Genomic DNA, 288358 nt, shown 5'->3' on the forward strand with positions numbered 1-288358 from the left:
GGCAACTATATCTATGGGCCAGTGGTTTGCTGTTTGTAAGTTATAACAGATTTAAACATTTTTTTTTTTTAAAAAGATGCCCACCAGAAGAGGGCATCAGGTCCATAAGATGGTTGTGAGCCATTGTGTGGTTGCTGGGAGTTGAACTTAGGACCTCTAGAAGAGCAGTCGATGTTCTTAACCGCTGAGCCATCTCTCCAGCCTGATTTTAACATTTTATAAGCAAATATATTTTTGCCTATCCCTTGAGAACCTCAAGTATGAGTACAGTGTATCCAGTCATCGCTACCCCACACTCTTCCACAGCTCCCCTGTCTCTCTTCCAACTTCGTTAGTGCTGCCCGCATGTTCTTGGATATAGCGCCATCTAGTGGAGCATAGAAACCCTGGGGGCGGGGCATATCCCTGGTGAAAATGACCTCAATTTACAAAAGTTAAAGGTTGGGCTTTACGAGCTCCTCCCCTATGCATGCTGGGATTTTGACTGGCCCTATCTTGTGCAGATCGTGTGCATGCAGTCACAGTTGTTGTGGGATCACGTCGGCTACAGCCCCGTGATGCTCAGCAGCTTCTCAGCACTCCAGTCTCTGGCTCTTATAATCATTCTCCGCCAACTTCTGTGATGATCTCCGAGATGTGGTAGTGTGTGTGCATAACATAGTCATTCCATTTGGGGATGAGCGGTCCACATGCTCTCTTATTTTCTGCACTTGGAAATACACAAAGATGGAGAAAAAACATTTTGTGATACCTGAAAATTATATGCTGTTCAAAATCCAGTGTCTATCAAACTTTTTGTTTGGAACGCCGCCGTCTTCGTTTGTTAGCGTGTTGTCTGTGGCTGCTTTTATACGATAAAGAACAAAGTTGAACAGCTCACAGATACCGTCTGAGCCATACAATATTTACTGTCTCATCTACTGTGGAAAAGGTCAGCCAGCTCTTGGTTTAGTTGGTCAGAGTGTAAAACAACCCAGTTCTCTTTGCGACCCTCAGAGAGCTGAGCCATTGCTGAGGCTACCTCTCCCCTCCCCCACTTCTCCTCCACTTCTCTGGCCCCTCCTTCAGTCTTGTTGATCCATATTCTCCTTGCTGTTCTCCCGGCCTCAGCCAGTCAGCTCTGGAGGCAGTAAGATGTTTGCATTTCTGGCTCTCTCTGACTGCACCCCAGCTCTCCCCTCAGTTGTCCACAGGGCTCATGGTCATTCACCTGTCATATGCTTTGTGAGTATTTTTTTAGGCTATCCATCCAATTTTAGCTTCCCTCTAGACTTTGTTTTTCTTACTTTGCATTATTATTATTTTTAAATCTTCATTCCCTGACAGTTACTTCCGATGCAGGCCTTACATTTGTGTTTCCAGCCCTAGAACTGCAGCTCGATCCAAGCATAAGAGGACACGTTTTCCATTGTATTTGCTTGTCAAAAGCGTTTGTAGAATAAAAGGATACGAAAGTCTAAGGAGAACTTTAGCTTCCTGCGGAACTTTGAAGGTTTCTCCCGCGTGTCTTCCAGCCCTCAGTGCTGTTTAGGAGAATTCCATACCCTCCATTCCTTGTTTCTATGATGAAGGCATTTTTCTCTATTTGAGAGCATCATGGTCATACTATTCCTCATCACAGCATCACGCTTGCTTTTGGAATGTTGTGGTACCCTGCCTGTGCTCAACCATTCTCCCTCCGCCAGCTTTCCTATCTTAAGTCTGTTGACGTCTCTCAAGCTCTGATGCTCCTCCTTCAACGTTGTTTGTTACTGAGAACGTAAATCTTTTAGTATGCTTCCTCTCACTTAAATAAAGTCTTTGTAGAAGAGAGAGAGAGCAAAGTGAGCCTGTACTTACGCCACCACATTGAACTTGATGTCCAGTGACTGTGAGATAATCTAATTCTACAAATCAGGCGGTTTGCTCTAAATGTTTATGGGACTCTAATACTGGTTATGTAAGTATAAATAACAAAGCCCTTGTGGATGTCTCTGACGATGGTGGAAGCCGTGCTGTGAAATTAGCCCCTGCTATTTTTAATGCTATGCAAAGCAGGGAACTAGAGGGTAACCCCACCCGGGGAGGAGCTGAGGCAGTGCCTTCTAGAAATGGAAATGTACTTCCTGCAAAACTCTTAGTTTTGCTTCTGGTCAAAATGTTCGGTGTCTTAATTAGTGTTCTATTGCTGTGAAGAGACACCTGCAACCAGAGCAGCTCTCTTAAAGCATTTACTTAGGCCTTGCTTACAGTTTTAGAGGTCAGTCCATGATCATCAGGGTGATGAACAGACAGGCATGGCCCTGGAGCAGTGGATGAAAACTTTATATCTTGATTTGTAGGTAGCAGGCAGAGAGAGAGAGAGAGAGAGAGAGAGAGAGAGAGAGAGAGAGAGAGAGAGAGAGCGCCTGGGCCTGGTGTGGGCTTTTGAAACCTGTAAGCCTGGCCCCCAGTGATACACTTCTTCCAACAAGGCCACACCTCCTAATATTTCCCAAACAGTTCTACTAAATAAGGATCACGCATTCAAACATATGAGCTGATGGGGGCCATTCTCATTAAAGCAACACATTCATTATTGTCTTCTCTTCTTTCCTACACAGGCTTAATTTACTTTTTTAGCTCTGTTTTAGTCTTTTTTGTTGTTGCTGCTATAATAAAATGTCTCACGCTAGTGGATTATAAATAACAAAGATTTGTTTTTTACAGTTCTGGAGACCAGGAAGTTTGAGATCAAAGCACTGGCTGGCCTGGAGTTTGCTGAGGGCCAGTTTCTTAGTTTGCAAATGGTGTCCTTGCTGTGTTCTCCCATGATCAAGGGATAAAGCAGCTCTCTGGGCTTCCTCTATGAAAGCACCAGTCTCACTGGTGTGGGCTCTGCCTTACTGTCTTAGTTAGGGTTTCATTGCTGTGAGGAGACATCATGACCATAGCAACTCTTATAAAGGACAGCATTTAATTGGGGCTGGCTTACAGTGTGAGAGGTTCAGTCCATTGTCATGGCAGTAAGCAGCACGCAGGCAGACTTGGTGCTAGAGAAGGAGCTGAGAGTTCTACATCTTGATCCAAAGGCAGCTAGAAGACTCTCTTTTCCGTACTGGGTAGAACTTGTGCTTAGGAAACTCAAAGCCCAGCCCTACACAGATGTTTCTTCTAACAAGGTTACACCTCCTAAATAGTGCCACTTCCAATGGGCCAAGCATATTCAATCTACCATACTCATGGTCTAATCTCTTCTCACAAAACAACCTCCAAATATCATCACAGTGAGATTAGGTTTCCACAGATGGATTCAGGTGATATTTTCAACCCATGTTATAAAACAAACCTACCAAAGTAGATTTTCAGTTTATCATCAGCTCTTCAAGGTTTTTACCAATGGCTTCATTAAAATTGTGTTCTTTTTTTTCCTCTGTTTTTCCAAAACATTATTTGTTGACACAATTTTTATAGGCATTTTGATCATGAGGTAAGGAGCGTAAGTACTGGCTTCTAGGCTATGTTTAGGCTGTATGTTTAAAAACTTCTGGAAAACCCAAGAATTGAAAGATTTTGAGTTTCCTTTGCAAAGTGTTGCCTTTCACCTTTGTTACTAGTGATACCAACTTCTGTCTGGGCTATCAGCTGTTTCCAGGACACCCTGGAATTCCAATTGAAATTCATCTGAATAGTTCACTTCCAAGCTACAACGATCTTTTCCTCTTGGCCCTTAGGTTTCTGTAGGTCAGAAAAGCAGAGCTTCTATCTGTCCTGATACAAAGAAGATGGAGTGGACTGCTTTTGTGATGTGTGGGCTTGGTAGGAGCGACGACGGGCAATGAGCCTTTTCCTGTTCTTTAAAGGAAGGAGCTCATTCACTGAGTTCTGTAAAGAGGAATGGTGGGAGTTGGAAACTCTGATCCTGATCGGATGGACTGTCAAGGTGATTGTTTGAACCTGACGAAGAAGGATACTTCTGTCTCTCATTCTCTGAAGATTACTCTGCTGTTGCCAGTTGTCCTTTTACAGGCTGTCTGAAGGAGAGGACCATGTGAGAAGGAACTGAGGTTGGCTTGAGGGTAAGAGTTATTGAGTTGAGGACCCATACATCATGAGAAACTGAATTCTGCCAACAACCCCATGAGCCATCTTGGAAGAAGTTCCTTTCACCATGGAGCCTTAAAATAACTGCTCCTCCTGACATCCTGATTGCTGCCTGGTTCAACATCTTTAGCTAGAGAACCTGGTGAAAGTGGACTTAGATTCCTTGTCACGGCTACCACAAGTCACTTGATATTTGTTGGCTGAAGCTGTAAAGTTTTACAAGTGATCTAGTAAGCCGTGAAGGATAAATGCTGGCTTGGAAATGGTTTGTGGGTATCATTCAAAGGTTCTTAGGCCAAAGACTTGGTCCCTAGTACAGCAGTACTGAGAAATGGTGGATCATTATGAGGGTGGTATAGAAACCAGAGGGTGACAATGGGTTGTCTTGATCTATCGTTATCCACCTTACTATTATTTTTGAGACAGAGTCTCTTACTGAACCTGGAACTTACCAATAGTTAGATTGGTTATCTAGGAGTCTATTTGTCTCCATGCCTCTCCACACTGCTTGGGTGGCAGGCATGCTTCTGCGTTGCTGTGCTTGGCTTTTTACATGGTTATTGCAGATCCAAACTCCAGTCCTCACAATTGCATGGTGGGTACTCTCTAGTGAGCGAGCCATTTCCCCAGCCCAAGACTCACTGCTTAAAAACAATGTTTTGAAAACTCATCTGTATTTTCCTCTTTAGTACATCCCAAATAGTTGGGAGAGAGGAGATGGAGATATTGAAAGGCTTGAATCTAAAGATGATTAAATTTGATGTCTAAACCCATCGCGGTGTCAGATCCATCCGAAGCTGGAGTTATAGGTGGTTGTAAATCATGTGATGTGGGTGCTGGGGATCAAACTTCAGTCCTCTGGAAGAACTTAGCTGCTGAGCCATCTCTCCAGCCTGTAACCCAACATGGGAAGAGAAGCTTTGCCCATACTGACACCCTTGAGCCCACAAATCACCTCCCAACCAGGAAGGTTAAGCCAGGGAGGGTTTTATCCATGTGTCCTGGAAAAGAACACATTGGGAGTCTTCTGTGATTAAATGGAGTCAGACAGATGGGCCATGCTTGCTTTGATGTGCTATGTCCTGGAGGGCTCAAGAAGAGCAAGAAGGAAGACGAACAGAATTGAGGAAGTAGAGATGACACTTCCCCTTCTTTTGAAATCGACCTCTTCTCTAATTAGCTTCTAATAGTAGTCTTGTGTGAGCTGAGCCTCCAGGGCTGCGGATGCTTGGAGTGGAATCTCCAGCCTTGGCCTGAAACTAGCATGAGCTTTGTGCGTTCGGGATCCAGAGGCAGCTCTTGGCTTGACTCTCTTTCTATTGCATGTAAGTAAAGCCACACTTTGACGTCGGAGCAATTGCTGGATGATATGAAGGTACCCTGTGTCTTTAGAACAGCCAGGTCTGTAATAGGGCTCTTGGGATGTGAACTTGGCTCAGGTTTTCTGAAGCAGAAGGCTCTGAGGCACCATGGTGCAGGCCTGTGATTCTGACAGAGCTGTGAAGTTGAGAGTCGTGCATCTGCGGTGTGTTCTTGTCTTGCTACCTGAGGGTTGCATTCAGGGTTGCTCTGGACTGCGGCCCGTGGTTTGATTTAGTGCTCACTTCAGTATTTCCATCCTGAAAGTTTCATTTGGGGGAAAATGCTCTGTGACCCCTCCTCCCACCCCCACAGTAGAGAAAGTGTGTTCTTCGTGGGGAATTCCCCTTTGTGCACAGACGGCTGGAGGTGATTTGGGTTTTAGACAAAGGTCACTGGCTTAGATGTTCAAACCAGAACATCTCTGGTTTGAGAGCAAGGACTAGGTGATGCTGGTTCAGGGGCTTTCACCGAAGGCAAGCAAAACGCTCAGCTTTTCTTTAGAATTGCATTATAAGAGGCAGATTTATAACCCACTAATGCATCTTTGACTGCACTAGTAGACTTTATTAAACTTCAGGGGGCCATGTATTTCCAGTCCAGTACTAGGCATAGTACAATAATACAATAACAGATAGAACCCAGCTTCTATGCGCTGACTTATGTTACAAGGGAAATAGAGGCAGAACAGGGTTTTTTTTTTTTTTTTTTTTTTTTTTTCGGCTCATATCATACAAGTGGGGAGGTATCATTTTACCAGTGTGCTTATTGTTTACTCTACTCTTTATCCCTTTTATCTAGTATACTTATAAGTCAGGTGTCTTTTCTGGAGAAGGTCACGTGTGACCATTTTAGGCAAATTGCATTCAGCCGATGCGTATTGCTAGAACATGGAAATAGGAAGTTCTTTCCTGTGGTAACTTGCTGTGGCAACAAGAGATAAGAAATTACTTCATGGCTATTGCCTGAGACTTTCCTTTTGACTTCTGTATCCTTCTTGAGCACATCACTTCTGCTTTCTGTCCAGCTTGGAGGCCGGGCAGTGTGAGCTAGCAGCTGAAGCACAGGCTGACGGAGTTGTTAGTGGGTGTGATATTTAAATAATGGGCATGTATGTGTGAAGATGATTCTGAAAAATCACGTTTGCTTTGAGGAAAATCCTGCAAGCAGGGAGTGCTGTACTTTTTTAGGGTTAAGAAGAGTGACTTCCACACCTTATGCCCTTAGTGATATTTATTGGCTGAATAAATGATTATTAAGGTTGTTCATAAAGGTCAAGCAAAGGTATTGTGCTAGCTAGTTTTGTGTGTCAACTTGACACAAGCTGGAGTTATCACAGAGAGGAATGTCCCTTGAGGAAATGCCTCCATGAGATCCAGCTGTAAGGCATTTTCTCAATTAGTGAAGGGCGGGAACCACCCCTGGGCTGTTAGTCTTGGGTTCTTTAAGAAAGCAGGCTGAGTAAGACAGGAGAGGCAAGCCAGTAAGTAACATCCCTCCGTGGCCTCTGCATCAGCTCCTGCTTCCTGACCTGCTTGAGTTCCAGTCCTGACTTTCTTTTCCTTTGGTGATGAACAGCAGTGTGAAAGTGTAAGCTGAATAACCGCCCCCCACCACCACCCCCAACTTGCTTCTTGGCTATGATGCTTTGTGCAGGAATCCAAACCCTGACTAAGACAGGTATCCATTGTTTCTGTTACCCAGGCAACCGAGAAAGTAACATTTAGGGAAGGTTAGGTTGAAACAGGGGAGGATCTGAAAGTGTGAGGAGAAGAAAGGATGTATAGAGACGTGAATATAAAAATATCAGAAAAGTAGGCGCGGTAATGTGGCGGAAATGGAAAATGGAGAAGAAGGACACTACAGAGAGTGGCGGTGACAGCAGAGGGGGAGGAGGTGACGGAGAGGAGGGGTAGAGATGACAATGATCGTCAGCATACTTTTGGGATATGTCATTGGTGTCTATTGTATATCACCCTTCCAACCTCTATTCCACCCCTCAGCTTCCAACCCCTCACCTCTTGGAGACAAAGAAGGTCAGAGGGGAAAGGGAACGGAGACCTCTTTAGACTACATCCTGCTGACTAGGGCCATCAGGTTTCTTGGGGGCAGGTCCAGGCTCCATCCAGCAATCCAGCAAAACAGAAAGTGACTAATCCAACAACAGCAAATACAGCAGCCAGAGGAACCAGAAGCAGTAGTGGCAGCAGCTGCCATAAGCCCTCTCGGGCTTTCCCACTGGCACCCTCCCAAGAGTCTCCAGAATTCCAAACACAAACTATCTGTAGCTGGCAAAAAAAATCACGCCCCTCCTAGAGCACAAGGCAATCATAGCCGCAGTGGACAATCTGAAGCAGCCCTGCAAACCACACCTGGGATTAAAACAAAAACATATGCACGAAACACAGCTGTGTTTTTAAAGAAACCCAAATTCTCCCTACAGGTGATGGTAGAGGGAATGTCGGGATAGAGGATGTGACAGGTTACACCTAGACAGTTACTACCTAGATTATATGTGCAGGTAACAGAGGTGACACTAGAGATGGCAGGGGTGAGTGGAAGCTAACGGATGATAGTGGAGTTGGAAGAGATGACAGCAGAGGCGGAGATGGGGGAAGTGACAGAGATTCTGGTAGACAGTAGAAGTCATGGAAGGTAGACGGTAGAGGTAATGGAGGGACATAGAGATGGCAGGGTACCAATGGTGATGACGGAGGAGGTGGCTGGTAATAGTGGTGGTGGTAGAGGTGATAGTGGTGGTATCGTTGGGCACGTTGTTGGAAATGACAGTGGTGAAAATGATGATGTCATGATACAGCCAGAGAGACATAGTTTGGAGACAGGCATACCTGCTCAAAATCTGTGTCTGCCACCATCTCTATGAACTGTGGGTCGCTGATCTTTTTGAGCTGTGTTAGAATTAGGAAAGGGGTGACAGTGGCTATCCATGCCATGGGGCTTCTCCAAATGGCAGAGCCTTGGGTATTTTCTTTAATTTTCAAGCTGCTGTACCCATACCTAGAAAGTTAACCACCTTTTTCTCCTTTATGCTTTCTCCTGTTTCCTAAGATGGATTTGGATCTTTTAAAGGGTCATTGCTGTGGTCTGAATGTGAGCCTGTGAAGCCTTTATGGTTTCTTAGTCCCCATACGGGACCTCTTGGGAGGTGATGAGGAGGTGGGATCTAGGTTTGAGGGACAAGCTATTGTTCTTTTCCCCCCATTCAAGGACATACGGTCCTACCTATAGAGACTCAGCCCTCATCATACACCGAGCCTGATGGCTGGTGTCTTGACTTTGAACTTCTCAGCTTCTATGGCCGTGAGAAGTGAATCTCTGTGGCTTATAAGCACAGGATGTATTTCTCTGGCAGGGAGAGCAGACCAAGACATACACTTGTTAAACACAAACATTATAGACAAAAGCCAGCTGGTATATCCAGATGAAGGAATAGCTCCAGTAAAATGACGTTTTGGGACTAGTCTCAGGATACCGTACTGTCAACAAAACAGGAGCAGGATTTTTTTAATTACATAGAAATACTACCGAGAAGAAAGATGGAGGTGGAATATGCTGAACTATAGGAAGAATGGGCTTAGAGATGGTGGTTAATTTGTTTTCGTAGATTTTATTTTCAAAACTTCTTATTAGTGAAACATACTTGCCACAGTAACATAAAAATAAAATAGGGAACATACGAAAATAAAGGAACAAGATCTTAGCTCTTTTTTGAGACCTCTGCTAAAGATAAAACACACGCAACATTCAGGAATGCTGTGTTCACGGGTCACTGAAATCTCAGAAAAGACTCTGAGTTATGGTGTTTAGCTTTTATGGGGGATCCCCTTAGAGTTTAGGGCTGGCACAGAATCATGTGTCTTCTCTCAAAGGAGAATCACCAAGCCAAACTTCACCTGGGGCTGTCTGGGCTGATTAATTCCTAGACTCTCATGAAAATCAGTTATTTTCTCTGAATGACTGCAGTGAATGGCTTTCTAGCAAGTTCAATAGTCAGTTCAATGGTTTATAGCTCTGGGTTGAGTTTAGATTTTCAAACATAAAAAATGATTCATCTTTCGTAGGGAATATTGACAAATGTCTATCATCTCAGGATAACTGAGGAGAAGATAAAAGCCTATTTTGGAAGAGGTTTTGCTAACAAGATCTTGTCAAGCCTGGGGAGGTGGCTCAGTGGATAATGTCCTTGTTGTACAAGCTTGGAGACATGAACTCAGGCCCCTAGAGCCTATGTAAGAGTCAGGTAAGGGAGTGTGAGCCTGTAACTTCTGTGTTGGGTGGCAGAGTCAGGCAAATCCTGGGGCCTATCTGTCCAGCCAGTCTAACTGAAGTGGTGAAATTCAGGTTCAATGAGAGACCCTGTCATAAAAAAACAAGGTAGAGAGTAATAGACAAAGACACCTGACATCAACCTCTGACCTCCACACATGCTCGCTTGCACTGGGTTAGTGCACCTCACACTCATGAGCACACACAGATATGCACACACATACATATATACACATGCACACACAGAAGTAAAAAAAAAAAAAACTTTTTTTTTTTTTGTTCCAGGCATCTTATTGTGCCATTTGCCACTGTGGAGTTATTAGAGACTTAACCAGGAAGTATGTCAACTTATAGGTGTTGGAGGGAATCTCCTGTATTTGTCTTAGAGACCATCGATGAGATAGTTGGCTGAGAGATAAAGAGCTGAACAAACCTTATGGAAGACCCACCTCCTGAATGGACACAGGCCTAGAAGGAAAAATGTTACAGACAAAATGTTAGCTAAATAAACCAATCCTAAAGTCACTAGCACATAGATGAGGTTTTCAAAAAAGCTAGACAAAAATGACTAGACCTTTACTGAAGATGTAGTTATGGTTAATTAAGATTAATTAATTAATTAATATGGGTAGCTCTAACTTTCAACTTGACACAATCTAGAACCACCTGGAAGGAGCATTAGTGAGGGGTCCATATGGGGTTGGCTGGTGAGCATGTCTGTGGGGAATTGTTCTAATTGACCTTGGATGTCTCAGCCACCGTGGGCAGAAACATTCCCTATGCAGGGGGTCCTGAAATGCTCTAGTGGAGCACACGTAAGTAAGTGAGCGTGTACATCCATCTCTTTCTGCTCTTGGATTAGATGTGATGTGACTAGTTCTCTCAAGCCCTTGCTTGTGTGCTTTCCCTGGGACGATGGACTCTAACCCACGTGAGAGCTAAAATAAACCTTTTCTCCCATAAGTTGTAGCTCTGAGCTACAAGTGAGGCACTGGACTTCATACCCAAGTTTTCTCCAATTATAAGACCTGAGATAGACACACCTACCTGATTTGTTTTAGTGTGTGGATCAAAGGAACAAAGAGAATACACACTGAAGAAATATACTTTGAAAAGAGAAAAATGCACTGAAAACCAATGGAGTCTTTCTATTTCAATTCATTTTTTTTTTTTTTAAATCATATAGAGACCCAATTGGGATGTAAGAGGTCTCTTAGGAACAAAAAGATTACGTATGTGTGTGTGCATGTGCATGTGGTGTGTGTGTGTCTGTGTGTATGTAACTGTGTGTGTGATGAATCATGAAGGCAGATATGTTAGAAGAATGTCTTGTGAGGATGAGGCTATGGGTTGGAGTGACTCAGCTGCAAGCCATGGCATGCCAGCCACCCTCCAAGCTGGAAGGAGGTGAGACAGGGTCTTGTAAGGCTCTCAGCCCTGCTGGTACCTTTACTCTAGGCTCCTGGACTCTAGAACTGCAAGTGATTGAGTTTTGGCTGTTTTAGCTTCTTGGTTTGTATCATTTTGATCTAACAGCCCAGGGAAACCCAGAGGATGGAGTAACGGATACTAATAAATTCAAGTGCTAGGCTTGTTGTCTGTATTGCCAGCAAGAACTGCCAGGGACCGATCTAAAAATGACTCATTTCTCTGACTTTGACCTGTGGCATTGGGCCTTGGGCAGTAGACTCAGTTCTCCACTGGATGGGAACGGATGAAGGCAAAACAATGAGACACTTTTACAGAGGGAAACTGGGTGATTGTGACAACTGAAAAGGGCATCCTTCCATGGGTGGTGCTGGCTCAGAAGCTTGGATCATTATGCTACTATGGCCATTGGCTAACATGGACACTGGTCTCTATTTGGAAGGATGTTCTCTCAAGTTGTACATTGTGCATTCAAATACTATGAATTGAGCAATGATGTATTATGATGGCAGTTGGTTCCAAATGCAAAATTTTAAATTGTTTTTTTTTTTTTTACAACTCAGTGTGTGTGTGTGTGTGTGTGTGTGTGTGTGTGTACCTGAAAATGCCACTATGATATATATGTGTGTGGCCAGGGGACTTGTCAGCAAGCCCCTTCATTCTGTGAGCCATCTTGCAGCCTCTAAACAAAAAACTTAAGGCACTAATCTAAGCAGGGATTTCCCAACTGATACATGCTGGATCCCCCCTCCCTCTCCACTCCTTTTCCCCCTCCCTCTCTGTCTCTCCCCTCCATCCCTTCCCCTTCCCCCCACTTTCTCTATGTATCTGTATGTATATACATGTTTTTTTCCTATAGCTGTTGGTCACGTTGAGGCATAAACTTAGTTGGGCACTTACTAGAGATCTTAGTGACAGCCGCCATAGGTAAAATCTTTAGCGTATTCTTAAGGCCCCTTTTCAGCAGAATTTAAATTCCCTACTTCCTTTTACTATGCTTATCACTAGCAGAACAACAGACTTTTAATGAAGAACCATTACTGCAGAAAAGCTGGTTCATCTAATCCGTGAAAAGCTAGAACAAGGTCTTCCTCTGCCTCTTGAATCCCCCCTCTTCTCCCCCTTCCTCCTTCTCTCCCTCCTACCCTCCCTTCTTTCTCCCCTTTCTTTTTTTTTTTGGGGGGGTGTGTAAAGCTGAAGCTAGGGTCTTGCAGTCAAGCAAATGCTCCTCCCCTAAAGCTTTATCCCCAGCTCTCCATTTTTGCTGTTTCTTTGTCATGGGACAGGGTCTCACTAAGTTGCTAGACGGGCCTTGAACTCACTGAGTAGCCCAGACACATCCCAAACTTAATACGTGGCCCATCTGTTCCAGCCCCTTGAGCAGTTAGGATTGCAAGCCTGTGCCATCAGGCTGAACTTCAATTCCTTTGGCTTGTTATTAATAGTATATAATCTGCTTTGAAATATTCAGTGGGAATTTGTGGCTGGATAGATTCTTTCACACCTGAATAGGATAGGATTATTATTTTTCTGTATTGAAGGAAACTGCTTTCTTAGTTTTATGCCCTGATACCTAATGTCAGAAAGAAACAGAAATATTTAACCACTTATATGCAAATACATTTTTTGCTTGCTTGTTTTGTTTTTTTGAGGCAGGGTTTTTCTGTATATCAGCTCTGGCTGTCCTGGAACTTGATCTGTAAACCAGGCTGGTCTTGAACTCAGAGATCCACTTGCCTCTGCCTCCCTAGTGCTGGGATTAAAGGTGAGTCACAACTCTCTGACATATGCAAATATTTTATAGATAGGCAGATGATGGCAGTGGTGGCAAAAAGGTAGATGGAAGAATTTGGCATACGCATAGGTAGCTAATACTGAGTCTTGGTATAAAGAGAAACACAAACCTCTCAGAAGGGAATCAACTCAAAATACTCTGGAAAACTCAACATTCTTTACTGTGCTAAAACATACAGTAATTCTATGTGAGATATTACAATCCACCCAAAAGTCACGTGGGTGATGTGTAAAGTTGTGCTTCAAGGAGGAAACCCTGATTTCTTTGAAAAGATAAACACCATAAAAACTGCTTGAAAACTTAAATCTGTACATTTTAGACTCCTTGTGACTATTCTGTTTGGATAGCTCAGACAGGAAATGTTGCAATGTTTTTATGTACTGCCGGGAGTCTTTGCAGCTGCATCAATTTCCTAGCCATGGTGGGAGACTCTGTGAACGTAGAACATTAATGATAGTGGCAGGAACATTCTATTCATTCACTCAGCATGCAGGTCATGTTTGACAATTGTGTTCTTTCCATCCACGAGGAGCCTGAAGCATCGTGCTATAAAGACTTTATTTTTTGTCCCTTGTAGGGCCATAAATCCCCAACCTCTCTACATATCTTGACCAAAGAGATTTAAAAAAAAAAATGGGTGTCCTTAGTGAGCAGGAAAGTTAATCATCTTCTTGTAAATGGCAAAGGTTCGTTCACAAACATTTGATGCTTACAGGAGTGTATAGCATATACAATACTTCTCAGGGAATGTGTTAGATGTCTCATTGAAACACAACGGGCAAAATCACCTTGCAATCTCTTTGTAGTCACGTAAATGAACATTGCCTCATTCGGGTCAGGTCCTTGGACAGCCACTCTATCCCAAAGAAGGACCTGAACTTGAACTACTTTGTAAATAAGGTCAGCATTATCCAGGTAGGTCTGGGGTTGGCTTTGGAGCACAGCCTCTGACATTATTTTGCACTCGAATTTTCAGCTTGACTAATCAAGCAGGGCAGCTTTGCCTAGGTCCTGGGGGACTTGTTGAGCAAGGTTTGAACTGGGCACTAGAGAACTATGTATGTTTCTTTTGTGAACCAGCAAACATGCCAAAGTTCTGTGCAGATCAGTTGTCTGGAGAGTGGCAGCAGACCTCCTGGTTATTCTGAGCTGAGAAGCTGGCCCAGGGAGAGAGATGCTGCAGAGTTACCATAGCTGAGTAAAGGGATTGAGCAGGTGAGACTGTGGACTCCCCGGTGAGTGACTTTGCTTTTCAGTGGCCGATCCTGGTGTTAGCAGGGTCTTAGACTCGGGGCTTGTTCATTTTCCACTGTGCTTGCAATCACTCTGTATGCCGTACATAGGAAAGCCTCCTCTTTTGGACTGACTTATAAGAATGTGTTCTCTCTCCCTCTTTCCTTTCTTTCTTTCTGTATGTGTAGCGTTCCTGTATCTATGCATGTACACACATGCATGTGCACATTTGTGGGTAAGAGGACCTGGTCTCTGAGTGAATAAATACAATGTTCCTGTTGCAATCAGTGTTTTTTTTCTTTCCTTTAACAGAATCTCCCACTATGTTTAAGAAATTGATTCAATTAGATATGCCCCCAGCAGTTTATAAGACTGTTACTACATTCCTGGGGTGTAGCCATCCATTGCCAGTGGTTGGATGTCCTCAGGCAGTGAGCTGTCCTAGACAATTTCTGGAACTTTTGTGTGCAGTGAGAGGCACAGAGGCAAAGCCTAGAGGAAAGGTAAACAGTGGAGTCTAAGTGGCCTCTCAATGGACAGAGATGGACACACTTGATACTGTGGTTATTTCCGAAGGTTGATGACTACTTAGTGTCACCATGGAAAGCTTTGTATCCCTTATCTAATTTCTTGACCAGAAAGGTCTAGGAATCAGTGTTGTTTCTTAGTTCTCCATAAGAAACAGAGAATCTGGGTAGAGATATGGGAGAAATAGCAAGATAAGGATTCCAGCACCAATATTTTGACTCTGGAGTCAGAATTGGAACCGTGGTCTCTTTGACCTGAGAGCTCTGTAGTGTATATGAGTTGGCTTGCTTGAGTCCCTGACCCATGACTTTACTTCAGTCTACTCTGACAAGAATTAGGCGGTGATGAGTGGTATAGCTTTGTGAGTGAGCCCAGGCTCCCACATATTTTCTAAAGAAAGGAGTGACAAATGGTGGGGTTTCTGTTAGATGGAATTTTTTCCTGTTCTTCCCAATTCTCTCCAGGATGTCTTCTAGAACTGCCTCAAGATCAGTCAAGACATTGTAGGGTATTTGAGGGAGAACACACACACACACACACACACACACACACACACACATGTCTAAGCATGCACACACACATGGATGTATAAACATTCACACATACACATTTTAGGAGGTTCAGCTCAAGGCCTTATGCAAGTTAAGATGGTACTGTGTAGCTGAGCTACACTCTCAGTCCTCGGCCCTGTATGAGTTTAGTGGCAGCTCCTCCTGACCCTCCGTAACACCAAAGACCCCTGCCTCCTCTCCATGGCTCCCTTAAGCTTCTATTGCAGAATGACAAGTTCTCTCAGGCCTAGAGGGCATTTGTATTCGCTTGGCACTCTGTGGCTATACTTAGGGAATCTGTGTGCGATGTAGTGGGGAGGGCATTTTCATCAGCATAGGAGATGTACTAAGAAACATTCCTGTCCTCAGTTCAGTTAAGGTCCTCAAAGATCTTCAAGACTTTTTAATCAAGAGGCTTTGAAACGCACAATCACACAAAATGACCAATATTGGCCTCTTGCCATATTAAAGCTTAAATGGCCAGGTAACTATTTGTCCTTCAAACGAAGGTGATGGTTCCCCAAATGATCAAAAAAAATGATGGGCAGCTTTGATACTGCTTAAATAAGAAAATGCCAGTTTCTAATATTTCAGTTGCATTTGTCTAGTGTGTTTTAAATGAGAACCATGGCAGGGTTCCTTGTAAGAACAGCTTTCAATGCCAGACAAAGGATTTCTTTGTCACCTCTGTCACCTTCGGCCATTTAGGGTGTCGAAATGCTTAGTCAGCCTTCAGGAATAAACAAGCTTTTCCACTTTCCCCTGCCCCAGGAAAGACTAGAAACTGGGCACAGAGTTAAGAGAGAAGCCTTTCTCCCCAACCCCCACACTCCCTTTCACAGCTGAACCTGCTTCTGTTAAACAAAGCCTTCTGCAGGAGAAAGTTCTTGGATCTGTTTTTACATGGCATGCAATACACCTCCCGTAGGCAGAGTTTTAGTCGAAAGAGAAGCTATAATTTCCTAGGTCCTGCTGGTTTGTTCAAAGTATGTTGCTTCCCATGCATTGCTGAGGGGTGGGGGCGTGGCATGGATTGGGTCTCTTTTGTGTCATTGGGTTTTGTTTACTTTCTCTGCCATTTTGCTCTGGTCATTGTGCTAGCAGCAGCGAGGATTATTCTCAGGAGGAAGCAATCTGGTGGGAATTACTGAGTTTCAAACTCTTCCAGCCCGCCACGGTCTGGCTCTTTTCTCTTGCTTCTTCCCCAAGGGGTCTGAGTGTGCTTCCTTGGAACAGAGGTATGTTTTGTAGTTTTACAGATGGAAGATGCAGGTTAGCAGGGAGCTTATAAGAAATTTTCACAGCACCAAGGTCCCAGCCTGGGCCAGGAAGGGCTTGGGAGTTTGCTGAAGGAGAGCAAATATTTAAGACTGAGATATGATTTAAACTTAGATCATGTCAAACTCTGATGTGGGAAAGTCTTCTTTTCATGACCCTGGAAATGCTTGACCTTTTTAGGCACATGGCTGATATTGGCTGGTGACCGGTCTAGGCTGTAGAAAACGCTTTGTAAACTCATGTTGATACTTGCTAAAAACATGGCCCTTGGTCAATATTTGAAAGACAGTTTTTATTTCATTTCACCCTTTAGATTGGAATCTGAGCTGACACCTTTTTGGGGGGTTGCCTGGTGTCTGGGAATGTTTCCCACTTTCCTCTTTGGGGATGTATGCTTCTTTGCCCGGAGAAGTTTTAATTCTTTCTTCTTCCCTCATGACTCATTGGTGTTTTGAATATCCTATAGTCAACCAGTCACCCAGCAATCCCTGAGGCTCAGAGATTTTCTCTTTTGATCTTGTGTATCTGGTGTTCTTATATCTGTCTAGGTATGGTATATCTTTCCTTAGTCTGGGGAAATTTTCTTCTATGATCACATTGAAGAGCTGGTCTATGTCATTGCCTTGGGATTCGTTTTCCTCATCTATGCCTATGCTTTGGTTTTGCAGAGTCTCCCACATTTGAAAATGTACGTTCCTTTCCTGTGTCTTGCTTATTTGGTCTCGATCCTCTGCTTTATCTTCAAGTCCTCACCTTCTCTCTTCTGCATGATTCATTCTTTTAGTTTTCTAGTTGAGCTATTGGGGTTTTCAAGTGCATCTTCATTTCTGCTTGAGTTCTCTTCTCCTTATTGAGTTCCATTCTCAAGTCCTGAACAGTCTTATCATGTCTACCTGCCTATACTTTCTCAGGCACTATTCCCCTACCGCCTTTTCTTCTTGATTTCACTGAGCTGCTTCTTTGAGTTTTCTTTAAGCTCCTTGAATTCTTCGATGAAGTTTATGGTTGTTTTTTGTTTGTTTTGAGATATGCTCTCACTTTGTAGCACTGGTTTTCCTAGAATTTACTATGTAGATCAGGCTGTCTTTGAACTCACAGAATCTGCCTTCCTTGTCTCCTGGGTGAGTGCTGGGATTAAAATGAAAGGCTTTCAGCACGACACCTGACTATGGCTGTTATTTTAAATTCTGTGTCCTGGGGTTTACCCAGGTATTTCTTGATAGCAAACATTTCTACAGAACTGATTCTTTTTGGAGAGAAGATACTGGCTTGAGATATATGCAATGTTTCATGCTTTTGCAATGAGATTTGAGTATGTGGACTTCTTTTTTTCTCTAAGTCTGATATGGACAGAGCAGGATGGGCGAAAGAGAGAGCATGAAGAAAGGCTAGGTCAGGCGAGACCCTAGAGAAGGGTGTGAGAGATCTGGTTAGGTGGAGAGAGTAGATGTGGCAAAGAAGAGCCATTGTTCTTTTAAAATCTTCACTTAAAGTTTTACTCACCATTGAATAGCTCTCTGTATATGTATCTGCCCGCACACATGCATGTGCACACAGGAGTGTGCATTTGTGGAGGTCAAGGAACAACTGTCAGAAGTCAGCTCTTTCCTTTCAACATGGTTTCCAGAGACCAAATGAGGTCATGAGGCTCGAGGGGCAAGAACGTCGACCTCCCAAGCCATCTTGCCAGTGTCATATCTGCAGTTCTATCTCCAGAGATTCAACCAACCTTGGAGAGAAATTATTATTACTTTTTTTTAGAAAAAAATATGCCTGTGATGAATATGCATTGACTTCTTCTAGGTCATTATCTACTGCACAGTACAGTATAAGAAAAATTTGCATTGCATTTCCACCAGATTAAGCATGATAGGCAATCTAGAGAGAATTTAAACTTTACAGGAGGATGTGTGTAGATTCTCTGTAAATGCTAGCATTTTTATACAGTAGACTATAGAAGCTGTGTATATTAGTATCCCATGGAGGTCCAAGAATCAAACCACCATGGACACCAAAGCATAGCCATGTATAGAAATGTACACACATGCATGTGTGTGCTCCTCTGTATATATATACATACACTTAGTCTTTTTTCTTCCACACTATTCTGATTCTTTCACATAGTAACCATCTGTGCCTGTGTTTTGAGGATTGCTTTCCATTGAAAGATTGCCCTCATTGATATTTTAGTCTTTGTTTCTTTGTGCTTGGGGGTGCCTGTGTTCATGTATTAACAAGCCATTTGCTGTTCTTTTTCTGTGAACGGCCTCTTTAAGCTATTTGCCATCTTTTCCTTTGGTTTCTGGTCTTTTAAAGCCAGTCTCTGAGAAGTCTTGATTATTAAGGAAGTGAGCTCACCATCATGGGATGGAATGTTTTCACCGCTCAACCATTCCTCTATACTTACCAATGCTTTTGGAACTTAGGTCTTAAGTGTTGTTCAGAAAACTCTCAACTATAAAAAGAGACAATAAACATATAGTAACTATATTATTTATTGAATAAAATGCATGCATCAAGATAAAAATTAAACAGTTGACATGAGTCAATCTCTCTAGGTTGTATGTCTTAAGCACATGCCACTGTTTTCTACACAGACAAACTAACAGACAGGGTAATTCATCATTCCCAGACAATACAGGCCTGGATTGGGGTCAGGGTAAAATGTTGGATTAACAGGAATAAGTGTTATATAAAATTTTTTATTCTAAGCTTTCTTTCATTTTAATTTTACTATTTTGAGAAAAATATATTTTTCTAGAAGAACCTATTGAACATATTCAATATAGAGAAACCTAGCTACTAGGCAGTAGAGCCATGGAAGACTTGTGAGGTCATGGCCACGTAGGGTTTTCCTTACCGGTATGAGACCCTTCGTTCACTGAAGTGATCGTTACTGGATATTAAAAACCACGTGATCTTCAGATCCTCACCTTTATCCTTCTTTGATGCATAGAGTTGGTCACATAGCAAGTGAGTAGTAGGAAAAATGGCCCAACAGGCAAGATTTTGACAGTTTTATTTTTGCCCGAGCCTGGACAGATTCTTTTCTTTTTTCTTTTTCTTTCTTCTTTTATTTTTTGTCTGAAACCTTTAGTTGAATAATTTAGAAGTATCCCCAGATGTTCTATATGATTCTCCAACAAAATGGGAAACTAACTATCTCCACAAAGGAGAATGGCCATGTTCTGTGATTCTGAAGTGCTGACGTAGAGCATCACTGAGGTCGAGCGAGTCGCTCAATGTCATAATTTTATTTCTACGGCTAATACTTTTCTGTTCCTCTGTGATCTCGGGGATACTGTAGCCACATGGAAAAAACTTGAACTCCCCAAAGAACAAGGTTAACAAAATCAACCTGTGTGTATGTGTGTGTGTGTGTGTATGTGTGTGTATGTGTGTGTGTGTCTAGATCAGTGGTCAACCTCAGGTGTTAAACCTTAGTAACACAGCTTATTTTTAAAGAAGGGGCCTCCCTTTTACCTAGAAATTGAAGATTTGGTAAGATTGGTTGGCCTATAAGCCCCAGGGACCCACCTTCTGTGCTTTTCTAGCTCTGTGGTTTCTGGTGTGGGTTCTGAGGCTTGAACTCATGCCTTTCGAGGCAAGCACATAACCACTTGAGGCATCTCTCCAGCTCAGCTTGATTATTTTTAAAGAATACAATTAACTTCTATACATGTATTTTTTTTTTTTTTTTGTATGGTTGTGAATGGCTGCAAACATTTGAATGGCTGTGCATGTACTGAGTTAGTGTTCTTAGTAATATTTTCATCTGGTAAACTGAAGACACAGTAAGTCTCAAAACTGCACTAAAATATATCCCACCAGAGACTGAGCGGACAAACCACAGCCTGGGAGATATCTTTGCCAAAGACATATCTGCTAATGAACGGTTCTCCGAAATGTGTAACAAGTTCTTAAACCTAAATAATGAAAAAAAAATGTACAATCAGATTAATAGAGGCCAAACATCTGGGGAGACAGCTCACCAAAGGTAATAGACAGATTTCACAATGGACTATTTCATAAATCTAAAGTATTCTTTACAAATTTTGGTATGGGAGCAGGGAAGTCATTTTTCTGGGGTAAATTACAAATTACCACCCTGATTCATATAACCCCAGTATTAGTGAGCATTATTAAAATAATGAGAGAGAGTACCTGGCCAGAGACAGACTTGGCTGCCTTGCTCTGCTCAAGGACGGGTTCATATAAACAAGGTATTGCCATTGACCCTCCACTTAAATGAGTTCTGGGCATCTGGCCAGAGCTGAGACAGACATGGCAGGTCCCACGGAGCCCTGTGACTTTGCCTTTTACATTTTCCCCTCACTCAGTCCCTTCCGGTGCTTTTCCTGTTTCTCAAATTTATGGAGCCAAATTCCATCCAAAGGATGTTTAAAACAAGATCCAAACAGTTTTCCGAGTCACAATAGATTAATGGCACTTTTAAAGGCAAACAATTTGATAATTTCTGCCATATGTGTATATCTGTGCAGCCATCCATGCTTTCTAGAAAATTCATTTTCCCTCTCTACCCCTCTGGCTTTGCACCCTCAGGAATGCACTGATCTGCTTTCTGTTACTGTGGCCGTGTATGAATTTTCCAGGATTTAATGTTCCCTTTGACGTTGAACCTATTTCATTGATCATAACGATTCTGAGGTTTGTCCGTGTGACTACCTGTAGCAATAACTCATTACTTTTAATATTTTACTTACACAGTTGGTCAGTATTGGGTAAGTAAACTATAATTTATGTATTTACTTAGTTATGGATACCTAAGTTAGTTTTCAATTCCTGGTTAGCAAGCGTTAAATGCCTGCATCTATAAACAAGTCTGAACATACATATGTTCTTCTATTTCTTCCAGACAAACATCTGGAGAACTGACTGGCTTGTCAAAGACACTTCAGGTTTTCACAGAGTGTCAAACTCTTACAAGTGATTAAACCATTTTGTATTTCCACAGTTAGTGTGTGAGAATTTGAACAGCTGTAGGTCTTTGTCAGTACTTGGTACATACAATCAATTTGGCTTTAATTATTCTAGAAGGTGTAGGTGGTAACGCCATTTTTAATTTTAATTCATTTACCACAGATGGACAATGTTAAACATCTTTCCCTATACTCATTTGACAGGACTTCTGTTGCAAATGTCTCTGCATATCTTCCAGCCATTTCTGAAAGTAGCTTATGTATTTTCTCATCACAGTGAAAAGATCTTTCAATATTCTGTACAGTTTATGCTTATGCAGTCTGGCTATCACACGTTTATATGCTTTGCAAGTGTTTCCCCCTGGAATATAGCATGTCATTTTATTTTCTTACTGTCTTTTTAGAAGATTTCAAGTGTGATAAAATGTCCTGTATTTTATGTCAGTTTTGCAGATTTGGGTTTTATATTTGGATCTATGACCCGTTGCAAGTTAACTTTGTTTTGTTACTTTTTGTTCGTGTTGAGACAGGGTTTCATGTAGCCCAGGCTAGCTTTGGACTCCTATATACTAAAGGATGGCCTTGAACTTCTGGTTCTCCCACTTCCACTGCTTCAATTCTGGGGTGACAGGTGTGCACCATTACACTCAGCCTTGTGTGGTGGCAGAGACTGACACAGGTGCTGTAACGTTTAGGCAGGTGCTCCACCAACTGAGCTACACCCCAGGTCTCAGTTTTGTTAATTTTCATATAAGCTTAAGTTAAAAAAAATTAAAAAAAAAAAGGTTTATAGATGTTTAATTGTTCCAGCAATTATTATCGTTGTTGTTGTTGAAAATATTCTTTTTTCTACTGAGATATTTATGAGTCTATCAAAAATCAGTTGGTCCAATATGTATGCTTATTTCTGGACAAGGTTCTGCTGATCTGTTTGTCTATAACATGCCATGTTCCTTTGAATACATGAGCTGTCTGGTAAGGCTTCAATCACAGGTACAGGTCTGCTGTTCTTGTTTAAAATTGTTTTATGCACTCTAGGTCTTCGGTATTTCATGACACTATAAGAATCACTCTCCTAACTTCTGCATAATAAACTTCTGATGAGCTAAAATTAAGGAGGGGCTGGAGAGGTGGGTCAGAGGTAAAGCGCATGCGTGGCTCTGGGCAGCAAACCCAGATTCAGTTACTAACACTGACAGGAAGTCTCACAGCTACCTGTAACTCCTTACATGAAAGAAAAAAAGAAAGAAAAAAACCATCACCAACAGTCCATACACACAAATAAAAATAAATATTGGGGGGGGGGGGGATATGGCCTATGCGTTTGTATTTTTTTTTTTAAGTTTACATGTATAAATAAACATATGTCTGTGTACCACACATGTGCCTGGTGTGCACAAAGGCCAGAAGAGGGTGCTGGATCCCCTGGAACTCAAGTTATAGATGGTTGTGAGCCATCATGTAGGTGGTGGGAATTGAACCCAAGTCTCTGGAAGAACAGTCATTGAATGCTCTTAACCACAGAGACATCTCTCCAGTCAAAAATAAAATAAACCTAAAGACAAGAAGAAGAAGAAAAGAAAGCAATGGAGTTTCCTGGCTTTCTTTTCCTTCTTCAGAATTTTTCTATCTCAGGTTCTTTGAATTCCCCTGATTACTTTAGAACTGTCTTGCCAATTTCTACCGAAATGATGGATTTGCTTGTGAATGGGAAGAAATTAAATAGAAAGACCTATCTGGAGAGGAGTTATTTGTGGGAAACCAGTTTTTCAATCTACAGATACACTCATATTCCTTAATTTATTTAGCTCTTCCCTCAGCAGCGTGCAGGGATTTTCAGTATATATACCTTGCTAGTTCTTATAAGGGTTTAAAAAATATCCCCCAAAGTTTATTTCCTCAATAAAATTTTGCATATAGATAGAAATATAATTGAAATATTATTTTTTAAAAAAATTCCAGAATATCCCAAATCCATTGCTGACTTCTGAGAGCTTTGTATAGATGTGTTATAGTTCTCTGAATGTTTTAAGAACAATGTCAAAGTTCTTCCTGAGGAACAGTCTCTTCCCCTCTTTGATTCTTTTTCTTATCTTATTGCATTGGCTCAGACCTCTAGCAAACACACAGTAGGAGTAATGGGATAAGATACTGTAGTTTTGTTCCCAACTATAGGTATGTACTTAACATGTCGTCATATTATCACACATGTGATGTTAGTTGTAACCTTTTGGTGTATGAGTCTTCTATAAGGTGACATTTTTCTATTGCTTACATGCCTGGACACGTTTTGTTTGTTGGGTATTAATCATGACTGTGTTGGGAATTTCTGGCAAGTGGCTAAAACCCAAAAGAAAATAGCTAGGTTTTCAAATTAGACTCAGATTGGAAAATTGTGTTTCAAAACCATTGAAAACAGTCATTTTTTTTTTTTTTTTTTTTTTTTTTTTTGGATTTCCATTTCTTTGCTGCATACAGATTTTGGTCAGCTTCTAGTTTTCACTCTTTCTTACTTCCGTTTGTTATGGCTTAGACAACCGCATATGAATAATGATGAGGAATCGGATTTGAATATTGAAACTCAGAACAATAGAACCGAAAGTCAGCTTGAACTAACTTATTCTGAATTAGTGTTGTGAGAGGCATGTTGTCATGTGTAAACTATGTATTTGGTTTGTGCTAAAAAAATGCCTGAATCAAAAACACCACTGGCCTCTTCTATTAGGAAAGAATTAGGGCAAATATTTATATTCTGATTTGAACTTTTGGAGACCAAGAAATGATGATAGGACCTTGTAAAAGCTGAGAATTTTCTTTCTCAAAGGCCCACGCTTGAGATACACTTGTGGAGTGTGGAACAGACTACAAAGAGTTGATACCAGCAGCAAGAGTGGCACAGTTTGACCTTGTTAAACCCAAAGGGTCATTTCCCAAAGCCAGCTGTTGCTTTTTGAGGCTGTTTAAGATATAAATATGATATTCTGTCCCTTTGTATCACAATGGAGCTTTGTGCTTTTCACATACTGATAAAAATAAGACTCGAACCATTCTATGATGAAACTTGGGGAGTCATCTCTCTTCTGACCAGAGAGAAGCTGGAGGTGAAGAATGGGAACTCAGGAGGAGGGCGGCCAGGAGGAATAAGCTCTGTTTCCTTTTTATAGAAGATGCTTCAGAATGAGAGTGGAGACAATGCTTTTTGCACAAATAAATTCAGAGAATGTTTAGTTGGCACATTTTTTTTATTTGAGTCACTGGATGAGAAGCAGATGGAAGGTGATGTTAAATCCTGTCCAATATGAACCGCTATGGACCCCGAGTATGCGCGTAAACATTTAACTGGGAAAACAGTCACAAGCAGGCTTCTTGGGAGTAACCTGGGAAACAGGAAGCCACAAATTATAGGTCTGAAATTTACCACGCACGGTTAGTGAGTTCAGCTAAGTAGAACCAAACGAGGGGACTGGAGATTTTATAAATAGCTCATGATTTCGGTCAGAGGAGAAAAGGGGAAGAAGGCGTAAGAAGGAAGTTAGTATACTCCATTCCAATTCCAGTCAGTACATTCAATTATAGGCAGAGTACCAAGAGCAAAGCCATGGGAATTTAGGCATACTCTTTCAGTTCAGGTGGATTCATCATGACTGTGTGCAGGGAGAAGTGGTGGGAATCATTATTTATCTTCAGTTAGAATCTAAAGCTAGTTAATTAGGTCTGTTGATTCATCCCGGAAAACAGGAGGTGAAGCAACTTGTCTGATTCACAAACACACATGTGTGTGCGCACACACATGGATACATACATATCAGCATACACAGAAGCACATATGCCTGTACACCCTCGTATGCACACACACACTCACTGCCAACACTCTGGTGTTAGACGTGTTCATTGCAGGTAGTGAGGTAGAATTTTGTTTATGGGTTGAATGGAGGGCAAGGCGCAAGTGCCATCAAATGCGTTTTATACGTAAATTCTGTGCTGTTAAGGAACAATCTGTAACTTAAGGTGGAAATGAAATCAGACTGTGCCTTTGTCACCCCAGGCTTCTCTTCTGGAGGGGAAGAGTCAAAGGCTCCATTTCTTTATTTTTATTTTCAAGTTTAATTTCAGGTTCACCAAAACAGTGTCCTGTAATTATCTCCTGTAATCCACCTTGCATCATCAAACTATGGCCTTCATACAGGGATGTGGGTGAGCCGTGCAGGTTGGTATTTTTATAAAACCCACATGGTCACCAAGAGAGAATATTTCTCATTGTGCTCGTTACAGTCACCTGTGTCACCTCTTCTTACTAAGGGGGACCAGTGCTCTGGTTTTTCCTCCACTCAGTAGTCCTGAAGGGATGGGAACCTGCTGCTGGTGTCATCTCAGAACACGTGCTCTTAGGTGTCTGGCTTCTTGGCTCACTGTGTGTAAGGGCAACCTAAGTTATCAGTCACCCGAGTTATCAGCAGTAGCTTCTCTCCATTTTTTTCAGCATGTTTCTTCATGCAAATCTGTCACGTTATTTCTTTCTCTTGGACATTTTGTTGCATCTAGTGTCAGGGTATTTAAATAACACAGGCCTAGGTATATATAGACATCTGTATATACATTTTTCCAAGTTGAGAATCAACATTAACAATCTCAGTCCATAACTGTATGAACTGTGATATGTATGGATATAGGCAATATTAGTTTACTTAATGTTGTTTCCTCCTTCCCTCCTTTCCTTCTCCCCTCTCTCCCTCCCTCCCTCCCGTTGCCTTCTTCCTTTTCCTTCCCCTGCTTTGTTGGGGGGTCTGAACCCAGGATATTGTGTATGCTAGGCAAATGCTTTACTACTGAGTTTCATGCCCCAATCTTTATTGATAGAGTTTATGTATTCTTCTTTTATTTGTGTATTGGCTGTGTCTCCAGAATAATTCTGAATGGAGATGATCAGGGGTCAGGCTGCATTCCCCGGTAGTGTTGCTGGCTCACTGGGTGAATGTCCAGGCTTGCATCATTCAGTATGATGTAGAATGGAGTTTTAGTGATGTTAATTTTCAGGAAGTTTCCCAGTTCATAAACTTTTTTTGTGAGACTATTGCATTTTTATTTTTATCACAAATGAGTGTTGTATTTTATCACATGCTTCTTTTGCATCTACTGAAGTGGCCCTAAAATTATTTTCTTTTTTTTCATCGTTGGGCAAAATTGTACTGATTATTTTTTTATAGGTTAAACTTGCATCCTGGGATATATTACCTTTTAGACATATTGCAGGATTTAATTTGATGATATTATAAGATTTTTTTTGTGTGTGTGTTAGCATCTATTAGGGTTATATGCTTATAGTATTATTTTCTCATAATTTCTCTCCTGAGTTTGGTAACAGAGTTTCTTAGTTAACTTGATACATCTCAGAGTTATCCCAGGGACTCTCATTTAGGGGATTGCCTTGATCATATTAGCCTGTGGTCATATCTCTGGGACATTTTCTAGATTATTAATTGGTATCAGAGGCAAAGTCCACTGAGGGTGGCACCATCCTTAGGCAGGCATCCTAAGTAAGGATATGTAAGGAAGCTAGGTGCACACAGGATGAGGAGCAAGCTAGTCAGTAGCATTCTGTGACAGTGTCTGTGTCAAATTTCTGCCCCGTTTGAGCTGCTGCTGCTCAATTGCATATCCATAAAATTGCTTAGTTCTTTTATAATATCTCTTGATGTGAGTCTTTAAATTGGTCCAAATATTTCCAAGCAGACTTTCCCAATGGCAATTTGTGTGGGGCTGCCATCATATCTGTAGCAGAAGGGGACAGATTAGGCTCCCCTAACCTAAAGGGAAGAGGCTCCAGAAGGCTGCAAGGATGTAAGATGTAGTTTGACTTTATCACCAAGCTCAGGTGAAGCTGCTCTCAAGAGATGGAGAGGCACTAGGTACATAATCCACGTTTGTCTTTATTGTACTAATTACATTGTTTAGGAGAAACAATGTCCTGTAACAAATGTCGGGTTTCTTCCTCTTCTGGGACATTACGAAACTCTTCATGTAAGGTGACTGGGTGCTTCCTAAGGGAGTTCCTTTTTTTATTTGCACACAGTGACATGAGAGCTTTGTCTACAGAAGGCCACATTGCCATGTTTAATAGTTATTAGTATAAAAACATGCACTACTGTAAACCAGACAATACATTAGACACTGTACTTGTAACTCCTAGCCTTTATGAGTGAAAGGCATTAGAAGGCATCTTCTCTCTCACTGTCTTATAGCAGAACCTGCACCTCCAAAGTGCTCACCAGCTCGTCCCCATGTTCAGATGAAATTCACCTCAAAGGCAGAAAGGCACAGCAAGTTTTATCAGTTCATGTGACTTTTTGAATGAAACAGCAAATAATACCTGGATTTAAATCTATATTTAAGGCCCCTTTAAAATTTTTATTTATGTTTTACTTATCACTTTATATTCCACTCACTGCCCCCTCCTTGTCACCCCCTCCCACAATCCTTCCTTCTTCCCCCTCCCCTTCTCTAAGCCAGTTGTGACCCCCCCTAAAAATCCCCCCACAGTGGCACATTAAGTTTCTGTGAGGCTAGGCACATCCTCTCCACTGAGGCCAGACAAGACAGCCCAGCTAGAACATATCCCATGTACAGGCAACAGCTTTTGGAATAGCCACCTCTCCAGTTGTTTGGGATCGACATGAAGACCAAACTGCACATCTGCTACATATGTGCAGAGAGGCCTAGGTCCAGCCGGTGTATGTTCTTTGTAAAACCCTTTCTTAATAAACTCTAAATCAGACAAGTCAAAACAAAGGTAGGCTTTTTGGAGAAGGGCCATATTCTGTCAGGATGTCTGAAATGGAGAAGAAGCATGCATTACCCTCTGTTATCCATGAAACTTCTATTAGTGGAGGGACAAAGAAGGTTGGCTTTCAGATAAGTTTGCAGATACCAAGATGGAGTAAACAGTAAATAGTTAAAGTTGAGTCTTCGTTCTTTGTGTATTTTGGATATTAGCTCTCTACCTGATGTAGGGTTGGTAAAGATCTTTTCCCAATCTGTGAGTTGCCTTTTTGTCCTATTTACAGTGTCCTCTGCCTTACAGAAGGTTTGCAATTTCATGAGGTCCCATTTGTTGATTGTTGATCTTAGAGCATAAGCCATTGGTGTTCTGTTTAGGAACTTTTCCCCTGTGCACAAGTATTCAAGGCTCTTCCCCACTTTCTCTTCTATTAGAGTCAGTGTATCTGGTTTTATGTAGAGGTCCTTGACCCACTCCAGAGAACCAATGGGGTACAAAGCTAAATAAAGAATTCTCAACTGAGGAATCTCAAATAGCTGAGAAGCATTTAAAGAAATGTTCAACATCCTTAGTCATCAGGGAAATGCAAATCAAAATGACCCTGAGATTCCACCTCACATCAACAGAATGGCTAAGATTAAAATGGTGACAGCAGATGCTGGCGAGGATGTGGAGAAAGAGGAACACTCCTCCATTGCTGGTGGGACTGCAAGCTGGTAAAACTACTTTTGAAATCAATCTAGCATTTCCTCAGAAAATTGGAAATAGTTCTACCTGAAGACCCAGCTATACCACTCCTGGGCATATACCCAAAAGATGCTCCAACATATAACAAGGACACATGCTCCACTATGTTTGTAGCAGCCTTATTTATAATAGCCAGAAGCTAGAAAGAACCTACATGCCCTTCAACAGAGGAATGGATACAGAAAATGTGGTACATTTCCACAATGGAGTATTACTCAGCTATTAAAAATAATGACTTCATGAAATTCTTAGGCAAATGCATGGAACTAGAAAATATCATCCTGAGTGATATAACTCAGACACAAAAGAACATACATAGTATGTTCTCACTGATTAGTGGATATTAGCCCCAAAGCTCAGAATACCCATGATATAACTCACAAACCATATGGAGCTTAAGAAGAAGGAAGACCAAAGTGTGTATGCTTCAGTCCTACATAGAAAGGGGAACAAAATAATCACAGGAGGTAGAAGAAGGGAGGGTCCTGGGAGGGAGAGAGGAGGGGGTGGGAAATGGGGGCAGGATCAGGTATCGGAAGGAACAGGAGAGAAGTACAGAGGGTCAGGAAATTGAATAGAAATGTGTGGTAATGGGGGATGGGGAACTGGGGCTAGCCACTAGAAAGTCCCATACACCAGGGAATCGAGAGGGTACCTGAACCCCAAAACTCTATTAAAGTCTCTTGGGAAGGATTTAAGCAAATACCCAACAAAGGGTAGGTAGAACCTGTAGAGACCATCTTCAGTAAATAGGCATAGCCCCCAGCTGAGGAATGGGACCACCTACCCATCTCAAAATTGATAACCCAGAAATGTTTCTGTCCAAAGGAAAGACAGGGACAAAAAATGGAGCAGAGACTGGAGGAAAGGCCACCCAGAGACTGCCCTACCTAGGGATCTATCCCATCTGCAGACACCAAACCCAACACTATTGCTGATGTCAAGAAGTGCTTGCTGACAGGAGCCTGAGAGGTTCTATCAGCACCTGACCAATACAGATGCAGAGAACTCACAGCCAACCATTGGACTGAGCCTAGGGACCCCAGTGGCAGAGCTAGGGAAAAGACTGAAGGAGCTGAAGGAGATTGCAACCCCATAGGAAGAACAATATCAACTAGTAGGACCATCCAGAGCTCCCAGAGACTAAACCACCAGCCAAAGAGTACACATGGAGGGACCCATGGTTCCAGCTGCATATGTAGCAGAGGATGGCCTTATCTGGCATCAATGGGAGGGGAGGCCCTTGGTCCTGTGGAGGTTTGATGCCCCAGAGAAGGGAGTGCTAGAGCTGAGAGACAGGAATGGGTGAGTCGGTGGAGAAGCACCCTCATAGAGGCAAAGGAGAGGGGAGAGAGGGGGGATGGGATGGGGGCTTATGGAGGGGTAACCCAAAGGGGGGATATCATTTAAAATGTAAACAAAATGATCAATAAAAAAATATAGAGCCTTGGTTACAGTCTCTTGGGAAGCATTTAAGCTAATCCATCTCACCTTTGTGGTCCTTACTCTGTTCTCATCTCTTTCCACAGTCGATTACTTCCTCCCGACACGCCTTCCCCCTAAGACATGCAGGACAATTATTTTTAAACCATGAACGACAGTCCACAAATGACTTTTGTCTTTTCAGTGGTGGAATCCTTGTGGAAAGGGCGTGTCTGCTTGCCTCTTGATGCTATTTGTTAATGAGTAGTGGAGAATGCTGCTTGGGATGCAGCATAGCTCAATATGCAGTCTCACAGTGTGTCAACAAGAACCTCTGCTCTCCCTCCAAAGAGAGGAAGAGTTGGTGTGTTCCGAGCCAAGAAAAAGTGATTGTTGTCTGAGAAGATAGATTCAGTTTGCCCAGGTTGATACATTCCATAACAGAATATGTAAATCAATGCATTTAACAAATGCACTGGTGGGGATATCAGGCAGGGGCTTACAGCAAGCCAGGGAGAAGCCTTCAAGAGGTTTTAGATGCTGCCTGGTGACAGCCTTAGCTTTTGGGTTGTCAGAAATTAATACATTCGAAAGGTTTTACCTAATGGTAGGAAGGGTGCGAGGTGAGAATACAAAGATGGGTAATCAATAACTATTAAGACTTATCGGCTCAAGATGATTTTGATTTTGGTAGGCAATACTCAGCTGTATAAGATCTCAAAAGGATGTTCTAATCAGCTAATCAGCAGGCAGAATATTCAACATAGGTGTGGCCTTTTCAGGCTGTCAGCTCTTAGCATAGCACTTTAGCACAGAAAAATGGCTTTGCGCAGTCAGACATGCTTTTTTAGTCTGTTTTGATGTGTGTTTGCAGCGGAGAGTGTGGTACAGGCTGTAGGGGAGATGCGGTGCATAGGGAGACTCTTCTCACGTAAGAATATTCAGAACCATAACACGGGTTCATTAACAGAGAGCTCATGCGCGCATGCGCAGGCATCTGGCGCCAGGTCACTGGCCCTATTTTTAGTTCCTTTAAAAGTAAATGATGGGTAAAAGTGAAGTCAATGAGCCACCTTGGTGTCCTTTCTCTTAAAGTTATGTCATAAAAATTGGAATGACTTAGCAGGCAGAGAAAACAGAAAAACTCAGTGTTAAGACGCCAACCCGTCTACGGTGACCACGTGACAGCAGGAGCCACTGCTGCTTTCAAGTTCCAAACAAGAGTTAAAAAGATTTGCTAGTAACTGCCGGGTCTCCTTGATTCTGAGACAATGATAACAATGTTGAAGGTGGTCTAGGCATCTGAGTGCTGCAGAGTTATAAACAGAAAAAGAAAAGATAAAATATGAAGGAAACAAATGATTAAGCCCCTACTAAGGGGTCTAATGCCAACTGGGTAAATTCATGGGACTGATGTTGACCGGTCTTTTGAAATACTGTTTCATATTGCATATATTATTGTCTGGTATTACATTGATTAATTTCACTTTATAGATGAGGAAGCTGAGATTTGGGGTGAATAGCAGTTGCCCCAAAGTCCCTCAGATAGCTGGGGGCAGCAGGGTCCAGAGTATCCACAGTCCCGAGTCCATATTGCATGGTCACAGCTGAATGAGACAGATGAAGGGCAGACGAAAGAGGAAGTGGGGAGTGTGGTTTTGGCTCTTCTTGAAAATGACAGTGTGACCCAGATTTCTGATGGAAATATCTAATGGTTGCAGACTGGAGGGCTGTGAACATTTTAGTTACTAGATTCAGGAGATCTTAACTCAATGGAGGCTGTTGACAGCCAAAACCCAGGATAAGCTGGAGTCAGTGTCTAGACTTGGTAGTAAGGTTTGCCTGGAGGATTTCTACAGGGAACCAAGTGTCATGGAGTCTTATTTTTGATAACACACATGAACACACCAGCAAACCAGCAATTCAGCAAAACTGTCAACAAACAAATAGAGACATACTGACGACGGGGAACCACAAACCATAGGAGCCCAGCCATCTAGTAAACTCGGTGGCGTGTACTGACAAAAGTCTCAACCACCTGTCCCATTATCAGTTAGCTATGATCCTATCTCCTAACCACAGCTCTACTGGGTTAGGGGAGGCAGTGTGGTATGAAGAAGAGTGGGGGAGAAAAGCTGACTACTCCAAACCTCAGCCAGGGAAAGAGACTCTGAGAGAAGCTATCTGCTCCAGAACATAGCTTTATATCTGAAAGTAAATATAACAGAGAACCAAGAGCCTGCAGGGTGATCTTTCCAGTGAGCTGATCCCTTTGGAGAGTCTGTATCTCCATTACACTGCAGTTCCAGTCAGGCCTTACTACTCCGGATCTCAGACGAGACACTCTTGGAGAAGGTGGACCTAGGCCACACCTTCCTGGGGTGCTCTTACCATGAATACACACTGCCTTTCTAAATGTCCACCAACACATTCACAAAGCATAGTCTCTAGCCCCAGTTCCAGCAGAGACCACTGTAGCAGCACCTAAATGCTATTCCATTGTGTGTGTGTGTGTGTGTGTGTGTGTATGTGTAATCACACTGCCAGCTTTTGTTTCAGTTCCTCGTGTTTCTGCCCTACTACAATTGTGCTTAAACAGTGTCAGGAATGTCTGATGAAAATGCAAAAGAAGCCTGACACACAAAAGGAGGAAAAAAAAAAAAAAAGGGACTTAGATAATTGGCAGAATATGGAGAGGGATTTCAAAGGCTGTGCAGCTTCTCAGGGACATTTTAACAGGGAACCAAATTGGATTGCCTTTCTTCTGAGAACAGAATTGTTGAGCGAAGTTTTGCAGGACTCTTCCATGCCTCTTCAGAAGCTGCAGGTATAAATGGAAGCCATAGAAGTTGTAGCCTGTGGGCTGCGTGTAGCCTTCTATCACCAGAGAAGCTAGAACACTCCTGCACCAAATATATTCACTTTAGTTAAGGGGCCTTCCGTGATTTATAAATAGGTGAAGCTGCCATTCTCTTGTCTATTAGGTATAGATTTCAACTACAGTGGCCAGCCACCTATTATGATGCCACTTAAATGGTTTCGTGTGTCAGAAACCTAACTTCTTCTCCGCTCTTTATAATGAATGGGGGCTTACAGGCTCTTCAGAATAGTGTCCTTCAATTCATCGGGCAAACCACAATTTATTTCATGGGAAATGTGTCTAAAATATAATATAAAAATATAAAAGAACCCATGGAATAGTAGCATATATGATAACCAGTTCTATCTGTCAACTTGACCCAACCTAGAATGGCCTAGGATGCAGTGTCTCAGTGAGGGGTTTTATAAATAATGTTGGCACGTCGGCGTGTCTGTGAGGGAATTGTCTTGGTTGCCCTAATGGCCATGGTAAGATGCAGCCTGACAGTGGGTGGAGCCATTTCTTTGTCTTGGACTGTCTAAGAGTAGATAAAGCTAGCTGCGCACTGAGCATTCGTGCGTTGGTCTCTCTCCTCTGTTTTCTGTGGGTTTGACAGGATTAGCCGTTTCAGGTTCCTGCTGCCCTATCTTTCTTGCACTGACTGCCTATAGCTTGGAATTGTGAACTCAAACCTGGCTTACTCTATGTCAGGGGTTTTTATATCTCAGCAAGAGAAATGTAATTAGAGCAAGGGGCTTCTCTATTAACATAGCTAGTATTAACATAGTAGCATAAGCTAGTAGAAAGTCTAGTATCTTAAGACAGTTGCATGTAAGCAGCCACTCCTGCAGAACCTGACCTGAAGGATCAGGTCACCCCAAAGTCTGAGAACAGTAGCCAGCCCTTCAAGAAAGCCCGCGGGGCTGCAAAGGCAAAGCAGCAGGTGGTGAGAAGGCAACATTCCGAGAAGCCCTTCCAGAAGATGAACGGCATCTCCAAAGGGCCAGGCTTGTCCACTGAACCTTCCGTCCCCAATGTCCAAGAGTCTGCTAGGCCCCTGGAAGACAGTCAGTCTGATGGGAAAGCTGAAGTGATTGGGAACCTGAAGAGGGATGGGAAGCTGAAGCAACGGGGACCTAACTAGAAGCCCTCCAAGGACGCTTCTGTCCCAAAGCACAGTGCTTCTCCCAAGGGTGAGGACTCGGGAACACCTGCTGTGCCAACTCCCTCTGAAATCTGTGCCACCCCAAGGCCTAAGGACTGTGCTCAGTCCCTTGGGAAAGCCGAAAAGATACAGAAAGTAAAGCAGCAGTTATCAGAGCAGCCTGTCAAGAGAGCTGCTTCCCTGAAAGAAGATGCTGTCCCCAAGGGACCCTCAGCCCTCACTGTGTCTCCCCACACTTCCACCAGGCTCCCACCAACAAAAAGGAGGAAATCTACGTCTAAGGGCAGCAGCTAGACTCTGTTGTCTTAAACGGACTTGGAAAATCATTGATATTGTCTCTTGATTGGAACTCTTAGATCCTGCTGCAAGGATCGCCCCCGGCACTGTGCATACATATGAAATTTAATATATATATTACCACCCCTAAAAAAAAGATAGTTGAATATATCCAAAGTGGCAAATGGAGGTCCCAGGAATTGCAATGGGAAATAAATACATATTAAGGTGCATGGCTTGTGGCCCGCATATACAGCTGAAGATGTTAAATTTCTGTTAAGAGATTAGTGCCTATGAAGATATGTTCTTCATCCAAGTGTATAGACCTCCTCAATTCTGCTCACAGACACTTTGGGGATAAACATGAACCCAGTATTAAGGACCTCTGGAATGTAATTACATATGCGAGGTTATGAGTATTTTTATGCAAATTTTAAGTGCATGTATGTGTATATACATAAATATATGCATGTAATATACATAAATATTCATAAACAACTGCATTATATATGAGACCTTAAACATAATTATGCATATTTGTTAATTTTCCCCTAAAAATTTCACCCATTTATTTGTTTATAGTCTTAATAACATTTTGAATTATGATATATATAGTGTGTGATATATACTATATATAGGGGCGGGTAGGTAGGTATGAGTGGACACATGCCATGGTACCACTGTGGAGGTTAGATTGTACTTCTTGGAGTCAGATCTCTCCTTGTACCTTCACATGGGTTCTGGGTTTATTAAACTTAGTTCATCAGGAGTAATATTTAACCTTTTAAGTGATCTAATATTTATGCCAATAAAGACACTGGAGGCAGGAACTGAGGTAAAAAAGCTGCTAGCTCAGTGAGGTAATTTTAGTCTCTGAACTATAGACGGAATATCTACTTACAAGCCCGATTCTACAATTAAACTGCCAGCTCTTTAGAAATCTTTTTCTATCTATGTCATCCCACTGAGCTAGCCTACCTTTCTCTTGAGCACCTCCAAACCCAAGAGGGCTCCTTAGCTCTCTTTCCTAGAAGACTGCCTCAGATCATAGAGCAAAGACCACAAGACCTCTCCCAAGCAACTTGGCATAGGCAAGGAACTTTCTATTCTCTGGCTTTCTTATCTATGGAGGCCTTTAGAGGCACACCAAACTGTATCTCGACAGGACACATCTAATTACATCTGACAAATGCAAAATCTTTCCAAGCTTGTATAGTTTGATAACAGTTAGGTATTCTATGTATAATAATCAAATATCCTGTAACAATCAGGTTTCATGGAGATAATATTTACCAGCTGAGCTGGCTCAACTGCTCTCATTATATTCTTGCTCATAACCTGGCTTACTTATGAAAGGATCTGAGCAGCTTCCATAAATACTTTAGTCAGTATGAGAAAATTACAGGCAAGTGGAGAAAAAGAACAACAGATGAGCATAAAAATGAGGAGACACTCTGAAATGGATTAATATGTGAAGTTTGCATGGAACAGTTCTGTGCTTTTACTGAAATAGGATAAAATGCCAATCCTAGCTGGGCATAGTGGTGCACACCTTTAATCACTTGGGAGCACAGGCAGGATGATCAGGAGTTTGAGGCTATTCTTGGCTACCTAGAGAGTTTGAGGCCAGCCTTAGATATACGAGATCCTATCTCAATGCTAAACCTTTTCTTTTCCTATTTTTTAAGATTTTGGTTTCTAAGACTTTAATGTCAAAGGTAAGAAATAATTCGCTATAGATTCATGATCACATCAATCAAATGAGAAACTGTTTCACTGTTGAAAAGTACAAGTTTATTTCATGTTGGCTTGAGATGAAATACCAGAACACTTTAGAGGGCACCTTCTTGCAGCCTGTATCTGTTTCTCCCTGTTTGTGGGGTTGGGGAGGGGCACTGGCACAGTTGGGTTCTGGTGAGTGTTCCCTTCCCAGCTTGTAGATAGCTGTCTTTTATCTATGTTGTGGCATGCTCTTGGGGACCCAATTTGGTTTATTGGTGTAACGAAATTCACAGTGCTTTTATTGTCATGGGATTGCATCCTCCAACCCCTCAGTACCAAACAAAGATATAATTCTGTGTGCCTTAAAATGTCTTTTGGGACTTTAAGAAATTTATTTACTTAGTTTTTTTTTTTAATGTTACCTGCCTGTAGGCACTTAAGCCCTGAAATTAATATTAGTGATTCTAACTTTGTTACAGATTAACGTGAACCCATAATGAGGATGTTCCACATTGAATTCTGCATGTAATTTCAAAGACCACGGTCTTCCACAGGGTCTGCATCTAGGAAGGAGAGCAATAGATATGTCTTTAAAAATAATTCATAAATAATGTCGGTCATAATATCATTTGGGTTGAGAAGCAGTCGGTTGGATTTAATGTTCTTGGCAGAGACAGGAATGTGGCTAATTCTATGCTGCAGATTAAAGAAAACACTCCAGCAGTCTGGAGAACAGGAAACTCAGAGGCACATTTAAAAAACACCACACTCATGTTTCAGGGTTGGAGGAGTGCCTGGATCATGTAGTCTCTGGTTCTGGAAACTCTCACTCTCCTTAGAATACAGCTCAGATTTCTCGTTGCTCTTACTGTCTGTCCCTCTGGCCCCAGGAGACGACCTCTACAATGTAGACATCATTGCTGTATCAGTGACTTCCTGCATCCCCATCAGTTCTTACAGTACATGCTGAGGAGGGCAAGGCCCAGATAGAGGGAGGGCCAGCATGTTCCTTACGATGTAACAGAGACCACAGGTTTCCTAGTTTGTAGGCAGCAGGGGTGTATACTCTTCTGGAAAGACCTCAGTCTCAATTCCAGGGATATGGTGTTACCATAGGTTTCCAACAGAGCAAGTGTCTCATGCACCTGCAAAAGCACTACTTGAAACTCTTTGAGACAAGGGCTTGCTCATAGGTGAACTGTGTAAGACCATAGACACATAGTGATATGATGTAAATGTACTTTCCATGTATATTATTCTTGGTGTTGGTGTTAGGAGTCGAGCCTTTAGGAGATGAGCTAGTCATGAAATTCATGAATGTGCTAATGCTGTCCTAGGGAATGGGTTTGATTTCACAGATGTGGATTTACGATAAAAAAGATGAGTTTGGCTTCATTCATTATTCCCGTCTCGAGTCTGTGTGTGCACGTGTGTCGTGTTTTGTGTTGTTATGACTAAAATCTCATGCCACTTCCAGAACTTTCCAGCTTCCAGAGCTTATGAGACAAACAGACTTCTATGGTTTACAAATTCCCCAACCTGTGGCATTTTGTTATAGTACCAGCAGACAGACTGAGGAACCCATATAATCCACACTTGGTACAATGATTTTTAGCCTGGGAGACTGGCATAGCTGAAATCATGCTTATTTCAATAATAACCTGTTCAGCACAGTGAGATATTTTAGCTGTAATTGGTAGGACTTTTTGTACCTGCCCCGAAATAATTAACTACAAAATACATGCTTCAGTAAGTAGCTGAGTTAACTTGCTTTATGGAGTTACTGATTATCAACCAGTTCCACGTGGAGCATGATAACAGAGACGACAGCTTTGGGATTGGGATGGATGCTCTGTGCCTTTTCTTCATGGTTAGGTGTCAAGGCCATTCATTAAACCAATTCCTTGCTCATAACCATTGTTTTTGTTTGTTTGTTTGTTTGTGGTTTATGTGACCAAATATTCAGCTATAACTTTTTATCTATATTTTGTTATTGCCGAAAAGGAGTGTTTACTGACCGTGTAAGAGAAGAGTAAGCTATTAAGGAACATGAAATGTCTTGTTTTGCAAAGCTCATGGGAAATGGAAGATTTATATGTCACACACACACACACACACACACACACACACACACACACACACATACATAATTTGCTACACATATTTGATACACATAAGCAATATATATATATATATACATATATATATATATATATATATATATATATATATATATATATGATTTGGTATTGCTTTTTGTTTCTGTTGGTTGCTGTTTTGTCATTGACAGTGTCCTTTGCTTTACAGAAGCTTTGCAATTTTATGAGATCCCATTTGTCAATTTTTGATCTTAGAGCATAAGCCATTGGTGTTCTGTTTAGGAAATTTTCCCCTGTGCCTAGGTATTCGAGGGTCTTCCCCACTTTCTCTTCTATTAGTTTCAGTGTATCTGGTTTTATGTGAAGGTCCTTTATCCACTTGGACTTGAGCTTTGTACAGGAGATAAGAATGGATTGATTTGCATTTTTGTACATGCTGACCTCCAGTTGAACCAGCACAATTTGTTGAAAATGTTGTCCTTTTTCCACTGGATGGTTATAGCTTCTTTGTCAAATATCAAGTGACCATAGGTGTGTGGGTTCATTTTTGTGTCTTCAGTTCTATTCCATTGATCTTCCTGCCTGTCTCTGAACCAACACCATGCAGTTTTTATCACTATTGTTGTGTAGTACACCTTTAGGTCAGGGATGGTGATTCCCCTAGAAGTTCTTTTTTTGTTGAGAATAGTTCTCGCTATCCTGTTTGTGTGTGTGTGTGTGTGTGTGTTGTTATTCCAGATGAATTTGCAAATTGCTCTTTCTATCTCTATGAAGACTTGAGTTGGAGTTTTGATGAGGATTGCATTGAATCTGTAGATTGCTTTTGGCAAGTTGGCCATTTTTTACTATATTAATCCTGCCAATCTATGAGCATGGGCGATCTTTCCATCTTCTGATATCTTCTTTGATTTCTTTCTTCAGAGATTTGAAGTTCTTGTCATACAGGTCTTTCACTTGTTTGGTTAGATTCACACCAAGGTATTTTATATTATTTGTGACTATTGTGAAGGGTGTCATTTTCCTAATTTCTTTCTCAGCCTGTTTATCTTTTGAGTAGAGGAAGGCTACTGATTTGTTTGAATTAATTTTACATCCAGCCACTTTGCTGAAGTTGTTTACTAGGCTTAAAAGTTCTCTGGTAGAAGTTTTGGGGTCACTTAAGTATTGCTATCATATCATCTGCAAATAGTGGTATTTTGACTTCTTTTCCTATTTGTATCCCTTTGACTTCCTTTTGTTATCTAATTGCTCTGGCTAGGACTTCCAGTACTATATTGAATAGGTAGGGAGACAGTGGGCAGCCTTGTCTAGTCCCTGATTTTAGTGGGATTGCTTTAAGTTTCTCTCCATTTAGTTTGATGGTGACTAGCTTGTTGTATATTGCTTTTACTATATTTAGGTATGGGCTTGAATTCCTGATCTTTCCAGGACTTTTACCATGAAGGAATGTTGAATTTTGTCAAATGCTTTCTCAGCATCTAGTGAGATGATCATGTGTTTTTTTTTCTTTGAGTTTATTTATGTAGTGGATTACATTGATGAATTTTCGAATATTGAACCATCCCTGCATTCCTGGGATAAAGCCTACTTGATCATGATGGATGATTGTTTTGATGTGTTCTTGGATTTGGTTTGCAAGAATTTTATTGAGTATTTTTGCATCAATATTTATAAGGGAGATTGGTCTGAAGCTCTCTTTGTTGGGTCTTTGTGAGGTTTAGGTATGAGCGTAATTGTAGAACGAATTGGGTAGTGTTCCTTCTGTTTCTATTCTGTGGAATAGTTTGAAGAGAATTGGTATTAGATCTGTTAGAATTCTGCACTAAAACTGTCTGGGCTTTTTTTTTTTTTTTTTTTTTTTGTGGGGAGACTTTTAATGACTGCGTCTATTTCTTTAGGGGTTATGGGACTATTTAGATGGTTTATCTGCTCCTGATTTAATTTGGTACCTGGTATCTATCTAGAAAATTGTCCATTTCAACCACATCTTCTAGTTTTGTTGAGTATAGGCTTTTGTAGTAGGATCTGACGATTGTTTTGAATTTTCTCAGTTTCTGTTGTTATGTCTCCCTTTTCAGTTTTGATTTTATTAATTTGGATACTTTGTGCCCTCTGGTTAGTCTGGCTAAGGGTTTATCTATCTTGTTGATTTTCTCAAAAACCAGCTTCTGGTTTTGTTGATACTTTGCATATTTCTTTTTGTTTCTACTTGGTTGATTTCAGCCCTGAATTTGATTATTTCCTGCCGTCTACTCCTCTTGGGTGCATTTGCTTCTTTTTGTTCTAGAGCTTTCAGGTGTGCTGTCAAGCTGCTAGTGTATGCTCACTCCAGTTTCTTTTTGTAGGCACTCAGAGCTATGAGTTTTTGTCTTAGCACTGGTTTCTTTGTGTCCCATAAGTTTTGGTATGAAGAGCCTTTATTTTTTATTAAATTTTAAAAAGTCATTAATTTTTTCTTATTTCTTCCTTGACCATGTTATCATTGAGTAGAATGTTGTTCAGTTTCCATGTGTATATGGGTTTTCCCTTGTTTTGTTATTATTGAAGACCAGCCTTAGTCCATGGTGATCTGATAGAATGCAAGGGATTATTTCAATCTTTTTATATCTGTTGAGGCCTGTTTTATGACCAATATTCTGTTCTATTTTGGAGAAGGTACCATGAGGTGCTGAGAAAAATTCATTTGGTTCATAACTTCTGTTAGTTTCACTATGTCTCTGTTTAGTTTCTGTTTCCATGATCTGTCTATTTCTGAGAGTGGGGTGTTAAAGTCCCCCACTATTATTGTGTGAGGTACAATGTGTGCTTTGAACTTTAGTAAAGTTTCTTTTATGAACGTGGGTGCCCTTGCATTTGGAGCATAGATATTCAGAACTGAGAGTTCATCTTGGTTGATTTTTCCTTTAGTGTGTATGAAGTGTTCTTCCTTATCTTTTTTGATAACTTTAGGTTGAAAGTCGATTTTATTCGATATTAGAATGGCTACTCCAGCTTGTTTCTTGGGATCATTTGCTTGAAAAATTGTTTTCCAGCCTTTTACTCTGAGGTAGTGTCTGTCTTTGTTACTGAGGTGCATTTCCTGTATGCAGCAATATTCTAGGTTCTGTTTACTTATCTAGCCTGTTAGTCTAAGTCTTTTTATTGGGGAATTGAGTCCACTGATGTTAAGAGATATTAAGGAAAAATAATAGTTGCTTCCTGTCATTTTTGTTATTATTGGTAGAATTATGTTTGTGTAGCTATCTTCTTTTGGGTTTGTTGGAAGATTACTTTCTTGCTTTATTTCTAGGTTGCAGTTTTTCTCCTTGTATTGGAGTTTTCCATCTATTATCCTTTGAAGGGCTGAATTTGTGGAAAGATATTGTGTAAACCTGGTTTTGTCATGAAATATCTTGGTTTTTTCATGTATGGTAATTGAATGTTTTGCTGGGTACAGTAGTGTGGGTTGGCATTTGTGTTCTCTTAGGGTCTGTATTATATCAGTCTAGGATCTTCTGGCTTTTATAGTCTCTGGTGAGAAGTCTGGTGTAATTCTTATAGGTCTGCCTTTATATGTTACTTGACCTTTTTCCCTTACTGCTTTTAATATTTTTTTCTTTGTTTTGTGCATTTGGTGTTTTGATTATTATGTGACAGGTGGAATTTCTTTTCTGGTCTAGTGCATTTGGAGTTGTGTAGGCTTCTTGTATGTTCATGGGCATCTCTTTAGGTTAGGGAAGTTTTCTTCTATAATTTTGTTGAAGATATTTACTGGCCCTTTAAGTTGGGAATCCTCACTCTCATCTATACCTATTATCCTTAGGTTTGGTCTTCTCATTGTGTCCTGGATTTCCTGTATGTTTTGGGTTAGGAGTTTTTTGCATTTTGCATTTTCCTTGACAGTTGTGTCAATGTTTTCCATGGTATCTTCTGCACATGAGATTCTCTCTTTTATCTTTTGTATTCTGTTGGTGATGCTTACATCTGTGACTCCTGATCTCTTTCCTAGGTTTTCTATCTCCAGGGTAGAAAACCTAAGAAAGAGATTTCCTTTGGGATTTCTTTATTGTTTCTACTTCCATTTTTAGATCCTGGATGGTTTTGTTTAATTCCTTCACCTGTTTGGTTGTATTTTCTTGCAATTCTTTAAGGGATTTTTGTGTTTCTTCTTTAAGGGCTTCTACCTGTTTACCTGTGTTCTCCTGTATTTCTTTAAGGAAGTTATTTATGTCCTTCTTAAAGTCCCCTCTCATCATCATGAGAAGTGATTTTAAATCTAAATCCTGCTTTTCCAGTGTAATGGGGTGTCCAGGGCTCACTGTAGTGGGAAAACTGGGTTCTGATGATTCCAGGTAACCTTCATTTCTGTTGTTTATATTCTTGTGCTTGCCTTTCATCATCTGGTTATCTCTAGTGCTACCTGCACTCACTGTCTTTGACTGGAGCTGTTTCTCCAGTTATCTTGCTTGTGTCTGAACTCCTCAGAGTCCAGGTGCCTTTCTGATCCTGTGATCCTAAGATCCTGGGTGGAAGAGCTCCTGGGACTCAGGCTGTCTCTGGGATCCTGAAGTCCTATGATCCTGGTTGTGTTAGAGCTCCTGAGAATCCAGCTTACTCAGCCTCTATGAGTGTAGTGGCTTCTCCACTGCTCTGAGTACCGTGTTTCCTCTGGGATGGGTCAGTATCTTCAAGGGAGCAGCCCAGCTAGGAGTCTGCCCCAGCAGAAAGGGCCAAGCAAGGGGTGGAAGGGGAGTGGTATTCTGGAGGGCAGTGTTTGTGTAGGTCCTAAGTACCCCAGGCTCCCTGCTGCTGCTCTTGGGTTGTGGGGGAGGGTTCTTACCTGTTGCTCTGAGTGCAGTGGTTCCTCTAGGATGGGTCGGGATGTGGTGTCTTCACAGGAGCAGACGAGCTAGGAGTGTTTTGTGTTTTAATGTGTGGCAGTGAAATAAACAATCGGTTTTTTTCATTGGAAAGAACACAGTGCACCACCCGCGCCCATTCCTTACCTTCCTTGCTGCAGGCACAAAAATACCTGACAAAATCAAGGAAAAAACAGTTGATTTGGGCTGGTGGTTTGGGATCCAGTCCATCATGGATTGGAAGGTGGAATGACAGAAGCCCAAGGCAACTGGCCACATGTTGTGCCCACAGTCAGCGGACAGAGAAATGAGTATTGAACCTCTTTATACAGTCTGGGATCTCAGCCTGTGGCAGGGCGCTGTCCATATGCAGAGTGCGTCTACCTGCCTCAGTTAAGCCTGTTTAGAGACTTCCTCACAGGTAGATACCCTCGGACGTTTTCTACCCGGTAATTCTAAAGCAAACTAACAGGTATAATTAGCCATCATGGCAGAAATGCCTTCCACCTCGCAAAGGGTGTTTGGAAAGTCAATGACGTGCTCATGACTCTACACTGGCCCTGGTTGCCTGAAACTCTTAGAGAAATGGGTCTTCGTGTTTTGAAAACTGAGCCAAGCAATGAATTTGATAAACCATTGAGGCACAAAATTTGACTTTTGAAAAAAAAAAATCACCTAGAAAGCTCACAATTTTCAAGAGAGAGAGAGAGAAAGAAAAAAACAAAACAAAACAAATCAAAACAAAACAACAACAACAACAACAAAGCCAGACTACTTTGCCTGAGTAAAAACATGCTCCACAGACCAGGGGGCAGTGGCAGGCGTGGAGATGCCAACCTCTTGCTGGTTGTATGGGCAGGGCAGCCTCTTTCAGCTTCACCACCTGCTGTGCTGGGGCTGACAACCAATTAAAACAAAACAAAACACAACAAACAGGGTCTGGAAAGATGGCTCAGTGGTTAAGAGCACTGACTGCTCTTTCAGAGGTCCTGGGTCTGGTGTGTTTGAAGACAGGGACAGTATATTTACACATATAAAATCTTAAAAAAAAAAAAAAAACTAACACAACAAAACAAAACACAACAAAACACAACAAACAGCGTCTGGAGAGATGGCTCACCCAGCACTTGGGAGACAGAGGCAGGCAGATTTCTGAGTTTGAGGCCAGCCTGGTCTACAGAGTGAGTTCCAGGACAGCCAGGGCTACACAGAGAAACCCTGTCTCAAAAAACCAAAAACCAAAACCAAAACCAAACCAAAACAAACAAACAAACAAACAAACAAAAAAACAAAAAAAAAAACACCAAAATAAAACAACAACAACAAAAAAAACCAAACAAAACAAAAAACCACTGATTGCTCTTTCAGAGGTCCTGGGTCTGGTGTGTCTGAAGACAAGGACAGTGTATTTGCATATATAAAATCTAAAAAAAAAAAAAAAAAAAAAAAAAAAAAAAAAAAAAAAAAAGCCACTCATGGAGGATTGGTCCTAGCTATAGGAGGTGAAGAGCAGTGTCCATGAGAGCTGTCTACAGCAGCATGCTGCATCTCTGATTCTGGGCATGCACACATATGTAACACTGGTATTAGGAAACACCGTTGGGTATCTTTCTCTGCTGCAAGAAGGGGATAGGAACAGTTCTTGCTTTTAAAAAAGGAAGTTTTGCTTTTCTTTTCTTTGGCCTTCTTGGGTTTGTGAGTCAGTTTTAGCTGAGCACAGTCTTCTATGAATAAATAAAGATGTCCTTTTGATTTGGGAATACGGAAGTGACTCTACCAACTCCTGACTCCTGAGCAGCTTGCAAAGTTAAGCTTCTAGCTTCAAATCATTTGAAAGCACTAAGGGTTTTTTTTTGTTTTTTTAAATATGAATCAATTGTAAAGGGCATTTTTTTAAAAAGGAAATTTAGAAATGGTTAAGTCAAGGGGGTGTGCATTAGAAAGCTTTGAAAACCAGACTTAGTGTGTTCCCAAAACTTTCATCTTGGATGAAAATTGAATAGTTCTTTAAAACAGTTGGAAAGCCAGGTGTTTTGGTGCATGATTCTAACCACAGTTCTTAGGAGGCAGGAGGATTATAAATTGGAGACTTGGCTACTAAATGAGTTCAAGGCCAACCTAGGCTACAAAGTGAGACTTTAAACAAGAACTCCCCTCTCCAAAAGTAAAAAATTGAGTCGTAGGATCACAAATCCTGTATTTTCTTATGAGTAGTGGATTTTTTTTCAAATGTAAAGATTTGCTTTATTTCTATTGGGGGAAGGAATAAGATAGATATAACTGTTATCCAATCTGCTGTCCACTGTATACACACATACCCACACACATACATATACCAAAAGTTCCCCCCAAAACAAAAACCGCCCTCAAACTGTACCAAAACTTTATATTTTGACCAAAAGAATAGATCCTGGGAAGATAGATCCTGGGATGAATTGCGGAATGCAAAATCAAATGACTGAGAAATGTTGAACAAACAGCATCATTGATATACAAAATATTTATATTACTGAATTAATAACAGGTGATGTTCTCCATGTCTGTAAAACTTTGGAACAACAGAGCTGATTGTTAAATCTAGTCCATGCCAGCTTCCAAAACCCAGAGGATTTTAGTTAGCTTCATATTTTGATGCTTCATCAAAATTTTCTACAAGATTTGGAACATCACCATCCTCTTCATCAATGTCTTCTGGTTTGGGTGCTTTACTATCCAATACTTGTCGTGGAAACTGCTCAGCTAACTTTCTAAGGCTCGTTAGCTGTCTGCACCAAGCGGACTTAATATTCCAGGCAGCATTTCTGCGATTGGTTTGGCTTCTGCATGACTAGTAATTGCAAAGTTGTTAGTGGGAAGCTTGGACTTTGGGATCGTTGGAATGAAAAACCGTTCCATCATCTTTAATCGTGTTCACCTCTTCAGTACCAGCTATATTGTTCACAGCCAGTTTCTTTAGTGAGCTGTCCCCTTGCCTGCTATCGGGACCTGAGCTTGAAGTTTGGATAACTTTTCTTGATTCATGCTATTGGTAAATCTGCAGCGGGGCGGGCCCTCCAACACCAGCACAAGGCAAGAGCAAGATGGCTGCCTCAGCTGACAGAGAAAGACCATGGTGGCGGCAGCAGTGGCAGCGGGAGAGGCCCACTATTCGGAGGCACGGCCCTGCCTCCGAATAGTGGATTTTTAATTCAAACTTTCCCCTCTGCCACTTATGTAGTCCTTTTCTGAAAAAAAAAAAAAAAAGTAGGACTGTTCACTAAAGACATTCTTGAGATAGCCCATTCATTGAACCTCAAAGATATTACTGGTCTTGCTTTCAAGAGTATTTCTGGGTTTCTTGTATTGGTTTCCAAACACTGAAAATGAACACTTTCACCTTCCTCTGCACCGTGAGCCCTCCTTTCAACAGCTTGGGTAAGAATGGATTGCTCTCCAGAACGTTACTGCTCATACGTACCAGGCTAAGCCCCATGATTACAGAATAATGCTCGTACAGTGTCAGGTCTCTGATTCGATGAAAGTATCCAGATGTGACTCATCAGGCAGCTCAAGTACCAGCCATAAGCCCCACCCACTCAGACAGCTAAGATTAATCACTGTAGACACAAGTCCTACTGTGCTGCACATTTCCACAAGGTGCAGAAGCAGCAAAGATGACCATATACAACGACAGAGTGGCTACTTGCAGATTTGCGGACCATGCTTTCTGTTCCATTTTGTGAGGGCTTTTCTTCCACTTTTAAGTTTACAAGAGGGCAAATATGTATTTGTGAATATCCAAACAAATTAAACTTCAGAGGTTTAAGAGGTGCTTTAGTTTTATGGCAGAGTCAGGTCATATGGTAAAGACAAGTCTAATGCACCTTGCCTTGTGTGCAGCGATTGTCACATGTGGACATAAATCCCCCCCCCCCCCCCCCGCATTGCCTGATGGGCCAGGAGCCTGCCTCATGAAGGTCCGAACATTTAAAAATGTAACAGGGTTGGGGCAAGTGGGAAAGTAGAGGACAAAATCACTGTAAACATGCTCTTAGCATCCGTCTACGTGCAGTCCCTCCCTCTTTTCTATGCTTGGTCGCAGGCTCTCTTGACTTCATCACATCCCTTCCCAGAGCCCTAAGTCATTGCCACTATCTTTCCCATTGTTGGCATCAAGTGTCACATACACTTAGGTCAGAATAGCTGGAGAACTTGTTTTTGTTTTTCTTCTGAGTGTTGGGACACGCCACTCAAGATTCTCTACCACGAGAGACTCTAGAGCTACAGATATTCAGATACACGAGAAAGAGCTAAAGAACAGAGCAGCCAAACTTCACAGTGTCAGTTTATAGCTCCTTGTCTTCTTCACACGCTCTTCACTTGGCAGCCCTTTCACTGTGCTTCTTTCTTTACTCAGCCTGGCCTGCTGGCTGGTCAGTCTAATAATAATGTTCCTTTCTTTCCTTTCTTTGTTTTTTGTTTGTTTGTTTGTTTTGTTTTTTGTTTTGTTCTTAATAAATACATGCAGAGAATCCACAGAGCGGTAGGACTATTGGTATCTTCATATAGTGATTATTTAGAGATCTATCCTTCTGAATCTTGGCAAGAAAGAAAACCTTTGTGTGACTTGCCAAACTGCAGCGAAGACAGGCGATTGCTAAACGTGTGCACAAATGAGGTTGCCTCTCGGGGCAGAGACTATCTGGTAAATGCTAGCCCAGCTCGGAAGATTCAGGAACTCAGAGGCATAACCAGTTACATGGCATCGAGTCTGAGAGGCCTGAGAAGAAGGACTAAATGTCCCTGTAGTTTAGACACGCCCACATATGGCTGATCAGTTAAAGATCCTTATGGAAGCTGGTGTTGAAAATGAAGCCAAGGGACCCTGGCCACATAGAAATCAAGCAAGAAAGTCTGGCAGCCTGGGAAGAGGCAGGGGCTCCTCATGCAGACAGAGGTCACTAGCCCACATTTTTCTCTGTTTTCTTCTCAATTGGCAAAGGGGGAGTATGGCTCACTCTGCAAAACTGTTCAAATAATCATCAGAAAGGACACATGTGTGTATGCATGTGTGCATAGGAGTGCATGTGCATGTACGTGTATGAAGACGGTCACCGACTGGGGACCATGGGGGCAATCACTCATGAGCAGTAGCGTGACAGCATATCCAGCTTTCAGCATGCACACACACAAGTTATTTGATCACCAGAACAAACACTTTGCTATTATTTCTATTACCATTGCTGTTCTTGTAAAATTCCTTTAGTCTAGGTGTGTGTGTGTGTGTATGTGTGTGTGTGTGTATGTGTGTGTGTGTGTGTATGTGTGTGTGTGTGTATGTGTGTGTGTGTGTGTGTGTATGTGTGTGTGTGTGTGTGTGTGTATGTGTGTGTGTGTGTGTGTGTGTGTGTGTGTGTGTGTGTGTATATTTGTGATTGTGCATGAACACATGTGTAGAGGCCAGAAATCAACCTTGGGTTGATCATTCTTCAGGTATCTTCCACCTTGTTTCTTTGAAACAGGGTCTCTGTCTTGGAATTCTAAGTAGACTAGAGTAGAGAGCCAGAGATCCCCAGAGATCTGACAGACCCTGCCTACTCAGATTTGGAATTGCAAACACACATCACCAAGCCTTGCATCCTCCCCACCCCCACCCCCGCTGTGGATTCTAAGCAGAGAGTTCACACCTCATGCTTACTTGCAAAGCAAATACTTTCCTGACTAAATTATCTCCCCGCTCCCACCTTCCATTTTTCCTATTTATCTTCTACTTAATTTCAATTTGATTTTATATAAGACAATAAAATGGATTTGTTCCCATTTTCTGTTTAGAAAGAAAAAAAAAAAAACCCTATTTTTCAAGCTACGTTTGAAAAAGGTTAAATGACACCTGAAGGGTTTAAACTTGAGAAAAGTATTAAAGGTAATTGCATCTTAAAGTTGTATTTTTATTGAACAACAACAACAACAACAACACAACCCTTGGGCAGTAATATCTTTTTTTTTTTATTTGAAAGATTGAGAGAATAACTAATACCATTTGAAGAGCTTAATATATTATTAAAAGTAGTAATTTTAACAGTTTTAAACTCATGTTCAAAGATAAAATTGGACTAATTTTCAAAAGACATCAGTCTTCATTTCTTAGGAAATCACAGTGACATTAACTGCAGGCAGCCTCTCATTATTTGAAGATAATGGGAGAATGTTGGGAGTTGGAGGGGAAGGAAGAATGACGTATATCTTTGCAAGGACTTCACAGTTGAAATGTTTCCTACCTATCTCTCTTGGAGCAATTTATATATTTAAGGCATAACCCCACTGCAGCTTCTTTTACTGTGTTTGGCTTAAAATCCAATTCAAATGAAGGGTTAGAATGTTTTTCTTAGAATTGGAACAAAGAATTTTTTCTTTTAATGGAGTGCACAATATGCCAATTCTAAAGAGAACCCTGTTATATGTGAAGAACTCTGAATATTGAAAAGGCAGTTCAGTTCCTTCCTTGGATGTATTTTAGGGCCCTGTCCTGACTTCTCTATAAAACTGGACACTGGACAAGGACAGTAATGTCACGCTCATTACTCGGGCCTTTTAAATTACTCTTTCACTTTGAAATGAGCTATTGAATTTGCTGAGCGTTAAGGAAATTGCTTGTGGGTGAGAGACTAAACAGGTCTTTGTCTGTCATGTCAGCAGAGGCTTTCTGGAGATGGTAATGTAGTTTTCATCAGTGAAAAAGAACATCCATTTTCTTCAAGAGCTTTCCAAACTCAGAGCAAGGAAGATAGCATTCTGTGTCTAGTCCCACCTATGCAGCAACCATAGTCTCTTCTTCCCAGAGGTGGTCAGGACCCTAGACATCAAGGATGGAAGCCTGCTGGTGTTCTGCCTGGCTGGACTGTCTGCCTAGAGACTCATGTTATTGGCTGTGACTCAAGCCACACACGTGCATTTCCAAACCTTCCCTGACTAGATCTTAAACTAAACAGAAGATAAGGACCAAAGTAAAATGAGAAGTAAAATGATCTAGTTTACCATGCTAAGAAATTCTTGTAGAGTGGCTGGTATTTATCCTGAAATGCTGTATCTTCTGTTTGGGGAAGGAAGAAGATGTAACATAAAGTCTTTCCAGGGAAGACATGGAGATGAGAGGGTTTTGTGTGTGTGTGTGTGTGTGTGCATCAAATGCAAAGACAAGAACATTAACGGAAGGTGATAACTGAGCGGTTGATACAGCTAATATGCATCTTACATCAGCACCCATAGACTTGGAGTTTGGTCTCTAGTGAAGCCATGATCATTTCAAAACACAGTTAGAAACTGTTCATCTAAAGGATGGTGTCACGCTGCTCTGCAATTTAATACAATGAAACAAGCTGCAAATTTGGCACAGCCTTTGCACAATGGAGAGAGGAAGAAAAAAAATGCTTTAGAGACTTGTCTTGCATGAAAATAGGTTTCATGCTTTAGGGTGATAGGTATGTCATGCCTATATTTAAATTTTGGCCCCAGAAACGGTTTTACTGCTTATATGAATGTGCATAAATTTCCATTCAAACAGAAAAGATCATTTTAAAACACCCAACTCAGTGAAATGGCAGTACAAATGAAGCAGATTTATCCATGCCAGAAGAATTTTATTAATTAGAAACGAACACTGTTTACCTTATAGGAGGAAATTATTTATTTTTTTAGATTTATTTATGTTATGTATGTGTGCTCTATCTTCACATATGTGTGTGCCAGAAGAGGGCATCAGATCACATTACAGATGGTTGTGAGCCACCATGTGGTCACTGGGAATTGAACTCAGGAGCTTTGGAAGAACAGCTAGTGCTCTTTTTTTTTTGTTTGTTTGTTTGTCTTTGTTTTGTTTTGTTTTTTGAGACAGGGTTTCTCTGTGTAGCCTTGGCTGTCCCGGAACTCACTCGGTAGACCAGACTGGCCTCGAACTCAGAAATCCGCCTGCCTCTGCCTCCCAAGTGCTGGGATTAAAGGCGTGCACCACCACCACTGGTGCAGCTAGTGCTCTTAACTACTGAGCCATCTCTTCAGCCCTAGGAAGCAATTATATAACGTAACTGTGACTGAAACAAAATGTTTGTACAATCTGTTGTATAATTTGTAAAATGTATATAAAGAAGGTAAGTATCCTGACCCACAAGTCCAAATGTTTGATCTAGGTCTAATTATGAGGAAACACTTAGTCAAACCCAACCAGAGGGATAAAGCAACCCAAACCAAAAAGATATTGTAGACATGGAACGGTACAGTTGACTCTAGAATAACCATGCTTTTGACACCCAAGAATTCAGCCAGAAACAGAATTGTACCTGCATAGGATGAGGAACTTTCTTGCTCTTATTTCTTATGTAAAACAGTGTAGTATCTTATTATGAAGAATTCATATTGCATTATCTAGAGTCCCCAGACGTCTGAAGCACACTGGGAGGGTGTTATATGCTTCATTCTGTATTAGATATTGGAGCATCATTGACTGTGGTATCTACAGGCTTCTGGAAATAGCTTCCTGATAGATATTAGCAATATACCCCATATAAAATAAGGATTGATCTTTGACTGGAGCCTGGATTTAAGATGAAATGCAACAAATTCTCTAGACCAGAAAGAACATTATTGAGACACTTAGGAAAATTAGGATTGTATAGGCTTTTTAAGAAGAATAATCTATAAATTATACAAATATGTAGTTTAGACAATGAGTGGATTATTATCACTGATTTGAAACACTTTCCCACTGGCAAGATTTGAGGAAAATGAATGGAAGTTCTAAACTCATGGACACATCTTTTCTTTTAAAAATGCGTATGAGTGTTTTGTCTTCATGTATGTAAATACACCATGTGATTCCTGCTACCTTCAGAGACCAGAAGGAGGCATTAGATTCCCTGAAATTAGAGCTATAGAAGGTTGTCAGCTACCATGTGGGTGCTGGGAACTGAATCGGGTCCTTTGTAAGAACAGCAAGTACTTGTAACTGCTGAGTCATCTATCTGTCCCATGTGTGTATCTTCAGAGCATTTAAAAGTAGAGACATGGCTGAGTCTGTGTGCAAAGGGTGAGGACACACTTTTCATTAGCACTGAGCATTAAGCTTTGGTGATCTGAGGCTTCCCCCCCCCCCCCCCCCCGACTCACCACTCGCCACATCTTCCTTCAGAGGAGATGAGACCAGTTTGTTCTCTGGGAGAGGCCCTTGGCCATTCCACATTGACCAGCCTAACTCTCTTGTTGCCCGTCCTCAGGTTGATATGCATGATTCTGATTTCCTCATAAGGAGTTGAAAAATCTGATAACATCCTTTGTTGTTTTGTCTCGTATAGCTCAGCAGGAGCAGACCTGGACCGAGGAGCATCATAACATTTTGGTATGTAATCCAAAACTCTCTGAAGATAGCTAGCTCTTTCTTTGAGTGATGTTTATAACCTGAAAATCCCGCTCACTTCTTTGTTTTTCTAATTGATGAGCCTGATCAGAATAAAGTAAGCATGCTTGTTCCCAGGTTAATATGAAGAGGAACCATCAAAGCATTGGTAAATTTCCAATTCCATTTTACCTTTGGATTTCACCTGAAATGAATTCTGGGCAGTGATTATTTCACAAGAGGCAAATTGTTTATTTATTTATGGGTAACTTTTTCAGGGTTAATTATTTTATCATCCTCTCAGTCTGAGTAGAGCTTAATGTAACTGGCTTAATGTAAGCACCATAGGATCATATCATGAGATGATTTGATTTTGTGAACAACTGTGGGTTTAGATGCCCAGATCCAAGTTGGATGTACTATAAATGGGTATTTATTATTATAAATTTATTAATAATTAAGATGAAATAAAGCACATAACAGTAAAAGTATAACAATTTAAAGACATTACTTTATTTAAAATCTAACCTTGTCCAAGATTGTATAATTATAGGTATAAATATTTTTACCATTCCTTTGACTTTTGATTTATAAAATGACTTAAGAAAGATTATATATTTTAGCTTTCAGCTGTGCCATACAACTCTTTATTGGTTTATTTATCTTTTAAAAGATGAACCATAATTCTAAGCTTGCAGGGGAATGTAAGGGATTTATTACTTCAGAGTGTAATATCTCTATGTAAAAAGTTAAAGTTGTGGTAATTGTTCAGAATATATTAGTCTATTAATTCAATACTCTTACCTCTTTTGAAAGCCAGGAAATGATAATATTCAGGACTCTCTCAAGTATGTAGTTTCTACCATTTCCAATGACATGGCCTACTATGTTTGAAGCAACACACAATCTTTTTAGTGGAGATCTCCTTCTAGTTTGTAGTAAAAGCCCATGGTGGTGCTGGGTGCAGGAGTCCAAATCAGTAATGTGAAAGTCAATGCTGGTGCATAGCTCAGGTGTTCAGATGTCTTCAAATATATACTCTTATTTGATATGTGTATAAGAGATAGGCATTTAAAAACATTTATTGTATATGCATATGTGTATCTGAACGTTGTATGGGTGTCATGTACATGTAGGTGCCCATGGAGCCCAGAAGAGGGCACCAGATCCCTAGTAGGTTACAAGTTGTGTGTGCAGTTGCGAGCTGGGAACTGAACATGGATCCTCTATAAGAGCATCAATTGTTCTTAACTATTGAGCCACTCCTTTAGCCCCATATGAGTTGTTTTTGATGAGATAGTTAACAGGATTTAGATTTTGCCTTCTTTGGTACAGAATGCTTTATTATAAAATTTGGATGTTGTATTGAGTAATTTAAATAATACCTTTCGTATGTTTATACTTTCACTGCTGGCTTACAAAATTGGTTTCCTAAGGTGTTGGTGAAAATGAGCTATTTAACCATCTTCAGAAGTCAAGAACTTTTTCTAGAAGACTCTTTAGGTGAGGGGCATCTCCATCATTGATTGGGAAACAGGATCAGACGGGCTCTGAAATCCCTCGTTACATAATGCCTTGTGTTGATGTAAAGTAGCAACTGGCTCAATGATCAAACTAGATAATTTATTTTTTTTAAAAGAATTGTTTAAAAATGCTTATCTTGAAGAACAATCAGACACATTACAAGAGTGAAGATAGCAGGCTGTAAACCAACTGTTCTCAACCTGTGGATCTAGACCCCTTTGGGGTTGAATGACTCTTTCACAGGGGTTACATACCAGATATCCTGTATATCAGATATTTAAATTATGATTCATAACAGTATAAAAAATTATAGTTATGAAGTAGCGATGAACATTATTTTATGGTTGGGGGTCACCACAGCATGAGGAACTGTATTAAAGGGTCACAGCATTAGGAAGGTTGAGACGCTGATGGCTGGGATTGAGTCTTGTCCTGGACATTATCAGCTGTGGAATTTTGGTCTTTGGAAGTTAACCTTTAAGTGACTAATTTTCTTTTCAAAAATTATTACAATTGTTGCAGGGGAAGGGACTATGCCAAGACAAGTGTATGGAGGTCAGACAACTTCTTTTCTGTTTAATGGAGCAGGGTAGAGGGTGGCTAGTGCCCCTTAAGGGTGGAACAGGAATTCATGAATTAGTATTATACAAAGCCAGTATTTAGAAGAATGCCCAGTACATAACAGAGTGCTTATGAGGCTGGTGGTGAAGGCTCCTGTATCAGCCAAGGGAAGACTATCTCTTACAGGCTTTTGTTCATTTAATACAAGCCCCACAGGTTCTGGCCTTTAAAAGTAAGGTAACTCTTGTGCAGAGTTTTGTACACTCAGAACAGTTCTTTCCTGTCATCATGGGTTGTTCTGGTTCCCTCTGAAGCCAGCACGAAGGCAACACACAGAGTCCTCTCTGCTTCCCACTCAAGCCCACGCGAGCCTATTGCTTGGTAGTAGCTCTTGGCATCTTGGCTTCCGTTTCTCATCTCCCTCTTGTCGCCTCCCCAGGATGTTCTGCACACATTGAAATACCTCTGGATTACAGTTTATGAAAAAGTGTTTTGAATATATATATATATATATATATATATATATATATATATATATATATATATTTAACTGACTGGTTACAAGAGAAGGAGTTGAGGCATCCACTAAGCTTATGAGACATCCTTAAGCTAATGCAAAAATATTCTTGCAATTTCCATCCTTAGGGGAGGTCAGTAAGCCATGGTGAAGGAAGCTTGTCCAGTCTAAACATGTGTAGTGGGAGCCAGTGATTCATATTCAGTTCTCACTCACATGTGCCTACGTTTCTCAGCCCACAACTATTTTTGAGTCCTTCCCAGAATTCTTAAGCATAAAGTGCCTGTCTAATTATTTTGACATATTCCTGCTGGGCAGTGGGTATGAGTTTTTTGAGGATGCAATTATGAACACAGGGTTATGTTTTTCTCATTTTGTCTTTCTTGTTGTGTCTATCAGTGTTACATTCTAAGACCCACTTGATTTGATTTATGTTACCAAGTGATTTAGGGCACCAACGAATTTTTTTTTTCTATCCAGAATTCAATGTGTAGGGCCAAGTCTCATTTCTTTAATAGAGAAACAACTTAGATCCCAAAGATTCCTGATCCATTTTAAAATAAACTCTGTATTAAAATCTGGTGTGCTGGCGATAAAGGGATGGATGACCACATATGTTTGTATCCTTGAATATGCCTATTTTTTTGCACAAAATATGACATTATAAACAGAAACGAGACAGCTGGGTTACAAAGCAAGGATAGACAAGCTAGAGACACAGAGACTGTTCCTCAAAAACAGAATCAGCAAGCTGTTTAGGTTATTTAAAGGTCAGATTAACATTTGTGTGGTTATTTTTTTTCTAGTGAACAAAATCTTTTCCTTCCAATATTTCAGCTCAAAAATAGGAAAATAGCTTTCTAAGGGGTAGAATCCAGTTGATGAGGTATTCGTCGGGAAGCTCAAAATCTTTTGAAGTTATTTCTACGAATGAGTAGGGCATGTTCTTTTCTGGGAAAGATTTCTGTATCTCTTTGTAGACAGCAAGAAACTGAGAAAGGAAGAGTAAAGTTTCAGGGTCCAGAAAGTTTCTTCTTGTCTGACATTTCCATTGTTATTCAGCCTGTTTTCCTCCGTGAAAATGTTCGTACCGTTCCCAATAACATCACAAAAAGGGAGCTAACTATTTTGGGTGTCAGTTTACACAGGAAAGAAATACAAACAGATCTTAACAAAAATCTCAGGAGTTTTGTTAATAATTAATGAGCCACAGGAACTCTTGGTAGTTGCCTGGGGTGATATTGAAATTAACCCTTAGATCTGAGAAGTTCAATATAACAAACCTTTATTTCTTATCCACACAGAATGGATAAGAAATCCACACAGTGTGCCAATTGGTGAGGAGGGGTAGGGATCTCAGCTTTGGAGTCCATCAAGGATGTGGGCTGAGGCAAACTCTGCCGCCTTGTGGCACCATCTTGCCAGTAAATGCCCTCAAGGCTTTGCCACCTTGGGGAAGAGAGTATGCAGCAGGCTAGTCTTCTCTCAACTGTGAGTGACATGCGTCACCTCTGCCAGGACTGTCGGCCTTAGTTACTCACACTGCCTTTCCTATCATGGGGGAAACTACGGAAGGAGAGAAGTAGCTAGAAGCTTCAGGAGTCCTTTAGTCTTTGATGACATTTACTGTAAAAGTTTTGCATCTCTATAAAACAACTTTCCCAAATCCTTCATGCATGTCAGTTCTTATACTTTACTTAAGTAGCTGAGTAATTTGAATGTTTTAGTCATAATATAACATTAAAATGGTTATTTATGCCGGGCAGTGGTGGCGCACACCTTTAATTCCAGCACTTGGGAGGCAGAGGCAGGCGGATTTCTGAGTTCGAGGCCAGCCTGGTCTACAGAGTGAGTTCCAGGACAGCCAAGGCTAACAAAAAAACCCTGTCTCGAAAACTCAAAAAAAAAAAAAAAAAAAAAAAAAAAAAAAAAAAAAAAAAAGTAAAATGGTTGTTTATTTTATTCTCTGTGTGTATGGATGCAAGCTTGCATGAATATATGTGCACCATATGCATGCAGGTGCAGGGGTCCGGGGGGCACACGAGGGCAGTGGATTATCTGGACCTAGAGTTGCAGGTTGTTCTGGACCCATGTTCTCTGCAAGAGTAACTAGGGCCAGCCCCTAATTTCACATTTTTTAAACTTACTGAGTTTAATAGGAACAGATTTAAAACAAAGGATTCTGAGAAGGAAAGACTTCGTTTACTTGCACACAGACCTGCACCTCTCAATGTTTATCCAAAGCATCTCCTTTTTACATCTCGCCAGCTCCTTTTACTTCGAGAGTTGCCTCTCCCCATCTCTGTGACCCTGTCCATCATAAGCTCACCTATCTGACATAAGAACAAGCATAGGGCCTAGGATGGATCTCACTCCTCATTAATAACAACAAAAGCTGTTATTCATTCATCAAACATGATGGACCATGTGTCTAGCACAGTGCTTGGGGCTTAGGCACAACAGGCAAAACCTCTTTTACACTTTGTGTGCTTCCTTCTTTCCTTTCCTTGTGTACAAATTCTCAGGTTCAAATCTACCCCATGTTACAACTCATAAGACTTTTTATCTGAAAGAGACCACTTCCTCTTATGAAAGCTGAACTTCATTTCAAAGTCCAAACATTCTAAGAATGCCCTTCAGATAGATGCAGACTTTGGGCATGGATCGGGGTGGGTTGGCACATCACATAAGGAAGAAGCCCAGGGACCCCAGGCTCCAGGTACACAACTAAAACATTATCTCTGCAGTCAAACTTCTAGCTCCAGCCATCCTGTCAAACTTAACTACAGAGAAAGATCTAAGGTTAACTGCCAAGCAGACCTTCCCTGGATTCTCGACTTGGGCCATTATCAGGAAGAAGGTTCCTCATTCTCCTATGACACAGTTGATGAACAAGTGATAGGACCTTTCCCTCTGACATCAGGAATAAACCAAAGATGTTTGTTACTACTACCCAACAACATAGAATTGGAGACGCTTGTAAAAGAATTAATAAAAGCTATGATGATTTTTTTAAAAAAAAAAAAGAAGAAATTAAGACTTCAAATATTTTCAGAGTATAGACTTTAACATGTAGAATCCTAAACATGGAGTATTACCCGAATGTGGTCATTATGTTAAACTGAGTATAGTTCCTCATGTAAGGAATAACACGAATATAAAATGCCTAAGAAAACACATATCTTAGAAAACATATGCTACATTTCCATGGATAAATTTACTGTTCTATGTAACATCATTGGGAACAGCTAAGGAAAACATAAGTAAATGAAAAGGTGCCATGTCTATTAACTGAAAGCCAAGAGTGAGTATAAACAAATTCTACCACTCCAAGGTCACAGGATACCCGTCTTGTCTTGTCTTCTAGAACTAGTCTTCTTTTTCTTCCCGTATTATGAACGCTTGATTTTTGACATGGTTTCAGATAAGGGTCAAATTTCGTGCTTTAAGTTAATAACAATTATCCCAATATCATTTATAGGCTGATACATTTCACCCTACTGAACTCAAACCAGAGCTACATGGGAGATCCATTCTTTCACCTTCCCACCAAAATATAAAGTCTGTTAAGCAGCCATGACTCTTAGAACTGTAGAGAGATATAAAGAACTCAACAATGATGGCATAATTCTCAAAAATGAATAGCTTAAGGGCATGGTAAGAGCCACAGATGCATGTGGAGGTTGATGAGTTCAGACCCTTAAGATAGATAGAATCCCATAGTTAGAAAACAGAATATACACTCAGATCCAGCACAAACATTTGTTTTTATTTTATTTATTTATTTACTTATTTATTTATTTATTTAGGTTTTTCGAGACAGGGTTTCTCTGTGTAGCCCTGGCTGTCCTGGAACTCACTCTGTAGACCAGGCTGGCCTCAAACTCAGAAATCCGCCTGCCTCTGCCTCCGAAGTGCTGGGATTAAAGGCGTGCGTCACCACCGCCCGGCACAAACATTTGTTTTTAAACACATTGAACTCAGAATATTTTCTCTAACTAAAATCCATGAATTATATAAATTAATAATGGGGACTTAATTTTGTATATTTCTTTTTCTTTTTTTTTCTTTTTTTGGTATTTGGGGTATATGCATGTGTGTATGTTGGCACACACCTGTGCATGTGCTTATGAGGACCAGAGGTCAGCTTTAAGAGTCTTTCTCTATCACCCATAATCCTATTTTTTTGGGACAGGGTGTTTCATTGAACCTGGGGATCCAGTTCTGACTAGATTAGCTAATGGGCTCCCAGGATCGCCTGTGTCTTGCCCCCATCTCTATCTCCAGTGCTTGGTTTACAGATGAATGTAGCCATGCCCAGCTGGTGCATGAGTTCTGGGGACTCTGAAATTAAGCTCAGCTTTCTCTAGAGGAAATGGTCTTTTTCAGATGTACAATCTTATGAGTGGTAATGTGGGGGTTTGAACTTGAGAATTTGTACAAAAGGAAAGAAAAGAAGGGAGTGAAGAAGGGAGAAATAAAGAAAAAAAGAAAAGAAAGGAAGGAGGGAAGGAAGGAAGGAAGGAAGAGAGAAAGAGGGAGAAAGAAAAGAAAGAAAAAGAAAGAAGGAAAAGAAAGAAAAGAAAGAAAGAAAGAAAGAAAGAAAGAAAGAAAGAAAGAAAGAAAGAAAGAAAGAAAGAGTCCTATGAACCTAAAGGAAGTCCCGTGAGATAAGCTGGGTACTGTGGCCCATGCCTGAAGTCCCAGATACTGAGAAAGCTGACTCAGAAAGAATCTTTTAAGGCTGTGAGCTCCAGACCAGTCTGAATAACATATAGAGACTCTATATAAAGATAGTTAAAAAAACATCCTGTGAGTTTGAATCTACAAGATCATTACAAATTGCAATTTAACACAACCGAACTTTAACACCTTGGTCATAGAGTAAAAATAGATTTTTAAAAATACTTTGCGACTTTTACCTACGAGGTTAAAATGATATCAGGGAGGGGAAGGAGAAAGAGTGAGTCGTGGGTTAAAAAGCGGGATGGTGGGCGCAGGGGGAAAGTGAGGGTGGGGCGCATGGGCACGCACGCCGGAGTGAAGGGCAAAGGTAGTGGGTGGACGACAGGAAGCTGCAGGGACCACAGGAAGCCAGGTGGAAAATAAACCCAGTTGTGGCTTTACCCAATTACAAACCAGAATAAACCAACCCATAGACAAGTGGAAAATCTCACCCGCAACATCTGCTGAGAGCTGAGAACAGAAATCGGCACATAGGCCTACAGGAAGGGGAGGGGAAGGTGGGTGTCCAGTATTAGCCGCTTTGTGCTGTCTGCATTGCAGTGTCTGCCTGTATTACTTTCTGAGACTTGACTCAGAAGGCTAGCCAAATCCAAAAGACAAAAGAACAAGCACTTTCTTCAGAAATAAACACAAAATGCACTTCTACAGACTTTTCTATTTCTTGGTTTGTGGTTCTAGTAGTTTGGAAGGTGCTGTCTTAAACTCAAATCTATGCAAACTCACAGAATTAGAAGGGGCACCTTATTACTTCCTATAATAAATGTTGTACTTACATGTGTTCCCACTAGGTGTCTCTTTTCATACACGTTATGACCGCAGAAAGCTATTCTGTTCCTCAAGGCATTTGCCCATATAGATTGTGTTTTTAATTTGCATTTTGGAAGATGTGAAGAATGTCTCTCATTGATTGGACTAGTTCATCCTGAAGAACAAAAAGGTCTCTTAGCTCTTACTTTAGAGGTTAGGAGACACAAACACACTTTCGGCAGCAAAGATAAATCTTAGATCCCTGCTTAGATCACTGAGAATGTCAATAGAATGGGAAGATGGAGACATTAGACTTCATAGCCTGTCTGGTTAGGATTTCAGCTAGGATTTCAACCCCACTGTTCTTAAATAAAATATCTGAAAGGACATTTGTCACCAGCACAATTCATGTTTGGCTCTCTAGTGTCTCCTAGAGTTTATGTTCTCCCAACAAACTCCTTCATTCTACCCCGTGGCAGCTTGTCTGTGATCCTACATGTAGGCCTCTGGGTAAGCATCTAACTACGGGGCTTGCTGGGTATCTTATCAATAAATTGCCTGCCTACCTATATTTATTCCAAATCAGAGGTAAGGTTTACGTAAATCAACAGATATTCTTTAGCCTTCTCTGTATGTCTGAGCTGGCTTGTTGTCGGAGTCACCCATTTGTAAGATGGGTATTGAGATTTACTGCTCACAGAAAACTCAAGCTTACCACAAAGAAGGAGAAAGGGCAGAGAACACTGAATGAGACAGCACAGCTGATGGGCAAAGGGCTCTAGGCCTGAGTCTAAGACCTGAGTATGAATTCTGGCTTTCTAACCAACTAATGTTAATCCTGAGATTCACTGGAGAAAAACCAATTCCGCCATTTTGGGCCAAATTTGAAGTAAACCTTATTAAATATTACATACTGACTGAGAGATAGATTTTGGTCAAGACAACTCCCTGGAATTTCGAAGGGGGTTTATTGAGAAAGTTTATTGTTGCAAGGGCTTATTAAGACAAAGCTATAGGGTCCCATACTTTCCCATGAATCTGTATTCTGTTCTAAGGACTACAACTCCCAGCATTCCAGGAGGCTACCTGGTCCTTAGGCAAGTGAGGCTTACAGGTTAATTTTGGGTATGTGTCTTCACTTTCATACATGTAGGGGATGTCACCATACAGATTTGCAATGAAGTCTGGAAAAAGACTGAGAGTACTGCCAGATGTCATCCTGTGCCCCTACCAGCAAGAGGAGCAGACCCCTTTCTTGACTAAGGCAGCCCTTTCCCCAACCATGCACAGGTTTAGCTCTGCATGGGCTTTCCCTACTAACAGGCATTGGACACTGCTTTTGTACAGCCAGAGAGAAGAACTAACCAGGCAAAAGAGAAATTTTGGTTTCAACATCAGAGTAATCATGGAAGATAGGGGTTGGTTTTATGTTGGTTTTCTCTCAGTTGCAGAAGCCCTTGATACACAGGGAATACTCATCACAGTGGAAGGCTGTGAAGTCCAATGGTATTTACAAGTCTGATCTGAACTGACTGGCTACCTCAGAGCATGCACACACTGCCACGATTTCACCAAGGAACAAACAAACTCTCTTCTATGGAGAGAAAATACCATGATTACTCCTGTGAAGGAATTGGGGCGGGGATGTAAAGGTACAAAGAGAAGGGACATTATATGTCATGCTCGACCCGCCTTAGAGTCTATCATCTGTTCTTATCTCCAAAGGCTTCAGTGGAATAAACTTACTACTAATTGGCACTCTACCATGATAGGAAGAAGAAGGAATCATGGGAGAGTCTTTAGTGGGACTAAGAATTAGTCACTTGTTTGTGAACAATGCTTTCTGTGACCTTGCCATGGTTTTGAACTGTATTTCTTATGCAGTGCAGAGCATTGGCCAAATATAAACCCTTAAAAACACCCCTTGAGTCCCTACCTCTCATATTGGACTTCAACCCACAATAAGTTTGGATCTTAGTGTGACAAGTCCCTTGGATCTGGAGCCAGCAAAGAGAACGCAGAGTTAACTACAAGTTGCAGCCATTGGTGAACAGGGCTCTCAGTAGGGTATGTTTGTGTGCATTAGAGTGTATATATGCATGTGGTCTAGGGATGGAATATACATATTCTTTTGAGGGATTGTTTATGTAAGTAACTGTAGAATTAAGTATTTATACCCATTAGGGTACTGGTCTGCCCCACACACCAGTGAAAGGGGTGGCCAGGTTCCAACTCTGGGGAATAGGAGAAGCTTCTGCTGGGGTGCAATCAGTGACAGGTACCCTGTTGTTCCAGCTTATGAGTATGCTGTAGGTGGAGACTTTAACCTTTGAGTTTCGAGTTCGGGAAGCCTGCAAAAAAGCAAGAAATGCTTGTGGCAACTCAGAGGAGCCTCATGCCTCCCAGAAGACCGTGACCAACAGTTACTTGTGCTAGGTATTGGCAGATCCTTTCAGGGGACAACAGAGGAGGCTTGCCTGGGATCTCTTTTGGCTAGCTACTTTGTTGTTACTCTGGTGATATGGTCAGCAGGGAACAAAGTTTGACACTGAGTGCAGGAAGGGTTTTCTCTCACTCACGTATGTGAGAGTTATGTGCAGGAGCCTTGGTTGTCAGGGCTGACAGTGTGTGTGAGAACACATGGAGAAGGCAGGAAGGAGCCTGTCAGTCTCCTCAGATGATGTATTCCAGGATTCTAATGGTGTTGAACATAAAGTAATTTTAAGCATCACAGTTTTTCTGTTTTATAAAAAAGCCCGTGATTCTCATAGCCATCTGTCAATTCCTCACCACAGCAGAGAGAATGGGAGAGATGCTGAACAAAGTGAGTGGAAGAGGGAGAACCAAAATGGAGAATTTCCTGAAGTAAGAAAAATGAGTTGAAATCAGACTGACAGAACTGAAATTAAAATTAAAAAAAAAAAAAGGAAATAATTTGTATAAAACTGCCTTGGTTTCTATCAGTTTCCTGGAGAATCAATCCCAAATGACCTGCACCCATACATGTCCATTAGGATATGTCACCATGCATATCCTAATGTCAGGTCACTATGGATTTGCTCTCTTCACACCTGCTCTGGCGCGACAGGATAAAGTTCATGTTAATTGGCAAAACTAATGAATTATTTCATGTCCCATGCTTTTACACAGGAGCCAAGATGAATGTTCTCTTTGATTTTTATGGTGTCACTGTGATGGCCCATCAGCAGCACGTGCCTGCTGACCGAATGCTCCAGGTGTCAGTCAAGGGGGAATGGTCCTTGCTATATCAACTGCATGGTTTTGATGACTGAGTCTTAACACCCGAAGGAGGAAGGACCGCTGCCCCCATGTTTCCTCTGGTTTCTGTGTTAGCAAGGATACAGAGTTTACCTGTATTCCTCAGCTTTCTATAAATCTGCCAATTGCTCTTCTAATGCCTTATCAAATGCTAGCCTTGTGATTTCAGAGAGCAAATGGGTTACGAGTTAAGCTGTGCTTTTAGAAGTATTAATTCAGCATTCTGATGTTTTCACTTAAAGCTTGGGAAAAGGAGAGTGAGCCTAGCCCACATTTTGAATTGGAAAATTATTTCTGAATCATAGTTATGATCTTTTTACAACATTTTTACTGTTGTTGTGTGTATGCATATCTATGTGTCTGTGTATGCATATGGTGTGCACATGTGCATGTATGTGCATGTGCACATATGTGCATGTGTGTGCATGCGTATGTGCATGGATATTATGGCATGTGTGCATATATATGTTCATGCATATGGTGTGTGTATGCATGTGTATTGTATGAATATGGTATGTGTATGTGTGTGCATGTGTATGTGCATACATATGGTGTGTGCGCATGTGTACATGTGTTCATGTATGCGTTTGTGCATATGTTTATGTATATGGGGTCTAAGTCTGGACACATGAGTGCCACAGCAGTTGTATAGAGATCAGAGACCACCTATTAGATTTCTGTTCTCTCTATCCACCATGGGATCTAGCTATGTTATCAGGTTCATGAAGCAAATGTTTTTATGACACTGGCCCTAGTTTTGTTTTTTTTTTTTTTTTTTTTTTTTTTTTGACACTTTAAAGTGATAAGCCTTTGCTTATTAAATTACACAGGTGGACGTGATAAACAGGCCCCAGGCCCTAGAGATTTACATACTAATATGGTACCTGAAGGCCAGAGGGTGGAGCCAATTAAGCATTCCTCCCCAAAACCTCCCCCGACTTCCCCTCCCTATTTAACTCAGGTCCGCCCTGGGTTTTGGGGGGAGGCACATCCAGATCCATCCACCATCCACCATGTCAATAAACCGGTCTTGGAAATCGTGTGTTGGGGCCGCGCCGTGAGGAACCGTGGAGACCAGCTGGGCCTAACTTCCAGCTGGAGGAACCCAGGGCTTTCCCAGCTGACTACCCACAGCGTGGAGGGAGGAACCCTGGGTTCCCCAGCCATTTTTTTTCCCTCACAGTCATCATTCTAATCAAACACGGCTGCTAGGTCTTGTGAACCTACAAATCCGTGCAATGAAACTTTTACTCTTAGTTCTTAAAAACAGTGACCATACCAGCCTTCGTTAATAGTACAGTGTTTGTTGCAAAACCACAGCCCTGATCTATTTACTGTTTTCAAAATGATATGGGCCCATAGTGGACACTTCTGACTTAACAGTCTCCAAAGCAGCTAGAATGCACTTGGTATCACTTGGTACAAGGAAGATGTTTGTGCTTAAAGCAAACTGGAACGATTCTTCATTTGTATATATAAGTAAAGCCTCTTTGAGGTTAATGCGAGAATTCATTCAGACAATAAATGATGCTTTCTGCTCTCCAGGTGCAGACCTGTCAGGAATGCAATGCCTTTCAAGTCACAGATTTAAAAAGGAGAGAGAGAGAGAGAGAGAGAGAGAGAGAGAGAGAGAGAGAGAGAGAGGCACATGACATCATTGGTTTGGCTCTGTTACCTGCCGTTGAGTCTCAAGGACTTCTCTAAGGAAGATGACTGTCATCCGTGTAACTGAGAAAAGTGTACTCTTGAGATCAGCAATGGTTGTGGGGAGATCCAGCTAGGGATTTTAATCAGCCCCAGAGTGTGAGAGCAGTTCCGTTTGATGAGGCCCATCAGCCCACCTGCCCGAACCTCCAAAGTGTGCACTCATTCAGTTTGGAAGAGTAGTTTTGTATAACAAACCTATTTCTAGATAATTGTTCCCATTCTACGCAATCGCTCACACCTACTGAGCACTCGCTGTGCCTGAGTGCTTGCCGGAAGCTGTCTTACTTAGCTCTCACAAAACCTCTGTGAGTTCGTTATCACTATTGTTTAACTCGTGAGGTATCCGCTAATCAGATGAACTAGCAACGTTTACAAGTTTGTATATTTAACAAGTGATGGACTTGAGATTTAAACACAATTATGTTTGTCTCTAATCTGCATGTTTTAGTGCACTAGGTATGTATGTGTATGTTTGTATGTGTATGTATATGTATATATTGTACATATGAAATAACCTGGAAGCTTGGTGGATACCCAAGTACCCTACATTGTCATATAAACTAATATCATACAGGTAAAACATGTGGGTTATAGAACACTGCAAATCTCAGTAATTGCATATAATAAATATCACAAAGATTTGATGAATTCCATTATTAAATAACTTTACCTTCAGAACTTATAATTTTACATTTTTTTTCTTTTCTCCTGAGATTCATATTATGATTCTTTTTTTCTCCTGGAATTTTTATCCTAGAACACAATATGTTTAGGCTTGGCCAGCTATTGAAAATTCTCACATCTGCGCTACAGCATAAACACTTAAATAAAACCTAATTGAATTTTTCGGTGGGATAATTATTTACAGAAATTGACTTAACATGGGGTGAGTTATTGTTTCAGTTATTGTTCCTGAATAATTTAACAACATGAATGTATTACATACTTGCACAATAGCCGTGAATACGGTGGAGAGAACATGAGTACATGTTCCTTAACCACAAGGATGCTGCCCTTTCTCTGTAACTGTGGGATACAGCCATGAGTGCATATGGTCCATTGCTAGCACAAAAGAATTCAAAACTAATCATAATCTTAGTGTTGGTCTTTATATATGTGAAAATTTAAAAATAGTTTTTCACATATGTAAAATGCATTGGAGATTTTAAAATGATTTTATTAACACATATTGCTTATATAATAATTTCATTATGACATTGACATCCTGACCTCATTACCCCCATTTCCCTCTCATGTCTCCTTTCCCTCTTGCTGAACCTTTTCTCATCTGGCTCCACTTCTACTTCTCTGGTTTTTCATTTTTTTCTTCTCTTCTATCTTTTTAAAATTCGATTATTTTCTTTATTTACATTTCAAATGTTATCCCCTTTCCTGTTCCCCCACCTCCTGAAATCCCCTATCCCATTCCCCTCCTTCTGCTTCTATGAGGGTGCTCCCCTACCCACCCACCCACCCACCAACTTCTGCCTCCCCACCCTTTCATTCCCCTACACTGGGGCCTTGAGCCTTCAAAGGACCAAGGACCTCTTTTCCCATTGATGTCTGACAAGGCCATCTTCTGTTACATATGCTGCTGGAGCCATAGATCCCTCCATGTGCACTCCTTGGTTGGTGGTTTAGTTTCTGGAAGTTCTTGGGGGTTTGGTTGGTTAATATTGTTGTTCTTCCTACAGAGTTGCAAAACCCTTCAGCTCCTTCACTCCTTTCTCTAACTCCTCCATTGGAGACCCCGTGCTTAGTCCAATGGTTGGCTGTGAGCATCCGCCTCTGTATTTGTCAGGCTCTGGCAGAGCCTCTCAGAAGACAGCTTTATCAGGCTCCTGTCAGCATGTACTTCCTGACATCCACAATAGTGTCTGGGTTTGGTAACTGTATATAGGATGTATCCCCAGGTGGGGCAGTCTCTGGATGGCCTTTCCTTCAGTCTCTGCTCCATACTTTGTCTCTGTATTTCCTCCAGTGAGTATTTTGTTCCCGCTTCTAAGGACCAAAGCATCCATACTTTGGTCTTCCTTCTTCTTGAACTACATGTGGTCTGTGAATTGTATCTAAGGTATTCTGAGCTTTTGGGCTAATATCCACTTATCAGTGAGTGCATACCATGTGTGTTCTTTTGTGACTGAGTTACCTCACTCAGGATAATATTTTCTAGTTCCATCCATTTGCCTAATAATTTCATGAATCCGTTGTTTTTAATAGCTGAGTAGTACTCTGTTGTGTAAATGTACCACATTTTCTGTATATATTTTTCTGTTGAAGGACATCTGGTTGTTTCCAGCTTCTGGCTGTTATAAATAAGGCTGCTATGAACATAGTGGAACATGTGTCCTTGTTATATGTTGGACCATCTTTTGGGTATATTCCCAGGAGTGGTATAGCTGGGTCTTCAGGCAATACTATATCCAATTTTCTGAGGAACCGCCAGTCTGATTTCCAGAGTGGTTGTACCAGCTTACAATCCCAACAACAATGGAGTAGTGTTCCTCTTTCACCACATCCTCACCAGCATCTACTATCACCTGAGGTTTTGATCTTAGCCATTCTGACTGGTGTGAGGTGGTATCTCAGGGTTGTTTTGATTTGCATTTCCCTGATGACTAAGGATGTTGAACATTTCTTTTTGGTGCTTTTTGGCCATTCGAGTTTCCTCAGTTGAGAATTCTTTGTTTAGCTCTGTACCCCATTTTTAATAGGGTTATTTGATTCTCTGGAGTCTAATTTCTTGAGTTCTTTGTATATATTGGATATTAGCCCTCTATCAGATGTAGGACTGGTAAAGATCTTTTCCTAATCTGTTGGTTGCTGTTTTGTCCTATTGACAGTGTCCTTTGCCTTACAGAAGCTTTGTAATTTTATGAGGTTCCATTTGTCGAGTCTTTTTTTTTTTTTTTTTTTTTTTTTTTTTGGTTTTTCGAGACAGGGTTTCTCTGTGTAGCCCTGGGCATTTGTCGATTCTTGATCTTAGAGCATAAGCCATTGGTGTTCTGTTTAGGAAATTTTCCCCTGTGCCCATGTGTTTGAGGGTCTTCCCCACTTTCTCCTCTATTAGTTTCAGTGTATCTGGTTTTATGTGGAGGTCCTTGATCCACTTGGACTTGAGCTTTGTACAAACAGATAAGAATGAATAAATTTGCACTTGTAGAGATGCTGACCACCAGTTGAACCAGCACCATTTATTGAAAATGCTGTCTTTTTTTTCCCACTAAATGGTTTTAGCTCCATTGTCAAATATCAAGTGACCATAGGTGTGTGGGTTCATTTATTTTTGAAAGCTATTGTGTAAACAACAATATTTGCACTGAAACCTTGGAGCTATAAACTAACCGTTACCAGCGCATGCCCTCGATGTCCTCTAGTGCAGCTGGTAAGCTTGTTCTCATTGTCAATTAGGAAACATGCTGACTCAAGTCTTCCCATCCCCCCTACCCCCAAGTATGGCTGGCTGTTTTTCATGGAGGAGAGACATGAATTGAGTTTAGATTACTTTCATTCTTCTCCAATGTGTATGAATGCTTGCCTACATATACGTATGTATATCACATGTGTGCCTGGTGCCCATGGAGACCAGAAGAGGGCATCGAATCCCCTAGAACTGGGGTTAAAGACCGTTGTTGACTGTGGGAATGGAACCTGAGTTCTCTGTAAGAGCAGGAAGTGCTCTTAATTGCTAAGCCATCTCTCCTGCCCTCTACAGTTTAGATTTTGCCTGTGTACTTAAAAACAAACAAACAAACAAACTAAAGATCTCTGGGGTTATTAACTAAATGCTCACAGAGGGATAGCATAATACAGGAATACCCATCCCCAGCTGGCCCTGATGCCCACTGCACCCATGCCAGTGACCGCTATTTCATTTGCTCTTCAGTTGAAGAAAGAGTGGCAATAGTATTGTCTCATGCCCATGACCTACATATCAAAAAGAAAATTTGTAATGGATCATTTGTGATGGTAGTGTTCTATGAAACAAAAACAAAAAAAAAAATGAGAATCCATAGGTTTCTATATGGAAATTCATAATTAAGCAATACTATTGTTGGTGTATCCAACCCATTAATTCAAGAAATATTTACTAAAAACATCCAGGGCACAAAGACTGGAAATGTATCAATAAACATGTGAATGAGACTTTCACAGTAAACAGTAATTAATAAATCTCAACTCAGGGTTCCTTCCTGCCTTAGACCATTTATATTTCTGGATGAAAGATACACATACAGCTTTTATATTTTAATATGCCCTAAGCAGCACAATAGCTGGGCAACTGCCTACCCGCCATACCGATAACTCTGAGTTACTATTTACTAATTTCTATGTTCCATCTTGGCTGCTCTTGATCCAGTTGAGCAGCCCACTCTGGGCCACATTTTCTTGTCCCTTTTACATGGCGGGTCTCCTTCTTCCTCCTGAATGTTCTTCTTTCTTGGTGGCTCTTTCTCCTACTCATTCTTACTCTTCCATGGTGGCTTTTTTGTCTCTCCCCTTCCTCCTCCTCCTGGTCCCAAGCCTGGGAAACCTAAACCCACCTATCTTTCTTCTCCTCAGATATTGGCTGCTGGCATCTATATTCGCCCATCAGAATTAACTTGGGGGCTGGGTCCCAAAGGCCACATGCTGACTCCAAATCTTGGAGGCCAGCATTTAGCATTAGAATACAAGCCGTGTTAGGCCAGCCCACTACAAGACTTATCAGAGAGTCTGGTTGCATACCACATACTTAAGAAGCACAAGAAAGTGGGCTTCTGTATTGTAATGAAGAGGAGGCCAGCAAGCATTCAGGACGAGTGAGAATAGCCTTCAAAGGGTTGTATTATATATTATTAAACAGTTTACACAGCTGGCTATTAACACGTCCTCCCTTGACCAATGGATATGTTTTACAATGCAATGATTTTTGAGATTTTATGATGAGTTAGGTCATGCCTTCAGCTGTATGAAGACCTGTCATCATTTAGCCTAACCCCAAGAAAGGATTACAGATTAGGTAACTCCATCTCACAGATGGGGGTCTGAGGCCCCAAGTCAGTCACTTACCCAAGATTTTATTCAGTCAGCAGGTTGTCAAACTGCCTTTACTTCTATTTTAGCCCAGATCCAAAATATCTACTCTTAACGTCTATGTTATTTTTTTTTCTCTCTACCTAAAAGTGCTGCTGACTTCCAACTATCTTTAGCTTATGATGCATTTTCTCAATCAATGGATGCTAAAAACACATCGCCTTAGTCAATAAAATATTCATAGGAGTCTCTATCAGCATTATTATTTTACACATAAAAGCTTATTATAGAAAAATAAATATGAAGGCAATAAAAAATAAATGATTGGCTATTCCAGTTCCCATGGATAATCACTGTAGGCATTTTTTCTTGTTTTTATTTTTTTGTTTTTCTGAAAATATATTCATACTTATTTTCTCTTACTACATTGATATATGTCTTTAAAGATTTGTTTTTATCTGTTCTTGTGGGGTGATGAGTGGCCATGTGTGTAGGTGCTTGCAGAGGCCACTGAGGGCTTTGGACTCCCTGGAGAACAGAGGGTTGTGAGTTTGCTCTACCTGGGTGCTGAGAAACGAACCAGGGTTGTCTGCAAGAGCTGCAAGTGTTCTTAACCACTGAGTCATCTTTCCATCCTCTAAAGTTATATTCATGCATAACATAATGGAATAATCCAATAATTTTTTGTAAAGACATAATCTGGTTATGTAGCCCAGATTGGCCTGTAGCTCAGCTCATTATCTTCCTGCCTCAGCCTCCAGAGTGGTGCAACCATAAGTGTGCCAGTATAACTGGTAATAATTCTGTACATAGTTCAACCTATAGGATGGTGGGGGGCACATGTCTTTAATTCCAGCACTCAGCAGGCAGAGCAGGTAGATCTCTGAGTTTAAGGCCAAGCCTTGTCTGCAGAGTGAGTTGCAGGACAGCCAGAGCTACAGGGAAAAACCCTGTCTTGAAATATTAAAACCAGAACTAAACCAAACCCAACCAAACAAACAAAAAAGCAAATATATTTTGACCCACATTTTAATTAGCAATATGTTTCAAAAATCTTTCCCTACTAGGCATCTTAGTGTTGAGGATACTTTATGTCACACAGAAAAGTCTGAGTGAGTCTCAGTTGTCACACAGTTACCATTATCACTGCTGTGGTCTCAAACAGCTGTCCAGCACATCTGTAATGGCTGTCTTCTTCCGGCCCTCCTCTTCCTCTAAAGTTGGCTTTCACCACTTAATCGTAAATGGAATCAAACTGTTTTATTTTGTACTTCTTTTACTACTAATATTTAAGGGTCAGTCATTTGAATTTTCCTTCACGCTTTCCTCTGTAACTTTATTACTTTGTTATTGGTGTATACTAAATGCATAGATAATTTCTCTAGTTTGTGACTTTTACATGCTTAAAGTATCAGTCTTTAGATTGCGTTTCCATTGTACTTTATAAATAAATGTCTTATTGGCATCTAAGAAAGTATGAAATTTTTGATATTAAAAAGTAGTATCATATTGCATCAGGTATGAGGCCAAAGGGCTCTAAGACACGTGCAAATCTGTGCCTAATTGTAGCTTTAGTCATAATAACTAAGAAATAAAGCCAGGTTGGATATCTCCCAACAGATAAATGGATAAAGAAAGCACAGTGAATATACACAATGGAATTTTATACAACCATAAGAAAATGAGACTATGGTATTCATAGAAAAAAATAAACGTAATTAGTCCTGGGGAGAAAAAAAATGCTTGCCACAAAAATATGATGTCCTCAGTTCAATCCTCAGAACCCATATGGATGTCCCAGGCGTGGTAGCATGTGTTTGTCATCCCAGTGCTGGAGAGGTAGAGGAAGGATTCCTGGGCCCAGGGAGAGCATCTTTCTTTCTTTCTTTTTTCTTTTTTTCTTTTCTTTTCTCCTCCTCCTCCTCCTCCTCCTCCTCCTCCTCCTCCTCCTCCTCCTCCTCCTCTTCTTCTTCTTCTTCTTCTTTTCTTTTTTTTTGGTTTTTTGAGACAGGGTTTCTCTGTGTAGCTCTGGCTATCCTGGAACTCACTCTGTAGACCAGGCTGGCCTCGAACTCAAAAATCTGTCTGCCTCTGCCTCCCAAGTGCTGGGATTAAAGGCGTGCGCCACCACTGCCTGGCAAGGGAGAGCATCTTTAAACAAGATATAATAGCATATTTGCATAAATATGTCCAAATGAAACCCACTACCTTGTTTGTTAACAACAGATCAAAGTATTAAAGAGACAAATAGCAAAAAACGTGGTAGCAGTCTTCAAGTTTGGGGGACCTTTGTGGTAAGAGATCAGGTTGATGGGGCAAGGGATATGGATCTGAGCAGATGTCATGGGCAGGTTAGGAAATGCCTTGCTTTCAGGCATGTCAGTGACTTCTGGGACTTCAGCAAGCTTCTGTGTCTTGAGAGGTCAGGTTTTCCCCTTTTGTCTTCATTTGCTTTCTCAAAGCCATAGAGTACCTTATTTTTTCAGGTACTCCACTACAAAGTAGGGACATGAAAAAAGACTTCTCTTGGTATTGCAGCTGGGACTTTCTGAGGGGTTGGCTGCATTTGTGACATTTGATAATAGCAATGGTTCAATAATTCCATGTTGCCCACATGTTCATACTGTTCTTCACTAAGAGCAAAATGTTTTTCTATCTCAAAAAAAACCCAAAAAAAACCCAAACCCCCAAATGCAACAAAGTATCTAAGTTATATGTGTCCTGTTCATTGCCAGAAACATACTGATAATGTTCAAACAAAAATGGCTTATTTTATAAATTCTATTTTAAGACATTGATTTATTAAATTTGAGATTAAAAGCCAATTAATGAATTATCATTGTTGTGAAGTTTATGAATCAATACCTTCTCCCTCTACTTAGAGGGATATGATTTAATGAGCAGTATCAGCCTACACTTAACTGAAAATATTTTTTCTCTTGTAGCTTTTGTCTCTGGCAGTCTGACATCAATTATGGCCACAGAAGGCAATGTAAGTACCTGTATGAGAATGCTTTGGAACACCGCAGGCTTTAGAAATCCCTATTTAGATGAATAAGTAAAATATGAGACGAGTTGACTTCAAGTCCCCATTTGTCCTTCATTTCATCAGCTTCAGTGGAATCAAATGACCCTGTTATCAGATTTCAGTTTATGGTCTCTAAGCATTACGACCTCTGGCTGTTCAGAGACCAAGGAATACAACCATGTACTGAAGAAAATCTCTCTCTGTGTCTTAAGAAGGCAATAACTAAGATACGGTGAAACCTCTTATCAACTCTTATAGGAAAATTTCTATTAATAATTGTATTGCAGTTATGGATTCCTTTAAAAACTATAGCTGTCTGTTTGCCTGAAATACATGTGAACCTTGAGCAAGTGTATTAAGTGTATGGGCAAACTTATGCAGGGAGAATGAGTGAGTTTGTCATTGGGATGTGGCCTTTGTCGTAGAAGCGATGTGGACTGGCATGGGGCTGTAAGTTGTGTATCTTTCAGCACATCTATGACCTCTTGATAGATGCAGAAGTGATATGCAGGTGCTGGAGCTATAGCTCAGTTGGTAAAGTAGTTCCTTAGGTTCGAATCCAAGCAACACACAAACTGGGCATTGTAGTGTACATCTTTACTCTCAGCACACAGGAGGTGGAGGCAGGAGGATAAGAGGTTCACTATGTAGTCATCCTTGGATACATGGAAAGTTCCAGGCTAGCCCAGGATGTATGTAACCCTGCCTGAAAAAAAAAAAAAAAAGATTTATCAGAAGAAGGGAGCCTAGACTTGGTGCCAAATTGGACATGTGAGTGTGGTTTCCAAGCCAACAGTGAATGGGAAAGGAGTCTCTTGGACCATTCCTGAAAGCTGCATCTCCCTAATAGGTAGGGAAGGTGTCTGGTAAATCTCTGTGTGGCTTCCTGATCACTTCATGTCCCAGACATACAATAATGAGCATACTTTACATCCAATCTAAATAGTAGGAGAAGCTTTGTCGTGAGACCTAGTGAAAACTCTGACAGACAGGGCAGGAAACCAAAAACGAAAACAGAGATTAGTCAGGTATGTATTGTCACATCTATAGAGTCACCATTTAAAATGAAGGCGAGGGAGAGGTGGTCACTGGACACAGTGGATGGGTGTTTTGATTCTAGAAATGTAAGTTGAGTGGTAATGGAAGAATTTTGCCCAGCTACCTCAGCGGGTCTATTTTCCTCTTATTTCTCTTGCTGCTATCGGCACTGGGAGGTTCTGTAACATGGCTCTTAAGCCTTTCTCCCAGCAGCTTTTTTTTTTTTTTTTTTTTTTTGACATTTACTCTCCTTTATTTTTCCATTCAGAAAATTACTTCAATTTTCTGCTGTCATGTGTTCCCTAAGTCAAGTGTGACAGAGACCTATTTTTGTTCCATAGGTTTCCAAAGGTTTGTTTGACACATCTGACCTATTACACCTCATTTCCCCTAATCTAATGTTTGCTGAGCTTCGTGTGCTGCCTGGGGCAGGACTGCAAAGAAGCTAGGCTCGGTGTCTCACGGAGTAAGCAAGATAGGCTCAGGTGGCGTAGCTGTGCCTAGCCAGACAGTTCATTGTTGGGACCGTTATGCTAAATGGTGCCTGAAACCTAAAACTAGATTCTAAATATATCAAATTTTATTATGTGTAGCAGTGCCCAGTTAGGTTACAGTTGGGTTATTTGTAAACTGGACAGTACTCCGTTTTCTCTTTGAAAGAAAACGGTGGAATTTTTTTTTTTAAAGTGAAAGGCAATGTAACCAAGTGTTTCCTTCCCTCTTGGTACTATGCCTTCTGCAGTACGATGCTTGGTCCTCCCCTCTTCTCACTGGGCTGTTACCTGGCTATCTCTTTCTCTCAGTCTACCTAAATACTAGAGTGGATTTTCTTTTTTTTCTTTTTTCTTTTCTATCCTCCTAACATAGTCTTTTAAATGATTATTTGTGAGTTTCACACGGTGCATGCTGATCACTTTTACTTCTTAGTCATCCCAGGTCTACCCCCAACCCTTACTGCCTTCCCCAAAGGAAAAAAGGAGAGAGAGAGAGAGAGAGAGAGAGAGAGAGAGAGAGAGAGAGAGAGAGAGAAACCAAGTCTAATTTATATTGCCTATATATCATTGGAGATTGGTCAGACTCTAAGTGGCAAGCCCCTTAAAGAAAACAAGTCTTTTCTCATTTCCACCTTGCCAAAAGCCATTAACAGGTTTTAATCACAAGGTTTAAGAGTTCTCTCCAATGGCTTACTGTCTAGACTGTTTCTTTTTTTGGGGTGGGGCGGGGTACGGTGGGGGTAGGGATGGCCCATGCTGCTTCCGTCAAGCCTGTTGATGTCTGTAGCCTAGGGTCATGATGTCCGTGGTCCGTGCTGCGGCTGAGGGCCCAGGTAGATGCCTGTGGTCTGTGCCGTTGCCAGAAACTGTGCAGAACTCCACAATCCACACTGCCGCAGACTATAAAGGGCCAGGAAGCTTATTTTGCGGTGGTATTGGTGACTGCAGACTCACAGTTGAGAATGAAAGACATAGAGCAGATTTTCTTAGACGTAGCTCCCATGACGCCAAATCATGAGCTCAGTGGGATGCATCGGCTTGGCTCCGTGGCTAGCCTTTGGACTTCCTACATTGGCTCAGTGGGATGCATCGGCTTGGCTCGGCGGCTAGCCTTTGGACTTCATACCCATCTAACAGTTTAAAACATGGCTTATAAGGCCCTGTGTGACATGGTTTTGCCCCTCAGGGTGGTCCTCCTGCCACTCTGTGTTGGTGCTCCCTGGATCAGCCATGCAGTGTTGTATCATAGTCTCAAAGACCAGGGTCTTTCTCTTTCAAGCATTTGATGTGAACAGCTCACAGGTGTTCTTGACTGCATACTTCTGGTGAACTCCAGTGAACTTGCCTTCCTTCTTTGTGCTTCTGAATGCTCTGAGCATCCATGGGCAGACCGAATTATCTTTGATTCATCATACCCTCTCTCTTTTTCTCTCCATCCCTTGCCTCTCTGCCTCTCCCTCTCTCTCTTTTCTGTGTGTGTGTGTATGTGAGTGTATGTGTATATGTGTGTATATGTGCAGTATGTGTATGTGAGTGTGTTTGTATGTGTGTGTGATGTGAGTGTGTGTATATGTGTATGTATGTGCAGTATGTGTATGTGTGTTTGTATGTATGTGTGCAGTATGTGTGAGTGTGTGTGTAAAGTGTGTATATGTGAGTGTGTGTATAGTATATGTATGTGAGTGTGTGTATATACAGTATATGTATGTGTGTGTGAGAATGAATGTGCATGTGAGTGTGTGTGTATGATGTGTATGTATGTGACTGTTTATGTGAGTGTGTATGTGTGTCTGTGGAGGCCATACCCCAAGATCAGGTATCTTCCTCAATTGCATTACACCTTAGTTTTTGAGATGGAGATTCTCCTTGGAAACTCTCATTTGGCTAGAGTAGCTGTCCAATAAGTCCCAGAAGACCCTCCAATCTCCATGTCCCTTGCTGTCTGCCTACCAATGTGTGACTCCATGCCTGACTATTTTACATGGATGCTGGGGATCAAACTCAGGTCTCCATTCCGGTGTAGAAATCACTTTACCAAATGGGCCATCTTCCCAGCCTCAAATCACCTTTCTCCCATGTCTGACTGGAAATTGTCCGAGAGTATGTTTGGCAACAGGTCCTTGGCAATGAAATATTTTCTAATCAGTGATTATTGAATAAACAAAGAGACAATGTTTATAGACAGTGGTCTGAAAAAAATTTTTAAGGATCTGGGTCATTGCTTCTTGAGAGAGGTTTAATGTGTCTAAGAATTCAACTCTGTATTGCTTGCCATCCATATGCCATCAATCAGTCAGTCAATATATCATATATTATTCTTTAAGACGTTATTAGAAATGCCATTTCAGTGGCATTTGTTTTTCTGCGAGCACGTTGAGATAACAGGACCACAGGAAAGGAGGCAGGCCTGACACCTCTACTCCTGTCCATTCTTCTTTTACCTAAGCAAGTCTTGCTTTCGGAGGTGGCACTTGTGAAGAATAAACACTAAAATTAACTCAGATCAAAGCTTTGTGACTGTGTTTCCTAGAGAATTATTTTAAATAACATTTCTTCACTGAATACTGCCTGAAGACAAGATATCAAGTAAAAGGGTTCTCTTGAACAAAGTCTACTTAAGCAAGTCATGGTGCCTTTGTTCCAGTGGTCATTATGTCTGGCCCTGGGCTTGTGTGCTCATGTTCCAGTGGTCATGTCTGGCACTATAGTCATGTTATTTTCTTTGATGCTGTCTGGACTCAGCTGTGGGGTGTGTGTGTGTGTGTGTGTGTGTGTGTGTGCTTATCTCCACAGCGACTTCCTGTGTGGCTTCACAAGAGACTCTGTATTGGCCCACTGCTCATAAAGCATTTATCACCTAGTATTTAATGTGATTATGGCAGTTAATATCTTCAGACTCCCATCCTTAGGAAACCTATGAGACACTTCCTTTTTCTGGGCTGCAATGTGAGCCCCAGGGAAGTGGTAGTAGTTAGGGGTGAAATAAGGGGTTTAGTCTCACATGTCAGATCTCGTCAAAGGAGGTGAAACCAAACTGGCAGTTTTGTATTGTAGGTTGACATCAGCATAAATGCTGGCTGAACTAAGAGAGCCAGTGTTGCCCTATATGAGTCTAACACACAGATCAGACCCCGGAGACCCATTTCCCGTCTATTCCCACCGAGCCTCATTTGGGAAAGTCTCAGGGACCACTAGAGATAGGTTAATGGGTAGGTGGGAGGTGCTTGCTCTTCACCATTGTAAAACATCTGTTCCTATGGCACCCATCACAAGAGATTGTCTTGGGTTCATGAGACAGTTGAGACATGCTGAAAAAGACACTGTGAGTTTGTTTGTTTGTTTATTTATTTGAGAAAATAATACGTTGAGTAAAGTGTGTGTAACACAAGTCCATTTTACTCTCAAGAATAAACTGAGGTCTTTCTCCAGGTAGGCTGAAGTTTAGTACTAGTTAATGTCAGGGCAACATTTTTCCCTATAAATTTTGGACCAAGAAATGTACTGGGGTAACTTTTAGGTTGTCCAACGTCACCAATGCTTTCCTCATAAGAAAGCATTTCGCAGCCCAGAGTCATCCAGCAGCAGGAGGCTTTCCAGATGTTTGTCAAATTACTCAGTGGCAGGAACATGGGAATGCACCCCCCCTAATACAGCCAGTATAGGAAGCAAAACCAGACACAAGGCATGGTGTTTTGATTACTGTGTGTCAGACACTGGGCTCAGTACTAGACACTGAGCTGAAGATGTCTGTAAGAACATGAGTTCTGTCCTGGAGTCTCGGCCAGAGGCTCGGTCTGACTGCCAAGAGCCAATTATGAGCGGAATTATTTGAAGTAGAGCCGAGGCGGCATGTTACTCAGACTGTCCAAGGTCTACACTGTAGGTGGTGAGACAGGGTATGTATGAGGTGTTGCTAGTTTATGATAGAATAAGATAGAATTTGACAAAGGCAGTAATGATGACACTGCATACAGATGAGAGACTAGGAGATGATCTGGTCAGGGCAGTGATGGAGCATATGTGTGGGGTGGAGAAAAGGCTACAGGAATGACTCACAGTGCTGTGTTGTACCTTGGGTGGGCAGTGTTACTATAACGCCCATCACTGTGAGCCACACAGGGTGATAAACATTGAAATCATGATACCTACTTCATAGGCATCAGCAGCCAACAAGATTGGAAACAGAAGCAAAGTAACACACAGTTGAACAAAAGACTTGGTCTGACCCACTAGTTATAAGTGATCTCTGTGTTAACCACAGTGGTAAGTTCCTCATCTGTGAGTAAGAGGGCAGATCAGGACATGCCATGCTGGGCCTTGGGGGGTCATACATAGCAATCATTCCAATGACGAGCAAAATAAAGAACTACACAGGAGCTAATTAACCGTCTTCTGAAGCCAGAGAAGGCTCCACATAGGAGTGGCATTTGACAGGGTCTCAAAGGATTAGGTTAACCAGGGGAAGCACAGAAGAAGGAAAAACATTTACAGAGGTGTGCTGTTAAAGTGCCCAAGACTTCTGCAGAGTAGAGAAAAAAAACAATAATAAGCAGATTTTAATTTAATAATAATAATAATAATAATAATAATAATAATAATAATATAGAAGATGTTTGTTGGTACAACCAGAAGAAGAGACACTAGATTGACATTTCAATTGTAATTTCAAGGGTGGATAACTGTAAATGAGGTGTGTCTCTCCCATGTAAGCACATGGCTGTGAGTTCACACTTGTCAACACTCGAGTCTTCTTTCGGGCAAGTATCAATGATAGTCAAAGAGAAACAGAAAGACAAGAAGTTATAGTTAGAGTCAGAAGCTTGCTCTTCACCTCTGGAAAATCAAACCCGAAAGGCAGTGGTCTAACTGAAGCCAAGGGCCTGATGCGTTCCTTTTTGGTGATCTGAAAGATGTTTGCGTTCGATGGCAGGTTCAGAGGGGGAGCAAAACAGTCCATAAAGGGAGTGAAGGGCCACTCACTGGTGACAATGACAAACTGAGACACTCCCTGTGTATGAAAAAGGCTGTGGATAGAAAAAAAGAGAATACAGTTGCCAAACTGCTGCCCACAGTTACACATTTGGCCATCTTAGGGAGGAAGGAAACTCGGGCCAGCTCAAAAACAGGAACTAAAAAGGATAGTCAACTGGATGAGTGAGTGACTGGGTATGCAAGATTCTTCATGAACATTTCAAGTGAGATTATAGGGAGCGCTCTTATTAAGTTGAGGCAATCTGTAAACCACTGGAGAGGAAGGTAAGAGATGGAAACAGGAAGGATGAGAAGAGGAAGAAGAATTTTATATAAATATCATGTGTTTAATGGATAATGTGTGTGTGTATCTTTTTTCTGTCACTTTCACACGCCAAAGACCTAATCCAATTCAAGATGGGATGCTGTTAAGGGATGTGTTGAGAGGCCATAGGTCATGAGGGTGGTACCCTCATGAATGGGAGTTGTGACCTTATCTAGTGAACAGGAATTTTTTATTGGCCTTGTGAGAAAATATTAAGATCACGGGTGTCTGCAGATCAGGAAGAGGTCATCTCCATTGTTAGCAACTTGACCTTGCCTAGATATCCCAGCTTCTAGGACCAAAATGACATTTTATTTGTTCTTTTTTTGGTAAGTGACCCATAGCCATCCACACTGAGAAAAATTTCAAATCACATTAAACATAGTTTCAGTAAAGGTAGGATATAAAATAAAAAAATAAGAGATTATCATTTCAGTTAGGAGTTTTAAACTCTTATGAACAAATCAAGAATGGGATTCTAAAAATCTTTTTTTTTTTTTTTTTTTTTTTTTAATGTTTTAGAAGCTTTCAAAAACCTTGTTCCAAACGAAAAAGTATAGATGGGTCTTGAAATTATTTAGTAATATTAAGAAAGAAGATATACTTCTTAAAATAGAAAGCTCAATGTATGAGATAAAATCAATATTGGACACTGAGTGTGTGTGTGTCCATACACAAATAATAAATAAATAAATAAACAAACAAACATAATAAAAAGTTTTAGCCAGGCAGTGGTGGCACATGCCTTTAATCCCAGCACTTGGAAGGCAGAGGCAGGTGGATTTCTGAGTTCGAGGCCAGCCTGGTCTACAGAGTGAGTTCCAGGACAGCCAGGACTACACAGAAAAACCCTGTCTCGAAAAAAAAAAAAAAAAGTTTGACAAAATTGTATGTTTCATATGGGATTATAAGTGGGCACTCTAAAAACAATTTGAAAATAAATGAATACCTGAAGATACATATATACTACTCCCATGCAACTTTAGTTCAAATTAATACCAAGCCCAGAGTAACATGCATATATACGTAAAATGGGAATTATATAGAATTGTTAATTGTGAATTTATAGGTGATAGCACAAACTGTAAAAACATACAAGTTCATTATGAACCAGTTGGATAAGGAAGTCACAGAATATTCATCGTCACACTAACAATAATCCGTAGTTACGTGTATCAGCATGACAAAAACCCTCAAAAGCGAAATGATGAAGACACTGCATTAGTGCTGTTGTTTAACTATCACTACAAGATACTAAACTGTATGTGGGGATGAAAACATGCTTAGGGCAGAGTAAGCTGGAGCGACCAAGGAAGTGGACGAAGGGGGAATTTGGCAAGACAGCAATATTTATATCTTACATTTTCTAAGGTGTCAAAAATAATGGAGGGAGAATGAAATGACATTCAATAATTCAGCATACTGGGTAGCTGGCATGTCCCATACTGTGCTGTTAAATTGTGTCAAGTACACATCACTCACGTAGCACAGTGAGTTTAAACAGGAAGTTTGGCTTGAGAGAAAGCATGTGGCCTTATCCATCTTCCGGCTGTGAGTCGGCCTGGTAGGATCACATCTCCTCTTTCCCGTAGCCATCAATTCCGTGTATAGCTTCTTAGTTCCCACGCATCCTGGAACCTGCTGGAATTTGTCTTGTGGTTCCAAACAGCATGGGGTTGAAATAGTCCAGATTCCTGTGATGGTCTAAATCGGAAGTGTCCCCTACAGGCTTGTGTGCTTGAACATGCGGGGTCTCCAGGTAATCGAAGTTTGGTGAAGCTTTAGAACCCTTGAGACACAAGGCCTATGCTTCACGAGAAAGGCCACTAGGGGGGAGCCTTGAGGGCAATTGCTTGCTTCCTTTTCTGATCTTTGTTTTCTGGCCTAAAGTGTCAGTTCCAAGTTTCCGCTGCCCCAGACCTAGCTGCTGCACCTTCTCTATGATGATGTATTTCCCGAAACTGTGGGACCAAATAGGCCCCTCCCCCTTAGTTGCTCTTATCAGGTAGTTTTTCACGGTGATGAGAAAAATAATAACACAGAAATTCTCTAATGAACCTTTTCCTTTCAAACAGCATAATTTGGTGGCTTGGACCTACCTTTCTCTGGATCTCTCTACAGTCTCTCCCTCATTCCCATGACATTCTTCTCCTGAGTTTGACTCAGGGTATACCTGTTCAGTTTTTCTCAAGGGCTTTTTTTTCTCCCCTTCTTTCTTGTTTATGTATTGGTCTTTCCCCAGCCTTTGCCACTGTATATAGCTTTCCCAGGTGATCACACACAAGCTCAGACTCCCACTCCCTGTCTTCATTATTCACTACCAGAGATTTTCATTCCATATTTTGGTTGGTGTTACATCATGTTTAAGTGGTTAGTCTTCTGACAAATTTAAGCAAGGTTTTAAGTGCATTATCACAGGTAGATTTTTACGAATAAAACGCTTTACAATTCCCTTTAGAAAACTGAGTTTAGCTTTCCAACAATACAGAAATATGCGTGTGGAAATGTCAAGTGTTTGTGGAGAACCTCAAACTCAGAGATTTTGTCATTTAGTTGGTAAGTAAGGAATGGTAGTTCTTACTGTGAGGAACTGATACCACAGATAATGACAGATGCTAAAAGCCAGTGTTCCTGTGAAGGAAAAACTCTTTGTCCATTTTAGCGGTTAGCTTTAATTGTCAACTTAGTAAAAAAATCTAGAATCATTTGGGAGGAGAATCTCAGTCAGGGATTGTCTACTTTGGGCTGTCCTGGGGCATGTATGTAAGGAATTGCTTTAAGTTAATTGATGGGAAAAGACCCAGTCGACCCTCGTGGGCAGCACAATTCCCTAGGCAGGGAGTCTTAGACTATGTAAGAGTGAGCTGAGCACAAGGAAGCAAGTGGCATATATGCATTTATTTCTTTCTATTCTTGTCTGTGGATGTGATGTGACCAGCTGCTTCAAGTTTCTGCAACTGTGACTTCCTCAACAGTAATCGCTTAAAGCTGGAATTACAAGTTAAAATAAAACCTTCTCTCCTGAGTTGCTTTTTTTGTCATGGTGTTTTACAGAAATGAAACTAGAATATCAACACAAAATGATGTGATTTTTGCTAGAGACTAGGATTATTAAACGTGCATGTGTATATGCATGTGTGTATGTGTGTGTGTGTGTGGGTGGGACTCAAAGGCCAACCTTAGGCAGTACTCTCAGGAACCATACATCTTGCTATTTGAGTCTCTCATTGTTCTGACGCTCACTAAGTAGACTAGTCAGCCTGGCTAGCAACTGCCAGGGATCTGCCTGTTTCTGCCTTCCTAATGCTGGCCTTACAATCACATCATGACATCTGGATTTCTAGGCATCTAACTGAGATCCTCACGTATGTGCAGCAAGTACTTTACTGACTGAGCCATCTCCTCAGTCCTTAAATGGCCATCTTTCCAAAGTCAAAAGAAAAGTCTACTTTTCTTCATTAAAAACAACATATATAGACTTCCTCAGGAATTGTCTCCAATTTCTAGATCTATTTTAGAGAAAACTTATTTATTTATTAGAGTAAGTTGTCAGTTTTCTCTGTGTCATGCAAACAGGAAGAAAATAAGTTGGGAGAAATAGCTTATCAAACTTTAAGCGTCTGTGAAGGTCGAAATGGTCTCACAAATCGCTCAAGCGCCTGTCAGTGTTTTCAACCTACCCAGTGAGAAAGCCACATGAAGGCTTCGAAACTGACTAGTTCATGGGTTCCACTTCCTGTTGTGAGGAGGAAAATGTCTTAGACTCAGTAAAGCTTTCAAAGGTTGTTTTCATTCGTTCTTGTAGAGCAGTTGGGGGTTTCGTACTCACATCTAACAAGTGAAACCGAAACCCCCACTAGTTTGTTATTTCTCTAAAGTGCAGCTTGCTTCTGGCCAGGGCAAACACTGAGCCACTTTGCCTTGCGGGAGGATTGTCAGGGCAGGGTTGGATCCACGGAGCTTGCTGGGAGTGCTGGAGCACTTTGCTCAGAGAACTGTGTTGACCTGATGTGGATGTTCAACTCTCAACCCAGACTCAGTGAGAGAATCCAGCTGTAGACACAGGGATGATTTTAGGAGACATGAAGACACATTTTTTGACTTGGATGTCTCTGGAAACCATCTTAGGCTTTAGGGTGGAGCTGAAGAGCCAGCAGCGTCACTGGGAGCCATCGCACAATGACTGGAGACTCAGTTCCCTGTTCCATGGGTCAGGAGCCAAGGAACGTAAAACCACTTCTGTGCTTCCCTTCCAGATTTGATAGCTATCTCTAGGCATTGTGTCCTACTTGCTGGTTCTTTTTAAATGTTGCTGTTGCTGTTTGAAACAATGTAGTTTCAGCGTGTTTACCTAGGCTTCCAACCTTCTAGGAATCAGCTTGGACATCTCTGCTTTCTCCCACTGCCCTGCTTCTCAGTTACTTTGTTTGCTCCTTGGGATCCCAGATTCCCCAAGCCTTACTGATGATGAAGTTCATTTATTCTCTTTGTCTTCAGCCCCAGCTCTCAATTTGGACAATACTGAATAACCAGTAGGTACTAACTGTGTTTCCTGATCTCAGGATAGTGATATTTAAAAAAATAGATAAAAATAAAAAATAAGCACAGAGACTAAGGAACAGTAGGAAATCTTAGACCAAGAATTTGGTAATGTGGGAAATATGTGGGAAAGGAAGGGTAGATGGTGCCCCTTAATATGATAGTATGATTAGACTTGATTAGCATGCCATGATTGACACATGTTGAATTTGTTTAAAAATTAGCCTCAAAGAGATCAGTCAATGATCCAAGGGAATAAAGGATGATCATAAAAGAAAAAGCCAACTCAGGGTTGCCCTGGTCTGGTATGCATGGAGAAACACAACCTTAACTCCGTCCTCCCTGCAGAGGGAAATGCAAGTCATCCTTACTCTACAATGATGGGTTTTGCTTATTGAGTGTTTGCTTATCTTTGTACACTCCATGATGCATTGGTGTGTGACTATTTATGGAAACGAGATTTTTAGTTATCAGAATATTTTCACAAATAAATCTTGGCAGATCTGCTTGAGACTTATATTAGAAATCATACACACATACATATTTATGGGTTTATAGTGACTTTTCCTTGGGTAATATAGAGTGAATTTTTCTTGTTCAATCTTGGCCTGTGGCTTTAAAATTTTTATTCTATTTCCACTGTAGATCATATTCGCTTGTCAAACATATAGCAGAACCACAAATACCATTCATCAGTAATTAGATATATGGACTACTAGCCAGATGTATCTAGAATACCACAAAATTTATGAGATTACCTACCAACTTTTAAGAACAACCTTTTAATTGCATGGTTAAACATTTAAAAAGTCTCTGCTTGTTAACATAAATGAAATTTACTTAAACCTGAAGAATTTCAACTTAAATGCTGTAGAAGAAAAATGAAGTTTTTTAAAGCTAAAATTCTGTCTAATATTTGTATACACAGACAGACACACGCATACACAGACACAGACACACACACACACACACACAGAGACACAGACACATATACACACAGACCCACACAGAGCAGGAGAGGCATTTGCAAGCATATTTTTTTCTTTGGGATTCCCAGATTTTTGGAATCTGATTTCACATAACTTGATAAAAGTGTGCTATGATAAATGTGTGTATTTTGTATAAATCATCATGTCTGATTTGAATATTTGAATATTTATCTTCTTTAAGACATGTGAGAAATATTCAGAGATAAAGATAGAATGAGATATGTATATTAGGCTGCAAATAAGAAATTCTCGATCAGGAGGCTTTAGAGTCCCTGAGGTCACACAAGAAGAGATAAGGAATTTCTTTCCCAGGGTAATTTAATTCCTGTGGTTTAGGTAGAATCCTTCGTGTTAGCAAGACCACAAAGTTAATAGTTTGAGATGGAAACAATTATTCTCCAGTTTTACTTAATTAATCGATATGATCTAGAAATTAAGAGGAGAAAGGAAAGATATTGTTTCTTGTAATGTATTGCATGATGTTTTAAAACTTCAACAAACCCCGTGCCATCTTAACCTAAGTAGTAGCAAGAGCAGCTCGTGGGAGGAACAGGAAGCGTTACAGATAAACGCTTGTTACTCTTTTCTCCAGGTTCAGCTCAATGTATATCGATTCTAATTAGCACATTTTGTGCCTCAGCTGGTAGCTCCCCTTGAGCTCTGCTTGGAGAGTTTTTTTTTTTTTTTTTTTTTTTTTAGAATCCACCCGCTCATAAACACTGCCACCCCCTCCCTCCTTCTCTCCTCACAAATGTTACAACACAATCAGAAATTTCCTCTTTTCTTTCCTTCCTGCATTTCCAGCAGGTTCCCTTGCGTCAGAAGCCCAGGAAGAGAACTCAAGGTAATTCGATCCCTTTTGTTCCTTTATCCCGTCCTTGTCTGTGTTAGTGTGATTTTTTTTTTCCTTTCTTTCTCCTGGATGCCTTCTTGAGGTGGAGTGGGGTGGGGGATCAGATTCTTGACTTTCTGAATCTTAATATCAGGAGACGGGGGCCAGATTAATTTCGGGGGGTTGCTTTTGGATTGATTTTTAAGAAAGAACGGCATGCTGTTCTCATTTGGACCAGTTCCTTGTGCTCTGGCCACGGAGCTTAGAGAAGCTGGCACTGAGTCCGGGAAGTCACCGTGTTTCTAGGTGGGCTTTAACCCTTCCATGTCTATTGCATAACTGCCTCTCTTATTGTGGGAAGGACCCGTGTATCTACTATAATGTGGCTTCCAGCCCAAGAGTCTAACGTTTTCGACATACTCTTTTTGACTGAGGTTTTCGGACCCATACTTGCAAATAAGTCTCTTTGCCCGGGTTTTCTAGGCACCTAATGGAGATTTAAAAATAGAACGGATACATGATTCTTTTTTTAATATTCACTTTGCATGAATGAAAACGTCCAATCCTTGCCGTGCAAACAACTAAAACTTGCCTTTTATTTTGTTACCTGAATACAAGTCCCACTCACCTGTCCATGTAACTCTTGCAGGGTTTTTCACCATGAGTCGGAGAAGGATATCCTGTAAAGATCTGGGCCATGCTGATTGCCAGGGTTGGCTGTACAAGAAGAAGGAAAAGGGAACTTTCCTAAGCAACAAATGGAAAAAGTTCTGGGTGGTGCTGAAGGGGTCATCGCTGTACTGGTACAGCAATCAAATGGTGAGTGACCCCTCCTCCTCCTGCCCTAGCCCTGTTAGCAAAGCGTGGCTTCCAGAGCCTTGTCCAGAGGATCCCCATGGGGAAGGGAATCTCTGCGAGTTGGAGCAGAGCAAATCAGTGGATTTGTTAGAGGACTTGTTTCTGCCCCAGGAACCATGTAGGTTAGTGAGCTGTGCTGCACGGGGAGAAGCCATCTGGCTTCATTATTCTGATTGGCGAGGAAGAAAAGGGGCCCTAAATATATCCTTATTTAAGGAAAGAGCCCTCGGGTTCCCCCGATTTTATCATTCTGTGAGATCCTAATAGTTCCAGGATCTGTCTGGATGTCATTTGCTGTGGGAAAGTTTGCATTGCTAAGGTCTATTAAAAAGGGACTCAGCTTTGCCCTCTACTGAGGATATAAATTCATCAGTTCGGGGAAGTGACCTCCATTCCTTCTCTCACTACCTTCTCTTCTCCTGACCTTTACGAAATGGGTTAGTTTGGGATGACTAACCTGTATGCCAGCCTTGGGTAGGGACTGGTGACATTGTTCCATGGTGACATTGGTGTTGTGAGGGCAACACTCACTGAGATGGTTGCTGAATTTGTCCTTTGATGGCCACACACTACTGGGGTGAGCTTCATGGTTTGGCTGCAGAAAAAGAAGAGCTGGAAGTGAAGTTATTGTATTGTCATTTGTGGCTGGAGACATTCGGAGAGGGATATTAGTGTTGTTGAATACTCTGTAGAGCTTTGCAGGTACATCTGTCACTGACCCTGGGGATTGGGAATCTATTGCACATCTTGGGAGAACTGGGGTCCCTTTGTTGTAGAAGAAAGACCAATAGAGAAGCTCTATTAAATCATTTAAGGGACCGGTGCTAAATGCAGCCAACCCAGGCTTGTTGGGTAGATTTCCAAACAATACAACTTCCTTCTTAAGGGAAATTAAGGTTAACATAAGTATTTTGTGTTTTCTGTTATTTTTAATTTTTGAATTACATTTATTTATTTATTTATTTATTTAGTGTGTGTGTGTGTGTGTGTGTGCACACGTGTGCGCGTATGTGCGTGTGTGCATGTGTGTGTATTTGGGTATATGTATGTCACCATTCATGTGTGGAAGTCACAGGACAACTTACAAGAAAGAATTGAGTTCTATTGTGTAGGTCCCTGGGATCTACCTCAAGTGGTCAGCCTTGGCAGCAAGCTAGCACCTTCACCTGCTCAGCCATCTCTCCAGCCTCTATTTCCCATTATTCTAGGCTGTGGCATTTGGGTAGTTATCACAAAGTGATTGTCACCTGTATCCTCCTTAAGACAAGTTGATCTGAGTTGCCCTATAAATAGCCCTGGGGATTTCTTGAGCCTGTGGGATGAATTGGGTGTTGGAACATGTTGCATCTGTGGGACGTAGCAGGGTTCAGAGTTAAGCAGGCCATTTGGCTTATCTTTCCTATCACTTGTCCAGATGGCACTGTCCCTGTCTTAGCAGAATATGAAGAAGTCCTCTCTGGGCCCACAGGATTACAACTTGGCTCATTTGGCTTCTTCAGCTTCTGTTTCTCTTAGGAGAGTTGAGTGGTTTACTTTCAGGTTTCAGACCTTCCTAATCTTAGGCATAAGGAATCTCACTCTTCTGCATGGAGCAGCCATGTTGGTTTAGACTAGGGATGGAAAAAGATGGAGTCTTAGATGCCTGTGGGCTCCCCATCCTGTGTGCTTTCATTAGATGCAGAAAGTAAGCTTTGGGATGTTGGTCATTTACTTTAGTACTATGAAATTAGTAGCATTAGCTTGAGAATAAGCTTGCTGTTGGCTGGCCAGGGAGGTAGAGGATTATAATGGTGTACAGAAGAAAGAGTCTTCCATGGAAGACTTCCCATGTTCTTTCGCTTTCTCTCTTTGCCACAGTCATTCTTGACATCGTAATTGTATGTTTGTTGTGGGTAGACCTCAATGAAGATTTAATTAGCAGTCATATTCCTACTATTTGTGTGAATATCAACTGCAAAGTAACAGCCAAACACGCCCTCACAGAAAAACACAAAGTTTCTGTCTCCTACTTTAAGAATTTAGATTCAATAGCTAAGGCACCCAAGGGTCGACTGTTATAATCTTCCTTATCTGCTCCTTATTCTTCTTAGAGGGCCACCCCTGTTCTTCGTGACTTTGTATGTAGTATGATGGTCTATCCCATGGAACATCTACCATATGCCAAGGGGTGTTCTACGTATTTTGCATGCAGGCTCTTCCAAACAATCTTTAGCTGGGTACGTTGGCACAAGATTATAGTCTTAGCTACCCAAGAGAGAGAGGATTGTAAGTACGAAGGCTGCCTGGTCTACAGAGTGAGTTCAAAGATAGTCTGTCTTGTCAACTTAGTGAATTACTGTCTCAAAATGAAAAAGAAATATAAAATGTCTGAGGACATACCTCGGTGGTAGAGTGCTTGCCTAGCATTCGTGAGGACTAGGGCACAATCTCTGGAGGGAGACAGAGACAGGGATATGTAGAGATAGACAGAGACAGATACAGAGACAGAGACAGAGATAGATTGAGATAGGCAGAGACAGAGATATAGACAGAGATAGAGAAACAGAGATAGATACAGAGATAGAGACAGAGAGATAGAGATGATTCAGAGAGAGACAGAAGTAGACAGTCAGAGCCATAGACAGAGAGACAGAGAGACAGAGGGAGGTAGAGACAGAGATAGACAGAGAGCCTCCTACCTCAGAGACATACTTTAAAAGGTGGTAAGAGTGAGACTTGGTGTAAACTGTCTCAGTCATATATGAAGGAAATGAATAAAAGTTGCTTCCTCCCCAGGCCCCTTTGATTCCCGATTATGATATGCCACACGAAATTTTCCTGGGGACCAGGATAAGTGATATTATATTACCCCATTTTCAAAGGGGAACTGAGAGGTCATCTGTACAAGTGGCCATTCTGTTTTGAATGCACAAGCCACCCTATCAGATGCTTTTGCTCATCCCTGTTGCTGTCATTATTGCCCAGGGACTTTGCCACCCTCCTCGTCTCCCCTTTCTGTTGTTGGTACTCAGCAATCAGTGTATGTGTGTGTGTGTGTGGGGGGGGGTCCACCTTCTTCTGTTTGCATTGCTTCTCCCAGCACCACTACCCAGACTTTCTTAGGAAAGGTCGTTAATCATTTTTCACATAGCATTTTGTTGGCCTGGATTGCGTCAGAACATATGTAACCACACACCACTTCTTTCGGCACCGTGTATAAATCTAATAGCCACAAGACTCTCAGTTAGTGAAAAACCTGGAATTAAACTCTATACTCTCGCTTTCCCATGCTCTTAGGATAAAGTTCAAACCCACTTTTGGGTATCATCTTAACGGGTATCTTTTTCTTCCTTCTTCTTACTCCACATCCTACCCCAACCCTTAGCTATGGAAGCTTTGACTTCTATTGATGTGTTCTGGGTCTATGTACACCTTTGTCTATATAGATTCCCTGCTCAGAAAGGCTCTGCTTCTGGAAGCCTTTCCTCCTGCCTGGTTTCAGCAAGCCTTTCTTCTTCATAAGAGCCAAATTTTAATTTGATTGTACATCTTCTATGTAGACTTACCACAGACCTAAACTTAGCTACGCTGTCTTTTTCCATTTATATTATTTTACAATATTTTGACCGTCACACAGATCCTTCTTTCTGAGTGTGTGTCAGATGCCTGTCTTTCATAATTGATCATCGTATCACCGTAGCAAGATCGTGGATTTTAATCTTTAGTACTTTAGTGTCTGGCGTTGAATATGTACTTGATTGAGATTTGTTGATTTCTCAGGTAAACAGGAATGAGGAGTTGCTGACACTTCCTTTGCCTAAAGGATTCTGGGAGATGAGATCTTGTTCAAGTATATTTCTTGACAGGAAATATTTTTCCAGGAATTCCATTTCTACTCTTAAAAAAAATATGATTCAACTGGGGACTTGCTAGAAAGGACCTCAATGGAGCAATAGGTGCCACATGGCTGTTCCCATCCTTGATTGACACCTCCTTTGGAGTTTTCAGGAGAAGAGGATGAGGGTAGGGTGAGCATCTGAGTCTGAGGTCTAATGTAACCAAAGGTGGGATAGTGTATTTGAGCTGCACCAAGCTAGTACTGTAGGCATTATGTCTAATTTCCATAGCAACCACTTGCCATCAATTTTATTACTCCCAAGTGAATTTACTGACCACCAAGAGCTGAAGGAACTGGCTTAGAGCTTCCTAGGAAGTAACTTGGCAGAGCTGGGTTCAACACTGAGATATTACAACGCCAGAGCTGGGCTCTGTTCTGTAGACTGTGTGACAGACAGATGACCTGGGCCTAGTAAATATGGAACTCAGACTGTTTACACTGTTCACAAATAGGTAAGGCCACTGGGCAGGAGGGGGTTAAAGAAGATTCTCAGGCTGGTAAAGGAACTGGCATGTGGAAACATGAGGTTAGCAGTAGTTAATTGGGAAGGTGGGTGTTGTTGGAAACCTGGTTAGGAGCTTGTCAGAAAATGCAAGCATTCAGACGTGGATTCTTGCACTGGGTTACTAGTAGTGAGAGTCAGGAATGTACCACATTGATGGAGGGCACCATATGCAGAGTCCTTGGATATGAGACAAAGCAGTTGAGGCTAAAATAAGTCTGATTTCCAAGTTTTAGTGCCTGGGAAACTAACATGAGGATTGAGAAGAAATTTGTGGGTAAAATGTAGAATTTTGTATCAGCTCATCCTTGGCTGCATAATTGGTTTATTTTTGTGTGTGTGTGTGTGTGTTTTTTTTTTTTATTACTTGTCAAGTTGCTAGAAACTTGTGGGTTTTTTTAAGAGAATAATTTAATGAATATTGATATTATTTGTGTAGGCAGCAACAATTCAGGAAGATGATGGGGCTGCTGAGTGAACCACCTGGCCCTGCTTCATGGAGATTTCAGGTCCACCCATGCCTTGTGCAGGGCAGTGTCTGGCTTAGTACTCACCCTGGAGAGTTCTTAGTCCGTTGAGGCTCTCACCTGTCTGTACAAATGTGACCCTGTCTCTCCCTCATTGTCAGCACGGTTGCATGCCAGTGCACTGCGGTAACCGTGTCCTGTCCTACATCAGCACTGGCTGTACTTGAACAAAGCGCAGCTCTCAGAGGCGCTTAGATGTGGAAGGTGCCTTTCTTGGAAGCAGTTTCCTGAGAGTCTTTTCTACTCAAGTTGGAATACGTTGGTAGAGTAGAATTGGCCCTTCCAAGAAAATCTTACTTGAAAGCCAGAATTTCCCAGTAAGAGAACTGTCTTGATTGATTGGCAGATATAGAGGGCTGTTCTTTCAGCTAAAGAAAAGCAAAAAGTGGGTTCGTTTCTCCCTGGAAAGAAGGCATCTTCCCTGCCTCCGGTCCTGTGTCTTCCATGCATAATATTCTCTTAGTATACATTTTTGGAAAATATCTTAGTGAAATTGTCGTAAGTTGAAAAATGTTTTTTTTTTTCATTGACATACTCTTTCCTTATGTGGCTTTTTAAAATATATATTTTTATTTGCTATTTTGTGCATTTGAATGCTGTATATGTGTGTATGTGACTATGTGTGTGTGTGAATATGAGTATGTGTATTTGTGTGTGTGTATTTGTGTGTATGCATTTATGTATGTGTATGAGTGTCTATGTGTCTATGTGTATACATATGTGTGTGCATGTGTGTTTGCATGTGCTTATGTGTATATGTGTGTGTGAATGTGAGTATGTATGTGTATGTATGTATTTAGGTGTATGTGTATTTGGGTGTATGTATATTTGTGTGTGTATATGTATGTGTATGAGTATATATGGGTGTGTGTATATATGCGTGTATGTATGTGTATGAGTGTATATATGCGTGTATGTATGTGTATGAGTGTATATATGCGTGTGTGTATGTGTGTGTGGGGTCTTCAATGCATGGAACAGGGGATATGTAGAAGTCAGAAGATAGCTCTGTGGAATTGGCTCTCTCCTGCTTTTATACGGGCTCCATGGACTGAATTCAAGTTGCCAGGAGTGTGTGTCGAGTGCCTGTGCTGTCTGGGCCATCTTCTTGTCCCATTTGTATAATTTAAATGTATCTTTAAACATCTGAAAGTAAAAGATACAGAGTAGGCATCAATATTTGGGGGAATAATTTAATTTTAATGTTACTTACTAATGAGATATATAAAATTTTCTCATATCCTCCCTGACCAAATCCCATTTCAATGGGAATTGTAGGTGTCTAATCTACCTGAACTCCATATTTATTGTCTGAGCTGAAATCCAGTGGTTTGAAACTTTTCTACACTGACATAAATTAGTGACATGAAACTAGTAAACGTTATGCCAGCCTATAATTGCAGTAGAGCAGAAAAGATGTAGCCCTGGCAGTCTACAAAAGCAATGCAGGACATGCTAGTGACCAGGTGACCTCACGATGAGGCTTCATTTCTTTAAAGTCAATCTATGGGTTTAAAAGAAGAACTTTTTTTTTTTTCTAAAATCAAACTACCAGGTGGAAAACACAAACACATGCTCACCTACTTAAAGAAGTGTTATGTATTTAATATACAATGTATTTATATGTATAGCTACAGTATCCATATTTATAAAAGTTAATATGCATTAGTATATGTGTACAGCTTGTCAACAGGGAGATCACTGAAGTAATTCTCTGTGCATCCATTTTTCTAGTAATAAACTGAAGAAGAACACTATCTGTGTATAATTCTGAGCTAACTTGAAAGCTTTGAACGAAGATCAAAAGCACCGTAAAGACACAAAAGGAGCACATACAAAGAACAGCAATTTTGTACATGCTTTAAAATATATCTGCTTGATATTGTAGTTATAGGGTGCAGAACTTTGCTATGTACTTTTGGGTACTATAAATGGTTCCTCATGGTGACTGTATCCTATCCTGAAAAGATACCCAGTGACTCACAGGAAGCCATAGAACAGGTGTGTAGAATGGAAGGGATCAGGGTTCTTTGATGGAGTGGTACTCTCTGCAGGAGGAGGTCAGGTGACCTGGGGTTGGGGCAGAGATTGATGTGGTATAAGTTTGTTTCCTAGATGGCAGAAGTAGCCCGTGAAAGCTAAACTTGTGCTCTGATGCGAGGACGTTTTAGAAGTCTCTACTTGAAGACATATCATCCCTCTCAGAGAGGCCCCTTTAAGGGACAGAATCAGCTGCGTCCACAAAGAGGCTGGATGATAAGCTCATTTGTCACTGGGCTCTGTGTTTAATCTCCTATACTGTGTATTTCAAAAGGAAGCTATGCAAGGGAAAAAGAACTTAGAGATTGGGTATACTTAAGGGGTCAGAATTTAAGGTCAGAACTAAATATTCAAAACAGTGCCTTCAGAAAGGATATAAAGAAATGGTATGCTGAGAAAGAAGATAGCCCCCAGGCTCAGAGGCAGGAGACAGGTCACAGTGGATGCTGCACACACCCACTCTGGGGGTCCAGCTTCTTCCTCTGAGACACAGAAGCACAGATAGAAGGCTGACACCTGGTAAAGAGATAATGTGATGGTCCCCATTGTCAGCCCATGACCCTCTCTTAAGTCTCCTCACACTTAATCTTACCCAGTTCCTGTGGTGGCTACACTCATTCTCTACTGAAAAATCATGACCCTAGAATTCTGGCTGTAAAATTCAAAAGTTACTGTTTTAAAATATTGATGAAGTATACACACACACACACACACACACACACACACACACACGCGCGCGCGCACACACATACAAGTTACTGTCTTGAGTGTTTTAAAGGGTGCATTTCAGCGGCAGGCTTTGAGTGTAATATTTATATTACTGTGCAGCACACCCCACCCTTCATCTTGCCAAACTGAAACTCTCAACCCCTTAACCCACTCTCTGTATTCTTTCTCTGCTGGTCCCTTGCAACTGCCAAAGAGTTTTTGTGTCTATGAGTTTAACTACTACTGTATTTCTGCCCAGTAAGTATAGTCATATATATTTAATCTATCTATCTATCTATCTATCTATCTATCTATCTATCTATCTATCTATCTATCTATTTATCTATCTATCATCTGTCTATCATTTATTTATTTGATGGCTGGCTTATTTCACAAAGCATGACATCTTCAAATTTTGACTTCCTTTCTTCTTAAGGACGTCCTCTGCATCTGTCTGTTGCGTTTAGTTATCTGTTTGTGTCTATTGATGAATGCTCACACTAGACTTACCTTTCATCCAGTGTCAAAATGCCCCTAGTACAAGGACCTGCAACTGTGTCTTTGAGGCTCTGCTTTGAACTCTTCTGGGTGTATATGTAGGATTACAGGATAATCATACTTTTAGTTTTTGCGGAAACAGTTTTCTGTAGCACACAGCTCTTTTCCCTTTCTCCTGACACGGCACAGGGGTTATAGCGTCTCTAGAACTTTCTCAGGATTTACTTATTTCTGGTAATTACCATTTTAATGAGTACAAGGTGTTAAACATCTTGTTTGCATTTCCTTAAGGCCCAGTGAGATGAACATCTCTCCCTTGTTCTTATTGGACATTTGTGTATTGTCTTTTTTTTTTTTAATGTTTATTCTACATTTTTTTTAGAAGCAGAGGTGCTGCTTCTTGTTATTTGGCCTTCAATAGTGTCTTAATGATAGCCATAGAACTCATGAAAACACCTTAGGTAGATTGAAAAGCTCCTTGAAGATTTAATAAATATTGTGTGGTGGCAGATTATGTGTTATCTCATAACTGTGATATCTTAAGGATTACTATTCATTATTTGTCCTTATTTTTTATTGCTTTTAAATCCCTAGTATTGACACCCACCACTTAAATCTTATATGAATCTTTTTTAAAAAAGTCATTGTTTTATTTATTTAGATTTCAAATGTCCCTTTTCCCGGTCTCCCCTCCTCAAATCCCCCATTCATCCCCTCCCCTTTACCCCTAAGAGGGTGCTCCACCACCCATCCACTCACCCCCACCTCACCCCTCTGGTATCCCCCTACGCTGGGGCAACAAGCCTCCATAGGACCAAGGGCCTTCCCTCCCATTGATGCCAGATAAGGCCATCCTCTGCTATATATGTAGTGGGAGCCATGGACCCACCCATGTATACTCTTTGGTGGTTTAGTCCCTGGGAGCTCTGGGGGGTCCAGTTAGTTGATAGTTGTTTTTCCTATGAGGTTGCAATCCACTTCAGCTACTTCAGTCCTTTCCTATATCTTCCATTGGGGTTCCCTGGCTCAGCCCAATGGCTGGCTATCAGTGTCTGCATTTGTCTTAGTCAGGTGCTGGTAGAGCATCTCAGATAACATCCCTGCTGGGCTCCTGTCTGCAAGCACTTCTTGCCATCAGCAATAGTGTCAGGGTTTGGTGTCTGCAGATGAGATGGATCCCAAGGTAGGGCAGTCTCTGGATGGCCTTTCCTTCAGTCTCTGCTCCATTTTTTTTGTCCCTGAGTTTCCATGTATGTCCTTTTGGGTTACCTTCATATGAATCTTAAATTATGTTCCTTTATTTTTTTCTTTTGCTATTGCTTTTAATGTGAAGATGAATTCATTTAAATTTTATTTTTAATATTTTAATTTTTGTTAATTATTTGAGAATGGTGTATATGCAAACTATATATATTGATCATATTTGTTCCCCTCCTCCTAAATCCTCTCTCCTTCCTAACTTTGCCACACACACACAGAGACACACACACGTTTATGTATTTTCTACCAAGTCCAATTTGTGTTAGCTGTAGACTCATGGATCTGTGTCTCACCTATCAGAGCCCACACTCTTAAAGAAAACAGACTCTGCTTCCCTTATCAGCCATTAGCTATAGCTCCTCAGCTATCTGTGAGGTCTTCTTAGGTCTACTCTCACTCAAGCTGCAGTGTTGACTGGATTGCTCTCCCACAGGCAACTGTTTTACTCTTGGGGCTTTAACTGTGGATGGCACATTCAATTTATTAATTATCAAGAGATAGTATTTATTCTATGATCATAAAAGTCAATCAAATTTTCTCAAAGCTCTCTTTTCATTTTTCTTGCTCTCCTTGCCTTCATTTGGGCTATGCTGATGAAGAAGCTGGCCTTCATTGATGAAAAGGATAGCCCCTCTGGGGTTCTAGGCTTCCAAGAGAGCAGGTGAGGCTGGCCAAGGATAGCTCCTGAAAGGGCTCATGTGCTGAGATTTTTTTTTCCATCACAGAGAACAACCACCAATTTTTTAATCTGCAAAGGTCCTATGTTAACTGCTTTTGGAAATGAAATTTCTGAAACGAGTCTTTGTAAGAGAAATAGACTTTCACTTATCACATGATATCACTGGGAGAGGAGGAGTGGCCAGGAAATGATTTATAGACATGGGATAGGACACCAGCTATCTCATGGTCCCCTCTCTGGTAGGACCTACTGTGGTAGGGAGTGGCCATATCCTTGGGTATTCCTTAGAAGGTGATAATGAAGAGGGATTAGAAGAAATTGTGTTGTTGATGGTCACTATGAGTAGGAGTTTGTTTGTTTATTTATTTATTTATTTATTTTCCCTGTGGAAAAGACAGGTTTGCTTAGGTTTCTCAGAAGCAAACCCCAAGAAGATTTGAGTGTGAGTAGCCTTTTTTTGGGAAATAATTCAGGAAATGCAGTTGTTTTGTGGTTTGTGGAGGGGACTGGGTCTAGGACTCCTCGTGGATACCAAGAACCTTGGATACTCAGGTTCAAAACAGTGTAGCATTTGCATGCAATCTACCCACACCCTTCTTTGTTCCTTAAGTCATTGCTACATTACTTATAATTCCTAATACAATGTTAATATTAAGCAAATTCACTGTTTTTGTGCTCCTTTGGTATAGACACTCGTATGCATTTTTACCACTGGTGATTGCCTCAATCTGTGCACATGGCACGTACAAACCCAGAGCCACAACTAGCTTGCTGAGGGAATGACAAATGAGAGAAGGTAGGGAATAGCCAAGGATGGCTGTGGGTAACCCAAGCTAACAGACCTGGGGAATTCAATGCTTTTGAAACATAAACAATCCAGAGTTTGCATGCTAAGTGTCAGGGGCTGGAGTATTTATGCACTAAGCCTTCTTAGATATGAGCCAGGAGCCCATTCTAGGGGTTTGGTTTGTGAATTCCTCTGCAAGTCAGAGGAATGGAATCAGGGCTTAGACCTTCTAGCAGAGAGATGCAAGTGCTGGCAGTGGGAAGTCTGGCCAGGGTTCCCCAGGTGGTTAGAACCAAAGGATAGGCTGAGTCACATTGTGTGAGCATTGTCCACACATTATCTGCCTACCTCAGAGCCCTTGATTCTATCTCTTGCTGGGCCCTTAGCAGCCTGGAATCATTGGGATTTTCTAGAACCCTGGTCCACGTTTAGAATTAACACCCAGAAGTCTCTGGGTTCCGTAAGAAACCAAGGCTTTGTTTTATTAGCCAAAGACATTTACCAATTGTTTTCTGTATAGAATATACATCTCTAGGCATCTGTAAGAAGAAATTCTCTAGGTATCAAAAGTCTAATTATATTTATAGGATATCACAGATACCTAAATGCAATAATATTTTTAATAAAATATACCCCAAATAATGTACAAACAGATTAGCAAGCTTGCAACCGTAATTATGCTCCCAGTAATTTAATTATTTTCCCCCTCACAGCCACTAATCTGATGCAGAAATGACAAGGGAAAACTGGGACACAGGCACAGCTGTTCCAGGGCTCACTGAGGAGTCTGAGTCAATAAGCTTATCATTGGCTTTCTCCTCCTGAGTGATTCTTTTTTCTTGTATAGTGGCTGAATGATGATGAACTCTTAGCCTTCTAGGGCCTATACTATCTTATGATATTGTATACATGCACATTGATTTTATTTAGCTTGAAGTCATTGGTTATGTCTGCCTTTTTGCTGGGAAACATTTGTTTCAGGGAACTCATACCCTGGCTAAGATCAGGTGGTAAGTGGCTTGCAGACCGATGTCTTATTACAGTTGGGGTTCTTTCTCCTGCACCACGTGTTAACTGTGGATTCTTCTGGTCTCTCTTTTTAGCTCTCTTTAGGGCAGTGGAAGATCTTCCATCTCATGTTAGAATTACTGATTTCTAGGGCCTGTTCTGCATTCTGGAATTGTATGAATCCTGTACAATTTCCTCATGTTATAACCATGTTCTGTTGGGTGTTGTGGGTTAAAGTCGTTTGCTTCATGAGTTCTGATATGGAGAATAGGATTAATTTTATCCAAAAGGTAGAGAATGGTACCTTGCTTTTTATGCTTAGTGCTCAGTCAGTGTTAGTTCTGACCTGTTTCTCACAGTCATGTTCCTGAGGTATTTCACACTGACTGTGACAGCTGCTTCTTATATCTAGAAGAACAAGGAGGAAGAGGAGGAAGGGAGAGACAAAGAAGGAAGAGGTAGAGAGAAGGAAGAATAAGCCAAAGGCACAGAGTTCTTGTATCCTGGAGTACTTGTTGTCCCCTAGGGCTGGTCAGGGCCCTTCTCTGCTACCAACCCAGGTGATGCCTGCAGAATGGAATGTGCTTGCTGTGTTATCAGTATTCTGGATGGGAGGAGAGGATGTGTTACTTATCAGAACAAGGGTCAACTTCACTGCAGGAGAAGAGGAAGGGAGGCTGTAGAGTCTGAGCCATTTGGAGGTACGGAAACTAAGTGAATAATAGAAATATTACAGCAAGATCGCTGGTGAAAAATGCTATCACTATGTCTATGCAGACTATATTTCACTAACTATGGACAAGAAAAATTCTATATTCCAGGTCTTTTTTGGAGTCATGGCAATTAGGAGTGTGTATGATCTATCACCAGCCTTTCTTTAAAAAATTTTTTTTCCAAATTTATTTATTTCATTGGACCACAGTTTCCCCTCCCTCTACTCTTTCCAGTCTTACCCTTCCCCTCCCCTAGATTCACCCCTCCTCCATTTCCCTTAAAAAAAAAACAAAACAAAAAAAAAACCAAACAAACAAACAAACAAAAAAAACAAGCAGGCTTCCCAGGGTTATCAAATGCACATAGACTGAGACGTTACAGTAGGACCAGGCACAAACCCTCATATCAAGGTTGGACAGGCAATACAGAGGAGGAAAAGGCTCTCAAGAGCAGGCGAAAGAGTCAGAGACGTCCCCACACCCACTGCTAGGAGTCCCGCAAGAGCACCAACCTACACAGCGTAATGTACATGCAGAGGACGTAGCTCAGACTCATGCAGGTCCGACCTCAAGTTTTCCTCATGTCCATTTATTTTCAATTTGATGAATGTCTTCTTTTCTTCGGTTGTTGGTTCTGATTACTTTGTAAAAATATAAGTCACTTGCCCATTTAAAAAGTCAGAACCACATAACCAGGTATTCACCTCCGTTACTCACTCACCCTCTTCCTCTGTTTTGGATTCATTCTCCCACCGATTCCTCTTACAAGTATAAGCAAGAACGTGCATTGTATGCAGCTGACAAGTGTAAGCAAGAGTCACATCCCACTTCCTCCTTTTTATGCAAATTCAAATCATACTCATGTTAGTTTCTTCCTTAGCATCCTATAAATTACTCTCAAGATATTATGTATGTCAGTACTTATAGTTTTTTGCCTGTGGGTTCCACACTTTATTCAACTTTTCCATGATGGTGAACTCATGTATAACTAGTACAAGGTAGGTTCAGCCACCACTGAACTAATATAAAAGAGACAAGTTATAGTAAAACACAGAAAAAGGGGATAGGTTTATTGTGGAGATAAGGGACCTAGTGCCTCAAGTCCATCTTTGGAGTCCCAACCATAGGTTTAGGCTTAATTGATGATGGAGTAGGTCAGGGGCCAGGGGATATGCATAATGAAGCAGTCCTGAACGAGGCGTGGTCTGCTCACCACAAAGTGTAATCTGCTCGTTACTGTCTCCTCTTTCTGGTTCCGCATGTGGTCCTAAGAAGTCCGTATGACTGTCACAGCTAGAGGGGATCAGTGTAGCTCTCAGGACGTGGTCACTTCAGCTTGAAGGTGCAGCCTATTCATTATGGAAAATCCTCCTCATAAAAGGGGTGGAGGGGAGGGAAGCAGATCGTTCCTGTAAAGTCCACTGTTTCTAGAATGTAAAGAGTCTAAAAATCTAGGTCAATTTTATCTCTACGTCTTCAGCCTTGAGAGATAGGTCAGGTGGACAGTCCTTCAGTGATGGATATTTCAAGCTGAAAAGGGGGAAGGTAGCTTAAGATAAAGGAGACAGACAAGATGGAGGCAGTGATGTAATGTCAGGTTTTGGCATGATTTGGTTGTGGGCTCAAGTGAGGAGTCGATGCCTTTTAGAAAGGCAGGTACCTGTTTCATGTGTGTTCTTTATAGTCATGTGCGAATACAAATCATGCCACACGTTATCACATGAAGTCTCATGAGATGTATGTAGGGCAGACCTCAGAAGTGAGGCTTCTGGTCAAAGGGCATGCTTCTGTAGCTCTGTCCTTTGGTCTGTATTTAATTTCTACCTTTGTGTGAGAGTGACTCTCTGTGACGCTTGCTCAGGACAATCCGTCTTATCTCTCTTCAATCTCAGTTTATCTCTAGCTGAAATTTTAGGAAACGAGGGTTTGGATTTTACTACTGGTCACAAGTCTGTGTGTACTAGGAGAACCCCGCACCCATGTGTATGCTAGAAGAGTCTAGCCCCCTTTGTTCTGCAGTAGCCTGGGAAAGGACAGCTGAGTTCATATCTTTGGCATCTTTGGCTTTGTTTCTTGTGTGTGTGTGTGTGTGTGTGTGTGTGTGTGTGTTAGAGAGAGAGAGAGAGAGAGAGAGAGAGAGAGAGAGAGAGAGAGAGAGAGAGAGAAGGGAGTGTAAAGGCACTGGGGAAGTGGAGAGTTTTGGCGTCTCTTTAGATTGTAATAGTAATTAGGCATGAACTCAGTGTTTGGTGAAAGTTTGAGTTAATCATATTCAGTGAGATCCTCAGGATCTTGGATTTCACCTTCTGAGTATTATGCTAACCATGCAAGAGGAATCTTATTCACCGGATTTAGGCCCCAAACTCTTGTTCCATCTCATTTTTTTTTTTTTCAGCTTAATTGAGGGATGTTTATTGTACCACAGTGCTTACCCCATTTAATCCCATTATAACAAGCTCATCATAGGTCAGTTGTTTGGGACCAGTCTGGCCCCTAGCACCCATTTACCATGCACCCTACTTCGAACCCGATGACTTTGCCTCCCCTTCTACCTCCCTGGACTTCATAAAAATGGAGACACAGAGAAACATACTGTCTCTCGTGTTCTCAGTCAGTGTGAGCTTCTCAAGGCTTGTGTACAGCTTAGCATGAGATGGTTGTTCCTTTCTCTGTAATGTTGATAGAGGTCTGTCTCCTGAGCACGATGAGCAGACCATGCTGATGGACATTTAGGTTGTTCCCTGGTTGGGGCACTATGACTAATGCATCTATAAATATTTGCATGTAACTCTTTTCATGGGCACAAGTTTGGTGCAGGGGGTAGATACCCAGGAGTGGAATTGCTGGGCTGTGCAGTAATTTTATGATTGTGATATTTAGAAAACGCTGAGATATTTTCCAAGGTAGTTTCCATACCTCATTTCAACTTTTTCTTTATTGTCAAAGGGGAAAAAGTATCATGTTCTATCACTCAGTCACTCACAACACTTGTTTATCTTTTCTGCACACAATGGATGCTTGCCTTATAAATAAAGAATATATAAATGAAACAGCTACTTGCTTCAAGAGACTCCTGACAGTAGGTACATCAGCAGACAACCAGATCACAACTTTCTTAGAGAACTGTGAAAGAAACCCACTACTGACTCTGAAGACAAACAGGACAGGATCTGTCCAAGACTTGTGAGAATGGGAATGATGAGTCTTGGACACTCACACAAGAGTGTGAGGTGGTAGGATTTAGTATCATCAGGTTGAAGCAGGCTTTCTGCCCTACAGGAGTTCCACAGCCCCATTATGGTGCTCACCTACACAGTGTCCGTCACACAGCTACCATCTACGAGATGCTATGTCATTTACATGGTTCATGTTGACAATTTTTGGGAAGAGAAGAGATCTCAGCTTTGTTCACTAATATATCCTCATGCATGAGGTACAGTGAGGAGGACCCAAGACATCTGTTGACTAAATGGATATATGGAAGCTTTCAATGAGAGAGAAAGAAGAGGTCAAGGGAGGGATTAACACAAATGATTGACACTAGAGGCAGGACCGGCATCTTTGCTCCTGTGTCCTTGATGTTTGAAGTCTACCAGTTTTGACACAGATAAGACTTTGTTTCTGCCTTGTGATAGCAACTGCTCAGTGATGCTCTGCGGAGATGGGAGATATCAAAGGTGTTGGGGAAAGTGGATGGGCTGATTTGCAGAAATAATGATAGGTGTGTGGTCACAGAACTGTGTGTGGTTACACTTAGGACTGGCAAGTTAGCACAGTGGCTCAAGGACAACCCTTTTAAAACTCACATTGGGGGTCTGGGGAAATTAGCAGGTCCTTTCTACACAACGTTCAGGTGACTTGTTCAAAAGTCAGAACTAGTTAAAGGCAATGATAACATTCAAGTTAGGCATTTTAGTTAATGAGTCAGGCTGGGACAGATCTGAAAGGGGGGAAGAGGAGGAAGAAGAGGAAGAAGAGAAAGAGGAAGGGAGGAAGGGAGGAGGAAGAAGAGAAGGAGGAGGAGGAAGAGAAGGAGGAGGAGGAGAAGAAAAGAGAAGGAGGAGAAGGAGGAGGAGGAGAAGAAGGAGGAGAAGGAGGAGAAGGAGAAGGAGGAGAAGGAGGAGAAGGAGGAGGAGGAGAAGAAGGAGGAGAAGGAAGAGAAGGAGGAGGAGGAGAAGAAAAGAGAAGGAGGAGAAGGAGGAGGAGGAGAAGAAGGAGGAGAAGGAGGAGAAGGAGAAGGAGGAGAAGGAGGAGAAGGAGGAGGAGGAGAAGAAGGAGGAGAAGGAGGAGAAGGAGGAGGAGGAGAAGAAGGAGGAGAAGGAGGAGGAGGAGGAGGAGGAGGAGGAGGAGAAGGAGGAGAAGGAGGAGGAGGAGGAGGAGAAGAAGGAGGAGAAGGAGGAGAAGGAGGAGGAGGAGGAGGAGAAGAAGGAGGAGAAGGAGGAGAAGGAGGAAGAGGAGGAGGAGAAGGAGGAAGAGGAGGAGGAGAAGGAGGAGGAGGAGGAGGAAGAGGAGGAGGAGGAGGAGGAGAAGGAGGAGGAGGAGGAGAAGGAGGAGAAGGAGGAGGAGGAGAAGAAGGAGGAGAAGGAGGAGAAGAAGGAGGAGGAGGAAGAGGAGGAGGAGAAGGAGGAGAAGGAGGAGAAGGAGGAGGAGGAGGAGAAGGAGGAGGAGGAGGAGGAGGAGGAGGAGGAGGAGGAGGAGGAGGAGGAGGAGGAGGAGGAGGAGGAGGAGGAGGAAGCTAGCATTCCAAGAGAAGTTGCCCATTGTGATTGTTGCTTCTGAGTTTTTCATTTGTTTGTTTGGTTGGTTGGTTTTTGTTTTGTTTTGTTTTGTTTTCCGGGTTAAATAAACAAGAGACGTTTTTTTGACATAGCAGTTGTGACTTTGAATATGGCTCAGATGTCTTCAGAACAATGAAAAAGTGCTGCTGCATATGAGAAGGAGGGTTCCTAGGGAAACATGCAGTGGCTCCACTCAAGTGCCTTTGGATCTCCATTTGAATAAAGAGCCTCAGTCTTTTCCGTCTATGCAGAAAGGATCCTACTGGAACAAAGATACATAATGTGTCTTTCATTAGTTTAAAAAATTACACTGTTTATTGGGGGCACATCACAGAAGGTGACTTTTAATAGTCTATTCTTTCCTTACACTGAATTTTTGGTCATGGGGTTAGAGTTGAGACTCACCCTTAGTGACAAGCACCAAATCCATTAATTTACGTCTAAGGCAATACAAATATTAGTAGAGGCTTATTTATTTATTTATTTATTTATTTATTTATTTATTTTAGGATTATTTGTTTTAGCTATTTTATTTGGGTTCTTTTTATACCTCTACCTTCCTTCCAACCCTCATTCTACCCTAATCCTTTCCCACCCCTCAACACTGGGCAGGAGAGAAAGAAGGTTAGAGGGGATGAGGACGCATGGCTCTTTAACCACTTCCTCCTGAATAGGAGCATTGAGTTCCCTGGGGCAAGTTCAATCTTTGTCTAGTTAGGATATCTCTAGCTTCTTCTCATGTTTTTTCTCTCGACCATCATCATCATCAGCAGCAGCAGCGTGAGCAGGAATCAGCAGGAGGAACAGCCTTGCCTCCTCCTTCTTCAGAGCTCTCTGGTTCCTCTGTGGGCTCTGGCATTTATTCTCTCTCAAGAGGTATCAGAATTAAGCTCTCTGCATCTGGCAGAATCATGCCCCTGCCACGGCATGCATGAGCCAGATAGTCTGCTGCCGCGGACAATCTGAAGTCGCTTCGTATCTCACACCTGGGATTGAAACATAAACATGTTTATATAACACAATTGGGTTTAAAAAGAAACCAAAAGTCTACAATTCTTTTATTATTCTATTTGTCTATTTAGTGTGTGTTTGTGTGTGCATACATGCGCAGGTATATGGAGATTAAAGGTCAATGTTGGGTGTCTCAATTGCTCTCTGCTTTACCTTTTCATATGGCTCTCTCACTAAACCTGAAGTTCCCAGACTAGAATAGACACACTAGTTTGCAAGGCCCAGGGATCCTTCAGCGTCTGCTTCCCCAGGGTTTGGTTGTAGTTGTGTGTTGCTGTAGTCAGCTTTTTACATTTGTGTTTTGGGGGTTGAACCTAATTCCTTGTGCTTATGTGGCAAGCATAAGTATATGCTTTACCAACTGAGTATCTTTCCAGCCCCTGTATGTTTCATTGTTGGTTGATTTACATGTGATCGACATATAAAATAAGCTTATCGCATTGCAATTAAATTGTCTAGAGGCATATGCCATGACAAAAATTGGGTGTTAGCTCTAATTTAGCTCCATTAAAAACATAGTTTTCTCTGTTTTAATTTTCCAGTTTGTTTTTTGGTTGACTAGAGGACAGGGATGTTGGAGAAGATGGAATTGTGAAATTCCTTAGGGCTCAGTCATAAAGGGCTTTCTGCTGAGGCACTTAGGCTTTATCCAAGAGCAACTGGGAACCATGCGGGGTTTTAATTAGAGAAGGGACTTGAAGCATGCTTGTGATGTGGAGATTTGCTGTGGCTGCTATACGGATGCTGTGTTGGATTGAAGGAGAATTAGAAAGAGGAGGTCTGGTTTTGGAGGCAGTTTCAGTAACTTAACAAAATGCTAACGGTGATGGAAAGGGCACAACATGATAGAAATAGATGAATAAACCATCTGTGGAAGCTGCAACCATAGCACACATTTGTATTTCCCTGCATGAATTCTGGGTAAGATTGTTTCAGTTCATCGTTTATAACAAGATACCGGAGGCTGGGTAGATCATAAAGAAAAGGGATGCTTATTTAGTTCCTAATTCTAAAGGCTGGACCTGCTTAGCTTCCAGCAAGGACCACATACAGCTTGTATTATGGAGAGGCAGAAGGTTTAGTGCTTGTATGCAAAAGGATCCCAGTGTGTGGGCCACCTTCTTTGACTACAGCTCTTTTCTCAGCAGGTAAACCAGTCTCCAGAAAATAAGAAATCACCCTCATGAGAGGAATCTTAGTTCCCAAATGGCTTAAGATATTCGTTTATTTTTCATGTGTTTGTGGCATGTATGTTCCCATATGTGTGCATGGAGACCAAAAGGAATATTTCAGTTGTCCTATATTAGGCCATTATAAAAAGAGCCAGGCAAGGGGCTCTAGAATGGAATCTTAATTCAAGTTACAGGTTTTGGATATGAATTCCAGAGTTGCTGGAATGGAGAGGGCATAGGTTTATGGACGGAACTCCAATAACTCTGATACTTGAGAAATAGCAGAAGACCCCATGGAAGCTTCAGAAGAGGGGTAATTAGAGGCAAGGTGAAGAGCAGTGCTGTGTATCAGAAAAGCTAAGCCAGGAGGCACAAGAGAGGACTGGACTGTGGTGATAGTCACTAGAGTCCATCTTGGGTCACAGAAGACTTTGATGGGATTTAGCAAAGAAAGTATTGAGGCTTCATAAAATCTAGAACAACTTGCATAGAGATATATGTTAGGGGGAGGTGGCAACAAAGGCTTAATATAAATGGCTGTTTTTCTCAAGACCAGATATGGGAATTTTTATGAAACTATTTTAGCATCGTATTGATGTTTTATGGATATGGCCATTTTACAGAAGACCAACCATGGAGTCAGTACTTGAGTGGAAATTTAGTACATTCATAATACTCTATGACAATCTCTATCTAGTCCTACAATATTTCCAAGACAAGGACTCTACTCTTTTCAAGCAGCTATACCCAATCCTTTACTCCCCAGGGCCTGGATATATAGCTTTTTTTTTTTTTTTCATTATGTATTTCTTATTCTGAATACTTTATGTAAATCGAATCAAATAATATGTGACCTTTTGTGACTAAAATCTTTCACTTAACACAATATTTTCATGCCTTATCCATGCAGCATCTGTCAGTCTTTCATGGGGTTTATGGCTATATATAATATTTCTCTGTGTGGATTTATCACGGTTTGTTTATTGATGATCTTTTCATTTGTTTCAGTCTGTTGCCAGTTCTGAATGGTGCTTCTGTGACTGTGAATATATACCTGAGCATCTGAATGTGGTTGTTTTGGATATGTTTCTAGCAATGGAATTGATGGGACCTGGGTTTCCCAAAATTATATTTATTCATATAATCACAGGAAACATTATATATTATATAAAGTATCAACTCATATATTATACATTCCCTGAATACTTTTTTAAGGTGTGTTGAGTTAGATATTTAAAGATATTAAGGCCGCTGGATGGGCCGACTATCTATGTGGCGGCGGCTCTGCTTAGCTCAGGCTGCCATGCACCTCGGCCTGAAGCCAAGCTCTCTGCAGCTGGAAGTGGCCAGAGGCCTTGTGCATGCCACAGCTAGAAACAGCCAGCCAGAAACACCGGCCCTGCCACCCATGAGATGCCAGCGTGGGAGATGGCTCTAACAGTCTTCCATGATGTCTTCACAAGGCTGGGCTGAGCCCAGACCATCCCACCATCCATTCAGCTCGGTAGAAAATGAGACTCTAATGCTTAAATTATTCAAAGGCTTTATATGTTTGGTAATGCTCAATAACAAGATGCCCACACAATCAGAGGTGTAACCCAATACCCAACCTAGGTATACAAACTACCTTTGACTGCTAGAGACATGTGCACTTTCGCTTCCATGTTCCCTTCTCTCAGGTCCTCTCTCCCCTAGCTCCTCCTCTTCCTTCTCCTCTTCCTCTTTTTACTCCTCCCACCTTAGCTCCTCCTACAAAGATGAGTTTGATGAAGCCACCATGTGGTGACTAAATAGCCTATTAAGAAACAATATATCCATACATGCATTCAGTATATGGATGTGCGTATAAATATTTTAAAGAGAGAAGTTCTCACTAGTACAGAGTTTTCATTCTCATAAGGGAGAACATGCAGCTGCAAACTTGGATAAATCTAGTCTTGTAGGAGATAGAGGCTAGGAATGGAGTTGACTATTTCAGTTTAATTTTTGAAAAGAAAGGATAAGTTGATTTCTCAGTGATACGGAACCGAGTCAGAGAGACAAAGTTAACTAAAGTCACCCTGGGACAAATTTATTACCTAGCTGATTTAAAAATTAGTACTCTGTCTTCAAAATAAAATTTTATTCATCTCCTAATATCTGCCACTTCACTTACATTTTGATTTTTTCATTGTGTTTCTCTGCTCAGTGAGCATGGAAAGAGACCAGTGCTCCATTTATGACAAATGACCCCACTTCTTTGCAGACCATCTCAACTTTGTTCATACATTATAAGTCAACTGGTTCATAGAGAGGTGGGGTCTTGATCGCATTCTCTGTGAAGAGTTTTGTTTTTTGGGTCCTGTCTCCTTTGCGGTCTAACAACCCTTTTACAGGGGTTGCCTTAGACTATCAGAAAACACAGATATTTATATTATTATATAATACAGATTCAAAATTACAGTTATGGAGTAGCAATGAAAATAATTTTATGGCTGGGGGTCACCACACCATAAGGAACTGTATTAAAGGGTCCAGCATTAGGAAGGTTGAGAACTACTGATTTAAAGCAACACGCCTCCTGTGTCATCCGAAGTGTCTTTCTTTCCTGGGGACTTTCTTCTATAAGAATCAGCCCCTGGCACTACGGTTTCATAAGCTGTGGCTCTGATTAGACACTGCCTACAGACTTGGGGAAAAAGATCATCCCTGTTGAGTGTCTGTTAGGTGTTCCATTTATCCTGGATTGCTGACACCCTGACAGCCAGAGAGATGTGTATCTGTGGGTTTACCAACCTCAAGGCCTGGGTTCTGTCCACCATCTCAGGACTGCTAACTAGATGTTATCTCCTGTGCTTGTGGCTTACCACACTTGTGGGGGGAAAATGATGTTGAGCCTGCCTCTAGGCTCAGCAGGAAGCAGGACGTGGGTGGGTTAACTTTGTGGGTTTCATGAGGACAGAAGTGGGGCAGGGACAGGGACAGGGACAGGGCCTGTTGTATATTGACCATTCCTAAGCTGTATCATGTAATTTCTTATAAGAATATTCTGTTTATGTTTTTTTAGAATATTAATTTTTCCTATAAATGAACTATCAAAGTCCATGGCTATTTCATGGACATTCCTGTGGATTCTACTTTACTTCATTTATATCCTTTCTATTCATTGTCAGTATGCCAAAGGCTAGGATCTCAGCGTTTATTAGTGTGTGGTATGTGTTTCAGGCAGAGAAAGCTGATGGATTTGTCAACCTGTCAGATTTCACAGTGGAAAGAGCCTCTGAATGCAAGAAAAAAAAGTGAGTTGTACTTCCCTTGCCCCCACAAAGCCCTGGTCCAGGATTGTAGCTATTTTCAAAGTTCAGTTAGCAATGGGGTGATTTGTAAGTAGGGTGCAGGTGGAACTCAAATGTTCGGGCATTTTGGGCATTGTGAGTCGGAACTGTTTAAGCGTATGCTTATAGAAAGTCTACATCGAAATGTTTTACTTCTCATTTTCTGATATGTCGACCTGGGGGGATGAATGGGTTTTAACTCACCCAATTCCAAAGGCAAGGGAATTGATGTCAAGGTTTTGACCTTGTAAATAACAAATAGCTAAGCAGGGGTCATCAGACAGAGGTGCAGACCCTACAGCAAGAGCAGATCATCTTGGCTCATGGTATTATGACGACCAGCCTTGCCATTCAGTGATCTGATGTGTTTAGTTTGGGATTGCACCCTGCTGTAGATGAAGTGTGAGCAAGGATGGAAATGAAGGAGGTGCCAGATCATGCTTTTTGTTCTGCTTACAAGCACTGAGCCTATAGTGTCTGGAAACAGCTCAGAACTGCCTGAAAAGCTGCATATACACTCTGGTCTCATGATCATTTCAAGAGAGCACCCAACTGTGACTTACTTTTGTATCTTCTCTCATCTCTCTCTTCTTTCTTCAATATCTTGTCCCATATTATTGGTAAGGGACATTTCTTCACAGATCAGCAATGAGTTGTTGTCTTAGGATCCAGTGTTAGCTTTTATTCTTCGTTATATGGATGCAGCAGCTGTATTTTGCTCTGTATTGGTTGTGTTGATATTCTTGATTTTTTTAATTGGTCACTAAACAAACAAACAAACAAACAAGCAATTCCCAAGACCCAAAACCCTGTCCTGCTCTGTAGACCTTCTGGTGTGATAAATTTATGACCCTCTGGGTCATAAATTTCATTTAACTAATACCTAGCTCACACTTTTCCTTTACCAATACAGATTCCCTCATCTATGGCTTCTGGAGTCATGGGGACATGGAAGTTGCATACCTGACTGTTTTCCTATAAATAAAATGCTGCTGTATATTTGGTTGAATGTAAATAATATCTTGCTAGAATGAGTAGATTCAAATAGTGTTAAGTGACAACTCAGGGGCTCTTGAATTTAATTGCTTCTATTCTGTTAAATAGCAGGTGAAAAAAGAAACACACAGATACACAGACACACACACAGACACACACACACACACACAGAGAGAGAGAGAGAGAGAGAGAGAGAGAGAGAGAGAGAGAGAGAGAGAGAGACTTACAATTAAGTGGAAACTCTTGAGTGGCTAAAATGTAGCCCTGACATGATAAATTGACTCCCACTTTACTAAGTGAAGTCAGGACTATATAATAGGTATTTAATATAACAATTACTTTAAAAACACTAACGCATGTGTGCTTTCTTTTTTCTAGTGCATTTAAGATCAATCACCCACAGATCAAAACCTTCTACTTTGCAGCAGAGAATTTGCAGGAAATGAATGTGTAAGTAGATGAAACTGGTGTGCCTCATCCCTAAGAGGGTGAACTCACTTCGGTCTGACATTAGAGTTTTAAGCCAATTATCACACCAGTTGCTGTCTAATTTATTTCTGTTACTTAATCTTATTCTGTTAGTTACTTTCTTTAGCAATTATAAGACCATCTTGCTTTCTTCTCTAGCATTTGTAGCCCTTTGTGGGGGAAGCACACTTATCCAAATGGCTGTTTTAGGAAGTAGCTGTGAAATTCTTCTAAAGGAGCCAGTGAGCGGAGAGAGCAGCTGGACAGAGACCATAAGATGAAAATTCACATTCCAAGAAGGACCTGAAGGAGTCTTAGAACCAGGGTCACATGAAGCTGCCTCGAGACATCGAGGATATCCTACTAGCCTAAAAGGCCTATTCTTGGTGTCTTTAAGACTATCATATAATAAGGTAGTTTATGTAGCTTCTATGGTATGCTCCAGTGCCAAAAATGCTGGGTGATAATACTTGACACCCTCCACCTCCATAATCCCTCTATTCATAGAGTTTATACTGAAACTCGGCTTTCTATTTGAACATGGTAATGTCCTTGTTTATCTTTCATACACAATCCTTCGTTGCCTTCTTGTTTTAGAAAGCAAAATAAAATAGGTGCTACCTATCATGACACATCTCCCACCCCTGCTTCAGGTCACCTCTTCTGCAGCACTGCCTAGCTGGGGGGTAGGGGGGGGCTTCTCATTTATAATAACCACTTAGCTTACCCTCACCTCACTTCAGATGAGGGCAAAAAGCTCATAGGAACCTGGGAAACCATGGTTAGCTATTGGGGAAGGAACTGACAGCTATGTCCTTCAAATATATCTTTAATACAACAGACAAGAAGAGTGTCTGTTTCTACACTCTTTCTGGTTGTAGCTCTACCCTTGTGTTTATCGAGCATGACAGAGAGAGGAGAGAGAGAGAGAGAGAGAGAGAGAGAGAGAGAGAGAGAGAGAGAGAGAGGAGACACATCAAAAAAAGGGCTTATACCCCTCAAAGGTCAACACTCATCAACACTCATCCCTGTTTGGCACTGTGACTCAATCCAGCTGATTTTCGATGACACAGTCTGCAAGCATCCAGAGGAGGGTAATGCTCCTGCTTTAAAAGTACTTACTTAGAACACAGACATGGTGAATGCTAGTCTGCAGCTGAGTCACCGGGGAGGTCCACAGGGATGGCTCTGGTCTGTGGCAGCAGGGAGACATGGCTACCCACCATCCCCTCCTGATAGTCCCTTTAACAGCATCTTGAGCTTTGTGTATCTTCCGTTTTACCTGTTAGCATCTTTCCCACCCATCCTGGGGCTAATCTTTTCAAAGTAGTTTTCATCTTCTCAACGAGGGTGTGGTGAGAGAGAACATCCCAGAGAAATAGTCCTTTGGAGGGCTTTGTTGCCTGGTGAGTGACTCCTACACAGCAGAATACAGTTCCTCTCAAGAGAAGGTTAGACTCTTAGGAGATTATTGGGATCCATTGTGTTTCAGGCACTTTAAGTCACACATCAAGGTTACTTACTCCCTGTTCTTGTTTCCCACTGGCTCAGCTTTTGTTTCCATCTTTACTCTTTATCTTCAGGCTCTCCGCCCCATTCATAGATTGCTACTTACTGGCAGGTCTCCTGTGCATTTTATTGATAGATAGATACCTTTATCTCATAGGCTAGTAGTTCAATACCTGTCAACCACAATCAAGGTCAAATCTTACTGCCAGTCTGTGTAATGTATCGTTTCCTAACTAATGAACAAGACTTAAGTTGAAATTTGAATTTCTTGTATCCTGGGCCCTCATTTTGAACATCTCCAGTTATCTTTATACTTTAAAGGATAATTTTAATCATAGTCCTTAAATTGCTCACTTCGCTACTCATGATGACACAGTCCATTTCATCTGCGCCTGGATGCATGATGATTTCTTATATCTGAAAATCTGTTGTCTCAGTTTCACTTCTACTTCATCCTAAAAGATGCTGACAAAAAGCAGTGTAGGGAAGAAAAGGTTTATTACGCTTAAAATTCTAGGTTACAGTCTGTTATTGTAGTAGAAGGAACTCCAAGCATCATATCTGCAGTCAAGAGCAGAGAGAATAAGTGCCTGGATCCTTGCTTGTGCTTAGCTAGTGTTCTTCATTCTTATACAGTTCAGGACTAGAGCCAGGGGAATGGCGCTTTTCACTATGATGGGTGTTTCTACATCAATAACAATGAAGACAATGCCCCAGAGACAAGCCCAACCTGATGTAGGCAATGCCCTCAATGAGATGTTCTGCCCTGATGATTCCAGCTTGTGTCAACTTTATGAAGCTAATCATCACAGCCATTACTGGGTTTTGTTATTTTTAATGCAATACTTCCAATAGCCAACAAGGATCAATAGGTTTGTCCTTTCCCTACAAGATTATGTAGATGATACCTAGAGATAGATAGATAGATAGATAGATTTCTTTCTTTCTTTCTTTCTTTCTTTCTTTCTTTCTTTCTTTCTTTCTTTCTTTCTTTCTTCCTTCCTTCCTTCCTTCCTTCCTTCCTTCCTTCCTTTCTTTCTTTCTTTTTTCGAGACAGGGTTTCTCTGTGTAGTTCTGGCTGTCCTGGAACTCACTCTGTAGACCAGGTTGGCCTCAAACTCAGAAATCCGCCTGCCTCTGCCTCCCAAGTGCTGGGATTAAAGGCCTGTGCCACCACTGCCCGGTTCAGAGATTTATTTTTAATGACACTTGAAACTCTTCCTTTTCTCTTGATGTAGCCTGTTTAAACTAGTCACTAATGCAGCTAGAAATGAGTTGGTGGGCAGGGAAGAAGTGTGGGGAGGATGGGCAGTGATTTCAGATTTCAGTCATTCAACTCTTTGGCTAACTACAACTTTTGGTGGGTATAAACTTTAAACTGTTGGTCTTCTTAAAGTGAACCATGAAATATAGTGTATTTTATCTGATTTAGAACATATGCCTTAAACTTTTGTGTAGCACACATGTTCATATGTGTGCACATATGCGTGCATGTCCATGTATGTTTGTGTGTGTAAGTGTGGAGGATGGTGGTCAACCCTGGGTGCCTTCTCTGTTAACTATACCTTACTTTGTAAGACATTATTTCTTACTGAACACGGACTTCATCACTTTGGGTGAACTGTGTAGCCAGTAAGCCCCATCATGGATCTACCTGTCTCTGCCCACCTACCCCAGTGTTGAGGATATCGACTAATGCCACTGCTTACCTCTTACTGGGAATCTAAATGCCATGCTTATGTGGCAAAGACTTTATCCAAAAAATCATCTCCCAAGTCTCCTACTCTATAATCTTAAATGTTTGTTAGGAAATACATAAAACATCTTGTAAAAAACAAATGACACAGAAATAGAAACACACGGGCTTTTTGACTCTTCCCGCCTTCCATTCAGCTTCTTCCTGTGGGTGATCCACATTTGACAGTCTGATGCTTTTCCCTCTTCACACTGTGTGCACCAGTTCATGCAAAGGTGTGAATGCTTCAGTTTTATAGAAAATTAGGGCAGGCCAAACATATGGCCCTGTACTTTTTTCCTATTAACAGTTTGTTCATAATAGCTTTTTCTGAATCATTACAAGTCCCTTTATGAATATCTTTATTAGCTTCATTATAACACAGTATTCATATAATCCAGATCATTATTTACCAGTTTCTTATTAATGGATAATTATTAACTGTTATAGTAATAATTAATATTAGTTGGGGGAGTTTCTACCCTGTCTTTGATCATTCAATTCCCAGATAAAAGATTCAAAGCTTTTAAATTTGTAATAAGCTTTTATCAGCATTTAGAGTTAGGCAGATATCAACCCTCTATGGCTATTTTGTCTACTTTCCTGTAAATAACTCTAAGATGTAACTTGCCATGTTCCACCTGGGCTGCTCTTACTCTGACTGGCCAGCCCTCAAGGCCAATTCTTCCAATCCCTTACTCCATAGCATCTTCTTCTCTCTCCAATTCCCCCTTCCTACCAGACCCCAAGCCTAGGAACCAAAGCCCTGCCTACCTCTCTTCTGCCTAGATACAGACTGAAGGCATATTTATTCAACCAATAGTTTAAAATTAAGTAGCAAGATTACATAGCATCACTCAGTGTACATGAGGATATCTTTACCCCCGAGGCAACCAGATCTTGGGGACCAGTATTTAGCTTACAATATGTAGCAAAAGACCAAACTTCAACAATTAACAATTAGCACAGGGCTTTTTTTCTTTCTACTGTTATAAGCCTTATATTTTTCTACATAAATGTGTGCTTTTTTTCCTGTCCAAACAGATATTCACAGAATTACTAGGCAAAGAAGGTACATATTTAAAATTTGAACGATATCATCAAGGTGCCTGCTCAAAACTATCTCTATTTTCATGTTTAGCTCAACAATTGATTCAGATTTTTATTTTCCATTCTTTTCTTAGACACAAATAGCATTTCCAATGCCCGCTGGTTCTTCAGTGAAAAATACCTCCCCATATCTAGGTTATACAGTATTCAAATGAGCAGTGTGTGTGATCCAAAGTGGAGACATTTCCACACATCTTCAATAGCCCTTGTGTGCTCTGACCCTGTTCTTTTATCTTATCTGTTATCATTTAGTGACTAGATAAACATTCTTGCCTACCTACAGCATGGTCTGTGCCTTAGTGTTGGTCCAACCTAGTGGCTGTTAGAGAACTTGAGTCTATTGTGGAACTAAAGTGAACATCTTTAAGGACACTGGGCTCATTACCCATCTTGTAGAGATTCTCATCTTGTCTAATACAAAAATTTAAAATATATAGTTATATATAACATAACATATAATGTATAACATATATCATATAATATATAATAATATGATATATGTTACATAATGTATAATATGTAATACATAATAAATGTATAACATATATCATATATTACATATCATATATAACATGTGATATGTAATATACAATATATAACATATAATATATAATATATAATATATAATAAACATGTAATATATATTGTATATAATATATAATATACTATATTATATATAATATATAGCATGTAATATATAATAAATATATAGCATATATTTAAATAATGAGTATAGCAAGGTTGAAGATTGGGTAGGAATTTCTGAGAAGTTGACAGCTGTAGATTTGGGACAGTGTGGTGTTTGTGCCTTGGTGCCAGTGCAGCAAGCTGAGTATCATGATGCAGAACAGGACTGAAAGAAAAGTGTAAAGAGTCAACAAATATGTAGAACCATTGCTATTATTTTGATATTAACTTAAGTCATCATTGAACGTGCTGGTTTCTCAAAAAAAAAAAAAAAAAAAAAAACAAACCCAGGAATATGAAATACAGTCTATTTGAAAACACAAACAGAAAACCAGAAACACTTGGGAAATGGTCCCCTAGGCAGCTACTGTACCCAAAGGACATTTCCCCTTCAAATATTAGATTGTGTAAATAGGAATATATGAAACAGGCATGCTTTGTTTCTTAATTTTTAAAGTATTTTTATTTTTATAATATGTTCCTAACTGAAATCTTGAGGAGGCATAGCAATGGCCTAGAATTAAAAACAGACTTTGAGTTTGTTAAGATTTATCTAGACTTATTGCAATAGGAAATAAATCAATACATAAATCAATACATAAATCAATAGGAAATAAATCAATACATTGCCAAGTTTTACCTCCCAGGAAGAGTTTAGAACGTAAACATTCCCACCCTTTAGTGATCTCTTCTGTGTTCTAGTCAGATTGTCTTCTGAGCAATGTAAAAGTTTTTCTGACTTAAGAATGAATGTTATGGATATTTTTTTTTCTGAAATCAATTGACATTATTTAAATGACAGATGGCCGGAACTGCTCTGTGGGGAAAACAGCTTCCCAGGCAAACCCCATTCCCCGAGTTTAACACCTGGAAACCACTTACAGGGACAATGAGAGACCTGAGTCCCGAAAGTTGTCTCCTGGCTTCCACATGTATAATGCACATGTATAATGACAATAAATTTGAAAAAATTAAAGAGATACAGCTTTGATGGTCAAGTGGCTGAACTGGATGACCAGTAGCTTGAAATACAAAGGCTTAAAATACATAATTACTAAGGAAGACATATTTGTTCATGTATTAGAATACCTTTCTTAGCTTTCTTCTTTAACCACTGGATAATGTCTCACCCCACTTCTTTTATAATGTAGACCCTTGGAAAGCCCAGTATTGTGAAACCAGAAATCTTAGGTCTCCGTGTCTCAAACTCATGATGCTTTAGGAAATACTCAGTGTAGAAATAGGACTGAATTTTATGCAAAATATGATACAGGAAGCAGGTTCAGGGTCTAAGGGGAGTGGATCAGGGGTCCAGCTGACTGTTCAAACATTTACTTTCCATTTGAATCTTAGGTGGCTAAACAAACTTGGATTTGCCGTGACCCACCAGGAACCCACCGCAAAGGATGAAGGTATATTCTATTTTTATATTTCTGAAATTTTGGCAAGAATATTAGGCTAGAATGAATCAGGGTGAAGGAAGAGACAACTCGTTCTATGTATAGGCACATACCGGGGGAAAGAGTCTGGCATTTGAAATGATCTCAGAGGGACAGAAAACCATCTTCACACAGCCTCACCATGGAGCCTGGTTTCCCATGCCTGCTCGGAGTGACTTCACACTTCACCCACACTTGAGCAGCTGCAGGCTTTACTGCTACTCCAGCACCTGCCAATGCAAATGTGTAGTGCCCTCCTTATGGAGTTCTTACTCATGGGCCTGCGTGTGTCACCGTCTCGTCAGATACATCTCATCCCACCATATCCTACGACAATTTAACCTTTCCACCAGCTGGGTGTTGACATTAGCTACCTTGAAATCGTTCTCTGAACTTGAAGATCAGCCTGAGAGACACACCATCCCCCCTCCCCTCCCCTCCACTCTGTTCCTTTTGGGGCTGCACAAGCCACAGGCGCATACATCTTCATAACATTATTTAGCCATTAGTGTGGGGAATAGAGGCTGCAGGTGCCAGGGCCGCCGACAGATTCTGGTGTCTGAAATGCTTACATTATGGGACACTCAGTGACTGTAAGGAAAAATTTGTATGCTTAGTTACAAAATCTTGAATTTGGAAATGAAAATGTGGTAAATTTGAACCAATAAGCGAAGTTCATTACAATCCTGTGCAATTGCCATCTAACTTGTTGGTCCTCTTTTCTATGAGGTAACCTTCCATTGTTATCAACTGGGGGAGACAGACCTGTATAGAAGACTCTGTTTGATTAATTAATTAATTAACCAACTTTACATCCCAGTTGCAGCCCCCTCCTCCTGATGCCCCCTCAAACACCCCCTTCCCCATATCCCCTCTCCTCCTCTGAGAAAAGGGAGTCCCCCCCTGGGTATCACCCTACACTGGCTCATCAAGTCACTGCCAGACTAGGTACATCCTCTCCCACTGAGGCCAGACAAGGTGGCCCAGTTAAAGGAAGGCAACAGGCAGGCAACAGATTCAGGTACAGCACCTCCTCCAGTTGTTGGGGGACCCACATGAAGACTAAGCTGTACATCTGCTATGTATGTGCAAGGAGGGGGAGGGGCTAGGTCCAGCCCATGCTTGTTCTTTGGTTGGTGGTTCAGTGGAGCCCCCCACCCCCAGGGTCCAGGTTAGTTGACTCTATTGGTCTTTCTGTGGAGACCTGATCTCCTTTCTTCCCCTAACTCCTTCCAAAAGACTCCCAATCTCTGTCTAATGTTTGGCTGTGGGTCTTGTATCTGTTTCCATCGGCTGCTGGGTGGTGGTCTTAGAGGACAGTTACGCTAGTCTCCAGTCCGCAGGCATAGCAGTGTAGCGTTCTTACTCTACTCTGGCCTTTAAAGACCTTGTGTGATATTGTCTCTAAAGCTCTAAAGCTTCATCTTTCAGCATCAGTCTAGGGAATCTCCATTTTTATGGTGCAGCACTATACTTAGGCAAGTCCCTCCTTTTGCTGTTTGGGTACCAGCCATGAGTGAGTTATCAGTCAGACTCAGCTCCCAAGGTTCCTTCTGATTCCCATCTTCATCGCTGACTGGGTTAAAATGACTCACACATTTTAAAGGTATTTTAAAAGTTTTTTTCTGAGTTATAATAGCCCCCTGACCCCATCTTGCACGCTGGGTGCTCTCTAGCTGCAGAAGCCACCATGGGGACCACTTGCTTCTCCCAGCCCTTGAATTTCTTTTCAACAAGGTAGTGCCATAGAGTTCTTGCTTTCTACTTCTTTTATATTTTTTTCCCCTTTTCGGATGCTTGCCTTTTGAATTAGATTGACATTGCAATAGGCAGATGGAGGGAAAAAAAAAAAAAAAACCTTTGCTAATTCATTATGGAATAAATGCTGGGAGCCCTGGAACCTGAAGCATCTTTCTTCCGGTTTTAGAATGTTACAGTGAGAGTGAGCAGGAAGATCCTGAAACAGCCGCGGAGACACCACCCCCTCCGCACGCTTCCGCAACATCCTCTCCTGTGGAACGTGTAGATGTGAGTAGTCTGTTGGTCACTAATCCTTTGTGTGGACGTCCCTCCTTCCAGTTATACACAGATTACTTACCTTGGCTAATACATTTTTTAGGATGGACAAAGTTAAGGTGCCTTCCAAAGAGCAAGTCAGGCTGCTGACTCAGGGCGCTGACTTAGACTAAGCCTTCTCCATAGCAACCCACGGGGATGACAATCTTGTTAATAACCCACAGATGGACCGGATCACACTCAGTAGACGCATGGAGATGCAAAGGGCTTTGAGTGGCAGGCCAACGCCTGCAGAGACTCACTTGGCACTGTGTATTAATTATACCCTACTTATTCTCAGAAGGAATGTCAAGTGCATTGCCCAGGTGCCTGTGATACAACGATGCAAGAGATGAACTTTAAAGTGATATTAAATACAGAGCATGAAAAGCAAAACAATCAGCAAGCTGAGATGTCAGCTGGGCTCAGCTCAGTGAGGTTGCATGTGGTCTGGCACGTGGTTTTCCAAAGAACAGTTCAAAGTGCGTTGGAAGTTCAGGTCTTCTTGGATGCCAAGGCTTTGGAGAGTTACTTCGTGTTTGGATGTATGGATGCAGATTCTCTACAGGGGTCGTTGGGTATATAGATTTTAAAAAATTAATTAATAGGTCACTAGTAATATTATTGTTTTGGGTTAATTGGTTGAACTCAGGACCTCCTGCATGCTAACATGTGCTTTACATCTGACCTATACCACTAGGCAAATTTATAGCTTTACAGGATCATTTAATCCTCAACCTTGAGAAACACCAGTGTTTTACTTGCTTGTTACTGATTACTAGTGAGGCCAAACCCCTTCCCATGGTTAGAGCCATTTGTATTTTCTCTTGGTGTCTGTTAGATGTTTTTTAGTTTTTGGCCTCTTCTTCCTCTTCCTCATTCTCGGTGATGGTATTCTCCAGTTTGTGACTCTCCGTGTTGGAAATAACATGTATTTGTCATGTGTGCTTGTCAGCTAAAAGGGAGCTGTTCTCACTTATTATTTAAATACTTCCATGGCTTCTTTTAATAAATGACTGGCCATGGGTTTTAATGTGTCAGATTTATTCATCACTTATATTGGATCTAGTGTCTGTTTTTGTTTGTTTGTTTGTTTTATTTCTGGTTTTGAATTGCTTCCCAAGGTTATAAGGAAGTTGATCTTACTGTTTTGGTTTCCTGACAGAGGAAACCTTTTTGGAACTACACCACGACGCTTGCCCTTCCATAGGTGTAAAGTCCAGCACGGCACATTTAAACATGAGAAACTTATGAGACCTAAAAGTTAGGTTAACAGACTTAGAAGAGTCTCTACTCCCCCCCCCCCCAATTCATTAATCAAATGTGTTTGCCCGTCTTTTTTGAGGCAGTGTCTCAAGTGACTCAAGCTGACCTTTAACTTTCTGTATTGCCAACCATGATTTGAAACTTTTTGTCTCTGTCCACCCCCCACCCCCTAATGTTGATTACTGTAACTGCAGATGTGCACCACCAGACTTGTTTTTTTGTGTAGTGCTAGGGAGTGAACCCAGGACAAGCACACTACCAACTGAACTGCCTACCCAGCCCTTAAATGTTGTTTCCTAAGAGGTTGTAAGTCTTTTGATAGGTATTTTCTAAAGTAACAGATGATAAAAATTGTCAGCCAAATGTTGTCTTTGTTAGTGTTCTATCAACTTAATACAAGCTACTGTTATCTGAGAAGAGAATCTCCATCTAAGAAAATACATATATCAGGTTGCTTGCAGGCAATTCTGTGGGGGCATTTTGTTGGTTAGGAGCCGGTTCAGTCCACTGTGGGTGGTACCATCCCTAGGCTGATAGCTAGTCTAGGTGGTATAAGAAAGTACGCTGAGCAAGACACAGAGAGCAAATCCAGTGTTTCTTTGTGGCCTCTGCTTTGGTTTCTGCCTTGAGTTTCTTCTTTGGCATCTCTTGATGATGGATTGACTAGCCAACCAAGCAAACTGTGCCCAAGTTGTCATTGGTCATGTTGTTTATTGCAGCAACCAAAAGAAAACTAGGACAAATGTTGAATAGTTAGATGTTTCCCCCCTAGTAACAGAGAACGTACCTTCTGCTCACAGATTTCCCAGGCAGATTTTGTTTTTGTTTTCTCTTGTTTCTAAAAAAAAAAAAAAAAAAAAAACCCAGACATATAAGGCACTTGGTTTAAAATAAAACTGGGCTTTCTATTTAAACAAATGAATTGAAAGCAAAAGAAAAATCTGGCTAACTTTCATCCAGGGCATAAATCAAGTTATTGTTTCACTCAGGATGATACAGGCTAGCCATGATCAGATATAGAAATGCAGGGGGTTGATAAAAATTTTTCCACGTATTATTTTTTAACAGTTGGGCAGTGACTTTTTATTTCACGAAGCTGAACTGAACATAATAAAATGATATTATTCTGGAAAGTTGTCTCAAAAACTTTCAAGGTTTGGAATAATTAATTCAGTGTCTAGCTTTTCCTACCCCTAGAAAGTAAAGATCATTCTAATTTTCAGTACCTGAGGGTTTGGACTTCGGGTCCTAGTGGGGAATCTCAATGGGCTGAATTCCACAAGGGAACACAGTGCATTCTAGGAGCTCAAGGGAGAGAGGAAGAGTTTTAGATTCTATTCTTTCCAACTGAAAAGGCCTCACAGGAATGGCAGTGGGAGGGGATCCACTCTCTGCTTCGTGTTTCTATGTGTGGGGCACGTGCATATGAACACTAAGGTTAACCCCAAGTGTCATTCTTCAGGAACCAACCTTGGGATTCCACATGAGAACCTAGGCTGGCTAGCCAGGAAGATCCAGTGAGTCTCCCGGTACCAGTGTTATATATGCTTGCTTGCCACCATGCAAACATTTTATGTGGGAGCCAGATTTCTGAATTATACCCTTAAGCTTGAATGGCAAGTGCCTTGTTCAGGGAACAATGTTACCAGCCACAACATGACCTGATTCTTAAAGAAATGATAGTTCTCCTCCCCCCAGGCTTATTTAAAAGGCTTAAAAATAGACGGAGGTTCATTATATTTCATTTTGAAAGATAACTTGTGGATCTCATTATTTAAATTTCTTCAATTCCTCAAAGAGTATAAAAGAAACCCACGTTTCATTTCACGTTTCCCAGTGTCCTAAGTCATTAAGTGTTCTAAGAGCTATTATTACCGCTAAAGCTTTCACCATGTATTTTCTTCTTCCAAGTCTAATTTTAAAGGCACTGCCTGATAACCTGCCCTGAGATGCTGATTGATTTAAGTTATGAACCAATCCCCTTCTTAGACCTTGGGATCCATCAATGAATGGTTCACATTCTCTGTGGGATGAAACGTCCTGTTCAAAGAGATTGATGCCAGTGACCGCCATAGGTGGATGATCTACTGTGGCAGGCAGAAGTAGAGGATGAACGAGGAGTCTGGGGGAGTGGGAGCTAGAGAGTGGGCTGTGGTACCCGCTAGGAAGCATGGATGATCAGAATGGGTCCCACGCAGGTTAGATCTGAGGAAAGGTGGACCAAAGAGGAACTTTAGGTCAGCTGGGTGACCCACTGAGAAGGAGTCTCCCACCAGAGAAAACAGAGATCACGTTGGTGAGAAGTGATGCCAAGATATCTCCGGAGTGAGCACGAGTCTGACGGAGACCAAGAGGAAGTAGCACTAGGATAACGGTAGCCTTCCTCTATGGGGCTTGTGGGCCATGGAAGACTTTTGATGCTCCATCCTGAGTGACTAGGGAGCAATTAAATATGAACAGAAGGGTCGTGAAGTCAGTTTGGAGCTTAAAAGGAGACACTGGCTGGCACATGGAAGAAACCTAGTTTGTCAGGGAGAGGCTTTCTGGGTCGCACTCAGGCCCTTGGAGAAGTGAGATGGTTGAGACTTGAGAGTGCTCTGAATGTAGACCACCAAGAGTTGAATCAGATATGAAGGGGGATAAATATTTATAACCCCAGCTTCAGGCAGCTCCGGCAGATTATTTTAACAGAATGGTTTGGGCCTCACAGTTCGATGTTTTTCAGAAGAACAATTCCTTTATGTCTCCCAGAATGTTGAAACAAGCTATCTAAAGTAGCAAGCCAAAGTAGCAGGAAGTAAAAATAAACTCTGAAAAGAGGCTTACTGGGCAGGGGTAGGGGAGGAAGTTAAAAACTGAACAAAAAGTGTAGGATAATTTTAGAAATACAGATTTCATTTAAACAGGCTATGGCTTGAATAGCTGTCTATCAAATGCCACGTGGTCAATATTCACTATACAAAATGGTACAGATGCTTGCAAGTGGTGGGTAATTGTAGGAAGACTTACCAGTAAATATAATATATAAATCTAAACCTATGTTCTCTCCTCTCTCTCTCTCTCTCTCTCTCTCTCTCTCTCTCTCTATATATATATATATATATATATATATATGTATATATACGTATATATGTATATATATATATATATGTATATATACACACACACATATACACACATACACACACATTCATACACACACACACACACACACACACACACACACACACACAAGAAATAAGGGTAAAGGAAAAGGAAAAACCATTTTTCTACCCAGGATATAAAAGATTGTAAGCTTTATGTTTAGAAAGTGAACCAATTTTCAAACTTTGCTAAAACTTGGTATTATGTATTTTTGTCTCTTGCTTTAACAGTTCATTTTCACAGCCTGCCAGCATGGCGGCTCTCCCACTACCTCTTCCTATCTTCTCTCACTGGCCAACTCCAACCCCCTCATTAGCTCTTGCCTGAGTCACTGAAACAACAGGCTCTTTCTCTCCCAGTTTCTAGTCTACCCTTTCTTTAAAATGACCCTCAAAAGGTGCCTTTAATAATACTGATTTGCCTAGAGCTCACCATGTACAGCAGGCTGGACTCGAACTCACAGAGCTCTGCCTACCTCTTTCTCCCAAGTGCTAAGATTCAAAACATATACCACCAACGATGGCCCTACTCTCTGGCCTTTTACTCAAGGCCATGGCAATTCCACATTTGTTGTGACATTCTTGTCACCAATTCTTCCTCTGTCCTTCGCCCAGGAAAATGTCTGCTTTGCCCTGAGTCTTTCAAGTTTCCCTTCCATACCTGCAGGGAGTTTCTAGTTATAGGAAGCCTGGTTCACATGCCACTTCCCTTCCATAGACATGGAGTATTCAGTCCGATTCAGGTATGGATCCCTTCGCCAAAGCATCCCTGCTTTCTAAGCCAGGACAGATTTGTTCCTCTAGTTTATTGGTTTTTAAATTTTTTTTTTGTTTTTGATTTTTTCTTTGGTTGTTGCTTTTGGATTTTGTTATTTGTATTAGTCCTCCTAGTTGGCATCTGCAGTAATGGGTTCACTGTGGTATTTGCATACATGTGTATAATTCCACTTGGTCCCTATTCTGCACTCTCTCTGCATTTCTGAAACACTTTATTTACGCCTTTTCATGCTGTTATGATGGCTGACCTTGTACTTGGGGCTTTAGGTGTCTGTGTTATTTATATAATAACGGCATTTGTTAAGAACATGTTTTTATGTGTAGCATGTATGCCTGAGTCTATGTACACATAACACATGCTTGAAGTAGCCTTCGAGGTCACGTGGATGCTGGGAACTGAACTGGCATCCCGTGTAAGAGTAATAGATACTCTTAACCTCTGAGCCGTTTTTCTAGACCTCTAGTTGCCAAATCATTAAAGTTAGAAGCTGTGTTCACCATGTTTTTTTGTTTGTGATGTTTACAGGTCTGCCTAGCACACGTTGGAACTTGAGTGCATGGATAGGTGGAAAAGTGGGTTGTTGTTATCGTCCACACTCTCCAAGATTCCCCAGGCACTCCTCAAAAAAAAAATATTGGCCAGTTATAGTGGTGCATACTATTAATCTCAGTACTTGGGAGGCAGAGGCAGGTGGGTTTCTCTGAATTCAAGGTCACCCTGGTCTACATAGCAAGTTCTAGGACAGCCAGAGCTATATAATAAGACCCTGGAGGGGGGGGTATTTTTTAATTAAGTGTAGGTGGGTGTGCACACATGAGTACATCACCCTTGCAGGCCAGTAGAGGACATCAGATCTCCTGGAACTAAAGTTACAATAAGTGAGCTGCCTGATATGAGTATTGGGAACTAGTCTATTCTTCTGCAAGAGCAGTGCACTCTTAGCTCCTGAGTCATTTTTCCAAGTCGTAGAGTAGAGTGATACTCCCTTGTGCAAGACTTTGCATATTCCTTAAGAAGAGTAGTTTAATATGATTCTCAAAACCCTTGGCTTAATTTTAAAAATGAGAAAACCAAATTCCAAAGAAGTAAACCTGACTATATTGTAGGTAGAAATTTTAAGATGTTTATATTTTACGAAGGATATTGCTTTCGTCTGAGCATGACGTCACATGCCTGCAATCCCAGCTCTCAGGCACAGAGGCAAGAGAAATCCAAGTTGAAGGCTAGCCTGGACTACACAGTGAGACCATGTCTCAGAAAGCAAGACTATATTCCTTTACATTGTATTCTTTGCTTCTATTGATGCACTTGTCTATCAGGCAGCTGAGACATAATTTTGTGTACCTGCCACCTACTAGGTCCTGTCGAGGACACTGTGTTGCTCCTTTGAGGATCAGTTTCATTAAGTGGTTAGTTGAAGAGGGGCAACAAGTTAATCATTCAAAGAAATGTCCTCAAGTAGCAATAAGTATTGTGAAGAAGATAAAACTATGAAGTGCCCAGGAGAGAGGACAGGATAGCGGGGCGGTAGGATTATTGCTCCGTGTACTCCAGTTAGGGGAGATTCTGCTGAAGACCTGGTACTTGAGTTGAGCTCAAAGTTAACTGGCTAGAGTGAGATACTCAGTGGGTAAAACCACTTTGTATGTAAGACTGACATGAGTTTGATTCCTGGAACCCACAGGAGAAGAGAACCAACCAGAAAGTTGTCCTCTGACCTCCACAGGTGTGCTATGGTGTGTGCCCCCTTCTTCTCTTCCACACGTGTGCCCACATGCACACACAGATACTCACACAGAAACACACACAGATACACAGGTACACACATCCCAATAAATAAATTAAGGAAATCAGTATATCGTCCTTCCTCCTTTATCGTTTGGTTTTGTTGCATTTCGTCTCGTTGTTATTCCATATCCTTTCCCACGATCCCCTGACTAATGCTGCCATGACTTATGCTGAATCATTTCTTCCTAATTACCCGCTTTGAGTGTTCATTGTCAATTACTTTTCATCTTGTTGAACTTGCATTTTGAACACATTTTTTTTTTTAAAAAAAGGACTTTAGCTCTAAGTAGCACTTTAATTAAAGTTCTCCAATAACAATAATATCATACAAAAAGCAAGACAATGAATTTAAATATATGAATTTAATCAAGTTGATCAGTTAAAATTATAATCATTTGGCGAGGGAGATATCTCAGGAGATATCTCAGGAGAAAAGGTGCTTGCTGCCAAGCCTGAAAACCTGAGTTTGGTCCCAGAAACACACATGATGGAAAGAGGAAACCATTTCCCACGATAATTGTGCTCTGACTTTCATGCACGTGGGCATGTGCGTGTGTGTGTTTGCGTGTGCATCCACCCACGGAGCCATAAGTGTAATAAGTGAAAACTGCAGCCATTCATACAAATTTGATTATCTCATTGAAAATATTTCAAGCTCATTCAGAAATGAATTAAATCACATCTTTTTTTTTTTAGCAATTCCCTCATTAAGCCATGTTGCTTGCGTTTATAAACGTTCACTGTGTCTATCTGACTCTAATAATCCTTCTCTATCCTGAAGTTTGCCATCCTAGTCAGCAAGTTGATGGAGATGTGAGGAATCCCTCCACTAAGAGCCCAACCCTCCATGCTGAGATTTTCTTCACAGAGCTGCCTCTCTGGTGCATTCTTTCCTGGCACTAATTTATCATCAACTATGTGTCGAGTGCAGATGCGAGGGAAAAAACTGGAAGTGTAAAAGTGACTAAAAACAGCCTGTTTTCAAGTAGCTCACCAAAAAAGATTTAGCAGTCAATCAGCAATGGCAACAGAAGTTGTTAAATAAAATGATATTCATCTGGTATAGTACAAAGCGGTACCAGGTATGGTAACCGCACAGCTTGCCACTACTAGAGAGACTTCTTACAAGACCAGGCCTGTGAACTGGCTTTGGAGGGGAGACCCATTAGTCAAAGGGAGTTGGGGAGGAGAGAAGGCAGACCTATGCCTTTCTGCTTCCATTTCCTTTGCTATTTTCTAACTATATGTTACAGACATTTCACAAAAGGGTAGAATTCTGTGCCCAGTGTTGGCTACTGGGAGCTACCGAGTCTTAGAAATAACAACAATCCATGTTTTGATACTATGCTATTTCCAAAAAAAAAAAAAAAAAAAAAAAAAAAAAAAAAGGTTCCAAATGGAATCTGCTGAAATGAACCCCATTTTCAATTTGCTGGATGTCATCACTTTCTGTCTCCTTGACCGCCTTCGACACCTGACACATAAGCTTTTTTTCTTCTTGATTTGTTTCCCAATTTCCCCGGTTCTTTTCATTGTTTTTTCTTTGTTTCATTAGCCACTCTTTTTTTTTTTTTTTAAATCTAGGGCAGGGGAGATGGCTCTGTTGGGAAAGTGCTTGGCTTGTAAGCCCTAGGGCCCGAGTCTGACCTCAGAACCTATTTAAACATCTTGGTGTGGTTCTATACTTATAACCTTGGCACTGAGGAGGTGGAGATAGGATCATCCCATGAGCCCACTGGCCAATCCGTCTAGCCTAATTGGTTAGTTTCAAATGATGGTAGACCTTGTCTCAAAAACCACAGTGAACTGTGTTTGTGAGAGACACTTAAGGTTATCAGCTAGCCCCTAGCAGTGTGTGTGCACGTGTACACACACCCACACGCATACACATATACGCACACATGCACTGAAAAGCAAAAGGGAAACAAGAAAGCAACTCCACAAATGTTGTATGATGTCTTGTCTTGTGAACATGGAAGGAGAGCATTTTCGCTGAGTAACAGTCAACAAGAATATTACCAGCATTTTGTTAACCAGACATGAGCAGCTCTTCAGTAACAAGCCCTTCCCTTTAAGGGGATTTTGGAGGCAGAAAAAAAAAAGCCAGTGTAGCTACAACTTGAGTATACAGTCTATTTCATTAAAGCAGCGGAGCAGGAGTGACAGGGCTTAAGTTCGGTCCCTTTAACAGAGGGGCACTGGTCAAATGGAAGGCAAGCTTCATCAAAGTAGTTCATAATAGAAGAATGTCCACGGGCTGGAGCAGCATGTGTGCTTTTGTTAGTAATTATTTTGTAGATTCATCTAACGGGTAAAATAGCCCTGCATTTATTTGGCGAAGGTGTGGCCTGCATGTTCCTCTCCTAGAGAAGTAGGACTTATGAATCTTTGATCTCTTAGTTGTTAATTGGTCTGGGTGACTTAAGGTAAGGCAGCTGCCAAGCTATTTGATACTTTGCTGAATGAAACATTTCTGTCTCATACCATAGCTGACTGGTATGAGACACCACCATACCATGAGATTTAATGTCGGGTTAATATTCAGAGTAGGTTTATTTCTGGGGCTGAAGAGATAGGCTGTGGTTATTGTGTTTGCTGCAAAAATAGAGAACACACAAGTTCAGATCTCAGATCCGGAGTAAATGTGGGGCAGATACGATGGCTTGCCTGTAATTCCAGCTTGAAGGTGGAGGCAGAGGATCCCTAGAGCATCCTGCCTTGGAAGACTAGCCATATGGTGAGCTCTGGGCTCTATTGAGATATCCTGTCTCTATGAATAAGGTGGAAGAGAGACTGAGGATCATCCCCAACATCATCCTCAGGCTTCCCGGTGTGCAAGTAGACACACATTACACACACGCACAGCATATACTTATAAAAACAGGGCACCAGAGACTTATTGGTCATTTGGTGGCCTATGTTCACCAAGGATCCAAATAGACATATGTTAGTTAGTAGCAGTCCTTCCCATTCAAAGCTCAGATTGCTGAGAATTTATAGTGCTGCAGTGTATTGAGACACAGGTAAGCATTCTGACATGGTTCCCATATTTCGGATGTCTTGAAGAGGGTCCAGATGTTTTCTCTTCTTAATGATCTCCATCCTGCCACTTGCCTAATTGGCAGGACTATCCAATAGGATGACAACATGAAGCTGAACCATAAACTACCTTCTGTCTTGTGCCATGCATGGGAGACGTAGAGCAACCCAGAACACGATAAGTATAGATGTTTAGATGTTTATTCATGAGTAATGTTAAAAGTGGAAGATGCTGCTGGGTCTTTATTTTGGTGTGGATAACATTCAAAAATGTAAACTTCCCTGAAACAGTACATATAAATATTGCCATTTGTCAAGTCTCAAAATATTGCAGCATCAAAATATAACTAGTATACAGTCTCAGCATAAATGGTGTCTGCCTCGAGAGAATGTCCTTGTTGGTGATGTGGCCTTAGTACTTTGTCTGTGAACTGGTGGAATGTCCTTCAGGGTGATCATTTGCCCCTGGAAAGGATGCTGGGACACTGCTCTCAGAGAATCCCACAACAACCTGCTTATCACCGTTAGTGGAGCAACCTTGGCTTCTCTCTCATGAATCCAGAGGCTTATAAATACATTCTTGCCTCACGCAGTGAAACTATAATAAAGTTGTGAGTGACTGGGGCTGGCAAGATGGCTTCATAGGTACAGATGCTTGCTGCCGTGCTCCATGATCCAGATTCAATACAAGGAGTCTACACGTGGCAAGGAGAAAATAGACTCTTTTGATCTCTAACATGTGCTGTTGCATATGGACTCCCCAATCCTGGCACAAAATAATAACACTAAGATTTTTAATTAAAAATTTTAAAGTGACTTGTCTTTAGCTTACTTTTTAACCTTGATACTTACGGATGGATAGTTGGTCACACACTAAGGAATAGGTAAATGCTACTCAAAGGTCTTGCATCTGCTAGGAAGTATTCTGCTGGGCCTTACCTAAAACCTCTGCTTTCTTTTTATTAATTACCTCCATCTGTTGTTCTTGCCCATTTCATTGTGAATCAAAAATAGATGATAAGCTAACACTGCACCCACAAACATTCTAAAGAATGGTTCTAATGTAGTCTTTATGTTGTTGGAGAGGCTTAAAGTTTTGAGTAAAAAAAAAAAAAACCTTGCTATGGAGATCTTATATGGTAAACTCAAAATCACACAAAAGGCTCTTAGAGAATTGTCCTTGGTAGCTGCCATACAGAAATGAGTGTCACAAATTTTTCCTCTGACTTTTTTTTTTAAATTTGTGATCACTTTTTGAAACAATTCTGGGCAAATTTGAATAAAATCAGGACAGAGAGAATGATAATTCACAATGTCTCTTTCTCCTCTTCCTTCTGATTTTATTTCTGGAAAATAGGCTACACGTCGGGCATCCTCTTCTTCGCCTAAACGGAGAGAAACGGCGTGTTCTTTCTCTTCTCTGGAAAATACAGTAAAGGCACCCAGCCGGTTTTCTTCCTCGGGATCTAAAGAAAGACATTCCTGGCTTGACATAGTTAACAGCTCGCCTGCTACTGAAGATGTGGGACATCCCCTGACATTTGCGGTACAGGTCCACACACTTGCCTTCTCAGAAGCAAGCAGTTGTCGGGCCCCAGAAAACAGCTCCATTGCATCGGAAAGTGGTTTTTTGAACTCTTTGTCTAGTGATGACACTTCTTCATTGAATAACAATCAAGACCATCTAACAGTCCCAGACAGAGCTGCTGGATCAAGAATGACGGACAGAGGTAAACGAGGAAATTGCTTACTCTTCTTAGATGGTGAATATTCGTTGGGTCATTATATAATTCTGATATAAAATTGTAACAAAAAGGGTTTAAACTCATGAATGGGACTTTGATAATTAGTCACATGGGGTTTAGCCTCCAGCTCCTTTTGTAGAGTTTGCCTGTGGCAGCTCCTGTTCCCAGGCCACTAATTACCTGTGTAAGTGTCGGTGACCAAATACTTTAGACTATGAGGCAGGCAGGCGTGTGATCATATCCTCTTCATAAATTTGGAGAACCCCTTTTTTGGTATCATAATTATTGGTCTAATTATGGGTCTAATAATTAAGCCCCTGGGATCTGTAGGGTGGATTTATTTTGCTTGGATGTTGCCGGATGGGTTTAGAGAGGCCATCTTCCTATTGGAAAGGGCCAATCAGTGGTCTCTTAAGGGTGTCTTTGTGGGTAATGGAAGGCAGATATTTCACATGCATTTCAGATGGCAGCATCTATAATACAGAAGAGGCAATAGCTTATATTCTTGGGAAAGAATCTTCTCTTGACCAAGGAAATGGTTGTGTGTAGAAATCAGTAATGTGTCTTTCGGTGGTGACCTTCATCTTTGCTTCAGGACAAATGTTGTTTCTATCATTATCCATTCATAACAAGTCTTTTCTAATTGTGCCTTATTCATTCTGATGTAAAACAAGGGTATCTGATATGTCAGTGAGTAATGGAGAAGAATAGATTTGCCCTGTGAGTTCCCAGTGCACTGCTGAAAGTTGGCTTGCTACATTCCTGTACTAACTTGCAGGAGTTGCCCAATGACATGAATGACAATTCTTTTTCCTGTACCCTAAGCAGGGAGGGTGTCCTTAAGTTGCCAGGTTTGGGGGCTAGAGGGATAGCTCAGTGGTTTAAAACACTGTTGCTCTATTGGAGGACCAGAGCTCAGTTCCTGGTACCCACATTGGGTGGCTCACAACCACCTGTACCTCCAGCCCAAGGGATCTATGTCCTCCTCTGGCTTCTGTTTGTACCCAAATGCATTGTGGGTGCACATGCATGTGCATAGATGTACACACACATAGGCACTCACAAACACATACATGCACATGGAGAAAGAGGGGGCATACACACACACATATAGAAATAGATAATGAAGTAAATCCTTAAAAAGTATCAATATTTCAGATATACCCTATTCATTTAATTGTTAAAAGATAATAATTTAGGCCAGAGGTCACAACTGTGCGCCAGAGTACAACTGTATGTGTGTGTGTGTGTGTGTGTATGTATGTGTGTGCACACTATAATTGAATACATGTGAATTTGAACAGCCAGGCTAGTAACTCATTTTCAAAGTCACTCAGTTGTCATTGTTTTCTAGGGCCTTCTCCATGGATGCTTTGTATCAAGTAATATTTTACATCGATACCTCTAATCTGGGCCAACTAGCCACTTTTCATTAGAAAGCCTTCACTGAAGAATGAAGTTATTGGCAGGCCAAACAACTTTTGGAGGTGACTGAATAGGTAGGATAGATAGGAGACAGGAAGCATCACCACTGAGGGAGAGGGTGAGGATGAGGGTTGTTCTATGAGGGAGGGAAGTCAGGTCTCCATCTGGCTACAAATACATGAGGGGATGTAGTAACTCCTTTGGCACATGCAATTAAAATCAGTGGTATGATCAAATGGGAGGTGTAAACACGAGTTAAGAAACTTCTCTTTCGGGGCTGGAGAGATGGCTCAGTGGTTAAGAGCACCTATCCCTCTTCCAGAGGTCCTGAGTTCAATTCCCAGCAACCACATGGTGGCTCACAACCATCTGCAATGGGATCCAATGCCCTCTTCTGGTGTGTCTGAATGCAGCTACAGTGTACGAATATACATAAAATAAATCAATCTTGTAAAAAAAAAAAAAAAAAAAAAGAAACTTCTCTTTCTGAAGCTATGAGCTGTTCAAAACAGAGGAGACAGCTTGTGCCTGTGCGCTCCTCTCGCTGGATGTGCTTACCGTTCGGAGATGGCCATTTTCATTGAATATAGAGTCTGCAGTACTTGTTGATTGTATTTTTGTTCGGGCAAAGACACAGACATTTTCAAGTGTAGATTTTAAGTGGCCTTTAGCTTTGTGCTCACAAGATGCAAATGTCGTCTTGCACGCATCACAGAGTATTTGGGCAGCACAAATGAGTACTGAAAGTCTTTTGTTTGCTTTTTTAAAGGCCACGAAGTTAGGAGGGCAGGGATGAGGACACGGATCTGGGAAGAGTTCTGGTGGAGGAGGTGGAATGTGATTCAAACACTTTAAACAAAACTCTCATAAAAATGAATGAATGAATGAATGAATGAAGTTAGATGTCAAAAAAAAGGAAAAAAAAAAGATACAGATGTTAAGAATGGGGGAAGCCAAACAATTGTTTCCCATGGAAGAACTTACTGCAATCATTTGACTAAAAGGAGGAATATGAGAGGGATTGATGGGATGGCTCAGTGGGTAGTGTGTGGTGTACAAGCCTAACAATCCAAATTTAAACCTGGGCCATCATAAAGGTAATTAAAAAAAAAAAAAAAGAACGGACTCTTAAAAGTTGTCCTTTTGTCTCTGCAGATGTACTATGTGTGCCCTCATACACCTCACACATGAAATAATAATAACAACGCCAGACAACAACAACAACAGCAACAATAATTCTTAAAAATGTAGAAATAATTCTCTCCTCTCTGTGATAATCAAGCCTTCCGAGGCATTAGAGAGAGTAAAATTCCATTTACATTTTTTCCCCAAGAGGTAAGCCTACAGATTGAATTTCCCTTCAGGATTAATAAGCAGAGTTATGGGAGGAAGGAAGTGTTTCTCGTCCCTGTCTAAGTGCCACCCTGGGAATTCACGGACTGAGGAATCTAGGTGACAGCGGCTCTTTTAATCTAAGAATAAAGAGACCTGGTAGTAATCAGTTTTGAATTACACACAGAATAACCAACAAGATCTAGGTGCCTTTTCAAACAGTTTGATGGGAGGGTATTTCTCCTGGTAGAGAGGAAGAGAGAGTGAAGGTATTTTCCCTGTACTGGTTTGTTAGCAGTTTCCATATGTTAGAGAATTCTTGATGCTGATTTTCTCCTGCTGTTGGGGATTTGGTTTCATTCCCAGAAGAGCTGAACCAAGGCAAGTCATCTCCATGGAAACAGCAGCCCCATCTTCCTCTGTGTTTGCTGTGACTTGCTGTTGAGTAATCAGATCTGGTGTTGTGAATGTATATTTGCCTGTTGAAGAAGGAGGTAGATTTTGTGTGTGTGTGTGTGTGTGACTTCTAAAAATTATTGTTTTAACTTTCCAAACTGGGGAAGAGTCTCTGATATCTCAGTGTCTAAAATACTGTGCTGACGATCAGGCTTTGGAGTTCAGTGTCATCCAGGAAAGGAGTTACAGTTTTCTTAGAAGATTAAAATCTAGTCTCCAGACACATTTTTCTCCCCCTGAGGAAAGAAGCTTTTACCCTTGAAAGGAATCTTAAAGGTTAATAGCTGAGTTCTGAGAAAAACAGACAGTGCGTATTATAGCCTTTCTTCTATTTAGACAATGGAAGAAAATTTTTTTTTGTAGTTGGTGTGCAATTAAAATCATGGTTTCTGAAATTTTATTCTGAATTTAAATACCCTTCTAGACACTTCTTCCTGTAGTATAAGCCATCAGGAAAGGAAGAGGCAGGCTAACCACTTCCTCTTGCCTTTTTTACACTGCAGCTTTCAGACTGACACAACTCCGGGGGTTCTCCACCAAGGCTTGTGATACAGGATAGCTGCAAAAGAGGAGGTGGGGTTGATTGAATGCTCACCTCCTCCTGTCTCTGGAGAGTGGGTTTCTGAGCGTTGCTGTGAAATACAGGAGTTACTAGTGGATTAAAACTGAACTAAATTGAATATTGATGTCAATCCAATTTAGCACTGCTGTTATTATCACGACGATGGCTAACATTTACTCCTGTACTGTGAGATAAGACAAATCTAAAAATCTAAAGTCAACTGTCTCCCAAACACCAGCACATATACTGAGGCGAGTGGGAGGAATGAGACGCAGTTAACAAAGGAAAGGAGGGTTAGAAAAAAAAGCATCCTGAAGGAGATGCACAAGGCTTTGCAAAAGTAGGGACACAGAGTCCAGACGGTCTCTCCTAAGGGAGACCATGCATGGGGTGAGGCATGGGAAAGGCAGGGGGGAGGGAAACTGGGACAATGTTGAATGATGGACTAGACATAATTAATTTCAACAGATAGTTCATGGCCATTTGTCACTGAAGTGATGACATAGAGGTGATGACCTGTGATTCCAAAGAGTTCTTTTAGTCGTAGGTCACAGGCTATACTAGAATAAAGGGAGACAGGAAGTAAGAGGGTTTAGCAGGCCTCTGTAATCGGATAAACATACAATTGGAAACAAGGGAGAGAGGAGGGATTCTATGCCCTGCCTAGTCTCAGTCATTATGCACTCAGGATTTAATTTAGTCTATAGAGTATTTCCCAGTACTATTAGTTTGTAGAATAATGAGGAATAATCTTAACGAGGGGATAAATATTTACTAATAGGAACATCTTGTCTGTGTGACAGTTGGCTGTCCTGGCTTGGATCTCAGGCATGGATGATTGACTCACTGTGTCTTTCATTGCTCCTCCTTGAGTGACAAAGATCTCTCTAAATTACCGTAAAATGAACTGACTAGGTTGTCTGCAAATCCATACCATGTAACTAGGTCATTTGTGGTAGTCGGAATTTTATTACATTTTTAATTCCTTCCTGGTTCTATACTTAGTTGCTGAGACTAGGAAGTAGATGTGGGAGGCTGTGGAAACTCATTGAATGAGGAATCTGAAGCTGGTGACAAGTGAAATCTTGATTTCGGAAGCAGGAAAATGAGTGACATCTGGACAGAAGTAGAAGCCGTTAGAGTTAGGGGTTGTGGTTAAAGGTGGAAGATGAGTGTGTTCAGAGGAAACCGTTCATGGAGTAGGTACAGGAGAATGCTTGTGCTGAGAAGGTTTTAAGGGGAAAAGTTTCCCCAAGTTTCAAATTGAGACAGTGCATTGAAGGACGTCTGTTCTGGGGACAGCTATTCCAGATGCACCACCCCTGGTGGCTGTGACTCCTTCTTGGATTAGAAGACCAAATGTATTCCTAAGAGAAGAGAAGGCTCCAATGGGCCTCATGTTAGAAATACATCTTAAGGCTCTGTGACCAGGATTGTGGTTTATCAACTATTCTTGAACATTTCTTTTTCTTTTCTTTTAAAAATCTTTTTGTTTTTTTATGTATAGAGTTTAAGAGGGCACCTGGAAGGAAAGTTAGGGGACATTTTGTCGTTTGGTGTTGGAGTCACTTCTGAATCCACATGGCTTTGAGCCCAAGTCATCTGTTACACCGCCACCACTGCCAGACTTGTCAATTATTCAGAAATTCTTTCTGGCTCATCATAAGGTCTAGTGGACATGAACGGCTTTGGGAATGACTGAAGTGATCTTCAGTTGTTTCTTTCTTTTTTTTTTTTTTTTTATAATTCCTTTATAGTTCTTTTCATGTCTCTGCACGTTTAGATTGTCAGCGTTTCTTTTATGAGGATGATTTGTTGTAATGAAAACACACACACACACACACACACACACACACACACACGCCACTCTCTTAGCTTTCCTCTCCATCATGGCTGGAATGTGTTCCTCTCCATTGCTTTCTAGAACTCCATTGTTTTCAAGCACCATGAGAAGTCTTCTCTATTGGTGAACACGTCTTGCCCAGCTTCGGGCAGTTGTATAAAATACTGGTGGAAACACACACTTCAAATTCATAGGCTTAGATTTTAAAACAGAGCCAGACTTACAGAGAACCTGAGCAGAAAGCACACTATTTGTATGTACCCTCCCCCCCTTTCCTACAGTCCTCTATTGTTTAATCTTTTGCCTGAGCAGGGTTCACTTCTTAAAACTAAAAACAAATATTGAGACATTCCTTCTGTGTATCCTTCATTCCATCTCAAATTCATGGCCATTTCTCCTTTGCTATTTTTACATTTTGTATACACACATATTTGTGTATACATAACATATTTGTGTATACATAACATATGTATATGATGTATATTTATAATACATACATACAAACATATATGTTTATATGTAATCTACTGAGTCCCTGGAAAAACATGGATTTTTATTTTATCTTAGCAGTGATTGACTGTCTTCATCTAAGGGTGTGGCCTTCTGACATCCATGTTGGCATGTCAACTGGTGTTGTCATTTGTGTCTTGTTTAGGCAACTATGCTGTTAAGATTTTATGGGTTCTGCTTCGTCTCATACATAAAAGACACTGTCTTATGGCAGATATCTTGGTTCTGTCATGCTTTCAATCTTTCTGTGTTCTTTTCTGGAATGTTCTCTTAGCCTCAGGTATTTTTGGGGGGATGTGTCATATTGTAGATCTATTAACTGGGGCTCTGCATTCCATAGAAATACTGATACACTCTTATTAACCTAAGCCTGTAATTGATATTAAGGTTCAGTCTTTGCTGTGCAATGTTGTGCACCTGATGATGTAATGGTGATGTATCCCCACAACCGTCTTGATAGTCTTACAGAAGCCTACCACCACATTTGGCAGGCCCTGTGCTCCTTCTCTGCCTTGTCCTTTCCAAGCATCAGAGGAAGGGTAGTCTTCTGGAGGATATTTTAGTGTGTTGAGACAGTGTCTCACATTACAGCCTAGGCTTTTTTGAAACTCACTATGTGGTCTGGCTCAATAGGTCTTTAAAAAAAAAAAAACCCAATTACTGAACAGTATTGAATACGGTATGAATCTCATTTTATCCATTCCACTACGGATGGCACCAGCACTGTTTCTAAGTCTTTAAAATGAGGCCTGTAGTTAACACCTGCGTGTATCTGTGAATAATTACAAGTTGCCAGCTCTCTTGGGTAAACACGAAGGTCTGCCATTGCTGAGTTGTATACAAAGACTGCATTTAACTTTGTAGGCAATGAAAGGCTGTTTCCCACCCTCACGGTTGCTTTACGTTCCCACCAGCAGTGAGTTAGAGGCCCATTGCTTCACCGGCTTAGTGGCATTTGCTGTTGTCAGATGTGGTGGTTTAGATAAAAATGTCCCCAGAGGCTCTTGTGCTAGAGTGTCATCTCCAGCTTGTGACAATACTGTGAGGTGTAGAACCTTTTGATATAGGGACAGCTAGTAGGAGGAAGTTACTTACTAGGGGTGTCTAGGGGTATAGAGAAGGGGCCTTGGAGCAGCCTGTGGTTAGTACCATTTACGTCTTAAATACTCCTTCCTACATTGATTTTATGTGTGTTAGTATGTGTTCTTGATGTTTCTCTCTCTCTCTCTCTCTCTCTCTCTCTCTGTGTGTGTGTGTGTATGTGTGTGTTTGTGCATGTGTGCTTGTACATAGTATACATGTATGCATGTATACAAGGAACCTAGAGGTTTATGTTTCATGTCTCTCTTTTGAAACAGAACCCTTTCTTGAACCTGGCACTCTGATTGGCTAGGCTGCCTCTTGACCAATGATCTCCAGAGATTTCCTCTCCCTCCACCCCATGCTGGGGTTACTTCTTTGTGCTCCATAAACAAGATACAACATTGCCTTCCTTTATCCATATGTGCAATCCTCCCAGTATCTTTAATAGATACACACTCTTTCTCTCAGATATTCTTATAAGTTCTGAGACATCTTTCATTATCAGTCTGTTTCTTCTTAGACATCTGTCTATTCAATGCTCTATTTTTTTTATCCTGCTTCATACTATCCTTGTAGTTTTTATTGAAGTCTTAATATCTAGAAAATATTTTTACCTTATTCTTTTTAACAGGTGTTTGATATGTTATTGATCATTTTAGTGTCGATACTTTTTATACTTGTCTGTGTGTGCATGGGTGCACTTGCACACGTGTGCAAACACACACGCATAGTTGATACGGTTTCTGGTTATGTTGTATCCTTCAATTTATCCTGAGGGAAGTACAAAATATTATGATTTAATTTTTTTTCAGTTCACAGAATTATTTTTTTTAACCTTTTACCATTTGCTTTCTTTTTTAGCATCTTGTAATAAAATATTATGATTTCTACTCTTCTCTATACAATCGGTGAATCTATTTTGTTAATTTCTTTATTTCCTTTCCCTTGGCTTCAAAACCTGTGTTTGTAGCACACTATGTATATGGGTAGGGAATGATAGCCTTCAGTTTCTATCCCATGTTTGTCTCCTGGTTTGGTCATGCTCTGTGATTTGTCATGTTGGCATCCTCTCCTTGACATCGGTGCTGATGAGGCTCCCTCCCTCACAGGGCTGTGGGAAGATGCTGAGGGGATGCTGGTAGAACTGTTAGCGCGGAGCCTGTGGTAGAAGAAACCCTGTGTGGTAGCTGATGCACTTGCAGCTGCAGAAACTCGAGGCTTGTCCCTCAGCGTGGCACTCTGCTTACACACTTGGGCAGAAGCATTTTTATGTTGAAGGAGTTGTCCAGATTTGTTCTGATTTGAATAGTTAAAGTCTACCATCATTCAGGCTATGATATCATGTAAGATTGCCAAATCACCATGTACAGAATGACCATAAAAGCCTTTTAATCTTTAGTCATCAGGCGCTGTATCAGAATATGCAGTGTTTACAGATGACCACTTTCTTGTTTGCCTTGTTGGTGACAGGTGTCTTCTGTGGCCTTTTTGTTGTTGTTGTTGTTGTTATTTTCAAATACTAGAACATTACATGCGAAACTTACAATTCTTTTCTCTTTAGTTCTTTCCATATGTGTTATATTTGAAGATGAAAATGAACTCCCTTGGAACATTATTTAGACTTTTCAACTCTCTAAAAGGCTTCTTTTTTCAAATCCTGGTATGAAATCTAGTATATGGATTTCTCTCCTGTCTTCTGAAGCCAGCTTTTAGGTTCTAAATAGAAAATAAGCAGCCGCATTCTAGAAAGCAAAGCAAGGCCAGAAATAAGACAGTGGGGGAGGCAGAGCAGAAAATACAGCACTTCAAGAGAAAATCTGCATACAGTGTTCTCGACAGGCAAATTCTGGGCTCCCAGGAGCTGTCCTGTCCTACCAGAAGCAGACAATAGGATGGTACGTAGGAGGAGGAGGAGGAGAAAGCCACACATTCATTTGTCTCAGTCTTGGGAAGGAGAAAACTTCTAAGCATTAGTTAAAACATTGGTATGTCTCCAATCTTGCTAAAATAAAATAAAAAAAAAACCAAACAAACCCTGGGTTATAATTACTTTATGTTTTTTAAGATTTATTTATTTTATTATATGTGCAGGAGTGTTTTACATTCACGTATGTGTGCACACATATATGTGCCTGGTACCGTGGAGGTCAGATCTTCAAGTGTCTGATCTCCTGGCATTGGAGTTACAGATGGTTGTGAATCACCCTCTGGGTGCTGATAATTGAACTTGGGTCCTCTGTAAGAGCAAGAAGGGCTCTGAGCTACCTCTCTAGCCCCAATATGTATACCATCACTTTCTGAATTTAACTGACCCAAATCTGGAGGATGTTTACTAGTCCAATCCTTTGATAACATTCTGAATTAGTCCAGCTGACATGAAGGGTCACCAACAGTTCAAATTCCTCTCTGTTCGACCTGCAGAGTGCCGGTGCTTTCTAGTGTCCCGTTTTCCGCACAGATCATTCGAGCAAAGCTGGGTTGCTCACCTATTCTCTTTGATTAGAACATGGCTTAGATACAGTCATTGCTGCCTTGAGGATACATATTGACTTTCTGTTTGCATTTCTTTGCCCATCAATAAACGCACGCCGATGAAATTTTGCCAATAGGTACCTAGCTTTGCTATTCAAATATAGTCAATGGGGCTTGCCAAAAGTCTAGACGATCTAGAAGGACTGGGGAAATAATTGTGCAAGCACTAGTATCTTAAATTTATCTGTAGCAACCACGTGCAAATCCCTGTGTTGTGGCTTGTTTGTAGGCCCAGTGCTGAAGAAGTTGAGAGTGATAGATCTCTGGGGCTCACCAATCAGCCTAGGCTACTCCATTGAGTCTCAGAGCCCTTTGAGAGACTTTGAATCCAAACCCAAAATGGATGTTACCGGAGGAATGACAACCCAGATTGAAATCTGGCCTCTATATGCAGGCATGCTCCTGTGCATGTATACCTGTAGACCCAATAATACATGTGTGCGTGTGCACCTGTATACACAGTAACACACATGTGCACACAAACATTAGCCCTTATTCATACAAGTACACACACACTCGTGTATATACAAACACACACATTCGTGCAAATACACACATGTACTCATACATGCATGTGCACACACACACACACACAGACACACACACAGACACACACAGACACACACACATACACACACATACACACACACACACACACCACACACCACACACACACACACACTTAGAGTATCAGCCCCAACCCAGATGGGCTGAAGCAGAACCTACATTTTACTAAGTTCCCAGGGAGACTGTTTCCCTGTTCAAGTTTGTGAAGAATTTGGAAACACATGGGCCTGCACAGAATGGAACTTTTATTTTTAGCACCCACCACTAATTGACATTTGGGGGAAAAAAAAATCACTGTTTTTTAAGACTCTCCACTTTCCTCATCTATAAACTAGTGCCTTCAACTTTGACCAGGCACTAGTGACTTGAGAGACACCAGACCAGAAGGTGCCCATGTGTCAGTGGGAACTGAAGTCCTACAGTCTCACATGGGAGGACTAAAATAAACACTTGAGAGGAGAAAATTCACTGTTAAACAAAATTTGTTGTGTCTCAGGAGATAGGAAGGTAGAAATAACTCACTTGGCTTCCATCGCCAATGGGAGAGAGACGAGGGATCTTTCCTGCCAACCCTGACATCTTATCATTGCAATATGGTAAGACAAGAAGAACTGCATGTACACAGAAGGAGATGTTAAAATTATCTTACTCACAGTATAATACTAATGTAGAGGGATGGGAGAGATGGCTCAGTAGTTCAGAGTACTTGCTGCCTTCGCAGAGGACCAGGGTTAGCATCCGCTTGGTGGCTCCCAACTGTCTACAATTCCAGATCCAGAGGATCTGATGCCTTCTTTTGACCTCTGCTGGCACCGGGCATGCATGTACATTTACACACATGCAGGCAAAACATGCACATACAATAAATATTTAAAGGACATCGAAAAAAAGACTAACCCAGAGAAGCATAGCTGGAAAGTTTGAGCTCACACAGCAATCGATGAGGTCACAGTGCAGTGGTACCCAGAGAGGGTGAGCCAGCATCCTAGAGCAGGTACATTAGTCTTAAAGGACTCCTCTCTCCTCTGCTTTATAGTCAGGGCCAAGCTATATTGCTTTGGGTCCCTCATTATTCTATGTTTCCATTTATCACCAATTTTTATTATTATTGGAAGTTCATTTTATGGTTCCACAAAGACCTAAGCCCTAGCTGATAGCATCAGTAAAAACAGTACAGATCCCCTGTCTGGGTTGTGGACTACGGTTGGGTCAAGTGTGTCCTCTGTGTGTCCGGTAACACACTGTACATCTAGGCTAGAGCACACAGGAAACCCAGTAAGGTATTTCCTTTACTTTTAATGTTACTGTCTGTTATTTTCCGTAAGTTTGTGAATGATTTCAGAATTATATTGAGGTCAGAAATTTGTCTTCTAGGTTCTGTTTTCTTCTGAGGAAGAAGAACCAGATTGGAGATCTCTTTCCCCTTTTCGGGTGATTTCTAATTGATCACACCGACTCCATCATCAGATCTTGTTTCTGGATGGATTGAAGCAGAGAGTATTTATCTCGTGGACATTACAGATGAATTACAGAGAACAGTGTATTAACTTTTAGTGACCCAGACAGGTTCAGTTCATTTTAACAGTATTAATGTGAAAGTTAGTTATATTGGAGAGTCAAATTAAACACACACACACACACACACACACACACACACACACACACACACACTAATTAATACTTTCAAGATGAATGACCCAAAGTTTAAACTAGGGAAGGAAATTGTATATCTGTGTGTGTGTCTCTCTCTCTGTGTGTGTGTGTGTGTGTGTGTGTGTGTTGGTAGGGATACAGCTTCTGATATTAACATTAAGATTATATACTTTATGTAAGTATATTAAAAGATAACACAAATTATCCAAAAAAGAAATACTATTATTTTCTTTTAGATCTGGAGAACACACCCTCTATCTTCTTATTCCAAACCTCTAAGGTTATTTTTATCTTCACTGATTTGATATCTTTTGAACTAGATGAATTATCTTACTACAACTGTACCCTGGCATAATTATTCATGTACCATACTAGTGAAGAGCAGATTCTGCTTTTAATTTTGTCTTCAGTAACTCCTGCTTGGTGAGTACTGGGAGAGTCAGTGAAGCAATTATTTAGCTTTTTTTTTTTTTTTTTGCATGTTTGTTTATTTCTTAAAGTATGTTTGCAGATGTTGTTTATGAAATAAATATATTTAGGAATTTTTAGATAGAGTATTACCTGATTGGCTATGAAGAGAGGTTATAACAGGTTATCTTTCCTTATGTTTCTGGCAAGTTCTCAACTCTAGTGCCTTTGCCTCTTTTTCAGTGCAATAAGATCTTGCTCTGTAGCCCAAGCTAACCTTGAATCGGATAGTTTCCCATCTCTGCCTCCCAACTGCTAGGATCACAGAGTCTGGCTTCATTTAGTTTTTGAAGGACGTTATGCTGCCTCTAGCTTATCTCTAGGACTTAGGGGCTTTTCTGTGAACACATCATCTACTATCATGAGATCTTATACAAGTCCACTTTAGTGTTGCAACACTGTCTTGATACATATCACCTAGCATCAGATTGATGGTTCAGTGATTTGTAGTGTGCCCACAGAGCTGTACAGCTATTACTGTACATGATTAGAGAACATTCAGCCCAAAGAAAAGAAAGCCCTATGCATTATTATGTATTATTTTATTTATTTATTTATTTATTATTATTATTATTATTATTATTATTATTATTATTATTATTTCTCATTCCTGTCTGGGCCCTTAGCATTCCAGGTGGCTTTCTGTCTCCATGAGTTTGTTTGGTCTGGATATTTTACATAATAGAATCATAGACTATTTTTTTTTTGTGACTTAAAAAAAAATGATTCCAAGTATTATCCATGTTGTAACACCGTGGATGATTTAGCATTTCATTTCATTTTATTTCATTTCTCTTCTTTCTTTCCTTAAATATTAATTTTTTATCTCGTGTATATGAGTACACTGTTGCTGTCTTCAGACATATCAGAAGAGGGCATCAGATCCCATTACAGATGGTTGTGAGCCACCATGTGGTTGCTGGGAATTAAACTCAGGATCTCTGGAAGAGCAGTCAGTGCTCTTAACTGCTGAGCCATCTCTCCAGCCCTGAGTGTTTGTCTCCTTTTTTCCTTCCTTCCTTCCTTCCTTCCTTCCTTCCTTCCTTCCTTCCTTTCTTTTTTCTTTTATTTGTTTTGTTTAAATTATTTTTTTTTACTTCAAGAAAGCTTTTTAAACATTTATCTATTTAAATTTAAACTACTTTCTTTGGACAGTCTTAGTTTGTATTAAATATCTTTGAAAGTTAACAGATTTGAAAATAATTATATAAAATTTAATTTGCTTCAACTTTTCAAATTGAATGACTAATTAATTGCAAATATATGATGTACCATTAGCACCTTCTTGTTTTAATTCAAACCATTTTTTTTCATATTTTGATTTATTTATATGAAAACTAATTTTTTTCCTTTGGATATTTTGTACCATGCATATCTTTTTGGGTCTGGGTTATCTCACTCAGGGTGATATTTTCTAGTTCCATCCATTTTCCTGTCCAATTCATAATGCTGTTTTTTTAAATAGCTGAGTAGTATTTCATTGTGTAAATGCACCACATTTTCTGTATCCATTCTTCAGTTGAGGGACATCTGGGTTGTTTCCAGTTTCTGGCTTTTATGGGGGCATTAGTTATAGAACCGGAGGAACTCTGATACTCTATTGATCATGCAGTAATCATTCGTTTTCAGCAGAAACACCTTATATGCACATATCACTGGCCATGTCATTTCTCAGTGACATAATGGTGACTATCAGACATTTCTCAGATATATAACGACAGTCTCCGGTTCCATCCCATCCATGGTGCTTGTGGAAGGACTCACTGCTTCCCAAACATAGTCAGTCATGCTCAGTTTGCACGTTCAGTCTAGCATCACAGTGAGTACTCTTTCCTGTTGCTCTTCTTGTGAAAGAGGGGCTGTAAGCCTAATGGTCAGGGATTGTGGGGGTCTTGGTCTACAACTCCTCGCCTCCACTTCATTCTTGAGGAAGTAGAAAGTAAGAAGCAGAAATGAGCAACAAATGTGTTCTACCCAAAAGTTTCCCCTTGCCAGGCCTAGGAATACACAGGCTGTTTTTGGCCACGCCCTGTTTTTAAGACTGTAACTTTTACACACTTGGTCACCTATAAGCATCTCTTTGGTAGACTGGGCTGTCTGAGGTGGAAAAATCTCTCCTCAGCCAGAATTAGGATAACACTGGTAAGTGGTGTGTTCTCCTCAATACACACACTTCTGGACAAACTCAAGATACGTTTGTTAACTAAATAATGTACGTTGTGTTTCCCTTTCTCACATCTTATTTTACTATACATTTAGCACTTGTCCCTGTGTGTGTGTGTCTCTCTCTGTATGTGTGCATGTGCATGTGTGTGCGCGTGTATGCATGTGTGTGTGCATGTGTGTGTCTCTCTGTATGTGTGCATGTGTGTGCATGCGCATGTGTGTATGTGTGTGTGTGCATGTGTGTGTATATGTGTGTGTGCATGTGTGTGCATGTGTGTGTGTCTCTCTCTGTATGTATGTGCGTGTGTGTGTGTATGTGTGTCTCTGCATGTGTGCCTGTGTGTGCATGTACGTGTGTGTGTATGTATATGTGTGTGAATGTATATGTTTAAGCTACATGATCACTTCAGATATCTTTCCTAAGCTCCTGTCTACTCTTTGTTGTTTGTTTTAGGTTGTTGGCTAGTGCTCTGTTGTGTGGGCTCCACGCTACATTCCATTTATCCATTCATCTATTAATAATCAATTACTTAGGTTTTCCTCCTTTTTCCTTGTGAACAGTGTTCTTTAATATAAACTGAGATGTGTAATGACAGGGTCCTATTGTCATTGTGCCATAGTGAGGACCTACTTTCTAAAGTCCTGGCTTGCTTTTCATTCTTACTAAATGAGACCTCCTATCTCTCTGTATCTTTGGCCACACTTAACTACTATCTGTCTTCTTTATATTAGCAGTCTTGATAAGCAGGACATGTTATCCCTCTGTGGTTTTGATTTTCATTTCCCTAATGATGTAGATATCTTTTCTCGAATTTATTAACAAAAGTTGACTTTTGATAGTTACACAATGCCTGGGGCCAGAAGTCTATCTTCAGATATATTTTTATACATTTCCTCTCTTTTTTGATGTCATTTGATTAAGAGACAAGAAGTTGCTCTGGGCCAAGAGTGCTGGTGAATTGTCTTTAATCCTAGCACTCAGGAGGTAGAGGTAAGCTGATCTCTGTGAGTTCCAGGACAGCCTGGTCCTCATAGCCAGTTCTGGCTTGTTCAGGATACACAGTGAGACCTTGTCTCAAACAAAAGAAAAGACAATTTAAGCCAGTGGTTGGGAACATTTTGCTCTCCCTCTCAGGTAAGTTTTGAGGATACCTTGTAGCGGCTGTCCGAGGTTAATGGGCTTTTGCTAATTTTTAAGCATTTCTAATTATAGAAGAATAAACTGTGACAGAACTGAAGTTTCTGGGTTCTGGCATCCCCACATTAACCTATGTGTTTGCCTCAGAGCCTGTTTTGATCAGCCCCCCTCCATGATCACAGTGGGCGTAGTGCCCTCTCTGGATCTTATTTTTCTACCACAGAACGGGAAATGTAAACACTGTGGTGTATGCAGGTGGGAGTGAAGGGTGTGGGGGGAAGAAAACTTGTTGAACACACTTCTCAAGATAGTTTTCAGGAAACAAAGGAACAATGAATTGAAATTTTCTACGAGGAATAAAAGACTCGTAAAGAGTCATCTCTTTCAGGTGCTGCTACTGCCATTTAAGGTCTCCATGGTTACTTATGATTGAAAGCCATACCCAGTGTAGATTCAAAGAGGACAACACATTGGCTCCTTAGAATTAAGAGGGCTTCAAGAGGAGAACTAGTTTCATTCTAGTTTTTAGGATGATTCCTTAAACTTTTAGTCCATACACCACCATATTTAATTTTTTATGTTTTTTCGTTTTCTTTTTAAGTAGAAAGTATCTCTTGATAGTTCCCAACAAATATTCTAGGATCAGTCTTCCTGGCCACCCACTGGCTTGCCTATTCCAGAATAGCTTGCAGAAGCTCATTACTCTCTAGACTCTGAAGGGCTGAGGCTGAAAAGTGTAGTGTGGGAGCAGGTTGAGAAATGCTAATTGTCTTTCTACAACCAGCGAACAGGTAGGGCTTCTTCCTCAGAAGACACTGGAAAGGTTCCTAGGGCAGCAGGTGTTCAGACTTTATGGTAAGCATTAGGTTGTAGGGCTTGTCTATAAGGTAACTTACTTGTTTCACACGTTCAGAAATGGAGAGGAATTTCGCACCCAGATGAATTATCTCCAACTCTCCCAATACCTAACTTCGGGGATATTTGGATGCAATACTGATCTTAGAGTCCATGTTGACATGATTTAAGACTTGGGGTGGGAGGCATTGGAATGAAATACATGTCTTCTCTGTATGAGAGAATATGGATTTTAAGGGGCTAGGAGTTGACTGAATTGTGTCCCACAAAAATTGGTAACATTGACGTTATACCGGAGCCCTAAAGTCTCCAAGCAATAGGTCAGTGTGTGGCCTTACTAAGGCATATTACAATTATACATTATTAAATGGTTCATAGTCCCTGGAGTAGCAAGGCAGCATGGTATGAGTGGTCAGACAACACAGCATCACTGCTGTATACTTCTGGAGACCAGAAAGTCTGAGATGAAGGTGTGAGCAGAACCTCTTTGGTTGTAATTGGCTTTGCTGATACTGATCTTTTTAAACAGAAGAAATAAATTCATCTGAAGATGACGAGATGGAAAAACTGTACAAATCATTGGAGCAGGCCAGCCTGTCTCCTCTTGGGGACCGACGACCATCAACCAAGAAGGAACTGAGAAAGTCTTTTGTGAAGCGATGCAAAAACCCATCCATAAACGAGAAGCTGCACAGGATCAGAACCTTGAACAGCACATTAAAGGTAAGATGGACTCAGCTTGTACAACCTGGGAGGCGGGAAGGGAAGCAGGCAAAGAAAGGCTGGCTGTGCAGTGGGACTCAGGGCAATCTTAGAGTGCTTGTGTGGGAGACAGGAGGAGCAGAGAAAGTAACATCCTTATACCATGATGCCCATGACCTTTTAAAGGCACCCTGTCACCGACATAGTGGCATCAGTGCATAACAGACTATGATTTTACATTCAGTCTGATTCAAAGTTTGAATTCCCAAGTCCCAGATGGCAAGGGTGGTGTGTAGTTTGCTCTTGTAAATTTGTGTCTACTACAATATTTGGCTCAGAATTAGATTGTTTGAGAATTTCAACCATACATATAATATATTTTGATCCACCTCCTCCCTCTTCTGCTCCTTTCCCACTATTTCTGTTTTTCCCCCCAGTCAACTTCATCTGCTCTTTCCATCTCTTGTTTTAAAACCCACCGGCTGTAGTTAGTGCTGTGTATGTGTGCATGGATCATCAGCTCCAGCATGGGTGGCCTCTCAGGGGTCATATTCTTGAAGAAGAGTGACTCTTGCTTCCCTATCATTTATCATCTTCCTGTCTATTCCCATCGATGAGCCCTTCACAGGTTCATGAAGGGCTTTGGGCCGAGGGAGCTTGAGCTTGTTAAGGTCTTATGCACAGAGTCCAGTCACTGTTAGCTTAAGTGTTCATGTGCAGAAAGTTCTACTCCTCTGCAGACATCCGCTACCACTGACTTTAGGATTGTTTGCTGATGAGCAACACAGAGCTTCCTTTGGCAAAAATAAGGAATAATTGAAAGCAGGATGTTACCTGACTCATTGGAGGGCATAGAAGAGAGTTTTTGCTTCTCTCTCTCTCTCTCTCTCTCTCTCTCTCTCTCTCTCTCTCTCTCTCTCTCTCTCTCTCTCTCTCTCTCTCTCTCTCTCTCTCTCTCTCTCTCTCTCTCTCTCTCTCTCTGAGACAGAGTTCCTCTGTATAGTCCTGGCCATCTTGGAACTCAATCTGTAGACCAGGCTGGCCTTGACCTCAGAGATTTACCTGGTTCTGCCTCCTGAGTTAGGTATGATTAAAGATGTCCACTATTTAGCACCCTCCAGGAGAATATTTTTAAGTTGTCAGCTGTAGGCACTACAGCCAAGAAGTAAGGTGAGAGCCAGGTAATGGAAGGCATACATTCTATAGTTTAAAAAACAAAAACAAAAACAAAAAAACCCCAAAAACCAAAAACCAAAAAACCAGCAGATGCTGTCACAAGAGAACAGGGACAGTGTGCAGGATGCCCTGGGGCTGTTTTCAGAGACTTTGCCCCCTAACAAAGGGTTCCTCACAACAAGAACAGGTTTCTTTTACATTTAGGCTACAATAACAGCAGAGAGAGGGCAGGGTACTCTCTAAGGTCAACTTAAATTCACTGAAGAACTCATAGGTTCTGAACAGATCCTGCAATTTAATTTTGAAATGTGCATGTCTTTTCACAGTATAAATTTAGAGTCCCTTTCCAGGAAGAAATGTCAGCAATCATCAGGACAATGCTGAGATAGTTGAGTGGGGATTGGTCATCCCAGTCAGACATCCCAGTTAGTCAAGAGAAAAATCAAGTAAAGCAGAAAAAAAAAAAAAAAAAAAAAAAAAAAAAAAAAAAAAAAAACCTGGAAAGGATTTGGAAAAGAATAGATCAGTTTGACAAAGAAACTCTAAATTCACAGAATTCTCTAATAGTTAGTGATGAGGGGATATTGCTAGCATTCATTTTGTGGTGTGTGCAGGGCTGATTAATGTTCTGGGGTATTGAGTGTAATATGGCAGAGAATGTTGAGATTTCACTGCCTTGAGGGAAGAGTGACTTGGTCATTAGAGAGCTATTTTCTTGCATATTACCATGTACCAAAACCCATCCCAGGTCATTGTGACCATGGAGTGACATGCTGGGGACAATGCAGACGTGAAAACAGATGGTCAAAATGCAGTACAATAAATATTGGATGCATGTGTAGGGATCCTTAGTATCCCAGAGGATGGAAGTGACTGACTGTCTAGGGTCCTTGTGTTCAGCTGACAGCTGGTCCATGGCTAAGGGAGGATGAGGGAAAGGCCCTCAGGGAAAGAGAACATCAAATGAGGGTGATCTGTTTTGGTTCAGGTTAGACGCAGCATGAAGTAGAAGCCAATGGGGTTATGGGTAGCTCAGAACATTATATGAGGAAGACTGTGACTCTAGATTCCATAGACAAGGAGACTGAAGATTCTAGACCTTGACAACACCCTGTGTTGTCTGACACAAAAACAAATAAATAAACACCAAAGGCATTTACCAGCCTCTCTAGTATCCTGAGACTTCTTGTTTTTCATGATTAAGCCTTGTAATAGACGACTCCATTAATTATTTTTCTGCCAGTAGAATAGGCCTCTATGTGCAGTCACCTCGTTGCCCTGAAGCTCAGGAGCTTCAAGTAAGAAGCATTTATTCGTTTAGGATTTCTGTGGCCCCACAGTCTGGACATGGCTTGGGCGTGGGATTCTTCTGTTAGATCTTGTGTGAGTGTGTGATCAAGATGTCCCCCAGGCTGTTCCATTTCTCCACCAGGGGGATGTTGGCTTCTCGGTTCCCAGGTTAGAGTTGGAAGGATTCAGTTCCTTACAGCTTATTGAACTGAGCACCTCAGCTGCTGTCCGTCCCTCTGCTGAGTGGAGGCTTACTTTAGTTTTTTTTCTCAGGTAGACTATGTAGAGCATTTCACAGCTGAGTGACTGATTTATGCCAGTCAGCAAAAAGCCAGAGACAGTGAGTGAGCAAAGCGAGTGAACCCAGTTGCCATAACCAAACCACCTTTCTTCTGTGATGCTCTGTTGGACAGCAGCTAGCTATTAGGGCATGCAATAATCTTGAAGAGGATTTCACATACAGACGAATCTCAGGAGACAAGGGAATGGTAGGCATCTTCTCAAGGGTTTTTTCTTAAACCTAGTTAAACTGCTCTCTGGTGAGTGGAAGGCTCTCCTTGCCATGGATTGTTTGGCATTACGGAAGTGTATGTAGCACTGGAGGTCTATGAACTGTAGCTCATGTTACGTTGCCTAGTGACCCTCAACAGCCAGTTGGTCACTGTCATGTGACCATGTTGAGAAATAACAAGGGCTAGGTATATAAGTCCATGGTAGAGCGCTTACATAGCATGCGCAAAGCTTTGAGTTCACCCCTGCTAGTACTGTAGAACAAACAGGAAAAGGTAACAACAACAAAAAAATTACCACTACTCGCTATAAAAAGAAGCAAAGAACAAGCCATGACTTACTGAATGGATGAACTACTCAGCGTATGTTTAGTCATCAGCAAAGCTCTCATGATGATTTCTTAGCTATTGGGAAGACACACAAGTGGGACTTCTGAGGTGGGTACTGAGAAAGGAGAGCGTCTTTTCTTGACTTTGGAGTTGGTTATGGAGTGGGCGCTTTTTTTTTTTTTTTTTTTTTTTGAGATAATTTCTCAACTCCAAATCTTTGTGTTTGTGCAAGTTTCTTTAGGTATGCTGTAGTATGATGAAGTGTTTATTTAGAAATACTTGAAATCTAGAGTGTGGGAATGTAAAGGCACCAGTGAGTACAAGGATCTCAGGTTTACACTTGTCATATTTGACGTGACAACTAGCTATTTAAATAGAGCTAATGGTAAATTTAGATGAGCAAGTATGCGGTTTGGGAGAGAGATAAATCCAGGATCATGAGCTTGCAAAGGGCATGGATGTACGAGATTGCGGACACCACCAAGAGTGTTAATACATGGAGAACAGAGGCATAGGCAAACACTGGCACTCCTGAACACTCCAGGATCAAGACTTTGGTTAATGAGAAATGGGTAAAGTCCCAGTCAAGGGACAAGGAAAATCAAGATCATGGTATATTATAGAAGCAACCACATAGCCATGTCCAAGGGAGAGTGGAGCCCAGCAGCTTTAGGTATGTTGGTGAATATGAAGATGGATAGTTAACCACTGGGTAAGCTAACATGGAGGTCATCGATGAGCAGCCCTGGAGCAGGTTTGATGGAGCCATGGAGACAAAAGGCTGGCAGGACAGAAGGAAGACTATAGAGGAATGGATACAAGGTCACTGGGGACAAGGAGGAGAGTGGAGCCTGAGCCAGATGGGGGTCGGAGAGAAGTTTCAAGGTAGAAGAGATAATGGAACACAAGAGTCAGTGAGGACTAACAGGGAGCACGAGAGTCAGTGAGGACTAACAGGGAACACGAGAGTCAGTGAGGACTAACAGGGAGCACGAATGTCAGTGAGGACTAACAGGGAACATGAATGTCAGTGAGGACTAACAGGGAGCACGAGAGTCAGTGAGGACTAACAGGGAACATGAATGTCAGTGAGGACTAACAGGGAGCACAAATGTCAGTGAGGACTAACAGGGAGCACGAATGTTAGTGAGGACTAACAGGGAACATGAATGTCAGTGAGGACTAACAGGGAACATGAATGTCAGTGAGGACTAACAGGGAGCATGAGAGTCAGTGAGGACTAACAGGGAACATGAATGTCAGTGAGGACTAACAGGGAGCACGAATGTCAGTGAGGACTAACAGGGAGCATGAATGTCAGTGAGGACTAACAGGGAGCATGAGAGTCAGTGAGGACTAACAGGGAGCATGAATGTCAGTGAGGACTAACAGGGAGCATGAGAGTCAGTGAGGACTAACAGGGAACATGAATGTCAGTGAGGACTAACAGGGAGCACGAATGTCAGTGAGGACTAACAGGGAGCATGAATGTCAGTGAGGACTAACAGGGAGCATGAATGTCAGTGAGGACTAACAGGGAGCATGAGAGTCAGTGAGGACTAACAGGGAACATGAATGTCAGTGAGGACTAACAGGGAGCATGAATGTCAGTGAGGACTAACAGGGAGCACGAATGTCAGTGAGGACTAACATGGAGCATGAATGTCAGTGAGGACTAACAGGGAGCACGAATGTCAGTGAGGACTAACAGGGAGCATGAGAGTCAGTGAGGACTAACAGGGAGCATGAATGTCAGTGAGGACTAACAGGGAGCATGAGAGTCAGTGAGGACTAACAGGGAGCATGAATGTCAGTGAGGACTAACAGGGAGCATGAGAGTCAGTGAGGACTAACAGGGAGCATGAGAGTCAGTGAGGACTAACATGGAGCATGAATGTCAGTGAGGACTAACAGGGAGCACGAATGTCAGTGAGGACTAACATGGAGCACGAATGTCAGTGAGGACTAACAGGGAGCATGAGAGTCAGTGAGGACTAACAGGGAGCACGAATGTCAGTGAGGACTAACAGGGAGCATGAGAGTCAGTGAGGACTAACAGGGAGCACAAATGTCAGTGAGGACTAACAGGGAGCACGAATGTGAGAGTAACCTATGCTCAGAGAGAGAGAAAGGGAGGTTGGCGGTTGGCGTGTGATGCTCAAGTGGAGAGGGTAGCCTATGCTCAGAGCACAGACCCTTCCTTCATCTGTATTAACAGGAAGGCAGGCACTGTGTGTTCTTGCTGATGTCGGGAGTGGGAGAGGGAGGCTTGGGAGTGCTTTCCTGGCTGCTTCCGTTTTCCAAAAATACAGAAGGAAGTTATTGGCTATGAGTGATGGGAGGGAGGGTTGCAGTTTAATGAGAAGGCCTTTCTTCTTTTTAAATTTACCTGTGTATGTGTGTGTGTGTGTATGTGTTTGTGTATCTGTATGTATATGTTTGTGTATATGCGCGTGTATGTGTGTATATGTATGTGTGTGCATGTATGTGTGTATATGTGTGTGTAAGCATGTTTGTGTGTCTGAGCATAGACGTGTGTGTACAACAGTGCCTATGTAGAGGTCAGAGAGCAGCCTTGCGTGTTGGTCTTCACCCTTCCATCCTGTTTGAGACAGGTCTCCATTCACTTTTCGTCTCTTCCGGGCTTGCTGGCCTGCGAGCTACCAGGTACTCTCTTACCTCTGCTTTCCACCTCACTGTAGGAACACCAGGATCACAGTTACACGCTACCATGCCTGGCTCTATGAGTTCGAGCGTACAAACTCAGGTCTTTCGCTTGTGTGGCTGGTACTTCTTTTTGCATTGAGCCTTCTTCCAGCCTGAGTAAGTTTTAAATAGCCATTTGGTGAGCTGGAGAGAGAAAGAATGTAGAGCGTGATTACTGGGTGGCTGTTGGTGAGCATCCTCTCTCCCCTACTCTCCTTGGAAATGAGAAAGACAACTTTATTATTACTAAAACCTCATGATTCTTTACAATGTGATATTATTCTCAGCCATACGCTATGCATCCACCATGGCCATCTCCTTTCTGCTCTCATATCCTGGCTTCCCCTTCTTCCGAAAACCCTCTCCAATCCTTCACAATTGCTCTTTTACTTTCATATTGATTTCTTAAAGATTTTTACATATGAAGGAACCCATTGGATACTTGTGTTTCTTTATTTGCTTTGCTTTCACTTAACCCAATGCTTTCTCGTTCTACACCTCAGATGACAGGATTCCATTCTACTTTATGGCTGCATATATTCAAGTTTCAGCAGGCCAGTAGTCCTATCAGACAAACATCTGTCCTCATGGGACTCTCATTTCAGAAGGGGAAGACAGAAGTGTGACCTCCTGACCTTTCAGGATGACAGTGCTGACTAGTAGTTGGCTCAAGCTTGAGATAGGAGCAGTGAACATGACTGTGGCATTTGGGTTGTGCAGATGCTTCCTTGGGGTGGCAGAGATGGGTCTGATGGTGAACAGGTGCTTACTGTCTACGTGACATGAGCCAAGAGTATAAGGGTGGAGGAGAAGCATTTTCTGTCATCTTCAGGAGGCTTGGTTGATTAATTGATGAATTGTGTGTGAGGTCCATGGGTGTGAATATGTAGTTCACTCAAGCCCACGCAAGTGGGGGCCAAAGGAAGAAGTGAAGTGTCTTTCTCTATCACTTTCGACCTTTTGGCCATGAGACCTAACTACTTGTTGAGTCAGAAGGGGCCTTTCTGTGAGGTTGACTGTACAAGGAGCTTTCCAGTTCCACCCGTCTCTGACCCCACTGCAATGCTGAGGTTACAGGCACAGGCAGCTATCCTGACCTTTTATGTGAGTGCTGGTGATTCAAGCTCAGACTGTCGTAGGGTTGCTATCACTGTGGTGAAACACCATGACCAAAACCAACTTGGGAATGAAAGGGTTTATTTGGCTCACACTTCCACACCACTGTCATCACAGAAGGAAGTCAGGGCAGGAACCTGGAGACAGGAGCTGATGCAGAGGCCGTGGAGGGATGCTGCTTACTGACTTGTTTCCCATGGCCTGCCTTTTTATAGAATTCAATACCACAAGCCATGGCTCTACCCATGGGCTGGGTCCTCCCACATCAGTCACTAAGAAAATGCCCTACAGGCTTGTATAAGCCTGATTTTATGGGGAGCATTTTATTACTTGAGGGTTCCTCTCTGGTAACTCTAGTTTGTGTCCAATGAAAATAAAACTAGCTAGCACCCAGATCCTCAAAAATTGCACAACATGGAGTCATTACCCAGAGAGCCAACTCTCCAGCCCCCTTTAGGCTTTGGGACAGATGTCTAAATAGACTACAGTGAATTTTAGGCTCTGTCCCAGATGGGCATAAGAACATGAAAAGAAGGGTGTTTGGTTGAAGTTGCAAGCTCTAGACATGGAGAGAACCCATTTGTGATAAAAAATTATATCTATGTTCTTAGGTTAGAGCCAAGCCTCTGATTAGGCTTCTTATAGCTATGGACAGACACCTGACTGGGACATTTTGAGGCCCTGGTTAAAAGGGTTTCTCACGTGAAAAGTTAGTTAATATCAAATCAGGCATTGGCAATATTGGAGCTATTGGTACCACGCCCACCCTGTTCCCCTTCACTGGTTTCTGCCCAGGTATCAGAGCCTGGCTCCAGCCTCTTGCTGAGACCTCCCCTGTCCTCAGAGAGCTGTAAAAAGAGATTCCCATTTCTCCCCATGTGGGCTCTGCTTCTTTTCAGAGAGCCCTACAAATGATCTCTTTGGTGTTGCCAGAATCCCTACCACCAGTTGCCCCTCTGTCTGTCTGTCTGTCTGTCTGTCTGTCTGTCTGTCTGTCTATCTGTCTGTCTGCCCATGGTGTTAATAAGTCTCCTAATAAGTTCCTTAGTCCCCAGTAATCCACCTCAGTGCCATCTCGAAACACCCAGTCCCTTTGCAAACCTAACAACTGTCAGGGCAGAGTGACCCACTTCTTGTGTGTGCTGATTACATTTTTACTCTATTCTTTTACTTCAGATTTGAGTGACTGGTTGTCCACGAAGCTCTGACAAGTTATTTTGTACTGGCATGCATGCTGTCATGGTGGAAGTTAGGTGTCTCATCCTTGAATAATAAGCCGTACTTTTCATATATAAACCTGTGTGTTAATAGAATATGGCTTACTAAAATACTTTAATATCTACAAAAATTAAAAAAAAAGATATTTTTGTTAACTGTATGCCTCAGGTAAAGTGTTACATTCCAGTTTTACTTAGTGAGGTTCGGATAGTCAGTGGAGTCTCTTCTGTGTTCAGCATTAACTGAGTCTCAGGAGATAGCCAACACCCAATGATACATTAAGATGGAGTCCCCTCTGTGGTGTGGGGTCATAGCGGGGTGAAGGGCAGCAGCGTAGAAGGCTGTCTGGTTCTTTCACTAACTTGGGGGTGAACATATACAGAGTCTTATGGCTCCCACATGTGAAGAGATATTGAGCCTGGTGTTAGGCGTGTTGTGAGATTAGAATATTAACGCGCAGAACCACATTGGTAGTGTTGTGCGGATGGGTCCCTGTGTCTGTGAGAGGGCTGAGGAAGTTGACTCACCAAAGTTCAGGTCCTCATGCACTCACGGATACCCCTTTCCTTTCTGTTTTCTTCCCGGCCAGTGCAAAGAACACGATTTGGCTATGATCAACCAGCTGCTGGATGATCCAAAGCTGACAGCCAGGAAGTACAGAGAGTGGAAGGTCATGAACACCCTCCTGATCCAGGACATCTATCAGCAGCAGGTACCTCAGGACCCTGAAGTCACCTCTCAGGAAATCATGAACCCCACCGCTTCTGACTGTGTGGAAAACTCTCTTTGAGCAGATGCTGAGACCCCACCCCCATCCCTGTTACTGTACCATTCTACAGGATGCTGCCAGGGCATACATTCTGCTTACCAGGAAACCCCAAACCCAGTTCCTGAGACATCATCCATCCCTCCCAAGGATGCAACCCAGGTGAAGCCAGTTCTGATGCAGTGGGAGTCCTGGCTCCCAGATGTTGCCTTCCTCAATACGAATGGAGTGATGGAGTTCATCTGATCAGGCATATCTTCTGTGCTTCTACTGGGAGCTGACAGGAATACTAGGCTTTAGGTTGAATGTGAAATGGGTAAACCCCCTCCTTTTGCTTTCAAGAGAATTACAACCTGCCATAGACAAAAGGCCCAATTTTACTAGGGATAATGATTCATGTTATTATTTTGTTTTGCAAAAGAAGCATGTAGAATCCCCTTTGGTGGGCAGCAGAGTCCTGCAAGATGTTGCAAGTGGAGGAATTTCTTCCTTATTAGTGACTGGGACTGGATACATGTTGGCATTTGTGGAACACAAGGCTCTTCTTGATGTTGGTGGTCTATTTTTTGAGCACCTTATTTGCAGAGTACAGCATGGTGGGGGTGGAGAATGGAGAGCCTAAGTGGGAGGTATTTCTTCCTGTTCCACTCAGAGGACGGCTTCATATGCTCATGCTTTGTTTGCTTAGGGCAGGGGATGTGATTAATATGCCCCTTCCTCACAATGTCTAGGAGACATACTATCACATGACCAATGTCATTCCCCCACCCCCCAGCTTCTCTGAACAGTGGTAAAATATTATAATACCCACTGCAAGGAATGTTATATTGAGTCCCTCCCTTCCTGTGGTGCCTAGACCCAGCATGAATTCATGTCCAGTTTTCCTGGGATCCTTATTCGCAAGGTTATTTCTGAATTGTTCTTAACTTGGAAAAGAATCCAGACCAGCAGAACAACAGCAAAACAGTTAAATAGGATCGTTTTTATTTTTGTATGTTTATGTGTCATATGGTGTGAGATGTGATCAGTGATCTATATGTTTCTTATTTAAATATATTTATAGAAATGCAAATTATAGTGTTTTCAAAGAAATTGTACTATTATGTATTGTTCAATATATATATATATTCTAGAAGCATTTCATTTTTGCTTGAGAAAAATAGGCATAGTAGTGATTTACTGGAATTGTATTGCACTATGATATATGAAGAATGCTCAGGAAACCTGGAGAGAAAACCACAAAAGCATGTATTAATGACTACTAATTTTCTGAATGCTTTCTTTCCATTACAGCCCTATCCTCGACTCCAGAGCTCTTAAATTTCAATGCCTGTTACACATCATTTTCTTAACAAGCACCTTAGGTTAGCTCTCCTATTCATCAAGGTCAAGCTTTATGGTGTTTATGCCACGAATTTTAGACCCAAAGGAACACATCTCATGAAATCTTGGGCCAAGTAAAATATAAGTAGTATAACTCCCAACTAAATATTAATAAAAATTAGTGTTTGTTGTTAAAGAGATCTCAAAGAGAAACAGTATATTAATCACAATGTCAGCTTCTAAATTATAACCTTAATTCACTAAAGACCCATACGAGTGCGAGTCTCACCTGCCTTTTGAAAATTGTTGATGTATATATTCATATCATAGCATCAAAGGCAGTTCGACAAATTCAAATAGAAGTGGCCGCCTGATCTACATCTATAAAGTAAATATAAAGAATTATTTCCCTGTACTTCACCAAGACTTTTTTTTTTTTTTTTTTTTTGTACACTGAAATGAAAAACAAGCCTTGCCTTAAGTGAGAAAAGTAAACCAGGAAGCAAAGAGAAGTTAGAAGATTCACTAAGCAGAGAGGTGAAGCCTTGGGATGAGCCAGAGAGGACACGCTGGGTCCTCCATCTGGATCACACATAGCTCCAGAGGCTAATGTTTATCAGAATTGATTCCTCCTGTGGCTCGGCGGCTGCTTGGAGGGCAATGCTTTGGGGTTCACAGTGAAAGGAAGCATTGGGGGGAAGTGAATTAGCATTGGAACAACCTTAGCCGGAGACAAAATATTCACTCATGTCTTTTATTAGCAACAGCAATGTACAGACTTCCATCCTCTCCCAAGTTGAAGCCCCAAACACTTTTTTTTTTTTTTATGAGGGCTGACTGCTATATTTAAATGTTTTACTTTGGCTTTTCATTCATCTGTATTTAACTGACCTTTGAATGTAAGCTCCTTTAGTAACTAACATCCAGATCTAAAGGTAAAATTGGTTCATGAGGTTGCTTGACTAAAAGCCATAGGCTGATTTTTCAAGACAAATTCAAGAACACCAGAGCAGAAGTTTCTGCTTCCTGAACGTTCCCAAGTCAGTCTCAGCTGTGCCCAGGAATCCTAGATGCGAACCAACCCCTCTCTGTTCCCCAGTTCTGTAAATAAATACTTTTTCACTCTGTACTAGGTTTAGTTGGGGAGTAGGGGTGCTTCTGTGGGTACCCAGCCTCAGCTGTGATCATAAGAGGAGGGTGAGGACAGGTGGGAGTGGGCAGCATAGTGGGTGACCCCCAGTGAAGAGAAGCCATGAGGAGCTTTCCCTTGCCCTCAAGTCTTTTCCGTGGTTCAAGAGATTTTGGACCTGTAGATCTCTTTTAGTTAATGGCTGGGAAATGGATTATGGATATTCAGTGGAGCTCAGGGGAGTCTCTTGACTGTGCCTCTGGAATGTACCAGAGCAGCCATCTTGGGACGCCAGTGGTGGTGGATCTTTGAGCACCAGGTCTTTCAGAACCCAAGGCACTGGTTAAGGATAAGGTTTCTCTGGCGACTTTTTTTGGTGCTGGGAGGGCCTGGGAGGAGAACTTTTTCTTTCCTGGTCTGAAGACTCAGATGAGAGCCTGGTGGGAGACCCTCACTAGTTGAGACATTGCTAACATGCACAGATCTCACATTTTTCTGTCGTTTGGAGGATGTCTGTCGTTGGTAAGAGTTCTTAGTTTTCCCCATCGCTTTAATCTGAGGTTACATTCAGAGTCCCAGGAAGATGCTGGAGCAAACAGTTGCTAGGATTCCAACAGGCCAAGAAACAGATCGGGTTTAGAGTCAGATTTTCAGTGCGAACCCTGCCTTATATTTACACAGCTCTTTGAAATTTGCAAACTGTACATTCCAGACCCTCTCTTCCCTGCATCCTACCACCCCATAGGCTAATTGGGGGAGGAGGAATGATTGTCGGGCAGTAGCCTGCAGGGGAACAAATGATCTGACTTGGCTTCTGTATCTATTGCTCTGGGTTCTGCACACATGCCTGGCTGCTGCGGCTTCTGCTGAATCTCTAGAGGCACTGCCATGAGCAGTCTGTCCCTGAAGGTCCTGCCATTGGGTTTTCTGAGAACTGGGACTTGACCTGATTGTTGGGTTTCCTTTATTCCCTTCTATAAAAGACACTATGTTACCACTGTGAGAACTTTCAGGCTAGAGGATAGAAGTCTTTAAAGAGATGGAGAATGCTTATTTTTCTATTTTTTTCCTTTTGAGATGCGACCTGTCATGTCAGATATCAGAGACTTAGGGATTAGAAATGAGTCATGGGATTGTGCTACTGCTCATTTCCTCAGGGAGTCTTCAGACCACATCGTCATGGAGAGGGAACAAAGGAAAAGAAAATTAGTTTTCAGTCTTTGGAGGAGAGGTACTCTACCAATGAAAGCCATATTTAATTTTATGGGCACAGGCTTCTTTGTAAAAAAGAGAAAGGCAGTATTTTGTTATAGCGATATAAATGATCTAGGTACAGAGGGTGACTGTTCAAATGTCACATTATGTCGAAGCAGTGCTGTGTCCAAACGCAGTTTTAGAATGCAGTCCTGCTTCCGGTTAACAGAATAGGGTGTATAAAGGAGATTTCCAATCTCTTTCCCATCAAACGCTTCTGTATACTCACCCACAAGAGAAATTCAATCCCGGATATAGGAGATGACTGCCTGCCTAAGGTTTTGTCACCCATAATAGTAAAAGCCCCTTAAAATAAATTTTTAATCTCTGTGAAATGGATGGGTTAGAGGGATGTCCCATTCACAGAAACCCAACCTCCTCAGCTGCACCACGCCACATGGAACACATGAAAATGTACCCTGCACTTAAAAAGAACATTTTCCATTTCCCTTGTTGTAAAGAAACTTAATTGCTCTATATTGATGTCTCTTTAGCTTTAGTCCAAAGGGAAGCATGCCCCATGGAGACATTTAACATCCTGTAATAAAACCCATGGTTTAAGTCACCACACTTCTGCTATTGCATGGTGGGGATGGGATTCAACAATGCATGGTGTGGGGCAAGATGTTAACGTGGGGTTGATACCTTATTTGTCATTGTGCTTTTGGTCACTGTCATCTCTCTGTTTTGATGCAACTGAAAACAGGAGGCATGCCTCATTTCTCCTGTTCCCTGGTCCCCAGTATGACTTGTAAGATAAAGATAAAAAGCAAACTGTCTAGTAAAGTGGTATGGAAAAAAAAAAGGTCAAAATACACTCCTTGTGTTCGTTTTCTGCCTTTCATTATTTCTTCCTCCTTGAAGACTAAAATAAAAGACCTCAAACCAGCTAGACAAACCAGCACCAGCAAACCAATGCGAAAACGCTACACTGTAGCTGGGTTTTTGATCTTCAACAAAGGTTATTGCGCCCTCTGGTGGTCATAATGAAGATGACAGATTCCCGAGTTGATGTGATTTTTTTAAAACAAATGATAATTTTATACTGGGACTTATTTCTGCACTAACCTTTGTGGTCTTTGTCAATGTCTCTCATTTTACAGACTTACTAATATGATTATTTTAAAATGTGTCATTGGTCCACAAAATTTGACTTGTCTATGCCGTTACATAACATTATTGGCCACCTACATTGTTTAGACAATTTTTTTTTTGAGATGCAGACTTAAGAGTTAGAACCAGCTTTACACAAGCTTATGAAAATACAAAACAAAGAATATATCAAATCAGGAGAAAAGATTGCTTTCCATTTGTGCGCACTGACCACAGGAAGCTGGCCTGCATTCAGACCTGTTTTATAAATCCCAGGCTGCAGGGTCCACGGATGACGGAGTATTTTTCTTCTCTTTCCCTAGTCCTCGCCTTTCAGCCAAATGCCATTCTTCCTCAGCTCATCCTGACTTCAGGTATTTCCAAACACCTCCAAGACCCCACCCAACCAGAGAAGCAGTAAAGTTATCTTAGTTCAAATGGATCTAGGCGGGCATGTAGCTCAGAGATAGAATGCTTGCCCAGCATGCACGAGGGTCTAGGTTTGATTGCTCATGCTACATAAAGTGGACAAGGAGGTGTCCCAGCATGATGATGGAAGGCTCCAGAAGTTCAATGTTATCCTTTGTGTTGGATCAAGGCCTGAACTACATAAGACCCTGCCCCCAAAGGGTGCGGGGACTCTTAGCAAATGACATAGGTACACTGTTTCTAGAACAAACTTCTCTTGAGTTTGCAAGTGCTACTGTAGCAGATTACCAAAGTTAGCAGCTGACATTCATTTGTTACTCCATAGTTCTGAGGCTGGGAAGCTACTATGGGTTCCCAGTCTAAGGTCAGACCTTGGAAGGATGGCACGTTTGTCGGGACTGGGAGGAATTGTTCCCTACAGCTTTCAGAAGTCATCCATGTCTCTTGCCTCTTTGTCTCCTTCCTGTCTTCAGAGTCGACAGTGTCCTATCTCTTTGCACCTTTTTAAACAGGCTGATCCTTCTCAGTATCTTTGTGTCATGATGGACCTTTTGAAAGATCCTAGGACAACCTATCAGTTAACTTATACTTTTAACACTCATTTGTCTTCAGTTGTCCTGTATAGCCTCCTCACCGGTTCTGCATTATGACATATGTCATAAGTTTCCATTTCAAATATCCTATGGAGTCCCCCCCATAGGTCATGAATATCTGCCAGAGCGTCTGGGGTTTCAAACCTTTAACAAGCTTGAAAGAGTTCTTTGTAAGAACCTGAATTTGATTTTATCGAGGGAGGTAGGCTCCGGCCTAGGAATATCCCCGGCTTTTGCCATCACAGGTATTCAGATGCAAAGAGGCAATGGCTGTTCAGTCACCATGTGAGACTTATAATGTCCGCATGCAAGGACAGGAAGGGCGGTGTTGCTGGTGTTTGAGAAAACGTGAGTTGAAAGTAGAGCCGAGTAGCCCTTGAGGACCACTGATGCCCGGCAGAGAGAGACAGGCTCTAGTCTGTTTGCAATTTACTGCCAAGCCCTAGAGTGGGGTTGTTTGGCAGCCTTCAAAGAAACAGTCAGAGGTCAGGAAGAGTTGAAAGCTGGACACAAGGCTAAATTGGACACATGACAGAACTTCAAAGAAGACAAAAAGCTTACAAGAGAAGGAAGGAGCCTAAAAATTGAGTTGGAGGATGTTGGGATTCTTCAGAAGCATCAGATTCTACAAGAAGTGCATGTCTCCTTAGTGATCGGTATAGGCCTCTGGCCTTCTTCACATCTGAAGACTTTTCAGATTATATTTTTACATGAGACAGGTGTTGCCCAAGATAATGTAGTCCTTCCCAGGAACAAGACAGGGAGAGAACTACTAGCTTCTTTAAGAAACTTCTTGGCAGTTGCTGGAGGTAGGAATGGTCATCAGAGGTTACCATAAAGAATATGCATTGGTTAGTAACATGTGGATGATAGTATCCTAGGATAGTGGCAGAGGCCAGATGGCCACACTTAACAATGTAAGCAGTGAGTCAGAATTACTGTAATGGCAACTAGGTTGGAAATGGTGGCTATACATAACTTCAGAGGATGAGTATTAAGAATTTGGGTTGGGGAGGGGGCGAGACAAGTCGGGATCTATCACTCAAAAGTAAAGGGAAAATGACTGTCTTGCGTTTCTGCCAGCAACAAGGACGCACTGTGCTTGGTGAGGTCTGGCCAAGCTTTCAAGGCAACAGATCTATATGGAAGAGTTTTCTGACTTCATGACGTGGTATGAAAGTACTCCACTTTTGGACAAGAATGTGCGGCAGGAGCAAGCTGTGCATGTGTCAGATCTTACACCAGGAGATGTACACAGCACAGAAGGTCACGGCATGGATTCACGGGAAATCAATCTTAAAAGGAGACCCATAGCACGGATACCAAAGGCTCTGAGTGAGACCACATCATCAAGAAAGAAAGGGTAACAGATGTCTCTGGCAGGTCGTTTAGCCCTGGTAGAGTGTTTAATCAGGGGCACAGGTAACTTACTAGCCAGAACTAACTCTCCAGATATAGACACTACTAGACAGTCCTTTGAGGTAGCTCAGAAGCAAGCTATTATAAAGTGGAAATCATACATTCAATATCAGTTTAAGTACCTGTCTTTGTTAGGGTTCATGTTGCTGTGATGAACCAGCATGACCACAAAAAGCAGGCTGGGGAAAAAAGGGTTTATTACGCTTACAGTTCCATATCATACTTAACACTGAAGGAAGTCAGGACAGGAACTCAAAGAGGGCAGGAATCTGGAGGCAGGAGCTGATACAGAAGTTATGGAAGGGTGCTGCTTACTGGCTTGCTCCCCATGGCTTGTGCAGCCTGCTTTCTTAAAGAACCCGTGACACCAGCCCAGGGGTGGCATTACCCACAGTGGGCTGGGCCTTTCCCCATTGATCACTCATTGAGAAAATGCCTTACAGCTGGATCTCACGGAGGCATCTCTTCAGCTGAGTCTCCTTCCTCTCTGATGATTCTAGCTTGTGTTAATTTGACACCAATCCAGCCAGTACAGTAAGTATCTAAGGGGCCACAAGGAAACTGAGCAGGTGACCCCAACATCTCTGTCAGTTACCACTCCTGCACTCTCACCTCTAAGTCAGTTGGGGGCGCTTCTCATTGTTTGGTAGAGGAAGAAAATGCTTAAGCTGAATTTAAAAAAAAAAAGTTTTATTTATTTAATATATATCTGTATGTACACCTGTATACCAGAAAGGGGCAACAGATTTCATTATTAGATGGTTGTGACCCATCATGTGGTTGCTGGGAATTAAACTCAGGACCTCTGGAAGAGCAGCCAGTGCTCTTAACCACTGAGCCATCTCTCCAGCCCTAAGCTTAATTTGTTAATGGTTGGTCTGTTGTATGATGGATGAGTATTGTCTTGTAGCCTTACCTATGGGCAACTTCGTAAGTCAGTGATAGAAGAAAATCTCCCAGCCTGAGGAAGGCATGCCTTATGTACCACATCTGACCATTCATGCTGTGTGGAGCATGGCCCGAGGGACATGGAGTTCTACGGGGAGACACTTGAGGATGAATCCATGGCAACGATGCCATATATAATGACCTAATCCCTATTTTTACACTTTAATATCCATCAGACAGTGTGCATTTCTGGAGAAGCACTGAACACCCAAGGGCTCACAAGGAGACAGTGAAGGACTGCCTCCTAGCTTTGCAGATAATTACCTTGGGGATTGTACATTGTGCTCATGAACAGAGCCTCTGCAGCAGAGGGAGAGGCTACATGCGCGTCCCCGAGAAGGCACATACTAGCTGGGCCTCAAAACTACTGTAGCTGCCAAACATTGTCTGCATGCAACAAAATACCAAAAGCACGTGAGTCCCAATAAGGTATTTTATTTATCTGGGTGAAACCAAGCTGCTGTCTGCCAGCAAGCTGATTAGATCGGCACCTTTTATCTCGGCTAAGGCACTGGTTTTTGCTCTGGTTATAAGTGACACGTAGAATCTCACCTGTGGATAAGTCCTTCCTTCCTTCCAGTGCCCCAGTCAATACAACTGCTAAAGGTTTATATGATGTCTGCTCCACACATGGTAGTCCATACAGTATGCTTAGGATAAACACCCAGAGCATGGCAAGGAAATGAGGCCTGGAGCACGTGTCTGCCTATGGGAACCAGACACATTCTGTACTGTAGGCTTAGAGTTTTAAAAGTCTACTTTAATAAGGATTATTGAACACTTCGGCCAGCCCTTCTAGCCCATCGTCCAAAGGTAGGGAAGAAAAGATGGCAAACAGGACACGGGGAGATGTGGATCTGTTTAGAAGAGTGCTTTGGGGGCAATTTTAATCTCCATTGTCAGGATACCAGCAGTCTGGTTCAGTAGCGTCAGGATACCAAACACAAATCACCAGTGGTGGCAAGGTGGAGCAGAAAGAGCCAGTCCTCTGCTGAATCAACATGAGTCGGCAGGAATGAGCAGGACCAGCAAGAGTGAGCTGCCAGGAGAGGTCCTCTGCCATGCCTCTCTCAATAAAGTGAAGATCCGGGAAGATTAAGACTGGGGAGCAGCAAAGCCTTGAGCCTTAAGCTAGCAATTGAGTCCTATTTGTACTCTCTCCAAATATCCAATGTCCTCCCATGGCATGGGTCTTACCTCAGCAAAATACCGTGTGAGTCTGCATTACATGACACAACCAGAAACTTCCACTTTATTCTGAGGTTGCTGGCCTAGAAGAGCCTTGCAAAGCTGTCGTGAAGGTATAATCGAATTATACCCTTCAGTGGACGATCCATGATGCTGGTGGAGCTCCACCCTTTAAAATTTAGATTTGATTTTTATTTTTAAAATTATTATTTACTTTTATCTCTTCTTTTTTTTTTTTTTTTTTTTTTTTTAAAAATCTGTGTGTGTGCTTGTGTGTACAAATGGTGTTGGTATGCATGGGGATGTTGGTGCATGTGCACAGATGCATGCATTTGAGATCAGAGGTCAGTCTTGAATATCTGTCTTCAGATTCTGTCCTCTTTATTGTTTGAGAATGTCTCTCATGGGCCCAGAACTCACTGATTCTGCTAGGATTCCTGGCCAGCAAGTTGCAAGGGCCCACCTCTTTCTGCCTACCCAGCTATGGGAGCAGAGTGTCCGCCATCACACCTGGCTGTTTCTTTACTCATGAATATGGGGAATTGAACTCAGGTCCTTATGTTTGCCCAGAAAGCACTTACCTGAACTAAACTGCCTCCTCAGCCCCAACAACAACAAACCAGTGGCCGCTCTATGATATCCTGTTCACAAAAGGTTGGATCGCATAGATTAGGCAACTGAAGGATGAACACAGGACTGGCTAGAGTTTATGGTTTCTCTCCCTGAAATTTTACACTCAGTGAGGTTATAGATACTTCTTTACAGTAAGAATCTTTATTAATGTAAACTGAAGTCTACAGTATAGGCATTTGGGTTCCTCTAAGTAGGAGAATAGGAGATTTCAAAAATACATGCTGTATAGGAGACATCTATGATAATGGTAGCAAGGAGAGAGGTTGGCTGCTTCCGCTCTGAAGAGTGGAGAATATGACAGATCTGCTGGGGCATCTCTTGATGCTCCGAGGTCCTGTTATAACTTGTCCAGTAAAAGGGCATAGCTAACAGGCTGATAGGTTTTTGATAACCAAAGGCTTAGCTGTTCTGGGCTGAAGGTCTGAGATCTAACAGAAGTGAGACCCAAAGCGAATCTAACGTGTGTGCAAGTGGAGGGGGGTGATGTGTCTTAAAGACTTTAAGCTCAGCCAAAGAGCAAGGGTATACAGCTCATCATCCTTCAGTTAACTCCTGAAGTTATCCACAGGTTGTGGTTAGAGGCAAACAGCTTGCAATTATACAGCAAAACTTATATGAAAAGGTAAGAGGGCATGAATAGCTCATCATAAGTGAGCTATTTTGGATGTGAGTGTCCTGTTTGGGTCTTCTTATTCAGCCAGATGGGCCCATAAACAGTACCTATAAACAGAACACCCATTTTCCCCTTCTCTAGACCCTAGCCTATGGCTGAGGGAGAGGTGTCTCTCTGGAGTGGTGCCCACTATCTCTCCTTGCCCATTCCACCCCCAGCAGTAAGTGACCAGAAATTGATTTCTGTAGGGTGTTTCTTTTGCTTTAGAATTGGACCATCTCTGAGGCTAAGTCCTCAACATGAATGCCAGGACTGTCCTTGGATCAATTTGAAGCTGGTTTCTATCTGTTTTGAGTTATCTATCCTCTGCCCCAGATTGACTCTATTTTTTATGACACCTGACCCAGGACAGTTATGTGCCTCTGCATGGGTCTTCCATGCAGGCAATCCTCCTGCCCCGAGTTTTATAAAGGTGCCTCAGGAGTCATGGCACAATGAAGATGATGTCGTGGTCTTCCTTGTTCTATAGTTTCAGCCCTGAGAATGAAACCACAGGGCAGACTCTCATTTTTTCACAGTCTGACTGTGAATGAGCCTAGCATTCAATTTCAGAATCCCTGACTAGCAATTACAAGCACACTATAAACATTTGGTTTAGAGATTATGCACAAAATGCTTTGTTATGCACCCAGAAGCTCTCTTTGGAACCAAAGACATCCAAGTTAAGCAAACACATCTCCAAAGAGTTGCTGCTTCACAGAAATGCTGATTGTCCCAGCTAACTGGACAGAAGTGAGGGTTATCTGGGAAGAAGAAATCTTAACTGAGAGATTGCATCCATCTATTTGACCCTGTAGGTAACTCTGTGGAGTCATTTTCTTCATTAATGATTGCTGCAGGAGGTCCTAGCCCATGATGGGCAGTGCCACTCCTGTCAAGGTGGTCCTGGGTGGTATGAGAAAGCAAGCTGAGCAGGCTATGGGGAACAGGCCAGTAAGCAGTGTTTCTAAGTGGTCTTTGCATCAGTTCTTGCATCCAGGTTCTTCTCTTGAGTTTCTGTCCTGATTTCCCTCAGTGATGGATTGGGATGTGTAGATCAAATTAAGTCTTCTGTTCACTAAGTTGGTTTTGGTCAGAGCTTATTACATCAACAGAGAAAGCAAACTCTAGGACACTTGAGAAGAGGGAATTTCATTTGCTTGGCTCCATAAGCTTGGCTTGTGGGCATGTCTATGGCACATTTCCTTAACTGGTAACAGATGTAAGAGAACTCCTCCCACTGTGGGTGGCGCCATCCCTTAGGCATATGGGCTTGACCAGCTTAAGAAAAGTAGCTGAGCAAGTCAGAGGAAGTGAGTCAGTGCTCCCCGCTTCAGTTCCTGTCTTGGCTTCCCTCCATGATTGACAATAACCTGTAGGATGCAATCAATCAACCAACCTATCAACCAATTAATCAATCAATAAAAGTACATCTCCTTTGCCCCAAGTTGCTTCTGGTCAATGTTTTATAATAGTAGCAGAGAAGTAAACCAGAACACCTCTCCCAACAGTGTGTTGGAATAGGTGATTTTATCTAAGAAAGTACAATACTTTGTGTAAGGGGTGCTGTTCTTAGACCTTATGAATCATGGTTCCTGTTCTTACACATTTGAATGTTCAATTATTCCAGTGCCATTTATTGACAATGCTCATCTTTCTCATTATGTTGTCTTTGAGCCTTTGTCAAAACCAAGTCTGGCATGCTTGTGAGGCTATTTCTGGTTTTCTATTTTATCCATTTGATCTACAACTCTGTCATAACCACCATCTTTGATGGTTGAAGCTATCTATGTAAGTAAGTATCAAAATAGGGCAGTTGCTGCCTCGCACGTTCTTCTTCCTTTTCAAAATGTCTTAGCTATTTTAACCCCCTTGCTTTTTAAATGTAATGTTTAGAACAATCCCTTCAATATCTATTTATAAAGCAAACCTTGCTGAGGGTTTGATAGGAACTACATAACAACCATTTTATGGAGAAATGACATTGTTAATATATTGGGTCTCTCGATCTATAAACAAATGTGTCTTTCAAGTTATTTAGAACTCTGCTTTTCGTAATCAATGCTTTATATTTTTAGCATATATAGCCTATGTATTTTTGTTAGACTAATGCCTAAACATATTTTTAAGTTGCTAAAAATAGAGTTGTATATTTAATTTTGGTATCAACATGTCTATTACCAATACCTAGAAATACAACCGTCTGTGGAATATTCTATCCTGAGTCACTTGATATTTTCAAAGGCTTATTAATGATAGGACACAAATATTTTTTTAAAAGCTCTTAGAATTACTATGTAATTTATAAACTGGAGAGTTTATTTTTTTTTCTTGTCTAAATTGTATGACTTTTAGACCCATTTCCTTTTTTTTTTTTTTTTTTTTTTTTTTTGTCTTACTCCACTGGCTATGATTTTCTACATTATGTTTAGTCAATGTGTTTGGAGTAGATTTCTCTTGCTCCCAGTCTTAAGGAAAAACCATTCAGCTTTTCAACAGTTACTGAAAGGGCGGGGTGGGCGTTAAGTGATTATTTCTTATCAAATTGAATACTTTTCTTCTTTCTATTTATTCTTATCCTTCTAAATGTTTTGGTCATGAATAGGTATTGAATCTGGTAAAATGAAATTTCACTAGTAAGTGATGTACTCATGGCTTTTCTTCTTTGGCTACTGATATGATAGATTTTTTTTTTTTTAAATTTGGTTTTGGATATCAAACCAGCTGTGGTCTTGGTGTAATGATTGTTTTACGTACTGCTGATATGTTGGTAAGGTTTTCCCTTTGACATTCATGAGAGGTGTTGGTCCACAATTTTATTTTATACTATTTTATTTTATACTAATTTTATTTTATACTTGTCAGGTTTGGTATTGATATAACAGTCACTTTAGAAAATGAGTTATGAAGGTCTCCCCTATCTCTTCTATATTACTGAAGAGGCTGTGTAGAACTGACTTAATTTTTAAGTATGTGGTAGAATTATCTACAAAAAAGACTGGTGTGATGGTACCTGTTTTTGAGAGAATTTAAATCTTATTTATTTAGAATATTTGTATTACCTATCTCATATTTGCTGATTTGTGTTACTTTGTGATTTTTGAGGCATTATCCAAATTCCCTGAAATTGTCACATTTACTTTTTTTGTTTTATATTTTTGTTTATTATATTTTTTATCTCTGTGGGGTCTGTACTGGTAACCCTTGTTTTACTCGCTGATTTCGGTAATGCATGTCTTTACTCCTTTTATCAGCCTTGCTAGAGACTTGCAAGTTATTGTTCAGACAATAACTTGCAACAATCCCTTTAATTTTTATTGATTTTATGTACTTCATCTCTTCTAAATTTTTACTTATATTTTCTGGGAGACATAAGGGAAACTACCTTTATGCCATCTTTCCAGAAATAGGATTTTCTGAGGTTTCTTTTTGCTGAAGTAACTTTATCATACATGAGACTCTTCCCGCTTTTAAGGAGTTTAAATTTTGGGGTGAAACCACCCAGAAAGGAAACTTCTAATCTATGATGCTAAGTGTTATGTTAAGAGAAAGAATAAGATGATTTGGGGAACATGAGGCAGGATATCTCAGAGTATTGTCTAGAGGTGGTGACATCATATTTAAATATGCAAAAACAAAAGCAACTGGTTACATGAGTAGAAAGGGAGGGAGGACACTTGAGAGAGGAAAAACATGACATGTATAAAAAATAAAAATTCTATTGCTGAAGCACACAGTTTATGTCTTAGTTAGGATTTTATTGCTGTGAAGAGACACCATGCTGAAGGCAACTATTATAAGGGCAGACATTTAATTGGGGCTGGCTTATAGGTTCAGAGATTCAGTCCATTATCATCATGGGAGCAAGCAGGCAGATATGGTGCTAGAAAAAAAAAAAGCTGAGAGTTCTCCATCTTGATTTGAAGGCAGCCAGGAAAAGGCTACTGTGTCCTACCCTGGGCAGAACATGAACATATATATTACCTCAAAATCCTGCCTCCACTGTGACACACTGCCTCCAACAAGGCCACACCCACTAATAGTGCCACTCTCTGGGCCAGGCATATTCAAATCACCATAGTCTGTATTTTAGGTGAGATGACAAGGCATGAGGCCATATCCTTAACTAGGAACTAGACTATGAAAAAATATCACAGATCTTGTGGAAGAGTCTGGATTCAAGGGCCAAACCAGGAGCCACTGAGTTGTGGAGCTGAGGAAGAACAGATGTGAGACTTACAAGCCTTGAAGTAGTGGATGTAGTTTAAAGCTCTTGGCAATTGTCTAATAGACACAGTGATGGGGCTTGTGGTGGAAGTGATGGGATAGACAGAACTAGGTGCATGTAAAGCATCTCAAAACCATGGAAGCCGTAGAAGCTGGAGACTACTATATACACAGAAAGGAGAAAAACTCGAGAGCTTTGTGGTCATTTTATACAACAGGTGAGTGGACATGTCAATTATGGGGGAGCAAACAGAGAAAAGGATGGTTTAGTGAAGAGTTTGGTTTAGGAAGTCATACACTGGAGAGGCATGTGTATAATTATTTAGACCATAGACTGTGAGTCAGCCTTCCTGGGTCAAATCCTACCCTGCCAATTTAATGTTAGGTGATCTAAAAACAAATCACGTAACTTCACTCATTCTTCATCATAATGGCTAATGGGTTGTTAGGAAAAATAAGTTGGCATACATGTTCAGAGAGAAGGGGAGGTGATGGATGATTGTAATTATGACTGTTATTTTTACTGTCCCATGAGTGACCTAGGTTGTATTATCAGACAAATAAGAAGAGGATTAAATGCCATTTGTGAGATTTTAAAGCCAATGTAAGATCTATTTAGTCTAACCCTTTTCGACTAAATAATTTCCCTTAAGACCACCAAGTGTCAGAATTGAATAAAACCATGAATGCCAAACTTCTAATTATCATCCCATTATACTGACTTTACACTGAGACTTTGTATACTGTGGCTGAATGGTAAACGGAATCTGAAGCCCTATTTCTTTTCTCAACCCCATTACAATTGCTTCACCATGAGAGGAGTGTGTTCAGCACCTTGGTATGGGTGCTGGCTTGCTTTGATGAATGGCAGCGAAATCTTGCCTTGTGTTCTTTCTTCTTCTGCCAGTAGCTTGCAGATGTAAGTAGGATCACCATGCAGCAGAGATGCTGCAAGCGATGTGTGGACCTGCAGTAAGAAGCAAAACCAACTGTGTGAACAGAATCCTCATCTCCCTGCTCATCTGAATTCATGAATGGAACTGTAGGCTACTAAGACCCTGTGGTGTTTGTCACACAGCCTGTAGCCGATACAAACATTTGATATGACATGCTCATTCTTAATGAAAAACTTACCTCTTCTAGATACTCAGAAGCTATTGAAATTCTACTTCTTGGAGTGGGAAACCACTGAGAGACACATACTAATGCCTCATTATGTTACCTTCTCTCATACGTGCCTGTTATTCACTGATTGTTTAAAAAGAATTTCTTATTATCTTAATACATTTTGTGCTGCTATAACAGAGCAGCACAGGCTGGGTAACTTATAATAAGTGGTAATGTACTGCCTCGCTACTCTGGAGCATTAGAGGTTCAAGGTCAGCACCCAGAGAAGTCTTAGAAATAAAATAGGACTTTTACTTGCTCATTTTGCAGTGGTGTTGATCCTACCCATAAGGCAAGAGTCCTCATGGCTCAATCATATTCTAGAAATCCCATTTCCTACACTCTTAGAATACAGCCAGACTTCAACACGAGTTTTCGAGAGACAAACTTTCAAACCATAATGTCCGACACTTCAAATTCTTCTTCCTCATCATTTATGTGGGACCACAGTTCATACCCTTCCATTGCTATCTACACTCTCGTTACTCTTTACCGACCATTTCTTCTGTCATGGGAACGGCACATTCATTGTCCAGCTATGTCACCAACAGTGATGTTTAATATACACAGATGAAGAAAACTGTGTGTTAGAGGGGGTAGTTAAGTAAAGCTTCAGGAAGAGGTGAGATGCAAATTGGACTTTGACGTTGATGTAGCTGCAGGAAGAGGAAGACAAGGATGATATAAACAGAGGGAAATACAACTCAGAAAAAAATACAGGAGGGGCTCACCCTTATGACCTCACCGGATCCCACATACCTCAAAGGAGTATCATTGACTTGACACATGATTTAGGGAGTGGTGTTTCCAGGACATTTGGGGGATATATTCAAAGTACAGCAGTATAGAAGACTGAAGTAAGAAAGAAAAAAGTTGTTAAGAGTAACATAAGCAGGTTGGCTTTTGGTAAAAATTTATTAAAATGACACCAAGCACATTTTACTGAACATGTGTTGTACCTGTGAAGTTGTGTACATATGTGTTTTTTTCCCACATGTGACTTTATTTCTAACTGAAGATGAGACACTTTAATCTGGCTATAGTTCATCTACTCTGGGTAGAGACTATTCAAGGAATTCAAGCCAATACTGGGCTGTCCTGGAATATAGGAGAACTGAAAGGAAGGCCAGGTGCATGGTAGGAGTCCAGAGTGAGAGAAGTAGCAAGATTGTGGGGCTACAAAACCAGAAATCTCCAGAGAGGATTAAAATTTGGAAGACACCGTTTACAGGGCCGGAAGGACAGCAAGTAGGGAGGAACGCTTGCACTTTTCCAGTGTTTTCCGTGCCTGAACACACCACTATGGAGGAAACTATTATTTTAGATGCCACAGTTTACATGAGATTATAGGTGGAAAAAGGGATCCTGGCAGGGATGAGGAAAGGCAGCAGAGGACCAGTGGGCTAGGAAAGCTGTGTGGTGTTCTGGATAAACTCTAGACCACAGGAACGCTTGGAACGCTACCCTAGCTGAGGCTGATAATGCAAGAGGGAATGAACTGACAGTGCTGGACTTTTATACACTAAAGGTTATGGACAGAGCACTAAGACTTAAAATGGTAAGGATATTTTATTACTAGCTGACAAAGAGTAGTTAAGATGAGCTCTTAACTTCTAACGCCTATATGTGTTACCTATGCATCAAGTGCAAGGGAACATGCTTTCTGTGCAGTGTCTCTACTTCCTGCAAGGAAAAGTTTATGATTCTATCAAATCAGAAAGCTGAACTAAGTCTTTAATTAATTAGGTACTTTCCTCTAAAGTATGTTCCCATCAGTATTGAAGGTACATCTGCCTGTGGTTTGAGAGTGCTGGATTATAACCTAACCAGGAGACTCCAAATTGCCTTTGTGTGCCTTCCCCAGCATCTGGCCAAGCTGAAAGCCTATGGCTGAAGAAAGCCAGATCCATGCAGATGACCCACTCATTCTTGCTTCTATGAGTATCTAGTGCTGGCTCATAATGACAAGTAATTATCACATTTGATTTGATCTCACAGAAACATCATCTGCATTAGTAGAGAGTGGTAAAGGAAGGGTGCATGAAGGGTGCTGGTATGGTTAGCTTTTATTGTCAGCTTGACACAAACTAGAAGAATCTGTGACGAGTACCTCAAGGAGGAATTGTGTATATTTGGTTGGCCTGTAGGCATATCTATGGGGTGTTATCTAAGTAGGCTAATTAATGTGGGACCATGATGACTCAGTCCACTGTGGGCAGCACCGTTCCTTAGTCAGGGGTCCTAAACTATATTGGTGGAGAGATTAAGCAGAATATGTCAAGCAAGACAGCTTGCAAGCAGGTATGCATGCAATAATTTTTTCTCTTCTCTTGACTGTGGATATAGTGTGACTAGCTGTTTAAAGTTCTTGCTTTAACTTTTCCCCAATGATAGACTGAAACCCTTCTTCTTCTAAGTTACTTTTTCTTAGAGTATTTTTACCACAGCAACAGAAAGGAAACTAGAACAGATGCCCTTCCTCGGAATGAGCCAGAGTGTGAGGGGTGTAGCCTGGCGCCCTCTGTGGGCTGTTGACTCAGTATCTGCAAGTTCATAGTCAACAGTATCTCTGGCTCCATGGGAGTCTTAGGAGGAGCACCTGCAAGCGACTCCTCAAATAGAAATGGCTGAACTTTATATTATTTTTAAGGTTGATGATGAAATAAATCATAGGCCTGGGAAGTGTGTGAGCCTGCAAGTTGAGGCGTTCTGAAAGTCTTCCTTTCTCCAAGAGGATAAAAGCTGCAGTTCTTTTGTGAGGTAATGACAGACTGTCAAAGTCTGTCTGTTTGCCTGACTCCCATTCACTGAATAAATGCTGGTAATTGCTAATTGCCTGGAGAAGAAAACTGACTCACAACCCCAAAGTGCTTTGCATCTTGGTGTTGCAGGCTCTCTGAGCTTGTTTTCTGTCTAAACCAGAAAGTGTCTTGCTGGAGCCTGTACACTCACTTGCTTCCTCAACTGCTTTGCGGTTAGATCAATTCAAGTGGAATTTCTGTCAATGACACCTCACTGGGAACGTCAGGTAGTCTTTTCTGTGCATTGTATTTTCCCTTACGCATTCAATAAAGGGGTGAAAAGCATTTGATAAAATTTCTAGCAAGTTGGATGCATTCTAGGGCTGATTGAAGTGCCTACTCACATTTGCAAGAGTTCTTAAGTATCTTTTGCTCTGCTTCTCTAAAAATAAATTAGCTATCACAGATTCGTGGCTGCATAAGTATCAGCGTAGCATTGCCCTTTTTACCTTAAGGAGATTTGTGACCTCGTCATGGCATCCTCGGAGGGTTTTCTGGCATGAATGAGGATGGGGGCTTGGCCAAGATGCCTCTCAAAAGGACACTGCTTTAGATTATTTAGTCCCTGTGACATGGCTGGGAATTTTCTGGATATCAGAGTGTTCTGTGTTGAAAAAAAGTTTGAGGGCAGGGGATTGTTAAGGAGAGAAGTCAGAGTTTGAAGTGCAGTGCAGAGAGGATCCATTTACAAATTGTTAAATGGAAAGACTACACCTGCCCTTGAGTTCTCTCCAATGTCTGTTAAATGTCTGCTACTCTTCCTATCTTTTCTGTTGGAGTCATATGTCAATAACAGTCTGGAATCACCAGTTCAAGTGGGCCCAGTATAGATTATTAGTGGGTCTTCCTGCCTTCAAGTTTACTTATACTTTTTGCATTCAAACTGGAGGTACAAGGGGATTTTACAACTGTCTTGAATCTCCTAGCTCCTATCTCCAGATGATTAAATGAGAACATTCATCTACAGTAGGGCTTAGACAATAGCACTTTGTATCTTCTAGCAATTAGGTGGCTTTAATGAGTAGCTGGGATGAGAATCACTTTTGTCCAAAGGTTTTCTAAGCAATCAATATTATCAAAATCTCATTAAGCTCTTTTCGACTGAAAGGCTTATTAGTAGTGTTTAGTTTAATCCACATGTTAATTATTAGTGGCTTTGCAGTGGTCGAAATCTGCCCTGAAATATGCTGGCAGGTTTAAAGGGCGAGCTACACCTCATGTCTTAGTTACTTTTCTATTGCTATGACAAAACACCATGACCAAGGCAACTTATAAAAGAGAAAATTTAATTGCACTCATGGTTTCAGAGGGTTGGAGTTCATGATGGCTGAGTAAAGGCATGGCAGAAGTAACAGTTGAGAGCTCATATTTTGACCTGCAAATAGGAAGCAGAAAGCATTAACTCAAAGTGGCAGCTCAAAGCCCACCCCCTTCCTACAGTAAGGGCCACACCCCCTAATCCTTCTCAAACAGTTTCACCAGCTCGAGACCAAGTGTTCAAACATGTAAGCCCATGGAGTCCATTTTCACCTAACCTTCTACATTCCACTCGCTAGCTCCTGTAGACGTGTGTGACCATATTATAGTGCAAAATGTATTTAGTCCAACTTTAAAACTTTTCATATTCTTTCACAGTTTCAACATCATTTTCAGGGCCAACATTCAAAATCTCTTTTGAGACTCAAAGCAATCTTTTAATTGTAATTACCCATAAAATAAAATAAAATAAAATAAAAACCAATTATACATTTCCAACACACAATGGCATAAAACATCCATTATTATTTTTAAATGGAGAGATTGAGGCGTAGGGAGGAAATATTGAAGCAAAGCAAGGTTGAAACTCAGCAGGGAAAACTCTAAATCCTGTAGGTCTAGTCTAGTGTCAGATGGCTCCGTCCTTCCAGCTTGCTAACTGCAATGCACTCCCATCTCTTGGTCTAGTCTCATCCCCATGTGAGTCTCTCCTTGGCAGATATCCTGTGGTTCTGGCAAGAACATGGATCTGACATCCAACACAATCCAGGCTTTATTTTTTTGGCTTCATTGCAGGAAGACCTTGCATGGAGACCTCTCAGGGTTTCCATGCTGAGAGTCCCCTGCCATACTCTTTGCCACAGTGACTCTCCTTAAGCACAGAGGAAGGCTCTCCAGCCCTTTTACATGCATATTCTTTATGGCTAAAGTTTGAAACATATGGACGACATTGCTTAATTTGACTACCCACTTGTGGAGTGAACCCTGGTATCTTTCCATCACATTTGTAGCAGCTTTGATTTGTTGTTACTTTTTGAGAGTAGAAAATTCACCAGGCCTTTTGCTTTTTTTACAAGTTAGAAGCTTAGTCGGGTAGGGTCTTGATCAGAGGGCACCCTGTCCTTTACACTAGTGTAGATCAGACTGCATGTTGATTACCTTGGTTCTTTCAGGACAAGCCTTGACTCCAGCATTAACCTTCCTGGTGTCCTTTATTTCTTATAAAATACATTTTGTATTTCTTCTTTTCTCCACTTGTTCTTTTTCCTTGGAGACCTATGTAAGAATGGTAACTAGTAATCACACAGTAGAGTCGACATTAGGCTGTCCTGAAGTCTCCTCCTCCAAATAAATTCCCTCATTACTTTTAAATTTAGCTTCAGGCAAATTCTTAAGACACGGGCAGAAAGTAGCCATATTTTGGTTAATACATCATATGAATAGTTGGTAGCCCTGTTGCAAATATTGTTCCAATCTACACTCTCTTACGCTGGGCTTCCACAGTCTGCATAGTTCTTAGCACTTTCCAAAACCCTACTAGGATGATCCATTAAGTTCTGCTTACAGTATTCTATTGATTTTCTAGTCTAAAGTCCCAAAGTATTCTACATTCTTCAACAAAACACATGGTTAGGCCTGCCACGATAATATTACTTACTACTCCTGATAACTTTTGTCTTAGTTACTTTTCTCTTGTCAAAATGCCTTGACCGAAGCAACTTATAAAAGTAAGTGTTTACTTGGACATACAGTTTCAGAGGACTAGAGTCCATGATGGCTGAGCAAAAGCATGGCAGCAGAAACAGCTGGGAGCTCACATCTTGACCCAGTTAGTTGAGAGGACTAACTCAAAATAGCATAAATCTTTTTAAACCTCTAATTCTATCCCGAGGAACACACTTCTTCCATCAAGGCCACATTCCCTAATCCTTTTTTGAGCACTTCTACCAATTGGTGATGAAGATTTCAAACATATGAACCTATGGGGACCATTATCATTCAAACCATGACACAGGTCAGTGTGAGTGTAAGCCTCAGAATTTTAACTCCTGTTGATGGCTGCTTGATATTTGTGGTTTTATATTGGGATCTGGGCTCTTTAAAAGAGGAAATCTTGGCCTTTTTTTTACACTGTTTTTAATACTTGTATCTAATGGAAGCAAATTAATTTTGAGCATTATTCTTAACTATAAGGACATGCCATCCTTCCAATAGAGAGTCATGTCTCAGTTTGACTTCTTTGTCTTCTACTTCTCTTTTCTCTAACTCAGGCAGGACCCCATTCCTCTTTGTCCTTAATTCTCTTCATTGATCTCTACTTTTATTCGCTTGTTTTATTTGTCCATTTTTCCATATTAACTTTGGCCATTATTTTTCTTTGAAGTCCTATCAACATAAAGCATTGTATTATTGCACACGCAATAGGTAACACACATATATTATATTATATATATTCAAGATCTATTTATATATGTATAAATACATTTGTACCATCTTCTTGTCTCATATTAAAGACTATTTTCATGCCAGTCTTTAAAATAACTTGGAGCAAAATGGGAAAATGATCAGAGTTTTTGATTTCAAGTTTTCAGTAACTGCCATTGTGGCTCTCAGTATAGAGTATTTATTAACTAATTGATGTTTAATTCATTGCTTCCAGATTATATTTTTGGTTGTGAGCCTAGCCTTTAACGGCTGAGCCATCTCTCCAGCCTGGTTTCAGATTATAAACATCTCTAGTTTGTGAATGGAATTATCATCAAAAGAACTCAGCATATAAGTAACTATTACATAGTTTAATTGAAAAAAAAAACAAAAATGTTATTAATATTTTGTGATTTTTTCACACTTTGGGGATATTAATTCTGATGCCTTATTTATTTCTCTGAAGTAGAAAAAAAATGAAGATAAGCATCAATAGTTAAGGAAAGTCGTTATTGATTAGGCACAATCAGGACAACAAACTTAACCAGAGGACAGAAAGATATGGAGCTTACCATCCATCTTGATTATGTACTGTTGCATCAACTTGCCTTTTGATTTATTTCTCCAATTACACACTGCCTTTTCTATTGCTGTCACATGTCACCCGCTGTTGTGTAGCAGTGTCCTCACAGACAAAACATTCCATCATGGAGGGAAGTTCATTAAGACTTAGGATGTTCTGAAAGGAGGTGAAACATTCAATCCCTGCACGGAAGCTCATTGAACTCAGGAAACAAACAGCTCAAAGCTCCCGAAAATCCTTGAAACTGACCAGTTTCACTAGGACTCTCTTTCCACAGCGATACATAAGCAGAGAGGACTGCCGAGATGCACTCTGTGTCCTGTCTAGTGGCCTGGAAGAGGCAAAGATCGGCTAAGCTGCCTGGAAGAGGCTCGTACAACTCACAGCTCAGTTGCCAAGAAAATATACTCTGCAACCTGTTGACCAGCCTGAAGCTGTGCAGTGTGCTCCAGGTGTCTGGGTTTTGTGAGCTGTCACCTCTGTTGAGGTGAGCTTTGGTGATGCATCTGTCTTTGAGTCATTTCAGCTTCCAAGACCCCTCATGCCTATTATCAAAAGAAATCCCAATAAAACTCGTTTCACTAAGTTGGACCTCAATGGTATCCTTTGCTTTGGCATTGGTTCTGGGATGAGTGGATGCTTGTTCACATCTCTCCTCTAATAGAGGCTCCCACATGCTTGAGAATGATTTTATTGAAAGTGCTATCAATCTCAGCCTTGATTTTCATGTCTGTTAAATGGAATTCTAGTAGTATCACATGACAAAGTTGCTGTGATGGTTGATCAGAGGAAATAATAACCATAAAGAATTTAGGGCCGGGCGGTGGTGGCACACGCCTTTAATCCCAGCACTTGGGAGGCAGAGGCAGGTGGATTTCTGGGTTCGAGGCCAGCCTGGTCTACAGAGTGAGTTCCAGGACAGCCAGGGCTATACAGAGAAACCCTGTCTCAAAAAAACCAAAAAAAAAAAAAAAAAGAATTTAGGGGTAGACTGCAAATGGTTCACAGTTGATAAAATGCTTACAAGGTTAGTGCTATTGTTAAGTGGGCTGCAAAGGTACTCTGAATTCTCAAATGGTAATATGGGAGTTTTCCGTTGTCAGGCAGGGGTGGACAGCTACCTACACCTTTGCTTGCTTTCCTCTTCCACCCTTCCATCACAAGCAACATGTCAGAATTCATTCTAATCGACAGCCTTGTCCACACTCTGTGATGATGCAGTAGAGAATGCAGCCTCAGACACTGCCTCTATCTATATGTTCATATTTAAGGTACATATCTTGCTTGTGGATTTCAGACTGTGTCCACGGCAGAAATGGACATGGGCCAGTCGGAAGGGTGCAGACACAGGGCTGAAGAATTCACTGGACCCGGAGGATGCTCAAGCATTCTAGAGAGGGAAGTGGGTGTGAGGAGCCAGAAAGCTCAGCCTACAGCACTGCTTGGTCGTAGCGGACATCACTTCCCTGATCACACAGCAGAGATTTGTTGGCGTTGTTTTATCCTGTTCAAAGAGAAGACAGGGACAACAATGGAACAGAGACTGAAGGGAAGGCCATCCAGAGACTGCCCCACCTAGGGATCCATCCCATCTGCAGACAACAAACCTCCACACTACAGCTGATGCCAACACGTGCTGCTGACAGGAGCCTGGTATGGCTGTTCCCTGACAGGTTCTACCAGCACCTGACCAATACAGATGTAGATACTCACAGCCACCCATTGAACTGAGCCCAGGGACCCCAATGGAAGAGCTAGGGGAAGGGCTGAAGGAGCTGAAAAAGATTGCAGCCCCATACAAAGAACAATATCAGCTAACTGGACCACCCAGAGCTCTCAGGGACTAAACCACCAACCCAAAGAGTACACATGGAGGGAACCAGGGCTCCAGATACACCATGTAGCAGAGGATGGCCTTATTTGACATTGATGGGAGGCTTGATGCTCCAGCATAGGGGGATGCTAGTGGTGTGAGGTGGGAGTGGGTGAGTGGGTGGAGGAAACAAAGGAAAGGGGGTGGAGAAGGGGGTAAGATGGGGGTTCTGTGGAGGGGTAAACAGGAAGGGGGATATCATTTGAAATATAAATGAATAAAATGATTAATAAAAATGATTAATAAAGAGTTAGGATATCTCAGTGTCAAACTCCCAATGGGGTTTCTCTTCTCTCTCACTCCATGGGGCAGAGGGATTCTCTATATTAAGTATTTAAATTTTTCACTCTACAAAGGAGGTATGATTGAGTTAGTAGTGGAAAGAATAGAAGATAAAAAGCAATAGCTCAGGTAGAGCTTGTGGCACGTGTGACACAGGCAGGTGGTTGCAGGTTTTCTCTTGGCCGTGGCTTCTCGTGCCTCTGTCAGCTGCACCCCACCAGACTCATACTCATTCAGATGTTCCCATGGTACCAACCAGTCAGCCTCCTTTCTCCGAGGAGAGTGAGTGACTCAGGCTTTGTGTCTTCCTAAGTCTCATACACTCAAAAGAGAATGTTTTCCCTGTCTTCCATTAGACAAGTCAAAATAATAACACTAGTCTGCTCTAAGTGAGTATCTGTGGTCTACAATGGTTCACTCAAGAGGACCTTCTCATTGTTGCTGTTCTAAGTCAGGATCGCAGTCCGAAGTTCAGGCTGACCTGGAACTACATATATGGCTCTACAGATGACCATAAATTCGTGGTGAACCTTTACCTCGGCCTTCTGAACCACTTAACACTTGCTTAGAGTCTTCTCTGAGAAAACATGCAGTTCTTTTCAATAAGAAACAGCTATAAATGCTGGGCTCCAATAGGGAAAGTTTACATGGTGTCCCCAGCTACTGCCTTTATTCCTTGGAGGCTCTAGGTTTCTGCAAAGGTTGAGGAAGGCCAATGCTTCAGAAGCTAAGCTAAGTCAGCATCAAGATTGTTCAGTGCTGGCCATGGATTCTGTTGCTAGGGAGAAGATGGAAATGATAACAGTTAATATGTCTCTGCATGTAGATCAAGACTAAGTGTATCAGTACTTTGGGACATGTGTCCACAGAGGACAACTGTGGCTCTCACATATATCATGTTATTCTTAGCTTGTCTTTGGAAAAGGTATTTCCAATTAGTCGTATGTAATGAGAAAGGAGACAGTAAAAAAAAAAAAAAAAAAAAAAAAAAAAAAAAAAAGATCAAGTTTTGTCAAAACATGGGAAATGGTCCAAGATTTGGTTGGCCGTCACTCTGCCCCTGGAGGTCCCATGACCCCATTAAAAATGTTGGATAAATAAAGCTGTCTCTTCCCAACATGAACTCTCATTTCAATAAGCAATTCCTATCACCTATTTTTGATAACTGGGTTAGCTACTATTCTCGTTTTCAGTTTGTGAATAGTGTTTCTCTTTGACTCGGTCCTGAAAATGCATATGAATTTTTAAATAAGCTCCTCAGCTGGCCAGTTTCTGGAAGGATGCTTCTGCAGGCTGACCTGATTACTCCTGCTATCTGGGTCAGAAGTCTGGGGAGAGAGCTTTTAAGTCACGGCTAATATCTTATAACATGTTGCTGGCCTGAATATAATTTGTAGTTCCTGGTGTGGATTTGGATCTGTTGCATTCGCAACATTTTCAATACTTAGGATGCTAAGTTTCCTCAGTCTGGGTGTTTGAGGGAGTAGGAGGGTTCCCGTGGCTGAGGGTCAGTTTTCAAGGAACATTGTCTCTTCTGCTTTCATTGTGCACATGCTGTAGATCCTCAGATCTTGAGGCTCCTGAGCTCTTTTGGTCTGGACAACTCTCATACATCAAAGGCTTAGATTGTATGTTGGTGCATTACAAAGGGAGACCATGTTGACAGTATTAACTCTATCCCATGAGGCTGTCTTTCTCCCAGTCCTTTGGATGAAACAACTCTGCTTCAGGGTGTTGGAAAGAATAGCTCATTCCTAGTCTCTGGGTACCAACATAACTCTGCGTTTTCAGTAGGTATCTAGGCAGAATTAAGTGATGTATCCATATTCTACATCTATTCATGCACACAGTTTTACACACACACACACACACACACACACACACACACACACATATGTGCACACATATACATGTATTTGTATATATATCTAGTGAAGGATTTATATTCACAAAGTAGAAAGAACTATAAGCCAATTGAGCATAGTATTCAACCTAATAAAGAATAAATAAAACATTTATCTTGCATATTAAGCAAGGAAACATCCAAATGTTTTTAAGGAAATGTGATACTTATTATAATTCTTTTTTCAAAATGAAAGTTATTACATAAGACATTATCATATCACCAATATCTAAAACTGCTAAAAAGCTGGCTATGTCAAATGTTGACTTGTATAGCGACCACTGAAACTCTCTCAAATTGCAGGAGAAAAAGAAATTTAGTGTAATCACCTTAGAGAACCACTGTGATTTATATACCAAATTGTTCTGTACTGATTATACATATATGATCTTTGAGAAAAATGGAACCGCCAATGCTATGTTCCTGAAATACCCTTCTCCATCTCCAAGGATAATCTTGACAAGTACAAGATAATGAGAACAGGCTATGACTGGAATAGATAAAGTCAACACACCCTCTATCCCACCAGGAATGAGGGCATCAGCATTGTCTGCATAGGCAGTATGCTTTCCTGCACATACGTGTGGTCATTTGTTCCTTGGAAGCTGGTGATACCAGGATCAAGGGAGCTGGTGATGCACTGTTTAGGTAGTCTAGCTTATGATAGTCCTCTGCCTATAGTAGGGAGTCCAGAATGTGCATTGTGGGGAGAATGGGTGCTTTGCCCAGCCAGCCACCATTGGTGAACTTTCTGAGGCTGCCAGTCTTCATGGACCTTTTGAATAGCCGCCATGTTGGCCCATGCACATACCTCATAGGTCATCCTTGTTAGTAAGTTTTTCTTACTCCAGACCATATCTCAGTGAATTATTCTCAGTTTCCTGCAGCCTATCTCACACTCTGGACTTAACCATCCTCGGGAAAATGGGCATCTCACGTGAAGAACCAGACGTGTACCCATGAGGCTTCCTGAGACTGAGAACAGCCTGGGTGTCAACTGTGGTGTATTTTCTGTAAGTGTGAAGGTCCTTGGAGGTCTTGAAACAGGACTTGTCTTTAATTGTTAGGGAATGGAACACCAGGATTTGGGAGGTTGAAGAAGAGTAATGAAGGCGTGTGTCAGGAAGCTGCATCTTGTGGTCGGTAGAACTCACATAGAAACACCTAACAGTTTCTGTGTATATAAGACTTGAGGTTACCCAGGTTTTGAAGTAGTTTATTATTTTCTCACTAAACGCATTAGCATGAATGAGATGACTTCACACTCAAAAGAATACCTAGGCACTAACTGTTTCTCCTATGGAAATCCATATTTCTTACAAAGACTTTCAGTGCTTACCGTGTATTGATAGTGTGTTTCTTGTTGAGAAGTGTGTTAGAAATGACTTTAGAGGTTTGTATTTTCAGCTGTGTCTTGTAGATCGGAGAGATTTTTGTTGCTGACTACTGTTTGGCTGGCTTGATAGTGCTGGCTAGTGAAACTGTGCTTGTCGAGCTTTGAGGCCACCTTGGTTCTAAAACTAGAAAGTGTGAAGACAAAAAGCCTACTTTTAAAATTCACTTTGAATTACGGAGTACCAAAGTTATTATTTGTTTTTAAAAATTATTACACTATTAATTAATATACTGTTAGTGTAATCCTTTAGCTTAAGCCTCCATTACAACATTTATCTGGAGATATTTAATATTTATGTGTGTGTGTGTATGTGTGTGTGTGTATGTGTGTGAGTGTAGGTGTGTGAGTATATATGTTTGTGAGTGTGTGTGTATATGAGTGTGAGTATGTATGTGTGTAATTGTGTGTGTATGTGTGTCTGTGTGTGTGTGTATACAGATATGCATGCATGTGGAGACCAGAAATCAACTTGGTTATAATTCTTCAGGTGCTGTCTGTCTTATTCCTTGAAACAGAGCTTCCTGCTGGGCCCTGGAGCTCATGGATTAGGGTAGAATGGCTGGCTAATGATCTGCAGAGACTCTGTTTTCAGCCCCACCCCTAATTCTTGGATTGCAAGTGCATGCCACCATAGTTGGCTATTTATTTATTTATTTATTTATAACATGGGTGCTGGAGATTGAACTCAGGTCCTCATGAGACTATTAACCACAGACAGAGCAGTTATGATACGAGAATAAAAAAGACACGAGTTATATTTGCTTTACGAGTAGGTTTTCTTTATTAGTCATATAGGAGCATACATCGCATGCAAGAAATCACAATACAGCCCAAAATGTTTGTGGATTCTGGCACATCAACGGTCACACAGTGCAAGAGTTTACACATTGCTTTTACATACAACTATTATAAGCTGTCAAATAGAGATGCTGCAAAAAGGAATTCAGCAATGCTCCTAATGATTGATGCACACCAGTCAACACTTTGATCTGTGTAGGAGCCATTGCGATACATCAGATAATTTTTGGAAAAGCTACATTTGACCATTTTATCCTACCTGGAAATGTGCATAAAGTATAAAATGATAGCTTAGTCTTCTCTGCAAGCGAAGGTGCTTATTTCTGTAATAATTACATTATTGTAGAGTCAACATATTCATGTAAACATATAACCAACACACTAAAGAAGGGTCGGTCTCTCAGGAGAGAATGCTGTGTACCTTTGAGCATTCCTTTGTGAACCATCACAACAAACCATGTACACATGTCTCTAGCAGGGGCAAAGAGGTAAACCCAGATTCCTAGGGAAATGCTTTTGAAAGGCAAAGTGTATGTGTTTGTGTGTGTGTGTGTGTGTGTGTGTGTGTGTGTGTGTGTTGGGGAGGTTGTTAAAAAAACAATCCAGCTAGGCAGTGTGCAGAACTCATGCTCCGCCTATGGATTTCACACACAGTTTTGGAAGATACTATTGTAGTTTGATTTACACAAATACAAAGTCTGCAAAGCATGACCTATGTCAGACTTCTCTTTCTCTGTGGGACCTTCTGGCACTTCCTGTAGGTTAAGATGTTCCCCTGTTGCAGAAGCTGATCTTAAATAGTGATCCTAGATTCAAATCAACCCCTGAGTTTCAGGAAAGAGGTCAATTGCAGTCTTTTCTCATAACCCAGAATGAAAGGAAGAGTTGAACAGGGAGAAGGCTCAATGCCCTTTTAGAGTAGACTCAAAACCATGGTCCAAAGAACTCTTCTGCCTCCACTTGTGTAGCTGGAGAGATACGCAGCTCCTAGACAATGATCTACTTAAAATACGTGTACTTAGCTACATGAGATTCTAGTCAGATTGATTATTATATTTTGATTTTTTTTCTCTGCTGAAACACTACAGACTATTTTTAAAGACTGTCGTTGATTACCAGAATTTCAGATGTATGATGTGCATTTTACTTCTAGCAGAAATTGTCTTTGGATATCAAGAGTGCATTACCGGTGTTATAAAGAGTTTAACGACATGTAACACACCTGATGTTTAAACTTACACTTTTTCTTAAAAAAAAAAAACCTTATTTATTTATTATATTTGATAGATCTTGTTAAATGTTTTTTTTTTTAGAAAGCTCTATTTGCAAACTAATTCACTTATATTCCATGTAACACAATGAGATGAAATTGCTTCACATTTAAAAGTATAACTATTAGGAGAAAAGCCCATGGAATGTATCGCCAAGTGGAAATTGTCTTTTTGTCTTTGATTATAATTGAATTAAAATACCACTATATACCTATTTATATATTCCTTTTGCATTGGTAGACATGTTCCTATATAAAGGTGTATAGAATTTTATATAATTGCATCGATATCATTATTATCTCCATAATCGCCACATAACAAGGATATATGTATTTATTAATATTTCTAACTCAGTTCTGAGTTAAGCGTATGAAACTATTTCATTAAACTAATGAAAATTGATATTTCAACATTCACAAAACTGTGCTCAAGGCTGAAAATTTTATGGCAGGAATATTAAGTTCTAAACAGGAACACTGGATTTTGTGGGTTCAGACTCTACAGTGGTTCATATGTTGAGTGGAACTAATAGCTCACATAGAGATAACGGAATGGCTGAAATAAGAAAGGCCTGTTGCAAGCATATTCTAAGATTCATTTTAAGTGTCTTTCTAGAGTAAACATAAAAACAAAACAAAACTGCATTTGCAGGTAACCTCTTGGTTCTGCAGCTTCACCTGCGGTGATGAATCCCTGATAAAACTATATTGGATGCTTCCTATTCTGACCACCATTGCCAAATAATTCCCAAAGGTTCACATGGTAGTGGTGGTGATGATGATGATGACAGCAATGATGATATTATATGTGTGTGTGTGTGCACCTGTGCATATGTGTGTAAGTGTTGGGGAGTCTTGGCAATGTTAAAGTATCCTGTAAATATGAAGACCCTGCTTGATAACAGATGATTTTTTATCAAACCAGCAATTAAAAAAACCGAAAAGATAATGAAAATCCCATGAGGGGTTGTATTTATGAGAGGCTGCAAAGCTCTTCCAGGTCCTGTGTTTCCAGGACATGTGTTTTTCAGTCATGAGGGTGAGTATATATACTTTAATACCATTTATAAAATGATTTTCCAATTGAATATAAATATTTTTGAGAAATAGAATTTGCAGTTAAGGGATTCATTGACATTTTAGTTTTTTTGTGATTGATCTTCTCAAACCATATACTAAAATTCAAATCACATTTCTGTGTGGGAATCTCCAACATTCTATGATGTTGACATGAAGTTGTTATGCTTCAAAAATATTGTAAAAGACAGACCTAGATCTAAGCTCATATGTTCTTTAAACATGACAGAATCAAACTGACTTTTGTATATAGAGTCAGTCTAACATTACTTTCCAATTTTTCCTATAGAGATGTCAGAATCTTGAGCAAATTCAAGCCAGAAAGATCACTTCTCATTTGAAATTTATGTGAGAAAATCGCCCAGCCATTCTCTGACAATTCCTACTTACTGTATTCTTTCTTGCTCCCTCAGTTCTGTAGCTAGGCTCTTTTCTTCATGGTGTCTGTGGATGCTGGCTTCCAGCTGTCTTCAAGAAGCCAGGCCAGTTAGGAAAATAGCCAGCAGGATGTTTCCTCTGTCTTCAGAATCAATAAGAAAACAGGAACCTAATTGATCTCTCAATTGTTTACTGGAAGCTTCAGTCTTGTCATGAGAGAATCAGCACTTTAAAAGATACTCAAATTTTTATATGCACACCAATGCACAGTGCCATGCTGGGATCAGTGGGCGGTCCCAGTGCCTAGATTTTGCTGAAATCAGTTTTATTGAACATTATAGGGGATGGAATGTCCACTTCCAGAAGTTATTTTGTATAATTTGGTTTATAGATTATTTAAAATAGTTCATTAGAAGGAAGGCATTCATTATAAAGGTGTCTAGGCATATGCCATTGGCATTAATGTCATTTCCATTTGGTTCCTTCAATAGCGAGAAAAAGTTTATCAGAAAACAATGGGAAACAACTCAAGAGGACAGCTCATGCCTGCAACCCTGGCATTCAGGAGCCCGAGGCAGAAGGATTGGCAAGAGTTTAAGGTCAACCTAGGTCAGCCATAGTGAATGTTAGAATAACCTGGGATACAGAATGAGACCCTATCTCAAAAAGCAAAACAGAACAAACCAGACCACCACCACCACAACAAAACAAACAAAACCTCTCCCAATCACACAGACCACGAACAGAACCCAACAAACAAAATCCAGAATCACTAACAGTTCTACTTAACCCAGAATTTACTTATTTTGCCCCTAGTCATGTTGAGTGACTGAGTCACAGACACAGACAAGATTCTGAGAACCTTTGTCAGTTTACTACCTGCAGTGCTGAGATTATAAATCCCTAAAAATAACCAGTTACTTGAACCCAATTTGTATAAATTCAGTAGCTTGCATGGAAAGAACCAGCTGGGAAGGAGGCCTGTTGAGTTTCTCTATTCCCTTGAGAAATAAAGGCCCAGAATTTCCATAAAGCAAATGAGTTGTGAGTTAATACAGCCCCATCAGTAGCAGCTTCTCACTGAGCAGGAGCAAGGGTGAGCCTGGGGGCAGAAGGGAACAAATTGCATCATAGCTAAAGAGAGTTACAAGAGGCCTTGTTATGTTCCTGTTTTCTATACGGACCCCTGCAGAGGCAGGAACAGACATGGGGAATCAGGTTTGCCACCTGCAGAGATTCAGGAGAACAAGAACCAACTGATTGGGTTTCTTGGTAGGTAGGATGGATATTGGACATTAAAAGCTAAATGGTTAAGTATTCAAATTGATGGAGTACAGCCAGCCATTAGGAGACATGGAGAAGGGGAGTGGCCAGGCAAGAGCTCAGGCCTGTCTCAATAGGAAGCGCTGACATGCGCATTAACCCACCTAGGACTGACTGCAGAGGGTGAGCTGGTGCCTATTGTTCTAAAGAGAACATATCTGTGTAAAGACACCTGTTCGGAACACAACAAGAGATGAGCAATATGACAAGTGATGTGTCCCCCAGTCAGAAAACAAGCAAACGAGTGACAATAAACCACACTTCTTAGAAAGCAAGCAAATGTGTTTCAAGGATTCACAAACACTTAGCGATTTTGTCTACATTTGCTGTCTCAACAGGATCTTCTTTTTTTAAAGTTTCTGCTCATTCCTAAGAAAAAGTTCACATTTATTAGTCTAACAGAAAGAACAGAATTAAATACTATACCCCAGCACTGCCATAGGAAAAAAAAATCAACGTAAATGGCAAATTCTTGTTTGAGGATCACAGAATTCTAGTGTCTCTCAAGATCTAGCAGGATCCATTGGCTTGCCTTTACCTGGAGATCTTTGGATGGTGTACTGAAAACGAGTTTCCTGCTCTCAGCTTTCCTAAGGACCTCTGGCAGCCAAACTGAACCTATGGAGGCACTTGCAGCCTGGAGGGGCTGCAAACTGAGTTTGAGACTTGGTTTTTTGGCTGCCTCATCAAACAGCTATGTTGCCACTGTCTAAGATTTACAAAGTATCTCAGCAAATGCATGTCCTTCTCTCGAGGGAGCCAGGATATGGAAAGCATCTGGATTTAAGCATTGTGAGGTATTGGGGTGCTTCTGCTGTCCTCAGAATGAAAAAAAAAAATCCCAGAGTCCTCTGCTTTGACCTCTTGGAAAAATCATATTCCCAAAGTCAAACAATCGTAACCTCTGCCTTCTCTCAATGAAAATGGTTTTACCCAGCTCACTGCTGCGTTTCCAAGTAAGTGACTTTGTTTGGTTCCAAACAGATTCGTAGGGAAATGGCCACTGCTTGATTTCTTCCCTTTCTCTTCTTGAGTCTTCCTCAGCGTATACTATTTCTCTTTGCAATCCCATTTGGCATTTGCTAACCGTGTATTCATGAAAATTTTCCCAACATTAGTCAATGATGCCAATTAAATAAAATATTTCCATGTTTGGAGCAAAACAACAGAAGTTCCTTTCAAGAGGCTTGAAAAGGAAATGGAATGCCACAGCCTGCTTTCCAGACTCAGTTCCTTTTAAAAAATCAAATTGCAAGGTGGGAAGAAGGAACTCACAGACAGCATTTAAACACTCTTTCCTGAAAGATATTTTTGGCTGCTAAATATTCCTATTATGGTTACATGTGACACTGTTGAGGAAAAAACTGTACCCCATCTCTCCAAAAGAGCTTCTGTACTAGCTCTCCAAGATCACAGAAGAGATACACATTTTTCTACTTAGAAGTTGCATATATTGCTGAGAACTAATGTTATTAGAGGGATTTTAAGTGAATCTTAGATTTCACAAGCATAATTATGTTGTGAGAACCAAACACTCTTTGATGCACGATACAACTCTGGATGGGGGCAAGCCATTGAGAGAAACAGACAACATCCTTGTGAGAGAGAGAGATAATGCATCCTTTGGAAGTTAGAAATATGTCTGTGTTTGTGTTGAAACATACAGGATTTTTCTGGCTAACACTGAGTGGTCTTGGTGAATGTAGGCACGGCATTGGGTTTGTATTATACTAAAAAAGTTCTTTTTTTCTTCTTGGTACATGTGATGGCACACAACTGTGAATGCAGAACTTGGGTTGAAGCAGGGGGAATCCTAAATTCAAGGCCAGCTGGGGTTACATAGGGAGTTGGAGGATAGCCTGGGCTATGAATTACGAGCCTGTCTTGGGTAGAAGTGAAAAATAAGAAAGGAAAAGAGAAAGGGTGGGAGTCAGGTGAAGCTGTAACCTGTCAGATAATATCTGATCAGTACTATAATATATAATATATTATATATATTATATATAATATATAATATCTGATCAGTTGGAAACACTGGGGAGAAATACAGCCATCCATGAAAGTAGTTAAGCAGGTCTGTTTCTAGAACCTGGGCATATATTCTGAGAAAAAGGCCAGTTTTCAGTATTCTGCACATTACACACTTAATATAGTTTAATAACAGACTTTTCCAAATCACTTTGTACTTCCTATAAGTGTGTACTGTGACCTTCATTAAAATCTGTACTTATGGCTGCACTTAAATTTCACACCGAGGAGGGCAGGAAGGAAGAGTATTGCCTTTTCCAGCTGTGTCTGACTCATGGCCCAAGGGCCCTGCCCACTTTATAATCTCAACCTAAGTTTCAGTCATCTGCATGTTTGTAATGTGTAATCCTAAAACACACCCATACTGGCTATATTAAACAGGACACTCATCTGCTTACACTAAGAAATGTCACGGCCTTCCACGATGACATCTGAGCACATCATGAGCAAGAAGCTGTTGGCACTTGGGCTCGCTTACTCCTTGAACAGGGGCCATCCTATAATTCTTGGACCTTTTTACGACAGTGGGGAGCATAGTGTGTATGGCAAAACTATTTCTAGTGAAATAGAATCATCTCCAGCATGGATGTCATAAACTTGGGTCTTTCATGTGCTCCTCCTGCCTTAAGTCTTAGTAGATGGAGACCTTAGGGGTGTTCTGTACACTTGTTTTCTGAGTCAACTCAAAGGAGAGGAAAGAATGTATCCCAGAGAAGGATATATATCTCTGAGGCCCCTAAACTACCTATGATCATTGTTTTATTTATCAACATTGATAATTTCACAAATAATAGAAAACATTTAGTACATGACAGAGCAAAAGTATTTTTTAAAAGACTTTGTATCATTTAATCCTGATCATGACCCAAGAGGGTTGCTATAATTGGTCACTCTTTCAAGGAGATAGGAGCTAAGAAATCTTATATAGATTGCTCAGAACCATGAGTCAAATCAAATAAAAAACAAACAAACAAACAAACAAAAAAACCCAAACTGTTGGAGATTGGTTCTAATGTTTTGATTCAGTCGGGAATCTGTGTGCCCAAATGCTAAAGGTCCTTGTCACCAATTAGTTTCTGATGGATCAAAACAGCCAATGGTTGGGGATGGGGTGGTGCCCTTAGAGTTGTTCAGGTTAGGACCCAGAGAGGAACAGGAGAGACTCGTCATGGGTCGGGGAAGAAAGATGGGACACAGCAGTGTTAGGAGATAAAGCCAACCAGCCATATGAGATTCCGATATGTGGCCAGTGGCCACTTCCCTGATTGGGCCTGGGGTAGCAGGAGAAGGTTTAGGAGTGCCCAGCCATCGAGTTATCCAAGGCATTTTAAAAAGAATCTAATGGTGTGTGTTTCTTTCCTTCATGGATCCAAAGATAGCCCCTGGGCAGGTACGCGCATGCAATCTGCCCGAGCACAGAGCTATGAAGCAAAAACTCACCACTATACAAAACCAAACCAAATGTTCAGATACCCATATACTTGACCTTCAGATTAAAGCTCTTTAATGGTTCTTCCAAACTTGTCCTCAGTGTCACGACATGAAGGCAGATCCAGAATATTGAAGGAAAGAGTTTAAAACAAAAGCATGGCCCCATTCCTTCTGGGCTGTCCCTCTCTTCATTGTAGGATCACTCTTTCCTGGCCGAGTCCCGTCTCCTGCCTCTTTCCTTCCTAGAGATTGGTCAGGAGAAGGCTTGACAGCCACATGATGGAGGCTGCACACAGGAAGACAAGTATGGAGGAAGATAGGCCACTGAGCCTCGGACCCAGTAACACCGAGCTTCCAGTGTTACGGCCAAAGTTCAAACCTCCCCCTTCACATCCATAGCCTCCAATTCTGGGGCAGCCAAATTAATAGACAGCAGTGAGGAAGAAGCTTCCTCTGTGAAGGTACAGGTGTAGTCAGAAGGCAGAATAACAACTTCATTTTCTTTAACGTTAGGTCACAATGGAAAAATTACTCTTCCAGGCTGAGGGCTCTTGCTTTTCTATGAGCCACTGAGAGTTAGTTTTAGCACATAGGCATAAAGAGGCTTTCTGTGAAAAAACATACTGGCAACACCTTACTGGCTTTGGAATGTATTTTTAAAATGAACCTTTTCAAGAACAAGAATTCTGTATTCTTTGTAGAGTCTCAAAGATGATATGATATAGACTTGTACATATTTACATATAACGTTTGTAGAAAAAAGCTTGAACCAAGTCCTACGTCAAGGCCAAATTGCTTTGAGCCACACATCAGTTAATTCATACCAGGGGTGGGGCATTACACAGAAACACTGAAAAGCCCAAAGAGTAGAAACAATACTGTGTTCTTGAGAGAACTTGTGTCAAATACCATACCGGAGGCGAGAATGTTCTTCCTCAATATTTACATGCAGATATTTCATTCTCCCTAGCGAGTCCCATTTGCCTTGTCCATTTTAAAATGCTAAATCTTTTTAAGATTCTGGTTTTAATTACTTCTATCAGAAAATGTAAGAAGTACAACATAATGCCCATTTATCCTGGGATGTAATGTCTCAGAAATGGAGGTTATTAGAGACATCATTGAAAGGAAGCATTAAAACACTTATCTTAGAACTTTTTTTTTCCCCTCCTCTAATGGATACATAGCTGGGTCCATGTAATTATAGCCAATCAGATCTGAGACAGTAAATTCAGTTATTCTGACCTGACAGCTGTCTTCCAGAAATACTGTCTTTGGATATCTGGAGCGCATTGGTGTCTGTTAGACAGATGAGGGGATGCACATTTTATAGTTGTATCTGATGGCTGCTTGCAGTCCCTGGAACCCTAGTAAGGGAACCAGAGTCCCCTCCTCCCCCTGCTTTTTTTACTCCCATCTCCACAGACAATGTCAAAATTCATGTAATCAAGGCTGACAAAAGTTCAAAGTTCACTCCTTTGCATTGGCCATCTGATTTGTCCATTCCTCCAGATATAAAAATGAGAGATGGCCAAATCTCAACTGCATGTCATGTCAAAGAAAATTAGTCAGAGTAGACTTTCTTAGAGAAGCTACACCAATGATTGCCATCGTATCAAGAAAATATTGAAAGTTAGCCAAGATTTAAAGAGACCAAGATAATGATTACAGCATTGCATCCATGCAAGTCTTCGGGGAGAGAGGTCTGGGGTACTGTTAATATTTCATGTTCAAGTCACGATACAGGGTGGAAAAACCCATCATATGTTATTTTTCTATATGGTTGAGTCTATCTTGTAATTATGTTTTTCGGGTTCGTATTTTAAAAGTGCTTAAACTTTCCTGGCACCCAAGAAAAACATCTGTTGTTTGATCATGCGGATTCAGAAGGCATCAGGGAAAATAATACAAAAGACAGCATGCAGTGTGGAGACATTACTGAAAAAATGAAGAGAGTGAGGTTGTTGGCTTCCTGCTCGGAATGATGGCATGATGAGCTCACTGGGTGACTTTATGAACTTGACCTTGTGAACACTGAGAGGACATCAAGGGAATTAGGAAGGACAGCCCCTCCCCCAACCCCACATTATACCTCTCAGTAAGTCCTTTCAGTGTGAGAATCAACCATTCTGCAGTTGGCACTGTGTTTTCATCCCTTTCAGTTTCAACACCCAGCTAGGGAGGAAGATGATTCTTTCAAACAACACAAAAATCAAGAAACGAAGGTGCCTCTGATGTCTTAACTAAACCATATCTTGAAGGTGAAAGTTTTAAGTTGGACATGACATATTCCCTCACAAAAGGCTAAAAAAGACTGTAACTTTCCATAGAAGGTGACTGGGTCAGAGGTCAGAGGTCAGAGGTCAGAGGTAGCATTTAGTTTATGCATCACTACAGTGAATTTAACAAGTGACATTTTTTTTCCTTTGATGAGGTCATAAGTATTCACTTGAAAATAAAAATTCTACATAGAGAAGGGTCACCTTCTATGATGATCGAAATTCACATACCACAGAGTATTGTGGTCCACTGGGTGTTTCTGATGGTTCTATACATGAGCTGGATACAGTAGTGTCCTGTAGTCACTTTCTTCTGAGTGCTTGACACAGTCTGGGTGTCTCTCATGTGCAGAGTGAAGTAGCCAGAGAGAAATGACTTTGAATGATGCAGGGTCAAATGGTTTCCCAGGAAACCAGAGCCTCCCACACACCCTGACAGCAACCTGGTTCCAAGTAGATGGCAGCCTCTAAGCTTAGCGAGGGTCTGGATGGCGTGGTACCCAGTTAGGGCAATGGAGCCGTTTCTGCTTCCAGATTTTCTAGCTGAAAGAAGAGGAAGAGTGAAGATAGTGAGGACTGGGGGCTGGTCAGAGAACACACTGATGATTGTCTTCTGGATATAAGAACTGTACTGAACATTGTCCTGTGTATCTTCATCTGCAGCCCACTTTTGTTAGGTGCTCAAAATGTGGGTCATCGTAAATATGTTTTTGCATATACTAATCATTATTGGGATGCACACAGACAACCATTGGACTGACCATGGGGACCTCAGTGGAGGAGTAAGGGGAAGGACTGAAAGAGCTGATGGGGTTAGCAACCCCACTGTAAGAACAACAATATCAACCAACCAGAAACATCCCCTCCCCCAAAGTTCCCAGGGACTAAACCACCAACCAAAGAGTACACATGGAGGGACCCATGGCTCCAACTGCATATGTTGGATGCCTTGTCTGGCATCAGTGGGAGGGGAACTCCTTGGTCCATTGGAGGCTTGATAACCCAGCATAGGGGAATGCTAATACTGAGGCTGGAGGGGGTGGGTGAGTGGTGGATCAGGGGACATAGGGGAGGGAATAGGGGGTTTAACTGGGAAGGGGGATAACATTTGAAATGTAAATAAATAAAATAACCAATAAAATAAATAAAAAACTAAAAAATAAACAATAAAATTTTAAAAAACTTAAAAGACATCAATCTATTATCAGTGTTAACTCTGAGCCAACAATGTGAAGTAAGTAAAATATGAAACATTAAAAAATGAAATTTTTTTTTTTTAGATAGAATTTTACTCATTAGCCCAGGGTGAACTTAAATGTGAGATCCTCCTGCCTCAGCTTTTTTTGAGCACTAAGATTGCAAAAACATGCCAGTACACTAGGTCTTAGAAAATACATCTTAAATAAAATTCTTTCCCTTGCTCCATCCTTCATGTTCTCCCTTTCCAGTTAAATCGATAATGATTGAACCAAAATATCAAAAAATAGAATGAAAACCATTTTTATTTCACACCCAGTTCCTAAAACGCCTTTCTGTTTCCCATCCCATTCACCTCCCACTGTGAAGCATGTCCATTGAGCAGTGACTTCTGCCCAGCAATGGTGAGAATGTGATGTAGCTCATTTGAAAAATGAGCTACGAGATTAAGAGAATGGAATGTCTTACAATGAAGCCACTTGTTGCTCTTCCTGTTGTCGAAACTAGTGAGGTGTGAAAGCATTTGCATGGTAAGTATAAAGGCTTGCAAGATTTTATTTTTCCCAACAATTAATGTAGTTGAGTAAGTTTTACAACTGTTCAATGTCATGCCAGGTTGTATTTGCTAAGAACAAAGACCAGATCAGACTGATGTCACTATCAGGGGGAGCAGGCCATCATGGACCAGAAGTCACTAAACAATCACACTGATTGTGCCAGAATACAGCTTCCCCTAGAGATGACAATGTCTGTGACTTGTCACACAGGCAGCGGAGATGCCATGGGCAAGTACAATGCTGACCATTATGTCAGTGTTTGCTCTTGGAAGAGGCTTGGTTATTGGTCCCTCATGTGCTGAGACTTTGGCTTTGGGTCTGTGAACTGTGACAGAACCCACTCTGTGTGTAACTGCCATCTGGTCTCTTTGCATTCCCCGGTGGGGATTCATGGCTAGAGGAAGCAGCTCCAGCATGCTCAAGGTCTGTTGTTTTGCTGCACAGCAATGAGCTGAAATCTTTTTATCTTTCTGCTACAATCTGGAGAGTTACCGCAGGGATGCCACCTGCTTGCTTAGTCATCTCCTTTGGAGTCTTGTGACTTTTTGTTATCTTCTAAGAAGTTGGGATTCAGAGCCAAGGTGGTGTAAAAATCAGGATGTCAAGCTAGACAAGGAGCTAAATGGAGACATGTGTAGACATTTTCTGTGACTGGTAGATATGTGGTGTCAGAGGAGGCAATGGGTTTTCTACCTCTGTCTTACCTCTAGATAAAAATGAGTTGAGATAATGTATGAAAGTTAATGAAAAACGGGTAAAATTTAACAAGTGTCCATCCATAGTTGCCACCTGGGAGGACATACTATGGATCCTGTCAGAGAAACCTAGGCCTACATCACTATTAGAAACATATCTGAAGGGCAGCATGTCCCCAGAGAGAGTGTTGCGATATAAACTAGTAGTGATAGAGAAAGGGAGAGAGAGTAGAAATGCTTTGATTAATAAGCTGTGAGCTGTTTGTTGGCTTTCCGTCATTGTGAGGATGACCGGGCAAAGGTTACGCTTTTACATCGACAACAGTAGTACACAGACCACTTCACTTGAGACCCTATATTTAAGGAGAGTGACTATTGTTACCAAGCAGATTCACTTCCCATTTTGAGCGTGACTATTGATGGCTATTCTGGATTTCTGTTTTAGTCAGGACCCTAAACAGAAGAAATGAGAAGATTTCTCCGAGGCCCTGATTCCATGGAGAAGATATTCAAGACGTGAGGAATAATATTGCTCCCAACATATTCTGTGTTGAACTGAAAGATCTTTCCTCCCCAGGAGTATAACGTAGTAACGTTTATAAAATTGCCCTTCTCTCTGCAAAATCAGGGCCTTCACACAACCATGCCTGCTGGGAGATCTTACACCTACAACATGCTTATTTAGGGTCATATGCTCCCCGGGAGGAAGTCACTATTCTTAAAGTCATATACACTCCTCAAATCCAAAACATTAGTTGGGACAGGAAAGACCAACCCCTTCCAAAAACGCCCAAGGAGAGGCAGTGATCCCCTTGAGGACTGGAATGTCAACTAGATAGTCTCCAGAGAAGCTCAGTCCAGACATCATGCCATGAGGCCCATGCTCTGAGGAAAGGAAGATGGTCCTCCTAGGTGAAAGCCTTGCTTCTGTGGAACTCAGTTCTTGTGTGGCGATCACCAAAAGAACTAGGAAACCATGCTTGACTGTGTTAGAGCAATCGTTCCTTTATAGACTTTCTTGCCTGAACTTGGAAGGTCAGAGGACTCATTCCATGAGTACAATGGAGATACATAGATAAGAGGGGCTAGGGATGAATATGAAGTTTTATCTTTTCGCAATATGCCTGGTCACTAAGCACTAGGTTCTCTTGGGGGACTAGGGTTGTGCATTTCATCAGATGGACTTTCAGTAGTACAGTAGGATCTGGAGTAAGCAAGGCTAATTGGACCCCTTGCTAAGCACCACCGGCTCGTTTTCTACTGATAATTGACACGCTTGTTTTGTGAATGCTTAAGATATTCGAGGCAGGAGATTTGTGAAGAGATGACTGAAGGAGGTGTTCAAGGACAGAAAGCTAATGGGATCTGGAGGCTTACAGCGGATGGTTGCCAACCAAATTCAGTTGACGTGATAGCGCTGGCTGCTCCAGACTGCAGCCTGCAGTCCTGGGCACTGTGAGTCGAAATGGATCAACTGACTATGACAGCATATTCTAGGCCATGTGGGACTTCTGTCTCAGTTACTGTTCTATTGTCCTGAAGAGACATCGCGACCAAGGGAGCTTATGAAAGAAAGTGTTTATTAGGGGCTTGTTTATAGTTTCAGAGGATGAGTCCATGACCATCATGGCGGGGAGCATGGCAATAGGCAGGCAGGCATGGCACTGGAAAAGTAGATGGTAGCTTAGATCTGATGCACAAGCAGGAAGGAGTGGGGGGAGCTTTTGTAATTTTAAAGACCACTCCAGGGAGACATCTCCTCCATCAAGGTAACAACCCTTATAATTCTTCCCCAAACAATTCCATCAACCAGGGATCAAGCATTCAAATATATGCACCTATAAAGGGGGGCTGTTTTTTTTCAAATCATGATAACTTCCATCTTCTATTTTTCTTAATGTTATTGCTTGCCAAAAATAATTTTCTCTGATAAGCCCCACATAATGTTATTGTGCATTTGAGGCATTATTTGTCATTATTATTATTAATTATTATTATTATTGTGTGTGTGTGTGTGTGTGTGTGTAATATGCATGTTAGTGCAGGTGTTTACTGAGGTAAGGGGCATTGAATGCCCCTGGAGTTACAGAAAATTGTGAGTCACTCCTTGTGGATTCTCAGAACCAAACATAGGACCTTTGCAAGAGCATTACATGGTCTCAGCCATTCAGCCATGCCATGACTTTAGCCTTTGGAGTACTGTTTGAATTCTCCTGATATTTACCACCATATGGGAGGATCAAAACACAAGCCAACACTGGTTTTCTGAAGCTGATCTGGTCTTATTACATTGATGATTTTATGTTTATGGTTTCAATAAATTGTCTTGGGAAGCTCATTAGCTCTGAAAAGACATAATGAACAACCATTCATGTCAAAACCCTTAGGAAAAAAAATTATGACCTAACCCTAGAGACAGCATTCTCTACCCTTGGCTTGTGCTATCAGAAAAAAGGAAACCTGGCTCTGGGAGGCAGTTTTCAGGTGTTATCTTTGCATTCATTCTGTTGAATTACATGGGAGTCTCATCAAAACTGGCTGGACAAAAAGGAGCGGGTAACATTGGAGGCTATCCCAATAGATCAGCCAGAAGCCCCCTTTGAATTACAGGTCTCTGGGAAGGGAGTCAGCCTCTAGCCAGAGATACCTCTTGGGATTCTAAGCCCATATGCTTTGACCTTGATAGTAACCATTTTATTTGTGGAAGGAACAGCTTGGACCCTGGAGGTATAGGGAAGAAATAATAACATCCCTGTTATCTTACAGCTTCTGTCTGGCAGAGCAAACTCATGACTCACCAGAAATAAGCAGCAAGCTGTTAATGGTGCCGTGGCTGCATTTACCACCTCTGTCTACCTGCTGTGCTAACAGAAGAACTGTTGGCAGGCTTGACCCTAAATGATCTCACTGTGCCTGATGTTACGAGAGGCATCTCTAGACAATGAATCTCCATGCACATGAACTCACAGAGAGGCATCCCTGTTAGTTATGCTCATGACTATTCTTAGGCTTCTCATGACACCTAAGTGCCTTGGGGTTATGTAACGTCTAGTGTCTAGACAATAACCACTGGGTGACCATGGCCATCTGGTTTAACCAAACCAATGCAACAGCAATCTAAATCAAGTTTGTCAGTGAATCCTGATGGGGTGATGAGCCCCATTTTTGAACTCATTAATTTTTTGTGTTTATGTTCATGCACGTAGAAGCCAGATCAACACGTCAATTTATTCTATTGTTTGCCACCTTATTTTTGAGACATGGTCTCTCATTGAGTCCTAAGTTCACTGGTTTGATTAAGCTGGCTGGCAGTGAACTTGAGAGGTCTTCCTGTGTCTGCTCCTGACCTCTAGTGTTTGGATTTCAAATATACCCTGCTGGGCATGGTATTAACATGGGTGCTTAGATCCAAACTCAGGTACTCACGTCTGTCTAGCAAGCACTTTATACACTGAACCATCTCCTCATGCCCAAGCTCATCTTTAATGAACCACCATCAGTGGTAATGGGGAGCTCTGTAAACATTCCCTTTATTGAAATCCCAGGGAGATCACAAATATCACTGTTTATATGGTTTCCTGCTTTTATATAGCACTGTGAAGACTGTCCCTGCCACCAGCATTCAGATCTAGAGACAGCTCAGAAAGCTATCTTTCACTCTGTGAACTATAGCCAACGAGATGGAAAGAACCACAGAAATCGGCAGGTAAGTCTGCACTCTCTGATGGTAGATGGATCTCTGATTGGCCTTAACCCATAGTCTGCATGAACATGGTAGAAGGCAGATGCGACTTCCAAATGCTTCTGTTTTTGGATTAGTACCCACAGCATGCTGGCCTAATATATGCAAATGATGAGCAAGGAATCCAGGTGGTTTCCTGTAATTAGATCTTTAGTCTTCTCTGGGACTTAGTTGCATCTGTCTGATGTGGCATAGGGCACAGTTAAGCTCGATACTGTACGTCAGTCTCATCTTATCAATGGCCTTCTGTTGATAGTAATTTTAATCAAGTGTTGACTGAAAAGAGTGGGAACAGATCTGGTCTGAGCATTTGCAAGTACCTGATCTCACTTGTCAACGGGATGGCACAGCCATGTGAACATGCCTGGCTAAGATGGCAGATTGATTGACAGGTGAAGCTGGAGGAGATGTACCTTGAGCATCTCTGCCTATCTTTGCTTACTGAGTGATGCTTCAGGTCCTGAATAGTTTCTGCTGCTAGTCAGTTTCGGACTGTCATTGTCCAATCACATCAGGATTACAACAGGACCGCTTTGGGGTACTTGTTCTTAGGGAAAGAAGATCAAGCTGCTTATTGTTTGTTACAAAATATATGGGGCCATTTGCTCTGGGTTCCCAGGCGGTGGTGCAGCTCACCACCTCCTCACGTGCTGTGCTGTGAGACATAGAGTAAGTGAATTGCACTACCATGTTGGTGGTTCTGCTGGTTTCTTGGCTTCCCTGTGTCTGTCTTTGTCCTCCTCGGATCTGTGATGCGCTCTTCCTGAGACATCACCAGAATTCTATACCCAAGCTTCTTTCTGACCAGAAGGACACTGCAGTCACACAGGTCCATGGAGTTGGCAGTCAACATTAGATATGTACATATATACATAAATTGTATATGCATAGATATAATTCTCTAATGTTATTTTTTTTCCTTTTATATCAACAGTCTTTTAAACAGTGTAACCTTTCCAGAAAGTCAACTAACAAATCCCCTTTAGGCTATGTTTTACTCTGTTAAAAAAAAAAACAGTATGAAATGCTTTTAAGCACCAAGGTGAAGCTTATTTAAGAAATTTTAGTTCCTCTTCATAAAAAGACTGAAGTATTTCCTGTCATGTTAGAGCTGGAGAAAATGTAAGAGCTTATGTTTTTTAACTTTGTCAATCTGCACATGGAGATACACCCTTGAGAAGTGATGTTCCCATGTGTACTGGATGAAAATGCTAATTTGATATTTTAATTCTTGAAGCCCACTCTTCCCTTCCACTCTTTCCTCCCATCTAAAGTTGCAACCGAAGCCGGTAACTGATTCGGGTACTTTGGAAGCTGATCAGTGTTTGCTTGTAATGGATTTCAAAAAAACCCCATTCATTAGAGAAATCATAAAAACAGAATCACACAAAACCCATTTGGAGTCGATGACTCAGAGGCAAAGACCTCAGTGTTCCTAAGTAACTGGAACCCATTCTTTCTACCAAGCCTCATTGCCTGGATCAGGGACAGCGGGATTTGTACTTATTCCTGATTATACAGTATAGCCTATATCTGCTATGGGGACAAGAAGCTGCACATAGTATTTCTAAAGTGATCAGACAGATTATGTGAAGAACATTCGATTCCAGGAGAGGAATGTATGCATGATGCAGTTTTATCTGAAGTCATGAGATTCACTTTTGTGAGCAACTCAGTCCCCACTGTGTCTAATGCAGCACTGGCAAGAATTTTTTTTTTTTTGTTTTGTTTTTGTTTTTCGAGACAGGGTTTCTCTATGTAGCCCTGGCTGTCCTGGAACTCACTCTGTAGACCAGGCTGGCCTCGAACCCAGAAATCCGCCTGCCTCTGCCTCCCAAGTGCTGGGATTAAAGGCGTGCGCCACCACCGCCCGGCTGGCAAGAAATTTGTTTAAGCATGTCTGTCTGTCTGTCTGTCTGTCTGTCTGTCTGTCTGTCTGTCTAAGAACATATGCACATGCTTGTAGAGCTCAGAGGACAGCCGTGGGTATCATTTTTTTTTTCTGGTCTGTCAACTGCTTTTTGAGGCAGAGTCTCTCAGTAACCAATTAGGTCAGAATGGATGGCTAGCAATTTCCAGGGACACGTCCGTTTCCACCTTTCCAGAGTGAGCACCTCCATTTCTAGCCTTTTTGTGTGGGCTCTGGGATCTGATGCTTGCAAGCATCATCGGTCTCCATGCTTGCAAGGTAAGCACATTACCAACTAAACAGTTTTCCCAGCTCTTATTATAAACACGCAGCAACATCTTTCTATTTTTTTTCTCTAAATTTGGTAAAGCAGGAGTGGAGAAAAACCCAATACTTCAAAGAATCCACACATGATATGCCAGAATGTCGAGTGATTTTATGTTATTGTTGTTCACTGAGAGAAGAACGTTGTTCTTCATTGCCCCAGAGTTTGAATGATGCAATCAACAAAGTTCTAATTCTAGGGTCATGAAGAAACACATTCGACAGCTACCGGTATGAGATGTCTCCCACAAGTGGTTGTCAGTGGGGTTGGCACTAGCATCCAGGTATCCTGGTTTCTATGCTTACATTTGACATGGTGACAAAGTTATCTTTGGAGTGCTTCTCCCAGTTCTGTGTATATGCCTTTTCAAAATAAAATCTATTTTCTGCAAAGATATTGTATTCAAAGCACAAGAACGTGTCATTTACAAGCCTAACTCTTAGCAACATGCAATTTAATTAGATAAAAACATATCCTAAGGTTGCACAGACTGTCTTCCTCATAATTATAGCCAGAAAGTGGTAGGCTTCAAAGCAAAACAAAACAAAACAAAAATGAAAACCCAAACAAAGCACAACCTGCTCTGCTTTCAGAGAGATATAGTTTTAGCATTTGTGTGTGTGTGTGTGTGTGTGTGTGTGTGTGGATGTGGATGTATTTGGGACACATTTAAATGCACGGGAGCGAGAAATTAACAACACCAGTTTTAGATTGTGAATGTCTTGAATTCTAAGATATTGCAATTCATTTTCATAAAGGTTTGAACCATGGATCGATTCACAGCTTCAGGCCTGATGGCCTGTAGTGGGCTGGTCAAGCCTGATAATAAAAAGTGCTCTTTCGACTATGGAGTGTGAACAGTGTATTGCATCTACATCTAAAATAAGTTACACACACTGACATTGTCTGTTGAGCTTTGATTTTTTTTTTTTTAATGGATGGTACTAACAGTTCACCAAAATAGTGTTCTACAAGAACCTGATGAAACCAGAGAAAACAACGTCTTAATTTAACGCTTGTCCCCTTTGATGTCCTAATTATTAAGGCTAAACATGATAGCTAAGTGTCTCTTGAATGTAGGCATATTTCTCCACATAAGAGACTTCTAGGAACAAGGGGTTAACAGAGTCTCAACGCTTATTTTTTTTTCCAAACACAACAAATTGTACCTATGAATTGGTTGCAACCTTTTGTCTGTTAATAACACTGCAGTAAAGGTTTTTTCTTTTAAATATTCTTTCTTTGTATTGCTATACCTTCTGTAACTTTCCTCCTGACTTTATTAGTGGGGTGATGCTGGAGGGGCTAGTTCACTGCTTACTTTCCTCTAAAGTTATATGCTAACTATCAGGTCTTTTGAAGTCATGTCTCTTCTGGGTAACTACATGAAGATTTTTTTTCTGTTAATTTATTTATTCTCATTATATCCTGATCACTGTCTCCTCCTCACACAGACCCTTCTTCTTCCTTCTCCTCTAAAAGGGTGGGGCCTCTTGGGTATCCACCTAACCTGGTACATCAAGTCCCTGCAGGGCTAGACACGTTGCATTGTCTCCCACTGAGGCGGGACAAGGCAGCTCAGTCAGAGGAATGGGGTCTACAGGTAGGCAACAGCTTTAGAGACAGCTGCCACTCTACTTGTTGGGGGACCCACATGAAGACGAAGACCTTCATCTGCTACACATGTGCAGGAGGCCTACATCCAGCCTGTGTATGCTCTTTGGTTGTTCAGTTTCTGAGAGCCACCAAGGGTCCAGGTTAGTTCCACAGAAAGACCTGAAAATATTTTGACTTCTTCCACCATCTGGCTCATTGCTTCACTTTGCTCATTCCATTACTGAAGTATCTGTGTTCGGCTAACATTGCTTTAGTACCAGGCACTAGAATTGTCTTTGTAATCGAATCAACATGGTTTAGGTGCCTTGGGTCATGTTGTTAGTCATGAAATAAAACCTCTCTGAGGCCTTAAAATATCTATTCTAACACTCACTTGTTTCCGTAATTGAATTTCTGGGCTGCAGATTTTTCTCTAGCAACCTCTATATTTGTTTTGTATTTCAGTGTTCAGGAAACCTTGTCTAATCAGCTGGTTCATTCACATCTTGTCTCTACTGACTGAGGTCCCTAAGAATACAACGAGATAAAATTTTATAAAGCTAAGTCGTGGCATCATTAAATTTAGATCAGAACTAAACACAGCGTACGGTTATAGAGATTGGGAGAGGTTCTCAAATCTACATGAAACACTGGCTCTTTAGTTCACACTACGGTGCCATCTAATAGCTAATTTCTTTCTTTGCAATTTTGTCATAAGCAGTCTTGCTTCTCGGAGGCACTGGGTTCTCTCACAGCGACCCAGGTTTCGGGACAAGTTTATGCAGCTTGATAGTTTACGGTTGTTGATTTGCTAAAGAATCTTCCCCAATATGCCAGAGATTCCTCTTACTCCTTGCAATTTATGTCCAGGGCTTTATAGTTTATGTTTTTATGGATTGCATTTCATCCTGACGACCTCTCGAGGCTTTGTTATTGCTAGGAAAGTAGGCCTTGTTCAGCATTAACGATGCTTCATCCTTCATCTTGATTGGCCTTTAATTCTTTGTGAATAATGATTCAGGCTGCAGGTCATTTTCTCTGAAAGAGTAACTCAAACGATTAGTAAGTCTATAGGATCTGAATGAGACTGGATTTGGCAATAGTTAGGGGCCTTTGAATAAAGGACATTTTAGCTGCAACTAGAGGGAAGAAAGTACAGAAAGACATTCTTAGCTGTAAGTTGTCATAGGGGTTAAGCAGTGAGTTAGCATCAAAAGTACAGAAGTCATATCTCATTCCATATCTATTAATTATTATATAATCACATCTATTAATTATCATAATATCATATCTATTAATTATCATATAATATTAATTATCATATAAGTTATCAATTGGGTTTTTTTTTGTGGTCAAACACTTAACACTATTTTTCTTGATTGATATGTTGTCATTTCTTAATATCATCTTTCATAAACATTGCTTGCCTGTCACCCGTCTTGAGGGTACCCATTTCAGCACAATGAGAAGTTACCTGTTCTTTTTGAAGAATCTTTAATATCCCCAATGTTCCCCAAACCCAGGGATATTTAAGTTTCCTTAAATCAAAAGAAGCAGATGACTTCTCCTTTATTTATAAAACATTTTCTTGATCATTATGAAGAATTGCTGATGTTGGGAAAGTAGGCATAACCAAGATGGTAAGGGATAGACTCCTGCGTTTCCAGCATTCCTGAGACTTCCGGTGTGTGCATGGAAGAAATACAAGAAACAGTAGTTGATTTGGAGCATAAATCTACTCTCTAGATTAGCCTTCTTCTACCTTAATTGTCTGCCTCTTCTCCTTCCCCTCAGTCCTTGCCTTGTCCTCTTCTTTCCTACAGAAATGACCCAACTTGTTCTTTCCACACATTCATTCTAGGACCAAAGAGCTGTTATTTCAAACTGTGATGTCACTTTCAGTTTGTGTTCCAGGGAGAGCCGATAAAGTCAATTTTATCAGCCACCCACATCGGGCTGGTAACTGCCTGCTACTCTAGTTCTAGAATGTCTGATATCATCTTCTGGCCCCTGTAGGCATAGTACTCATATACACTAACACACACACACACACACACACACACACACACACACACACACACACACACACACACACACACACTTAAAAATAAAAATACAATCTTCAAACTAGTAAATTTCAGCAAATGAGAATATTTTCACCAAAGATGGCTACAAAATAAGAATTTAACGTTTCAGTTTAGCGGAGGAAGACAACATCTAATTTAAAAATAGTTACTATATTTTAAGAGTGAGCACAAGGAAATTAGATATTAGCAACATTGTTTCATCTAATCTTTAAAACTCTCACTGCCAAAAGAAAAAAAAAATACACATCAAAATTGCCATAAAGCTAAAATGGGAGAACCAAGAAGTATGTCACACTGATTGACAGCCTGGATCATAAAATTAAAAGTAATTTGAGTTAACTCTCAGTCGCTGCATTTGAACCGTGACACTGGATAAATTCTTCCATAAAATTATCTCCTACATTTTATAGATTATAATTCATACTGTATATGATTAAATAATGTATGCTTCCCTAGTTACAAATAGATCAATACATGTTATTAAATCCAAGTGTATAAATAGCACATTCCTAATTAAACATTATTTTACCCTTATTATAGCTAATAGATGGAACATACTAGCTACTGATTTTATCTGTCGTATATCATTCAAGTAAACCTACATAATTTTAATTTCAAACATATGTAAAGATGCCCATTCATATCACACACACACACACACACACACACACACACACACACACACACAGAGTGATTGAATCATTTCTCTTTTAAACCAAAGAGCTGAAAGAGAAGCCATTTTGGCTTCATTCAGCAAGAATGCATTAATGTGGTCCAGGACCATAATTTTGTGAGCTATTCTCATCTGGAGCTTTTGTTATGGAATTGAAATCATTTCCTTCCCAAATTAGGTCTTTGCAGATGTCTTACAAAAACCCCACGAATCTAGATTTTGAGAGTGTTGTAGTTGATTTTAAAGATCAGGCGTTTGCTTTTTTTTCTCTGGAGAGACTGTAGTTTTCGAGCTTATTCAGATGCAAGTATCTCCTGATCCTTTTTTGCCTGTTCCTTGGATTGAGATGCTAAAAAAAAAGGGCTTTCAGGATGGTAATCAGAAGATTTGGGAATAGCCTTACCACGCTAATGAAAAATATTAATATGATGTCAGCTTCACTGAGATTATATGACTTAACCCTGTAAGACTCATTGATAAAAATGAAGGCTTATTCTCAAAGACAACTATATTATTCGTAAATCTTGTGTTTTCTGTTGGTGAGAAAAACATAAGGATTGCTTGTCAAATATGGTAGTAATTGAAGTAAAAGATACAATTTATTTATTGTGTGTGCATATGTGTGTGTTCTATGAATGCATATATATGTATGTGCTCGTGTGTGTGTGTGTGTGTGTGTGTGTGTGTGTGGGGCTAGTGGTTAAAGTTAGGTGTCTTCCTCTACTTCTCCCTAAGTTATCTATTGGGACATGCTCTCTCACTGTACCGGAAGCTTGCTGTTTCAGCTCCTCTGGCTGGCCAGCAAGCTCCAGGGATGTCTGTCTCTGTACCCCAAGTGCTGAGGTTACAGATGTGTGGCAATGTTCTGGATTTTTTATGTGGGTGTTACGGATTCAGACTCAGATCCTCATGGTCAGGCAGCAAGCACTTTGCCCTCTATTAAAATTGGGAATTTTGGAATAGTGTTTTATTTAAAATGATTCTTGGCGCCATACTTTAAGCCATAATTCCTTTAAGAATATCTTAAAGATCTTTTATTACCTGGAGTTCACTGTAGAGGCAGGGGATCTCTGACTATGATCATCCCACACTCACTGAAAGAGGCATAACATAACACCGGGAGTGGGCAGAGGAGAGCTTTCAGTTATTCTTAAAACCTGTGCTGTTTGTTTAGAGACTGCCCGTTACTGATTATTAGATGCTGCATAACCATTTAACCTCCATGAACATTTGTCTTCTTGTGCTTATCCATCAGTGATGTTATGGGATAGAGATGTGCTGGACCACACAAAATCACCTTTTATTTTGTATGCTGGCGTGGGAAAGTATCATAACACTCTATTATTGTTATGGTTGCTGTGTTTAAATAATAACCAAGATGACCTTAGAGAGTCACCCCTGCTTTTTATATATAATGTTAACAATTTCAGAATCACCCAGATAACAAGTGGAATGTGCCTTATCGGGTAAAGTCAGGGTGGAAAGTAAGCAGGAGAGATATTGAGTGGGCAGTGACATTTCAGGTCTGAAGGAGACTCATGTCACTCAGAGTCCATAGTGGGAAGTATTCTGAAGCAGAGTCCGGTTCAGCAGGACAGCAGGATGGTACATGGTGGGAGGGGGGGGGGACTCAATTGTAACATGGACAGACAGAATATAAGTGCTTTCACTGGGGTTCACCTAATCAAGATCAAAAAAACCATAAAGACAACACACTGGACATAAGGTGAGTGTGGGTGTCACAGAGGAACCAGGAAGCTGAGCTTAGGATGAACACAGTCCGGAGGAGACTATCTTCCTCATCCCGTTCTCAGTGAGGACTTCTCCAGGACAGATCTTAGTCTTTTAAAGCATCTTGTTAAAAATCAACTTAGAAGTCTAGGGCACATGAGACCACAATTTTGCAAAATCTAACTTGGGATTAGAATAGCAACGGCTATGGAGGAGAAAGCCTACGGTTGATTGTTTCTGAAGGTTGGGCCAAAAATGTCAGTGTTATGGGGGTCACAGAGTTGTTATACAAGAAAGAGATTTTCCAGATATACTCTATAGCTAAAATGCCGCCAGCCTCTCCCCTTATCCAGCCATTCTGGAGATATCTGTGGAGTTCTTTCGAACATCTCAGGGCAGGGATAGGTAGATACCAGGGGCATCAGAAGAAGCAAGTTGCTTAGGAAGCAATGCGTTAGCTGCCTACTACAGCATGAGCAACTCTGACCGCAGTTATCCCTTCTCTTCCCTCTCTCCATCTCATCACAATGTGGCCGTAGCTCCTGTCGTCAAGAGCTAGGGTCTTTCCCCCATTCAGATCTAGAGGGATGGATTATTTGATCTATAGTAGACATGGATGTAACTTGATGTCATTTAATTTAAGGGGTATGTATCCCTGTGTGTGGGTGAATATGCAGGCAGTCACCTGAGGTTGATGCTGGGACACACCTTGATCATGTTCCATCTTATTGATGTAGGTCTCCCAGCTGAACCTAGAGCTCACTAACATGGCTGGTTTCTCCAGAGATGCCCTGTCTCGTCTCGTGTTTTCCCAGTGTTGTGACCACGGGCAGGCTGTTGCCCCCTACCTTTCAGTATTCATTTGAGCTCTGGAGATCTAAACCCTGGTCCTCATGCTTGTGCAGCAAGCCACTGAGTCATTTTCCCAGGACACTATGTGCTACTTCTGTAAGCAGACCTGAAGAAGTAAGCCTGGTTTCCCTTTTCTCTCCCTCAGAACCTGTGGCCACGATAAAGATAAGCTTGAGGTAACACTCTAAGGGTAAGTGTCTATGGACCTAGCCATTCCTGCGGTAGCCATCTTTGAGCAGATGACTGACATCCCTGGTGGGGGCTGGCTTGGATGAAAAGAGCTAAAACTCATCAAAAGCACAAGAAGGCAAGCCTGGCCCAAGTTACTGATGTATCCCTACAGCCGTAGTCAGCATAGATGGATGATTCTACCCTCTAGGCTTAGAATAGCTCTGTTGTACGAGAAAACCTTAATGCCTTAACTAGACTGTGTGACTCTGGGTGTATGCTGTGCATAGAACTTTCTCATATGGCTTGTCTAATTATCTTGACAACTGCCACATTGTCACTTCACTTTGTGCTGTGTGGACGCACATGACCTCAGTGCCCATCTGTCAGAATATGGATACCCTGGGGAAGTTTGACATTACATCTTTGATCTGCAGGGTAGGAAGTTGACTTGGAACATGCTTGACGTGTGACAGGTGGAATATTTCATATATATGTATATACATATATACATATATATGAGAAAACACAAATAGACAGAACATAAACATTGGTGACTGACTGTGACAAACTTCTACTACTTCTAACTCAAAAGTTCACTTAGCCAATCCAATCAGCCTCGTTTCCTAACAGGATAGCCCCTATTCTAAACGAATGAATGAATAAATATGAAACCTATAGTAATCTAGAACACCTGCTGGTCAGATTCTGACTCTGAGGTAATCCCAGTGATTCCCATTGGCGGAGCCATGTAGTTTGACTCGTTCTTCAGATCTGATTAGAATGGATGCCAGAAATGACCACCACAGGCTTTCCTATCTCTCTAGCCATCCTCACCTGATTGTCTTAACCCCAAAGAAAGATACATCAGTAGAGACTGGTGAATAGGATCTTTGATTTCTGTTCATTTCCAATTATGCCAGGGCATCTTTTCTGGTTCTTACAGCTTCTCTTCTTGGTCCAGCTCTCCCAGCTGGGTCTTTGGGAGGCAGCCAGTTCCAGACTAATGTGCTTCTCTGTTATCTGATGCTGACGCTGCTCCACAGGGGCAGCGATAACGATAAGTGCTAATTGGATGTATTTTTAAAGCAAACCTTTTAGTTACTTAGGACAGAACTTCTCCAATTATCTTCCCTTCTACTCTCTGGGCTGTGTAAGTACCAATGATGCGCAAACACTGGGTTTCGAAGGGAGCTGAAGGCAGCTTTGGAGAAGCTGAAGGGCAGTCATGTTTAAAACGGGGATGTGTTGGAATAGCGAGGTTGGAGGCTCTGCTTCCCTTAGAGGAAGGTCTGGTGGGTCAGGCAGGATAAGAAGGCCCAACAGTGTCCTAGAGGAAGCTACCATGCAGCCACACCCCTGTAAGCCTGGGAGGGAAGACACAGCATGACATCTAGGGAGGGGAGGAAGAGCTCACATTTTCTTATTTGCTTTCTTTTCTCTAATGAAAGTAAAATATTTCACTGCCAAAGATTTAAAGCCCAGTTAGGGAAAGATAGTTTCAAATTGCATTCTCTAAAATGTACCCCTGGGTTGGAGAAGAAAGAAAAAAAAATCAATTTAAATCCTTACCCTTTCAAAGTGACAAGAGTTTCAAAGTCCCTGAAAAAAAGGAGGGCTGCTTAAAAAAAAAGGAAAGGGTTTTGTGTCTCGATGTGGATAACAATGAGAGAGATTGAAAGAGAGAGAGGGGAAGCAGTAGAGAAACCCATTTCTGCCTGGCTTTGATTTCTGAGCTAGAAGCAGGGAGATAAATTTGTTAATAATTGCCTTTGAGTTGGGAATGAATCTGCTACCATTACCACCATGCTCTCTAGGGGTGCTGGTCATGTGTCCTGCATTAGCCACACTTCTCATTTCAGTATGAGCATTCATGTCTCCTGAGGTAGATTCATCTAGGTTGTATTACATAAATCTGAGGTCAGTCAGAAAGACTGAATTTAGGCTATACCGAGTAGCCGTAGTTGATAAAAAGGACAGTGAAAGATGGGTGTGATGGAGAGACAGCAAGTAGGAACAGCTACCATCGTGGTGGCCAAGGCCTCCCTCTGGCCGCTCCTCTGGAGAACTTGGTAGTCTTTTTGCATGAATCCCCTGAGCCTTGCCCCCTTGACAACACAGTGTTTAACCCAAGCGTCATTTACTCAAAGGAGGGTGAGCTTCAACTCTGTGTTGTTACAAAATTATATTCACTGTGATTCTTAGGTGTGGGAAGGATTTTGGAATATTTATTTAAACCAATGTGAATAATTAAGTCATTCTGCACTGAGTTTTAGGTTAGGTGTTGAATTATTACAGAGTGGCCAATTAGGCAGTTTTATGGGTGTTGGAGATAAGAGATCTCCCCCTCTTAGTTTATTTCGTATGGTTACAAAGTTGTGAGTGAATCTTGGATCTTCTTGGGACTCTCCTGGTGAGTCTCATTTCCAAATAGTGTGGAGAGTGTTTAAAACTAATTCTAATATCGTAGTTAGGTAATATGCTGGCATTTACTCTAGTGTTCAGACTCCAGAATCTACAAAATAAAGCTTTAACAAATTAGAGATAGCCCATCAAATATATATACACACACATATATACAACATATACAAATATAACACACACATGTATATATGGTCATTCATAATAGCATATCTATCTATCTATCTATCTATCTATCTATCTATCTATCTATCATCTATCTGTCTAATTTTTCTTTCTCTTGGGAATTTCTCTTTCTCTTGGTCATCTTGTACCTATGACCACAGTGGACAATGTTGTTTAACTACAGAATTGGGGTGGGGTTTGCTTTTAAATAATAGGAATATTAGCAAGATATTTTGGAACATAGAAAGTTGCTGTGTGAATCAAGGACTCCAAAGTGAGATTACTTCTAAAATGTACTAAAGCCATTTATTTTGCAAAGAAGACAAGGCTTTGAGGATAGTAACTTTTAGCAGCATAATAGATTGTTACTTATCAAACCTTGATACCTAAATGAACTTGTGCACATATATTAAGCATATTTGCGTGGCACATCTTCCTGACACTATGATCAGAATGTGGTCCCTTCCTCCCTCTGTTCTTGGGCTTGGCCTCAATTCCCCAGTAACAGACCTCCTTAAAGATTTAAATCTTAGACTGGTACCAGGCGCTGTATATGTATGTGTTACACATAATTCTAGAAAGTGCATACCTGGTGGTTAGTTCGATCCACTGTATTTGCCGTGGAGGGGTGTTCCCTAGTGTTTTGACGGATTCGAGTGGAGTTTTGCTGTTCAATCGTGGAAGAAGTTGGGATGCAGAACTCTCTGAAGCATCGTTTGAAGTTTTCATCCAGGAATGCGTAAAGAACTGGGTTCAGGCAGCTGTTTGTGTAACCCAAAGCAATGCAGAAGTGCCAGGAAACAGTCTGAAAAGTGGTTTCTGGAATCGTGATCAGTGCTTTGATGATGACGTAGATGTGGATGGGGGTCCAGCAGACGATAAACACAGCCACAACCACCAGCACCATCCGGGTGATCCTGCGCAGGTTCCTGTCCTTTTCTTTGGAGCCCGACAGCATGCGGACGCTCTTGAGTCGTAAGATCATCAGTCCGTAACACACAGTGATGATGAGAACCGGCATGATGAAGGCGAAGATGAAGACACAGATTTTGAGCAGGTTCTCCCAGTACCAGGTGGGATGGGAGAACGTGAGGGTGCAATCTATGGACCCTGGAAGGAAAGAATTTTCGAGAAAAATTAGCGGTGACATCTAAAATTGCTTCTTTGCCTATTAATAGCTTTGACCTGAGCTGAGTGAAGGTTGTTGCTTACAGACAGGTAAGAAAGGAATTGAAGAAATGGAGGGAGAGACTCAGCCACTGATGTACAGGGAAGTCACTTTCTTCTTTTCCTGTTTACATTTTCTGTTTTTCTGCCCACTTGGGTCACATTAAGATCCTATGAAGTAAGAAGCTATGTGCATTTCTCAATGAGTCAGACACTCTGTGGGATTTACGCTGTTGTAAAAGCTATAACCATTGTCCAAGGTCTCTAGGATTTTTCCTGTTAACGGATGCTTCCCCTCCACTTCTGGATGGCAGCTGGTGCTAAGTCGGGGAATGTGAGTTTGTCAGATAGGCAACTGCTTGGAAATTATGAGCAAACCTCACGAAAACATTTGCTGGGCTTAAGCTTTAATTATTTTTGTGGAAGCGATGTTCCCATTTATTTAACATTTTGATGAAGTAAGTACAGAAAAATCAGGAATAAGTCGATTTTGTTCTTATTAAAATACCTAGAAGGCTTGTAATTATAGAGAAATGTTCTCATTTCAAAACATTTAAAAAGGAATCTTCTTAATTCAAAGTACAGTTTGACAAAGATATTGGACCATGAATTCTGCTTGGTTCAGACATCACCAACAGACTGTAAATACCCTCAACCCTGACTCAGGCCCATGTTAACCCTTACCCTGCCTGTATTTTGTGGTTGCCATGAACATCACAGGCAGACCGATGGCAGAAGAGAGGATCCAGTTGCAGACATTGACGATTTTGGCATTTCGAGGGGTACGGAAATCCAGGGCCTTGACTGGGTGGCAGACAGCGATGTAGCGGTCCACGCTCATGGTGCAGAGGGTGAAAATGCTAGTGAACATGTTGTAGTAATCTATCGAGATCACGATCTTGCAGAGGATGGTTCCGAAGGGCCACGTTCCCATCAGGTAGTTGACACTCTGAAAGGGCAGTGTACTGGTTGCCAAGGCATCTGCCAGAGCAAGGTTGAAAATGTAGATGTTGGTGGCAGTCTTCATTTTGGTATATCTAGGAAACCGAAGGACAGCAGAGAAATTACTTATTGGAGACACCACCTGAGAGACAGGTAGCATTCTCTTAAGAAAACATCAGTGGTTAATGGAAGACCCTGAGAGTAGACCCAGTCAATGTTTATAATTGAGTGCCCACGAGAAAAACAGTAATTTCCTTAATTACAAATTTTTTCCTATTAAATAGTTACTACGATAGAAAACATGGTATTTTGGGGTCTTGTTTATTTATATGAGACAGGATCTCATGTATCCCAAACTAACCTTGAGCCTGCTATATAGCAAAGATAGTCTTGAACTCCTGATTCTCCTAACTCTAACTTCCAAGTTTTGGGAACATAAGTACGCACTGCCATGTTTACCTTGTTTTATTGTTTTTAACATGGCAGCCACTGTGACCAGTGCAATTGGCATGGGGAATTACCAGATGGATATTGATTCTAAACATACATACAAATATATATACTTTAATATATATAAAATATATAATTTAATAAAATAATTAAAATATGTCTCTATATATGTATCTATACATATCCACATAGACCCATATATATACATATGCATATATATGCAAATATATTCCTATATATGCATACATATACATTATATATATTTAGATAAATAGATATATTTAAAATTATTAAGCACAATTGTGTGCATGGCTCCATGTTTCTCTACACGCACATAAGATACACATCATAGGCACATCTATGTGCTGGTTGCTATGGAGCATGGGAATGATCATTGACCAGAACAGGCAAGGGACATGTAAGGTGGAAAGCATTTTAGAAGCCCACATTTTGTCTTAAAGCTCAACTAAGAAGATGGTGATAAAAACAGAGAATTCTAGAAGGAGATCAAGAACTCTGGCCAAGGGGTTAGAGTTAAAATGCTGCAATGAATATATTTGTCAGGAAGGGTAAAATCTTACCAGGAAATGATGATGAGTATGGGGGAGAAGTAATACAGAGGCAGGAAGTAGAAGAAAGTGTTATGGTGAATAATTGCTCACCCAGTGGATGGTGAAAATTGAAGCTTTTCTGCCTTATGTGTGAGGTCTTTATTGAGTTGTTATTGACATAAAAGAAATGATGCATAGAGAGTACAATTTGTAAGTGTTGACATATGTGTAGTAGTAAAATCACTGTCATCAAAATCAGTGTTTGGTAAACCACTGCCATTAGAGCCGACTTTGCCACGCCTCTTTTGTGAATAGCGGTTAGAACACAGCTACCTACACCTGTGTATCTGCATCGCTTGGTATCTACAGCTGTTCTATGCTCCAGTGGCTGCCTTGAATAATTGCCATGGAGACCTGCAAGATATAGCATTTTCCTCTCTAGAAAAAAAAAAAAAGCTAAATATTTTCTCATGTAACTCTGTCAGTTTTGTTCTTTCCCTCCCAAACCCTACCCCAACATTTCCCAAGCAAACACTGACCCTGATGTGCCTTCTGTCATTACAGATTAATTTGCATGTCCTAGTGGTTTATGCAAATAAACACTCAATATGTGTGCCTCTTTGTCGTTTCTCTCCGTGTCACTATTTTGATGTCACCCACGTGGCGGCACGCATCAAAATCCTTCCTTTTATCTTGCTAAGAAGTTTTCCTTGTGTGAATATCCCGATTCCTTCCTCCAGTCATTTATCAAAAGGAAGTGATTGTCATAGAGCTTTTGACTGCTGTCTATTAATCTATTATGAATATCCAAGTAAAAATAATCTGTGTTTTATTCCCCTAGCTAAACATCTAGGAGTGTTGTCTGTCTTGACAAGCTACACAGAGTTAGAATGGCAAGATAGGAACGATACACAGAACCATTTATAACAATAAATAAGATTGATGAAGGAAGCACATTCTGTACATAGTTACCACCTATGGTCTTTCACATTTAGTTTTTATGTACGCAAAATCTTTAATTGGTACTCTGGAAAATGACTCCTTTTCAGCCTCTATCCATGAACTGTGTAGTAGGCTCTGTTATTAGTTCAATGCATGGAGATGTTAAGAGAGGGGTTCATAGAAAATAGAGATGGCCTTGGGTTTCAACAGAGCCACTATGGTTTAGATGCTTTGAGATATATATATATATATATATATATATATATATATATATATATATATATATATGATATATATTATATATATCACATATATATAGTCATATATATATCAATACATATATCAATATATATATGTGTGTGTGTATACATACACACACACACACACACACACACACACACACATAAGTAGCTCATATATTTACAGTTCGGCCTATGGTATGATGGTGTTTAATCATGAAGGTGAGGGTCCCTTTAAGAGACATGAGTAGTAGGAAGTCTTTAGGCTATTGGTTGTGGGTTTTGTCCTCCGAATGAATTGACCTGGTCATTCTAACCCTGGCTAGTACTTGAGAGAGAATAGCTATAAAAGGGTAAGACTGACCCCTCCCCTGCACCTTCCTGGCCTTCTGCTGGATGTTTGGTACTTTCCTCAAGCTTCAGGCATGAACAGCTGTCACAATACAGTCATGATGTGATGCAGAGAAGGGTTCTTACCAGAGCTGCAGCCATGATGCTTGGAATTTTAGCTTTGAAGGTTGTGATCTGTATAAACCCTTTTTCTTTATATATTATATAGCCTGAGGTATTTTTTTCATAACTGTGGTAAATGAGCTCATTAAAACCTGGAGTTTTTTCAGGGAAGATTTGAGATAGAAAGAGAGAGAGAGAGAGAGAGAGAGAGAGAGAGAGAGAGAGAGAGAGAGAGAGAGAGAGAGAGAATACATACAAGTTTCTTCCAAGGGGCTCAAGCATTGTAAGTTTTAGAGTTTATAATTGTTAGGCAAATTCGTTTGAAAAAAAATTCCTGACTAAGAAGTTGAGAGAGCACAGAAAATGTAATACCTGAAGCAGAAGAAGCAGTATCTTTTTTTCTGTACAGAAAATAGCAAGCTTCTTTTAAATTTCAGTTTGTGCTTGGAGCTTGCCAGTCATGGGAGGTTAAAAATCTACCTCAGCCCCAAACAGCTGATTTCTGTGGGCTATGGTATTATAGAGCCTCTCTGGTATAGGGGCTTCATTCAATGTTCCAAGACTGTTTTGGTCTCCATGAACAGCAGGGAGCTGAAACTTTAGACTGTTTCATGGATATCACCAGGACCAACCAGCTGAGACTGCTTCCCGAGTTGCACTTTTGACACCTGGTTCTTTCTGCAGAACTTGCAGAACAACTGGTAGATTCCAGATGCAAGGCCACTTTGCTTTAGAACTGTTACGGCCTTAAATGATTTTAACACAAAAAGATAAAGACAGCCAACTGCTTAACTGGAGGACATAAATCGGCGTGACTCAGTAAGGACAATCTATCTGACAAACGTAATTATTTTCAATGGAAGCAAACGAAAAAAAATAAAAATTAGAATAGCAATTTTATGCTTTTGAAAACCACTCACTTTGGTGTTCAAGAAATTCACACTTGGGTGTTCAAGACATTTAAACACTTTTTGATGTTTTGATAAGTGGAAAGATTTTTTCTAAAGCAGAACACACACACACACACACACACACACACACTCACACAAACACGTTCTTTTCTTTCTTGTTCTTCGTTTTTAAGATAAACTATCAATGATAGACCTGTGATTCAAAAGCATACCTTTTGACATTAGTCACATTCTACAGAGAGGAAACTTAAGGCAATTTTCTGACTCATTACACTCTCCATCTTTTCTTTATCTGCTCACTGCCAGGTGCTTGGAATGCCTACTTATTTTAGTTAAAAAAAAAAAATCACTTCCTCCCTTGGAATGAGGTGCTTGTGAAATGAAATTTGATTAGTGTTTACCATGAAAGGAAAGTGATGGGAGGGTATATTAATTTTTCATTTTACAATGCATATGCACATCACAATATCCTATTATATGTGGCTAATTCATAAAATATTGCCTGTCAATTAAATCATACAAAGCGAATATCATAAAGAACTCTCTGTTGGCATTTTATAGGATCACTGCTATTTAATTTTTTCTTATTATGCTTAGAGATCCTTCCTCTTAAGGGAACCAGAATTTTGATCCCAGTTACTCAGGCTTTGAGTCACATCAGGAGCTTTCTAAATATATAAAAATGAATCGCAGAGACAGGAGTTTGGCTGTCCCCAGCATTTTCCCACAGTCTTCTATCTGGAGAAATGGCTTGCTTCAGAAAGGGGTGCTGTTACTCAGCAAATGAGCCCCTCATTCTGTTCTGTTATGATGTGGTGGTATGACTGTTGTCCTAGGAAAGTTAAATGAACTATCGGAAACACGCTGTGAGCTGTGGATTAGAATTAGCAGATAGACAAGAAGTAAACTGAAGGGAGGATTGTCTTTGCTGTTCCTTTAGCTTGAAGGGGGTCTTGACCAAACCCACAGATATTAAATACAATCCCTTCTCCAGCCTTTCTTATTCTTTCTTTATACTGTGCAAAATGAATGGGTGTAAAATGAAGGAAAAGACCAAGGCACTCAAAATGAAGGAGCGAGGCACGTGACCTGGGAGACCCTCTTCTGCATTCCAGGCCCTTCCTGGTATTGACCGCACCTTCTTATCTACTGAGCAGTGATCTAAACACCATTCATCCCATGGAAAAATTTCATAATACATACTTAAAACTATGTATTCCAGATGATTGGTTAACCATATTATGTAAACTTACAGGTATTACTATGCAAAAGGGCTTTAGATACTGTGCTTGTCTTAGGACCACCAATGTTCAACCTACCGGAGTATCTGTCCAACTCAGGTCCTACAGACAGGTCGTTTATTGGTATCTTTCTACTCTCACACGTCACATGTATATCTTTTGCTTATAAATGTCCATCCTTTGTATGTGGTTATAAGGCAACTGCTGTCTGTTGCTACACTCATTCCTCATACCATTTCTCCAATTATTACTACGTTCTAAAACTTTATTGATCTTGGATCACTAAGGGTAAAAGAAGCTTCAGTGAATCAACTGCCTGTGTGGTGGTCGACCAGCTGTCTTAGCCCACCTTTCTTCTGTTTTGTTTTTGAGTTGATTCTTTGAATTGCTCTGGCTCTCTGTTCAGAAACAGAATAGACAGAGAGAGCCCCAAATCATGAAGATTATATTTTCCAATCTGGTTTGCTGGCTTTATATCAAACCATGTCTTTCATATGGCTCGACTCTTTCCCCCATCATATTTAAGTATTCACAGTAAAACTAATGAGATTTGGAGAAGAAAAGTCTTCTAGCCTTGAGCCCTTTCTAACCTTTCAGGATTTTATCAGTTTCAGTGAGGAAGGAAGAGGTTTAATTCTGAAAGGCTCAGTGAGTTTCCTTTATAAATTCGGCACGCTATTGGAAATGTCTCCTTGTTTTGCCACGACCTTTGTGTCCACATCCCTACACAGAAATCCATATTTTTAATGGATCAGGAAACACTCCCTAGAGCATTAGCTTTCCAAGCTCTTGATGAATGAGGTAAATCAAAAGAAATAAAAATGCTTGCTCTACATTGCAGGGAATCACGCAAGTGGAGATATTGTCAAGTGAACACCTGTCTGAATTTCTCCATCCAGGTTGAGGTGTGTGTGAGTGGAGTCAGGAAATGAGGGAGAGAGACAGAGACAGACAGACAGTCACAGACATACACACAGACACACAGAGAAAGGAGAGACATAGACACAGACAGACAGACAGACAGACACACACACACACAGAGACAGAGAGAGACAGAGAGGAGAGAGACAGAGAAACAGAGAGACAGAGAGACAGAGAGACACTTTGAGACACAGAGGAAGATAGAGACATACCGAGAGATTAATTCTGTAATAAGTCCCAAAGAAAAACACCATGAATATAAAAAGATGCCATATGTTATTTGTTATTTTCTGTTTTGTTTTCTACTCCTTCCACTAAGGACTAAGCAGGGACCTCTTGGTTTGCTGTAAAATGCTTAAAACATTTCATTTGTGTTTCTCTCAAAGCCACGCTACATGGACATTGAACACACCTCCCACTAGCCAATAAAAGCAGAGTACACATGAGCAACATCACATGTGAATCTTCCACTGTAGGTGAAAGTTGATTTATTTGTCACTTTGACCCCAAGAGAAGGCAAATAGAAGTTTCCAGAAAACTAGACAAAGAGGCATAACCTTCCAGTGGTGACGTAGCAATTCTCCATGTGTCCCTAGAATAAGAGATTATTGGGTCCCTCTGGCTGAGTGCATTCTCTCTTTACCCATGTGTTCTGTTTCTCTTTGTCTCCTCTCCTCTTCTCTCTTTTGTAAATTTCTTATTGGTTATTTTATTTATTTATATTTCAAACGTTATCCTCCTTCCCTGTTTTCCCTTTGCAACACCCCCACATCCCATCCCCCTTCCCTCTGTTTCTATAAGGGTGCTCCTCTACCCACACATCCACTCCCACCTCACTGCTCTAGCATTCTCCTACGCTGGGGCATTGAGCCTTCACAGGACCAAGGGTCTCCCTTCCCATTGATGCCAGATAAGGCCATCCTCTGCTACATATGCAGCTGGAGCCATGGGTCCCTCCATGTGGACTCTTTGGTTGGTGGTTTAGTCCCTGGGATCTCTGGGGGATCTGGCTGGTTGATCTTGTTCTTCCTATGGGGTTGCAAACCCTTCAGCTCCTTCAGTCCTTCCCCTAACTTTCAATCCAGTCCCTCCAGTGATGTCATGAGAAAAGAATCTTCCAGACAGAGTTACATGAAGTTTTACTTTCTGGGAGCATTGGTGAACTTTATGCATAGAAAATTTAAAATGAATAACTGATATTACTTTTACTTTTACACCTGGGGTTAATAAAAGTTAGAGTGGAGTGTGTATCTTCTATTGCTGGGAGTCTAGTGGATAGTGTTTCTATTGTTCTAAGGCTCTCACTAACACCAGTCTTCATTTCATTTTGTTTTACTATCTTCGGCTGTTCGCAATTTTCTCTAACTTTACTGAATACATTTTTATTGATTTTTAAATTACATGTATACAATGTATACTGACCATTATCAATGTCCTCATCTCGCTACCAATCCTACCTATATTTTCTCTTGCCCTCAAATCTCTCTGTGTCTCTGTCTGTCTCTGTGTCTCTCTCTCTCTCTGTCTCCATGTCTCTCATATTCATGTTTCTTTGTTTTATTTTGTGACACACTGAGATTAGCCAGGGCTATCAGTATGAATGTCACATCCTATATTTACAAGAAAATCCATGTTTGCCTAAAAATTTATATTTTAGAGAAATATTACTTTGCCGCATTGTGTAATGTACATAAACAGTGGGAACTGCATAATTTTTTAATTAATTTTTTATTGGTTATTTTATTTACATTTCAGATGTTATATCCTTTCCCCATTCCCCACCCTAGACACCCCCTATCCCATTCCCCCTCCTCCTGCTTTTATGAGGATGTGCCGCCACCCACCCACTCCCACCTCTCTGCCCTCAAATTACTTCACACTGGGGCATCCAGCCTTCACAGGACCAAGGGCCTCCTCTCCCACCTATGCCCAACAAGGCCATCCTCCCTACATATACAGCTGGAGTCTTGGGTCCCTCCCTATGTTCTCCCAGGCTGGTGGTTTAGACCCTGGGTGCTCTGGTTGGTTGGTATTGTTGCTCTCCCCATGGGGCCACAAACCCCTTCAGCTCCTTCAGTCTTCTCTCTAATTCTTTCATTGGGAATCCGGTGATAGGTTCAATGGTTAGCTGTGAGCATCCTCCTCTGTATATTTCAGGCTCTGGCAGACCTCTAAGGGGACAACTATATCAGGCTCCTGTCAGCATTCACTTCCTGGCATTTACATCAGAGTCTGCCTTTGGTAACTGCACATGAGATGGATACCCAGGTGGAATTGTCTCCAGACGGCCCCTCCTTCAGTTTCTGTCTCACACTTTGTCTCCATATTTGCTCCCTTGAGTATTTTGTTACTCCTTCTAAGAAGAACCAAAATACCCACACTTTAGTCTTCATGAGCTTCATGTGGTCTGTGAGTTGTATCTTGGGTATTGCAAGCTTTTGGGCAAATATCCACTTATCAGTGAGTACATACCGTGTGTGTTCTTTTGTGGTTGGGTTTCCTCAGTCTGGATAATTTTTTAATCTGTAACATAGAGCTTTTTCTTGCTAATATATAGAATACACAGACACATAGACACAGACAGACAGACAGACAGACAGACACACACACACAGTTGAAAACATCAGAGCATCCATGTTCATGGATAGTAATGTTTGCTTTTTTTTTTTCTTCTAAGAACATAGTTTTTAGAGCATAGATATAGCTTTAAAATTTGGAGCTTCTGAGAGGAGAGGAAATGTGTTTTGTGCACTCACCCACAAAGCATAAAATCTAGCAACTTCAAATAATAGTGTGTCTGTAGACTTTTTTTTAATATTGAAGGAACTATGAAAAGAACTCTAAAATATGATAAAACAGTGTCAACATTATTAATACATTTTTTTAGGAAAACAATATCAGTGTCAGCATTAGAAAACTAAATTGTAGAAGCTTGTAAATCTTCATGTCTGCCCAAGTTAAAAATTCTTTAGAGAACATAGGCTGCTGGGAAATAATTTTCTTTTGAAATTAGCCTGAGAGTTGTAGTAGCTCATGTGCACTTTTGGTGGTATTTGCTGGCCTTATTTTTGGTAGCAATTTGGTGAAGTTATACTCAGCTAATATAAGTAGGAGATGAACAGTGATATAGCAGCAATAAGCAATAATAACAGATAAAATTGACCCACCCTCCAAAACCCTCTCAAGATGGGTACCACCCAGTGCTTTTTGAAAGGGCTGAATAAAAGGATGGGTGTACTGCTATTTAATTCATTGTGTGAAGAACAGTGTTTTCTTAGTGATGCAGAAAATTTGAAATAAAATGAAGACAGGGGTATTTCTTTTTTGTCTGGCTAATTCATCATCAAAGTTTACAGCCATCAACTGCCTTTGTCACAGCAATTCACAGACTAATACTTCTGATTAGGCACAGAGAGCTGTGTGTATGAGGGAGTCCTCCCTTCCCCCTTTCTCAAGACTGCATTCAGAACTGAAATGTACCTACAGCACTGCCTTGTGAGCCTTGCATATTTATGAGTGCTTTGTCAACAAGGTTATAGAACACTTTTCCCCTGAGAATCTCTGGTCACAGTCCAGCTCAATCAAGGTAACCTTAGAAAATAGTCTTTCTTTGTACAAGTATGCTTGCTTAAATTATCACTGAAAACATTTTTCTGTGATGCATATGAGTGTATGTCTGTATATGTGCATGTGCATCTGAGTATGTGCATGTGTGTGTGCATGTGTATTTGTATGTGTGTGTGTGTATATGTGTGGATGTTTGTGTGTGTGCACATGTGTGTTTGCATGTGTATGTGTATGTTTGCATGTGTATCTGTGTGTATGCTTGTGCATGTGTGTGTTTGCATATGTATGTGTGGACATATGTGTGCATGTGGTATGTGTATCTCTGTGTGTATGTGAAGGCATGTTATTCACAAAGACTTTCCTTATTCTGAGGTTAATAAAGTGACCTCAATAGCAACTCCAATAAATCACAAAATGGAATTTCACTGAGACTGCTCAGAGTTCAGAGTTCTATTAGTGGTTCTGCCCACCACTAATAGAGAGGAAATCAAAGCAGGGCTGAATCTTAGAGTCCTTCAGTATGTAGCAGGCACTCAAAAGTGCTTATGTTAACTGGTGATGCAAAAATAAGAACAGTCCTGTGCTGAAATATTAACCTCATTTTTCAGTTCATTTTTATCTATCACAGACCATTTTGTACTGCAGGTGTTGCTGTTTTCTCAACACGACTACTAAAGCAGCTGGCCTTCATTGAGGATGCAGTCTACAAGCTGTCATGATGATGTCACCCTCAGTGACGTTTTCATTTACCTTGAGTATATTATTCTATTCACTGTTTTCTTTTTCTCTAATCAAGAAAACAAGTCACATGTACACACATGTCCACACATCCACATGCAAACACACACATGCACACACATATGCACTCACATGCACACACAAGTCCACACATATAAACACACAAATGCACATGTAGATACACAGATGCACATTCACACACACACATCCACAGATATACATGCAAACACACACATCTTATCTTATGATAAGTCATCTTATTATCTTGAGAAATATTATTTTCATAGTTTCCCTTCTTTCTTTCTTTCTTTCTTTCTTTCTTTCTTTCTTTCTTTCTTTCTTTCTTTCTTTCTTTCCCCACCCCTTTTCTTTTCAAAGACAAGTTTTCTCTGTGTAGTCTTGACTGTCCTGGACCTCACTCTGTAGACCAGGCTGACCTAGAACTCACAGAGATCTACCAGCCTCTGCCTGGGATTAAAGGTGTGTGCCACCACTGCCTGGCCATAGTTTCCTCTCTTATAGCATTTTAGTCTTCTTTCCTTCATGTAAAATGTCTGTTTATTTGAAAAATATATTGATTGTGGTACTTGGCAGCCTCTCCAGATGTGTAGGCAGTTGTTTCAACAATTATTGTCTTTCTTCTATCCCTCTCCTTATGTGTTTAATACATAATGTTAGGTTTTTGGTGTCTACTCACATTCAATTTCATGTGATTCATCTTGTTTCATGGAAACATTGACTTTTATTAGTTTGAAACATTAAGTATAACTAGTCTTAAAGTCACTGTGTGATTGCTTTTTATGACTTTTCTTGGGTTTTGTGTTCCCACTTGTCTCCTTCACAGCATAACACTACCATGTATGAACATGTACCATGACTATAGATTTGAGGGAAATCTTTGAAGCCAATACCATTGCAGCCTGTCTGGGGTCATGACTGGAATTATCCAGTTTTTAACAAGTATGGAGGATGAGATGTGCTTCACTAAGGCACAATATACTAGTGTCTACTAATCTGATTTAGGACGCCTGTCTTCTAATTCTCCAGAGAGTTGCTAATCTCTCAGATGCCACCTAACATTTCTGCCCCACCACTGCACTATTCTGTCTGGCTTGGGGACTAGAAGGCACACAAGTGTCAACTAGCAGAGTTACGGCCATTGTGTGGAGCTCCTGTAATGAAAATGGTGTGGCCTCTACATCCTGAGTCTTATGTGGTCCCTTCTGAATTCTAATTTATCTGGGCTTTAAGTTTGTCTGGCTAGGAGAACATTTTTTTTCTTCTAACTCCATGATTCCAATATTCTCAATTTTTCTCAGTTTTTTTATTCACTCCTTTCAAAAGAAGGAGGAAAAAAAAATTACCTATCTTATGGTATAAGTTTTTTTTTTTTTAAAGGTTTGTGTTCAGTTTCCCTTTATCTCTTTCTCTGTGAGATTTGACTCCTGAATAGAAACTTGCTTTATGTTCTATAAAATTTTGTTAACTTTACATAACTTTTCTTCTTACTGAGAGGTCACCAGTTCAGGCTTGTGACAAAGTGGGCTGGCATTTCAATCTGGATTAGAAACAGAAGGTTTCAGGACGAAACTTGATCACTTCCACCACAAATGTATTCATCAGTAGAAAGGCCAATAGTATTTCTTCTTCATCTGCTAGTTCATTTTATATTCCCATAATGGGTTAAAACATTACCAAGAAGGAACAGTAACCCCTAACAGGACTTCTTAAACTGCTATCATCCAATAAAAATTTCTCTGTTGTGTGTGGATAACTATTCATAAATGATTTACTTATGTCCTTTCAAAAATAATTTCTAAGGTGTTCTGGAAATGGAGGCCAACAATATAATTTTTTGGTTATCCATAGTGGACCATCTTGAAAATAAAAGATTGATTTTTACCTCAAACAATATGAAAAATCAAATAAAGGCAAATGTCGTGTTTTCCACTGGCTTTAGAATACATTTTGAATTTTTTATGCTTATACATGAGGCCATATTTCCACTGAAAATGAGTAAGTTTATCAGAGTTTCACTTGCTCTGTCTGTTGGTGTGTACTCTATTCCAGAGCTATCTACAATCTACACTGTCCTGACTATTCTACTTTGCTCAAACTCAGTAGCCCGTGAATGTTCCTGACTCTGATTTATAGCTCTCATCAATTAGGAAGTGCTGGTTATTTCATATTCTTAAAAGGCTCCACTTCCACTGGAGTAAAATATACTTTCTGTGTTCCCTTAGTCCTTCCATACCCATTCTCATGTTTAAGTTCCCCCGTTGGTGCAGGAGAATCAATAGTAAAGTACACTGGCAGTAAACCTGAGAAATATGAGAAAGACAAAGAGCCCCAGACAGAGTTCAGAGAATTAGATTAGATGCAACCAGTGCGTTTCTCCCTTGTGGAGCAGAATTCCACTGGGTATCAACATCATATGAAGATTCTCCATAATGTAAAACCAACCAACCAACTATCAACCAACCAACCAACCAACCAACCAACCAACGAATTGAATAAACGACCATCACCAAAAAAGCCAACAATCAAAAATAGGTTGATTTTATAAGCACATTTATAACAGAGATAAAGCAGAATTTTCCCACAACCAGAAAACTGCAAAACATCCAAACCTGGCAACCACCAGGTAGGCCTGGTCCACTATAAAAGGGGCTGCTTGCCCCATCCTCTCTCTCTTACTCTTACTCTCTTACTCTCTTACCCTCTCTCTTACCCTCTTGCTCTCTGTCCCCTCCTCCCCTTCCTCTCTCCACGTGGTCATGGCCAGCCTCTACTTCTCTTCTCTCTTATCCTTCCACCTTCTTTTCCCCACCTTTGCCCAATCTCCGGAATAAACCTCCTCCCCCTTGGAACCGTGTGGTCTGGAGTGGTCTGTTCTGAACTGCAGTCGGATTTCTAACAACTAACAGCAAGCTTCTTAAATATATACATACATACATGCATATACATGTATACAAACATATTTACATACATACATACATACATACATACATACATACATACACACAATCGCAGACACACCCCTCCTGTTTTGGGGCTAGTATGCATTGATTGTGAGGTGCACTTAGACATAGTGATGTAAATTAGGAGGTTGTACCACCACCAAGAGGCCAAAGAAAATCAGAGGCCAAAGAAAATCGGCCATGTAGAGAAGCATTAGAAATTCTCCAGTGATGTAAACAGATGGGAACAGGCCATTTGGGGCAGGCACTGTTGCATTGGCAGATGCAGTACCACTAGTGTCTTGGCATGTACACTCAGCATTGTTTTTAGAATAGGAAAAATTCATTCCAGCTGGAGCTAGGAAATTATGAAAGCAAATGTTTTATAACATCTCACCATGCTGTCAGCACGGTCTCCCCTTTTCAGAGCCTCTGGCCATGCACTGTGCCTACAGCTGGATCTTTACTGAACTCTAGGTTATCTTTACCTCTAAGATACATCTGACTTCTTCAAATCTTAGCCCAAAACAAAACAAAACAATAAACAAAATGAACGAACCAACCAACCAAACTAACAAAAACATACTGTACTTCTCCTATACCTGGATGTTTCCTTCTAATTTGAGAAAGGACACAAATTAAATAAAATTAATAGAAGCAAGAACGTTTCTTTCAGTCACCAGTCTATAGATTCATAACCCTTGAATGGATTTATGTTTGCATCATCTAGATGCTCTCAAGTGGAAGAGCATTTGCTATATTAGAGTGGGTGCTTTCATATTTTGTAGAGATAACTCATATTTGACAGTGAGTATGGAGTGTTCTCTGAGTTAAAATCTTAGGTGTTAGGCAATCAAGGCACAACCTTTGAAGGTCATAATGATAGTAACATCCTGAAGGCCTGACACTGTCCTAAGAGCAAACATGAATCCATTCATGGGCTATGAACCTATAGAACTGTGAGTGATAATTTTCATTAATTTGTGTCCATTCTCAAATTATAAGCAAACATCCAGGCGTAGCCTAACAGGAACATTATGTTTAAGATTAGGGCCCATAGGTCTGAGCATCTGTCTGTAACCTTAGTCATGTGACTGAGCATCTATTTCTACATCATAAGGAGTCGAATCTTTTACCAATAAAAAAGATGACCCCTGAACCAAAGTAATGATAATGGAAGTGCACACTTCAATGCATTGCAGTGACAGTCAGCAAGTGAGCGCTTTTACCACGTGCTAAATGTCCTTCTAAGAGGTTTCCCTGGACTTTTCTCAAACTTCAGAACGAACTTAAAAGATGCATATCATTATTTCCTGGTAGATGAATAAGCTAGCATTCATGGAGGCTTAATGGCTCTCTCAGGAATAGCGGAGGCAAGGAATCTGGGCAGATGACTGAGCCGGAAGCACTGAGAATCTCTCTCCCCCACCGAGCTATGATTGCACTGGCAGAATCTGCCTGATGTAAATATTTTGGAACTTTGGAGTACATTGAAGACTTGCAACTTCCTTAGGGACATTTAGGCAGTTAACTGCAGTTACTCTTGGTCCGTTTTCATTTGTTAACTGGCTAACCATCACTCTCAGCCCAGTGGCGAGCCAAAGTGAGCTGCAAGAGCAATTTGCATACAGTATGTAAGCTCCAAGTAAGGTAGGCAGCAAGAGCCCTACCTTAAAATATTAATGTGTGTGTGTGTGTGTGTGTGTGTGTGTGTGTGCTCCCCTCACACTTGCAGAGACAGAGGCATGGAGCCTTGTTGAAATCTCTTCAATGGTACAAATCCCTTCCCCCATAGCTGAAGTGACTGACTTCAGGAGGATACAAAGGTACTGGGTTTTCCCCTCTACCTTTCTTCATTCTATCTATCTATCTATCTATCTATCTATCTATCTATCTATCTATCTATCATCTACCTATCTATCTTGTCTTTCTTTTGGGTGGAAGACAGACATGAAGTAAGACAGCCAACAGAAAGGGTATATATAAGGAAAATGAGAGGGTGGATATTTATGTCCAGGGAAAATACAAGCTTAGAAAATGTAGGGAAGACATAAATTTTCATCTCTGGCAGATGTTTGGAATAGGAGATGGATGATCTACATGATTTTAAACCAAAACAGGAACGAATATCCGTGAACTTCAGAGACAGGAAAGAACCTGGTTCCAGATTTAACATGCTATTGTATTTAGGCTAGATTTTTTTTTTTTTTTTGCCAAAAATATAATAAGGCACAGACATAGGGAAATATTGACTATTTAGGTGGAGAACAAAGACAGGAGAGAAATAAAACAGAAGCTGTCTCTGAGAGAGGATGTCAGACGGAGTAGAAAAAACAACAGCCTTTAAAACTAGTCTTAAAGATGGTCCATGAAGTAATGGAGGATGTGGAAAACTCAGGAAAAGAATGACTGGGCAATGCAACAATACTGTTAGAGGTGAAAATGTTGAAGCAAAGCAGAAGGAAACCACAGAGCTGGAGATTATAGTAACTAAAATGGAAATTAACACAAAGGATATCAGGGCAGACTTAAATGAGCAGAAGAATCTGAGCTGAGGGTCATCCAAGCTGGATGTATTAAATCTGCACAACAAGAAGAAGGAAGAAGGAAGAAACATGAGAGGGAAAACACAAAGAAGACTCAGACATAAAATAGAAAGAGAGACAGAAGAGATGGCGTTGGAGAGAGTACTAGACACTCCTAAGTTGGATGGGTGACCCCATGCTAACATCCAAGCAGATGATGACCCCAGGTAGGATGGAATCCTAGTCCCACTTTGAGACACATAGTGAATCTGTTGAAAAACAAAGAGAATCTAAAAAGCGTCAGGCTTATCACATCCTAGTAGGGTTCTCATTAGAAATGGTGGAAGCTGGAAGGCAGTCAGAGGGTTAGTCTACTAACAATGACATAAGAAAAACATCCTGTGATGGCTGTGCCAGGCGTCAGTGGGAGGAGAGGCCCTTTGTCCTGTGAAGGCTTCATGTCCCAGTGTAGGGGAATGCCAGGGCGGGGAGGCCGGAGTGGGTAGGTGGGGGAGCACCCTCATAGAAGCAGGGGAAGGAGAAATGGGATAGGAGTTTTCCACAGGGGAAACCAGGAAAGGGTAAAACATTTGAAATGTAAATAAATAAAATATCCAATAAAAAGAGAAAAACATCATGTAAAAATACTTGGGCAAAATTTCTTCAAATGAGAGAGAGAGATGAAGACGTTTCTAGATAATAAGAAACCGATGGAATTTGCTAAGCCTGTGTGTGTCAAGACATCCTAAAGCGAATGATTACAGACTAAATGAAAGAAAAAAAAAACAGTTGACAATAACTGAAGGTCATGTGAAGATAAGATCTCACTGACTGACTGAAAATAAACAGGTCATTAGATAAAGCTAGAGTTTACAAAAGCTGTTTTTTTTTTTTTTTTTTTTTTTTTTTGGTTTTTCGAGACAGGGTTTCTCTGTGTAGCCCTGGCTGTCCTGAACTCACTCTGTAGACCAGGCTGGCCTCGAACTCAGAAATCCGCCTGCCTCTGCCTTTCAAGTGCTGGGATTAAAGGCGTGCGCCACCACCGCCCGGCAAAACCTGTTTTTTTTTATACTAGTGGTTTGCAGCTACACACTTCTGTTTTTATGAGTTACATACCCAATACAGTGAAAATGTCCGTCTCAAATGCAGTATTTCTCCAACTTTGCATTGGAAGTCCACATTTTGTTTTCGACACAAGGTACCAATGCCTTAAAAAGTACCACCAGGAAGCAGGGACTGTGACTAGATTGGCAAACACTAAGAGAGCAAGATAATAACTGCCAAAAAAGCCTCTGGACATCAAATATCTAAATCCAATTTGCAACCATGGTGTTTAGCTTAGTGAAGAAGAGTAAGCAAACACTTCCCCATTCACTCCAGGAGTCCAGCGCCACCTTAATGCCAGTCTCAAGACACACCTACCAGCAAGGAAATCTTCAATCAATGTACAAATAAACTTAAGAAAATCTCATGCAAAATGTTCTAAACAGAACACTGTCAAACAGGAGCTGCAGCATAGTGTAACTCTTGGGGATCTGATGCTCTCTTCTGGCATCTGTGGGCACCTGCACACACACACACACACACACACACACACACACACACACACACACACACACATGAAAAACAACAAGAAATACTTAACAAGAAAATAGGGTTGGTAAAAAATGGCTCATTAGGTAAAAGCACCTGTTCAGGCCTGGGGGCCTGAGTTTGATCCCCAGGACCTAGGGTGCAGGGAGAGTATTAAGGCTAGAAAATTGACCTCTGACCTCACCACAAGTTCTCTCTCTCTCTCTCTCTCTCTCTCTCTCTCTCTCTCTCTCTCTCTCCTCCCTCCCTTCTCCCTCTCACACACACATAGACAAACACACACAGCCCTACACCCAATAATATAATTAACAAATAATTAACATGATAAATGCTTATACTGTGTCAGCATTACTACAAAGAGGGTTAGGGGACGAATCAGAATGACAGGAGACAGAATTTATATCCATGTCTTTTGCGAAGTCTGGCCTGTCAGCTCTACAATTCAGCATACATTTCCTAGACATGAACTACCTGCAAGATAATCAGTTTTATCAAGCTTAGTATGGTTTCTAAACATCTCACCCCACATTTGTGCAAATAGATGTTCACAAAATCCCTGGTAGCAGTGGAGACCCTTATGAGTCTTACCTGTATTTTAAATACCACCGAGATTCCTAACAAATTTCAGACAAGAAACTATTTAACACTGTAGTTATAAATACGCTGATGCTCCTGAAGAGGAGAACCATATTCCAGGTTTCAGAATGAGAGGGATTAAATGTGGGGGAAAAAAAAGAAACTTCTGATGGTTATTAAGTTTTTAAGAGTAATTTGATTAATGCTCATGGCAATTTAAGTTGAAATCCCATTTGTCAAAAGGCAGCTGGGCATTCCTTTCTTACCATTTCAGTGTGCTCAGACACCTGCTGCTACCTAAGTAGTTTAACGTTTCATTAGTGTCTGCAATGGTAGCTTTCAGGGCCAATTGAATGAAAAATAAAGGTAATGCAATTTAGCTCCCTGGGATCCTGATTTACATAAAATTACATATTCATGATAATTACATAATTTTTTTTTTGTACTTAAATATCATGCCGACCTGGACTTTTTCTAGGAAACAGAAAGCAGCTTAGTGAGCCTTTTTCTTCCCTTTCTTTCTTGTAAGTATTTTCAGGCCGAGATTTTTTGGTATTTCCCTTCTCCTGTAGAGAATTCAATAGCATTTGTTGGGGAAAATATGATTCATGAATAAACTAGTAATTTGGCAGAGCAAGGAAGTTTCACTAGTTTTTTAAAGGCTGGAAGTTCAGTCTTCTGGTGCGACAGGGTTATTAAACCAATATAGGGTTGGCTTCCAACTTGGAACGAACTCATTTGGCACTAGCAATGTTTCAGTCACAGAAAAAAAGGAATTTAAGTGTGGTTTTAATAGGAAAACTCCAAATACAAAGATGATTTATATTTTCATGTGGAAGCTCTCTATGCAGTGCTGTATTGTGCTTGGGAATCATCTATTATTTTTGAAACTTCCTCTTAGTTTTGTATTAGTAACATTTTTTCCTACCATATGGTTTATTTAAAAAATGTTTGATGAGTTTGGAAATTATATAATATATTAATTTATATATAATATATTAATTAATTTATATATAATGTTATATATTATATATAATGTTATATATTATATATAATGATATATATATATAATGATATATATATATATATATATATATATATATATATATATTCCATATCTTCCTACCTGTTGTGGAGGGAGCCCATCCTATTCACCTGCTGTCACAACGTTTGCCACTCCAGATTCTTTGTTCTGCTGAGGCATAGCTTCACTGGGTTTTCAGGTGAAAAATTCACAACTAAGGACTCTTTTCTCCACATTAGCTTAGGGTCTACTTCCAACAAAGTAGGATTCCACTTATCGAAGATTCCTCGGGATACCTTGTTTCTTTTTTCAATCTGCTTCTCAGTAATGGAACACAATGAAGTGGAGTAGTCTATTCAAGGAATCTGTCTGGGAAATGATGAGGCTTGGTTTTCATACTGTTCATGAATGACTTGCACCAGCCAATGATGGTGAGGAGGATGAGAAGGAGGAGGATAGGAAGAGGAGGAGGGTGAAGAGAATGAGGAGGATAAAGAGGATGAGGATGAGGATGATGATGATGAGGAGAGTTCTAGATAGAAGCATGAGTAAAAGCCTTTGCATCTGCCTCTTGTACCCAGGATCTCCAGGCCACGCAGGCGTGCCTGTGACCTGGACTTAGTACTGATGGCAGGTGACCTGCTCAGAGTCTCCCCATCTACTGTTTCTGTTGGGAGATGCAGATACAGGGTAGAATAGCTTATCTTTTTATTTATTTAGGTGGATGCTTTAGCAGAAATTATGGAATGAAGTTGCTGCTCTTCATCAGAATAGGCTTCTTTCTTTCTTTCTCTTTCTTTTTCTCTTCCTCTTTCTCCTCCTCATCCTCTTCTTCTTTTAGATACTTGAAGATTTTATTTTTTCAGATTCAACTTGCGTTAGTCACTGTGGCTTCCACAGACCCCCTCCATGAGTATCTTTGGAGGATGAAGTGGGAGAATGAAAAGGCCAAGTCTCTACAGATCAGCATCCTTCCTCCAAGATAAATGTGGAATCTTTATCCACATAAAGATCCAAATCAAACCATGGCATCTCCTTTTACAATAATTTTAACCTTTAAAATATTTATAAAATATTTGTTTTCTTACTCTTACTTATGTGTATGAACATGTGTCATGTGTATGGATGGGTACGTGTGAATAAGGGAAGGTCCACAGAGGCCCAATACATCAGATATTCTAGAACTGGAATTACAGGTAGTTGTGAGCTGTCCAACATGGGTGCTGGGGACCCAACTTGTGTCTTCAGAGCAGCATGTGCCCTTTACCACTGAGCCATCTATCTCTCCAGCCCCAAGAATTTTACTTTAGAGAATTCCAATTTTTCTTTCAGTCATTAGCTGCTGAGGAACAGTCCTCTGAACATTGTTCTGTTCTGTTCTTTTCATTCCTTTCGTTTTCTCCATAGTGCCAGGAATTGAACCCAGGACTCAGAGTTGTCTGCCAAGCTTCCTACCACTGAGCTGTAGCCCAAGCTTAGCATTGTTATTTTTACAAACTAGAAGCAGGACATGGAAAAGCAGAAGTTTAAAAATGATTGCAATATTAACATAATATAATCTGGCCAATAATATGTATATATATATATATATATATATATATATATATATATATATATGTGTGTGTGTGTGTGTGTGTGTGTGTGTGTGTGTGTGTGTAAAGAAACGTACATATGGATACACTTTAACATGAATAAAAAGAGAACAAGAAAGTCTAAATAGATGGGTATGAGGAAGGACTGGATGCAGGTAACAGACCTTAGTAGTGAGACTGGAGATTAAGATACTTGGTACCCCAGTTCTAGTTCTTCTTGGGATGTGGAGTTGGAAGGTAATTACATAAAATATGTTTTGGTTATATTATATATCTGGTTATAGTATATTATATATATTGGTATGTGATGTTTTTATTTATTTACAAGTTTTTATTTTAAAATAAACTTTATAATATTAAATACAATATTATAGTAAATTAGAGTACTATAATGTTCCAGATGTCTTACATCCCATGGCCTATTGTATTTTAAATACAAGAGTGGAAAGTTCTCTCTCCCTCTCTTTTTCTGTTTGTGTGTCTGTGAGAGAGAGAGAGAGAGAGAGAGAGAGAGAGAGAGAGACAGAGACAGAGACAGAGACAGAGACAAATAGAAAGACAGAGAGAGACAGAGAGACAGAGACTTAACTGGAACTATGGAAAAGCCATGGCTCTTGGCTAAATAATAAATATACAGTCCTGAGCCTGGTACAGCACTCGTCTCCAGCACATTTATTGACATGAGTATCAGCTAAGATGGCCACAGATATGAACGGCTGGTAGCGATAGTGTGTGGGAGTATCATAACTTCATAACTGACATGCCAGTAGAAGTCTACAAATAATTAATGGATTCTATTTTCCCAGGTTGAAAGGCAGACTCAGTGAACAAGACCCAGTTAGACTGAGATAAGATGTTCACTGAGAATGCCACAGTGTGACATAAAGAAAACTGGCAGACACAGACTTTGTAAGGAGCCAGATCTCCTATTTCCGTCATTCTGACTCTAGTGAGGCAGGGGTCTACCAGTAACTCAATAGTCTTAGACAGGTTCTGGGAAGATATAGAAATGAAGGGAGTATACCAGGCAGTCATCTAAATGAGCCCTCAGTAACTGGGTTACACATCCATCCTCAATGCAGTGGAACGTAGCAGTTTTAAAAGCTGAAAAGTTAAGTGTCATAGATATTTTTGCTCAAATGTTAGTTTTTATCCTTTTTTAGCTAGATAAATCAGACTTAGATAAGTTTATCATATATGAAGGTTGGAAAATGTTAGTTCTTTTCTGAATCGGTTGACACAAGGCTGGGGATGTTTAGAACAGTGGTGTAATTTAGTATTGCTAGGAGGGAATCCAGGATATAGTAACGTTCAGAAAACACTAATAATGGAGACGACAATGATGATGATGATGATGACAATGATGATGATGACAATGATGATGGTTCCCATGGGATTCAGTTTTAATGAGGGGACACTGTTCTGGAAGGCAGATCTCTGGGGACCACGTATTCTGTTTTATTAATGTTTCTTTTTCTGGGCTTGTATTTATGATGACCTTATATTTACTAAAGCACTACTTTTTATTGCCCTAACATGTTTTCTAGCTGTTGCTCGTGTGTACTAAAGATAGTATGTTCCTGACCCATGATTGGTCTAAAACCAACTGTTTCCAAAGGGCTTCTTTGAGTAGTTATCATTCCAAAATACTTTAGTTCTTCAATTTTATGGCTGTCTCTTTCAACTAGAATGCCAATCAATTCATTTTATTTTGTGTATAAATTTAGCATCAAAAACTGTATAGGGGAAAAATGTAACAGGTGCACTGGAGCACATTGGTTTCACCATTGTACCAGAGTTAGACCGATTTTACTATATTAGAAGACACATCGTTAGGTCAAACACAAATTGAAGGTGTTTGAAAGCAAAGGCATGTTCTTTCTTTCCTTCATTTCCTATTGTTTGAAACGTCTATATTGCTGAATGAGCGCTGCTGGTAAAATGATTTATTTATCTCCTCCCTTAGACTGCGTTTTTGGGAAAAAGAAGGTTGCTATCTAATCTGGCACTCTGATAGAAATCTGGTCCATCAAATAGAGCGCTTTGTTCGTAGTACTCGACAGACATATCAACTATGTTTAATACTCTTTAACATCACTCTGTGTGTCTGTTTCTTTTCTGTTGCTGTGATAAAACACCATGACCAAGGCAACTTATAAAAGGAAGAGTTTATTGGGGGGCGGCTTCTGGTTCCAGAGGGACCATTGTGGGGAAGTAGCAGGCATAGAAGCTGATGCAGAATCCTGAGAGCTCACATCTCAGACCACAAACATGGAACAGAGCGGTGGAAGGGTGGCTCGAGGCAGGTTTTGAACTTTAAAGCCTGCTCTCAGTGACATAGGTCCTTCTGCAAGACCCCACCTTTTAAATTTACCTGAAGAGTGCAATCAACTAAGGGAAAAGTATTCAAATGTCAGCCTGGGGCACGGGGGTGGGGGGCGGTCTTATTTAAACCACCACACTCTGGTAGACAACTTCTACCTGTGTGGCCTCACACACTAGTATTAGCAGTGTGTAGAAAAGGGAGTTAGAAGGACCACGAGGTCTTTAGAGTCTTAAACTCTAAGGAGTATTTGGGGGCAAGCCTGGGCTACAGTAGAGCCCCTAACTTAACATTTTCTTCCCTCATTATAATTATGTGAAAACACTATTATTTAATATAATGAAGACATTAAAATCCATAGAATTTTAAGATACAAACTTTAATCCTCGGATGTATGATTTATAGTACAAAGGGTTAATTGATTTCCTTTGTTTATCAGAAGGAAAGAAAATAAAAGAAGGTTCTTTATTAGCTCTGTCTGCATTTAAAATACAGTAACTAATTTTAGCAACCTTAGACCATCATCAGAAGCAAACTCATGTTTAATCTCACCCAATCCATGTGCTTTTCTTCCCAGAGCCAATAGGGGATGAATAAGAATGAAATCACGTCAGTAATAATTTCCTTTATTCTTCTTGGCAAGCACAATCAGGTGCCGATGTTCAGGCTGTACTGCTGGCAACATTTTTTCAATTAACATTTAATCTTCCTCCACAGAAAGTTCAACCCCGCACTGGCATGGAACCCAGCATCTCAGTGGAAGAATGTTGGAAAAACAAAGAAAGCTGCCTCTTCTGTTTTCTGCTGTTCTTCCTAGAGTCTTAGTTCTGAGAAGGCACAGTATGCCTCAAGGGTGTTATCCCACACTACACTCAACGATTGCTTTATTTGTAAAGTTTGCCATCTTGATTTTGGCAGTTGGTAGACATTGACTTATTTCACTTTGACTAGCTGGTCAGACTCAACAAAAGTCAGGATGGAGTAGGATGGAGTTTTAAATGCCTAATTTTCCAAAGCTAAAGTGCAGACAAAGCTGTGGATATAACTACTTCTTTTCTGACTCAGACGAACTCTAATTCGGTTAAAAAGTTTCATTCTATGTTATCAGGATTCACCTTTTATTACCATATAAATTTAATAATAAAATATGTAAATATCAAATTATCTAATCTTGGCTTGATTTTTTTTGTTTTTTGAAACAGTTTCTCAATCTGGCCTGGAACTCCTCATGGAGCCCAAGCTGGCTTTGAATTCATAACCTATTTTGTTCAAAATTTTGGTTTGTAGTTTCCCCACCCTCTGAATTTATTAGCCAATATGAAAAGACTCATTAGGTAGGGAAACAAATACATTTTCTACTTGGAGGATTTCTTCTCTCCAGTAAGGTGGCTTTGGAGTGACCCAATGCCTTGGGAAACAGTAAAGAGGAAGGACAGGAAGACTGACCACAGTGGTACCCATGCGATGCTTTGCCTTGTTTCTATAGGTTAAAAAGATAATCTATGGATAAGTTTATTTGAATAGATAAAAATTGAGATCTAGGTCAAGTAAAGGCTCTGGGTGCCATTGTGCTGCTGCTGCTGGCCTGTGTCCTGTGTGGGTTGAAGGGTGAAAAAATTTGGAAGCAATCAACCATCTTTTCTCTCTTGCAGAACACTTCAGAGTAACCAAAGACTTTTACTATAGTATCCAACTTCGATTTGAAATCCCTCTGAGATTAAACATGGCTAGTTTTCTTTATAAAGAATCAACTAGTAAGAGTCAAGTAATTTGGATAACTAGCATGAACATTTTACAGTGGGCAGTGGTTCGAACCTGTCTCTTTGCTTCTGGTTTAGCTCTCTATCTACCATGTCTGTTTTGAAGAGAACCGCAAGGCCACATTTAAGGAAAAACATTATAACGCGTTGGGCTTCAGCTCTCCTGGAAGCCAATTTACTAGGTGTACTCTACACCCGCTCCCAGAGTTCAGTTTTTTTAGATCCCCTTAAAACAGGCACTGGTTTCTCATTTGCAAGATCAGCATGATGGACTGGAACTACAAGAACTTTGATGCACATTAGAAGCATGGGCAATCTTTCTAAATGTTTACTCCCAGAACCAGTTTACAGAGACTATGGATTAATTATCCCTCTCTGGACAGTGGTCTCTCCTCCTTCTCTCCTTCTACCCCCTCTCTCTTTCCTCCTCTTTTTTCTCCTCTTTCAACTTCTTTTCAAAAAGAAGTTCTTAGGCAATGTTAGTTTGAAACCAAGAGTGAGAATCATGTTTATAGAAGACCTGGAAAGCTTCTTCGATGTGCTTCATAGCGTTATAAGGTTTTGTGCAATGGGTATAACATTCCATGGTTAGTTAGGAAAAAAAAGTCAACATTTATTACTATTTTTTTTTTATGTAAACTGGATTCTTTGCTAGAACTTAGATACAGCTCCACCTAAGAACATTTTAGAAAGAGAGTTTGTTTCTAGTGGACTCTACATCACCCAGTTATAAGTCTACTGAAACTTAGCTCTCCAGACAGATTTCAGCCCAGTGGTTATTTGTGTAAGCTAATGTATTGCTGTACCCACAAGGAGGAGTTTGCTGAGCCCAGCTGATTGAAGGATCACGCATGTCATTTACATGTGGATGGATGAAACTGTCAAGGTATCAAGTAGGAAGGGGATCTCAAACAATGTACATGAAGTTACTGAAAAAAAGGTCTTGGATGGAAGTCAACGATCATCTACAGCTTCTGAACACCTGGGGTTCCTTTTAGCCAGCTGGACAGACTGAACTAAAGAAGTGACAGTGTTCAAAACAACTTTTGGGAACTAGCAAACAAATGCTCAAAGTACAACTGTATTGTGTTTTATACGTCGGAGAGAAAAAAACAAATAAAGAAAAAACTGATCAGCCTTTGTGTTTTAAATATCATAAAGATGTCAATAGGCTCATGGGGGCCCTGCCTATCCCTGAAGATCTAAAACCAATTATTGGTTGGTGATGGAAGGAAAGGCATCTTCTCCAGTGGGGTAGCCACTTGAATATTGCCAATGCTTGTATAAGCAACACAAATGAAATCAGATGGGTCACTATAAAATAAAGCATGAGAAAGGTACTCGATAAGAAGAAGCACTAGTTAGGAATAAGGTAATCAGTGGATGTGAGAAAGAAACAGAGGAGGGAAAGGGAATATGATGGGCATGCAGAGTGGAAAGGGTCATAATGAGACTCATTTTATATATGAGCAATATATGTAAAAACTTAAGGAAGCAGGGCTTCCCTATCCATCAAGAATGAAATAAAAGACTTTTCAAACCCCGAGCAACATCATTGTTTGGCTGTGGTTGGTATGCAGGCCCAGATGGTTTTGAGGACAGATATTATATGTGTTAAGAAGTTAATATGAATTCTCAGATGACAATATCAGTCATTCCCAAAAGCCTGTGAGTGGTTGAGGGTGAAAACGCTGTGTAAAAGCCTGAAAAATTACCTAGAATTGAGATGAGCAGGAAGAGCATTCAAGAGAGGGAAGCCTAAAGAAATCCTCTTTTCTTAGCACTCACCCTTAATCATTGGCTAAGGGTGGCCAGGAATGCTGCTAATCATTTGGACCAATGGAGAGACAGAAGTCTGGGGAGAGATAGAGGCAATCCCATGTGGCTCCTACCAGAACCCAACGTTAGCATCAGTTAGGAAAGGCAATGTTGCCTGTCAGACCCATCTGTGCTAACTGTGTTGTTACCTATTTCTACTGACATTTTTCTGAGCTTGAAAACTATGTTATTTTAACAAAATTTTGTGTCTATAACTATTATGAACATAACTACTGCATGAATAGAAAATTTTATACCTCCTTTCCAGCCTTTGACCAATAAAATCTTGTGGGTCAAATCTAGCTGACCACTTCTTTCTATAATTTGTTAGTGAAGAGTGATTTTGTGATTTTTTTTTTAAGTGGTTGACAGACATCAAAAGAAAAATATTTCAAGGTAAGGAAATGCAACATGGAAGTTCAAACCGTAGTGTTTATATAAAGTTTTATTGAAACAGAATTGTTACCATTTATTTTCATAATGGCTGTGCCCTCTTCTAAGCTATGACAGAGTTGAGTCATTAGAACAGGGATTATCTGGTTGTAGCAACAAAGCATTTACTTTCTAGCCTTTTATAAGAAGTGCTGGACAAGGTGGCTCTCTACTCTTCATCCCATGGGCAAAAGGCATGTGTGCAATTGAGTGCTCCAAAATGAAGTGGATCCTTACCTTGGTGTAGTTTAAACTCAAATTTTACTGTGTCTAAATGAAAACATTTAGGGTATTAGCATAAATTTTAATGTTCCAAATTGAATATGTAGCTCAATGTACATGCCTACCACCCTCACTGTTGGAGAGAGCAAGCAGACTTATAGACTTTAAGCCATTAAGTTTCAGGCAGAGCCTTGACAAATGCATTATTAAAAATTAGAACAAAGATTTTGTTGCTTAAAATGGCTTCTAAAATGTGCTAAATGGAAATCATTGTGATGGTGTAGCTATAGGGTAGTTACTATTTATTAGGTAATTTCTCCTCTATTTTAGAACTTCATTGGTAATAAAGGGTCAGACCTCAGACAATGGAACCAAATCCTAAATTATGCCCTGTCCGGCTGTGAAAGGGCATCCTGGTTCTTGGGTTGTGGGTTCGGCCACGCCCCCAGAACCCAGGCTCCTGACACAAGGTCTAATCTCCATTCAGCCTGCACCCTCAGTCAGGTAGGACACAGAGATTTACATACTAATGAGGTACCTGAAGGCCAGAGGGTGGAGCCAAATACCTACAATGCCCCAGACATTCTATGTTTCTATCATACAGTTCTAATTCTATTTAACCCACTGTCTTTAGAAATATATGGAAATCAAGTTTATTTTGATAGTTTTACTCCAATATACAAAATAAAATATGCCACATCTGATTTTGATTGTGTATGGTGCACCTAGCTATCTGGTGCCAAAGCAACGAGGGAATTATGGGAGTTTACCTTGCTTTTCATACCACTCCATTTGTGTGGCGAGCTTTCTGCTGCATGTAATAGACAGCTGAACTTCCTAATTGTCTCATTTGAGGAAGTTCTCGGCATTACAGAATTCTGTGTCTGCAGACTTAAGCAATTGCAGTTCAAAAGCATTTGGGAAGATTTTGTAGAACTGCACTCAACACGTAGACTTCTTGCTGTTCTTCCTTAAACAGCAGCATGCCATCTATTCACACAATTCTATTATACTTGGGATTATACGCAATCAGCAGATGATTTAAGATCTCAAAGTTAAAGGGAAATATTGGGCCATTTACTACAAAGGCTTGGGGTGTCTGGACTTGGTATTTACAGGAGTCCTAAGGTCAAATCCCCTTTGGGTCCCAAGAGTTGACATTATTTCCTTGAAGATTGCTGTATATTCCATCAACCCTTATTCCAGGAGGAAACTGTAGAGACTACTTCAATGAAATCGTTTGGCTCTAAGATGTACTTGTGGGCCTTTGCATCCACTCTAAAGCTTGTGTGGGTTTGTAGAGAGCTGTGAATTACTTGAAGGACCCTGTAAATTTTCACGTGGCGTTCTGCCTCTGGCCTCTCATACTGTGAATCAGCATCCTTCCTGAATGCTAGGGTTTGCCTTGCATGCCTCTTTGTAGGTTTTCTTTAGGAGTCTGAAGTAGGCTAGCCAGGTAGAGGGAAAAGAGAAGCACACGGCATGGTAGCCAGAGGCAAGGCAGAGCAACCACAGAACTGTGATATGGCTGAGCATGATGGGATTGCTCAAACATTAAGAGCCAAGACTACCCAAACAGGCTGGAAACAACACAACTGATCAAGTCTCCCAGGAATTGTACTGTGCTTCAGTATGTTACGTTATTGTTAGCCTTGCAGAACTGGCTGTTCTCATCCTACCTCCGACGTTATGATCCATCCCCCAAACTCCATAGAAGGATAAAAAGTGTAATAAACCCTACTTCAGGAACATCCCACATCTTCTCTGGAATTCCTTACCTTAATTCATGAATAATCCTCTCCTCTGAAAATGCTTGCCTAAAGGACAGCCAAAATGCCTGCTGCTCTACATTCTCCTGAGAAGCCTTCACTTCCTCTTGGGGGCTACTTTTGCTTTGCAAAAGAATTTTCTCCTAATTCTCCGCCTTTTCCTTTCGTCTGTGAGTTATTCCTCTGATCATGCAAGAAGGAGAAAACACTAGCTAGAGGTGTTATAATAGTCTCTGAGACCTCCCTAGACTTCACCAGCCACAGCAACTTTGCTGTTTAAAATGCCCTCATTTATATTGACAAAATGCTCTCTAGTTTCCAAAGCACAAGGAAGCTGTTAAGTTGCCTTATATGGAAAGTATGCTAGACATTATGTAAACAGGACTTCAGATGTGCATGGTAGTAAGTGAGTTCAGTGGCAATTGACCTATAACGTGTGTTTAAATAGGATATCCTTAAATAGAAACACACATGGAACAGGTTCATGTATCGATTAGTTGATGACTGTGTTTCAACCAGAGACTCACAGCAATACTGTGGTAGTCATGGAGACTTTGCAGAGTATACCATGATAGATGATGAAATCCCCTGTATTTATTTCTTTTTACCTGTTTATTCCCATGGTGACAGTAGCAGTCTGGTCTCAATTCAAAGCTGTGGAGTTGTATGTATATTTATGCACATACATGCATATCTCTGTGTCTATTTGAACTGTGAATCGCTGTTATCAATCCACAATACTGACTCCTCTTTGAAGCAGATGAAATGTATGAACAAAGCATTTCCTCCCCACTTTTTAAGACCAAAGGTCTTCTTAGGTGATGTTTACCTATGATATTTCCGTGGAGCCATGGTCGTATTTCCTGTCTCTGATCCAGGACAGAATCTTTTTTTCTTTTCTTACATTCCTAAGAACAGAACTTTATAAGAATCCTACCTAAGGTTGGCTCATTTATGGTTTTGTGGAAGGGAAAATAAAGATGGTCCTGAGAAAGCAGAGACATTAATCACATCAGTGGCACTACAGTTATTTTTGTTGCTGTTGTTATTATAGTCATCTATGATTCACTCAGCATGCTAAGCTATTCAGGATGATACTACCTTCATCTAGCCAGCAGCTGTAGCTAGTGGACTACTTAATCATGTTTGTTGTTTTAAGAAGTAGATGTAAGAGAGCTCCTATTATTACTTCATGGACTCATACTTTTGTAAAAGAGTGACAAAGTTCCTGAGCTGATCTGGGACACTACAAATGACAGGCAGCTAAATGAGCTCAGCTACCTAGGTACAGCATCTTCAACCCACAGACACTTGACCAGCACTTCATGTGTCATCCAACTGCCTCTTTTTCTATTTCACAGTCTTATTCCCAGAAGGTTATCTGCCCATGGAATTAAGCACTTGATCTGCCACAGGTGGGTGTTTGGGTTGACCTTTCAAATAGAACTGCCTTTGTCAGAACTTTCAGTACAGAGAGAAAAAGCATAATACCATGTTCTCAGTGAGAGACAGTGTCACCATGTGTCTCCAAGTGAACAAGTGAGAGGCAATGCTTTTAAAATGAACCCACCCAGCCAGGAACCTACTTAGCACTGGGAAAAAACCAAGCCATGTCTGCTCCAGCTGCTTCCTGTGCTACTGGCTCTCTTTATAGAAAAATAGAAGCCAGAGGGGATAAAAAGGAGGGAGGAAGATGCTGAGACTAAAAAGGAGAAAAGGCTCCTGAATTCTTTGGCAATTATCTCACACCTTTTAAACCCAGGAACACATGCATAAATTTGGGGTGTTTTGTGATTTAGTATCACTACTGTAAATCAAGCTTTCTCTCTTGATCAACCAAACGAATAAACTCAAACCATCAGTGTATATCAATCATAATAAACAGAAAATTTTGTGAGCACAGTGACATCCAGGGGCATTGAAGTAGTGAATGTCTTTTCTCAGTTAAAAAAAAAAAATGGTTTTCTTTGTATTGGCTCAATTGTCTTGCATAGAAAATCCCAAGCCCATTTCAGTTCTGTCATTTTATGATTCTGTTTTTTTTTCCCCCAGGAACAATGAATAGCATATTTTTTTTTTTAATCCAAAGCCATCTTTTAATTACTGCCTTAACTGTGGGATGAGACTGAATCTCTCATTTGAATCTCTGTTTTGAATTACAGAGAATAAATGTCTTCAAGCATACATTTCTGTATTGATTTCCTCCCTGTGTTTTTCCTTCTGCTGTTAACCTTCCTTTCAATAGATGGTGCTCTTTTCTCAGAGACACATCCTTCACCCAAAGACCAGAGAAATCAGCTTTACTTTAAACAATCATTAATTAAAGAAATCAGACAAGCAGTTTGCAGTACCCTGGGAACAAAAGCATAATGAGGGAAATGACTCTGAGAGCTCTGTTGAAGTCTGTGACATGTGTGCTGAATAGGTGAAGCAAATATTGTAACTAAACATGAAAGTGCCAAGCTCATGATGCCACATAACCCCACTGGGAAGAAGACTCAAATCAGGAGCCATTTTAAAGTGCTGGGATATCCATCTACTTTATCAAAAGTGGCTAGATAAGTACTCCATAGTAACAGACTGAATCTGAAGATGTAACTCTGTGCCAACACAATATCATTTCCAGTCTTTGCCATGTTCATCCAGAACACCCTAAACGACAGAAAGCAGACCTCAAACTCCTTGAAAGTAATTTCACTAGATAGAGATGCTTTCCTCTCTCGACCATCCCAAACAACTCCCAGTGATGCAGAACGTGGGTGGTTTTAACTTTCCTAATTGCTCTCCATGTTTGCAAGCATTGAAAAAAAATAGTTATGCCCTGTAGATGCCCTGAGCTACCCAGCAATTCCAGATCCCACTTGGGACTCCCTCAGCAGAATTGCAGGAAGAAAGTGAGAACTGGGCTAAACACCACAGCAACATAGTTGCTACATCTAAGCTACCCTGCTCTGGAGAGATGCCAGGAAAGCTCCTTCCACCTGGGGCAGTCTCAGGATGGAAGAAGTGTAAGATAAAGACTGCCAGAACACAGGAGAAGGGGTGGGGCTGTGGTCCAGCTTAAACCAGCAGGTCTAAGAAAGTTAGGGAGTCCATTTCTTTAACTTACTGAGAAGCCTCTGTCCTTCAATCGGGGGAAACAAACTAGATTCCCCTCCTCACTGTTTACAACTCACTGTTCTTACAGCTCATGCGGAGAGATGATTGACTGCAAGACATGCTTCAAAGACCACCTTGGCTTAGAATGAGAAGGGGATCTAAGATGGAGCCTCCCACTTCCATATCTTAATAACTTTGGCCAAAGAAACGTCTTTTCTTTGGAATTTTGAACACTGCTTTATCAAGGGAGGGAGAAAAAAAAAAAAAAAACCAAAACCAACCAACAAAACCCAGAAAAGTAAAAGTTCACACACAAACAGCAAGTGCTCTATTCAAGCCACCCCCTCTTTGTACCCTGTTTACTTCTCCCCCGCCCCCCAGGAGATAGGCATTCAGAACATTCCTTACCTTACAATCACATACATGACCAGGAAGTTTCCGAAGAGGCCCACAACACACACGATAGAGTAGAGGGCCATGATGGTGATGGCTGTGACCATGGAAGGGCTGCCGGTCTGAGAGCACAGGCTGTCGCTCCCGCCAAGCCCGGTGCGGTTCAGACCGCATGGGTCGGACTGGTTGCCATCTACATGGGACAAGTTGAGCCAGGAGCCCGGTGCTGGGGAGCAACTTGCCTGAGCTAAGGGGTCAGAGCAGTCGCTGGTGTTCCCGGGGCCGGCGCTGCTGTCCATGGTGCTGAAGGCCTGCTGCGGACTCGATAGGCTGTAACTGAGAGCACCCAGACTTTTCGGGTTCCACGCGCCCCAGCCTTTTCCTCTCACAGCTGCCCTAGGCTCCGTCAGTTTCTTACACAGACCAGCCCTAGTGGAACCAGAGAAGAGCGGCAGGCAGAAAGCAACGTCTGAACGTCTGAAATTCTCCTCTGCTTGTAGCCCCCTCCCACCTTAGAAGTACACGGAGGCACATCCCTAGCATCCCAAAGCGCCACTCTCTGGGTGGAAAGGAGGGAGCGCGGGCTGTGAGAGATCCAGAGGCTAGAGAGGAGGGAGGAGAGAGGAGTGGATTTTGCGCAAAGCAACTCGGAGAGTCAGCCTCCTCGGTGTCTCCATGTACTTCCGTGTAAACGAGTGTAAAGTAAGGTAAGGGGGAGCAGAAGCAGGAACGTTGCAGAGAGGGTGGGAAGAGAGATAGCTAAGTTTCTTTGTAACAACCATGCAGTTGGTAGGGTGTTCACATCAGCGAGGAAAGTCATTGATCTGTTACAATCTCAAGGACCCTTATACTTCAACACTCTTCTGTCTCAACTGACCATATGCAATTAATTAGGACTGGTGACCCACTAGTGTTGTCCTTCACTTCGATCCCTGTATCTAAAGCAAAAATAAAACTTCAGTTCCTCAAAATTCAATCCCACAAATCTGTTCAAAGCAACAATGGTCTTTTTCTGAAAAAGAAAAAAAAAAAAGTGAAACAAGCCTGTTTCATGTGGTCCAACTCCCTCAATTTCTCTTACATTAGAAGGTCTGTTTGAATCTGATTTTTTTTCCTAATGAAGAAGAACCACAAGAACACATTACAGAAGTGAGGGAGGAGGGGTAATAACCTGTAAAACCCACTAAGGTTCCTACTACCCCTGCTAGCTCCAGTCTCGTGGACCTGCTTAGAAAGATTTATTGTTAGCTTTTGCCCGTCCTCCATGCTCCCAAGCTTCTGGGGAGCTGGCTACAGAATCATGCAGAGATTTTATTCTTCCTACTGTGGAGAATCCAAAAGGAATTCCACAGCTCTTCTGAGTGTGAAATAACCTTAAGCAAGATCCTTGAGGAGCAGGAGTGCATTTTAAAAATGTTCGATCTCACGTCTAAGTTCACAAGTGCTTCTGAAGAAATAACAACCATAAATTCAGCAGTAGTGTGCTTTCTCAGCATCACTGTGCATGCCTACGCATGCGCATACCCATAGTTTTAACTATAAATACTGGAAATAAATGCCCTCCCTTGTTTGTGGAAAGTTTAACTGAACTCTTACAGACGGTGGGAGGCAAGCTTAGAAGGAACATGTAATTTTACTTTTAGTCATTCATTCTGAAAAAAAAAAGATAACTTACAGATAAACTATCCATTGTAGACTTTTGGCCAACATTTGGTATTATATTTACCCTTTAGCATTAAAAGGTGTAATTCCAGAAATAATGTAGATAAGGTTTCCTAGAGGCTGCTAAAATAACTTTAAATGTATTCTCCTAGGAATAACTGTGTCAGTCCACACGAGTGAGCTGAAATCTGTGTGCTCAGCATTCATCTGTCTCCCCAGGAAACACAGAACCATCTTTACCTACTTCTTGGGAATGGCATGTGGCGCTTACTGCTGCCTTTGCTATCGGGTCATTTTGTGACATAGCCCTGTAATCTCTAGCACTGGGAGTTTGATATGTTACTTTACCTCGCTGAATCATAGTTTTCTTCTCAGAGTATGAACCTGAAATTTATTTAACCATGTGTTCTCATCTGAGATCAATATTTCCCTTCCATTGCTACTTTTTTTGTGTTTCACTGAGAGTAATTTACCATCCTTCCATTACCCCAAATGCAAAATTTCCTGAACACCATTTCCTCTCTCTCTCTCTCTCTCTCTCTCTCTCTCTCTCTCCTCCCTATTTCATGTATGTCCTATTCATTCAATATACATGTCGAGAAAATACAACTAAATATAATTTATCTGTTAAATATGAATATTAAGTTAGTCTTGAAAAAACCTATTGAAAAGTTACACAGAAATAATTTCATAGCACTCAATAGACACTGCAAGGACCAAAGTTCAACTTACACGTTATTTCTTAGTTTTCTCCATTCCTTCCAGGGTGATCTGAAGGTCTTCATGGAAGCTTAAGTCTCCCACAAAAGGAGGCAGACTACTCAAAAATGACTCTGCCAACCGAAATACTAAACATTTTACATAGCCTGGATTCCAACCATGTGAACTTTAATTTCCTAGAGCCTTAGTATTTTGTCCGCAGGAACAATTGCCTTTCCACTGATGTTTCTTGCTAATCCTTGGTTTTCCATTTGAATCAAGAATAATTTATTACCTACTGGTATAGATTTAATTTTACTATCAAGTCTATATAATAAAACATTTTTATGAAATGATTTATGTAAAAATGCATTTAGTCACCATATGGATGGATCTTGCAATGAGTTAAAAGTCACTCTTCTTTTTTTTTTTGGATTTCAGTGTCTATGGCTTTAGGTGTTCATATAATTGCCACAAATTTACACTCATTTTCAGAGTTTAGTCCTGAATGTTTCTGAGAGTGCCTGTTAATGGAACACATGATTAACAGCTGTTAATGAAAACTGGAGTCATAAATACTATACATGGACTAATTACAGTGGTTAGAAGCTCAAAGAAAGAAGGCCATACAGTGTTTCATCTGGGGAGCATGTTATGTGTTTTGTAGCTACATCCTATTATTAACATTTGAATGTGCATAGATAATTAGAAGACAATTGAATTTTGATACAATATTATTTTTAGACTATTATTTTTAGGACTGGTACATAGCCCTTCAATAAGATGTAGTTAGATTCCTTGGTTTAGAGCTTAAAAATAAAAAGCTAAATTCTTCAAGTCTGGAGTTTATTTTAAAGAATGGGTTGTATTCTTTATTTTCTAGCTATAGATGTTGGCCACGAGCCTAGTATAGTCTCCAATCAGTTTATATTTGAACAGTGGTAACTCTTTATCAGTCTCACTTAAAAATTATTGAGCACTCACAAAACTTCTGTTTATGTAGGCATTATGCTTGATGTAAAATATATCTCACAGCTCAGTGTTAGAGCTTTTGGTCCTCAGCTGCTGCTGATACTGCAGAGCACATACAAGATGGGGCTTGGATGAAGGCAATGGTTGTTGGGAGGGCGTTCCTGAGGTTTTATAGCCCGGCCACAATTCTTTCCCACTGTATGCTTTGCATTGCAGTTGCAACATGACCGCCTGCCTCACTCCTGATGCCATGCCTTCCCCCGTCATGTAGAACTGTATCCCCTTACACTGTAAGTCTAAATAAACCTTTCCCTTTAAACTTTGCGTCTTACCAGGTACTTGGTTGCAGTAACGAGAAAACTACCTCATACAGCAGATTTTTTTTTTTAAATCATAATTCATCACATTAGAAGTTAAGACTGAGAAACTTAGAAAACCACATTTCTTTAGCAGTTTAGCAAAATAAACAACACAAATATGACACAGAAAAACAAATAAGTTTTTTTTTTATTTTTTTTTATTTTTAAGGAATGTCCTCCCAAATCCTCTCGCCCAAATCAGCAAAAAGATATTTAGTAGGAAGAATGGCAATATGTCTGGGCCATTCTTTTAACTGTATGAGTTGGAGGTAGGCAGTTAGGTTCTTGCATCTGATTCCATCTCAGTCAGGCACAACACAGGTGGCTGAGGTATAAGAAGAGAACTGAAGAATGTTGGCATTACTCAGATTGTGGTTGGAAAGAAGAGAAAAATTTAGTGATCTTTATAAATAATTGTGGCTATTTTCTTTGGAACTAAACTCAGTCAATCTTCATGTCTTACAGGGAGGCTGGATAATGGGAATTGAAACTACTTAAATAATTCTTAAATCCTGTGGTACTTGTAGACCCCAAGCTGGTCTCCTATTTTGAATGAATAGTCTACTTAACCATATTGGGCAATATTGCATATTGCCCAATGGTCATTGCCACTATTAGTTCACAGCATCCTATTGGTTTCCAAATGCCAAAAGGACCCTGTTCCACTAATAGCTATCCACACTTGTTAATACTGCCACTAGCAGTTTTGGAGAAATTCCTAACATTGTGATACTATCAAGACCTTTTTTTTTTTTTTATTTCCAATTTTGTTGTGAAGCCAGAATCTCCTCACCAATAATCAATAGTTACAGTCATACTTGAGGTGATAAATTCACCTTCTTCATTTTAAAGAAAACATCAGCCAAACATATGATTCAAGTCAGTTTAGACATCTGTCTTTCAGTTATTCTTCAGATGAGAATAGTGTCCTATGGAAAAAAATACATGGTTTCTGTTACAGCTGTGACAACTACCCAGGTACATTTCCTTGTGAGTGACAACCCTCTGTGGTTGGTGAATGTTCTATGTGTACTTCCCGTTTTCTCACACAGGATGTCAAGAGTCAGGCTATCTGCATGCTTGTGTGTTTGTACTGTATCTATGTGTACTGTATATATGTGTTGATGCAAACATGGTATATGTGCAGCTGTGAATATGGAGAGACCAGAGGAGGATGGTGGGGGTCCTCTTCTATTGTTTAGCTTTATTCTCTTGAGACAGAGTCTTTCCCTGAATCTAGAGCCATGCTGGAAGCCAGAAGTCCCAGCAACCCTCCTATATCTAACCTCCACAGTACTGGGGTTACAGTACACTCAGGAACACACTCAACTTTTTATGTGGGTGCTAGGGATTTGAATTCAGGTCCTCACGGTTGGACTGCAAGTGTTTTTACTTACTGAGACATCTCCTCAGCCTCCAATGGAGGAAATTTTATAAAATTAATTTTTATTCATGCATCGATACTCCCTTTCAGTTGTTGGTGCAGCGGGAAATAAGAGACTCTCCCCGCTGCCCCCCCCCTCCCCCAAATGCAGGACTTGATGACAAGACTCCATTTGCTGAAGGTACCACATATTTTGGTCATAGGACTTTGAAAAATCAAGCTGACACTGCCCTGGAAGCTTCATTTCTGCTGGCTTGCTTTCACAATACCAGAAGGTGTTTTTTAGGTTGCTATGGGGAGAAAAGTGGTCATCGGTTTCTCCCAGCCGTGACTCCTGACCACTATAATAATGACCAGTCTGTCAAGATATATAACATGAATGTTATAGGGGTAAAAACACTTTCTGATTAGATTTAAGGCGCTATCCACAGGAAGAAATTGATTCCTGGTCTTGTAAATCTGGCCAAGAATTAGGTTGTGGAGCTCATGGGCTCCAACCAGTGATGAAGCTACTATTTTATTTATTTTTTTTGTTAAATAGACACAGTATCAAACTGCCTTCTAAATATGTATCTCTATACAGGACATCTCTCCGACCTTATCAGAAAAGCATCTTTGTGCAGTTGATATAGAGGCTCATAACTTGTCAAAGCGCAGAGATATATCTGTGGAGTGACTGGTCATAAAGCCGGGCGGGGCGGGGCGGGGCGGGGCGGGGCGGGGCGGGGCGGGGCGGGGCGGGGCTTCTTTTTGTTGCCTGTGGATGTGAGTCTATGCGGCATACACTGGTGAGTAGTGGGACAGAGTTCATTCACAGTGCTGGCTGTTTTATCAACCATACTTTCCATATTAGCTCTAACTTACTCTTGCAAAAGCCATATAATTCTATAGAATTGTTAAAATAAAAATTTACCTTGTCTATTTCTTGACTTTTAGAGACCTCAGGGGTCCGTAGACCACACCTTTGTGTTTACTGATTTAGGCTCTGGCTTTTCTGTTTTGTTTTCCTGTCAATCCGCTGAGCACAGATGCATAGATGCCCCCCTCCCCGCTGCTGACACCCAGGTCTTTTCTTGAGCATCCCTGTGCCCCACAACCAATGACTTTCTTCCTTCCACTTCTGCTGAAATTTTATTAACCTGCATTCTTATGCCTCTGTTTCTCAGGGCTCCCCTTCTGTCTGTTCTTCCTCCCTCTCGCCTCTCCCCTAACTTTCATATTCCACAAATCACAAGAAAAACAAAGGGGGATGGGGTACAGCATTTCTTCTAGCATGTAACCCTGCTTTCAGAGCATTTTTCAAGCACCTATGCATAGAAGAACCCGTAACTTCCCCTTGCATCCAGTGAGGCTGGCTGCCCTGCCTTTGAAAACTGGCTATTATATTTAGGTTTCTGTTTCTAAGCCAAGTCCTGCTTAGTGTCCCACTGTTTTCTCACAACTCTACTTATTCTTGCACTCTTTAATATTAAGACCTTTCATTTCAGAGGCTATAAGGGACTTTAATAAGGCTAAAGTTATTGGCATTTTAATCTTTCTCTCCTTGCTTTCTCTGTCTCCTCTCTCTCTTCCCTCTCTTCATTTATTATATTTCCAATTTTCCAGTTCTGTTTTTGTTTATCCCAAGGTTATTCTTTCCCTTTGCTTGACTCTCAGCTGAGGGATTTTTAGCATTCTCTCCACTCATATTCTCAATATGCCCTTCATAGTGACCCCAAATCATGCTCCTCCCCTGGAGCGATGGTTCTCCACCTTCCTAATGCTGTGACCCTTCATCACAACTCCTCATGTTGTTGTGACCCCTGACCATAAAATGACTTTCATTGCTATTTTATAAGTGTAATTTTGTTGTTGTTATGAATTGTAATGTAAATATCTGATATGCAGGATATCTGATATGCAACCCCCAAAGGGGTCACAGTGCACAGGTTGTGAACTCTAGGGAGTCAGATACTTATGTGCATCAGTTTGGTGAACAAGTTTACTGGAGCTAATGGCATAACATCCGAGTTTCTGTTCATGGTAAAATTATGATTTAACCAAGGATAAGTAGCATGACTATCGCCAAAGTGGATTCATTGCTGATGATCTGGTGTTTTAAACATTTATAAAATTTACTTCTTAATACTGTCTACCCCATAGACCTCCCCCCACTTAATTTCCCTGTACTTTGTTTATTTTCTTTCATATAAAGTTCTTTGTATTATAAAACATATGAAATGAAGACACCAAGGGGAGAATCTCCCTTGTCTTTTTCAGAAAGAACAGTGAATTCATTTAGTTTCTTCTGCCAACATATATCACTAGTGTTTTCAGTAAAGCATATGTACAGTGCAAATATGAGAGTCTGTTAACTGCTCCTCACTTCATAGTTCTGGGAAACTGTCTTAGTTAGGGTTTCATTGCTCTGAAGAATACCATGGCCAAGGTAACTCTTATAAAGAAAAAAACATTTAATTTAGGATGGCTTGCAGTGTTTGATGTTCAGTCCATTATGATGGTAGGAAGCGTGGTATAGTGCAGGTAGGGTTGGTGCTGGAGGAGCCAGGAGTTCTATAACTTGATCTGAAGGTAGCAGGAGGAAGCTGATTCCACACTGGGTGAATCCTGGGCATCAGGGACCTTAAAGCTGACCTGCACAGTGACACACTTCCTCCAACAAGGCCATACCTCCTAATAGTGCCACTTCCTATGGCCAAGTATTCAAACACACAAATCCCCATAGACCTTTACATAAGTATTAAGTAGGTTTGGATTAATAAACCACTCACAAAAATTGCCACCATACTTAAGCATGCTGTAAATATTTACTAAGTAATACCACAGGTCATTCCCATTCCCCCTTCACCCCAGTATTTAATCACCAAGACCTCCTAAGTGTACTCTTGTTGGCATCATTTTTCTAGTTCAACCTTTTATGACTCCTTTGGAATTATGTGGTGAGTTCTGTGCTGGTCTATCTTCTACTCCACATCTTCAGCCTAGATACTGCTACTCAAATGAGATTTAGGAAACACACAGGTGACTGTGTCACTGTTGACCTTGCTCATTGGCTTTTTATAACTTGTGGGACAGAGCTGATGTCCTGACATCTTTAGGACTATCCCCAGAGCTGCACCCCTAGTGCTCACAGTTCGCACTTTACTCTTTTGGGTTCTGCCTTAGTTGGCTTTCTGTGAGTAACTTGCAGAGACAGGCAGGAGGTTATTTCATCTTACAACTGTCAGGTCATACCCTCCATCACTGAGGGAAGTCAGGGCAGAAACTCAACTCAGGAACCCAGAGGCAGAAACTGAGATAAAGATTGTAGAGGAATGTTGCTTACTGTCTTGCTCCTCATAGCTTGCTCCAGCCTGCTTGCTTTATGTAACACAGGGCTACCTGCTAAGAAATGGCATTGCCCACAGAGGGCTGGACCCATTCCACATCAATCTTCAGCCATGAAAATGCCTCACAGACTTGTCTACAGGCCAATTTTATGGAGGCAAGTTGAAACACACACACACACACACACACACACACACACACACACACAAAACCAACCAGAACAAATGCTGAAAAGCTAGTTGTTGTCATACATGAACTCCGAGGAATGAACACACAGTGGATATCTAACATTTGCTATGGTCCTTCTTTCCTGTGTTTTGCTCATTTTCTTTGCTGTCACATAGTAAATATTTAAGAGTCTGCTGTTTACTATGGAGGGCCAATTCTGCTGACATTGCAGGCTGGCATGGATGTAATGTAGCAAACCTCCAGTCATTTCTGTAACTGCTGCAGGAAGGCATGCAGTCTCAATAGGCCTTGTAGATTTTATGCCTTGTAGACACTAGAGGAGGAGAATTTCAAGTTTAATGCTCTCATGCCATCTTCCCCTTTATAGTAAAATTGGAATTGCCTGACTGTCAATACTTTGTGTTACTATTAAGAGACTGTACTTGAAATATGATTTAAATTCCTTCTTAGAACTTTTGATAGAATGAAAGTATCATAGAATTCTTTTTTTTATCACTTTTTTCTTATTGTTTGTGATACAAAAATAAAACAAACTTTATGATCCTAGAATTAACCAACTGTTTCTCAGTGGCCAAGATTCCTGGTCCTTACTGGGAGTCATATATTTTAGATTTATCTGTATCTGTTTATAAGTAGAAGATTATTCCAATAAAACTTGGCCTTGCTGTCTGTCCAGGATCCATTCTTCTAGAAACAATAAAAACAGTAAATATATTTTAATGCTATTTTCCCACTCTGAATCATTCTTAGCTTTATAAAACGTCTCTTCCTCAGTGAAGATACCACACAAACTGAACCTCTCTCTCCCTCTATATTTTATAAATCCTGGGAGTAGACTATCTGTGAAATATTTTTGGTTGCTTCGTGAAAATGAATTTGTTGGTGAAAATTGACATATATTTGGCTAATATTATGTGTTCGCTTCTTTAAAAAGCATGTGGTTACACATTGTTCTTTCTGTAGGCAAATCCTAAGACTTTGGATTGAAGGAGTCTGACCAAGCTCATCCTAGATTATACTTTTAAGATCTACAATTTAAATTCTTGGAAAGACAGATGTGTGACTTTTTAGAATCTTTCACAATTTTTTTCTGAGCTTAACAAAAATGTTCTAAAACCTTTGTGTCTCCAGACACTTTCTGCTTTCTTTCTCTCCTTAATTTAAGTACCTTAAGAGCAAAGATCAAGCTTTACATTTTTTTTTTTGTAAATATGTTAAGAGGTCTTTTTCTTGGATAAAAATTTATACAGAGAGGGGAGCATTAGAAGTATTAAGTATGATTTGAATGCAATATCTCAAACATTTCCTAAATGGAGTACAGAATACTGGAAATATCCTACAGTGTTTTTGGCAGCTCTCACATTGAGATGTACCTGCTTGTCACTATTGGTATGTTGTTAACTAAACTACAGCTGGTTAAATCTTCATTTATTTGACATTAGAGAGTTGGTTCTGAAATTATAAAGACCTCATTTAAGCCAAGTTTCTATATCATGCTCATATGATTTTTATCTTGATGTTTAAAAAAGATATTTAGCTTAAAAATGTAGGGATGGATAGATGTCTAATTGGTGTATAGTTTTAAAGGCAATTTAAAGACTAGCTTTTGGAGGAGTAAATATTTATAGAAATACATAATAGTACAAAATGATCGACTTGATAAACTACTTTCATTTAGGCATCATATATTAGGATACTTATATATATATAAAAGAAAGATTTAACTTATTGTATTAATAACATACAATACACTAGAAAACACGTCCTTAAGTGTGGTCAGATGTTTTAAGGGCAGATCAATGCTCACTCTTTCTCTATTTCATTCTTTCTTCCCCTCTCTTTTTCTCTTTCCCTTTTTTCCTTCCTTCTTTCCTCCCTCCCTTCCTCTCCTCCCTGTCTTCCTTCCTTCCTTCCTTCTCTCCCTCCCTCCCTCCTTCCTTCCTTCCTTCCTTCCTTTTTATATTTTAGAATATATTTACCACATAGTCCAGGCTGTTCTTACACTTCCAGTAGAATCCTCCTCCCTCTAACCTCCCTAATTCTATGATTATAGGCATGGATCACCAAAAGACACAAAAACCACATAAATAGATATTTGAGCTCAGAAAAGCCCCATAGGTCTCTGCATGACAGAGAATCTCTGAACCAGAGCAGAGAAGATAATGAGGCCGTCGGGGTGATCTGTAGGGTGAGTGAAGAAATTTTGTAAGAGAGGAATGTGTTGAGAAAGAGAAGAGAAGATGGTGGGGATGGGGGTGCAGCCTGATCATGGATGTGTAGACTAGGCCTTGTCTTTCCAGAAATACACATATAGGAAGAGAAATGTATCCTGTATCTAAACACACAGCAGTTCAATCATCTGGGCCTTCATTCCTCCACCTACAGTTTGGTTGAGAAAATGACGTCCTGATGAAGAAGAATGCCCAGTGATCTCTGCTAGGTTGGCCTAAGTGTATTTACTGTATTTTTATTATTTACTAGAGAAGTACATTCAAGTTTGGACTTCACATCTTTACCCAGAAAAGACACAGAACGAAGAAGGATCAGGGGACAGTATAAAAGAAGACAGGAGGATTCTTTCTTCCTGGAGGAGGGAGGGAATCACTATAGTTATTCTTGCTTATCAGTACTGCAATGTCAATCAAAAATCAGAAGAAACAGTAGCTCTTTGGTCTGGTGGACTGTCTGCAGCATGTTTCTTATGGTACATACTCGATGACTTGGCGCCCTTCACCCTGTATGTGGGTAGAAGATGGGATGCATCAATTATAAAGTAACGGACCCTTTTCATTTAAAAGGTCTGATTTGGTAGGATTTCTTTAGGCTATGCTATTTCATTACTATTTTTCTAATATAGCAGTTGAATTATAAATAATCTGACGTTCAGATTAACTCAACAAGTTACCTGTGTGGACTGCTTCAGAATGTGGGTGTGAGTACGTCAGATGTGGGGAATCCCCAGGACTCCTTCAGACTTCTTTTCTTGATTTTTCCTGTCAATTTACAAACAGGAATGGAAATTTTGGGGGGACTAACAGATGCTGTATGTACACTTATGCTGAGTAATGTGACTGGACTACTTGTCTACACAAATGAATAACTAGGAACTGTAAGGAGAAAGAACCAAGGACTTCATCGAATGCCACTTTAGCCACTGTCAACCACCATCTGTCTTCACCAGGTGCTATTTGTCCTGAGTAACTGGGTTATAGACTTGGCCCAGTGTACTATGGACAAATTACTTCTCTGGGAAAGGTTTTGGCTATATGAAACAGATAAACTTCATATTTTCATTTAATTAAAAAAATGCTTATTTGGCACCAACCACATGCTAGATATTAGTACCCAGTACTTGATGAAAATAGTAAACAAGAAAAAAAAATGTTCTGTTTTATTGTGGCTTTCCTTGTAGGGAAAATGGAAGATAGATAGATAGATAAATAGATAGATAGATAGATAGATAGATAGATAGATAATAAGATAGGTAGATAGAGAAATCCATAGTAAGATAGATAGATAGTAAGATAGATAGATGGATAGATAAATAGAGCACTATATATAATATCAATGAAAAGGGTCCCCATAAGCTCACAGGAAGTAGAACGATTAGGAGCTGTGGCCTTGTTGGAGTAGGTGTGGCCTTCTTGGAGGACGTGTGTCACTGGGGTTGGGGTTTGAGGTCTCAAAAACTCAAGCCAGACTTAGTGTCATTCTTTCTTCTCACAGCCTGATGATCCAGATGTAGAACTCTTGGCTCCTTCACCAGTACCATGTCTGCCTGTGTGCTGCCAGCTTCTCAGCATGATAACAATAGACTAAACCTCTGAAGCTTGAAGCCAGCTCCACTCATTATTAAGTGTTGCCATGGTCATGGTGTCTTTTTACAGTAACAGTCACTCTAAGACAGATGGAAAAAAGTGTGAAATACTAACAAGGGAAATAAGTTAATGTTGCGTCAAAACTAGATTGACAACTGAGTAGGAAAGCAAATTAAGTGACATATGTATATGGGATATTTGTCCTTGATTGTGTATATGAGATCAGGGGCATTGAAGGAATAAATATTTTTATTTCTGGACATGATATTAACTGCTGGCCTTTTGTGCTTCTAAATAGATAGATAGATTTTTGGCTTGCTTGGCTGGTAATCTGATTTCCAGTTGCAGTCTCCACCAGACTCAGTCTCTCTGCTGAGTGCTAAAACACCTGGCATGGTGAAAACGGTTCCCAAGCATTGCGACTTCACACATTTTGAAGTTTCTGCTATGTATTTGCCAGCTTCAGGAAACAATGCAATGCTATACTATTGGACAAGAATGCTTGGATTTAAAAACATTTTCAGTGGAAATTCTTCAACTGCAGTTTTAAAAAGTTGTACAATTACATTGCACCAACAGTTTAAGTTATTGTCAGAACTGAGTACAGCCACAGTAAAGTGCAATCTAAAAAGGAGGTCAGTGATCCATCACCTTTTCCTCCTGCACTTTTAGTTAAATGTAATTGTTTCTTTTTTTTTTTCCCCATGAGACTCGGGCGGAGATGCACAGGACATAGTGGGACTTGAACGTGCGGAGGCACAGAGAGAGCAGAGGGCCCGCGCCCTCTGCAGGCAGCCGCCTTAGCCGCTGTGCCACCTCCGGTTCGTTAAATGTAATTGTTTCTCAAAGTTCGGTTTTTGTTATCCTGCTTTTTGTTTGTTTTTCCATATGAAATTGAGAATTTCTCTTTCTGTGTCTTTGAAATATTGGGTTGGAATTTCGATGGGGATTGCATTGAATCTGTTGATTACTTTTCGTAGGATGGTCATTTTTACTATGTTAATTCTACCAATCTATGAGCATGGGAGATCTCTCCATTTTCTGAGTTCTTCAATTTCTTTCTTGAGAGACTTGGAATTCTTGTCATACAGGTCTTTCACTAGTTTGGTTAGAGTTACCCCAAAATATTTTATATTACTTGTGACTACGGTAAAGGGTGTTGTTTCTCTATTTTCTTTCTCAGCCTGTTTATCATTTGTATAAAGGAAGGCTACTGATTTGTTTGGGTTAATTTTTATATCCGGCCACTTTTCTGAAGTTGTTTATCAGCTGGGGAAGTTTGATAGTAAAAACAATTCTTCATGATAAAAGAACTTCTGGGGGAATCACAATCCCTGACCTCAAGCTGTACTACAGAGCAATAGTGATAATAACAGCACAATATTGGTCCAGGACAGATAGGTTGATCAATGGAATAGAATTGAAGACCCAGAAATAAAACCACACACTTATGGACACTTGATCTTTAACAAAGAAGCCAAAAATATACAATAGAAAAAGAAAGCATCTTTAATAAATGGTGCGGGTCTAAGTGGAAGTTGGTATGTAGAAAAGTGAAAATAGATACCTATTTGTCATCTTGCACAAAGCTCAAGTGCAAGTGGATCAAGGACCTCAACATAAAACTAGATACATTGAATCTAATAGAAGAGAAAGTGGGAAAGAGCCTCTAACTCATTGGCAGGCTTTAAACAGAGCTCCAATGGCCCAGGCTCTAGGATCAAGAATTGATAAATGCGACCTCGTGAAACTGAAAGCTTCTGTAAGGCGAATAGTCAATAGGGCAAATTGGCAAACTACAGATTGGGAAAAAACTTCACTAACTTCATATCTGATAGGGGGCTAATATAAAAAATATATAAAGAACTCAAGAAGCTAACCTTCAAAAAACTAAACAACCCAATCAAAAAACAGGGCATAGAACGAAACAGAGAATTCAAAACAGAGGAATCTGGAATGGCTGAGAAGCTCTTAAAGAAATGTTCAAAGTCCTTTGTCATCAAAAAAATGCAAATCAAAAACGACTCTGAGTTTTCACCTTACACCAATCAGAATGGCTAAGAGCAAAACCTCAGGTGACAGGACATGCTAGCAAGGATGTGGAGAAAGAGGAACACTCCTCCATCGCTGGTGGGATTGTAAACTGGTACAACCACTCTGGAAATCAATCTGGAGGTTTCCAGAAAATTGGAAGTAGATCTACCTGAAGACCCAGCTATGACACTCTTGGGCATATACCCAAAAGATACCCCACCATGCCACAGGGGCATGTGTTCCACTATGTTCATAGCAGCCTTATCTGTGTTAGCCAGAAGCTGGAAACAACACAGATGTCCCACAACAGAAGAATGGATACAGAAAAATGTAGTTCATTTACTAAATGGAATACTATTCTGCTATTAAGAACAAGGAAATTATGAATTTTGCAGGCAAATAGATGGAACTAGAAATATCACCCCGAGTGTGGTAACTCAGACCCCAAAGGACATACATGGTATATACTCACTAATAAATGGATATTAGCCAAGGAAGTACAGAATACCCAGGATACAATCCACAGAACTCAAGAAAGTTAACAAGCAGATGGATACAAAGTGAGGATGCTTCAATCCCACTTGGGAGGGAAAAGAAAACTCATGGGAGGCTGAAAGATGGAGGGACCTGGATGGAAGAGGGGAGGGGAGAGGAAAAAGGGAACATGATCAGGTACTGGGGGTGGAGGGGACAGGACTGAAGCCCCGAGGGCCAGCAGAATGAATGGAAACATACAACTTGGGATGTGGGGTGTGTGTGTGTGTGGGGGGACCCTCTAGAATGTACCAGAGACCTGGGAGGTGAAAGACTCTCAGAATTCAACGGGAGTGACCTTGGATAAAGGGCTCAACAGTGGGGGAAAAGGAACTTGAAAAGTCCACCTCCAGTAGAAAGACAGGGCATCAAGTGGAGGGATGGGGTTGCCATCTCACAGTCAAAAATTCTGACCCAGAATTGCTCCTGTCTAAAAGAAACTGCATTGGTAAAAGTGAAGAAGAGATGGAGGGAAAGGAGTCCAGTGGTCGGCCCAAATTGGGATCCATCTCAAGGGCAAGCTTCAAGGCATGACACTATTACTGATGCTATGGTGTGCTTACAGACAGGAGCCTAATATGGTGGCTCTCTGAGAGGCCCAACAAGCAGCTGAAAAAGTCAGATGCAGATACTAGCACCCAAACAATGGACAGAAGCCAGGGACCCCTGTGGCTGAATTAGGGAAAAGCTGGAAGAAGCTGAGAAGGAGGGCGACCCCATAGGAAGACCAGCTGTCTCAACTAACCTGGACCCCTGAGGTTTCTCAGACACTGAGCCACCAACCAGGCAGCATACACCAGCTGATATGAGGCCCTCGACACATATACAGCAGAGGACTGCCTGGTCTGGTTTCAATGAGAGAAGATGCACCTAACCATTGAGAGGCTGGAGGCCCCAGGGAGTGGGGATGCCTGATGGGGTGGGGATAGCCTCTTGGAGATGGGGAAGCAGGAACTGGATGAGGAACTATTGGATGGCAGACCACGAAGGGGATGAAATCTGGTCTGTAAAAAAAGATTAAAGATAATTTTTTTTTGTTTTTGTTCTGTGTATTTTAAAAGACCAAAGGTGTGTATACTGTCCCTTTCACTCTTAGTTTTTATACAGCATACTCTTTCCATCCTCTTTTCTTTGTACACCTCTCTCTCTCTCTCTCTCTCTCTCTCTCTCTCTCTCTCTCTCTCTCTCTGTGTGTGTGTGTGTGTGTGTAAGTACTTGTTATGAGCATATATGATGATTTGTGGTGACACCCCTGATTCTCTCCAATAGATGCAACCACCCCTCTGTGTAGATGCACTCTACTTTTTCATTGAGTTTGAACTGTTCTCGTGCTTTTGTCATTGCAGCCAATAGTGTAATATGCAGCTCTGTATTTAGCCAGTGTGTCTTTCACAAGGATTCCTAGAGATACCTCTGGGTTAAATATATATACACATATAATGTGTGTGTGTGTGTGTGTGTGTGTGTGTGTGTGTGTGTGTGTGTGTGTGATATTTGATTGATATTTTCAAATTGTGCTCTTTGGGGATTGCATATTGTGTAACTCCAGAAGAGATGTATCTGAGTGGGGATATTTCTTTAATTTGACAGGATGGCTTCAGCCTTTCAGAGAGTTTACCCACTAAGTAGGAAATGATATTTTAGTGAACTTTTAATTGCTTTTGTTTCTAGTGAAGTTGTCTAGCTTTCCCTGGGGCTAAGAACAACTGGCCTTTAATTTCTTGCTCAATTTTCTCTGGTCAACATTCTACCACATATAAAAATAGAGATGTCTTTTTATTTCCTGAACTTTTTCATATTTTAAAGCTATTTGGCCATATTTCTTGGAGGTTATCTTGATTATGTTAATTGAGATGAGACCACCCATCCTGAACATATGTGGCACCACTCTCTGGTTCAGGTCCTGGACTGCAGGAAAACTTGAGCTGAGCACCGGCAATCACGAGTTTCTGTTTCATGATGGTCTGTGCCCATGTCTATAAGCAAAAGAAACTCTTTCTCCCTAAAGTTGCTTGCTTGTTTGTTGGTCAGTTTGTTTGTTTGTTTGTTTGTTTGTTTGAGACAGGGTTTCTCTGTGTAGCCTTGGCTATCCTGGGGCTTGTTCTGTAGATCAGGCTGCCTCTTCCTCTCAAATGTTGGCTGGTATTAAAGGCATGCACCACCACCCAGCTCAAGTTGGAAAAGAAGCTAATATACTCACTATGAGATAGATAGATAGATAGATAGATAGATAGATAGATAGATAGATAGATAGATAGATGGGGGACAATAGTCTCTAATTTTTGAAAGAGTACATGGACAATTATTTAATTGTAATTAAGTAATAAGACCTCACCTACTAAAAGTCCCACCACCTCCCAAAAGTACCACCTTGGTACCATGGCTTTAACATACAGATATTTTGGAAACACATTTTCCAAGCATAACAGAGATGATAGAAGAAATTACCTATGTTAGCTTTCAGTACTATAGTATGAAGTTTATATAATAACCTTGAAAGGGGCACACACAACATTTATAGTTTTCCCATTTGATTATCACATTATGTCTACATCACTTACTAAGAGGTTTGCTTTTTAACCATAGGACTTGAGATATCACCCTTGAGATGTTATATATTATGGGTATGAAATAAAATTGATTCTGAATGCTTTGTTTTATTCCATTAATCCATCTAGTTTTTATGCAATAAATTCCATGTTACTGTAAGATTTTTATCATATTTAATAACTGCAGAGGCGGTTTCCCTGCCTTTTTTAATATTTGTGTTTCATCAAGTGAACTGGTTAACTCTTCTAGTTTTTGAAAGACTGCCTAAAGCATTTCAGTGTTCTTTTATTAGATTTACCTCTGGGAGAACTATTTATTTGTAATACTGGTCCTTATTAAGTACCTGTTATGTATTTGTATTCATTTAAGTATAGTTAAGATTTTTTTCTTACAATTTAGACATTCTTATTCAAAATTGGTACAGGTACTTACTATTATTGATGTTATTATTTATCATATTTACTATTGCCAAGTTTACTTTCTTTTATGCTATATATTATATTTAGTTACATATATATGACACTGTTTTTTGTTTTTTAACTTACTTTGTGACTTCATTTAATGCCTTATTTATGGCAGATTTTTAATGATTATATATTTCCCATGTTATATTCTTTTGTCATTTAAAATAACTTCAAATTTAAATATATTTTGACCATATTCTTCCTGTTCTCCAGGCTCCTCAAAATTCTCCCCTAGTAGCTCCCCACCCAACTTTAAATTTCCTTAAAAACCAAACAACCCAATACAACCACACCCCACAAAACAAAACAAAAACCATACCCACAAAAAAACAAAACAAAACAAAACACCAAACTGTAATCAAACAGAAACACACACATACACACAGACACACATACATACATACTGTGGAGTTCATTCTATGTTGGTTAACTACTCCTGAACATAAGGTGTGGTAGATTTTTTTTTTCTATTTGAGGGAAGTTTAATTTCATTTATCGCTTGGGGTTTTAGATGTTGGTACAGCAATTCTATCACTTTTAAGTTCAGACTAAGAAGATCGTATGCCTCCCTACCTTGAAAAGTAATGGATGCATCATCAGGATGTATCAGCAGGGGACATGTACATAGTTTATATGTAGTGCATATGTAATCGTGTGCATACAGATTTTCAGTTTCTCTCATTGACTGTAAGTTGGTATTTCTCTGCTGCCACTAACCTACTGGCATTTTGCTCATGGTGAGAAGCTACTTAAATACCCAGTGGTTATGTTTCTCCCCATGACTCCTAATTAACTTCCCAAAGTAAAATAGGACTTTTAGTAACTTACAAAACCCTGTAAGATTTGCACCCTCCCACTGCTTACTCTGTTTGTAGAGCTCTGGGATCTCAGTTTTCAGTTTCCTCTCATTATTACCATATTGCATCCTGGGCTTTTCACTTGGAGTAGTATTTCTATATCGAGATATTTTTCATCCTTAGATATGGATTAATTAGGTCAAATTGGTCAATTGAGGACCACTCTCTAAAGTTGCTTCCCCACCAAGATAGATGCATCTCGATTCTAAGTCATTTTTTGTGATTCTTCAGGTCTTTCCCCCAGTGGGTGGTATCACCTGTCAGGGACTTGCTTCTAGCACCAATAATATCATTGTTATTGCAGAACCTGTTCCCTCACAGGCTCATGTGTTGGTCTGCAGCTGGTGGTGCTCTTTTAGAAGTTTCTGGGGGAGTTTAGGAGGTAGCCTTAGTCAGAGAAAGCCAATCGCTAGGAACATGCATTTGAAGATTATACCTAGCGCTCAGCTCGGTGACTCCTTTGCTTTCTCTGGTTTCTGCGTTCTTTGAGGTGGGACGCAAAGCTTTCCCTGCATACTCCTGCTGCTGTGATATCCTGCCTATGTCCCAGAGAAAGTATGACCCTGGGGCTGGAGAGATGGCTCAGTGGTTAAGAGCACTGACTGCTCTTCCAGAGGTCCTGAGTTCAATTCCCAGCAACCACATGGTGGCTCACAACCATCTGTAATGGAATCTGATGCCCTCTTCTGGTGTGTCTGAAGACAGCTACAGTGTACTCATATACATAGAATTAATAAATCCTTAAAAAACAAACAAAGAAAGAAAGAAAGTATGATCCCAACTACATCTTTTCTTCAAGTTGATTACATAACATATTTGGTCTCAGTGGTGCTGAAGTTAACAACATATTTTCATGTTCACTGGACACTAGACTGAAGGGAAAGCAACAATGTCCTGGGTGTAGGACAAGGGGTCAAGAGGCCTTGGCTGTTTCCAGATGTCTTCCTAATCTTTTCTAAGGCCCTGAAGGTCAGACCAGCATACATGAGATTGAGACAAATGTCAGGCAAGCACAACTGCCCCAGTACCTTACCTGAGGTCAGCTTCCTTCAGCCAGTCTTAGACAAGGTCTGCATGTGACTATAGATAGACACATGTGCAATGAGCACCTATGACTGAATGCTTTTGCCTCAACTATGAAGAATTATTAGCACTTATTCTGCACTTTGTGTAATGTGTGTCAGCCTCTAACAAATTAAAACTTATTTTTCGTGGTTCTTGTTTGCTGCCTCTTAACCTTCACTTCATGGAGGTAGGGAATTTTATCTACTATGAAATTGCTTCTCAATAAACGTTCACTGGATGGATGAAGCCACAAATCATCACTCTCAGTTCTGCCAACATGAGTTAATCATCTGGGACACCTAACTGACATTGCTGCTGAAACCTGGCAAACTTTTCTCTCTCCTACAGATATGAGTATATAAATGATTTAAGTGAAACTCTCCTTAGAATCTTCTGTGTCATGTTTTTGAAGTTTCATAGTCACATCTTGTAGGCTTTGTCATACATCACTTCTGTATTGTTGTCTCTTGATTGCTGGCTTAATTAAAACAGCCTTTCTGGGACTATGTGCTAACCTCTATTTGAAAACTGTCCTTTGTGTTCAGAGTCTGTATCAACCAGGGAAGGAAGAGCTATTTCACTCATATACCAATGCGTCAATGTCTCCATTCATATAGAATTTTTTTTAGTTAGTAAACTTTGTTCTTTTACAATCCATGTGAACTATATCCTGGTCATTCTCCACCCCATTACCTCTCCCACCCTTATTAACCTTGCTCCCTTATAAAACTCTTTGTCCCATTTCCTGGGTTCAATTTTATTTAGTATTCCATACAGTTTAGGATCATCTGTGTCACTTCAAGTTTGGAACTAACCAGGAAATTCTGGTCAGCTCATCCTGTTTTATAAGTAGATATTATACACCCTCCACCCCCTACCCCCTTCATCCTAGAAATGTCCATTGTCAATAGATCATTGGTAAGTGGTAGGGCCCCTGTGAGTCCCATTCATATGTGAAACCTTTTATTCAGTTGGGATATTATTACGAAATGGGGCCTTTGGGAGGTAATTAGACTCCGGGCTTAGAGCATTCTTGATTGGATTTTTACACCTGTAAGAAGGGACAGAAAGACCTTTCTTTCTCTCTCCTTTGTCTTTTATGTGAAGACTCAGGAGAAAGACAACCACCTACAGAAGATACTCACCAGCCTCTGGCCTTGCTGCCACCCTACCAGGCCTACTGGGAGAACCATGCCTCTGCTGTGTAAGCAACTCTGTCCTGAGGTCCTACAGTATTCTGTCATAATGGCCCAAGCTGTGGAGATGGTCACCTTCCTTAATTTTTTTTAGAGCACTTTCATTTACATTTATATGTATAAGTACTAGGGAAGTGAGAGTGGTATTCCACAAACTGTATCCCTAGCCAGGAAGGGGGCACTTCTAATTGATTGAGATTTTAATTGATACCTGAGCAATTACGTCAAAAATTCTGCTTTGCCATCCAAGACTCGAGGCTGGACTCCAGGCTGATGAAATTTTGACAAGTTTGTCAGTGACCCTTCGGAGAAGTGATATCTAAGACAGCTCTTAAAAAATGCTGCCAATACTTCTTTCCTGTCTGGCTCTTGTCTCACAACCAAGAAGACTGTGGTACAGACAACTAGGAGTAAGAAAGACGGGGCACTTTGTGAAAGCCAAAAAAAAGAACACCAGCAGCAGCAGCAGCAGCAGCAGCAGCAGCAGCAGCAGCAGCAGCAATAGCAGTAGCAGCAGCATAAACAAGGCTTTCAGCATCTGAGGGGTTCTAAAAAGGGTTTGTTGAGGGAAAATGAAGTAATGGGCTTTGTATATCTTGATCTAAACAGAGGAAAAAAAGTAATTCCCCATTGGCTCCTAAATGGTGATAAAAGGTGAGTACTAACAAGGGAGAGGCCAGAGATAAAGAAGCCCTTGAAGGACCCTCTTATCTCTCTGTGTCAGCCTTGGAGAAAAACAATCTGCTTTTAGAAGTCTTGTCAGGAAGTGGACCTGGCCTATATAATATTTCTGGTCCTGTGTTCAGACCATGGTGACCCAATGAGTCTTCCCAGTTGGGAAGGCTTTGTCCCTGTGTGATTCATTTTGGGGTCTGCCTCACTCCTGTCTCTATCATCATGAAGGCCAGTGTTCTGTCCAAAGTGGGAACTGAAAGTTTGTTCTTTTACCTTATAATTTCCCAATAGCTCTTAGTGCAAGGGCACATGTATCTGTTCAACACCCAGAATAAAGCTCGTTAGTGTACTTACCATCTCTTTCTGAGAAGCAATAGTTTTGAATTACTTATGTAAGTTTCTAGCTTAAGAGCAATTACAAATATTTATTTCTATGACTTTACTTGTTTTAGAATAATTTACATTTGCCAACTAAATCCTTTTTATTAAAATCAGGCTACAGTACCCACCAGATCCAGAGGATAAAATACTGTTGTGGAAGGCACTACTCACTTGTAACTGAGCTGGAAGCATCCTCAAGGCTGGATAGATTTTATAATGTTAGATCAGGCTGCTTGGAGAGGAAGGTCATCAACAGCTATGAAACCTGTCAACTACAACATCAGCATGATAGACATGGTGTGTCCATTTGTGCAATAGTGGTATCCTCATTATGGGGTTACCAACCACTTTCTTTCTACATTTAAAGCCTACTCCACAAAAGAAATTTATATGGGGGTACTTTAGACCTGGTTAAAGTCTGTATAATAGAGGGAATCTATTATTGTTTTGATAAATTGAATTGATGTTAAACTATCTTCTAGGTATTTATGTTTATTCCATACTTTTCTTCTGCTCTCAGCTTTGGCCAGAGAAACTTCTGATTGCAGTGGGCAATAGCTATTGCAAAAAACCTGTAACTGGTTTGTGTGCTGGTAGCAAGTCGGATACTCAGCCCTAAAAGTGACATCTGTAATATCTGCTTTGGGATTTACAGAATATTTCAGAAAGGAGGGCAGAATGAATATCAGGGCCAGCGGCTAGGCGGGAGTGTTATGAAGCACTGTCTTCTGAAAGGGAGGGTGCTATCTTCATTAATGCACAGCAGTGGTGCACCTGCACAATACCTGCACAAGACTGGGTCCTTCAATATTCCATTTTGGGTAGCTCAGGCCATTCCTCCATGAGGATCAGTTAATGGTTGATGAGGGAGGGGAGTTGTACTGTTCAGTGGTGTGATCACTTTTAAGTTGCCCTTGCTGAAGACAATACCCTCCCACCCTATTCTCATATAGACAGATAATACTAAATAAATGCAGTGGAGCACACACAAACACACTTATAGACAGAGAGGGGGTGGGGAGAATATATAAAATGGGGGGAAGAAGAGCTTTTGAGAGTGGTAGAAGGGGATAAGAGAGGATGAAAGGTGGGAAGACACATTTGGATACATTATATGTATTTGGATACATTATATGTGAAATTCTACAGGAACAAAAAGCCAGACTAAAAATGTCCTAGATTGTCACGTTTTATTAATCAGCCCATTTTCAGTCTTTGTTGAAGACCCTGTCATAAATACTCAATTCCTCAGTAATTGTATTGGTCTCATCCCATCAGTACTAAAAATTCAATGATTTTTTTTTTCATTTGTGTCCTTAAGACAAAGATTCTATCGCCTGTGTAGCAGCAGTGAAAGAGGTTTTGAAGATTTAAAAATCTATAATTTGCAGTCCAATTTATAGATTCGGTTGCTAGTTGTAGTTTCATTCGGTTATTTGGACGGTTGAGTCAGTTTGATCTGCAAGTATCATTCATTTTCATATTAAAGGAACATTTCACTTGTAGATATGTTTAAATCCAATTTAAAAATCCTTCCTGCTCACATTTCTATAGCAAAATTTTAATAGTCTCATCTATATTGGTAGTCCATATATGAAATAAATACTTGGGTCTTCTTTGTTTCCTAATCCGATGACTATCAAGATGTTTGCCTTTAAATAATGAAAATGTTTCAGTGAGTAAAATGGAAAAATCCCCAAAGCTAGTTTAAAAATCATTACGGTGATTTTTTAAAGCCTTGTTCATTATATCTATGTAATTGAGACATGTGTATCATTTTACTTTAAATAATATAAGCTTATTTTTTTGGCATGCAGCCATTTATAAATGCATATATATATATATATATATATATATATATATACTGAGAAGCGTGCAGAGAGTAATGAGATAGTTTATATATATAGTGAAACCAACATTTTAATCATTTTTTCATTTGTTAAAGCTTTTTATCTCTTTCCTTTTGCCCATGGTTGCTCCTTCTAAATATTTAAGTTCTAAGAGCTAGAAGCCCTGGATTCCTCTATGAGTTATCCAAACTTCTAAATGCCTGATGAAATTTAGGAGTATCCAGACAATCACCACCTCTACCACCATCACACCACCACCATCACCACTTAACTCTTTCAATTGTTAATTTCCATTTCTGTGGTTTCTGCTCATCATTTACCTGCTGCCTGATCATAGACAGAGGAGACAATATTAAAGAAATGAACATCCAGTAGCTTTTCCAGCAAACCAGGTAGAAAAGATTCCCACAACAAAATAAAGTTGTATTCTTTTCTTCTGTCCCGTTCCATTCATTCACCCTTCTCTGCTCTTTCTGCTAATATCTGAGAAGGTTTTCAGAGTTCTGCAGTTTACATAATAGCAAAGACTTTGATGGGATGCAGAGACTGGTCCTCCTTATACAATGACATTTATTGCCTGTAACAGCCACAAGAACAAAAGGCTACAATTGCATAAAGCAGAGGCCTTTCCCCTTCATCTTAGCAACCCAGCTCTGCCAGATCCTATTGACTAAATTGTCTTGTTAGCAGGGAAAATAGGCAATGAGTTCATACAAAGCCATGGCTACACTCTGAAGAGAAGCCCACCTGAGTTAACCCCTCCTGTCTCGATTTTCATCTCCCTGTCCGAGCTTTTGGAATGCAGACTTGGAGAAAGCTTACAGCATTGGACCAGATCCAGTGCCTTCAAGCTCTATGGAATATTCTCTCTGAAATGAGCCTGGAGGGCTTCCCAGCTTTGGTGTGCCTCTCCATTCTCTTTTCAAGGACAGCAAAATGAGTTATGGGAAAGGGGGAGAACTGGACAATCACTGGTGCCTATACAACAAAGAGCCAGAGATGGCCTGACCAGGATTTGCAATTCAAATTCTAGTTTGCTGTGTTCAGATAGAATATCAAAAGTGTCTTATGGTGATTTGACCGACACATCTCTGGCCACCAAGGTTACAAAAAACACCATGTGAAGAGTGTCCTTACCTTCAAGAAAAAATATCGGAATGAATGGCTGTTACAGTTGTTAGTTTTGTTGTCAACTTAACACATTGATGAGAAGAGGAAATCTCATGTCTGAGGGATATTTTCTTCATTAGTGATTGGTGTGGGAAGGCCTATCCCACAGAGGGTGGAATAATCCCTGGGAAGTTAGTTAGTCCTGGGTTGTATAAGAAAGCAACCTGAGCAATCCATGAAGAGCAAACCAGAAAACAGTGCTCTTCTATGCTCTCTGCTTCAGTTCCTGTTTCTAAGTTCCTGTCTTGAGCTCCTCTGCTGATGGATGGTAAGTGATAAGGAAATAAATCCTTTTCTCCTCTAAGTTTCTTCGACCAGTGTCTTATCACAGTAACAGAGAGACAAGCTAGGACAATTGTCATTTACTGAAGTCTGTAGTTCTAGTGCTGTTGAAAACATTTAACCCTTACAAAGTGCTGTGAATAATTTATACATCCACCCATCTGTCCATCCATCCATCTGTCCATCCATCCATCTGTCCATCCATCCATCCCTCTGTCCATCCATCCATCCATCCATCCATCCATCCATCCATCCATCCATCCATCTGTCTGTCCATCTGTCTATCCATCCATTCATAAGCAAACCCTCCATCCAAAATTGTAATCACCCACTCTGCTCCTTTACCTTTTGGCTGCCTCTGTACACTAGATACTTTGTTTCCATCCTTGGTCTCAGATTGATAGCTATACCTGTATTCTTGTTTAATTTTGATTTATTACTTCTTTAGATACATTTTTATTTTTGGAGCACTTTTACATTTGAGGAAAACTATAAAGAAAATTTCTCATTTCTATATACAAGGTCTCTAGTTGTTTAAATATAGTAACTTAGATACTCAAGGGGCTCAGTTATTTGTCATTATTCAACTCTGCATGGAACTAATCATTTTTAGTCCAGTCCCCTCTATTCCCACAACATGCCTTTAACTTTCTCATCATGCAGTACAAAACACATTTTTTAATCTTCTATTCAAATAAATGTTTATCTACAGAAAATATACATAGCAGTTTTTAAATTATGATGTATTATACAATTTCAAAGTCACTAAAACCATATTTAAATTTTCTTCCTAGATGGAAATAACAATTGTGTATACTTACAAGGTATGATAAAGTATTTTAATCAATGTATATGTGGTGGAATGACTGTGTCAGGTTGATCAACTTAGACCTGACTCTACAAACTCTTATTTATTTTAATGTAGCATACCTATGAAAACTAGAGAGGTCCTTGTGTGGAGGGTGAGGGGTGGAACAGGGAGAAGTAAGGTAGGTATGTATGTTAGCCTATATGGGGATCATGTATGTTATATGTATATATGTATGTATGTATGTATGTATGTAGATCATAGGATAACTATGTATGTATGTATGTATGTATATCACAGGACAACTTTGGGTGTCACTTCTTAGGTACTTTTTGTGTTTTCTTTGATGCAGGATCTCTATGGCCTGGAACTTTGCCACACAGGCCAGGTGAGCTAGTCTGTGACCATTCAGACATTTGCCTGCCTCCATCTTGTCACTGCTGGAATTACAAGTACCATGGTGGCTACACCCAGATCTCTTTTTACAGTGGTGCTGGGGATCTGAACTCATTCTTGCAAGGTAAATACTTTACTGGTTGGGTCATCTCCACAGGCCCTAGAGCGATCTTTGTAGAACGTAAAGAATATTCTGCACTTTCCATGACTTAGATGCCTCTTGGCCATTGCAGTCAGACTGCTGGATGGCATGGCTTTTATTTATTTACCAAATCCATCCAGGTCTATCCTCTTCCTAGCCAAACTTAAGTGATGGTGGCTTTACTCCATCTTGAAACATGCCAAACTCTCCCCTTTCTCAGTCCACATTAACAAAAGTGTCCCTGTATCTGTTCTCCTTTGTGCTATTCCTTTGACTAGTCGTTCTCATTCAGTGGGTCTCCCATATGTTAGTGTAGTAGATAAGACTCACCTATAGGAACTAAATTCATTGTCTTTTTATGGTGTAGCATATCCCTTTGCTGATTTCCTTGAAAGTACCTGTCACAATTTATATTAAACATACTCATTTGTCTATCTGTTTGCCAATTTCCTCTTCAGAGTGTAGTTTTAATTAGTGAAGAGACTGTCTTTATTTCATTAATATCTCAGTCAGTGACAGAACATAGTAGGCACTTGTGATGGTTTGTATATACTTGGTGCAGGGAGTGGCACTGTTTGGAGGTGTGGCCTTGTTGGAGTAGGTGGGTCACTGTGGGTGTGGTCTTTAAGACCCTACTCCTAGCTGCCTAGAGTCCAGTCTTCTCCTAGCAGCTTTCAGATGAAGATGTAGAACTCTCAGGTCTGCCTGTACCATGTCTGCCTAGACTCTGCCATGTTCCCGCCTTGAAGATACTAGACTGAACCTCTGAACCTGTAAGCCAGCCCCAATGAAATGTTTTCCTTATAAGACTTGCTTTGGACATGGTGTCTGTTCACAGCAGTAAAACCCTAACTAAGATGGTACTCAATAAATATGTATTAAATTAACACATAAATAAAATAGAGTGAAAAAATATTTCTAGATATGTTCCATGCCAACAATCCCTAGGGCAGAGAACAATAAAGAACAATTACAGTTATAAAGTTTAGGGTATGATTTATGAACTCCCGGGGTTTAAATTTATTAAAACCTCTACAAACGTCAATCCAAGTGCAATCTGAAGTCCATAAAGAAGCAGTAAACGGAAGCACAACCGAGTGTACTTCTTAGTCTCTGATTTCCCGAGTGATTCTCTCTGCTATTCTCAAGTCAGAGAAAAAAACGTCCATAACAAGCAAGTGCTAGCCATGTGCTGTGTTGGGTCGGGGGCGAGGACCTTCTCCCTTTGCTGCAGCTCATGAGAAAGTCATAGACCACAATACTCAGCACAAGCTAGAGACTAAGATGTCTTTACTGAGAGAACTATTTCTCTTCCCTTTCATGTATATGTGAGAACCTACTGAAGAACTGTAAACCCCTACCATTCTTATTATCACACAGCTTCCTTCCCTTCACCAATAAATAAATAACTGGGCAGAAGCGGAGCACTGCACGTTTTAACTATATCCTTACTGGGGACCAGCAGTGTGTGAATTTAAACTTCAATACAAGGACTTCTGTGTCCAGTGGAGATGGGGTACTAAGAGCAGTTGTCGCTTTTTGCTTGAATGAAGTAAGTGTTTAAGTAAATAATTTTCAAGATTTTGGAAGTCAGGCAACAAAAAGCAACACTGGGTAGGAGACCAGAAGTGTATAAGATTGGCCTGGACAGTGCCCCAACTTTATGTCTGTAATTCTGAGGCTGTAGTGAAGAAAGCAAATCCCAGCTAGAACCTGGGTGTCTCTTTGAGTTGGTGAGAGAAATTTAGGAGTCCAAATTGGCTCATGTAGGCAAGACAACATTCTAGCATTCAAGTAGGTCTTGAATATAGAGAACCCTGGAGATCTCTCTCATGTTTCTCAGGGTGCTTCAGTACATAACCACTTACCTGAGAGGCCAGAGGAAGTACCCGAGAATGAAGTCAGTGGACCTTGGAATGAAAGCTGAGAATATGTCCTGATGCATAAGACTGAAAAGCTAGCAACACACAAAACATCAAAGGGAGAACTGAGTGGAGGGAAAAAGACATTTAGAAGAAAGGCATCTGTAGTCCTACCTGACAAATCTTAAAAGCAAGACCTAAGGTGATTAAATTGTTTCTAAGTAAATTATGCCTATCTTAGAAAATAATGGAGAATATTAATAAAAGTAAAAACATTACATGAAAAGCAAGGTAAAATGGATAGTATTGGCGTACCACAATGCAATGTTACCAGAAGTTTCCAAGAAGCAGTCAAATATGATTTATGGTATGGATAGAAATCAATCAACCTGAACAATGAAAAGCAACATACATGACAGAAAGCAGAGACAAGGATGGTAAGACACCTTGGTTCACATCTGAGACTACTGTGTGGAATTATAACCTATATGTTCAAGAAACTATAGGAAAGCTTGAGAATGGCAAGTGGAGACCAAAAATATACATCTTTATGTCAAGCTTCTTGAGAAGACTTTAATGATGGAGGGTATATACAATGGGCGTGGTTAAAAGCATATAGCACCAGAGAAGAAAAGCCTCCTAAATGTACTGATTTAACAAAAGCACTTTCAAAGTGAGATACAGAGGGGGAATGCATGGGCATAATATCAGTACCATCAACATGGTAGGACAGCATCAGACAGCTTGTCATATGTATAGTCTAGGTCAATAAATATTCCCAAAGTTAAAGAGAAGAAAGGAAAAATAAAGATAAAACATGTACATGTATGAAATTGTCTGAGAACAAAAATTAATATAAATGAACCGTAAATAAGAGGTAGAGATATCTTATATTTACCTTATCAAAAGAAATATGAGGTGGCTGTTTTAATATCACTTGAAGTGGAACTCATAATAATAATACTATCCATGGTAAAGAGAGCTTTTTTTTGAGATATCACTAATTATTAGAAAGATTATTTCTAAATATTTATACATTTAAAATAGTGCTGAAGAATACATCAAGGAAAAAAAAAAAAAACTAAAACGTAAAATAACAGCCAAAAGAAATAGACACATGTACAGTCACAGTTCTCAGTGCTGATTGGCAGTGGCACAAAACATCAAGATCAACAATGGAAGCCCTGGGGAGCCTTATCCAACTAGAACTAACGCCTGGAACACCACTCCACACGAGACCGAATCATGAACTTTCTAAGTTGAACAAGAGCCATCATTTTCGGGATCCATCTTAAACTGTGAGTCATGACTTCACATGGGGTCATGTGACAGAAGGTGTGAGCTGATTAAAAAAAAAAATGACGACAATAAAAGCTTCCCTAACATGCAATGACCATAATTCACAATCAAACAGGAAATGAATTTAAGGTGTCGGGGCAACACTTCCTGTTGTTGCAACGTGTAACTTCACTGCAGCCTTCATTCTGAGTTTACGACATCCACACTTTACTGCACATGCTACAGTAGCACAGAATGCCAGCAATATTCTCTGAAAAGCCTCTGCTGGTGTTTGAGACGTGTATGCTGTGGACTGCAGGGATTTTATAATTCATTTAGAGGTTCTCATTTAGAGCATCCTGATATAACTACGGAAAACAAAGGTTTACAGTTTTTCATCTATTACTCCTTGCCATGTAAGGGCCAGGTTGGTTAATCATTGGGTTGCATCGTTAGGATGTCTGATTTTAAAAGTTGCTGTTTGAATTGCTGATTTGAGTTTAATAAAATACATTGTTTAATTAATTTTGGCTGGAGATGCAAACAGGATTTTGAACAATTTCTGGACTGCCCCTCAATCATAATCTGCCACTTTATACTGTGTACTTATGTAAAGCAGTGTTCTCAGTGTTGACAATTATAAAATCAACATATCGATCACAACTCTGAAAACCACTGAAAGTGCTTTGCATCCAGAAGATTCAAATATTCAGCCAAGGCTTAAATTCTTATTTGAAAATAAGCACACCCATTATATTTGGATGCAAATGTATTTTTATGTTTAATGAATGGTAAACTTGTATGTATGCTAGATGATTATTTTAAAAGATTTATTTTTAGATTGTCTGTGTGTATGCATGCATGCATGTTTGCCCATGTGCATGCGTGTTTGTGTGCATATGAGTGTGGGTGTCCACAGAACCAGAGGATCCCCTGGAGATGAAATTACAGGTGGTTGTGAACTGCCTGACATGGGTACTAGGAACTGAACTTGTGTCCTCTGAAGGGCAATGTGCTATTAACAGCTGAGACATTTCTCTAGTTCCTCAAATCATTGTTTTAGAATAAAATTCCTTATGATTCATTATCAGCAAATTACATAAAAACTTTACATATCTATGTATCCGGGATATATATATATATATGTTTTAGAATAAAATTCCTTATGATTCATTATCAGCAAATTACATAAAAACTTTACATACCTATGTATCCGGGATATATATATATATATATATATATATATATATATATTAATTTTGGAAGACTTTTTGTCTGAGAGAAATATATATATGTGTGTGTGTGTGTGTGTGTGTGTGTGTGTGAATGTGTATATATATATTTCTCTCAGACAAAAAGTCTTCCAAAATTAATAAAAACAAAAACACAGCATTTCAAAATGTATATGACATGGCTTTAAGCAGTACTTGGGAATTTGTGCTCTAAGGTCCTGCAGCAGATTTCTGTTTTCACTGGGAAGGACTAGAGAAAGAAGAGGAAGTTAACTGTACAGTGAGCAAAGGAAAGGAAACAAAAGAGATCAGAAGAAGAAATCAATAAGAAAAAAGAGAAACGCATGGGCAAAAGACTTTGTGAGAAGATGAAATTGCAGAGGCATCGTTTCCTGTCCTCAGCCATGTGCCTTTGTGGAGTCCTGAATATTAGAAAGCTTCTTTAATGCTTTGCTCTGCCTATACACGGTTCCCGACTGGGGGCTGGGGGAGCAACACAAATGACCTGTCAGAAATGCAGAGTGACAGGTACTGTCCCCTTCCATCCATTGAATGGTTCTTTCTACAGCCTGAAGCAGCGTTCATACATAGGAACCGTCAGAGTACTCAGGAGCAGCTGTGGGCTGAGGAGCCGCTGTGAGCTCAGGACTCATCTTTGCAGCTCGCGCTTTTCTCCAGGGTCTGCCCAGTTAACTGTAGTTGGCCTGCTTTGATGAGCCCTTTTAGTGTATTTTCTTCTCATTTTAAGTTGTTTATCTAATTCATACATTTGAATTCATAACGCATTTTAATCACTTCACTTCCCGTATTCACCTCTCTCCCATCATGCTTTCTTCCAGGTAAGTCCGCCTCCTACAGTCATGGCTTCTTTCTCTGTTATCCACTGAGCTTATACTTGCCCTGGTTCGGGCAGGGAGTTACTTTTTCAGTGGAACAAAGGCAACTTATTAGTGACCATGCCACTGAAGAAATGACACCCCGTCGCAAACAAGCTCTGATTAACTCATGGTCCCTCTGGGAAAGGGGGCGGGGCTCCTATATATCTCTCCCTCATCCACGATGAAATGTTGATAGTCCAGTCTTGTGCAGATAACAAGTCTGTGCGGACAACATGTCTGTAGTTAGTTTCTGAGAGCAGTGATTATTCCTTCCCTCTCTTTGTGTTTCTAGCTGGACTTCCTCTCCCTAGGAAATTCTCTCACATCACTAAGCTGGGATAATTTCACTCTCCTTTCCTATATTCCACGTCTCACTGATTGCTGTCTTTTTTTTTTTTTTTTTTTGTAACCATCTCTTTAGGACTTCATGAAATATGTTTACCACATTTTGTAGAACTTCATCAGATAGGATTGGTAGTTCTTTTTTACCCTACTTTGGTTAGGAAAAAAAAAACTTTAAGTTTATTTTGGATGCCTTTCAATTTAGATGGCATACAGTTCTGGCTTCTCTCTCTGCACTTCTTTCTGCTTGCCCTTTCAAATTGATAGACATTTCTCTCTCTCTCTCTTTTTGTGTGTGTGTGTGTGTTTTGAGAACTTCATACACAAGTATTATATTTACATAATTTCCACCCCCACTCTCTTCTGCCGCCAACTTCTTTCAAGTCCATTTCCCCAATCTTTTTTAAATTCATAACCTATTCCTTTTAACACCCACATCCATCCCCCACATGTACACACACACACACACACACACACACACACACACACACACACACATTTAGTGTTGGCTGTATGGACATGTGTATATGGGTGACCACTCTGGATTGGATAGCCTGTCAGGAAGCTCATCCTTGGAGAAACCAATTCTTCTCTTGGCAGTCACCAATTGCATATAGCTTTACATATAGGCTAAGGACCTCGTGAAATTCCCTCATCCACGTTGGCATGTCACCCAGTATTATCATTATGTGGGCCTTGCTTAGGTAACTGTATTGTTGAGATTTCATGGAACATTCATTTGAGTTTTTAATTGCATCGCCTTCTATACCAAATTGGACTTTAAACACGCTTTTTTTTCTTATGTTTTACTAATAGTGGCAGTAAAAAAAAAAAAAAAAGATGTGTTTGTTGAAGGATAGAAATAAACCATAGACTTACAATGATCGAAGCCCATGGTTTTCCTCAGGGGGAAAATACCATGTAGATATTTGAATATTCCAGGGGGGGCAATATATTGAGTAGTTTCGATATTCAGTGATGATTTATAGCCATGACATATCAAAATAAGTGTTGTTAATGTGTTTCAAAGCCTTACAAATTTTACATTTTCTGCTGCCATTCAAGGCAGCACCCAGATTTGACTCAAATATCACTCACAGAATCCCACGATACACATAGAAATGTTGTCTGTGCATTCTAGCCAAAGTCCAGCATAGATGCTCCCATGGTGGAAGTAGAGATCATTTCTTACTTTAGGAGAGGAGAACACACACTGTGTGGAACGGGAAATCAGCTCAGAAGGGAGAGACATGCTGTCCTCTTATGATCTGAGTTTGTGTTCAGTGATCTTGAGAATGTTAGAAAAAAAAGTAGGCTATGCTCTTGATTGGGGGCTTTTAGAAGGCAGAGACCACTTCATCTCAGTCAGTTATATCCGGAGGAAGACACACTCAACTGAGGCTGAAATTACCCATTGGCTAACACAGGAAAATGTTCAGACATTTGTGTGCTGTGGGTAACATTAATTTTTAACTGTATTTGAATATGATTTGGAGTAGTTTCTGTCTGTCTGTCTGTCTGTCTGTCTGTCTGTCTCTCTCTCTCTCTCTCTCTCTCTCTCTCTCTCTCTCTCTCTCTCTCTGTGTATGTGTGTGTACCTGTGTGTACACATATACTTGTATGTGCACCCATGTGTGCACGTGAAATTGGAGGCCAGAGATTGACATCAAGTGTCTTCTTCAATTACATCTTTGCCTTATTTTCTTTAGAGTCTTTTACTGAGCCCAGAGCTCATGGGTTTGGCTAGACTGGCTTGCACCTAAGCCCCAGGGATCCTCCTGTTTCTACTTTCCCAGCCCTGGCATTATAGGCACATGCTGCTCTGCTTATATTTGTTACATGGTGCTGAGGATCAAATCATGTTTAGAAAGAAAGAACTTTCCTGACTGAGCCCTCCTCTTCCCAGCCCTCTGTCCTTATGTTGATCCAACACAATTACAAATCATTCTTGTTTGATATCAATGCTTCTGAACTTGCATTACAGGGATGATGGCTGAGGTTTAGCTGCAGGCTCCCGACCAGCTTCTGGTTTTCAGGATCACGTCTTATGTTACCTAAGCTAGATTAAAATGAATATAGATAAGATAGATTCAAATATTTAATAATAGTATAGTTTGTCAATACAAAAAGATTGATATTCAAAATAAATACTATCTAGGGCGGAGTTCTTTAGAAAACTGCACATCTTACTGGTTGTATTTTATATTCATTTGTAGAATCCTGATATATATTTCTATGCATATATGTACATATATTTGTAATGTGCTATGTATTTGCTAGAAAATGGACATAAACAGACATTTCAACAGAGTTCATTTATAGAAATAGAAAGCGTGTAACTGTGAGCAGATATCGCTTTTCTTGTTGACAATCATAAAATAGATAGGTCCACAGGTTCAATCCCCAGCATGCTTCCATAGTGACATGTCTTTTATCATGCTGTATCCCTGTATTCTGTCACACTTAGACACATTGCAACACACCCTAATGTTCAGATCCTGTAGGAGAGGCAGACTTCGGAAGCTCATGCCAAAAACATCTGATTTGTTTCCTTTGACCTTTTGTGTTAAACATGTAAGCATGTCCATTTACAAGGTGACACAGGTCTTGATGTTTATTTAGTAAACAGGGTTTATCAGTATGAGTTAGTTTGATGAAAACTACCAAAACATGGCTCAGAAACCTACTAAAGAATCTGTCTTAGAGCCTATCTTATTTATTTGTAGACAATAATTGCTTTAATAATGATTGAAGGAAAGATGTGGTTGGCTGAGATGTGTGTGAAGCTCCTCCCTGGATTCACTAGTGATTCTGCACTTCCTGATAGTGATTTGGACTTGTCAAAATCACTTGTACTTTTTTATTTTTATTTTTTGAATTTAGGGTGAATCTTTTTCTTCGTTATTACAATGTTATGTATATAATTCTAATTTCTCCCGGTACTCTTTCAACTCCTTTTAGGTTGAAGATTCCTATTTATCTTTCAGTAGTGATATCATTCATGTGAGTTGCATAAAACTAAGGTTTATAGCCTGGTATGGTGGTACATACTTTTAGACCTAGCACTGGTAAGGCAGGTGGATCTCTGAGTTTGAGGCCAGCCTAGTCTATAGAGCAAGTTCCAGGACAGCCAGGGCTACACAGAAAATCTCTGTCCAGAAAAACAAACAAACAAACAAACAAACAAACAACTGCCAAAAAGAAGAAAAAGTAAAGGAAATCACTGAAAAAAGTAATCAAAGACAGATGAAAGAAGACAGTGTGAATGTATGTAACAAATAAATAAATACCATGTCAAAATGAACCACATATTTGTTTACATTACAATGGATAGCTCTAAAGTCAGGCATGCTGATAGTCACCTTAAATCCAACCTTTTAAGAAGCCGAGGCAGAAAAATGACCACTTTTAGCTAAACCTCATCTCTGTACCATGTCACAAACCAAGTGAGACCAACAAAACTCCCACCAAAATGCCCATGAGTAGCTGGTAATACAATTCTTTCCCCTAAAAGCTCAGTTGAGAGAATAAGACAGTCAACTTCAGATATAAAGCCATGCATCTTATTTATTGTTTGTTCAATAGTCAGGTACCCCAGGCTTATTTCTATTTCATATTCTTCTCTAACAAGCAGCAAGAACACAAAGAGAGTAATTAGAAAATCTGGTTTTATGTTGACTACAGCGGTTCTTACTCCTTTTACTACTCACCATGGCTCAAATATTTGCCTTTTTATCTGAAGAGAAGAAAAGTGATTCCCAACTAGCCTGTTAATACAATGGTCTGTAGAAATGGCAGGTGTTTGTAGATAATAGGTCTGGGTAAAGTGATGAAAATCCTGTTGTGAATCTCTTGGGCCTTGAAGAAAAATGGCAGTTTCTTATCTTGTAATTCTAATTTTATGTAAACTTACATCTCCTGAAGCCTACTTCAGACTGTAAATATTAGGTGATCTAAACATGGGAGCAGTTACCCAGGTAATTTAGAGCTCCACAAGGTCATTGTGTGAAGTCCAGGTTAGACACTTCCAATATACAATGACACAGAGTAAACATTCCACTTGGAGATTTCTAGCAATGGACGAAACATGATGTGCATTATAAGATGAAAACCAGGCTTTAGGGTTCACAGGGAGAATGTCACCAGTGTGATGCAGGTGTCAACATGACAAGGGTGGATTTTTGATGGACAACTTTTATTGTTGCTTTGACTGGATTGAGAATTACCTAGGAGATGCATCTGTAGGTATACTTATGAGGGTGATGAGGGTGTTTCCAGAGGGCACTAACTGAGGAGAGGGGACATACCCTGAGTGTGGGTGGCAATCTCCACTTGACTAGTGTCCTTGACTGAATGAAATGTGGGGACAGGGTGACAACCATTGCCCTTTGTTCCTGAATCCATTAAGATATAAGCAAGTTCCAACTAGATGGTAGCCTAACTAATGTCATGCTGCCCCTATGAATTCTGTCCCCTGATCCATCAATCCAAACCAACTTTCTTTTCATTAAAAATCATTTACTGAAGTTATACTGTACTCTTTGGAGGTCTAGCTTCCATGAATCTCCCAAACTACTTCCTATTACTTTAATCCAGTGTTTTTTGAATATGTTTAGAACTATTTAAAGAAAAAAAACATTGTTATTCTACTTAAGAGAGCTAGAAAGGGATGTCTAATCTTCTCAGCATCCCCAGTCATTGTTTAACTGCCTAACTCCTGCAAGTATGTTGAAGCCACCAAGTATACCATCTGAATAGTTAGAGAGCTGAGCTCAGTCAACACATAGATACACAGAAGCATGCACACATACATCCATGCATGTGCATACACACACAGACACATATGCATGCACACACCTACACACAAAGACACACACCTACACACATGCACATGCATACACACACATACATATCACACTCCCATGTGGACACACACATGTCTGCACAGACAGACATTTTCAAGTTTGTGACCTAGAAATAGAAGATTGAAACATGGATGCCCAGAGAAGCAGAAAATCAGCTAGAAGCTTGTTCTGTTGCTTAAATGAGGTGATGGGGGGTCTGATAAGTTAGGAGATGAGAAGTTGAAGTCAGTGATTCTAGGCTCTGTAAATAGACAAGCAGGCTCTGAGGAGAAGAGGGGAATCAAGGGTTAACCTACATTTATTGGCCACAGTATCTGATGTAACAATAATACTATTTAGAATTGTGAAAAATTCAGTAAATTCACACTGAAGAAGATAAACAGTGTAGCTATTAGTTTTTAAGTATTATATATTATATTAATATATTTACATGTATATTAAGACATTACTCTTTATATAATTGTTGGAGATATTGGATACATGCCAGGAGGCAGTTAAATTGTGACTCTTGGAGCCACTAATGCATGAGGGATATTAATATGACACCAGATGCGATCAGCTAGACATGAAGAACAGTTAAGGAATAAATATAGTTCAGGGTGGTATCCTGGAGAATGCCAATGTTGAAAAGTAAGGAAGAGGCACTGAGGGTAAAGAAAGATAGGAGCC

General features: G+C 40.7%; 2 protein-coding genes and 1 pseudogene across 5 annotated transcripts; 1 reads left to right on the forward strand and 2 right to left on the reverse strand.

Moving 5' to 3' along the window:
- The first annotated feature begins 5256 nt into the window (after positions 1-5256).
- Positions 5257-163473, forward strand: Ipcef1 (interaction protein for cytohesin exchange factors 1). 4 transcript variants are annotated; one of them, XM_076926735.1, is made up of 13 exons: positions 5257-5387; positions 52689-52732; positions 73772-73818; positions 87015-87054; positions 87692-87861; positions 110665-110738; positions 112149-112220; positions 118633-118691; positions 120646-120746; positions 132145-132517; positions 149652-149845; positions 158759-158881; positions 159009-163473. In XM_076926735.1, the coding sequence occupies exons 3-13, from the start codon at positions 73801-73803 to the stop codon at positions 159099-159101; spliced, it is 1317 nt and encodes a 438-aa protein (XP_076782850.1). In that variant the 5' UTR covers positions 5257-5387; positions 52689-52732; positions 73772-73800; the 3' UTR covers positions 159102-163473. The 4 variants fall into 4 exon arrangements, with proteins under 4 accessions (XP_076782850.1, XP_076782852.1, XP_076782849.1 ...); XM_076926737.1 differs by having other exon boundaries at positions 87018-87054; XM_076926734.1 differs by lacking the exon at positions 5257-5387 and adding an exon at positions 16338-16481.
- Positions 45887-46386, reverse strand: LOC143440100 (transcription factor BTF3 homolog 4 pseudogene; annotated as a pseudogene).
- Positions 163474-188275: 24802 nt separating the features above from the next.
- Oprm1 (opioid receptor mu 1) lies at positions 188276-250921 on the reverse strand. Its single transcript, XM_076926738.1, has 4 exons — positions 250434-250921; positions 218062-218414; positions 216800-217320; positions 188276-198635 (listed from the first exon to the last, which is right to left on the reverse strand). Exons 1-4 carry the CDS (start codon positions 250715-250717, stop codon positions 198597-198599), a joined length of 1197 nt encoding a protein of 398 aa, XP_076782853.1. The 5' UTR covers positions 250718-250921; the 3' UTR covers positions 188276-198596.
- Positions 250922-288358: the final 37437 nt, after the last annotated feature.

This window comes from Arvicanthis niloticus, chromosome 28, assembly GCF_011762505.2.
Source record: "Arvicanthis niloticus isolate mArvNil1 chromosome 28, mArvNil1.pat.X, whole genome shotgun sequence".
Classification (NCBI taxonomy): Eukaryota; Metazoa; Chordata; class Mammalia; order Rodentia; family Muridae; genus Arvicanthis; species Arvicanthis niloticus.

Coding starts and splice junctions, on each gene's coding strand:
- Oprm1 (XM_076926738.1), bottom strand. CDS start 250,717: ATGGACAGCAGCGCCGGCCCCGGGAACACCAGCGACTGCTCTGACCCC. Junction 217,321..218,061: donor AACCACAAAATACAGGCAGG/GTAAGGGTTAAC, acceptor CTTTCCTTCCAG/GGTCCATAGATTGCACCCTC. Junction 198,636..216,799: donor TGGATCGAACTAACCACCAG/GTATGCACTTTC, acceptor CTCTTCTTTCAG/CTAGAAAATCTGGAAGCAGA.
- Ipcef1 (XM_076926735.1), top strand. Junction 132,518..149,651: donor ATCAAGAATGACGGACAGAG/GTAAACGAGGAA, acceptor CTTTTTAAACAG/AAGAAATAAATTCATCTGAA. Junction 158,882..159,008: donor AGGACATCTATCAGCAGCAG/GTACCTCAGGAC, acceptor ACCATTCTACAG/GATGCTGCCAGGGCATACAT.